This window comes from Ceratotherium simum, chromosome 21, assembly GCF_057802395.1.
Source record: "Ceratotherium simum simum isolate JZ-2026a chromosome 21, ASM5780239v1, whole genome shotgun sequence".
NCBI lineage: Eukaryota > Metazoa > Chordata > Mammalia > Perissodactyla > Rhinocerotidae > Ceratotherium > Ceratotherium simum.
In genome coordinates this window covers 34929366-35192004 of record NC_141920.1, presented here as the reverse complement: position 1 = coordinate 35192004, position 262639 = coordinate 34929366, and the positions used below count along the sequence as shown (strand labels likewise).

Below are 262639 nucleotides of genomic sequence, written 5' to 3'. Positions count from 1 at the left end.
ATCCTTTGGTAAAATTGGAGGTGGCTGATACTGAGGTAAAAAGATATTGATCTCACTGTTTATAACCGGCATTGCATTTAGATATCCTTGATACAGTGTTCTTAAATTGTAACCTCAGGTTCAAAAGGTTGCACATGCCTGGAGAAACAGGCGATTTGGATTCACAGCACTGAGGGGTACCACTTGATAGAGTTGGGATGAGTTGGTGATAATTTGTGATTTTTTACATTCTTTTTAACACCCTGAGCTATGCCACTTCTTTGAATGTAGATTTCCATTTAAATCTTTACTGTCTGAATATATCTGAATATTTTATGATATATATTGCTTCTTAATCACAAATAAAGCATTTTTTGAAAATAATATATCTAGTGCGTTTGTAACAATATGGAATTCAACCACTTTAATCTTTGAACCTAATTACCTCCCTGTTCCCCTTATGCATACCCCATCTATTCTCTTACACCTCCTGGTTCCTCTTCTTTATTCTTCTGTTTCTTTTCTATTCACAGTCACATGCAGGGCCAGCTACATAATTTGTGAGGATCATGCCAAATGAAAATGTCGGCCCCTTGTTCCAAAAGCAGGGAAAGCCCTTTTCCTTTCTTCCGCAGTTTTTCTCTTAACCTGTTATGGTATCTTTTATCTGCTATTTAATGTCACATTTCCTTGGGCAGGGGGATACTCACAGGGCAAGTGTGGACCCTCACAGGTGCCTGGGACTCCACCCCGTGACCTGCCCCGACTCTTCTGTGCCTTTTACCAGGACCCTGCAGGGGGTGGAGAGTGGAACTGTCACTGGGCAGGTGGATGAGCCAGCAGCCGAAGACTTGTTCACGGGAAATGGGGAGATGGCGGGAGATGGGACAACGTGTGATTCTAGGCTCCAAGCCACCAGCACATGTTCCATTGTCTTATCGGCCTTTACTTTTAAAACACAAACTCAAAGAAAATAATTAAGAATTTTAAGCCAACAACCACAGAGCATTAAACCCAAGTGTAAGGCTCTCTTCTGAGTGTGGAGTCCTGGGACTGGTCGCACGCCCATGAAGCCCGGGTCACATGACTTTAGATTTATTCCCAACCAGGCATTTGACAGATTGGAGGTGAACTTGAGAACCAAAGTAATTTTGAAATGGATTTTTCACCATTTCCATGGTTGTTCAGCCACTGTCAAGTATTGAGTAAAACAATTGAGAGAATTACTACCTTAAAACATGTTATGTTTTATTGTTTTATTATTATGTTATATTATTCTCAGATCTCTCCCCCTGCCCTCTCTCTCTATCTGTCTTTCTCTCTCTCTCTCCCTCTCGCTCTTCCTTTAAATGCTAGAGCATTTCTAAATACTATGATGAACACAAACATAGATCTTTCTTTCTGAAATTATATTTGTCTGATAAAGAATTATCTAATAATATTTAATTTTTAATAATTTAATGTAATTATTTAATAATAAAAAGGAATAGTTAGCCCTTATTTTTTTCTCCAAATACCAAGAGGGAGTAGTATTGTCATGTCATGTAACTGTTTTATGCTTTTCCAGTGAATATTAACGAATTAATAGTATACAATAATTGCCTCTTTGATTCCCCCAGTGATTCAGAAATGCCTTTGTTATTGGCAAAGAATGTCCACTTTGGTTACATCATAGTGTATGGTCGGGTGGTGACTTGCTAAAAAGTTGATAACTTCTCCAGCAAACAGAGATTCATACTTGGTGTTTTAAGTAGGTTTTATGCAAGTTAATTGAGAATGGGGTTGTAATTTGTGAATTTCTAGACGCTTTTATGACCCCCAGGGCCATGTTACTTCCTTGAATGTAGATTTCCACTTTTTCTTCAGAACTGTAATGTAACAAAATGCTTTATGATGTATATTGTTCCCGTAATCAGAAGACTATAAAGTTGTTTTTGCTTTTTTTTGAGAGTGTCTCCAGTCCAGTTGCACCAACACGAAAACCAAAGCTATCTGTTGACTAAAACAGGAATGGGGTGTTTGTTGCACATCCATTTCTGGGGATTTTTTTACTTGAAACAGATAGAAGTTTTTTGAGGAAGCAAGTTGACTTTTCTGTTTCCGAGTTTGTAGGGGAAGGGGGTAATAGGGGATGAATGGCTTAATAGAGGCCAAGTCTGTTTTTCTTATATGTTATTTAATGTAAATAGTGCTCTGGAGTCATGCTTCTCAAACCGTATTGTGCATCATAATCATCTGGAGGGCTTGTTGGAATGCTGGGTCCTACTTCTATAGATTCTGATTCAGGTCTGGGGCGGGGCCTGGAAATCTGCATTTCTAACATGCTCCCAGGTGAGGCTGGTACTGCTTGTCTGGGCATCACGCTTTGAGAACCACTGGTCTAATCTAGAGCAAGGAGCATCAAGTCAGATTTGCCAAGCAGATTATGTAATGAGCCAGCTGCTGGATATGGGACATGCCCCACCTAAAAATATCAACTTCTTTTTGGCTGATTGATTCTTTTTGTTGAATTTTATTTCTTATTGAGGTATAAAATGCTTTCAGTGAAGTATGTAAAGTGCTCAAACCTAAATGCATAGGTGGATAAATTTTACATATACACCCATGTGACCACCACCCCTGATCAAGATATAGACATTTCCATCCTCCCCCGGAGTACCCCCTCTACCAGAAGTAAACTTATGCTAACCTTCATCACCACTGATTAGTTTTGGCTGATGATGGAACCTCATATAAGTGGAACCATACAGTATGTACTGTTGTGTTTGGTTTCTTTTGCACAACATATGTGAAGTGCGTTCATGTCATTGAGCGTATCAGTAGTTAGTTCTGCTTATTGCTCTGTGATCCTCAGTGTAAACATACCACAATTTATCTATCCATTCTCCTATTGTTACATGTTTGGGATGTTGGCAGTTTTTCTCCTAGAAGCTGATTCCAACTTATTTTTGTGAAAATGCTAGTTTAGTGTTATTTTCTGATTTTTCAAAAAAAAGCTAGACATCTACATTGTTATGGAGAGATTTTAAATATTGGCAAATATTTAGCATTCTGAACATTGAAGGGTCATGTTAAACATGGTTGTGGCTCACGAGTCACAGGTTCTCAACGCCTGTAATATCTTGTCCTCACAGATGTTTCCCTCATGGCTAAAATCCCTCTTATGCTCCTACACAGAATCATGCCTGAGACATGTAGCAGTGATGAGCACTTGCCAATAGAAATCGGCAGAATCTCTTTTGTTTAAACTTGCTTGTATTCTGCTATCTGGAAGAATGTGGGTGTGAAATAAACTTCCTTCTCTCCACCAGGCTTGGGGATCTCAGGTTCCCAGCCTTGTAGCAATGAATCAAATGGTATTGATGCTTCTTCGCGTGCAGTTTGCAAACTGCATCTGTGTCATTGCTGTGTTATTCACTCATCTGTTTATCTTGCCAAAACACTGGTGTTTGTGAAACAGCTTTAGAGGGCTGCGGTGGATTAGTATAGCATGAAAGGAAGTTGTGGCTTGTTCTCAAACAGGGAAAAGACTTTTCATTGTAAAATTCATAATTTATTTACAGCCTGATGGACTGTATTGCATGTCAGTTGCACAGCAACAAAATAAAGTTTGTCAGTTTAGGAAAGTCTGAAGGTTTCTTATAACATAAAGATAGAGGATGCTTTCTGAACTCCTTTTGCTTCAATGTGCACTCTGTCACATGCCAATTATAGAACGACATCAGGATGAGAGTTTATTTTAGGTAAATAAATGTTAACCCAAATGATGAAAGACTGTTATTATATGTTTATGCGATGGGAAAACTTATCTATTTTAAAAGATGCAATTTCCTGTACTTATCCAAATCTGACTTGAGCAATAGGTATCTTCTTTTCTCCCTGATGTGGTTGCCCATAGTTGATTGGGGTAAATAAGAAATTCTTATTTTTATCCAATTATCTCTTTGTTTCTCCACTGATATTTTTCTGAATATCATTTTAGATAATGAGCATAGCTTCCACTAAAAATTTTCCAGGATCTTCTGAAAACCAAGAATTGTGTTACTCTGAATAATGCCAAAACGAGGGCTGGAATTCAAATGAGCAATAAATTTGATTTTGTTTGTTCGATTCAGCATCATTGGGGAAAAGATTCTGGCTTGGTTTCTTACCTGTATTCTCTGGTTAGATCATCTACCTTTACAGTTGATTTGTTTTCCATTACAGTCAAACTCCTCAGTCTATTTCAAACAGTGGGATCGTACTATTGATAGAGTCATTTATGGTAATATGCTTCACAGTATATGTTAGAGCTTCATTAATAACTTCGCTAACTGACGGTCAAGACCTATCCACTCGAACACACTGGATTAGGATCCTGCACATCCGGGTGACTAGCCGTATGAAACATTGTTTAACCTCAGGACCCTCAGATTCTCAGCTGTGAAATGAGGATGCAGCATGGTGAACCATGTGAGGATGTAACGTGAATTATAAATCAACATTCAAAGTCTTATTAAGAATAATTATCAGAAGAGATAATACGACAAGTTCCAACATATATTTTGTTTTTATGGTACTTATTTTTAAAAATTAACTTTTTTGCAAAAATGGTTAAGGATTTCCAGCAATTGAACAGAGTAAAAATAAAAATCACCACAGATTTTACTACGTAGAGCTCATTGTTATCTGAATATCTGAATGTCTGAAATATTTCAGACATTGCTGTATGGATATAATAAATAATAGCTGGGTAGACAGAAATTACTAAAATAGGACTATTAAATAAATGTTACATTTAAGTAAAGTTTTACTTGAACTTAGTAGAAAAGAAAGTGAAATTGAAAGAATTTTTTAAATTAAGGTAAATGCTTTCAAAAAGAAATATTATAGCTTAAAAGTGCATACTCATTGTATTTTTATAATTATGAACAACTTAAGTGGTTGGAGTAATATTTCTAGTATATATATCATGTTTCAATTTCAGATGGTGTCAGGTGATTCATTGCTATAAAAAATGAAGAATTTAGCTTCTTACATCTATTTTCCGTTCAGCTTCCCCCACCCCTCCCAATTTTGTTAGTATATTATTTTTATATCATCAAAGTGTAAAACATCCTCTTCTGTAACAATAATTTCTGAAATTGTTTAACATTAGTGTTAATTGAAATGGGTTCAGTACTTATAATAATCTTCGTAGCTTCTCCATTCTCTGGTTCTTAACTTTGGTTCTCTTATTGGGTCCCTAGATTTCATTGATAACTTGTATTTTCAAGAACAGAGGTATTCCTTGAGTTTGTGTGTATTTAAAAATTTGCCTGATGCTTTAAATTGGAGTGACAGCTTAGATGACTATAGTATTGTGGGGTCACATTTTTCTTCTTGCAGACATTTTGGGTTGCTATGTGGCATTGAATTTGATGTGGAGAAATCAAGACCAGCTTTTGTCCCCTTGTTGTTAACTTAACCCCCCTCCCCACAAACCTGAGATCTGAACAATTATTCATTTATTTTTGTTGGGGAGGAAGATTGGCCCTGAGCTAACATCCATTGCCAATCTTCCTGTTTTTTTTTTTTGCTCAAGGAAGATTGTCCCTGAGCTAACATCTGTGCCAATCTTCCTCTATTTTGTATGTGGGATGCCACCACAGCATGGCTTGATGAGTGGTGTGTATGTCCACACCTGGGATCTGAACCCGTGAACCCTGGGCTGCAGAAGTGGAGCATGTGAACTTAACCACTACGCCACTACGCCACCAGGCTGGCCCCAAGAACAATTATTTTTTTATCTTTGAATTTCAATACCTTCAGCTGAGGTAATGCTAAATATCACATGACTCACAATTTAAAAACAGAACTATGCCTAGCACATTGTGTTTTAGTTTTAATTTAAATATGAAAAAAACCAACTTAACCAGCCTAGATCACATATCAATGATTAACATATATTTTTACAACATTGCCCTCTATTTTTCTATGTTGGCCTTACCAACAATGTTATAACAATAGTGATATCAGTGGTTATTATAAATTTTTGGACATTTGTTCCATTAAAACAGACATTTAAAGATTCTTGTTATTCAGACCAGTGCCACCCCATGAATATTTCGTGATGATAAAAATGTTTTATATCTGTGCTGTCCAGTATAGTAGCAGTTAATGACACATGACTTTTGGGCAATTGAAATGTGCCTAGTATTGAATGCTTCATTACATTTAATTCTAATTAATTTAAATTTAAGTAGTCACATGTGGCCAGTTGATACAGTATTGGATAGCACAGATCTAGATGTTCAGAACAATCTTAGGCACAGAAGAAACTATCTAATAGACTCAGGACCAACCTTGTTACATGGTTACCCTGCTCAAGTCACATAAAGTCTTTTCAACGTAGCTTTCCAATTAAAAAATAAAATATCATAGTAGCTCTTACCTGTATGGTAGGCACTTCGATTGCGATAATAAATGTAATAATGTTTTAAATTATTTGGAAGAAAAATACTATGTTGATCTAAAGCAGCTTTGTGTTTTGTTTGTTTTTCTTATTAATCTTTTCAGTTATAGTTTACTGGGAAGATCCAGTAAAGATGGTTTACTGGGAAGATCCAGTAAAGATGGTTTACTGGGAAGGATTTTGTCTAAAGTCTTGAGGTCATGGCCCAACCCAGCCACTGAGTGAACGCATTGTCTTGAGAAAATAATCTTGAATGTTAATTTTCATCCTTTGGGTAGAATAGGAATATCAGTAATCAATAGGATGTCGTAATGATAATGATGCCCTTTCGAACTGTAGAAATGATGTATGTGTAAGCTATTATAAAAATAGTAGCAATAAGAATATATGGCATGTAGTGTAATGACTGACATCTTGGAAATCTGAAAAGAATGAGCGAAGTTTGTTACACATAGTGAAATATGTCCTGTAGAGTAGACAAAATCCTGTATCTTTACTAGCCAGCTGGCACCAATAAAGACGCTTTCTCTAAGGAACTTTGACGTCTCGTTGATCCAGGAGCACAAATTTCTTTACCATACGAACAAGTAGCATCACCCAAGTCAAGAACACACTTTGGTGCTGACTTTCCTTTATTGTTGATACCATGTTATCTGGTTTTAATATTAATGATCAGATTTTTTGAAAATTTCTGAATAATAGTAGATAATAGCTTTGCCCTCATCAAGAATATATTCTGGTTTGAATATTAGTTGTTCTTATAACCATGCTGTCTATTAAATATTAATGAGCAATATTACTCTGATTGTTTTGAGAATTTCTGAATAAAATTTAGTATAATATGTGTCATGGTGTGAACATCCCTGTTTTAAGTAGTGCTTCCCTTTAAAAAATGTAGTAAAAAAGCAGTCAGGGTGAAACCCTTTTCAAAATTCTTCAATAATCTGACTGAGGAAAGTTAGAATTCACTGTTTCCAACACTCCCACCCACATATGTATATATATGACCAAAAAATACAACCTGAGAAACTAACAAAAATATTTGAAGATTCAGGCACTAGTAAACTGTTAATCTAGAAAAAAAGAAAAAAAAGATTCAATTTATGCAGCTATTAAATATTCATGATTACGGGCAGTGCAGTGTATATGACAGCCAGGATCCATAGCCAGAATCGAAAATGCAATCATTGGATCAACTGGTGGTTTTGCCTACACTACTGCATAAACAATTTGCTTATTTTCCACTAAATTGACCAGATGCTTTGTTGTCATGTAAATACAATCTAAATGAAATCCACAGATTTCCCTCCAAACTTTATTTTAGCTAAATATTTTTTGGCTGATCTTATTCCAGGTCTGTTAACAATTTAACCAGAATGATTTGAATGGCTTTCAACTCTTTTGCCATCCCTTGTCCATCCTTTATTGGGCAGGCAAATGATGGAGAAACTGATGCAAGTGTAAGCAAATAAATGTAGAAAGAAAGATCTTTGGAAAGCAAGACACTCCCCACATTCGTTGGCCCTTTCTCAGGAGGGAGTGGTTCAAAGGGCATGGGAGGTAAATTCCCAAACTGCCTCCCCATTTGAGATGCCTCCTCTCAGGAGTTCAGGAATGAGAATCTCTTCCCACTCTGCTAAATATCGTCTCTGTTAACACTCCCATTTCCAAAGTTCTTCAAGGTTTCAGGTAAGTAAAAAGTAGCAACATATATTTATTAAAGTTAATTAAAAATGGTATGTGATAAATTGATTAAATTTATTTGGTCTCTAATAATCTTCATAAATGTTCACATTCTTGTTGCTTATTCAAACCGTCCTGATGGTGAAGGTTCACATGGTCCTCCAATATTCTTTACTTTGCTCAATAGGGGGAAACGAGAGATGATTGAGCTGCAACAGCAGCAACAACAAAATAAGACTCATGTCGTGCAAGAATCCAACTCTTTATATCAATTTCAATTTATTTTACGTACTGCTGACCCTTCCGAGTTTTTGACTCTCATTCAGAAACAAAGCATAAATCAGGTATTCTCAATAGTCCAATCCAATATAAGAGCCAACATGATTTCCCAGTCTAGATTCATTTATATTTTTGCTTCCACCAAACTAAGGGTTAAGAATGAGATAGAAATATCAGACCCTGTGAGAACATGCTCCTAATCAGACCTTGTCTACACTATTGAAGCAGTTCAGTAAAATGAATAATTATGTTTGTCACCAGCTGTCGTATGATAACATATCAGTTGCTAAAGCAATATACTATTTAATAAAAGACTTTTAACCAGTTTCATGCGGAGGGTGCAAAGAAGGAGTAGGGGAGTAGAATTTTGTGGACATGACGTTTAATTTCCTAGAGGATGCCTAGATGCTGTTAGATATTTCTCTGAGCATCCAGGTCCTGCCATCATGAATACTGGAGTAAGAGCTGCCATCCAGATCTTTGGGCTCCTGACAGAGCCTTTTTCTGTTAGGGCACACCGCTTTCTGCACTGCTCTTTGGTGCTTTCAATATTTATCTCAGGGAGGGCAGAGTTCTATCACTAACTGCAGTACTTATTAATCCTTTAGTATATTATCAGAAATATAGAGTCAAGACAATAGAAAGGATCTCCCTCAACTGTGTTCTGTCTGCTCATGCACCATTGCTTCCAGTTCTGGGCACAGAGTGCATTTCAGAGAGAGCGAGCAACATGGTAAAGATATCTGGATATCAAGTTGTGCTTGTAGAATGTCCCACAGTCTTGGGGTTGATCTGTAATAACCTTTACTTTCTTATATGCTGAGTAAATATATGGGTAAACTTTCACCATGTGTCCTAAGAACAAAACAAACACCAATAAGGAAAAATTATGAGGAAATAGTGCTAGAAGCTGGATTGTCATGTCCATGAGAGCAGAGAATGTGTCTGTCTTGTTTCTTGCATTATCACCAGCATTGTACAGAAAAATTGTAGTTGTTCAATAAATATTTGTTAAATTAATCAATGAACATTTGTCAAGGATATTGTAAAGATGTTTTTTTGGAACCAACTCTGAACTTCTATGCTTGGTATAAATTTAGCAAATACTTAAAGCATTCCATTAAGAAAATTTAAAATCACAATATTTAAGGGCAAATTCTAAGAACATTAATTTTATACAGGAGTATTTTATGATTATAAATTGCTATTGTGAAATTGTGTTTGATATTCAAAACAGAAATAAAAAAGAGAATATTATATTAAGAAGTAAACTTTTTCAAGGATAGATTTCATCATTTAAAAATTTCTTTGATTATGTTTTTATAACAAATAACTACCAAATTTAGATTGATAAACAGTTGAGATGTTGCAAAGTCATAGAATTTTAGAGTTGCTTAGAATATGTGAGATCACATGGCCAAATGTTACCCATATGTATCCGATGGGCAAGTCCTATGATCTTCTCTCTGAAAAATGGGTCTGTGACCACATAAGTTGGGTGTGTTACATCTTAACTATGCGATTGTTAGTTCCTAAAAAGTGGTGAGTAATTAATATTCCTTTAGTCCTTCTGAGAAAATTAGCTTTTGCTTAAGCACCCTAAATAATATCCAATTGAGATTTCATAACTTATCACATTTTGTTGAAAAGAACAAAATACAACTTGAATTAGGTCAACCAAAAGGAGGTTTTTTTTAGTGTCTCACTAAATCACAGGAAGTGTTGAACCACCAAACCAAAGGAAAAACATGAATGCAGTGGGGCTTTGGGAAACTTGTGTCTAGGAATTTGAAAGCAACAAGGACTCTTTTTCCTTTTTTCCCCTCTGGTTTTCTCAGAATGATGGTTTTATTATTTTATCATTGCAGATCCGCATTCTCAACTTGGTAGGTCACATGGCTACCTGCAGCTCCCTAGTTTCACATATCCTGCCACCAAGAAGAAGAAATTCTCTTGTTCCAGATCGAGTTCAAGTTTAGCTGAGAGAAGAACTCTAACTGGGTCACTTCCACATCCCTTGACCAATCCAACAGGATCAGGAAGAAAACGTACAATAAGAACATGGAACAGCTGTGAATCCTAAGTATTGCCTTGTGGAGATGAGGGGAGAGAAGAGGTCCTGCTATTTCCAGAGTAAGGAAGTTTTATTGGGAACAAAATAATAAGTGCTCCCTGAAGAAACAACAAATTCTTTTTTTAGGATAAGTATGTCCCAAATATTGCATGGGACATACTTATCCTAAAAAAAGTATTTGTTGTCTATTTGATATTCATATTTAACTTGGCGCTTTGTATTTTGTGTGTGTGTGTGGGGGGGGGCTAAATTTTGGAGCCTCCTTACAAATTAACTAATGTTTTCTGGTCATATTTTCATAAAAAAATAAACTTAGGAAACGCATGTGTTCTATGACCTTAATCTCATAACACCTGAAGGGTACAGCATCACTTGACAACTGGGAAATTTGCTGCTGGCCAGGGAATTGCCTCCAATCCCACTGTGAGTAGTGTCTTAGTTTGTTTGGCTGACCACCCATTACTGATCCAGAACCACACTGTCAGTTTAAGACCACAGAATGTTTGATGGAAGTTTAACATGTTATTCCAAAGCTAGTGTGTTCTTTCTTGGAAATTGAACTTCTTGATTGTTTTATTGTTGGAGGGTGTAAATTAATCATATAAATTTAAAGTTGAGTCTTGTGGTTTGACAAGACACACCTGCCTGTTAATGTATCTCAAATCTTACATTAAAGAAATCTAATTACTTTTGTTAAACCAAGTATTTTCCATAAATACTTTGTGTGTGTCTGCAATTAATATAATAAAGAATTAGGGTTCTGTGAAATGCAGTGTGAGAAATGCTCCAGCCCTTTCATCTTTAGTTTAGGAAACTGACTCAGAAGGATTATGATTTACCCAAAGTCAGTCAACTAATAGAAGCAGAGCTGGAGAAAACTGATAAAGTTTTACTAACAAAATAAATCAAAGTTTAATGGTAAGAAATTTAAAAAAATGTTTATTCAAATCCCTGTCAGAATACTTCTAATCAGTTTAAATGGCATCTGTAGACTTCAGGTAATCATTACTTCAGAAAATTATGAACTTTGAAGAGATACAATTTTATTTTCCACGTTGCAATGCTGAAAGAACAATGAAGCAAGAAAGCTACAGTAGCTTTTCAAGATTACCAAACAGTAAAAGGAATTTGCCACAGAGGAGATGGAAATCAGCTGGTATCGCGGAGTCCTCAAGTCAAAACCGATGTGTTGAAGTTACTATTCTATCAAGGTGCTCTTCTCTAACATCTGCAGCGTTCCACGGGAACACTGACCCTGTGGAAGTGGTTTGAGGCCCCTTTGTACCTTGTTAATTATCTTGATTCTGCTATCAGGAGCTGAGCATACTTCAGTATAGAGCACGAACAGTTGTATATCCAGTATCCACAGACTAGTCTCTCAGAAGTGATGGCAATAAACAATCTAATCTTCAATGTTTCTTGAGATAGCACTGGCTCTACATACAAGCAGAGCACACAGTTGTTTATGTGAGATACTTTAGAAATCATTACAATCATCACAGGGAAGACAGAGAAAGATGATATCTCTCAGGCAACCTCAGGAGGATGTAGGGATGAGTAAGGTATATCAATGATAATTTGGAGTAGCAGTCAAATAAAGTGGCATTTAAATCTCCTAATAGGAATCAATTCGTTATCCAGAGGACTAAAGTGGAGATTGAAGATAAAACTAGAGAATCAGCTAGAAGACTCCATGTGTTGAGTGATCACATGCTCTGGTTTGCCCGCAACAGTCCTAGTTTTATATTCATTCTCCCAGTGTAATTATTAAAAATGTCCCATTTACTCTCAAAGTCTCCAAATTTGGATTATAAATTACATGGGCCTCTTTGATGGAACAATATGAACTATATTTGTGATACACCTCAACTGATCTGAAGTTCTCTTGTACTGTTGAAAATTCTAGCTGTATAGTTGCACAGATGAAGTATTGGTGGGGAAAATTCAGTATTTCTGGAGAAGCCAGAGGGATGAAAGAAAAACTAGAACCCAGGAAGTGGTCTTTAAATGTAAACAGTTCTTTAAAAATAAATAAAAATAAGCAGACAAAAATCTTTGTTAATGCCAAAGATCGAAAGATAGAATCACTTGTACATTAAATTTTACAGGCTAATGTTGAATCAGGTTACTTTCTTCCCTGATAATACAAGAGTAATGAGTATTTAATTGGAATTCTTTTTGATGTTGTGATCTGACATGCTTTGAAAAAAAGAGTTTCATAGAGAAGGAACAACGTCTAATTCTCTTCTCTGCTACTTCCAGATCAGAGTACTCAGTATTGAGGAAGGATCAGAGGGAAACAAAATGCTTTCCTGCCTGCTCTAACTCATCTGGCCTCCCAAATGTCTCTAGGCATATGTGATGATCCATCATTTCTATCTACAGTATAGTTTTTCCTGCAGAAGTTCATTGCTTTTGACTCCCTCCAACAGCTTTTCATTGGCTCTTATTCTAGTGCAGGCTGGAGCCAGAGAGAATAGAGTTGACTACTTGCCTCTGGCTCCCATTCTAGTCCCGGGAAGGCTGGACTCCAGGATGAAGATAGAGACAGGAATCCAGCCATGAGTGTCTGTTCCAGTCAGGTTTCTCGCCAGTCTGGGATCTGGTCCTTATTTGAGCACCTGAGATCCTGCTCTTCATTTCTACAGTTTGGTGATTTAGACAATTATTTCCCCTGTGAGGTATGGGTAAGATGGCTGAACCCAGAAAAATATAGAACAGTGATTATAGGAGATTTTTATCTGCAATTGTTGTTTAAAATTCAGAAATATGGAACATTCCCAACAAGATTTCTCCAAGTATGGCACTTGGAGTAACACTTCTTAAAAATGATCCTCATGTCCTAGAATTACCCAGTTAACTCATACTTGTAGGTAACACTTCTATGGCAACAAGGACAGACAAAATGTTGAGTTTTGAATAAAACACGCTGATGAGCAAAGTCAAAAAGAGAGTACAGTACATTGACAACATTTATCTTGTATCTATCTATACAAACGTGTTTTATTTATGTTTATTAACCACTGGGGATTGATTCATTGATTATTTGCTATGACACAGTGTCTTGTTTCCACTTATAATCCACCTTCTACCAAGGCTTTATGTGAGAGAGAGACCCTGGAAAATAAAAAGAATTCCAGATTCTCAAGGGCTGATTTGTGGAAAATCTGGATTACAGAAAGGACGGCTCCATTCCAGGCCCTACGGCAGGCACAATTTTTGTTGTTTTATGTTTCAAAATTGAGGACCCATTTCAAAAAAGTGTTTTCCAAGATCTCTTTCCAACACCTGCCCAGGTGATTAACAAACCAGCAGAAACAGATCAAACCTGTGGTTATTTTCCCTGTTCTTCACACAATGAATGCTTCAGGTATCTGTCTGGTATTCAGTATAATAAAGGAAACCTGCAAGCATTGTAACCATTGAGACAGACTACCAATATTTTGAGCTAGGAACACATTTGCCTGTTACGTCAAGACATCTGAAAGTTTAAAGCTTGGCAAAGTCATGTTTTTCTTTTTCTTCTCCTATAGTCCCAGGGTAAACATTAAGCAGACAGCATTTCTGCTTTGAGCATTAAAGAAAAAAAAAGACTGAATTTGAAAAGCCTACTAGTACACTTTGGGGATTTCAGAAAGTGTCATTTGGCTGGGAGCTGAGTGGAGAAGCCGCCATTCTGTAGAAGGGAGAGGAGGGAAGCCGCATGGCCTCATTCATAAACTTCACAGCTACTGCAAATATCAGCTGATGAATATTTATGTTATCCCTGGCTTAGACCCGAAAGACAAACAGGGGAAAAAAAAACGAAAGTTAGGAAAAGGTCGTCTGAACTCTGTGGGATTTTTTACCAACACTTTCCATGCGCGAGCAGTAGGCCTGAATGAGGTCATTCTGTTCAGGGGCCCTGCACAGGAAAACAGTCTGTTCATTAGCGCCCCACACCTTGTTTGAACTTTGTACATTCATGGGGTCCTGAAAGGGAAATCATTTTCCTTAAATCAAACACACAGGATATAGGGCTACCTTATTAGTATTATTTTTTTTTTTGGTAAATTATTGCAAATCGCTCCTCATTGTATAGTAACTTCAATGGTTCAAAGGGAGAGCAAGTCAGTGAAGGAGAGCTTTTAAATATATATTGGAAAAGGACGGTTCCAGACCAGGTGAATATTTTATTGAGCTACAGTTTCAGAAAAATATCTGTAAGTATCTATAAATAATACAATTACATAACTCTACTAGTATCGTAGCAGAGAAAACTATTTTCTTAATGTTTCAGTCTTATTTCAGGAAAAATATCCCTTGAGCCCCACTGTATAAGAAATAATCAAATCTTAATCATGTGGGGTTTATTATTTATATTCTGTACGCTCCTTTTAACTGTTTCTTTGTCCAGCAAATCCACCTTTATCCTCTGCTGCCAGTTCTGCCATCTTTACATTCTCCAAGTTGACCCGGGGCTATAGAAACAAGAAAAGGAAACTCACCAAGATGAGAGCATTTTTCCCTCTGCCAATATTTCTATTATCAGTTTTTGTTCAGGAGAGGAAGCTCAAAAATTTGGCTAAAATGAAATTGTGAACGCCTTGTGGATTTCAATGATGGACACGTCTTGTGATTTTCTAACACTCAGGGAGCGGTGACGTCTTCAGTGGGGATCCCCAGAAGTGTTTCACTGACGTGAGGATGAGGTGCAAGTGATTTATGAAGGACGTGGTTCCATGAGACATGGGGAAGTGAAGGAATGAAACCAGATACAGAAGGGAAAATACCACGGAAGGGAAATTCCAGCCTCAGCTGGATCCCGCAAGGAGCTCTGGAGCATAATTGTACCCGAACAACGTTTGTCCCAACTTGAGGCAAAGGAGCTGGGCTTTCATACTCCCGCGCTAGTCAGGTATTGGCTAAGGACTGCCCACTAGTGGCGTTGGGGCGCACAATGGGTGACCAACCATCTCAGCTTGCCTGGGACTGTCCTGCTTTTAGCACTGAAAATCCCACATCCTGGCAAACCCTTCAGTCTCAAGCAAACTGGGCTGGTTCATCACTCTTGAAGGATGTAAACTCCCAGGCACTTCTGGCTCTCCGGGCAGCTCAGTGGTTCCAGTAGTCCAAGGTCAGCCTTCTGAAGGGAGTCATGGGTGCAGGCCACATGAAGCAAGGCCCACTGAAGCTTGTGGATGGGCACACAGACATGGCATGGGAATTCAAGGGCCTTTGGATGGCGCTCAGCTCTGTCCCCTACAGCAGTCACTTCCTATAACCAGTTCTCTAAGCAACAACTAGGTATTGGCAGACATTATTTAAAAGGGGAATTGAGGGCAGAAATTTCAGGTAAGGTCTTTATTTCATCCTTCATGTAAAGTTTTTAGTCTTAGTGGGACTTAAGGGCTATGGCATGTAGGTTCAGCACTAGTCAAGACTTACAAGCAGATCTATGAAGAGAGTAACAACACTTGAATGAAATTGGGTACCAACTCATAAGTTAGAAATTGACAGAGTCGGGCCGGCCCCGTGGCTTGGTGGTTGAGTGAGCGCGCTCCACTGCTGGCGACCCGGGTTCGGATCCCGGGCTCGCACCGACGCGCTGCTTCTCTGGCCACGCTGAGGCCGAGTCCCACATACAGCAACTAGAAGGATGTGCAGCTATGACACACAACTATCTACTGGGGCTTTGGGGGGGAAAAATAAATAAATAAAATCTTTAAAAAAAAAAAAAAGAAATTGACAGAGTGGACTTGAACAAGATATCTATAGATACCATATGAGTAGGGTGTAATAAGCAATCGCTCTTCATCAGTGAGTCTGTTGTACCTAATTCTGAGGCGCATGGCATATATGTGGTGAAGACAGAGGGTGAGCATTCTCTAGCATTGCCCAAGATTGGTGGAATCCTATATGTCTTTTGATTTAACATCTAAGAGTTAACAATAACTGTTCAAAGTAAATAGTGAATAATCTGCAAAATTCACCTTTTTCTTGCATTCCTTTATTGGGTTATAAACATAAAAATGAGGTTTTTTTCTTGTGTTCCTCTCTTGGTTTATAAAATAAAAGAGGTGAGTGAGAAACAGGTCAATTTACAGCTTGGGCAGCTATACTTGGTTAATGGCGTGAGTGGTTTTAACTACGTGTATTGGCAATGACAACCGCCTTGTGTTTCGCACTTGGTTATTTTGTTGTTTTTCTCAGCTTTTCAAGACCCTCGTGGAGCAGGCCCACCCAGAAGATTTATTGTAGGCCTGCTTCCTTCTGCCCGAAGCAATACATTATCTGCATCAGAGGATAGCTCAGTCAGCCCACCTTGTATCACTGCTTAGGAGACACAGGGACTTGAAGAGATGGTTTCCAGCTAAATCGCTGTAAAAGTATCTGGCAGAATATTAAAAGAACATGCAAAGAAGAGAAATCATCTTTGTACCATTGCTTAGTTCATTGAGAAAAAAATCAAGATCCTGGCTTCTTGGTTATTCTTAAACACTTTCTAAATGTCAGCCAGGTTGCTGTTTGGTTGTGAGTTTAAACTATCAGGGCAGCCCTTCAAAAATGTTACCTCAGCCTGTTGCTAAGTTACTACCACAGTAAAACATCAGAACGCTCTTTGATAATGGGAGGAGAATGAGATCTGAAAAAAGGAGAGGAAAAAAATTTTGAAATGTTATCCAGGAAAAAAATAAGCAGATGCTATTTCTGAATTATTTATTATGAATATTTTGAAAGGGCAAAGACTGATGGTTGAGGATGGACAAATTCACTAAAATTGAGAACCATAAAACTATGACCAAGCTTTTGAAGCTATAGAGAAATGAATGCATGGCATGCTGAAAGAATAATATTGAATGAAACTCTATTGTAAAAATGGTACAGATCAAAAATATGGCTAGGTTTGTGACACTGTAGCCATCATTTTATTATAGGTTTGAAGGAGAGCTTACCATAAGCATTTAAGCTACTAGTTAAGTAATTTTACGTGTATCTTCAGACTTTTATACGACTGATGAGTGTGATGACTAGAGTGCATAACACAAATGAGGATTCCGGGTTATGGCACATTATGGGAACTAGATAAAGATTTGTTGAATGGATGAATAGTTTTTTCTACTCATGATGAACTTTGTATGCAAAGAAATAGCAAGATTAAATGTGCAAAACATTTATGTCACAGAAAACTCATAAAAAATTATAGATTACTATCAATTTCTAAAATGACATCTATCAGAAATCAATCTGGTCAGACTCTACCTCCAAGCACATAGAGTTTTAGAACTAGAAAGGGTTGTGGTGACTATTTAATGCACTTTGCTGTTTACTCTACTGACAATGTCCTGTGAGAATTTAGTTGTCTAGCACGAGTCACTCTAATGCCAAAATATTTTCCCCAATTAAAGACAAATTAATGATATTATTTAGGGATACAATTTTCTCTAGATTAAGTTTGCTCCCTCTGTTTCTGCTTAGCATCATTTGGATTATTGAAATTAGATATTTACAAATCAGAGATTTGAATTTTTAAAAAGTTTATTGTCTACATGTTTTCTAAGCATAATTTTTTCATGTGATAAAGCTTTAATTATAAGATTATATAAAGCTACAGACTTCTAAGCCTTTAGGGCTTTGCTCCTATTTTCTTCTCTTACTGCCCATATTCCCCAGTCAACCTGGTTAATGGGTAGTTAATAGGCATCAAACAGGTTAATGCCCATGCCCTCATAATTTTTTTTTCCTTACTAACCATGGTCCCCGGTTTGGAGCCCTGCTTTGAGAAATCTGCCTTCCTTCGTGTACTCCTCTGATCCCATCACATCTCTGATCCTGTTGTGCCATCATCTCCGAGTTTATGTATCTACATCCTCCCAAGGGTGGTGAGCTATCTTAGGATCGTTCTTTTGTCTTTCTGTTTGCCACTATATCCTGCGTTTGTTTTTAGCACCACAGCTTACATAACAGACATACAAGAAATAATTGTTAAATAAATGAATTTTGTATAGACCAAGAATCATATCAGTAGATGAAGATCTAAAGAGAAACAGTGATCAAACCACCAATTAAGTGAATGTTAGTGAGACAAAATGGCCTTCCATGTTGTGAGGGTTTTAATAGCCCTCCCCGGACTTTGGTTGACCCTTACTCCTGGCATCGTAAATCCAATACAACAACTGTTCTACCTGCAGATGGCTACCTTTGAAATCTTCTCTTTGGGGCTGAGAAGTCACCTGGGTTGTAAGAACAAATGTATGGCTCCAGGAAGGCCGATAAGACATAATTTGGAACTTAAAAAGGAAGGGACAGCCTTCAGAACTGTGTATTCCTTTATTTGTATAATGTAAGCTACCAGAAAGAATTTCTGAAGGCATTTCATACTGATAAACATTCAGGTTAAAAGTGTGCTCAAAGATTGCATTAAATGCCAGTACAATCTACTGTCTATAATAATTTTTTTTTTTTTTTGCTTGAGGAAGATTAGCCCTGAGCTAACATCTGTGCCAATCTTCCTCTATTTTGTATGTTGGTCACTGCCACAGCATGGACTCACGAACCCTAGGCCGCCAAAGTGGAGCACGCTGGACTCAACCACTACGCCATGGGGCCAAACCCTCTATAATAAATTTTGATCATTAAAATGTGGATGATGTAACTGTTCATATTACACCAAAAACTTACTAGTTCAGATTCTATTATTTTTAAATGTAGGGTATTTTAGACAGGAGCCAAAATTAGTTTTTATTTAGCAAGTGCTTTCTTTTAAGAATAAATTGATTAGTTTTAACAAATAGTCTGATGGCAGAAAATAATTTTAATTCCAGTTTTTTTTAACGTTTAAGTCATGTATTGGACTGCTGGTTAATTACTTTTTACATTTTTTATTAAGGTATAATTTACATACAGTAAAATCCACTTTTCCTATTGTATAGTTCTGAGAGTTTTTGACAAATGCATATGGTCATGTAATCACCACCTCAAGCAGATATAGAACAGTTTCCTCTCCCCCTAAATTACTCTATGCCCCTTCGTGGTCACCCTCTCCTCCCACCCCAGCAACTACTGATATATTTTCTGTCCCTATAGTTTTTATTCCAGAAAGTTATTAAATGCAATAATGCGGTATGTAGCCCTTTGAGACTCGCTTCTTGCACTTAACAATGCGTTTGAGACTCATTCACATCATTAGGTGAATCAATAGTTCCTTTGCTTTTTGGTTTATGGGTTTTTTCCAGGCTATCCCATGTTTTGAATAATTCTATGGGATTTTTCTTCTAGTATTTATTTTTTAATGACTATTTGTTTTTAGAACAATTTTAGGGTCACAGCAAAATCGAGAGGAAGGTACAGAAATATCCCATATACCCCTTACCCCCCCACACACATGCATAGCCTCCCCAACTAATAACATCCCCCACCAGAGTGGTACATTTGTTGTGATTGATGAACCTACTTTAACACTTCATAATCCCTCAAAGTCTACGTTATGGTTCACTCCTGGTGGTGTACATTCTATGGGTTTTGATAAATGTGTAATGACATGTACCAATCATTATATTATCATACAGAGTATTTTTACAGCCCTAAAAATCCTCTGTACTCCACCTATTCAACTTCTCCACTCAATCTGTGGCAACCACTGATTTTTTTATTGTTTCCATAGTTTTTCCTTTTCCAGAATGTCATCTAGCTGGAATCATACAGTATGCAGCCTTTTCAGACTGGCTTCTTTCATCTAGTAATGTGCAATAACAGTGCTTCCATGTCTTTTCATGGCTTGTAGCTTATTTCTTTTTAGCACTAAATAATATTTCATTGACTGGATCTACCCCAGTTTTATTCATTCACTTTCTGAAGGACATTTTGGTAGCTATCAAATTTTGGCACTTATGAATAAGGCTGCTATAAACATCCATGTGCAAGTTTTTGAGTGGACATTAAGTTTTTAACTTCTTTGGGTAAACACCAAGGAACATGATGGGTGGATAGTATGGTAAGAATGTGTTTAGTTTTGTAAGAAACCTCAAAAATATCTTCCAAAGTGGCTGTACCATTTTGCTTTCTTACCATCAAAAAATGAGAGTTTCTGTTGCTCCGCACCCTTGCCAGCATTTGGTGTTGTCAGTATTCCATATTTTGGCATTCTAGAAGGTGTGTGGTGGTATCTTATTGTTGTTTTAATTTGCATTCCCCTGGTGACGTATGATGTGGACCATCTTTTCATATACCTTTTGCCATGTGTATATCTTCTTTGGTGAGGTGTCTATCAAGGTCCTTGGCCCACTTTTTAATCTAGTTCTTCATTTTCTTCTTGTTTTTTTTTTTTGATTGTTTGTTTTCTTATTGTTGAGTTCTAAGAGTTCTTTGTATATTTTGTATGAGAGTCTTTTATCAGATGTGTCTTCTGCAAATATTTTTTATCAGTCTGTGACTTGGCTTCTCATTTTCTGGATATTGTCTTTTGCAGAGCAGATATTTTTAATTTTAATGAAGTCCAGCTTCTTAATTACTTCTTTCATGACACGTGCCTTTTGTATTTTATCTAAAAAGTCATCACCATTCCCAAAGTCATCTAGATTTTCTTCTATGCTATCTTTTCTGAGTTTTATAGTTTTGCTTTTCTTGTGTGAGGAAGATTAGCCTTGAGCTAACATCCACTGCCAATCCTCGTGTTTTTTTTGCGAAGGAAGATTGGCCCTGGGCTAACTTCTGTGCCCATCTTCCTCTACTTTATATGTGGGATGCCTGCCACAGCATGGCTTGACAAGTGCTGCATCAGTCCACGCCCAGGGTCCGAACCTGTGAACCCTGGACAGCCGAAGCAGAGAGCACCAACCTAATCACTACACCACCGGGCCAGCCCCTATAGTTCTGCTTTTTATGTTTAGATCTGTGATTCATTATGCATTAATTTTTGTGAAGGGTATAAGATCTGTGCCTACATGCATTTTTTTTTGCATGTGATGTCCAGTTGTTCCCACACCATTTGTTGAAGAGACTATCTTTGCTCCACTGTATTGTTAAAGATCAGTTGACTATATTTGTGTGAGTCTATTTCTGGGCTCTCTATTCTGTTCCTTTGATCTATTTCAATATCCTTTCCCCCCCACCACATTGTCTTGATTATTGTAGCTTTATAGTAAATCTTGAAGTCTGGTAGCATCAGTCACCCAAATTTGTTCTTTTCCTTCAGTATAGTGTTGGCAATTCTGGGTCTTTTGTCTCTCCATAAAAGCTCTAGAATAAGTTTGTCAATATCCACAAAATTAGCTTGCTGAGATTTTGATTGGGATTGCATTGACTCTATAAATCGTGTTTGGAAGAACTGACATCTTGACAATATTGAGTCTTCCTTTACATGAACATGGAGTGTTTCCCCATTTATTCAGTTATTTGATTTTGTTCATCAGAATTTTGTAATTTTCTTCATATGTACTTGTACATACTTTGTTAGATTTATACCTAAATATTTTACTTTTGGGATGCTAATGTAAATGGTATTGTGTTTTTAATTTCAACTTCCACTTCTTTATTGCTGCATATAGAAAAGCAATTGACTTTTATATATTAACTTTGTATCCTGCAATCTGGCTATAATCACTTATTAGAACCAGGAATTTTTTGTCTATTCTTTCAGATTCTCTACATAGAGAATCATGTCATCAGCAAATAGCATTTTATTTCTTCCTTCTCAATCTGTATACCTTTTATTTCTTTTTCTTGTATTATTGCATTAGCTAGAAATTCCAGTGTAATGTTGAAAAGAAGTGGTGAGAGAGGACATCCTTGACTTGTTCCTGGTCTTCATAGGAAAGCTTCCAGTTTCTCACCATTAAGTATGATGTTAGCTGTAGGTTTTTGTAGATATTCTTTATCAAGTTGAGGAAGTTCCCTTCTATTCCTAGTTTACTGAGAATTTTTTCATGAAAGAGTGTTGGATTTTGTCAAATGCTTTTTCTGCATCTATTGATATGATGGTGTGATTCTTCTTTTTTAGTTTGTTGATGTGATGGATTACATTAATTGATTTTTGAATGTTGAACCAGCTTTGCATATCTGGGATAAATTCCACTTGGTTATGGTGTATAATTCTTTTTATACATTGTTAGATTTGATTTGCTAGTATTTTGTTGAGGATATTTCCATCTATGTTCATGAAAGATATTGGTCTATAGTTTTCTTTTCTTGTAATATCTCTGTCTGATTTTAGTATTGGGATAGTGGTGGCCTCATAGAATGAGTTGGGAAGTATTCTTTCTGCTTCTATCCTCTGAAAGAGATCGGAGATCATTGGTATAATTTCTTCCTTAAACGTTCGGTAGAATTCACCGGTGAATGCATCTGAGTCTGATGCTTTCCATTTTGGAAAGTTATTAATTATTGATTCAATATCTTTAATAGGTATGGGTCTATTGAGATTGTCTATCTCTTGTGTGAGTTTTGGGGGTAAATTGTGTCGTTCAAGAAATTGGTCCTTTTCTTCTACGTTATCAAATTTGTGGGCATAGAGTTGTTCATAATACTCCTTTATTATCCTTTTAATGTCCATAGGATTTTTATAGATGTCACCTGTTTCATTTCTGAGTTCCTCCACCTTTATTGGTGAGTAGCATTCTGTTATATCACAGTTTCTTTATCCATTTACCTATTGAGTAACATTTGTGTTTGTTCCAAGTTTTGGTGATTGTAAATAAAGATGCTATAAACATACTTACACAGTTTTTATTTTAAGCATAAATTTTTATTTCACTTGGATAAATACCTAGATGTAGGATTGCTGTATCATATGGCAAGTGTATATTTAGCTATATAAAGAACTCGCCAACCTGTTTTTCAAAAAGGTTACACCATTTTTTATTTCCACCAGCAACATAAAAGATTTCCTATCGCTATTTGCATCCTTTGGTATTTTCAGTAGTTTTAAAATCTGAGACATTCTCATAGGTATGTAGTGGTGTCTCATTGTGGTTTTAATCTCCCTTTTGAGTACTGATGTTGAGCATTTTGTCTATTTAAGGGTTTTGACTAGTGTTTTCAGTTGTTTGCTTTCGTATTACTGTGTTTTGAAAGTTCAGTATGTATTCTGAGTACAAGTTCTTTATGAGACATGTGATTTGCAAGTACTTTTTCCCAGTCTATGGTTTGTCTTTTCATTCTCTAAACAGTATCTGTCAAAAAGTTGAAATGCTTAATTTTTGATAGTGTCCATTTTTTAAATTATTTTTCTTTAATGATTGTGCTTTTAGTGTCATATCTAAGATCTCTTTACCCAATGCAAGATCACAAAGATTTCCTGCTATGTTTTCTTCAGAAATTTTAGTTTTATCGTTTTTATTTAAATTTATGATCCATATTAGTTAACTTATATACAAGATGTGAGATATGGGTTGATGTTGCACATGTTTTGTATAATTGTTCCAGCACAATTTGTTGAAAAGACTATTGTTTCCCTATTGAATTGCCTTTGCACCTTTATAGAAAATAATAGACTCCACATGTGAATCTATTTCTGGATTCTATTCTGATCCTTGAATCTATATGTCTATTCATTCTCCAATACCACAGCAGGCTAATTATTTTTTATTTTTTTTATTTTATTTATTTTTTTTTATTGCAGTAACATTGGTTGATAACATTGCAAAAATTTCAGGTGTACATCATTGTACTTCTATTTCTGCATGGACTACATCATGTTCACCACCAAAATACTAATTACAACCCATCACCACACACATGTACCGAATTATCCCTTTCACCCTCCACCCTCCCCCCTTCCCCTCTGGTAACCACCAATCCAATCTCTGTCCCTATGTGTTTGTTTATTGTTGTTATTATCTACTACTTAATGAAGGAAATCATACGGTATTTGGCCTTCTCCCTCTGACTTATTTCACTTTGCATTATACCCTCAATGTCCATCCATGTTGTCACAAATGGCTGGATTTCGTCGTTTCTTATGGCTGAGTAGTATTCCATTGTGTATATATACCACAGCTTCTTTATCCATTCGTCCCTTGATGGGCACTTAGGTTGCTTCCAAGTCTTGGCTATTGTGAATAAGGCTGCAATGAACACAGGGGTGCATGTACCTTTGCAAATTGGTGTTTTCAAGTTCTTTGGATAAATACCCAACAGTGGAATAGCTGGATCATATGGTAGTTCTATCCTTGATTTTTTGAGGAATCTCCATACTGTTTTCCATAGTGGCTGCACCAGTTTGCACTCCCACCAGCAGTGTATGAGAGTTCCCTTCTCTCCACATCCTCTCCAACACATGTTGTTTCCTGCCTTGTTAATTATAGCCATTCTGACGGGCGTCAGGTGATATCTCATTGTAGTTTTGATTTGCATTTCCCTGATAGTTAGTGATTTTGAACATCTTTTCATGTGTCTGTTGGCCATCTGTATATCTTCTTTGGAGAAATGTCTGTTCAGGTCTTTTGCCCATTTTTTAATTGGGTTGGTAGTTTTTGTTGTTGAGATGCATGAGTTCTTTATATATTTTGGAGATTAAGCCCTTATCAGATGTATGGTTTGCAAATATCTTCTCCCAATTGTTAGGTTGTCTTTTCGTTTTGTTGATGGTTTCCTTTGCTGTGCAGAAGCTTTTTAGTTTGATGTAGTCCCATTTGTTTATTTGTCTATTGTTTCTCTTGCCCGGTCAGATGTGGTGTTTGAAAAGATGTTGCTAAGACCGATGTCGAAGAGCGTACTGCCTATGTTTTCTTCTAGAACTTTCACAGTTTCAGGTCTTACATTCAAATCTTTAATCCATTTGGAGTTAATTTTTGTGTATGGTGTAAGGTAAGGATCTACTTTCATTTTTTTGCATATGGCTATCCAGTTTTCCCAACACCATTTGTTGAAGAGACTTTCTTTTCCCCATTGTATGTTCTTGGCTCCTTTGTCAAAGATTAGCTGTCCATAGATGTGTGGGTTTATTTCTGGGCTTTCGATTCTATTCCATTGATCTGTGTGTCTGTTTTTGTGCCAGTACCATGCTGTTTTGGTTACTATAGCTTTGTAGTATATTTTGATATCAGGGAGTGTGATACCTCCAGCTTTGTTCTTTTTCCTCAGGATTCCTTTAGCTATTCGGGGTCTTTTGTTGTTCCATATGAATTTTAGGATTCTTTGTTCTATTTCTGTGAAAAATGTTGTTGGAACTTTGATAGGGATTGCATTGAATCTATAGATGGCTTTAGGAAGTATGGACATCTTAACTATGTTAATTCTTCCAATCCAAGAGCACGGAATATCTTTCCATTTCTTTGTGTCTTCTTCAATTTCTTTCAGAAATGTTTTATAGTTTTCCGTGTACAGATCTTTCACCTCTTTGGTTAAATTTATTCCTAGGTATTTTATTCTTTTTGTTGCAATTGTAAATGGGATGGTATTCTTAATTTCTCTTTCTGCTACTTCGTTGTTAGTGTACAGAAATGCAACTGATTTTTGTATGTTGATTTTGTATCCTGCAACTTTACCATATTTGTTTATTACTTCTAAAAGTTTTCTGGTGGATTCTTTAGGGTTTTCTATATATAAAATCATGTCATCTGCAAATAGTGACAGTTTCACTTCTTCCTTTCCAATTTGGATCCCTTTTATTTCTTTCTCTTGCCTGATTGCTCTGGCTAGGACTTCCAATACTATGTTAAATAGGAGTGGTGACAGTGGGCATCCTTGTCTGGTTCCTGTTCTTAGAGGGATAGCTTTCAGTTTTTCACCATTGAGGATGATATTAGCTGTGGGTTTCTCATATATGGTCTTTATTATGTTGAGGTACTTTCCTTCTATACCCATTTTATTCAGAGTTTTTATCATAAATGGATGCTGGATCTTGTCAAATGCTTTCTCTGCATCTATTGAGATGATCATGTGATTTTTGTTCTTCATTTTATTAATGTGGTGTATTACGTTGATTGATTTGCGAATGTTAAACCATCCCTGCATCCCTGGAATAAATCCCACTTGATCATGGTGTATAATCTTTTTAACGTATTGTTGTATGCAATTTGCTAGTATTTTGTTGAGGATTTTCGCATCGATGTTCATCAGTGATATTGGCCTGTAATTTTCTTTTTTTGTGTTGTCCTTGTCTGGTTTTGGTATCAGGGTAATGTCAGCTTCGTAGAATGAGTTAGGAAGCTTCCCCCCCTCCTCAATTTTTTGGAAGAGTTTGAGAAGGATAGGTATTAAGTCTTCTTTGAATGTTTGGTAGAATTCACCAGGGAAGCCGTCTGGTCCTGGACTTTTATTTTTGGGGAGGTTTTTGATTACTGTTTCGATCTCCTTACTGGTGATTGGTCTATTCAAATTCTCCACTTCTTCTTGATCCAGTTTTGGAAGGTTGTATGATTCTAAGAATTTATCCATTTCTTCCAGATTGTCGAATTGGTTGGCATATAGCTTTTCATAGTATTCTCTTATAATCTTTTGTATTTCTGAGGTGTCTGTTGTAACCTCTCCTCTTTCATTTCTGATTTTACTTATTTGTGCCTTCTCTCTCTTTTTCTTGGTGAGTCTAGCTAAAGGTTTGTCTATTTTGTTGATCTTTTCAAAGAACCAGCTCTTGGTTTTATTAATTTTTCTATTGTTTTTTGGTCTCTATTTCATTTATTTCTGCTCTGATTTTTATTATTTCCCTTCTTCTACTGATTTTGGGCTTTGTTTGTTCTTCTTTTTCCAGTTCCTTTAGGTGCATTTTTAGGTTGTTTATTTGAGATTTTTCTTGTTTGTTGAGATAGGCCTGTATCGCTATAAACTTCCCTCTTAGAACCGCTTTTGCTGTATCCCATAAATTCTGGCATGTCGTATTTTCATTTTCATTTGTCTCCAGGTATTTTTTGATTTCTTCTTTGATTTCTTCGTTAACCCAGTCGTTGTTCAGTAGCATTTTGTTTAATCTCCATGTATTTGTGGCTTTTCTGATTTTCTTCCTATAGTTGATTTCTAGTTTCATACCGTTGTGGTCAGAAAAGATGCTTGGTATTATTTCAATCTTCTTAAATTTATGGAGACTTGTTTTGTGGCCTAATATGTGATCAATCTTGGAGAATGTTCCATGTGCATTTGAAAAGAACGTGTATTCTTCGGTTTTTGGATGGAATGCTCTGTATATATCTACTAGGTCCATCTGTTCTAAGGTGTCGTTTAAGGCCAATGTTTCCTTATTGATCTTCTGTTTGGATGATCTATCTGTTGGTGTAAGTGGAGTGTTAAAGTCCCCTACTATTATTGTGTTACTGTCTATTTCTGTTTTTATGTCTGTTAATAATTGCTTTATATATTTAGGTGCACCTACATTGGAGTGCGTACATATTTACAAGTGTTATTTCTTCTTGTTGGATTGTTCCCTTGATCATTATGTAATGCCCTTCTTTGTCTCTTTTTACAGTTTTTGTTTTAAAGTCTATTTTGTCTGATATGAGTACTGCTACCCCAGCTTTCTTTTCATTGCCATTTGCGTGGAGTATCTTTTTCCATCCCTTCACTTTCAGTTTGTGAGTGTCTTTAGGTCTGAAGTGTGTCTCTTGTATGCAGCATATATATGGGTCTTGTTTTTATCCAGTCAGCCACCCTATGCCTTTTAATTGGGGCATTTAGTCCATTGACGTTTAAAGTAGCTATTGATAAGTACGTACTTACTGCCATTTTTAACTTTTTATTTTTTTTTTCCTCAGTGTTTAAGTAGTCCTTCTCTGTTCCTTACTTCTTCTATACAGAATTGATGGTCACTTTAGTTTGACCTCTGTCTGAAAGCTGTACTTTTTAACTACCCTCCTCCCTCCTTTTATGTTTTTGATATCATATCTAACCTCTTTTTTGTGCATTTGTATCCATTACGTTCTAATCGTGGAAATAGATAATTTTTCCTATTTGTGGTCTTCTCTTTTCCCCTTAAATCAGTCCCTTTAACATTTCTTGTAACACTGGTTTCTTGGTGACAAACTCCTTTAATTTTTGCTTATCTGGGAAAATTTTGATCTCTCCTTCCATTTTGAACGATAACCTTGCCGGGTAGAGTATTCTGGGCTGTAAGTTTTTTCCTTTTAGCACTTTAAATATATCGTGCCATTCTCTTCTAGCCTGTAAGGTTTCTGCTGAGAAGTCAGCTGATAGCCTTATGGGGTTTCCTTTGTATGTAACTTGACATTCTCTTGCGGCTTTTAGGATTCTCTCTTTATCTTTAATTCTGGACATTTTGATTATGATGTGTCTTGGTGTGGGCCTCTTTGGGTTTATCTTGTTTGGGGCTCTCTGTGCCTCCTGTACCTGGATGTCTGTTTCCTTCCTTAGGTTAGGGAAGTTTTCATCTATTATTTCTTGAAATAGATTCTCTGCCCCCTTGTCTCGCTCTTCTCCTTCCGGGACACCTATAACACGGATGTTAGTGCGCTTGATGTTGTCCCAGAGGTCCCTTAGACTGTCCTCACTCTTTTTAATTCTTTTCTCTTTTACCTGTTCACCTTGGGTAATTTCTTCTAGTCTTTCTTCCAGCTCACTGATCCGTTCTTCTGTATCCTCTACTCTGCTTTTGAGTCCCTCTAATGAGTTCTTCATTTCCAGTATTGTATTCTTCATTTCTGATTGGTTCTTTTTTATATCTTCCATTTCTTTGTTGACATTCTCACTGAGTTCATCTATTCTTCTCCCCAGATCAGTGAGCATCCTTAACACTCTTAGTTTGAACTCTCTGTCAGGTAGGTTGCTCATTTCTGTTTCACTTAGTTCCTTTTCTGGGGTTTTGTCCTGTTCCCTTACTTGGAATGTATTCTTTTGCCTCCTCATTTTGCCTCTTTCCCTGTGCTTGTGTCTACGTATTAGGTAGGTCAGCTACGTCTCCTGCTCTTGGATAGGTGACCTTATGTAAGTGATGGCTTAGGAGGCTTCCAGTGTGCTTCCCTCAGTTCTCAATGTTCCAGGGATGGCCCCTATGTGGGCTACGTGTGTCCTTCTATTGTGGCCTGTTAGCTCTCCCTATAGGCGCCCAGGGAGGCTGAGTTATGCTCCTGGCCAGCTGTTGTAATGCTCAGCTGCTTGTAGTTGTTGTGGGCCCTTCAGTCTCTTTATCAGGTGTGGGGAGCCCCAGCACAGTTGGCTGTAAGTTCTAATACCACATTTGTGTTGCAGTATTTCTTTTAAGTGAGTAGGCCCCCAGTGTGGCAGGTTGTTAGGCTCAGGGCCTTAGAATTGCTGTAAACCTCTAGCCTATTAGGTCTCTTGTCAGCTCTCTGAGGATTGCAGCTGGGTGGGGCTGGCCTCAGGCACAGGAGCACCCAATTGTTTCAGGCTTTGGAAGGTGGAGCAAACCTCCTATGTGGGTCTTTGAGAAGCACAAGTCTTCTGCAGCTGACAAGCCCTGCTGCCCAGAGGTCCACACACACAGTCAACACAGTCCTGCCCCGTGTGAGCGCCCCGACCTCCCCAAGCGGACCCAGTCTCTCCACGGCGGGAGCCCCACACACTCTGCCACCTCCCCACACTCTCCACCCGCTCCTTGTGCACACCCTGCCCCGCTCAAGTCAGCTCAGTTGCCAGGCTGCAGAAAATCCAGTCACCAATCTATGCAGGCCCACACGTTGCCTGAGGGCTTGTTGTTAGGTGGGGCCAGTCTCTAGGGTGGGCTGCCTGCCTTGGCTGAGCTGGATTAAATCGGTGCTCTAGCGGGTGGAGCATACCCTGGGCTAGCAGGTCTCAGGGAGAACTCCAATGGCGTCTGTGTCAGCACGCTCACACCAGGCCACAACAATGGCCGCCGCCAATGTCCCAGTCCCTGGAGAGGTCTCACCCCTCACCGAGATGCACTCAGGGCCTATTAGGTGAGTCTCTTGTCACCAAAACAGTGTGCACCTTTCTTTCTGGTGATTTTAGGATGCTTTCTGGAACGGGTGAGTTTGTGCGCGGGCCCTTTAAGAGCCAGTTTTAGTTTCTTTGTGAACCGGGTTTTCTGGGGGTGCTCCCCAATGCTTTAGTAGCAGGCAAAGTCAGATATTATGCCACTGGTGTCGATTGTGCTGGGTCCACAAAATGCCCCCAGCGGGGGCGCTCCCCGGCTCAGGGCCCCGCGCCTCCAGGGAGGCTGCATACCTGTGAGCTGCTCCAGGCGGCCGTGAAGCTGGCGGCTTGTGAAGGCAGCGTTTTCCTCTCCGGAAGGGAGTCTCTGCCTCTTCCACCCCAGTTAGGATTGTCCGTTGTTGCAGGAGTTCCTCTCATCCAGTTTTCAGTTCTGTCTCAGGGGTAATTTTTCCACGAGTAGTTGTAAATTGGCTGTGTCCACGGGAGGAGGTGAGTTCAGAGTCTGCCTACGCCGCCATCTTGACTCCGCCTCCTCCTAATTATTTTTTAAACCTTGAAAATGTGAAAGTGATTTTTCTTATAAATAGATGACCTGAGAGTCTTTTTCACCTTTGGTAAATTCAACTAAATGTTTCGAGCTCAGTTTCTTTATCTATGGAATGAGGATTTGGATTAGTGGAAACCTAAAGTCCTTTTCTTTCTTCCTTTCCTTCTCTTTCTATTCTCTTTCTTTTCCTTTTTCTCTTCGCCTCTAGCTTATTCTCATTCCTTCTCACCCTCTTTCTCTCCCCCATCTCTTCCTGTCTTTCTTCTTTCTCTCTCTCTTTCCCGCATTCTTTTCCTGTCTGGTCAGTAGATGGTGCTGTGCGGCAACACATATATTTACTGGTTTCTTAAAATTTTAAAATATCGTATTATGTCATCTGTAAATTCTACGCCTTCTGCCTACACTTTGAGAAATGATTGTTAAATTGTTAATGGAACAATGATGTTCACACCCCTCCCCCTTTGAGAAGCCAAACCCTAGGCATGGATCTAGCCACTTAAACTGGTCACTGGAAAAGTTGTCAAGAGATAAAAGCTTTTGATTAAGAACCAAATTTTTAAAAAAAGCAATGGTAGGTAGTGGCCCTGAAAACCCACAATATGGCTCAGGCTTGTGTGAGATTTGAGTTGGTGTTTGTTTATCCAAGAGTAAAAATATGGATGGCCGCTAAGAACATAGAATAGGAAGCCCCTTTGCTCAAAATAAAATCCCAAGGTTAATTTGTTTGTGAATCACAGAGCCAGCTGGCTGTCCTAGCCCAGCAATGACTTTTGTGGTGACAGCTGTTTCTACCAAGATTTGACGGTGGGAGTGAGGGCAGAGCTGGTGGTTGGGAGATGGGATGGAAGTGGGAGATGGACTGAAGGAATGGACTATGGTTTCTTTAAAAAGGAAATCCATGGGTTTCAGATAGTCTCAATTGAACTCATATTTCCTCTAGATGTACATAACGCTTTTACTTCCTGGGCAAGAAGAGGTGGGTGTGCGTGGTCAGCTGTTACTTCATGTCCCCTTAGGCTATGGTTTAATGGTGAGGGTTTAACTTTCCAAAAGTTTAGAAAACTGTGAAGGTTTCCAGAAAGGGCACTGTATTTGCTTGCAAAGAGCCCAGCCTGTACTCCTCTGGCCCAAACACCCTGAGGGGCTATGGACTCTTGTATGTTTCCTATAGCCTGGCTTTCCAAAGGCCAAATAAAAGGCCCTTCTTGGAGTTGATGGCACCACCCTGGGATTTCCATGTATAAACAGTAATAACATTCACCTTATAATCCTTTACGGTTTCACAAAGCAATTTTACAAACCTATGTAATTATCCTTTTCCTTAGAAAATGGACGTTCGAATTAGGGCATTGGAGGTCCAAGCCAGAGAATGTCAGTGAGGAAGAAATGCATAGGTTAATATGACCTCTATCCTTATTTAGATCTCCACTTCGGTGTTGCAGGTTTACAAATCCAAAATTGAGCTTCTGATATCCATCCACAGTCTGCTCAATCTCCTGTCTTCTCTGTCTCAGTAAATGACAATGTCGTCCTTTCTGGTCTCAGCCCCCAAACTTGAGAGCTGCTCTTGACTCTCCTCTTTCTTATTCCACTCCTGATCTATAAGCAAAACCTGTTGGCTCTACCTTTAAAATATATTCAGAATCTGACCACTTCTCACCCCTCCTTTTGTACACCCCAGCCTGACCATTGTCTCTTGCATAAATGAGGACAATAATTTTCTAACAGATTTCTCTGTTTCAACCCTTGTCCCCACTTCAATCTAATCTCAGCATAGTAGCCATAGTGAGACTGTTGAAAGGTAAGTCAGACCTTGTCACTCCTTTGCCTAAAACCCTCCGATGGCTCTCTGCCTCATGCTGAGGAAGGGCACACACCTTACAATGGCCTGCAAAGCCCTGTATGATGTGCCCCCTTCTAACCTTGGGGCCCTGTTATTGTCACTCATCCTCTCACTCACTCATGGCCTTGTGCTTCTTCTCAAACTTTCCAGCAATGTTCTTGCCTTGGAGTCTTTTTGCTCTCTTTTTCCCTTGAATGTTCCTTGCCCAAATACCATTGTCATTCTCATTTCTTTCAGATCTTTACTCAATGTCACCTTCTCCCTGTGGCCTTCTCTGGCAGCCATATTTATAGAACTGGAAGCTTTCTTTATTTGAACTCCTCTCTAACCACTTCCTATTCCTCTCCTGGTTTAATTTCTCCCTTCAGCACTTATTACAAACATATGATAATCCGTACTTAACATCACCCTCCAATTTCCTAGGGTATAAACTCCATGAGGGCAAGGATTCCTGTCCATTTTATTCCCTATTGTATCCCCAAAGCCTAGAATAGTGCTTGACACATAGCAGGCACCCAATAACTGTGACGAAATGAATGAATGAATGAATAAATGATGTTCTCCAACTCACTTTACATGGTATGAGGAAGAAAAGTACTACAGCTCAACTAGATTCCTAGGAAGGTTTCCTGGTTAGAAGGACTGGAGCATGGAGTGCAAGGCCCCACAATCACTTTGTGAATACAGTTTTGTGGTCTTACCTTGGAGATTCTGATTCAGTATATCTGAGAATCCATATTTTCATGTTTCTCAAGTGATTTTAATTCTTGAATAGGTTTGGAGACCCACTGGCCTAGAGAACAGTTGCCCATTAATTCAGCAAATATTTATTGAGCATATCCTGTATTCCAGAAATTATGCCTGGGAATGGCCCCAGTCTGACACCTGATAGGAGAGACAGATGTATAAAATTGTACTCGTAATGCAGTAAAATTAATGCTTTCCTGAGCATCTATTAATTGCAAGGGTTGTAGAAGACAAAAGAAGGACATATCTGGAGTGATCAGGGAAGAATTCCCAGAGGAGCTGACTCCTGGTAAAAATGAGGTGACAAGGCAGGTGAAGGACAAGCACACTGTGGACAGGGAAAACAGTTTGGCCTCTGAGCTCAAGGCAATTAGTAGGTTTCTGATTCCTGTTTAGAATATCTCAGAGTCCAGAGTTGTGCCTTATACCCAACGAAGAGGGCAAATTTTAGCAACCTTCCGTTTTTCTAAGACGTACCTACATTTCTTTTCATGGTCTTCTCTTCCAGGTGTCTAGGATTCTAATTGTCTCTGAGATCATATAAATATATTTCTGGCTTGTTTATCTAGTTTTCCTTTTAAAAAGGTATAATAAAGTCCTTCTTAATATGGAGTAACTAGTGATTTTTGACATACTCTTCTCTGGGGTGTTTACGTTTCAACAAAAACAGGGCAGCCTTTAATAATAAAAAAGAATCGGGTAGGCATTAGTGACAAGCCAGCAGGAAGATATTTCATTAGGCTTAAACCTCCAATTTTCCTCAAGTCACAGTACAAGTGGAAAACCTTAGGGTCAGTGCTAGAATTGGTGGTTTCTGGTGGTTCTCTGCCAGTCCATCTCATCTCAATATTGGAGGAAATGGTAACCACTCCTGTCTCTTCCAAGCTTTGATATAAGCCATGGACCAATGCCTTTAGTTTTCTGTGCTGCAATTACTCAAATTTGTAATATCTTATTTGCATTGGATACATATCTTTCCAATTTATATTAGTCAAAGTAAGTAGCATAGCTGCTGTGACAAACAAGCGCCGGATCTCAGTACCTTATCATGCTAAAGTTTTATTTGCTACCCGTATCATGGTTCAGTGTGGGTCCCGCAGGAGTGGGGTATGGGCTGGTTGTTTGGACCGGGGCCTCTACTCCACGCGGTCATCCAGGGATTTGTTTTTTCATGATGCGCCTCTGCAAAGTCCAATCTTTGGCTTCAAAACTGCCCTGACATCTTCTAGGGAGCAGACAAGAAGAGAGAGTAAATAGGCCCTCATCTTTAAGATGCCTTAAACCAAGGGTCAGCACACTTTTTCTGTAAAGGAACAGATAGTACATATTTTAGGCTTTGCGAGACACATACCCCGTGTTACAACTACTCAATTCTGCTTTTACAGTGCAAAAAGAGCCATAGACAATGTATAAATAAAGAGGCGGCTGTGTTCCAAAAAAACTTCATTTATAAAAACAGATGGTGAGCCAGATTTGGCCTGTGGGCTATGGTTTGCTGACTCCTGCATTAAACCAATAGGGATATCTTCCGTTAACATTCCATTAGTAAGAACCAGTCACATGTACCCACCTAGATACAGGGTGTCAGGGGGATGTAGTTTGGCTGTGTGCCCAAGAAGATGAAACTGTTTGGTGAGCATCTAGCCAGTCTCTGACATATCATGTATCAGGGGTAGAATATTCATTGATTTGTTTGAGACAGTGGATACACTGCTGTCTAGTCCCAACTTGATCAAGGTCAAGAATATTCCTTTACAAAACATCATCTTACAAGTTTTCTAAGTGGGGATAGTTTGCTTAAGATGCTCCTGGGAAGCCCTATATAGATCAGATCGAAGACTTTACTTCCAGGCAAAGATAAGTATTCTCCCAACTAGATGATGATATGCTGCCCACTGGTAATAAGTGGTCATTACTGGATGGCAAGGATAAGGACTACTCTGTGTTAACTCAACTTTCAAACATCAACTGGGAGCTGAAGCTCTTCTGTCAATTGGTTTCTTTCCTTTCTTTCTTTCCACAGTCCCTAGAGATAGGTGAAAATCTTGTCCTGCAAGTGTGCATCCAAAGATCTATTTATACTGGCAGCAATTCAGTTTGTGGTAAAGTATTTGTTTCTTTGTCTCTCCAAAGGCCTCCCCTTTAATCTACTGTGGAATCAGAAACAAAGGATTCTTTCAACAGCCCTGTGAATTAAGCAGAGCAAACATTTGGCTGAAAATAAATTTAAACCATTTAGGATGGCTTCCTATCTAGGAGTTACAAATAATCTCACAGTCCCAGCCCTTACACTCTCATACTTTTTGATCGTATGATAGATTTAGTACAGTGATGACTCCAGTTCGCCACTCCTCCCCTTGCATCTGAGCTGGCCTGTGACTTGTTTTGGCCAACAGAATGTGGTAGAGACCTGCATGCTCCCCTTTCTCTCAAAACCCTGCTGTTCCCATGTGCAAAAGTCTAGGCTAGCCAGGTGGAGGATGGGAAATAACATGAAGTAGAAAATAGTTGTCCTAGCTAAGGCCTTCCTAGAAAAGCCAGCCTACCAATGCTTCCAGAGCCCGTCTTAGATCAGCAGAACTGCCCAGCTGACCTGTAGATTTGTGGGGTTCTTTGTTACTCAGCAATAGCTAACTGACAGAGGGTATGTCAATTATGTATGCTATTGGTTGTAAATAAGAAAAAATGATCACAGAAGCTTAGGGAGCAGAATTTATTTGTCTTATATAACAGGAAGGATAGAATTAGGTAAAGGGCTGGCATAGTGCTTCAAAATGACATGCGTCCCACTTATCACAGCTTCCACACCCCCAACCTTAGTGTGTTGGTTTTCATTTTCTCATTAGTAACTACATGGTTACAAGATGGCTGATTCATTTCCAAAATCATAACAGTGTTCCAAGCAGTTTGAAGAGGAAGGGGAGAGAGCAGAAGGGTGCGACAGCTGTCCTTTTTTACCAGAGAAGTAAAAGCTTTTCTTGATCTCCATTTCAACAGATGTCTGTTTCTGTGTCATTGGACTGAACCAGGCTACATGGTTACCCCTTGGCTGGAAAGTGTCTAGGAAGAAGGAAGTTGTGTCTGCCACAAGGAGGAAGCAGACAGTGGTCAATTGGTAGGCTATGTCTCCTGGGAGTGATATTTCAGTGAAAGCTTCACAGAGGTAGTAACTTTGGGCATCACATAGGACTTCTCATGTAGACAGGACGGGAAGGGCATTCTATCAGGGGACATTGCACATCCTTAGTAATGAAAGAACATCCCTATTTCAGAGATTCAAGAGCCATGACTGAGTCCCATAAAAGGACAAGTATTTGCCAAAGGTCATAAAGCTAGAGATTGAATGAGTAGGACTCAAAGGTACGTCTTCAGATTTGTAGTCCAGGTTCTTACCGCACTTTGCAAAAATCGAGGCAATTTCTCCGATCTCAGTTTCCTGTACATATCTCCTTAATGGCCCCTCTCATATTGAAATATAGTCATTTTTTTACTAAAGGGTAGACATGAAGGCCATATGTTTATTAGTTGGTGAATTTGTGCACCTCACTTAAACTTTTGGCCTTAGTTTCCCCCAAAACACTGCATCACTCAGTTATCCAGAAAAATCACCCTCAGGTTTCCCACATGTGATAAGTTGCAGAAGTCTATTCATCTTAAGACGTTTATCCCATTGGTGTCATCCAGCTTAAGCTTCCATTACTTCTCAAAGGTCTAGTGCAATAACCAAAATGTCTACATGTTTCCTCAGATCCACCCTGCATCTGAATTCTGCAGGGCTCTTTCTAAGGCTCAGTTCAGCCAGACACTGTCCAGCTGAAGACCCTCAGTCTGCATACTGACTCTCTAAGTACAAATGCCTGGAAGTAACTCCGGACACCTGCGTCACTCTTCCTTGAGGAGACTCCACACCCAAGGTTTGCCTGGGAGATCCCACTTTAAGCCTCTTGTTGTAGTGCTCAGTCCAGTTTAGCATTTGTCCTGCCCCCTTTCACTCTCAAAACTGAACCAGTTTGGATGACAAACTGCATAATCACTCTCTATACCTTTAACTATTTCCTCTTTGTGGCCTTTATTGTCATCTGAAAGTACTGAGCTATTTTTTTGAAGGACTAATGCATAACATTCTCCTCAATACCTGAGTTTCCCTCTTGTAAAATTTCAGTGAAAATGAAAGATGTGTGTTTGCATGTGGGGAGAGTGGGGAGGGGGTGTTAGCCAGCAAGCAGGAAGCAATTTTAAACTTCTACCCCTCTGAGGGAGATGGACACTAGCTTCTTTCTTTCTTTTTTTTTTTTTTTTAATTTTTTGTTTATTGCAGTAACATTGGTTTACAACATTGTAAAAATTTCAGGTGTACATCACTACACCTCCACTTCTGCACAGATTACATCATGTTCACCACCAAAACACCAACTACAACCCATCACCACACACATGTACCGAACCATCCCCTTCACCCCCCTCCCTCCCCCCTCCCCCCCGGCAACCACCAATCCAATCTCTGTCCCTATGTGTTTGTTTATTGTTGTTATTATCTACTACTTAATGAAGGAAATCATACGGTATTTGACCTTCTCCCTCTGACTTATTTCACTTTGCATAATACCCTCAATGTCCATCCATGTTGTCACAAATGGCTGGATTTCATCGTTTCTTATGGCTGAGTAGTATTCCATTGTGTATATATACCACAGCTTCTTTATCCATTCGTCCCTTGATGGGCACTTAGGTTGCTTCCAAGTCTTGGCTATTGTGAATAATGCTGCAATGAACACAGGGGTGCATGTACCTTTACAAATTGGTGTTTTCAAGTTCTTTGGATAAATATCCAGCAGTGGAATAGCTGGATCATATGGTAGTTCTAACCCTGATTTTTTGAGGAATCTCCATACTGTTTTCCATAGTGGCTGCACCAGTTTGCACTCCCACCAACAGTGTATGAGAGTTCCCTTCTCTCCACATCCTCTCCAACACATGTTGTTTCGTGTCTTGTTAATTATAGCCATTCTGACGGGCGTGAGGTGATATCTCATTGTAGTTTTGATTTGCATCTCCCTGATAGTTAGTGATTTTGAACATCTTTTCATGTGTCTGTTGGCCATCTGTATATCTTCTTTGGAGAAATGTCTGTTCAGGTCTTTTGCCCATTTTTTAATTGGGTTGGTAGTCTTTTTGTTGTTGAGATGCATGAGTTCTTTATGTATTTTGGAGATTAAGCCCTTATCAGATGTATGGTTTGCAAATATCTTCTCCCAATTGTTAGGTTGTCTTTTCGTTTTGTTGATGGTTTCCTTTGCTGTGCAGAAGCTTTTTAGTTTGATGTAGTCCCATTTGTCTATTTTTTCTATTGTTTCTCTTGCCCGGTCAGACATGGTGTTTGAAAAGATGTTGCTAAGACCGATGTCGAAGAGCGTACTGCCTATGTTTTCTTCTAGAAGTTTCACAGTTTCAGGTCTTACATTCAAGTCTTTAATCCATTTGGAGTTAATTTTTGTGTATGGTGTAAGGTAAGGGTCTACTTTCATTTTTTTGCATGTGGCTATCCAGTTTTCCCAACACCATTTGTTGAAGAGACTTCCTTTTCCCCATTGTATGTTCTTGGCTCCTTTGTCAAAGATTAGCTGTCCATAGATGTGTGGGTTTATTTCTGGGCTTTCGATTCTATTCCATTGATCTGTGTGTCTGTTTTTGTGCCAGTGCCATGCTGTTTTGGTTCCTATAGCTTTGTAGTATATTTTGAAATCAGGGAGTGTGATACCTCCAGCTTTGTTCTTTTTTCTCAGGATTCCTTTAGCTATTTGGGGTCTTTTGTTGTTCCATATAAATTTTAGGATTCTTTGTTCTATTTCTGTGAAAAATGTTGTTGGAACTTTGATAGGGATTGCATTGAATCTATAGATTGCTTTAGGAAGTGTGGACATCTTAACTATGTTAATTCTTCCAATCCAAGAGCACAGAATATCTTTCCATTTCTTTGTGTCTTCTTCAATTTCTTTCAGAAATGTTTTATAGTTTTCGGTGTACAGATCTTTCACCTCTTTGGTTAAGTTTATTCCTAGGTATTTTATTCTTTTTGTTGCAATTGTAAATGGGATGGTATTCTTAATTTCTCTTTCTGCTACTTCGTTGTTAGTGTACAGAAATGCAACTGATTTTTGTATGTTGATTTTGTATCCTGCAACTTTACCATATTTGTTTATTACTTCTAAAAGTTTTCTGGTGGATTCTTTAGGGCTTTCTATATATAAAATCATGTCAGCTGCAAATAGTGACAGTTTCACTTCTTCCTTTCCAATTTGGATCCCTTTTATTTCTTTCTCTTGCCTGATTGCTCTGGCTAGGACTTCCAGTACTATGTTAAATAGGAGTGGTGACGGTGGGCATCCTTGTTTGGTTCCTGTTCTTAGAGGGATAGCTTTCAGTTTTTCAGTGGGGAGAGTGGGGAGGGGGTGTTAGCCAGCAAGCAGGAAGCAATTTTAAACTTTTACCCCTCTGAGGGAGACGGACACTAGCTTATTTCTTATTTAAACTTTGTGAAGGTCTCAATGTTTGCTATTTTGACTCCACATTACTCCTATTGTTGTTAGATGTGAAGAAGGGCTTCGTGATTCTTGGCCAAAGGAAGATTGGAGATTTGCTCACTTCTTTTGGGGGTTGCAAAAGGAGACAAATCGATAGAAGTGATGGGAAAGGAGGAGTGGTCCGGGTGTCTCTTGAGTGGCAGGCGCAGGCTTGCTCTGCAAATGCACCTTAGAGATTTGTACTAGCAGGAACCCTTAGTCGTCTCTCTTAGTCTTAGTTTCTCAGACCGGAGAGACAGATTTGCTGGAACATCTGTCTCAAGTCAAAGAGCGTGAAGAGCATCCAAGAAGAAGAGTTTTGGGACCCAGAGTTGTAGAATCCTGAGGCTCTCTCCCCAGGTGTGCCTGTTGTTACACTTGGTGGTTAGAGGGTTATTAACCCCTGCTAATTTCCTCAGCAATGTTACGGATCATGGAAGACCAACCGTAGTTCATCCTTATACAAAATACAAAATGCATTCCCGGTTCCACATAACTGACTCACATTCCTAAGTGAGTAGCATCTATCCCAGCACTGGGGTGAGGAAACTGTAGGCAAAGATGCGACAGTCTCCAAGGGCAGCCTGTCTTTGCAGAGGAGGTGGACCCCCTCCCCTCACCTGCAGCTAAGCTGGAGACATTTTAAAATTATTACTGAAGGACGTGTTTGAAAAATGACCAAGAGGAATCAGAATCATACCGGGTATTGGAGGTCACCCTGGATTAGAAAATTAGGCTTGAATGCAAGAAAACTAAAAATAAATAAGTTGCTTGTCATTGTCTGATAAGAAATCCCTACTTTTTCCTACTGGAAGTTTTTCATTTCTCTTTTTTTCTTTTTTTCCTTTCTTTCTTTTCTTCTCTTTCTTCTTTTCTTCCTTCCTTTCTTTCTCTCTCTCTCTTTCTTTCTCTCTCTCTCTCTCTTTCTTTCTTTTTCTCCCCCTCCCCCACGCTCTTTCTTTTCTTTCTTTACATATTTTGTGAAAGGGAAAGGACTTCTGGACAGCCAGAAAACAGATACATAGAAAAGGGGATTTACCAAAGGGAACAGATGTTTTTCCAATCTTGAAAAGGTATAAGGCTGAAACACGCCTTTCAAAGCTAGAGATATGCACAGATTACCACCCTGTATGGGTTATGGGTGCTTGGGGATTTCTTGTCCGTTTAATATTTTTTGAAGTTTAATATCTCAGCAGTGAAAGGAAACAGAAGCAGCTAATTCTGAACCTCAGAGCTCTTTCCTGACCCCTTGGTACCTAGGCACAATAGGGTGAGTTCAGGACTGAGTAAGGTCTTAACTCCCTGTTTCCTGTCTTTTGTTAGTTTTAATCTGACACTTACACATACTTCACTGTGGACTTTTGTGTAGGACTGCCTTTGATTTTTTTTTTTTTTCCACTCCTAAGGAATGCCAGCTAAGAGAGGGAGAAAAATAGAATAAAGTTCTAATCATATGTAATATATATCTTAAGAAGTGATGTGGTGTCTTTTTTTTTTTTTAACCTGAGAGCTAGACTGGTGACATTGCAATGCCCTTCTCTTTGAGAGAATCTGAACTTGTCTTAGGAGGACGGTGTACTCCTAGTCCTTTGAAATGTCCATGTCTCCACGAGAAACCCACACTGCACAGGTAATGAGCCACATGGCTCCTGGGGTCACACCCTGTCCTTGTGAATGGAGGCTGAAGCTGTGGTACTTGCATTTGGGGAAGTGAGAGCTGTTCCCACTCTAGGGAATGGAGTTGGCAGCCCTACTAAACGCACACATCTTGCTGAGTGTATCATGTTTGGGGTAGGGTGGGGAAGGGCCCCTTGAGTGGCCCAGTGAAATGCTTTATTGGCCTAAAAAACCCTTCCCTTGAGGTAGTCAACCCAGTTACCTGGTCAGTCATTTCAGGGGATCATCAGTTGACTATGACTAATGGGTCATTAGATTTGGAACCTTTTGCTTAATGTGGTCTGCTCAACTGCCTTTATGGGAAAAAGCTCCTATTTCTACTTAAATGAGTGGGACCATGTCTGTGGGGGATGATACATAGGCTTTAGTTAGGGAGAATGATGGAAAAGCAAATAACAGGCAAGGGTGAGTAATAGTGATTAAAAGAGTTGAGCAACACAGTTAACATTGTGCCCTTATGACCACATGTTTAATAGAGTGTGATACATACTTATGATGCAGAAACATATAATGTCAGAATTACTGAATGGAAAATATATTGGTTACAATATATCAGTTACATTTTAACACATGTATGTACATATGTGTCTGTATTACATATATATGTATACTAGGCAGCCATCTGCTTTAAAGGGCTCTATTGTATTATTCTGTTGGTATTTTCATTTAGTGTTATTATTTTAACAGATATATTCATTTCAGTTTCATATTGCTTTGCAGCTATTAGGTTAAGCTGTTTAATAGAAAACATTCTCTATATTCTGTTAATACACACTCAGCCTATCCTATTGGGTAGTTTATGCACAGACACATTACATGAAGATATTCTGTTATAGTGTTAAAGCATAATTTTCAAAAAGGTAGAATCATGACTCATGCAAATATAAAATGAATGCGTGTCAAAGATTTTATTCAACTTGTTAATAAATGAGGAAACCAGTAAGACATTAAAACAGGTCCCAATGAGAATCTGACTTACTGGGATTTATATAATTCATTTATACTGCTATGGATGGGAATCATTCACATTGCTATTCATTTTCTACAAATTGACTGCCATCTTTACAGAATTTTAAAACAGCCAAGAAATAATCTTTAAAAAAAAAATCATTTCCAAGTCTTGGATAATTTTTCCTGACAAGAGGTTTTATTGCTTCATTCATTAATTCAACTATTTTTGAGGGTCTATTCTGAGCCTATATTAGAGACTGGTATGCACAGGTGGTCATGAGAAGGTGTGTATTCTTTAGGAGCTCAATATTTAGATGGAGGAGAGGGATGTACTCAGATAACTACAGTTCATTTGATATATGCCAATAGAGTCTTAGTGAATCCTTCTTTTATGGAAGGACATTTGTAGCTCTACAGAAGAAATACTGTTTGAGCAGAGTCTCGCTGGTTGAAAATCTCACCAGCAAGAAAAAGAGAAGTCATGGTTGGGGGTTGAAAAGCAAGCTTTCCATTTTACCTAGAGGGAATAGAATATGAAAAGGCTCAAGGGTGTGAAAAAGCACTTCAAGTATCAACAAAAAACCCGGGCACTGGGGAGAGGCATGGCTGGGAGATGAAGCTCCAGAAGTGGGAAGGCAGGCTTCACTGATAAACCACGGGCTAAAGGAGGAGGACTAGTCCTGAATTGTAAGCAGGAGAGGGCTAATAACTTCAGTATTTCAGATCGCATTCAGAAACAATGTAAATTCAAATCAGGAAAATCAGTTAAAAAGCAGTTACAATAGACCAGGAGGGAGATCAGAACTCCAACTCTCCAGGCCCCAAACATTCTAACACGTCGTGCGGCCAAATTATGTTTGTTTTTGGAAAAGGGGGCTCCCCCTTCCTTCCGCCCCTAATCCTTTCCTTTTCTCTCCCTTGCCCTCCTTCCTTCATGTGTCCCTCCCTCTACATTTTCCTGCCTCCCTCCTTTCTCTCTTTCTCTGCGACCTTGCTTCCCTGCAGTTGAGTGCTGTCGGAAACACCTGCTGCCTCTCTACAGTACTGTAATCCCTCCTGTAGAATCGAGTGTTTCTGGGAGGTGCTCTGATTTTCAAGACAGTTCTGGACAACCCTGAGACATTCCTACTCTCCAATTCTTATTTTAAAATCAGTTGCTAAAGCACCATGACATCATCCTAAGCAAGGTAAAATGCAACTGCTGTTTCTGCTTTATAATTATTACATATTACATGCCAGTCTGGTTTTCCTGATCCCTCTCAGGACTGGAAACTCTTTGCTCCCATCCACAAGGCATCTACAGGTCACCTCCCAGGATGGGTTATTTCCACAGATGGCTAATTTGGTCCATTTGTCTTGACTTGTGCTAATTTCCTCTCCAGGGGGTGAGATTTTTCTGACAATATTAATTTTTTTTTTTGAGTAGTAGCAGTGGGGAAGATGGAGGAGAGAGCTAGAAGAATATTCTTATGTAACCTCCACTCTTCTAAATTTATCACACTTCCATCAGAACTCCCAACTCATTCAATGAGAGTGATTTTATCCAAGTGTCTGGTTAAATTTAACCTGATTAAGACAAGTCACGTTAAAGTGTGAAATGATCAATAACCAGCCCATCTAACCTTGATGTTCTTTTCAAAATAGATTATTAACCAGAAAGAATCTAAAATTGAGTAAATTTGGAGTATTAAGTAGAAGGAAAGAACTTAAAGCATGTTAATAGGAAATTAATATTTACTGCACCTAAGAATAAAGTCATTATTCATCCTATGACAAGATAAGAGTAATTCTGGGCTGGTCTAAAACAATGACTGCACGGTTCTGATGGCTGTGGAACAGTTGGCCATATCGTAACTATTCCAGGCTCAGTTGGCACATCCCTGAAATGAAGGGGCTCAAATAGGGTAGGGATAAAGGTGAGTAGTGAAAAATTAGAAAACTATTATCATATTACTCCTTTTCAAATATGACAGAAAAAAAAAAAAAACTCTAGCTGAAAAAAGTATGGAAATAACACACGCTCATGGTATAAAAAAGAACATCCCAAATCCAGCTAAAGCAAACCATAACAACACAACATTCAATTGTACAGTGTGTTATAAGGTAATAATGGAAGTTTCCCTCTGCACCTTCCAGACCCACAGTCTCATTCATTTCTCAGAGGTAATTAGTGTTAATTTCTTGTATATCTTTCCAAAAATATTCTTAGGGCATTGCATTAGTTAAGGTTCTTTTGGTTTCAGGCCACAAAAATAAACTCCAACTGACTTAGCCACAAAAAAAGAATTTACTGGAAGGATGCTGGGGTATTTTGCGGAATTGAAGCAGGATTAAATCCTAAGTCTTTGGAAAGGGTAGGCTAAAGGAAAGTGATGAGACATCCCAGCACCATACGTCAGACGACTGACGTTAACGTGACTTGGCTACAAAGATTCCCAGCCTCTGATACTTCTGTTTTAAATTTCATATGTGATTGGCCAAGCTAGATTGAGTCAGTGGGCTGTAGTGTGGCTGGATGTGTGGGGGCGGAGGGATTAGGGGACCAGCAAATCTCTTAGTGTAGGAAGCTGGGGAAATTTTCTGTACAGCTTCAATGGTAACTTGCAGGACAGCAACCTCATGAAGTATCAATACACGTAAGTATATTTACATTTACTCATATTCAAAGCACATACCCACACAGCATATATTTGATTCTAAAAAAAATATCTTTCTCATTTTAATTATCTATGAAGTCAGGGATGCATTTTATAATTGATGCTGTCTCAGCATTAGTGGATAGTTTTATACAGACCATTTTGACTTTTTTTATGGCATATAAAACAGTGAAATCTCTCCAGCTTGCCATTCCAGTAACTTCTGCACACATGAAAAAAATACTGTTTGTTCCTGAGCCAGGTGTCACTTATAGGCATATTGGAATTGCATGCCTGGGCATTACCTTTAGGAATCCTTACGTTAAAAACTGGTGGGCTGGCCCAGTGGTGTAGTGATTAAATTTGTTGGCTCCGCTTCCACGGTTCTAGGTTCGCAGGTTTGGATCCCAGGTGTGTACCTACACAGCGCTCATCAAGCCATGCTGTGGCGGCGTCCCATATACCAAGTGGAGGAGGATGGGCATGGAGGTTACCTCAGGGCCATTTTCCTCACCAAAAAAAAAAGAATAAGAAAAAGAAAAAAAACTGGTGTCTGAAATTATCTTCAGAGAAAAGCCTCTTTCCCTTTACAATTAAATCAAACTTTCAGTAAATACTAATGAGCTTATTTTAGAAGCAAAGTAGAAAGTTAGGTGCTGTGGGTTAGCATAAAATGAAGACTCTATTTTTGCTCTTAAGATAATTACAAATGGACACCTTGATTTTGAACTTCTAGCTTTCAGAACTGTGAGAGAATAAATTTCTGTTTTTTTAAGGCACCAAGTTTATGGCAATTTGTTACAACAGCCCTAAATATACCCTGGGAGAGGTCATACAGTGTTTTAAAAATGCAAAGCATAGTGAGGTATATCAGATCTTTTATGAGATCTGGGTTTGGTGGCAGAAGGGGCATTACGTATCTGAAGCTATGGATATTTAGCAATTTAATTCACCAAATACAGTCTGAGTTTCTGTTAAGTCCATGGCTGGCAGATTTCTCCTTCTGGCTAAGATGGAATAAGAAGAAACATATTTACCTGCTTACCTGAAATAACAAAAAAAATCAGACAAAATATATGAAAAAAAAGAGTTTTTAAGACGCTGGTTATCAGGTAACACAGGACAATGAGACACAGAATATAAATAAGGGGAGCCCTATGAGTCTCCCAGTTTACTGCCTTTGAGAGAGTCTCCAGGCTGCAATTCACAGAGCGAGAATCCAGGCAGAGCTCGGTGGATAATCTGGGTAGAGGAGACAGAGCTGAATGTCTGGGGAGACCAAGGTGTTAAAAGGATGGAGTACTGGAGGAGAGAGGAATATGTGCATAAGAATCTTCCACATCGACGCGTATAGCTCTAGTGCATTAATTTTCATCAAATGCTAGATAGTGTGCTTCAACGTGTAGTTCTTCACAATAATTCATCAAACTTTAAGCCTTCTAGCTGGAAAACTCTTTGGCATGCACTGCATGTTTTTTCATATCATTTCTACCTGAGCCTGCATCAGCCATCACTGGAATGGATAAGAATCATTCCTCTAGGTGTGTTCAGTCTCTCACCTCCCCTGCATGCTAAAGAAGACTCTGGCCCCTTCATTTCTGCCATCTGAGGAAGGTCTGACCAGTCCTTCCGGCATTTGTGATGGAGGACCAGAGCATGGTTGTTGTAGAGGGACAGGACCTGAGACGTGAGAAGAGGAAGGAAAGGATCAGCCAAAGGATCAGGCTCAATTATCATAGTAAAGTGATGAAGTGGTGAAGAGGAAAGGAATAAATGTCTGGAGGACAGGATGGTTAGAGGAGAATATCCTCTTGTTATTGTGAAGAAAGTGCCTTGGGAGTGGTTTCCATGCTCACTTAAGTCAGTGGATGAGAGCATTTTTTTCTTAAAGTATTTCTGGAGACTCGGTCCGCTTCAAGGAATTAAAAAAAAATGCAAATAAAGACTTTAGGTTATTTTGAGAGTTCTTGTTTTTGCAAGAACTGTGTCTATTTGACTTTTTCTGAGCCTGAACCCAGAGAGACATAGAATAGTATATCATAATAGGACTTCAGAAAACACTTAGTCCTCACCGTTTAATTGGGACTATATTATAGTTATATTATATTATGGGACTTTAGAAAACATTTAATCCTTCTTCAAGCGACGCAACTCAGAGACAGAATTATCATAAAAATTTAGAGTGTCAGGAGATTCTCATCTATCTTTTTCTTCTGTGAGTCATATTTCATCAGATTGATCTTTCCTCGACTCTTTGAATTAAGATTTCTTGCAGTGTCTTCCACTTCCTACCAGACTTGCTTATTAAGTTCTGTGCTTCGTGATTGATCGCTTCCACCCCTTTATATTCCTAAACCAAAGCTGTCAGATAAGGTCTGTAATGCTCAAATGCCAAAAGACGACACCTTTAGTTTGGCTGAATTACTCTAAAGATGGATCTGTCTGCAAGAAGGTTGGCATTCAAATATTCAGAACGGAAACGTAGAGAAAGACTGAAGGGCACATCTCATCTGAACCGTAAAGGAATTGTAAAGGAATAAATGAACTTACTTGAGCCCGGTGGTTAATGAATGTGCCCTCTTCTCCTCTGTAAAAATTTGGTCCTGAAAATCAGTTTAAACTAGGTGTGGGGACTGTTTTCCAAGACCCCTTACACATACAAGTGGGCCCATATTAACACATTATTTATGTTAATAATTCAATGTTATCTCTCATAACTAATATGCTGCAAATATTGAGCTGGGGAGCAGCTGTGTAGCTGCTCATATCTGAAATAAACAAAGAGCTAGTGTCTGTGAAAAGAAAGAGCTCAATTCATAACAAAATTGCATATATTTCTAATATAGGAAATACAACAGTTTTGCAAAGCTCTCTGTAGGACAGTGGGAGATGTTATTTTACATACTCAGCATTCACCATTTTTAACTTTCCAAACAGAACCTATTTCAAATATTTTAGGGATTTTTTTTTTGTTCTGGTTTTTTCTTTTTTTCTACTTTCCTTAAATTGGATGGCCGAACACTGCCTTCTGGAGGTCAAGTACTTGATTGACAGCTGAATCTCGGTCTGAGCAATCAAAAGGCAGCAGGCAACGGTGTAGACAGGAAGAAACGGAAGAACACCAGATAGAAAACCGGCGAGGGGCCCAGGCCTGGGAGTCTTGCCACATGTCAGAAGTGGGGTTTAAGGAGGCTGAAGATGGGGTGGATGGGAGCCAGAGAAAGACAAATGATGGTGAGAAGTTCCAAGGGAGACAGAGGGGCATATGGAATGTTGGAACTGTATGGGGCAAGACAGACTTTTCTGTTGGGGTCTGCACGCAGAAAACCTGCCAGGCCTCAGTCCTAAACTTCAGTAACCAGGCTGATTGAAGGAAAAAACTATGAAGGAGGTAAGGGCTGTTTCCAAACTTCTGCCATTACTTTTCAACACCTTGTAGGTCTTCTGGCAGATTCTCACCATCCAGGTGTTCAGACCCCCATCCTCCCTTCTCCTGAACTGCAGCACACAGGGTCACCCACATTGTAGTAATCATTGGACAACCTTCCTATTCCAAACTTTTCTTCCCAGGTTTTCTGCTTCCCCCAAATCTGATCCGTCTTTGCTCGTGTTCTGGATCCCTGCTGGAGCTAATTTGACAATTGATTGGAGCTGGGATGTCAATGACTGATATTGTCTCAGTGTTTCCTCCCTCTCTGATCACATTTTACTCTTCCTAACACAGTAAGGAGGGAATTCCAGAGGGATCAGGCAGGAAAGGACCCTTTCCTTGATTCCTTCAGATTACGACTTTGGCCATGAGTAAGGACCAGCCCTAAGAATATGAACTTAGCTGTTAGAGTAGCTGTGGTTGAGGAGAAATAGAGGGAAGGATGGAGATTGGTAGGGGGAAGAGTTGATCAGAACCTTGATGGAGAAAGAAGAGGTTGGGGTGCCGGCTAGATTAGAGAGTGTCTATGGGCCAGCTTTGGGGGATACACACAAAACATTCAAAGGGCTTGGTGAGTGACTGAGGTAATTCCATAAAGTTTTTTTTTTTTTTGAAACCATGGCTTGAGCTAATGGATTTCTCAAGGATGGTTTCTCTTTTCTCCTACTCTGTGAGTGTAGCCTGGCCTTCTGTTCTGCTAATGTTCATTGGTTCTGTTACTGAGTCTGGGGATGGAAAAGGTTGCTTAGGTGTCAGCCAAGACACTCCCTCTGTTTGGGGGAGAGGGAGCTGCCAGCCCGACTATCCGTTTCCTGCCAGCTTAAGGAGATTATGACTCAGATTCAAGCAAAACACTGAACTGAAGCAAAAAGAGAGGGAGGGAAGTTTCCCTCTTCAGCTCAGATGAAAGCTCCAGCGCCAAACTGCATCACTGAAACATTCAACTCAGGGGAACCCATCACACCAGAAGGCTATGTGATTTTGTGTTCATTCTCTGCTTTGAAAACACAGACATATGGGCACATACAAACTTCCTTTCTCTCATGCTCTCACAGACGCATTTCTCCCTGAGCAGGAATTCTGAGGCTGTTATACCCTCTCATAAAAAAAAAGTTACTATTGGAAGCTGGAATGATTATGAAGCATCTCTCAGGTTCCATGATAGCAGAAAAGTCAACAGATGTTATGATTCAGCTGGTGTGTCCAGTTGTCCCTTCTTGCCATGTGTCACCCTAGTTTCCATTCCTCATAGAGGGAGGTGTTGGGGGAAGACTTCAGACATTTCTTGGGAATAACACTGCCACCCAGACACATGTGTTTTAAAATCCTCTGTGGTTCTGGTAGCTTCCCGGATATTGCTCTGATGGCTGAGTTGCTGCCAGTGTTGACTTGTTGGTCATTTTGGAAGGCAACTCTACCCCTGAGGAAAGGTACTGGGTGAATTAGAGAGATCTCCATTCTTTCTTTCCCTTCCTCCTTCCATTACTCATGGACTGGCCCACATCCCTCCCTTACCCCTCCAGTTGTCTCTTTGTGAGTAAACATTAGTCATTTCCCTCCAAGTGTCTTACCTCCATGTACCAAAGTACTGAACCATATACTTTTGTGTTAAATATAGTTTACAGTGTGACTCCTTCATGTATGATTATATATAGCATGCACAATCTTCTTAATATTCAAATTTATCTATGTCACTTCCTTTCAAGAAACCCTAAAAACTCTCATAGTCAACTGCTTAGGACCAGATGCCTTAATGCCCTTTGGAAATCTTTCTGATCTAGATGCAGCTTAAGTTTCTAGCCTCATCTCACCTAGCATTACTACTCCTCTTTAAACTGGCTGGACTGGTCTACCTAATCCCTCAACCCAATTTAATCACTCTTCTCTTTGAAATTCCCTCTTCTAACATCTTTCTAATCCCAACCATTCTTAAAACTCAGACCCATGTCAGTTCATTATCTTTATTGGAGAAGAAGGAGGATAGAAATGAGGAGGACAGAGAGAAAGAATAAAAGTATTGAAGTTTGAGGGAAAAGAAGCTCAGTTGTGATATGTAGTGTTCCTCGGGAAAGTCTGTCATTAGCCTAAGGAATTCATTATAGAATTCCTATAGAACTCCTCCCTCCAACATTTTGAGAAGCTCAGATAATGAGATTTATCAGTGCATCAAGAGCTGTCAATCCCAGTCACAAAAAGATATTGCCTTCATTCTGGACTCAGACCAAATTTTTTATGCTTAACAGTGACAGATATGTAGGAAGTCAAATTCTATTCAGGAGGTAGTTTAGTGAAATGGTGGATATGGTGAAAGTGGAATCAGTTGGAAGAACTAAATGCTGGTTACAATTTAGCCCAATAGTTATTTCTTCTCTTCTTGAGAAGCTCTCTCAATGGGTGCTTGTGGATCTGAATTGTCTTAGAGACGGTTCTCAAGGTTATATCTCTGAACTTCTAAGGCTGACCAATGCTGTTCCTGTCAGGCACATTTCTTTCTTAGGCATGCTAACACCATGCATCTAGTTACTATCCAGGCTTAAATGGAAGGCTGCTCCACCTCTTTAAGAGGATTTTGCAAATCTCTGCTTTGATCCATTACCTGTGGGCTTCACTGTTTAGTAACATTTCCAGTTACAGGAAGAACTACCACTCACTTGCCCAGTAGGTCGTTCTCAAAGAGGCTCTACTACTAATCAGTTTTATGCAGCCCTTTGTCTCTAGTGGCTTCTCAGTAAATATTTGCTGGCTAGTTATTAGTCTGCCACTTTTGGAGGCTATTGTATATTCCTTTGTCTAGGATGGGCAGCCAGGGGCTTAATTAGTGATTCAGAGTTAGTGGCTGAAATTTTCCAAAAAGCTTCAGTATTTAGGCAAGGATGCAATGGATAGAGAGGGGGCAATGGGCATGGCACACATTTTTTCTTTCACTTTTAAAATAGAATTAGACTAATAATTTATATTTTTATTGATGAAAGGCACTTCAGAGATACCTAAATAAGCCATTTCTTGTTTTATAAATAAACCACCTAATGCTCGGTTAGATTGATTGTCTTATTCAAATTCAAACAATTGGTCAGTGACAAAGTGGGACAGAAATCTACATCTTCTCACTTTTAAGGCAATTGGAAATTACCCAAGTAAACCATAGTTTAATTATGGAGTCAAATTGAGGACATAGTTCCTTGATCTTTATATTTCACTATGGTCTCACAGGAGCCAACAGAACAACAGTCACCGGAGTTAGGCAATTTCGTTATTGCTGCCAAATATTTATGTCCAAAGTTCTTTATGTTCATTATAAAAGTTAGTAATGAAATAAACATTGCTATGGTTACCATGGAGTTAGACTAAAATTTCAACATATGCGGCTTGAAGGGATTGATCCCGCCCCTTCAGATGTGATTTCCAAGGTAAAGATTGTGGTAAGGGCGACTCCTATGAAGGAGTCAGCTATTGTGAGTATTGGGCTTCCAAGTTGCAATGTCATCTCACACATTTATTCATTTGGGCTGGGTTGGAGTTTGGAAATATTGCATGATTAGACTGGTTGATACCATGGAGGCAAAAGAAAAAGAAACGTTCTCTTTTTTTTTCTTCCAGGATGTTACAGTACATACAAAACTACTTTTATAGTAATTTTTGGGTAAGTTTTCTCTTTGTGTCCAAATGTGAATCAACTAAAGAAATATTAATTGGAAACAAGTTGGAGTAATGCAAACATAATACAATTTTAAGAAGAATAGAATTTGTTTGATAGTGAGTCATATTTGGTTGTGTCTTTCATACAACTAAAAGTGTTCTATGGCACATGTAGAATTTTAAAAAGCTTAACTTGGTTGTAGTAATTAGCCAGGATTACGAGGACGCATTCCGTGTCTTTAGAGTTGTTTTTAATATTTTGTTCTGCTTTAGAGAAATAACCATTCGAAGTATATCAGTAATTTTTACCTTGAAATTGCATTATTTTATAGGAGAAGGTGAAGAAGATCTTTGGCTTTATCATTGAAGATAAACATTGGAATGGCCAAGAATTCATAATGCCAAACGATGCTTCAGAAAAATGGTAGAACAATGAGGATAATTTCTGTAAGTGACTATAGCTAATTAGACTATGTGTAGATTTTTTCTTCCAGAGTTAAGAGGTACTATCTTTCAAATGAGCGTATTTTTTCCTGTGTCCTAAAGACCTGAGTAATAGATTGGCTAATAGGATAAAGTAAAGAAACACAGCTCAATGTACTCCCAACTGACATGTAACCACAATACCACCGGGTGTGAGTCATTTTGGCATTGTAAGTATTATGTACTGTGTGTTTTATGATAACAATTCTAGGAGAACACATATTTGTGCAATATTTAGTCTGGTTGGTAAAGTAGATTTAATTATATTTTGTGGGACTTTTTCTTTTCTTCTCAAAGAGTAAAGAGAAAGGATTTGAGGTTGGTAAGGCTAATTGCAGCAGTGAATATAGTCATGCTTGTTAGAAACAGAACAAATTTTATTATGATACAAATCTGTTACTTATCAGTCCTTCTTTCACATATGATGTGTAATCTTGTAACATAAAGACATTCAGAGGACTTTTTTCCATAGCAAAAGCCTATGAAATGGAAAGTGTAAAATAGAATTCTCTGAAATTATAGACTACGTCAATAAAAAAGAGGGCGAGAGAAAATTATTTTAGTCCTGCAGATAAGAATGAGATCAAAGGGGAGAGATGAAAAGTTCTTTGTAATCATTATTCTTATTTTTCTATAATATCTAGATCCTTGATACTCAAAGTGTGGCCCTCAAAGTCTGGCAACATCAGCATCTTATACGAGCTTGTTAGAAATGTGGAATCTAAGTTCCCACTCCAGATTCAGAAGGTGCATTTTAACAAGATCGCCAGGTAAATTCATTTGCATGCTAAATGTTGGGAATCGGTGATATATAGAGCTTTTTTTTTTTCTGTAAATACCTGTGGAGGTAAACATATGGAGTTTCTCTGTTTGATGATGTGGTAAACTGAGACATCCTTCCCTTCCTATAGGAGGAGAGACAGAGGGTTTAAAAGCATCAGGGAAGAGCAGCTAGCACAGGCCAGATGGCTAAGACAAGAGTCCTTCTCTACTACCGTGGTGGCCCTTATAATATAAGCCACATCTCGGAGAGGTCAGATGTGCCTTAACAATATTATGCTGAGGTTATTTATTTATTTATTTTCACAAAGAGCAGAGGCAAGGTCATGTTCATAGGAGGACCTTACTTTCTCTTGTTAGATTAGATTGTGTTGTTTCTGGTAAATGTTAGTTTTCCCTTTGACAAGATATGCTTGCACCTTAGGAAATTAGTGAGGAAATTAATTGTAGTACTCCACACTCAAGAGCCTGAAGTGGATTCACACATTCTACTGTCTCCCCTTGTCTTGGGGCTAGAGCCCATTCCTACCCTTTGGGGTCTGCATCTTGGGTTTAATGGAGTTAAGTAGATGCTGAAAGGGACCAAGAAATTCTTCAACTTTTGTGTGAAGTGATAAGTTTTCTCAGGAATTGGGTTGAGAAACAAGGAGTCTAAAAATAAGCATTGTGAGAGCAGACGGAGAGATTAAGAAAGGAGAGGGGTCATGAGAGAGAACATTCAGAAGGGTCTTCCTCTCTTTAGTGGTTCTCAACTTTCCCTGCACATTGGAATCACCAGGGAAGCTTTAAAAATTTCTACTTCTTGGGCTGCACCTAGACCAATAACAGAAGAATCTCTGGTGGGATCCAGTATCAGTATTTTTTTTTTTAAATCTCTCCAATCATTCCATTTTGTGACTAAGGTTCAGAACCATTGAAGATCTAAGTTTGTAAAGTTTCCTCCCCTTCTGTGGTAAATATGTTTTGTGTGGGGAAGGCTAGTAGGCAGGAAGAGTTGCAGTACCTTGATCATTTGAGGAAAGCTCAAGAGTGGAGTGAATGAGACATGAGGCTTCTGTTTGGGATCACTAGGCAAAATGTGCTCAGGCACCAGAAACAGAGTGACTAAATTCCTCTTGGTAATATTCTCTGCTCCGTCTTCTCAACCCTTACCATCTAGCAAGAAACATTGCTGGCTGAGTGTGGTAGCCAGCCTCTAAGATGGCTCCCAGTGATCTTTGTCTCCTAATATTCATGCTCTGGTGTAGTCTTCTCCCAGATTGAATCACTCAGGGCTGACCTGTGTGACCAACAGAAAATGGTGGAAGTGATGGTGTCAGACATCCAAGGCTAGGACATAAAAGGTCTTACAGCTTTTGCTTTAGATCTTGCTTTAGGATCTCTAGCTCTATCAGAAGCCAGCTACCATGCTGTGAGGGCACTAAAGAAGCCCCATGGAGATGAACCAATTTGTCAGCTATTGGAGCAAGTCACCTTAGATATAGATCAACCAGCACAACTGAGACTTCAGATAACTGCATCCAGCTGACATTTGGCTGTAATCTCATGTGAGACCCTGAGCCAGAGCTGCCCAATTTAGCTGCTCTCCAAATCCTGGTCTACAGAAACCATGAGAGAAAATTAGTGATTATTGCTTTTTTAAGCTACTAAATTTTGGACTTGTTTGTTATACAACAATAAATAATTAATACAACAGGACTCATCCAAACTCTGGTTACCCAGTAAAGCATATTTATAGATGACTTCTAGAGCATGGCAACAGAGCTGAACATTTTAGCAACAAGTTGCATTCAATTCTACCTTAAATAATGCTGACTACTTTGTGAGGCAAATGTTAAAGTTTGCAGCAAAACTAGTGATGTCATTAAAACTTTAGCTTTTCATTAGGTCTTCACAAGTAGCTAGACAGCACTTGATATATAGAGCAGCACTGTTGAATAGAACTTTCTGCAATTATGGAGATGTTCTATATCTGCATTATCTAATATGGTAGCCACTAGCTATAGCTGTCTATTGAGCCTTGAAATCTGGTTAGTGCAACCGAGGGGCTGAGTTTTTTATTTTATTTTATTTTAAATTGTAGCTAACATATTGACAGAATAGTTCTATATAATTTCTGGGAAGAATATAGAGATGACCAAAATATTCTGCCCTCGTTTGTAAGTAGTGTATTGAGTATAGGTGGAAAACCCAGTAAGAGGAGCAGTTGATCTATAGTATAGTCAATTGAAATGTGTTTTTTTTTTCTTTTAACCCCTAAATATGTATCTCTTGGAGTGAATGATGTTGAACGACATAGAAGCAGATCATAACAGATTGTGTACTGTATATTCAACATGTAATTGATTTCAGGCTCTCTAACAATAAAGGAGGTTAGATTGGAATTTGAGAGGAATTTTGAGATGTTGTCAAACAAAATTGTCTGTATGGTACCAGCTGAACTGCTTTTCAGAAAAGTACTCGTCCTGCCAGCTGGCATCATATTTCTTTTGCTCAATCTTATTGGGGGACTACACATTACAATGTATGGTCAAGAAGATTTCCAAGTAGAGTGCCACCAATATGATCTATTTATAGTGTCTATTATTTGGAGTTTTGTTGTTGTTTTTTTATGATGGTATGATGATGATGATGATGATGATTAAATATCAATTATTATGTTTGGATCAAACTAATTTATTGAGTTTACCTAGTCTTCTGTACTTTTGTCTGGAATGTAATCAAAGCAAACACTCAAAGTCTGGGGACTAGAAATAAATTAATAAAAATTCCTAACACCTTTTCTGTTCTCTTCCTTATCCAAAATTTTCAAACATGTTATACATGGAAAATTGTGGGTAGACTAAATTTTGCAACCTGAATTTTATTTAAAATATGCATGAAATAGTCCTATTTTATGATCATCTAATCATATTTTAATAGGAAAATGGTGAGAACTTATTGTTAAGTAATCAGTGGTGGGTGATGTTCCTTGATAAAATAAGGATATTTTTCGTAATATAGGTACTTATGAATAATATCTTTGAATTTATGTGCTTCCTATTTTGGATATTTATTTATACTAATTATGAAACTTTTTTGTTTCTTTATCAATATATATATAAAATGTGATTTAATTTTTGAAAAAGAAAATTAGGCACAAATAATTAAAAGAAGGAACAAAAATTCACCCAAAATTCTACCATTTATATCACTCTGAATTATGTTTATACACACACATTTTTATAGAAATGAGCTCTGAATTATATTTATATACACATTTTTATAAAAGTGAGTTCATAGTATACATACTGCTTTGAAATTGTTTTCCATTTTACAATAAAAAACTATCATATTTTCATGCCATTAAATGTCCTACAGTTGTTGTACACATTGCTAAAATGGATAGTTATTTATAATAATCAAATGTTTTAGGGGCCAGCCCCGTGGCAGAGCGGTTAAGTGCGCACACTCTGCTGCTGGTGGCCCGGGTTCAGATCCTGGGCACACACCAACGCACCACTTGTCAGGCCATGCTGTGGCGGTCTCCCACGTAAAGTGGAGGAAGATAGGCATGGATGTTAGCTCAGGGCCAGTCTTCCTCAGCAAAAAGAGCAGGATTGGCATGGATGTTAGCTCAGGGCTGATCTTCCTCACAAAAAAAATAATAATAATAAAATAAAATAAAGAAGATGGTCCAGCACCCAGTCTCATTTAAAAAAAAAATAATAATAATTAAAATTTTTAGGGTGTTTGATATAAATTTGTGTATATATTAATATTCCGATTCTAATATGCTAGTTCCAGAAGCACGTCTACCACTTCTTAACAAATCATGAGGCAAAATGGGGAAAACAATAGATGTAAAAATCAGATATATGCAGATGTTCCATTTACATCTATGTCAACCTGCTGCAGTGTCTGGGGAAAGTCAGTCTTCCCCAGAGTGCTGAAGGAGAGAACATAGCTTTGTTTGGAAAAGTGGAGAAAATGCTTGAAGTATGAAGTTACTGAAACATTTGTTACTCCACCAAGCTGTTGAGGTCTATCTGAATGGCTGTTCTAATTGCAAAGATTCAAGGATACATTCTTCAATGTTGAGGATGGAAGAGTTAAACTCTTCATTCTGCCTTTGCCTGTCTTAGTTCCTCAACTTCCCTCCCAGTGCTTCCGCAATCCCCTCCAAAATAAACTGCTTAAACTTGAATACGTTTCTGGGGTAACCTAAATTAAAACACCCAGTTTTCCGTAGGTTGTGTTTTTGTTTTGTTGCTGGTTTCCTTTGCTATGGCAGAAGTTTTTTAGTTTGATGTAGTCCCATTTGTTTCTTTTTGCTTTTGTTTCCCTTGCTTGAGGAGACGTATCTAAAAAGATCTCGCTAAGACCAATGACAAAGAGCTTACTGTCTATGTTTTCTTCTAGGAGCTTTTTGGTTTCAAGTCTTACATTTAAGACTGTGATCCATTTTGAGTTAATTTTTTTTGTATGGTGTAAGATAGTGGTCTAGTTTAATTTTTTTGTATGTGGCTGTCCAGTTTTCCCAACACCATTTATTGAAGAGACTTGAAATTGAAATTAATTGTCCATATTTGTGTGAGTTTATTTCTGAGCTCTCAATTCTGTTCTCTCAATCTGTGTGTCTGTTTATCTGCCAATACCATACTGTTTTGGTTACTATGGCTTTGTAGTAGAGTTTGAAATCAGGGAGTGTGATCCCTCCAGCCCTTTTTTCTCAGGATTGCTTTGGCTACATGGAGTCTTTTGTGGTTCCGTATAAATTTTAGGATATTTTTGTTCTATTTCTGTGAAAAATGCCATTGGGATTTTGATAGAGATTGCATTGAATCTGTAAATTGCTTTCGGTAATATGGGCGTCCTAGCAATGTTAATTCTTCCAATCCATGAGCATGGAGTATCTTTCCATTTCTTTGTGTCGTCTTCAATTTCTTTCAGTAACCTCTTATAGTTTTCAGTGTACAGGTCTTTCACCTCCTTGGTTAAATTTATTCCTAAGTATTGAATTCTTTTTGTTGCAATTGTAAATGGAATTGTTTTCTTAATTTCTCTTTCTGATAGTTTGTTGTTGGTGAATAGAAACACAATAGATTGTTGTATATTGATTGTGTATCCTGTAACTTTACTGTATTCATTTATTGTATCTTATAAGGGGTTAATATCCAAAACATATGAAAAACTCATACAACTTAACAACAAAAACAAAACCCAATGAAAAAATGAGCAGAGGATCTAAATAGACATTTTTCCAAAGAAGACATACAGATGGCCAACAGGCACATGAAAAGAAGTTCATCATTACTAATTATTAGGGAAATGCAAATCAAAACCACAATGAGCTATCACCTCACACCTGTTAGAATGGCTGTTATCAAAAAGATGACAAATAACAAGTGTTAGAGAGGATGGGGAGAAAAGAGAACCCTCATACACTGTTGGTGGGAATGTAAATTGGTGCAGCCATTATGGAAAACACTATGGAGATCCTTCAAAAAATTAAGAATAGAACTACCACATGATCCAGCTATTCCACTTCTGAGTATTTATCTGAAGAATACCAAAACACTAATTCGAAAAGATATATGCACCCCTATGTTCATTGTAGCATTACTTACAATAGCCAAGATATGAAAACAAGCTAAGCGTCCATTGACGAATGAATGGATAAAGAAGATGTGGTATACATATACAATGGAATACTACTCAGCCATAAAAAAGATGAAATCTTGCCCTTTGTGACAACATGGATGGACCTTGAGGGTTTTATGCTAAGTGAAATAAGTCAGATGGAGAAAGACTAATACTGTATGATTTCACTCATATGTGGAATATAAAAAAACAAAACAAAAACAAAATAAACAAGCAGAGAAAACATAATAAAAACAAACTCATAGAAGCAGACCAGATGGGTGGTTGTCAGCGGGGAAGGGAGGGAAAAGGAGGGAAAAATGAGTAAAAGAGGTCAATTATATGGTGAAGGATGGAAACTACACTTTTGATGGTGAACACACTGTAGTATATGCAGATATCAAGTCACAGTGTTGTATACCTGAAACCTATACAATATTATAAACCAATGTTTATATATAAACCAATATTATAAACCAATTTATAATATCAATTAAAAAAGCTAAAAAAAGCTCAAAAAAACCTAGTTTTAAAAGAATAGTATAAGAATGAGAACAAATTTGGTGTTTCTTGGAAATACACGTGATAGAGAAAACGCAAAACTCCTGCTGTGTATCAGAATTCTTCATTTAGGCAAAGATTTTTTTTTAACTGGGAGGAGTACATTGAATACTGTAATACTGAGTGAGTAATTGAGTGAATTTGAGACCCGAGGCTTTGATTGATTAAATCTTATTTCTCATTCAGCACACTTCTATGCAGTGGATAGTCTGGAGTACTATTCTAGGCACTATGGATACAGTACTGAGAAAGGCAGTCAAGATCTGCGCTTTTGAGCAGCAATAAGCAAAGAACCATCAATAGAGTGAACAATAAATGAAGGAGATAACTTCATAGAGTGATGTTTTATGAAGAAAACAAACTGGATAATGGAACAGTCCATGTATCTTTTCATTCATTTATTAATTCATTCATTCATTTAATAAATATTAGCTGCTAGTGTAAGACAGCTACACCCTAATTTTTAAGGAATATCAGAGAACAAGATTTCTGATAGAAGTCTGAATTAGGAACATTATATCTTGGCTTTAAAAATGGTGTTGAAGACTTATTATGGGGATTATTGCCTTTTATTTTTTAGCTTAATACAATATTCTAGAGTGGATTACCAAGCATATAGTTTATAAACCTTTGGAAGATACTATAGATAATCTCTAGGGGCTAGCAAACATTCACTCAAGATAAATTATGCTAAATTCACATGATTTCCCATTTTGTTAGAATCTCTAGAGAACAGAAAATTCCATGGATAAAATACATTTCAATTATTTCTATTACATCAACGCATCTGACAATATCTTTTTTTTTTTTTTTTTGGTGAGGAAGATTTACCCTGAGGTAACATTCATTGCCAATCTTCCTCTTTTTTTGCTTGAGGAAGATTAGCCCTGAGCTAACATCTGTGCCAGTCTGCCTCCACTTTGTATGTGGGTCACCGCCACAGCATGACTGATGAATTGTGTAGGTCCAAGCCCAGGATCTGAACCCACAAACCGGGGCTGCCAAAGTGGAATGCCCTGAACTTAACCACTACAGGCCACGGGGCCAGCCCCTGACAATATCTTTTGCGAGAACGTCATGGTTAGGAAGTGCATTGAATGATAAAGCTATTGATATTAGTGCCTTTTACACGTATACCTGCTGTGTGTTGGTAAATAGTTCTGTACTTTTCTAACAGAATTTGACTAGGCTATACTCTTGGCCCTGTTGGCTCAATATTTCTATTGATAATTTTTATACAGTTTTAGAAGTGAGGATACACAGGTAGGATTCATAGCTAAAAATAGGTGATAAACCCAAGAATAAAAGTGATGTCAACTGACAGAGACACACTGGTCCAAAACCAAGGAAATGAAATTAAAAAGAAACAAATTTCAAGTTCTGTTTAGGTTCAGAATGTCAGCTGCATGAGAGTGAGCTGGCTTGGCCATAATACAGATGGCAAAGTTCTGGACTTCCATTTGATGACAACCATAAAACAAGCCAATAGTGTGATGTGGCTCTTAGGAAAATAGACTAGCACAATCGTAAGTTGTATTAATGAAATAGAGCGTCTAGCACAGTAGAGGCAATAGAAAAAACAATTTCACCAAATTCTGTTTTAGTGAGATGACTTATGGAATAAACTGTCAAACTCCTTGCATTATATTTTAAGACAGACTTCTCCAATCAGAGTATGTTCAGAGGCAGGCACACAGAATTCAGAAAATCATATCTTTTGAGGCTAGTCTGAAAGAACAGGGTACTGTTTTCCTGTAGGAGAAAAGATCAAGGAGATATTTGCAGAGTGCTTTTGTCTACATGGTAAGCCTTCATGTTGGAGAAGCCAGGGAAGATTTGTTTTATGATGAACTAGAAAGTTCATCTAGAATATTAGTTTGAAATTAGGGAGATGAAGATTTTGGTCTAATACGAGTAGCAAAATAGATTTATCCAAAATATGGCTAACACATGAGGAAAGATGCCCTTTACTGGGATCATTTAATCCAAAAGCTTCACCTGAAAGTGGAGTTTTGGGTCAGATGGTATACCAGTTATCTCTCATTGTATAACAAATTACCCCTGAACTTAAAGACTAAAAACAATTCTATTTCGCTCATCTTTGGGTGGATTGGGAGCTCAGAACAGCTTGCCTGGGCAGTTTTCACTGGGGTTTCTCAGGTGGTTACATTATATACTGACTACGACCATATGAAGTTATGTACTGACTGCAACTCTGCGAAGGCTGTACTGGGTTTGAAGTCCAAGGTGGCTCACCAACCTGGCTGGCAGATTTTGCTGGCAGTTGGCTGAGAGCTCAGCTGGGGCTGCCAACTGGAGCACGCACATGTGGCCCCTTATGTGTTCTCGAATTCCTCACAGCCTGGTTGCTTCAGTGTAGCTGGGCTTCTTACATGGTGGCTCAGGGCTATAAAAGCACGTGTCCCAGTGAGCAAGGCAGAAGCTGCCTCGCCCCTTGTGATGTAATCTCAGAGGTCACGCGATATCACTTTTCTTATGGTGTAACATTTGCAAGTGAGTCAGAAGCCTGTGTAGATACATGAGAGGGGGACATAGATCCCACTTTTGATGGAAGGAGTGTCCAAAATTTGTGGACATTAAAAAAAAAATGCCATGGATCACCTCTTAAATAACTTCCAACTTGAAACCTCTGATTATATGAACGTTATCAGCTATATGGTAAGATTTTAAGAGAAGATAGGGACTTTTGCTATCTTCTAAAAATTTAGAGTTGATAGCTGAGCTCACTTGAAATTACTCATTGGTGTTATCACATAAAGGATTTTTAGTTTGATTCTTACATACACACAGTGGATATTATGAGAAACATATAACTACAATTATGAGTTCTCCCAAGTAATTTATTTGAAATTATAAATATATAAATAAGGCTGTAAAGCAATTTTATAAAACAGGAGAGTTTGACTAGTTTAGGCCAGTGGAGAGGCTAGACATGTAATTGACAAGCTCAGACAATTTGGGGCTTCGACGCTTGTCTTATTGGATAGAAACAGCTACTGGAAATAAAAAATTTGAATTTAACTACTGTGTTTGGTGTGTTGTGACTTATAGGCATTATAGAGTTATACTCACCAGGATGGAGACCTAACCCTTAGCAGAAGGTCAGTTCAAATAACCAATGAAGATACTGTATACGTGCTGCTTCCTGTCACTCATCTTCTTGTTAACTCCTAAGGGCCCTGACCCAGAGCTAACTATTGCTCTCATTTGCCCACTAGAGTTTGGTGTGCTGGTTGGGTTCTCCTCATACCTGACCCTGGACACACCCTTACTTTACTTCTACTACAGTAACTAAATTTTAGCATTCTGTATACTTCCTAATGGCATCGGACCCCGGACCTGAACTTGGTTTTGACTTGGTGTCCTTATTAGGTCCTGACAAATCTACCCACCCTCCTCACATTGCCGAGACCCACTGACTGTAAATCCCCCCAAGGGATTTTAGCAAAGGAATTTTGCCTCTCATACTTTTTTGTTTTTTTTTTTCACGCAAGGAAGAACACCAATGTTTTCACACAGTAACCTCTAGGCAACTGTAAATAATCTGATAGAGCTAATCATATTTTAATCTTTTCTTGATGTTTTCCCCATTCTTTTTCTCTTTTCTTATAATGAAAGAAAATAGAAATAGAAATTGAAGACTTGCTTTTTCCAACCATTATTTTCCACATTGACTCAAATTTTCATTATATTCTTTCACATTTATTAGTGCTTTTTTGGAAAATATTTGCAGAATCCCTGACTTCTGCTTTACTGTTGCAGAACTCAAGTAAAGACCTACTTTGTACCTCCCAAAGAGGATTCAGATAGTATTATCAAAGCAGATCTCATTTAAGAAATGTAATCTGCCGCTCTATCTAGCAAATATTCTGTGTTTTGACTTTAATTTTATTTCAAATCCAATATCTTTCCCCAGACCAAAATAGGAGAACTTATGTCAAAAGAAGCACCAGCTATAGCTTCCTATTAAAAAACAAAAACAAAAACAAATCTTTTTCATCATGAAAGATCAGCTCGAACAGAACTGCTTCTTGGTATCCAGAATGCTGTGAAGAGTCATGAGATCCAAATGGGGAGCATCAGTGGCCCCATGGATGGGAATTAATAAATGGTAGTTTGGATAAATACAATGCTGGTTTCCAAGGTTTTTAATGAGACTCTTATCTTATTCTTTAACTTTTTCTTCCTTTTAAAGAACAAAAGCAAACTCATTTACAGCAAGGCTACAAAACAATCCCTGTAAGAAGTGCAAATCTGCTCCTTCACCAACACGCTTCCCAGTGGAGTGTTTCCACACCAGGCTGATTGTAAACTCTTTCAGGCCTTTCACGTAAGGCCCAGTTTGAGGTAACTCAATTGTGTCAGACGTATCAACCCATCCAGGTATAAGCTCAGAATTCAGGCCAACATTTGGCCAATGTCTGCAAAGTCTAGTCAAAGAGATTATTTATTTTTTTGGAAGCTGAAACAGAGATGAAATATGATTGAGATCTTGGCGCCAAATTTTTCCTTGAAAAATCAGAGAATTTACTGCTGTAAAAAGTCCAGTGATGGGGTAAGAAAGTAAAATAAGGCAGCCTGTTCTTCAACGATATATATGCTCTTATTATGGTATCAGTGATACATGTACTGTATTATTCTTGATCGATTACTGGCAGTTATGACCATTCTATCATCATGGCCAAAAAAATTCAAAAAAGTGGATGCAGAGCAGGTTCTCATGACATCCTTATTGCTCAATAAGTAGATGTGCTTGATTGGACCCTAGAATTGCTACCTGAAGAGTATTTGGTTACCTTGAACAAGGTAACAGTTTGCCATTTCATTGCCCCAGGGCAACTGGTTATGGACCCAGAATGTGAGTTGTGGGGCTGCTCATGGCAAGAGGTAATTGAAAAGATGGGAACAAATGTTAAACCTTCTCTAACTAGAAACAGTGTCTGAACTAGTGGTAATATAAACACAGTTTTCAGAGTGTTCATATCAATTGAACATTTCAGAATGTTCAGATCAATGGAAACAACAACAACGTATTAACTTTCACATACTTTACAAGAGATTGTCAGGAAGTCTAGTCATGTTCCCCAATGGGAAAAGATGCTTGTTTTTGAACAGTGGCAAATAAGGTCTGGATCAGTTAAAAAAAATTCTGCTGAAAAAAAGAATACATCGCCTTTGACAAAAATTAGCACATGAATAAAGCACACATAATAAGAAAGAAAACAACAATAATAAAAGTAAAAAACAAGCAAGCCATGACCCTAGATTACATAAGAACTGATTATTTGTATATGTAAGTGTTTTTATACACATATACTAAATATAGGCTACTTTAAAAAAATAGATATCATTTTGTACTATATCTTATGCATACTTTTTTCACTTAGTAACATTTTTCATATCACATTTTTCTAAGTATATTGTTTCCATGGGTTATATGGTGTTGCATCATAAAGGTGCAAAGGACCTACTGTTTTTTTGAACAAGAAGCTACTGTTGAATGTGTAGGTTCTTCTACTATTCAAAAAAAATTAATAAACACTACTGTGTTTTGAGCTATAGCTTTACGTAACTACATGGTTTTTCTTCTTAGGAAAAATTCCTCAAAGTGTAAAGCCTTTAGTGACTCTCCATTGCTAATAGGATAAAGATAGGTTTTCTTACTGTGGCTCATATTTCCCTCCCTCTCTTAGCTCCAGCCACACTGGACGTGTGATCAGCGCGTTCTTGAAGTAGTTCAGCTTTCTGCCATCTTGGCAACTGTTGAGAGTGCATTCCCTGGGCCCCTTTGTGGTTGGTTGAGCCCATGTGACTAATTATGACCTTTTAGCCTTTTACCCTTATCATGATGATTGGTAACCGATATTCCTGATAGTGGCTGCTTTATTAGACTGTGTTCCCAAGTGAGAAGAACAAGGAGCAGAGCTGATTGGAGCAAAGGCAATTCACAACGGCTATGAAACGTGAGTGAGAAATGAATCTTTGTTGGTTTAAACCACTGAGACTTTAGGGTTATTTGTTACTGTCACATGGCAGAGCCTACGCTGACTGATACACTGGCCTTTATATTCTGCATTGTTTTTCCTTCCTTATGTTATTTGTACATGTTATTACATTTGCTAGGTACTTCCTTTTCTTACCTAGTAAACATTTACTTACACAATGCTTTATAGCTAGGTGCACCCCAGGGAATTTTGCCAGAATTCTGGGACTGCACAACTTATCCTTATGATAGGCACTTCTAATTCCATATAAATCTTTTTCAGGCTTGTCACAATTGCAATTTTACATTGTTTACTTTATTAGTATCCCTATTTTTTTTTGGTAATATCTATATTGTAGATCATAATCATTGTGAGAGAGAGATATTTTAGAACGTGCTTGGCACATAATAGGTAATTGATAAATCATTTGTTTAATGAATAAATAAATGCCAAGACACATTCCTAAACTTTATCATTGTTTAGCCAAATTGATCTCTGGAAAGATCATATGCCACATTGCACAAAAGTAACCGTTCTCTCTAATCTCTATAAGCCGCTTCCCAATTTTGGAGACAAAAAGATCTCATTGCTCATTGTTTTAATTTTAATTTCTTTTGGAAGGATAAAATACCTTCATTGGCTTGTTGGCCAGTTATATTTCTAGTGGCCTGTTCATATTTGCTCTATCATTTAGAGTTGAAAGAGTACTGAATAACGTAAAATAATGGGCAAATTCAACTTTGTTCTGCCCTGTAGACATTGAATGCTCTCTTTCACTCTGGATATCTGTCTCTCTCTCCTTTCTCCGAAACATTCTAGAAGTGTCAAATTCACTGAATTTGAGAATATTAAAGCTCTTGAGCAGCTAGTAATAAGGTAATATTTTGATTCCTACTCCACTAATTTTCCTTCTGTAGAGTGTCCTCAGGAACCCCTCAAGGAGGTCCACGTGACTAATAGAACTGTATTTGGACATTCTGGAGTCTATGGTTGTGAAAACATCATTAAATAATCAGTTCTTTAGAATCCTGATACAACATATCTTATCTAGCTATGAATTTCACCTGTGAAACTAACTAAACTCAGTCACGTATGCACAACCCAAAGCCATAGAAATAACAGCCCAATCCCTGCTATAATATCGATGGCAGGGCGTTCCAAGAATGAATTTTAACCTGATGGTTTTCTTTTCTCTGGAGGTAGACAATTCAAAAAGTGAATAAAAATTCCTTCAAAATAAACAGGTTTATCCATGCTCTGTTGTTCCACTCCTTGGCAAACTGCACACTTTCTTTCTACAAGGGTGCATTCTATATGATTTACAAAAAGATTAGTTTTCTATTAAGCTTTTACATCTTCAACCTTGTGATATAAATCCCATTCTCTTGAATTTGTACCAAAAGTTAATTTCATATGCATTCTATTTCCTAGTGAAAATGCTAATTGTTTTTCCTTTGGTCACAAAATGTGTAAATACGTGTTTCTAATTTGAGTCTAACATCTGCCTGAAAATCTCAGTGGAAAAATCTTTGCAATGCTGACCTTCATTATAGTCTTGCTCTCCAGAAAAAAGGACATTTGTTCTTTTGTGTTTCTTTTGTCTGACACTTGTAATCTTTTTCCTCTAGAACTTAGTTTCGTTCAATTGATTGCTCTGTTTCAGTGAAGTAAACTGCATTTCCGGATTTAGACTGCACAGTCTGTTATAGAGATACATTGAAGGAATTATTAATAAATATCTTCTGTACAGCGTGCATTGTTTCAGAAAGCAGATACCTGTGGAAAGGAATGACACCAACGTCCATCAGATTCATTTAGCTGTCTTGGAGTGTGAGTGAGTTTGCCTGCCATGTCACAATCACAATATCCATTGCTTCATGTTGGGCTAGTCCACAATATATTACTGTTCTACGTACCACACACATGTGCCACAGATGGTCACTTTTAATTTCAGAGCTCAAATGTAATAAATTCAGCACATTAATATTTGGCGAAGATTAAGTGCTGGGAGGCTACCACGGAAAACCCATCAGTCAAGTTCATCTCTAACCAGGCAGTCGTGATTCCATTGCTACAAAATAAACCTTTGTTATGCCTTCTCCTCAGCCTCACAACCCTTTTTACTTTCTTGTGAGTAAGATGTAAATCTAATCCACACGCTAACATTTGCTTACAAGCTGTCCAAAGAACTCAGAGTTTTGGTATTTTGTTAAAACAGACCTGTCAGGGAGACATTTTACTAGCTGTATAAGTCAGAGCAGGTCCTGGGTTTCTTTTTGCCCTCTGTTTGGACTCTGCATTTATTTAACTTATTTATTTTATTTTTTATTGAATTCAGTGGAAGGCAGTCAAATCATCATCAGCAATTCCAATGGAATCCCTGTGTTGATGGCGTGATGTGAGAGGCTTGGTGGGAAATCTGATTTCTGTACTCAGGCCTAGAAAGAAGTCCTGGTGGAGAGGTGATAAGAAAATACCAAATAAAGTGAATAAAACTATCGTAGAGGCTCCCATCCTTCCTTTCTTGCAATCCATCCATTTTTTTCTTTCTCTCATTTTACAGCTTATATTCCAAAGTTTATCATTTCAACAACATCCTTGCCAACAGCCCACCTACTTGCTCTTCTTTTATCCACGGTTACCTAGTAATATCCCAATCCTTATCAACTCGATGTATTTACCTTCTCTATGCTTGCACTTGAACAGATAAACATTGCAGATATGTTTTCTTATTTCATGAGTTACACCTTCCTGGTCATGAGTTTCAATAGTTCTTCCATGTGCTTCCCCATGTTGTTAACAGTTGTGGTTAGCTCACTCTTACTCTCCATGATGACCATTTCAAAGCTTCTCCACTCTTCTCCATTTTCCCACTTCTTCTCTCCTTCAGTCTCAGTAGACATCAACTCCTGTTTAGGTCCTATCCCTCCACCCAACTTTTGTATCCTGTCATTTCCACTGATCTCATTAACTTTAGCTATTTAGCACTTCTCTCTTGAATATTTAGCCACCTGCTCTTACCTGGATCCTTTCCATTGTCCTATAAACAGATGTGTAGCTTTATAGACTCTTTGTTCTAGTCCACTGATCTATTTGTTTATTTTTGCACCAATACCACACTATTTTAGTTTCAGTGTCATTATAAGAAGTCTTGCTGTGTAGTGGTGCAAGTTCTTAACATTCTTCTTCTTCAAGATTTTGTTGGCTACTTTGCATTTGCTTATAAATTTTAGAATAAGCTTGTCCACCCACACAATACACGCACCCACACATCACACTTGCGTGAACTACTCTGTTGGGATTTTGATTGTGATGGCATTGAATCTATAGATCAGCTTGGGAATGGTTGGCACCTTTACCATATTGAATTTTCCAATCCACGAGCATAATTTAGCTCTCCATGATTATGTAGATCTACTTTATAGTCTCTGAATGTAAATTCTATCACTTCTTCCTCTAGAATCTTGCATTTCTTTTGTTAGATTTATGTTTTAGTTTTTTTAATTGAAAGCAGTATCTTTTCTTTTAATTTCTTTTTCTGTTTGTTGCTTGTAAACAGTATAATTCCACTTTGTATATTAATCTGTATTCAGCAAAATTCCTAAATTCTCTCGTTTATTTGAACAAGTCATTGGTAGAGTCTTTGGATTTTCTACATACAATCATGTCATATTAATAATAGCATTTTTTTTCTGGGTTTTTTTTTCAATCCTGTTTGTTTAGTTTCCTTTTCCTTCCTCCCTCCCTCCTTCCCTTCCCTCCCTTCCTTCTCTCCCTTCCTTCCCTCCGGTACAATATTGAATAGAAATGCAGTACAATATTGAATAGAAATGGTCAAAGAAGGCATCCTTATCTTTTCCCTGATATAATTTCAATATTGCATCATTAAATATACTGTTTGCTATAGTTTTTTTTAAAACAGATTTCCTTTATCAAGTTGAGAAAGATTTCTTCTAATCCTAGTCATAACTGGTTGTTTTTAAAAATCTGTAGATGTCAAATTTATCTTATGTTTGTTCTGCACTTGTTAAAAATGATCATATGACTTTTCTTCATTGATCTATTAATGTGAAGAATTATTAATTGATTTTCAAATGTTAAACCACCCTTGCATTCCTAGAATAAGTTTAACATGGCCATGATGCATTACTCTTTTTACATACTTCTAGATTTGCTTCTCTAATATTTTATTTGGGATTTTCTTTTGAATCTATTTATTCATAATTTATATGATTTTAAATGAATTTACTTATAATGTTTTATTTAGCTTATTATTATTGTTTTAAATATGTGTTCCTCATCTGCTGGCCTGTGTTTTTCTTTCTTATATTGTTATTGGTGTCACTGACTCTTTTCACGAACTTGGGAAAGAGGCTAGCAGTTTTATATTTATATATTTTTTCCACTTACAAAGGTCCTCAAAACTGAATAAATTTAAGGATGCAAACCTTTATTTTACCTCTGAATTTAATGGTTATAATGGAAGAATAACCACAATTTTGATGTGTTCATTTTTCAATGATTAGGGAAATAACAACAAATCTAGATGAAATAAATATGGCAAAATTTCAAAACTGATGATTTTCTTGGTGGGTATTAGGATGTTTATTGTGTTATTTTTTCTCCCATTTATGTTTGAAATTTTCACAATAAAATTTTAAAATACATAAATAGATTCATTGTTCCATTAAAAGACAAACATTGACAAATTGGAAACAAAAAATCTATATGATGTTTATAAAAGACCCAAACAAAACAAATATATAGAAAAGTTGAAATAAAAAGATGGGGCAAAAAGATTAATCATGCAAATACAAACCCAAAGAAAATGATATAGAAATTTCAAATGTAATAGACTTTAAAGTAAAAAGAGGCAACTCAGAAAAAGATAAAATAATTCTGAATGTGAATTATAAGACAGAATTAATGTGTACATCTTTTTCTTTAGGTTCCATTTTCCCAGTAAAGAATTGTGTATTAGATGGTTATCAAAGTGGTATGTGGGGTCTTCTGTTTCATTTTCTATCATTATGAATATCTTTATGTATTCATAAATTTTTACATAATCAAAGTGTTTGAATTATAAACAGGATTATTATTATTATTATTATTATTATTTTTTTGGTGAGGAAGATTAGCCCTAAGCTAACATCTATTGTCAATCCTCCTCTTTTTGCTGAGGAAGATTAGCCCTGGGCTAACATCCGTGTTCATCTTCCTCTACTTTATATGTGGGACGCTGGCCACAGCATGTGTGTAGGTCCATGCCCGGGATCCAAACCTATGAACCCCAGGTCCTCGAATTGGAGCATGCAAACTTAACCACTATGCCACTGGTCCAGCCCCTAAATAGGATTATTTTTGATGCTGGAATTATCTCATATTTGGCCAATATGAGTCTCTTTATATGTCTGATCCTTTGACATACAACAAAAGGGAAGCTATTTGGGTGTTCAAATCACTTATTACTTTTTATGATTTGTATTTTTTCAGCTTAAAATTTTTTTGCTCCCCCTTCTTTTGTGCCTTCTTTTGATTGGATTTTTTTTTTTTCTTTTTCAGGAAGCTCACCCAAATGGGGAGTCCAGGGTTTTATTGTGCGTCAGTCATGGAGGCATGCAGTGCCTATGTGCCTGACCTCCACTCCTTGGACTCTAGCTTCCCAGAGGTCAAACTGACATAGTGTGGCCCACGGCCTCAGACATACAAAAACACTCCTATCAAGCAAGATAGTCTAGAGACTCAGAGATTATCTCCCAGGACCCTGTCAAGGGTCAATCTTGAAGACAGGTCTTTCTTAGGAATGTGTAGATTTGAGCAGCCCAGGCCTGCTAAGTTAACCCTTTCCTGCACACCGGTGTGGAAAATAAATAAAAGTTCAGCAAGAATTTTCACCATGTTCTGCCTCATGAGTATTAAAATAACACTTCATCCCAGAATTGTTAATTGATATACTTCTAAAATTTACCCCTCTCTAAAACATGCCTGTAAAGGAAACTGCTACTTCCCAGCTTTTCATATTAAGAGTCTTGTCTATGATGAATCTTTTATCTTTTGCCTGCTTGTTTTATACATTTCAGTAACACGGCTATTACCAGCCTATGCATATAAATGTTGAAATTATTATCACATAATAAAGACACACATCAGCGTTCTTGATCACATCAACTTAGGCTCTTTCTCCACCCCACCCCCACCCCAATTCCCATCAAAATCTCTCCCTGCTGAGTCTAGGAGAATAACTAACCGTTGAAATGTTGAAGTGGGGATATGCCCTGGGAAGACCTCAATGAGTACATGTTATCTTTGGTTCCTTGCAGAGATGGGGAGAATGTTGCTCTATAGTTTACGTCACATCTGATTCAACTGAGCACCAAAGCATCTCTCCTCGATGCCCTAATTTCTCACAGTCCTTAGTGCAACAGAGCTTCCATATTCTGTCTGTCGCCCTTCTCTGCACAGGGTTCAGATTGACATCCATGGGGCAGGGCTGTGGCCAGAGCAGCTCTGTACAGTCATCCAGTCTGGAGATTTCTTCACCTCAGGCAGCTAGCTGCCTGACAGCTCTTTCTTTTCCTGATCATCTGATATGTGGGCACAGATTATAGTGAAACTGGAAGGCTGGTCCCAATGATACCAGATTAGTGTCAATTTATGAACAATCTTGAGAATCTCATTCTCCTCTGTTACAATTGAGAAGCTGGCCAAGTTTGGTGGAAGTTTTCAGCATGACCAGTGCCCCTTGAAGCAGTGGCTCCCAGACTTTCTGCTTTAAAAAATTAGTTAATTTAAATAAATTTGGGGGAATCTAATAGAATTTCCATATTTTTTATTTCCTCAAGAAAAAATGTTGTGAGGTTCGAGAAAGAACATTACAAAGTACATTCTTTTCATTCATTCATTCCTACTTATAGAACACAAGTATCTGCACAAAGAGTAACAGAGGATACTCTAGGAATAAAAAAAAATTTAAGTAAAATAAACTCAAATTCTTAAAAATTTTATTCCATTTTGTCTCAAGGTGGTGAAAACTTGGCCATGGCCCACCTCTGTGTGGAAACCAGCACAGGACTGCCTTCTTAAAGGCAATAATTGTTTTGGTCACTCTTGTCTTATAAGGGCCTAACTCAGTGCCTGACACATAGTAGGGACTCAATCATTGGACAAAATAAATCTATGGGTGAATGAAGCAATGCATGGGTGGAATGGTGAGCAGTGGATTGCTGCTATTTTAATAATTATTTTTAATTTGCAAACTTCTTCCACAATTCTAGCGAGTTGAATTGTGGCTCTCGAAAGATGTGTTTACCCAGAACCTCAGAATATGACTTTATTTGGAATAAGGGTGTTTGCTCAAGTAATTAAGGTAAGAATTCTGAGATAAGATCATCCTGGATTAGGATGGGCCCTAAATCCAATGATGGGTATCAGACAAAAAAGGAGATGACACAGAGACACAGGGGGAAAGCCATGTGGAGACAGAGGTCGAGATTGCAGTGATGTGTCTACAAGCCAAGGAACACCAAAGATTGCTGGCAACAACCAGAAGCTAGCAGGGTGGTATTCAAGTGGATTCTACCTCAGAGCCTCCAGAAGGAAGCAACCCTGCCAACACCTTGATTTTGGACTTCTGGCCTCCAGAACAGTGAGGGAATAAATTTCTATTGTTTTTGAACCACCAAATTTTTGTCAATTTGTTACAGCAGCCCTAGAAATGAATACCAAAATTTACATATAAACTTGTAGTCCCCTTTACGTATTCAAAAAATCACTGTGGAATATTTATGTGATATATGATAATGTACTTTTTAAAAAAATAATAATTTGCATTACTAATCACATTTTATAAAATTATTTAAATGGAATCTTTAAGATTATACATAGACAATGTACAAATGTGTTACCATTTAAATTGGGAACAGAGGCTATTTCCTTATAAAAGTAAAATTATAAAATTACCAAATAAAAAATATGATTATAAGGCCGGCACCATGGCTTAGCAGTTAAGTGCACGTGCTCTGCTACTGGCAGCCCGGGTTCAGATCCCTGGCGCGCACCGACGCACCGCTTGTCCGGCCATGCTGAGGCCGCGTCCCACATACAGCAACTAGAAGGATGTGCAACTATGACATACAACTATCTACTGGGGCTTTGGGGAGAAAAAGAAGGAGGCGTATTGGCAATAGATGTTAGCTCAGAGCCGGTCTTCCTCAGCAAAAAGAGGAGGATTAGCATGGATGTTAGCTCAGGGCTGATCTTTCTCACACACACACACAAAAATATGATTATAAAATAAATTATAAAAGAAGAAGTGTGATTCGTTGACAAATAAATTAAAAATGGCATATTATATCATGTTTTGTTAGAGGATAGATGTTCATTAGATATATTTTGAAATTTAGTTAGATGTTTTATATCATTAAAAATAAAGACTGATTTTGTGATCTGATACTTAGAATACTACCATTTTGGATTGGCCATCAGCTGGTCTATTTTTCTAAAAGATGCGTTTATTTTTAAGTTGTAGGAGAGTTGGCTTCATATTCTCTTTTCAAACAGGAAGCACCTCTGTAACTTCTTCATTCATGTTAAATGAAAAGACAAATTGCATATAATCCCTGCTGTATTTTCGCTTCTTAATCACTGATTTTCTGAGATCTAAAGCTATTCTGATTTGATCTGCAGGAATTTTAATCAGGAGAATTCGATGTTCTGATTTGGTGCTGATCATGTTGAGAAAAGTTTACATAATTACTATAATTTGTGTGAAGTCCCTATTATATTTGATGTTTCTTTGCTCTTCACTTCAACCAGCCACCATTTATGAGTACAAGTTAAACATATATTAAGAACTATGGTTGATTAGATTATTGTCCAGAAAATATTGACTCCCTCCTATGTCCTACCTGTGATATTTTCCCACCATATTGATGTTCAGCTTAGTCTTATCATGTGTTTCAGTTTCCTGGTATATACTTTGAAAAGTAACATCTTATTACTAAAATTTCCCTTATGAATTCAAATAAAAAATAATTACTTTTCAAATAAGAATGATAGGGTTATAATGATAGTTGGTTATTGGCTTTTATGGTTGGCAGTTATAGCATTCAATTTATTAAATGTTTCAGCATTCTATTTATTTATATTTTGGTTTTGGTTGAAAAGTGTCAAGAAAATTTCAATCATTTAGAATGGTAATTCTATAAGAATAAGTTACAAATATTAACTTCTTTTTTTAAGCCTTGTTTTATAGTCCTAGGATTATCTTTAAACTAGAAGCCCTAAAGAGGATTATTAGGACCTTATTTTTTTATAAATTACAAACAATATCTCACAATTATTAACATTCTTTATTATAATTATAAAAATTAGAGAATAAAGAGCAAAAAATTATCATTTAAGTGGTATTACACAATTATCAAAAAATGATAGCTTGCTATATGTGAACTTATTATTGAACAACTGCTCTGGCAGACATCTCCTCTGAGTGACACACCTAAGCCTTGCTTGTGCTTGAGTATAACACTCAGCTGCTAGTGCTCCAGCCCATGGACCTTCCAAGAGTAGTCTGTGGATGGCAACATCAGCATTGCCTGGGAGCTAATCAGAAATGCAGAATCTTAGGTCCTACACAGAGACCATTGAATCAGAACTCCTGGGGGTGGGGCCCAGGAATCAATGTTTTAACAAGCCACCTGTGTGATTCTGTTGCACTTCAAGTTTGAGAAGTGCTTGGCCAGAGAGCCACACACTTGAACAGTGTACCTTATATAGACATGCATAGGACAGAAATGACATAAGAGATCAGTCTTGGAGCCAGAGTGTAGTGCAAGTCTTAATAATGACTCATTTATAAACATTTCAAATATCTGAGAGAGGGTAGGAGGAGATGCATTTAAATTTCTGCATCAAAGAAGAAATTAACTTGAACACAAATGATTATTCCAATATATCCATTTTAGAGTATATAATTAAATAATTGTTGTGGTTTTTTTTAATTATTGTTTTACAAATAGCTAAGTATCTTTCAAACAGAAATCTGGATCAAGATTTCTGGAAATCCTGAGATAAACTCCATCACTTCTGTGTAGTTGCTCACAGTTTGGTGGGAGGAAAAAGCAAGAAAAGAGACAGTTAAGATGCTGGTGCTTCTGAGAACCAAAGGGTACCGTCAGATACAGAGACACCCCCTGTCAAGAATGTGGATAGATACAGAGCTTCCAGGCAGAGGCAGCAAGGAATTGCACATTTGGAACTACAAATCTATTAATATGATCGTGTGGTTTTGCACTCTGATAGGAAAAGAGATGTCAACTTTTCTTTTGATTTTTTCAACCACTTTATTGAGATTTAATTCACATATCATAAAATTCACCCATTTCAAGTTTACAACTCAGTGTTTTTTTGTATATTCACAGAGTTGTGCAACCATCACCACTATCTAATTTTAGAACATGTTCATCACCTCATGAAGAAACTCCTGTACCCATTAACAGTCACTACTCATTCTTCCCTCCACCCGCCACCCCAACCGCAGGCAAACACTAAACTACTTTATGTTTCTATAGACTTGTCCATTCCAGACTTTTCATATAAGTGGAATCATATGATATACGTCCTTTGCATTCTTTTGTGTCTGGCTTCCTTCACTTTGCATGTTTTTAATGTTCACAAGTTATAGAATATATCAGTACTTCATTAGTTTTTATTGCCAAATAATATGCCATTGTATGGATATAACAGATTTTATTAATCCATTCATCAGTTGCAGGACATTTGGGTTGTTTCTACTTTTTGCCTATTATGAATAATGTTTGCTATAAATATTTATGAATAAGTTTTTTGCAGACATATGTTTTCGTTTCTTGAGTATATACCTAGGAGTGGGATTGCTGGGTCATAGGGTAACTCTGTGTTTAATCTTTTGAGAAACTGTATTCAAATAAAATTGGCTGCATTATTTTACATTCTCACCACCAACGTATGAGGGTTCTAGTTTCTCCACATTCTTGCCAACACTTAACTATTATATGTCATTTTGATTATAGCCATTCTTGTGGGTGTGAAGTGGTATTTCATTGTTGTTTTGATTTGCCTTTTCCTAATGCAAATAACTAATGATGTTTTCATGTGCTTTTTGACCATTTGTATGTCTTCTTTGGAGAAATGTCCATTCACATCTTTTATTATTGAGTTATAATAGTTTTTCTATAATCTGGGTATGATTTTCATTGATGAAGTACAATATACACTTCATCATGCATGCAAACCTCGTCAATGGTGCAGTTAGGGGAACTGCTAACCCCAGGATGATGGCTTGGTGGGCGAGAGCAGGTGCTATCCAACAGGCCAGGTGGATGAGAGCTAACTGCGCATATGCCTGCTGGGAGACTCAGCATTTAGGCCTCCAGAGATCTGTTCCTGGGATTCAGTCCCTGGGTCCAGGCCACGTAGGGATAGACTGTGCCAATGCAGGGACTTCTGGGAGACTCACTGCCCTGTCAAGGTCCAGTCCACTCCCAAAGAGAGATGCTTGTTCCCCTGAAGCCAAATCTCAGAGTAAATCCTTAGCCTTGTCACCTCGGGTGGTGCCAGGGAATCTGCTGATGAGAGACACCTGGAAGACCTGACTCCCACAGAGGCCCTATATATCTTCCCTGCACAGGGCCATAAGAGGTCTGGCTCAAAATACCTTCCCTACTCTGCATCAGGAGTATAGTACGCGGAGCCCCTGGCCCCACGAAAATGGCCTGCTAGGCGGGGGATAGCCCCTGTCCACACAGGCGTAGAAGTGAATGCTTGAGTGCAGGTGGGCTGGGGCAAACTGCGCATGCGGGCTCACTCGGAAGCCGGGTTCCCTGTGCTGGTTCCCGAGTTGAGTAGGGATAGGCCTGGCTCCAGGTGGGGACTTCTGCGGCACACACGCTGCTGCCAGAGTCCATCCCGCTCCAGAACAGAGTTACTAATTCCCCTGTAGCCAGATCTCAGGGATCTCAGTAACCATTCTGTGCCTGACCTGGGATACATGGGATGAAAGACACCTGGGAATCATGATTGCCAGACATGCCCAAAGTCCAATAAGGACAGCAGGGCCATGTGCGGTCTGACAGTAGCCACCATTCAAACCTCCTCATCAGAGGTGCAGTTTGGGGAACCACTGCACCCTGGATGATGGCCTGGTGGATGAGGGCAGGCCCCATCCAACAAGCCGGGGCCTGATGCTTGAGAGCAGGTTTTGTGGAGTGAACTGCGCATGCGCCAGCAGCGTGACTCAGCGTCCAGGCAGTGGGGCGTCTGTCCCTGGGTTCAGTCCACGTTGGCGTAGGCTGCGCCAGGCTGGGACTTCTGGGGGACAGTACGGCGCTGTGCGTGGTGTGAGGTAGGCATCCAATTTCATTATTTTGCATGTGCCTATCCTGTTGTCTCAGCACCATTTGTTGAAAAACTCTCCTTTCCCCCGTTGCATTTTCTCAGCACCCCTATCAAAAATCAATTGACCACAAATGTAAGGGTTTACTTTTGGACTCTCCATATTACTTTATTGATTCATATGTTATTTTATGCTAGTACTATGCTATCTTGATTACTGTACCTTTGTAGTAAGTTTTAGAATTGAGAAGTGTGAGTCCTCCCACTTTGTTCTTCCTTTTCAGGATTGTTTTGGCTATGCTGGGTTCCTTGTATTTGCTTACGAATTTTAGGATTTGCTTTTCAATTTCTGCAAAAAAGCCATCTGAGATTTTGGTAGGTTTGCATTGAATCTGTAGATCTACTTTATTTTCTTATATGATTGTAAATGCTTTCAGTATGCCAAGGAATCTCAAATATCTGTACTTAATCCAGACATATGTTAGAAATCCTAAGACTTGTATATCTAATTGCCCACTCGGTCATCTCTGAGGCATCTTATCAAGTTAAATTTAGCTCGTGGTGTTTCTCCCCATCACCTGGACTTCCTCTAGCCTTCCCCCTCGCAGTTAATGCTACTCTTGTTTACCTAGTGGATTATGCTGTGTATCACATCAGATTCTTTTGGCTGTAGGTGATTTAGACATAAAGTTTCATATTGTGGTGAAAATAGTCTGGAGGTACGCAGGCCAGGCTGACATGTGAGTGCCTGCCTTCTCCAGTGTTTGGTCCTTGCCTTCACGATCCAAGTTGACTGCTCAAGTTACAATTTCACATCTAAGTTCCAAACAGAAGGGTTTAGAAAGAGAAAAGTAACACCATGACATCTTTTTTTAAAGGAAACATCTCAGAAGGCCCAAACACTTCCACTTATATTTTACTGCCTAGTGTTTAGCGACATAACATAATAACCATATACAGCTGAAGCTGAGACAGAAAAATGTAAATTTTACCTGAGACTCTTGGCACACCAAATAAATTTAGGGTTCTATTGTTAAGAAGGAAGGGGAGAGATGGATGTTGGGATAGGAAAGTAGCAGAGAATCATCCTGTAAATGTCATTTTCCTTTTCTTTTCTTTCTCACCCAAATGATCAACAAATCTTTTTCAGTTTACTTTCCAACAGTTGGTTGAATTGGTTCACTTTCTATCTCCAATGCATTTTTATCCAAGCCTTTATCATATTTTGCCATCCTTAGTATCTGATTATCTCTGTTACTCTTTTCCCCTATACTTGCCCAACACTTGTTAGAGTGGCATTTTACAAAATGCAAATCTGATAACATTGTTTCCTAGCTTAAAACTCCTCTCAAGTTCTCTTTGCCATTAGTATCCTTAGGTTTACCTGTGCAGCATTGCATGGATTGACCATTTCCTATGTCTCCAGCCTTACCTCACACCATGTATCTTCACTTTCTCTGATTCAGCCCCATGGACCTTTTTCAGTCCCTCACACACATTGTGCTTCCTATCACAGGGCACATACCATTGCCTCTGTTGGAATGTATTTTCCTCCCTCTTTGACTAGTTAAAATAATACCATTCATCCTTCTGATCTCCCTTTTGAGGTCAAATTTCCCTACTATAAGCTCCCACAGCTTCTCTGCAGTAAAATATGTAGCACTGCAGTAATTTCACATTTATATGAGGATTTGCTATTTGTCTGTTCACAGTAAACTCCAGGAGGGGAGACATGATGTTTTTATTTGCTCGTCATTGTGTTCTGAGAATAGCATTTGACATTTGATGCAGTCAATAAATCTTGGTTAAATGAATGAAATAATGAAGAGATATCATGGGGAAGAGTGAATCAATTTTTTAAGCTTCATAAATACAAAATTAGGATTGAATTTTTCGAAAGCAACGTTAAAAAGGAAAGGAACATTATTATATGTGGAATTACCCAACAACTTGTGGGCAGCTTGTCTTGTGAATGTGTGATCTCATTCCTTCATGAAATACTTGAGGATCCTGTGCATGCCCTGTCGCTTGCTGCTTGTATGAACTTGGAACGTTACTAACTACTCCAAGTCTCAGTTTCCTCATTTCCTCAGTTAACAGTAACTGATTTCCCAGGACTCCTCTCAGCCAGTCTGCTGAAGTCTGCACTTGCAGTGTTTATTTCAGGGCGTTCTTCGCCTGTTCATTAATTCCCTGGTAATGAAAGATCTGCTTTTGAGGTTCATCTCGCTTTAAATTAGGAAGTTATTCATTAGTAGATGCTTTCTTCAGATTGATTATATGCTGTCATTCTAATGGGTTCTATTGGGTGTTTGGTAGGATTTGACGCTGAACAAATTGGAGTTGGTTCCTGCTCTCATGGAACTCATAGTCTGGTGAGGAGAGAAGAAGATGTAAAATAAAAAAAAATATTAAAAAATCAAATGCTAAGTTGGAATAGGTGTTGTAAGGGGCAAGTTAGGGAACATGATATGGGCGTGTGGGGGATTGGTTGATTTTGCCAGTTGTCAGGCTTTTTAGAAAAATAAAGAGAGACTATGGGGATCATTAGAATTAGGAAATGCTAATATACAATAAATGCTCCTTCACAAGGGGCAGCCTGGGGATCTTCCATCTATACTCATTTTGCCAGATCTTTCCTGAGCCAAACAAGAAAGATAGGAGACTGTCCAGAAAGCATGCAGGATATAGGGGACAAATTAAGATGTGCATCTGGGACAGTTTCTCTAAGGAAGTGATAGAGTTATTTAAGGAGAGACTTGAAGGATGAATAAGGAGTTGGACTAGCAAGGAGTGGGAGGAAAACATTCCAGGCAGGAGTTTTAAGCCCCCAAGGTGGATGAGAGCTTGTTGTGACTTTCCAGAGAGTCTGGGAGGCTGGCAGGGGCTGAGGCTGCTGAGAACACTTACCATGTATCACCTCAACTCCTGGTCAGTTAAGTGCTTCTGGGGGTTAAGACCCCAGAGTCTTGATCAAATAAGTGGATGTTAGGGCAGTTAGGTACTTACAATTAATATTTGAGACTACATAGGAGATTTTAAATGTCACTGCTCATCTTCAAGTTTTTATGTTATTTTTCGTAACATTTTGTTTTTGAGATAATATTTAACCTTCAATCTGTTACTTTCTACTTTTTCTGTAACAGATATCACTAGATACTGCACATGAAGTACATATTAAGCCTAATTACATACTTTCTGTTCGGGAGAAGTAACATTCACACAGAAGAATAGGCAGTAAAATGATGGCTAATATATCAATGTGAAGCAAGCATCTGCTACACAACTCTCCAAGTCAGGTGTGATCCGAATATCAAAGGCAGGCCTCTGCTTCCAGTGAATTAATGAACAGCTGAGGAGCATGAAATGAAAACAGGAGAAGCAGCTGTGGAGTTTTTTTTTATGACAGCAATGCAGATGGGCTGAAGGTGTCCTGAGGTATCAAGGAATCAGTCACCCTCATTTGAAGTGACTGATGGCTATTTGGATGCCAAAAACAGTCTGATTGTAGTTGTGTGTAAATAAATGTGTGTGTATGTCCTTCAAACGATTAAAGGAAGGGAAATAAAGACGTATATCCAGAGTTTTTACATAGTGTTTAAATAATGAAGCGTTTCCAGGGAGTTTGGGTGCACCATACCTCACATTTTGAGAAATCCCACCAGATGATTTGTAGGCATGTCTAGTATTGACATGTAGCATCAGAAAGATCAACATCCAAGAGCTTATATTCACAGTCTGGGCAATGCTAGGCACTTGTCACAGTCTTGTCCTCAGATATGTTTCCTAGGAGGCACATACAGTTATGTGCCACATAATGACTTTTCAGTCAACAACGGACTGCATATACAATGGTGGTCCCATAAGATTAGTACCATAGAGCCTAGGTGTGTAGTATGCTATACCATCTAGATTTGTGTAAATACACGCTATGATGTTTGCACAACGATGAAATCACCTAACAACTAATTTCTCAGGACGTATCCCTGTCATTAAGTGATGCATTACTGTATTCATGAGACATTATTGAGTGTTTCTGGTGTCCATGGACCAATGTCTGCTTCACTGAGTCAGAGAACTGGGTGAGCCCTGATCAGCTGGTGAATCCATCCCTTCCAGTGCAAAGCAGGACCACATCTACCCAGTCAGCCAAAGACAGAGGAGAACCATGCCTGTTCTGAGGGGTCTCTGGGGAATATTTCACAAACGAAGCCCTTCATTCTTGTTTCAATCGACTCCCCCTCCTTAAGGAATCTTCCTTCTAACTTCTGAAGTCTGAAGTCTGCTTTGCCCCAGTAAAGACGAGAGGAAGTTTGGCTGCTATATGATCATGGCGATTAGTCCCCTTTCATCTTTGTCCCCTCTGGTTTACAAAATAATCTCGGGTTTATTCGCTTTCTCTGATTGACATATATAAATTTAGATCCTGATTTAGTAGTCTTGAATATTCTCATATTTTTGTAGAACAAAGCTTTATAACTGGGAAAGGAGTTTAACCAGAGGCCAAAAATCACATGAGAAAGTATGTCCCTAAACTCATAGGCTAATGTTCCTTCTTCTTCACCTTGATAAACCCCCCTTTATGTCTGTAGAACAACACCTAGCATTTCTAGAATGCAAAACTTAGACAAGTAAAGGTTCACAGTAGTATGGGTATTTGGAGGAACATGGTAATTGTTAGAAAAGTCAATTGTTTTATTATTTTAACGTCTTGAGAATGAGAATTAAAATCCTCATGAGTTTCCTATCCCTCGTGAGGCAAGCACGTTCTACACTACTGATCATTCTCAAAGCGGGAGCATAAACGAAGTTGGGTTTGTTGTCATTCCTGGTGTTGGTTCAGAGTTTTTGGTGATAAAAGCACTAGTCGTTAAGACCATCCACTGCTGGCTCCAGCACAGGATTGTGAGAGTCATAAAGTCTGCTGGCTTTGACTCGTGCTCTGTGAGTGCATCCTACGGCCCTGACCAAGAACACTCCTCACCTCTTTCAACACTCACTCCGTGTCTTTGATAATAATAATAAGAGAGCCAGCACTTATTGGATGCTTATAATATGCCATGCATATTGTAAAGGGATATATATATTCCTTTATATATATATATAAAATACATATATATAAAATTATAGAAAAATTGGAAAATGTAAATCATATAAAACGTATATATATATACTTTATATATTTTGTATGTATCTGTATATACGTGTATATAACGTTTCTATGTGCATACAGAAAAATATATACCTATATGTGAATATATGTAAATGCTGTCTACACAGATGCATACACAAAAACACATACAAACCTATATGCCTAGAATAAGATCTGGAAGGAAATATAATAAAATATAAACTGTGATTATCTAAGGTTTGTGGATTAAAGATATTTTTGTTTTCTTCATACTTTTCTACATATTTAAAACTTCTCAGCTGAGCATGTATGGATTTAATCATTAAAAAGAACAATAAAAATATGGGAGAAAATGTTGTAGATCCCAAGTATGCAAAATATTATAAGGTTTTAAAATCTTTTATATACGTTATCTCATGCATGGTCCTGTTGGAGTCACAAGAGCCCCTAGTAAGATAGCGAGATGAGACTGTGTTTTGAAAGCCCTCTTCCTGTGAAGTCTCTGTGAATACGTCTTTGACTGATGGAAGAGGCCAGCTTCAATTAGAGACATTTCTGGTGCCCATGGTAAGTGAACTTGCAGGCAGCTCTGTACAGCTTTAAGAAAGTGTAATTAGAAGTGAAATTGCAGCCTTTTGTTGTCCAGGAACTTACAAGGTGAAGTGAGTCAGCTGCATTCATATAGTCTAGGGTAGAAGAAAGAATAATCTGCTCAGCAACAAGAATATATATATATACGATATTATAGAAAAATTAGAGAGTATAAATAATATAAATATTAGAGTCAACATGTTGGTCACTCACTTAGACTTTTTAGATTTTTGTTTTCTCACATGTAACTTGAACAGGTTGGATTAGTCTTTGAAGAGTTCTCCAGATCTCAGCGTCTGGAATTCTGAGTTGGTATGAATTCCACCCTTGAAAGACTCAGAACCCTCACAGGAATGATAGAGCTTATAGATGAAGAATAAATAGAACCTTCTTTCTAAGCACCAGGAAACAAATCAGGAGCAAAGAGTCCCAAGAGCAGCTCCATTTACAGTAAGAAGAAAACTTTTCAGTTTCCAGTGAAAACCACTCTTACTAGTTTTTTTTTTTTAAGGAAAATTAGCCCCAAGCTAACATCTGTTGCCAATCCTCCTCTTTTTGCTGAGAAAGATTTGCCCTGGGTTAGCATCCACGCCCATCTTCCTCTACTTTATATGTGGGACACCTGCCACAGCATGGCTTGATAAGCGGTGTGTCTGTCCTGAGATCTGAACCCACAAACCCCGGGCCGCCGAAGCGGAGCACATGAACTTAACCACTGCACCACTGGCCCGGCCCGCACTCTTAGTAGTTTTTCTTGTTCCACCAGTTAAAAACACCTAAAATGAGAAGGGCATGTATGGCTGTTCCCTGGTCAGCTTGAAGGGATAAGTGGAAATTTTTATAAGACGCAGCTCTGTAGAGGAGAGGAACCCAGAAGGTAAAGTGGATGGGTGAGCACCCAGAGTTGAGAGATCAGTGTTCTAAATTCTTAGAATCTGAAGGCAAATGGAAAGCTCTGTGTGTGGAGATAGTTTGGGAAAGACATAGGTGCATTCTTTTCCAGAGCTTAAACCCATCTATAAGCTGAGAGTGTTCAACTTTCTATCTTTAGGCCACATGTTTCCTATAAGCCTGGGACTCAAACATCCAATTATCCATTTGACATTTCTACTTGGATGTCTCATAGATATCTCAAGCTTACTATGGCCAAAACAGAGCCCTTAATTTCCCCCTCAAACCTGGCTCTCCTCAGCCTTTTCCATCTCTGTAAGTGGCACCACCATTGACCCAGTTACCAAAGCCAGAAGCCTGAGAGTCATTCTTGATGCTTCCGTTTTCCTCATCCCCCACATCCAGCTCATCAGCAAGTCCTGTCAATTCTCTCTCCAAAATCTACCTCATCCCCATCTATTTTTCTCAATCTTGAGAACTCCCCACTCTATAAAAATCACCATCATGTTTTACCCAGACTTCTGCAATAGCCTGCAGATTGGTTTCTTCATTTCCACTCTTGCTTCTTTAATGTATTGTTCATATCACAGCCAGAGGAATCTTTTAGAAACTTATGTCACTTGTCTGCTTAAATCCTTGGTTCTTAGAATAAAAACTGTGCTCCTATCCATGGACTCTACGTGCCTGCATGATCGGGCTCATTCTCTTCTACATCTCCAGCTACTGTTCTGTCTTTTGAAATTATCCAGGAGGTCTAACTTCTTTTTAAGTCTCAAAACACATCCACTTTTTTGGACCACAAGGTCTTCCTCTGCCTGGAATATTTATTTTCCCCATAGATTAAACCTTGTTGTGGTTTGCCTCTACTATCAGTCCTCAGCTTAAATTTTACTTCAACAGAATGGACTTTCTGTGACCATCCTGTTGAAAATTCGACCTTTCTCTTATTCTGTACTGTGACGCCCTGTTAATTTTTCTTACAGCACTAATATCAGTCAGTTATTATCTATTTATTGATTTATTTAATTGTGAATCAGCAGTCTCACCCACTTGAGTCTGAGTTCTCAGAAGACAGGACCTCTGCCTTCTTTGTGGGATCCACAGTCCCTGCACAGTGCTGACACGTAGTAGGCACTTGGTAAGTCTTTGTTGAATGTGTGGATAGATATGTGGGCTTGGGCCTTAACCAGTGGGAGATCCAAACGTATTTTTGACCATAGAAGGGTCACAGGATGGAGAGTAATGTCTTTAGAAGAGACTGCTTTGAAAATCATTGTCAGTTGGATGTATGTAACCTTTAGAGAGTTTAGCTGAAGAAAATAATGTCATTAGTCTATTATCACATCTGTATACGTACAGTCATGCATCACTTAACCACGAGGCTATGTTGAGAAATGCATCGTTAGGCGATTTTGTCCTTGTGCGAACTTCAAAGAGTGTACTTATGCAAACATAGATGGAATAGCCTACTACACACCTAAGCTATATGGTACTAATCTTTTGGGACGACCATCATGTATGTGGTCTGTCGTTGGTTGACCAAAATATCATTATCAAGCGCATAAGTATATAGTATCTGCTGATTGGGATGGGTTCCAGATCAGTAGTGGCAACTAATATTCTGCTGGTATTTTCTCAGAGAAATTCTTGGTCCACCATTCTGCTCCTGAAATCTATGTGTCAAATATGAACCCTCCTACTAGCCCCTGCATGTGATTGAAAACATAGTTCTGAATGCAGCTTTTTCCCAAAATATTTGTGTAATTTCAGCAGCCAGTGACCGTCCAACCCTCAATTTTCTATAAAATAATACAGAGGGAATGGGGATTTGGAAATATTTTTTCCTTAGGTTCCTTATCACTCTAATGTTCCCTGATTCCAGAAGACAGATTCATTTCCTTTTAACTCACAAGTAGGAGGAACTGAAGTGTAGCATGGTGATTCCAAACCTTATTGTACTTGTGTACTTCCTCTAATTTTTTCCATATATAACTCCCACCTATACAGTTACTGATTGACATCTTTCTTTAAGTTCACTCACTTTTGTTTCAGTTACACTGCTATATATTAAAAAACAGAATCAATGGTCATAATTAGAGTTTAAATTTAAAAATTAAAAAATATTAAATCTTCTTTGAATGTTTGGTAAAATTCACCAGAGAAGCCATCTGGTCCTGGACTTTTATTTTTTGGGAGGTTTTTGATTACTATTTCAATCTCTTTACTTGTGATTGGTCTATTCAGATTCTCCATTTCTTCTTGGTTCCGTTTTGGCAGGTTGTATGAGTCTAAGAATTTATCCATTTCTTCTAGATTGTCCAATTTGTTGGCATATAATTTCTCATAGTATTCTCTTATAGTCCTTTGTATTTCCATGGTATCCATTGTAATTTCTCCTCTTTCATTTCTAATTTTATTTATTTTAGATTTTTCTCTTTTTTTCTTAGTAAGTCTGGCTAAGGGTTTGTCAATTTTGTTTATCTTCTCAAAGAACCAACTCTTTGTTTCATTAATCCTTTCTACTGTTTTTTTGGTCTCAATTTCATTTATTTCTGCTCTGATTTTTATTATTTCTCTCCTTCTGCTGACTTTGGGCTTTGTTCTTCTTTTTCTAGTTCTTTTAGGTGTAATTTAAGGTTTCTTATTTGGGCTTTTTCTTGTTTGTTAGGGTGGGCTTGTATAGCTATGAGTTTCCCTCTCAGGACCACTTTTGCTGCATCCCATATGGTTTGGTATGGGGTATTTTCATTTTCGTTTGTTTCCGGATAGTTTTTTATTTCTCCTTTAATTTCATCAGTGATCCGTTGGTTGTTCAGTAGCATGTTGTTTAATATCCACATTTTTGTCACTTTCCCAGTTTGTTTTTTGTGGTTGATTTCCAGTTTCATAGCATTACGGTCTGAAAAGATGCTTGTTATGATTTCAATCTTCTTAAATTTATTGAGGCTTGCTTTGTTTCCCAACATATGGTCTATCCTTGAGAATGTTCCATGTGTGCTTGAGAAGAATGTGTAGTCAGATGTTTTTGGATGGAGTGCTCTGTATATATCTACTAGGTCCATCTCATCCAGTTTTTCATTTAAGTCCACTATTTCTTTATTGACTTTTTGTCTGGATGATCTATCCATTGATGTGAGTGGGGTATTAAGATCCCCTGCTATTATTGTGTTGTTGTTAATGTCTCCTTTTAGGTTTGTTAATAGTTGCTTTATGTACTTTGGGGCTCCTGTGTTGGGTGCATATATATTTATAAGTGATAAGTCTTCTTGGTGGAGTGTCCCTTTTATCATTATATATTTCCCTTCTTTGTCTCTTTTAACCTGTTTTATCTTGAAGTCTACTTTGATATGAGTATGACAACACCTGCTTTCTTTTGTTTGCCATTAGCTTGGAGTATTGTCTTCCATCCTTTCATTCTGAGCCTGTGCTTGTCTTTAGAGCTGAGATGTGTTTCCTGGAGGCAAAATATTGTTGAGTCTTGCTTTTTAATCCATCCTTCCACTCTGTATCTTTTGATTGGAGAGTTCAATCCATTTACATTTAGAGTAATTATTGATATATGAGGGCTTAATGTTGCTGTTTTGTCACTTATTTTCCGGTTCTTTTGCAATTCCTTTGTTTCTTGTCCCATTTGTTTCGGACTGCCAATTCAGTTTGGTTGTTCTGTCTTATGACTCTTCTAATTTTCTCTTTGTTTATCATATGTGATTTTGTTTTGATTATTTGTTTAGTGGTTACCTTGAGGTTTGTATAAAAAATCTTGTGTATGAGATAGTCCATTATCTGACGGCCTCTTATTTCCTTATACTAAGTCAATTCAATCACTTTCTTCTTCCCCTTCTAAGTCATTCTTGTTATACCTTATTCTATCTTGTGTTGTGGGTGTGTGTTTACAGTGATGCGGTTATATTTATTTTTGGTGAATTCCTTCCTTTGATCTTTGATTTTGGTATTTAAGTGGTTGCTAACCTATTCCGGTAAAGATGTACTATTTTTCTGATTTTGTCTACCTATTTTTCTCCTTGCTCCAAGCTTTGCATTCCTTTTCTTTCCTTTTTTTTTCAGGCCTGAGGACGGCCTTGAGTATTTCTTGTAGTGGGGGGTCTCGTGGCCATGAACTCCCTTATTAGCTTTTGTTTATCTGGGAAAGTTACTATTTCTCCATCATATTTGAAGGAAATTTTTGCTGGATAGAGTATTCTTGGCTGAAAGTTTTTGTCTTTCAGTATTTTGAATATATCATTCCAGTCTCTCCTAGCCTGTAAAGTTTCTGGTGAAAAATCCACTGAGAGCCTGATGGGAGTTCCTTTGTACGTTATTTTTTGTTTTTGTTTAGCTGCCCTTAATATTGTTTCTTTGTCATTGACTTTGGCCAGCCTTACCACTACATGTCGTGGAGTGGGCCTTTGCCTGTTGATGTATTTAGGTGACCTATTGGCTTCACTTACTGGTATTTCCTTCTCCTTTCCCAGATTTGGGAAGTTCTCAGCTATTATTTCCTTGAATAGGCTCTCTGTTCCTCTTTCCCTCTCTTGTCCCTCAGGAATACCTATAATTCTTATGTTACATTTCCTAATAGAGTCAGATATTTCTCGGAGACTTTCTTCCTTTCTTTTTAGTCTTAGTTCTCTCTCCTCTTCCATCTGGAGCATATCTGTATTCCTATCCTCTAAAGTACTAATTCTTTCCTCCATATTGTCAGCTCTGTTCTTTAAAGATTCCAGATTCTCCTTTATCTCCTCCATTGTGTTCTTCATCTCCATCAGTAGTGATTGGTTTTTCTTTATGATTTCAATCTCTTTTGTGAAGAAACTCCTAATCTCATTGAATTGTTTGTCTGTGTTATCTCATATTTCATTGAGTTTTTTTATGATAGCTATGTTGAAATCTCTGTTGTTTAGGTTATGGATTTGTGTGTCTTCAGGGTTGGTTTCTGGGTGCTTGTCATTTTGCTTCTGGTCTGGTGATTTCATGTACCTTTGCATTGTGGTTCCTGTATTGGCTTTATTTTTCCTCATCCTGGAAATATCTGGTTGTAATTTCCACCCACTGCCACCGTGTGGGGGTTAAGGGCTGTGTAATCTGAGCCCCCTGCTCTCTGCCCTGGCTGTTCGCTGTGATCCGCCAGCTGCTTGGTCTGGTCAGCTGAGCTGCAGTGTCTGGCATGGGGGAGGACGGGGGGGACTCTTTCTTTTGCTGTCTGGGTCCCTGGGCATGGAGGGCTTCTTGCTCTCCCCTTGTTATCCACTCTCCTGGGGTGCTCAGATGTTGATGGTAGCCCTGTAGCTGTTCTGAGTCCTCTGTGTGGGAGTTTCCCACTGGCTGAGAGAGTCTGAAGAGCTACAGTTTCCCCACAGAGGGCCACCCCTCCCCCCCCCGTCTGGGAGCCGCGCGGACCAGGATCGCTGATCTGATGGGGAGGGAGAGGAGTTCTCCTTACCTCTCTCCACTTCCTCCGGGGGCCCAGCACATTCCTCTCTCAGGTGTGCAGCAGTTCACTGTCTAGGAGTCCGTTGTCGGTCTGTGACTGTTCCTTTTATTGTATCTTATCAGGGGAAGAGTTTATGGGAAAGCTCACTCCGCCATGACGCTGACATCACTTTTAATATATTAAAAGTTAAGTATAATAGTTATTTGTGTACCTCCAATAATAATTTTACCATTAACCCCTGATGTAATAGAAAAACATGGTTAAATCTCATGTTAAAATGTGGGTTAAAATCCTAGCTCTTTCAAATCCAAGTTGGAGGAATTGGAACAGATTTTTCGAGCCTTAGTTTCTTCAGCAGCAAAATAGAGATATATATAACGGGCAGACAGAGACAGGTAGGTAAGTAGGTAGGTAGGTAAGTAGGTAGGTAGGTAGGTAGGTAAGTAGTTAGATTCAGAAGAATAGCTAACTGAAAGAGGAGAATTCAGAGTTAATTATTGCATTCTTTCCTTTTGAGTCCTTTTTCCTTTTTCTTGCCTGGGGCAAAAAACCTAATAGACAAAAAAACAAAAGAAAAGAAAAAGAAAGACATTTTGTCATGCCTGCTGGAAAACATGTTAACACATTCACGAAACAACCAACCAAGAGATGCATCAAAAATTCTTGATGTGCAAAAGCAATAATTGTGACTTTAAAAAGTTGCGTTGTCATCGTGGCTGTTTATAAGAGCAGCTTATTAAAGTTGTTAATACTTAGTGTGGTTGCACTTGTTATGTTTAGTAACAAGAGGGATATTTACAAAAATAGATACCTACAGAATAGACATGAGAGTCTTTTCACTACTGTGGTTCATTTTTTTTTTTCCTTCATATTTTTCTCTGCCTTATCTTTATGGTGCAGACAAGCCTGGCTCCTGAGACTTTTAATCCAATACTTATTCATTCAGTTAGCATCCTCAAAGCTCCAAGATGTGTTGTGAGAACCTTGAGCTAACCTGAGCCTGGCCAGTGGTTCAGAGCTAACTTTGCTTGTTCTATGTAAAGCATCAGCTGCATTTCTCAGTACACATTGCTGAATTCCCTTCCCACTCAATGTTTGCGTTTTACCCGGTGTTACTCTCAGTTGAGCATTTGTGGTGGTCTTTGCCAATGATGTAGTCTGTGAGGATACAAGAAGCTTGCTAATTCTATCTTGTGTAACTTCAGGTCTAGAAAAGTCAACAGACTTCCCCTGGATCCACAAGGCATAGATGATTTTCTCATGAGACTTATTTTTCCCATGCTTGTAAATAAGTACCTCCTCAAAGACATAGTCAACCAAGGATTCCTTTCCACACTTACTCATTCTTTTCTCATTCTCCACAGTAAGTTGGAGTCTGAATCTCAACCAAACTGACAAAATCTTGGCCCCATCAATATTTTCTGTCTGGTAAGTTGCATTCATGAGAGTCAAATGAATTTGAAAACCCTTCTAAATGACCTCTGAAAGAAAACAGCTCCTGGCAATTAAAAAAGAATAATTTGTAATCATCGTATATTGACTAAGATTGGTCATAATATTTATAAATAACCATAGAAACATATGACTAACAGGATCTACACGGTTGCTTCCAAACCTCCTTCCAGCACCAGGGGAGTCACATAACACTTATAATCTGAAATGCCAGGTGATGGCAAATATTACTTACATGAAGATAGAGAAGCTAGACCTGCTGGAGTGATTCCTTAATGGGGTTACTTTGCAAGCAGCCCAGCCATATTTATGTGGAGTCTCGGTGACTAGTGGCTGATGAAACCTCAGTACGACCATGCCCACTTAGTTGAGAAAAGACATTTCAAAACCAGCAGAAATAGGTAAAATAGAATTACTTTATATTCCATCTTATAAGATAATGGAAGCAACCTTCACACCTGGGATGGAAGCCATTCATTCAGGGTCAAAATGAATGCAGTCTTATCTTGGATAATAAATTAAAACAAGGTGCCATGTGAGCATCATGTGAACAGACAGCTGTGGAGCCAAGTGTTGGGACTGGTGCAATTTGAGAAAGTTACTTCTGCGTAATTAAGCTTGGCCTATGAAGTTGCTTTGGGAAATGGCATTGTCCCACATCACTTACCCAAGGATGACTTCAGGAAGCTGGAAATAAGGATTGTCTGGCACTGGAATGTCATGAAAGCAAGTTGACTTTCCATGATCAGAAGCATTAAACCTTGTGTCAGTTTCGATGCCCTAACAAGATCTCACCTGTCCCAACTTCTGTTTATTCAACAGGTCCCAGACGTGTTGAGGGCATCAAACATTATATATCTGGGTCTTAGTATAAGTATTGGGGATATGGCAGTGAACACATAGGATGGTCCTGGCTTGAAATTTGAGAATAGCTCCTACAAGTTAGTTGTCTCAAATAATTGGCCTTAATGACAAACAACACTATCAGTGTTAGTTAATAAAGTGTTAAGGATTTATTTGACCTTAGTTTAAATGTTAATTTGGAAATACCTACTTATGAATAGAATGGCCAAATTAGAATTCTTTGTTATTTTCTTATTTTAATCTTTTACAACAATGTAATTCTATTTGAGATTTATGAAAACATTTAGCCTTTGACTAATCTTCTGTATTTCAGGCCGTATTCAATTAAAATTGAAACACTATATATGTTCCTCAAGGGCAGGGATTCTGAATTTGAATTTTTTTCACCTTTAATTTTTTGACCTTGTACTGGGAAAGCACTGAATAAAAATATTAAACAAAATTAAACAAAACTGATCCTTTCTCTTGCTCTTAGCGTGACTTCCCTGACTCTTTGTTTCTTCATTTGCCACATTTAAGGACTATAACTTGCAGACTAAATTGGTATTGCTCTTTGTTTTAGGATCTTTCAAAGACAGGGAAGATAGATGCAAGGTCCTTCTGTGTGTTTGTGTGTATATTTATGTTCATGTTTATTTTATGAAATGTTTGGGAGTAAGTTGTAGACATGATTTCCCCTTACCTCTAGTCATTTTAGTGTGTGTTTCCTAAAAGCAAGGATATTCATAAGCACAGCACAATTATCAAAATCTGGGAAATAAAATCACATGCACAATAATATTATCTCATCCACAGATCTCTTCAGATCTTGCCAGTTGCCCCCATTGTTATTTTTCTGGCCCAGGATCCAATCCAAGATCCCACACCGTCATGTTTCTCTGGTGATAGCTCATCTGGAATTATTTCAGATCCTGCCTGGTCTTCCGTGGCCACAACACCTCTAGGGAGTATAGGGCAGTCACCTTGCAAAGTGCCCTCAATTCAGGCATGCTGTTTCCTCATAATCAGAAGCCACAGAAGCAATGCTGAGTCTCTCTGTGCATCATATCTGAGGAATGGGTTTTGAAATTAGAAACCACAAATATCAGGCAGTGTGACCTGGGGAAAATTATATAACGTCTCTGAACTTCAGTTTCTTTATCTATAAAACAAGAATATTAATATGAACCTCACACTGTTGCTAGAAAACTATATAATACGGTAAATTACTTAGCGGAATGTCTGGCATATATGAATTGCTCAACAAATGTTAGTAGTTATTGCATCTGTCTTAACAGATGGACATAAGTAGGCCTTCAGAAGTTATGATAATTGGTATCCAGGTTCCTTAATACCTCACCAAGAAAGCAGTGGTTTCTAGATGGTCTAACATCTATTGCCACTTCTCCTCCTTTTCCTCCCCAAAGCCCCAGTAGATAATTGTATGTTGTAGTTGCACATCCTGCTAGTTGCTGTATGTGGGACGCGGCCTCAGCATGGCTGGACAAGCGGTGTGTCGGTGCGCACCTGGGATCCGAACCCGGGCCACCAGTAGCGGAGCACGCGCACTTAACTGCCAAGCTACGGGGTCGGCCCCTTTATTTATTTTTTTAAGTGATAAATTGTGTCCTGAACTAAGAGGAGGTCATGTTGGTCTAAATTTTCTGTTTTTTTTTTTTAATAGACATTATTTTTTAGAGTAGTTTTAGATTCACAGCAAAATGGAGCAGAAGTTACAGAGATTTCCCATATATCTCCTGCCTCTATATATGCACAGCTTTCCTCAATTTCAAAATCCTCCACTGGAGTAGTACGTTTGCTACAATTGATGAATCTACATTGATACGTCATTATCACCCGAAGTCCGTAGTTTACATTAGGGTTCACTTGTAATGTCACACATTATATGGGTCTTGACAAATGTATAATGATGTATGTCTACCATTATAGTATCGTACAGAGTAGTTTCACTGCCCTAAAAATCCTCTGTCCTCTGTCTGGTCATCTCTCCCTCCCCTCCTTTTCCTTTTACTGTCTCTATAGTTTTAACTTTTTCAGAATCATGAAGTATGTAGCCTTTTCAAATTGGCTTCTTGCATGTAGTAGTATGTATTTAAGGTTCCTCCATGTCTTTTCACAGTTTGATAGCATTTTTTATTTTTTTTAAGCGCTGAATAATACTCCATTGTCTGGGTATACCACAGTTTATTTATCCATTCATCTACTGAAGGATATCTTGATTGTTTCTACGTTTTGGAAATTATGAATAAAGCTGTTATAAACATCCATGTGCAAGTTTTTGTGTGGATATAAGTTTTCAACTCATTTGGGAAAATATCAAGGTATGTGATTGCTGAATTCCCGGTTAAGAGTATGTTTATTTTTGTAAGAAACTGCCAAATTGTCTTCCAAAGTGGCTGTACCATTTTTCATTCCCACCAACAATGAATGAGAGTTCCTGTGGCTCCACATCCTTCCCAGAATTTGGTTTTGTCAGTGCTTTGAATTTTGGCTATTCTAATAGGTCTTTTGTCTATTTAAAAAATAATGTTATTACTTTTCTTATTGTTGAGTTTTAAGAGTTCTTTGTATGTTTTAGATAACAGTCCTTTACCAGATGTGTCTTTTGCAGATATTTTCCCCCGGTCTGTGGCTTGTCTTCTCATTCTCTCCACTGTCTTTTGCTAAGTAGAAACTTTAAGTTTTAATGAAGTCCAGCTCATTAATTATTTCTTTCATGAATCGTGCCTTTAGTGTTGTATCTGAAAAGTTATTGCCATACTCAAGGACGTCTAGGTTTTCGCCTATGTTATCTTCTAGGAGATTTATAGTTTTGCATTTTACATTAAAGTCTGTGATCCATTTTGAGTTATTTTTTTAAGGGTTAACCTCTGTATCTAGATTCATTATTTTTCTTCTTGTATGTGGATGTCCAGTTGTTCCATTACCAGTTGTTGAAAAGGCTGCATTGTGTTGCCTTTGCTTCTTTGTCAAAGATGTAGTTGACTATTTTTACATGGATCTATTTCTAGCCTCTCTACTCTGTTCCTTTGATCTGTCTGTTTTTTCACCAACACCACTCTGTCTTGATGACTGTAGCTTTGTAGTAATTCTTGAAGTTGAGTCATTTCAGTCCTCTGACTTTGTTCTTCTCCTTCAATATTATGTTGGCTATTCTGGGCCTTTTGCCTCTCCGTATAAACTTTAGATTCAGTTTGTCAATATCCACAAAATAACTTGGTGGGATTTTGTTGGGATTGCATTGAATCTATAGATCAAGTTGGGAAGAACTGACATCTTGACAAATTGAATCTTCCTATCCATGAACATGGACTATCTCTCTGTTTAGTTCCTTTTTGATTTCTTTTATCAGCATTTCATAATTTTCCTCATATAGATATTATACATAATTTTAGATTTATACCTAAGTATTTCATTTTTGGGGGTGCTAATATAAAATGGTATTATATTTTTAATTTCAAATTCTACTTGCTCATTGCTAGTATATAGGAAAGTGATTGACTTTTCTATTTTAATCTTGTATCCTGCAATCTAGCTATAATCACTTCCAGGAGTTTTTTTTTTTTTGTCAGTTTTTTCAGATTTTCTACATAGACAATCATGTCATCTATGAACAAAAACAGTTTTATTTCTTCCTTCCTAATTAGTATACCTTTTATTTCCTTTTCTTATGGTATCAGCTGGAACTTCCAATACGAGGTTGAAAAGGAGTGCTGAGAGGGGCCATCCTTGACTTGTTCCTGATCTTAGCAGGAAAGCTTCTAGTTTCTCACCATTAAGTATTATGTTAGTTGTAGTTCCTAGTTTACTGATGGTTTTGTTTTTGTTTTTAATCACGAATGGGTGCTGGATTTTGTCAAATGCTTTTTCAGCATTTATTAATATGATCATGTGATTTTTCTACTTTAGTCAGTTGATGTCTCAAACTTGCATTTTCTTTGCTAATATCCACTTTTGGAAAGGCTTGCAATCAGTAAAGAACTTTACATATTAAGAAATAATCTTTAAAAATGTCTTTCTTGATACCACCCAGTTTCTCTGCTTCCCTTTTCAAGAACATTTCTTGAAATCATTGTCTCTGGCTGCTATCATTTCTTCTTTGCCTCTGATTCTATCCTTCCCACTGCATTGAAACAGTTCTTGTCTCGGTCTCTGGTAACCTCCATCTTGTCAAATCCCATGGGCATTTTTCTTTCATTGCCTTCATCTCTCAGCAGCACTTGACCCAGTGGACCACTCTCTCTCTTGTGATTCATTCTTGGTGTCTGCGAATAAGTAGCAGATCTTGCAGTTCCAACACTTCAAGTTCAATGAGAGCAAAGTTTCGAATGTCTTTATTTCCCCAGTGAAGAATGATGCCTGCCATACAGATGCTAAATATGTGTTTATTGAATGAATGAATTTTCCAGAGTACTATTGCAAAAATTACTACATAATCTGCTTTATTTCACTTAGTAAATCAGTGCCATAATTTTGACAGCAAAATCTGAGATCCCAAGTAGCTTACCCAGGAGATGAAAATAAAGCTAATATTCACTGGGTGTCTGGCACTGGTCAAGGTGCTTTACATGAATTTGGTCACTTAATTCTTACCTATGGAAGACTTAAAGATGAAAAAAGAGGTTCAGATATGTTTACAAATGTTCACGAGATCACACAGTCAAGTAAATGGCAGAGAACATATTTGAATATACATCTGAATGACTTCTCTGCGTAAGTACTTTCTAATAGGAAAATGAACAAGGGTCTAGATCTGTTGCCAATCTGTTCAGGTCATTCTTTTGGGACAGGGGTCAGGAAACTTTCACTGTAAGGGACCAGTGCCTTGACTTTGGACTTCCTAGCCTCCAGAACCGTGAGAAATAAACTTCAGTTGTTTATAAACTACCCAGTTTATGGTATTCTATCATAGAAGCCCAAAGTAAGACATCATATTACATCTTCCAATCCATGAACACAGGATGTTTTTCCATTTTTAACGTCACCAGTTTTTGATAATTAGAAAATTCAGTATAGATAAGCGATATGTGGAATTGAGTTTGTTCAAGATTCTTTAGCTATTGTGTGATTTTGGTTATGCGTTTAGCCTTTCTCAGCCTCAATTTTGAAATCACTAAAAAATGCTATAAGGCTTACTTTTTGTTTACACCTACAAGTCTGGAGAATGGAGACTGGCGTCTTAAGTTTTCACCCTAAATTGTTTATGTTATTGATGGGTGGGAAAAGGATGGAGGAAAAGAGCTTTCTCTATTCTTCCTTTCTACGGCTTTGTATTTGTATATAAGAAGTGGAGTTTTGGCTGTGATTGTGTATTGAGAAGGCAGTAATTACTTTCTTACACTGTCTCAAATTTGTGTTTTCAGGAGATACCAAATGTGAGAGAGATACAGGGAGCCAAAATCCATGCTAATGAGCAGCTCAAGTATTTCAACTATGACCATTACTGCTGCTAAAACTACAATTATTAGAAAAATCTTATCGAAAACCTACTATGTCCTAAGTGCCATGCTAAGAGTTTTAAATGCATCAACCCACTATCACAGCAACCATATTGAACACATAATCTTCATTTTAATGATAAGAAAATTGAGGCATTAAGAGATTAAGTGACTTGCCCAAATTTAGGCAGCATTAACATCCTGAGCTAAGATTCAAGCCAAACTTTATATACAATGCTCTAAAACCTGTGTATATCCACTTAAGGGCATGCACACGATCACATTGGTTGAGTTGAGACATTCCTGCAAGTTGTTATACAGCATCTTGAAGGAGCTATTAAAAGCAGCAACACCCCTTTGCAGTTTTACTCCTGTAGTTTTGCCTATTTGAAACAGTTTCCCTCCTCTTTAAACATTCATGCCAATTCATCTGCTAATGACTAACTTGTTTTTATTTTTTTCTTTTCCTTCTGGGGCATTCTTTACTTTCTCTTGGCCACAATTACACCCCTGCTCTCTGACCTTCTGCAGATCTGAGAACTTGAAGGGATCTGTGAGATCACCTAGATCACCCCTCTGAACTTCCTCGTTTTTCACATTAGGAAACTGAAGCACAGTGGTGTTAAGTCGTAAACTAAAGAGTGATTGGTATTCAGGGCTAGAATTTCCAACATAGTCCTCCTTCTATTGTATTTTATATTTTCCTTAAGTGAGACAATGTGATGTTTGATAATATATTGTCTTCTCTTATCTTATTCATGTGGGGCCTTCTTTTCTCCAAGTAGGCTGTGATGACTGCCATGTCAGGGACTTCCTAATATGTGCCATAGCCTAACCTCGTTATTATTAGACAATAGGCTCTCAACATATGCTTATAGAATTAAGTCTTGTGTCCAATAACAGGTTATCACAATTCCAAAGTGAATGAGTGTTTTCAGTACACTCATCAGTACATTCAGTACAAGGCAATTTGTTGTATGCAAGTATGAATTTTCCCAACTGAGCCTAGGAGCTGCTGGCTGAGCATTGTATATAGGCAGTGAGCTGTGTTCATGACTGATTCACTGTTTTCTCATGCACACTGGTGTACAGAGAATTATTCACAAGTGGGTTCCAAATCTCAAGCAATGAATAAACATTATTTTTGCTACAATTTAGCATACATACAGTTAGAACAATGCCTGTTAGGTAAAATTTGTAGATCAGTGGATTCTGTGATAGGATGAAAAGAAGAATGGCAATCTCTGTAAATAAGACTAAGAGGCATAACATAGAGTCAAATTACTAATCGTTGTCTTTTAGTGGAATATACTGGAATATTGTCTTGTGTTAATAGGTGGTTTATAGATTTAGATAAGCATGGCTATCCTGCAATCATGATTAGGTTATATATATTGCTGGGTTGTTTGTGTGGTTTTTGGTCTTTTGATCACTTTAAGCATGTTGTCCAAAGATTCAGTAATCGAAAAAAGGTTATAATTATCAAAAGGATGAGTCCATTGTTGTAGCTCCTGGTTTATCAAAGAAGGGTTGAAATTTCTTTAGTTCAGCCTTGACTAGAATGTCAGATGTAATTGCAGGAGAGCCATCAACCTCAATCACTACCTAAAAAGAAAGTCTGAAATAATGGAAGTCAAAACTTGAGCTTTCTATTACATTGTATTGGAGAATTAATGAAAGGCTAGCAACTAGTCATTTTCTTCGTAACATAACCAAGTTAGATCTATACTAATTATGTATCTTGTTAACATAAAGTTGAGTTTCTTTGCTAAAAAGGGCAAATACAATTTTATTAATATTGAGAATTTTTTATAATAGTTTGAAGAATGATTGACTTCTAAAATTGAGACTAGGATATGTTTGTTTGAGCAAACTATATTTGTCAGAATGTTGGTTGTAAAATTTGTTTATTCCCTTAAAGTTGCAAACTCTATATGGGATGTAGATTTTTCCACACCAAGCTTGGTGATAATTTGGTGCCTAGGACAACATTATCTATATTTCATTCCTTCTTAAAATTAGAACCACACGTAAAGGCATGTACTCTGTGTGAGTCAATTTTATAAGTAAAACTTGTGACTCCAATTATTGACTTGAAATCAGGGTAGAGTTACAATTTGTTATGACAATAGGATTAAAAATTAGCCTGATTTAGTCTGAAGGTAAAGTCTATTCCCAAAGGGAGTTATAAGAATAGCTAACTGGTATTGATGTCAGGTGGGCTGGCTCCAGAACCTGTTCTCAACTCTTGTGTCAACTCTTGTGGATTTTCAGTGTAGGCATATGTGAGAAAGGCAAAGAAAAGGAATGAGTATGTAGTTAACAAATCTTCTGTGGACCAAAGAGACTTTGGCAGGATAAAGGCAAAAATTAGCTGTCAGATAATTTGTGCAAGACTTTAGCAAAATTTTACTAATGTGCTTTATAAAAAGGACTTGGATGGAATAATGAACCAGTCATATTTAGATTAAAAAAACTATCTCCTATGTTCGAAATTTTATGCTAGATACATTCACCCATGATTGATCTCATTTAAAAATTGAAGCCAATATATGGTCATGATCTTTTTCATACGGTCTTCAAGACTGGGAAGTTGCTAGGAAAATATTTCATTTGGTGAATTTGTGACCAGGGGGCCAGGCAAAGAAAGGGTTACTGAGGCTCTGATCAACAACTAACATGGTCTGTCAAATGTTTTTCAGACAAGAAGAAACTGTGTTCTGTTTTGCAGAAATTGATGTCCCGGTTTTGCAGATGTTGCTATCTTGCAGAGAAATTTACATGTTTAAACAGAAAGACCCCTGCAAAATGTTCCAGCACCAAATGTCCTAAAGTTACCTTAAACTCATTAGCATCTTAAATTCTCCTCCTCTGGGAAGGTCCAGGCAGCCATTTTCAGATCATGCAATGTGTGTGATAGTGTGTTTACCTGCTACCCATGCGCCCTAAATGAACACAGTTGTTACGTAGTTGTTACAGATAAACCTGTTATCCTCTGCCGTCTTGGGTAAAAAGTCTCAGAGAGACCCTGCATTGGGAGTTATCCCTGGTGTTCTCCATGGCTTTTGCAAGCAATAAACCTTTTCTTCGCCTACTTCTGCCTTGGTTGTGCTTTTTGGCTCCACATTCACCAAGAGACAAACCCATTGAGTTTGGTTACAAATTGAGAAAAATGCACAGCTGAATGTCAAGCTAGAAGCAGAATGTCATTAAGATCTTCATTATGAGATTGTGTGTATGCCTGCCTATGTGTGTGGGAGTGCACAATACACAAATAACATCTATTTTTCAGATTCAAGAGGTCTTTCGTGATATATATTAGATTAGAAGATAAATATTAAACTTTACTAATTAGTGAACATATTTCAAAAGTGAAGTTTTTTTTTTAATCTTATGTGATAGCTTATATTATTGTCACAATTATCCATTCTTTTCTGTCTTTGTGTGTTTCAATGTGGGAGAAGAACACTGGCCTTTCATATTGATTTGGAGCTTGGTCATGGGACTTGAGTTCCCCAGTGAAATGTGTATAAGTATGATAGCTCCTGTAGAGACTCTGAGACGCTTTTGTGTTTCTGTTCCCTGGGTATGGTGTATAGGCTCTAAATCTGACCTGCATTTAGAGCAGAGCTACTGCAGTTGATCCACTGATCCATGAGCAAGAATATGTTTGTTGTAAACTGCTGAGATTTTGGAATTGTTTATTACTGCAGCGAAAGTTCAGTAATGTATCCAGTGCCCTGGCAACTAAATCTGTCTATTTTCAAAAATTATTGGTCCATGATAAAATTTGTAATTAATATTATTCTTTGCACAAGAATATTTTTTAGTTTCTTTGCATTGAATAATCTTTGATGTTTAGAGAAGCAGAATTGTTCTGCTTCTGCCAGCTTTTACTCAAGACGGTCCTACACATCAAGATATATTGAGAAATTCAAAGACTGGAAACGTTTAATTACATATATAGTTGTCAATTCAGAAAGAATTTTCTAAAATAAGAAAAATAAAATATGAATATATGGATTAAGAAGTAAAACAAATTGGTTTGCAAGTGACAGAAAGCCAACTATTTAGTTAGGTCACAGGAAAAAATATTTGGAGAATATTGGGTCTCACAAAATTTCTGGAAGTGCAAAGAGACGTATGGTTGTCCTGAATAACTAGAACCAGGAACTCAAATTGTTCCAGAATACTCTTTCCCAGCCTTTTGCCCCTGTTTTCCTCACTGCATCTTTTTTTTTTAAACAATATTATTTTATTAGTATTATTATCCCCAACAGAAAAGCCATTCCTTTCTGCAATAATGCAGTACAAGTTTGATAAACCTCTGATGTAGACTGTTGTCAAAATAGTGGAGAGAAAACAGATTAGGAATATTGGTGATGGGTTAGCTTCATACTTTTAAGGGGGCCGGCCCTGTGGCGTAGCAGTTAAGTGCGCACACTCCGCTGCAGCAGTCCGGGGTTCGCTGCTTTGGATCCCGGGGGCACACCCATGCACCGCCTGTCAAGCCATGCTGTGGCAGCATCCCATATAAAGTGGAGGAAGCTGGGCACAGATGTTAGCCCAGGGCCAGTCTTCCTCAGCAAAAAAAAAAAAAAAAAGAGGAGGATTGGCATGGATGTTAGCTCAGGGCCGATCTTCCTCACCAAAAAAAAAAAAAAAAAAGAACCAAATCTGTGTTATATGTTTTCTTTTCAAAAACATTCTTTTTTTTTTTTAATTTTTTGTTTATTGCAGTAACATTGGTTTATAACATTGTATAAATTTCAGGTGTACATCATTATACTTCTATTTCTGCATAGATTACATCATGTTCACCACCCAAATACTAATTAAAACCCATCACCACACACGTGTCAAATTATCCCTTTCACTCTCCTCCCTCCCCCCTTCCCCTCTGGTAACCACTAATCCAATCTCTGTCTCTATGTGTTTGTTTATTGTTGTTATTATCTACACTTAATGAGGGAAATCATACAGTATTTGACCTTCTCTCTCTGACTTATTTAACTTTGCATAATACACTCAATGTCCATCCATGTTGTCACAAATGGCTGGATTTCATCGTATCTTATGGCTGAGTAGTATTCCATTGTATATATACCACATCTTCTTTATCCATTCGTCCTTTGATGCGCACTTAGGTTGCTTCCAAGTCTTGGCTATTGTGAATAACGCTGCAATGAACACAGGGGTGCATGTATCTTTACGCATTGGTGTTTTCAAGTTCTTTGGATAAATACCCAGCAGTAGAATAGCTGGATCATATGGTAGTTCTATCCTTGATTTTTTGAGGAATCTCCATACTGTTTTCCATAGTGGCTGCACCAGTTTGCACTCCCACCAGCAGTGTATGAGAGTTCCCTTCTCTCCACATCCTCTCCAACACATGTTGTTTCCTGTCTTGTTAATTATAGCCATTCTGACGGGCGTGAGGTGATATCTCATTGTAGTTTTGATTTGCATTTCCCTGATAGTTAATGATTTTGAAAATCTTTTCATGTGTCTCTTGGCCGTCTGTATATCTTCTTTGGAGAAATGTCTGTTCAGATCTTTTGCCCATTTTTTAATTGGGTTGTTAGTTTTTTTGTTGTTGAGATGCATGAGTTCTTTATGTATTTTGGAGATTAAGCCCTTATCAGATGTGTGGTTTGCAAATATCTTCTCCCGATTGTTAGGTTGTCTTTTCATTTTGTTGATGGTTTCCTTTGCTGTGCAGAAGCTTTTTAGTTTGATGTAGTCCCATTTGTCTATTTTTTCTATTGTTTCTCTTGCCCGGTCAGACATGGTGCTTGAAAATATGTTGCTAAGACTGATATGGAAGAGCGTACTGCCTATGTTTTCTTCTGGAAGTTTCATAGTTTCAGGTCTTACATTCAAGTCTTTAATCCATTTTCAGTGGATTTTGTGTATGGTGTAAGGTAAGGGTCTACTTTCATTTTTTTGCATGTGGCTATCTAGTTTTCCCAACACCCTTTGTTGAAGAGACTTTCCTTTCTCCATTGTATGTTCTTGGCTCCTTTGTCAAAGATGAGCTGTCCATAGATGTGTGGGTTTATTTCTGGGCTTTCGATTCTATTCCATTGATCTGTGTGTCTGTTTTTGTGCTAGTACCATGCTGTTTTCGTTCCTATAGCTTTGTATTATATTTTGAAATCAGGGAGTGTGATACCTCCAGCTTTGTTCTTTTTTCTCAGGATTCCTTTAGCTATTCGCGGTCTTTTGTTGTTCCATATAAATTTTAGGGTTCTCTGTTCTATTTCTGAGAAAAATGTTGTTGGAACTTTGATAGGGATTGCATTGAATCTATAGATTGCTTTAGGAAGTATGGACATCTTAACTATGTTAATTCTTCCAATCCAAGAGCACGGAATATCTTTCCACTTCTTTGTGTCTTCTTCAATTTCTTTCAGCAATGTTTTATAGTTTTTGGTATACAGATCTTTCACCTCTTTGGTTAAGTTTCTTCCTAGGTAATTTATTCTTTTGGTTGCAATTGTAAGAATTGCAATTCTTAATTTCTCTTTCTGCTACTTCGTTGTTAGTGTATAGAAATGCAACTGATTTTTGTATGTTGATTTTGTATCCTGCAACTTTACCGTATTCGTTTATTATTTCTAAAAGTTTTCTGGTGGATTCTTTAGGGTTTTCTTTATATAAAATCATGTCATCTGCAAATAGTGACAGTTTCACTTCTTCCTTTCCAATCTGGATCCCTTTTATTTCTTTTTCTTGCCTGATTGCTCTGGCTAGGACTTCCAGTACTATGTTAAATAGGAGTGGTGAGTGTGGGCATCTTTGTCTGGTTCCTGTTCTTAGAGGGATGGCTTTCAGTTTTTCACCATTGAGGATGATATTAGCTGTGGGTTTGTCATATATGGTCTTTATTATGTTGAGGTACTTTCCTTCTATACCCATTTTATTCAGAGTTTTTATCATAAATGGATGCTGTATTTTGTCAAATGCTTTCTCTGCATCTATTGAGACGATCATGTGATTTTTATTCTTCATTTTATTAATGTGGTGTATTACGTTGATTGATTTGCGAATGTTGAACCATCCCTGCATACCTGGAATAAATCCTACTTGATCATGGTGTATAATCTTTTTAACGTATTGTTGTATGCAATTTGCTAGTATTTTGTTGAGGATATTTGCATCGATGTTCATCAGTGATATTGGCCTGTAATTTTCTTTTTTTGTGTTGTCCTTGTCTGGTTTGGGTATCAGGGTAATGTTGGCTTCATAGAATGAGTTAGGGAGCTTCCCCCACTCCTCAATTTTTTGGAAGAATTTGAGAAGGAGAGGTATTAAGTCTTCTTTGAATGTTTGGTAGAATTTACCAGGGAAGCCGTCTGGTCCTGGACTTTTATTTGTGGGGAGGTTTGTGATTACTGTTTCGATTTCCTTACTGGTGATTGGTCTATTCAAATTCTTTACTTCTTCTTGATCCAGTTTTGGAAGGTTGTATGATTCTAAGAATTTATCCAATTCTTCCACATTGTCGAATTGGTTGGCATATAGCTTTTCATAGTATTCTCTTATAATCTTTTGTATTTCTGAGGTGTCTGTTGTAATTTCTCCTCTTTCATTTCTGATTTTACTTATTTGTGCCTTCTCTCTTTTTTTGTTGGTGGGACTAGCTAAAGGTTTGTCAATTTTGTTGATCTTTTCAAAGAACCAGCTCTTGGTTTTATTAACTTTTTCTATTGTTTTTTTGCTCTCTATTTCATTTATTTCTGCTCTGATTTTTATTATTTCCCTTCTTCTACTGATTTGGGGCTTTGTTTGTTCTTCTTTTTCCAGTTCCTTTAGGTGCATTGTTAGATTGTTTATTTGAGATTTTTCTTGTTTGTTGAGATAGGCCTGTATTGCTATAAACTTCCCTTATAGAACCGCTTTTGCTATATCCCATAAATTCTGGCATGTCGTATTTTCATTTTCATTTGTCTCCAGGTATGTTTTGATTTCTTCTTTGATTTCTTCATTGACCCAGTCGTTGTTCAGTAGCATTTTGTTTAATCTCCACGTATTTGTGGCTTTTCTGATTTTCTTCCTATAATTGATTTCCAGTTTCATACTGTTGTGATCAGAAAAGATGCTTGCTATTATTTCAGTCTTCTTAAATTTATGGAGACTTGTTTTGTGGCCTAATATGTGATCAATCCTGGAGAATGTTCCATGTGTACTTGAAAAGAACGTGTATTCTTCAGTTTTTGGATGGAATGCTCTGTATATATCTGCTAGGTCCATCTGTTCTAGTGTGTCATTTAAGGCCAATGTTTCTTTATTGATCTTCTGTTTTGATGATCTATCCATTGGTGTAAGTGGAGTGTTAAAGTCCCCTACTATTGTGTTACTGTCTATTTCTCCTTTTATGTCTGTTAATAATTGCTTTATATATTTAGGTGGACCTACATTGGGTGCGTAGGTATTTACAAGTGTTATATCCTCTTGTTGGATTGTTCTCTTGATCATTATGTAATGCCCTTCTTTGTCTCTTTTTACAGTTTTTGTTTTAAAGTCTATTTTGTCTGATATGAGTACTGCTACCCCAGCTTTCTTTTCATTGCCATTTGCATGGAGTATCTTTTTCCATCCCTTCACTTTCAGTTTGTGAGTGATTTTAAGTCTGAAGTGTGTCTCTTGTGTGCAGCATATATGTGGGTCTTGGTTTTTTATCCAATCAGCCACCCTATGCCTTTTAATTGGGGCATTTAGTCCATTGACATTTAAAGTAGCTATTGATAATTATGTACTTACTGCCATTTTTTAACTTTTTTTCTCATTGTTTTGGTAGTCCTTCTTTGTTCCTTTCTCCTTCTATACAGAATTGATGGTCTCTTTAGTTTGACCTCTGTCTGAAAGCTCTACTCTTTAACTCCCCTCCTCCCTCATTTTATGTTTTTGATATCATATCTAATCTCTTTTTTGTGCATTTGTATCCATTGCCCTCTTATCATGGAAATAGATAATTTTTCCTATTTGTGGTCTTCTCTTTTCCCCTTAAATCAGTCCCTTTAACATTTCTTGTAGCACTGGTTTCGTGGTGACAAACTCCTTTAATTTTTGCTTGTCTGGGAAATTTTTGATCTCTCCTTCCATTTTGAATGATAATCTTGCTGGGTAGAGTATTCTTGGCTGTAAGTTTTTCCCTTTTATCCCTTTAAATATATCATGCCACTCTCTTCTAGCCTGTAAGGTTTCTGCTGAGAAGTCAGCTGATAGCCTTATGGGGTTTCCTTTGTATGTAACTTGACTTTGTCTTGCGGCTTTTAGGATTCTCTCTTTATCTTTAAGTCTGAACATTTTGATTATAATGTGTCTTGGTGTGGGCCTCTTTGGGTTTATCTTGTTTGGGGCTCTCTGTGCTTCCTGTACCTGCATGTCTGCTTCCTTCCTTAGGTTAGGGATGTTTCATCTATTATTTCTTGAAATAGATTCTCTGCCCCTTTGTCTCGCTCTTCGCCTTCCGGGACACCTATAACACGGATGTTAGTGCGCTTGATGTTGTCCCAGAGGTCCCTTAGACTGTCCTCACTCTTTTTAATTCTTTTCTCTTTTACCTGTTCAGCTTGGGTAATTTCTACTAGTCTTTATTCCAGCTCGCAGATCCATTCTTCTGCATCCTCTACTCTGCTTTTGAGTCCCTGTAGCGAATTTTTTTTTCCAGTATTGTATTCTTCATTTCTGATTGGTTCTTTTTTATATCTTCCATTTCTCTGTTGACATTCTCACTGAGTTCATCTATTCTTCTCCCCATATCAGTGAGCATCCTTAACACTCTTAGTTTGAACTCTCTGTCAGGTAGGTTGCTTATTTCTGTTTCACTTAGTTCCTTTTCTGGGGTTTTGTCCTGTTTCCTTACTTGAAATGTATTCCTTTGCCTCCTCATTTTGCCTCTTTTCCTGTGTTTGTGTCTACGTATTAGGTAGGTCAGCTACGTCTCCCGCTCTTGGATAGGTGATCTTATACAAGTGATGCCTTAGGAGTCCTGCAGTGTGCTTCCCTCAATGTTCCAGGGGTGACCCCCGTGTGGGCTATGTGTGTCCTTTTGTTGTGGCCTGTTTGCTCTCCCTGTATGTGCCCAGGTAGGCCGAGTTATGCTCCTGGTCAGCTGTTGTAATGCTCAGCTGTTTGTAGTTGTTGTGGGCCCTTCAGTCTCTTTATCAGGTGTGGGGAGCCCCAGCACAGTTGGCTGCAAGTTCTAATACCACATTTGTGTTGCAGTATTTCTTTTAAGTGAGTAGGCCCCCAGCGTAGCAGGTTGTTAAGCTCAGGGGCTTACAATTGCTATAAGCCTCCAGCCTTTAGGTCTCTTGTCAGCTCTCTGAGGATTGCAGCTGGGTGGGGCTGGCCTCAGGCACAGGAGCACCCAAGTGTTTCAGACTTTGGAAGGTGGGCAAATCCCCTATGTGGGTCTTTGAGAAGCACACGTCTTCTGCAGCTGACAAGCCCTGCAGCCCACAGGTCCACACACACAGTCAACACAGCCCTACCCCATGTGTGCGACCCGACCTCCCGATGTGGACCCAGTCTCTCCACGGCGGGAGTCCCACACACTCCACCACTGCCCCACACTCTTCACCCACTCCTTGTGCATGCTCTGCCCCACTGAAGTTGGCTCAGTTGCCAGGTTGCAGAGAATCCAGTCACCAATCTATGTAGGCCCACAAGTTGCCTGAGGGCTTGTTGTTGGGTGGGGCCAGTCTCTAGGGTGGGCTGCCCGCCCTGGCTGAGCTGGATTAAATCGGTGCTCTAGTGGGTGGGGCAGATCTGGGCTAGCAGGCCCCAGGGAGAACTCCAATGGCGTCTGTGTCAGTACGCCCACACCAGGCCACAACAATGGCCGCCGCCAATGTCCCAGTGCCTGGAGAGGTCTCACCTCTCACGGAGAAGCACTCAGGGCCTGTCCGGTGAGTCTCTTTTCACCAAAGCACTATGCACTTTTCTTTCTGGTGATTTTAGGATGCTTTCTGAAACGGGTGAGTTTGTGCATGGGCCCTTTAAGAGCCGGTTTTAATGTATTTGTGAACCAGCTTTTCTGGGCGTACTCCCCAATGTTTTAGTAGCAGGTAAAGTCAGATATTATGCCGCTGGTCTCGATTGTGCTGGGTCCACAAAATGCCCACAGCGGGGGGCGCTCCCCGACTCAGGGCCCCGCTCCTCCAGGGAGGCTGCGTACCTGTGGGCTGCTCCCGGGCGGCCGTGCAGCTGGTGGCTTGTGAAGGCGGTGTTTTTTCTCTCCAGAAGGGAGTTTCTGCCTCTTCCACCTCAGTTAGGATTGTCCGTTGTTGCAGGAGCTCCTCTTATCCAGTTTTCAGTTCTGTCTCAGGTGTAATTTTTCCACAAGTAGTTGTAAATTGGCTGTATCTGCGGGAGGAGGTGAGTTCAGAGTCTGCCTACGCCGCCATCTTGACTTCTCCCCCCTCCTCACTGCATCTTAACTTTCTTTTCTCTTACTGTGAACCACATACATGGCAGATGAGGCCTTGGGTAGCCTCTTAAGGGATATGTTAAAGCTTTGCAACCAGGGAGAGACTTTTCCTCATCTTTTTGTTTCCAGATAGAAAATTCCCAATTAAGGACTTTTGATTGGACCACCTGATGTCACATGCTCAACTTCAGGCTAATCAACTCAGCCGAGAGGTAGTATATTACCGTTGAAAGTCTCTAGTAGAACTCCATGACTGAAAAAGATGTAGATAGTGTTCCCTAGGGGATGCTATTCACATAAAAAACAAAGCTTCCTGGGTAGGAAAAAAACCAATAGATAACAAATTCAGAGGATTTGAAAAAATAATCGAATAACTTGAAGCCTGGAAAAGGTTGATCGTATCAATGCTTATTCAAAAGTCCTTGATTTGGTTTTAGGCTGATGTTTCTCAAAATATGGCTCATGGACCATTTACCTGTTACAAAGGATTGATTCCTTGACTCTATCCTGCACCTACAAAATCAGAATCTCCATTGATAAGGACCAAGAATCTGCATATTAAATTAGTTCTGATAATTATGAAGCCCTGTTAAGTTTAGAAGCCACCAGTTTAAATTTTCCCATGCAAAAGTGTTTTTGAGATTAAAAGGAAACAACTTAAACAAGAGAAGTTCAGCTCTTTGGTGAAGAAGCCAGAATGAAAATGATTCCCTGGTTTCTCACAAAGAGGGCATGCAATTGTGCTTCCATATTTTCTGGTACCTCAGTTGCAGTATTTTTACTAAAGTGGATCTAATTATGTTTTCTCTTTTTAAATCTTCCTTTTCTCATGGCTCAGTGTGCATTTATATACCAAGACTTCTCTAGTCCACCTCAGCAGTCTTTCTAATCTCTTCTCTCTTCCCACTGATGTGTTTTCAGTTCAGTTTCCAATTACTTCCCATTTTCCACCTGGATTATTAGAATACAATCAACAAAACTGTATCTGAAACCCTTGGGCCCAGATATATTTCAGAATTTTTTTTTGTGTTTTATAAATATGATCCATATGTCATATATTATGTCATATGGGGTTTGAGTCAATACTCCATATTCCATCATATACTATTTCTGCAATGAAACTAAGTGGAGTAAATATTATAAAAAGCCTCCTCTCAGTTTAGGTTAGCTTTTGCCATGAATAAGTTGCCAAAACCTTTGAGATTTTGGAATTGCAGGTAAGAGATTGTTTCATAAATAGCTTTATTTCTTGCCTCCGGTCCCTCTTTTTGTGTTAAAAAGGTGTTATATACAATTTTCTTCCATTTGCAAAAACTCTATGCTAGGCACTCCAGGGGGTGCAAAGAGGAGAAAAACAAAATGCCTGCCTTCAAAGATGCTCATTTCTCTTAGGAAAAAGCAGACATGAAGAGAAATACCATAAGGGACAAAATGAAGGAAGGGGTACAGAGGCAGGAGGTTGATAAACTGCAGGCTCAGTTTAAAAGTCTATCAAGCATCAGGGTTTGATTTGGAGAGCTGTTAGGATGTGGGGGGATTACTGACAAATTCCCTTTCAGGATCTCAGTTGTTTGAATGTCCTACATTTGATCTGAGGGGCAGGCTGTTGAGAGGGTTCCTTTAAAAATCCTATGCCACCTGTGTGGATGATGGTAGATTTTCTCATAAATTCTCAGCACTCTCTGTATCAGCTATCTATTTCTCATCACTCCCTGGATCACTTAGCTGTCTATTTTCTTATCACTTCCTCTGTTAGTTGTATTATTATCCATTGTTGTATAACAAACAACAGAACTTCAGTATCATACAAAAATTTGAGTTTGCTTCTCACATGTCTAGAGTCATATGGGGGTTGGCTGGGTGGCTCTACTGAACTGTGCTGGGTTTACATGTGTGCGGTTGCTGGGTGGTCAGCTGACAGACTGCTTTGGCTGGGGTGACTGTGGCCGCTGGAGCCACTTGGCTCTGCTTTGTATGCCTTTACCCTCCAACAAGCTATCTCAAGTCATTTCTCATGGCAATGGCACAGGCATAACAAAGCAAGCCCCAGTGAGCAAGCCCATTTCAAACGTTGAAGCAGAGTAGCTGAGGGTTACTATAAATATTCAATAAGAACACGATCACCCTTTGACCTTGTTCCCAACACAAGAAGTTAATCTTGTTAATTTGCTGTTTTCTTGTTTAACCTGAGGGGTGACTCAAGGGTCACAAGGATATATGAGCTGTTTTGCAGTTCAAAAAGAATGCCTTCAAGAAGTCATCATCATAACATAACCAGCCTCCAGCTGCCCTTGATGCCCAGAAGTCTGATTGCCCAAGGGTTTATCTGGAATGAAAGAAACATGGATTTCCCCTTTGTTTCTCTAAAACTCCTTCTCCAAGACCCTTAGCTCTATAAAAACCCCTGCTTTCTTCTTTCCTTAAGGCAGATTTAGGAGAACGTATCTTCTCACTTTCTCCTTTTGGCCAATTCAAATAAACCTTTCTCCATCTCCAAGCACTGGTGTCTCTATGATTGGTTTATTGTGCATCGGGCACACAAACTTGAGATTAAGAGGTTAGGTATCAGCTTCTGTTTGTGTCACACCTGCTAACATCCCATTGTCCTAAGCAAGTCACATTGGCTGAACCAAAGTCAAGGGACAGAGCAGGTCACCCCAACCCCAGGTGGAGGGCCCAGCAAGGTTACATGGCAAAGGGTGTGGTTACAAAGAGGGACGAAGCGTTGAGATAATCTTTGCCATCTTTAACACTCCTCCTTTTCAGACTTCCTATTTTAACCTTTATGAAATAGTATGATATGTTCACAATTTCTTTCTTTTTTTTTTTTACAGTTCATTCCATGCAAGCTCTGTCCTGGTAATCTTGAATCATTTCCTATTCCTGTATACACGCTGTGATTGTCCATGATGTTCCTTCTGCTTAGGATGTTCTTTTCCCTTCATTAATCCTTTAAAGTCTGGCTGAAATGTGCATGTATCTTTCCTTGTGTATGGTAGATATTTGTGTGCAGTGCCCCATGCTAAACAATAATTGACCCTACAATAAAAGGTAGGGTCAGTGTCTGTTTTGTTTCAGTATAACCAGCTCTGCTTTGGACAAATATAATCTTGAAATAGCACGGCTAATTTTACAAATAAAATGCCCTGCCCAGAGGTTCGCCATTGAGAAGAGAGGTAGTAGAAATGTGAACTGGATGGGACAAATTTTTCACTTGTTTTATGAGTTAAAAACAATAAAATAAAATCAGTAAATCATCAAAAGAGAACAAATTTGAATCTTTAGTTAGGGCGTGGGTCATAACTCATACAGAGATGGGTGTAAGAGTGGGAATTGTGTACATTTTGAAGTCACTACAACCTGCCTTCAGATCCTCATATTTTCACTTTATTTTTTGTGTAAATGTAGGCAGGTTATGGACTTTCTAAGGATTTCATTTTCCTTATCCTTTCATAATGTATTGCAAAAATTAAATGAGGCATATAAATTATGTAAGGCAACTGGCGCATCATAGGCATTCAGAAATGTCGATTACAAATCCTTTTCTTCCTTCAAAGGAAAGGAAAAAAAATAATATAAAACAACTGATAATTTAATCTTTCCTTGAGAAATTTCATATAGTCAGTATTACTCATTTTTGAATTAGTTTCCTAGTCTGTCATTCCTCTAACCGCGGATCACTGGTGTGGTATGTGGCACACACACGGAAAAGTGAGGCATCTCCATCTCTGACCGCCAGTGATTTGTGAAAATACTGGTCAGCTCATGTGACATCCTCAGTCTTATGCGTTTGTCTCACAGCCCAGATGGTTAGCAAAACGTAATCTGCAAGCCCTCCACAAAGCTTTTTGTGACATCTGGAGATGTGCTGATGTTTGATGTCCTGATCCAATCCATCAAAGGCCTTACGGAGAAAACCACGTGTCTGTACTATTGTCTGCATAGAATTCAGACGCATAGCAGTTGGGCCAAAATAATTTGGCAGATTCAGGAGCAAGAAAGAAGAAAAATGATGGTGGCTCCAAAGTGACCCTAAACCCACCCTGTACCTTGTTCTGACATTGCTTTGCTACCCAGAGGCTTGTTGCTAGCCTTCTAGAGACTCAAAACAACCCTCTAATGGCTATGAAAGTGATTTGTGTGCAGTAGAGGAATATCACAATACCAGTTCTGTAGTCAAAGAGAAGTGAATTGTTAGCCTTGGTACTTTGGGTTTTGGTTTGTCAATTATGTAAAGAAGCTCCCAACAGTGTACTTGCCCCTCGAATATTAAATACCTGGCAATCTGCCACATCCTGTGGAGCTGAGATCTTGCTTTTGATTTGAAAAGCAGCATCATAGTTGAGTCTCCACTTAAGTGACTTTCAGCTGTTTTTGAATTGCCTGAAGTTGAATGAAAATATGTTTTGCCAGGTGTTTTCCGAGCGAGGTTGCTCAGAAATCTGCTGGAGGAGTTGGGAACTGATTAGTTCATATGTGTAATCAGGACCGGGCTCACCAATCTCTAAAAACAAATAATAATGATAGACATAGTAAATCTATAATAAACTAGTTCTTTATATTTTTATGGAACATGTTAAACCTCTACCCAAGTCTTGAGAGAAGCAAAGACGTATTAATTTAATTAACCTGTACCAAATAATGGAAGACCAGGAAGCAAGTACTTATTACTCTAGCAGAACTCTTGCTTTATGCTAGAATAAAAATAACAAGGAACACCTTCTTGCATGGGCTCATACATGAGGCAGCTTGATAAAGTGGAAGAAATTGATAAGAGACTTGACTCCTACTTCTCTGAGATAGAGATTCATACTGCATCCCATTAGTTAGGGATGCTTTCATGATGGAAATTTGTGCAAGTGAGGGAAAAGAAGCTGATTGGGCAGAGGGAGAATGCAGTTCCAATGAAGCAGGAGTATCCTGGGGCTAGGATTGCCCTTTAGAGTTGACCCAGTTGAGATAAGGGGCTACATCTCTATAATCCCTTTCTAATCAGTCTTTGGATGTAGGTTGCCCTGGAAGGAGGCACAGTCTTGGACAAAGCAGTTTCTTCAGTTGAGGCAATCCCCAGGGAGGGTTGGCAGTGGAGGTTGTCTTCTGGCCATACTCCCATCAAATGGAGGGATAAGTCCTTCATTCCTGAAGAGGGATTTGGACATCACAGGGTCCACCACAGTACCTCACCACTTAATTTTTTTCATACAACTTAATTTTCTAATCCATTAAGTGTTACTTCTGCTACCTCCTATCTCAAATCATCCAACAATGATAAAAAGTACTAGATTCATAGGTAAGTTTGTTTTTATTTTTCTTTTTACAAAGTGATAGTGATTCACGCCTATTTATACTGATTGAGTATTCATGTACTTGTGGAATTCAGCAAGTATGTAAGATTGGGAACACTTTGATGAACAAAACAAAGTCTCTGTCCTCACGTAGCTTACAAAATCATTCGTGACTAATCCAACCATGTGTAATTATTATTCTTAAGCTTCCTAGGGGTTGCTACTTGGTCAGTACAATTTAGTAGTAAGCCAATGATCAGTCAAAATAATTCCTTAAATACCTTGCCTTTATGTCTTCTGTCCTTTGTCAAGGGGATCTGTGTGTGAAAGATCAGTTTTCTTCAAATTTCAGAAAATTTACAGCTTTAGGTTTTACTTCCTGCTTGTGCAAGGCCTCAAGGTCAGCCAGAGGTGAAAGACTGAGGTCTTATATTTTCCCAGGTTTTTCCTGGGCATGCGCATAGTCCTGTGCACATGAGAGGCCTTTTAGAGCCCCAAAAATGTTGGAGCTTGTCAAAGTTCCTTCTGGTCTTGTACTTCTTCAAGACTTTTAAATTTTTGTCTAGGATCTAGCTTTCCCTAACTCGCATCACAGCCTTAGGCATCTGCAGTGTTGCTGGACTATTTCTATTGTTTACACCAGTTCCCTGTGAATAGGGCTTTTTTTTTTTTTTTTTTCCTTTTTTTTTTGCTGAGCTGAGCTCTGAGTCAAATCAAATAGCTACACAAACTTGGAAATGGCGATTTTCTAGGGAGCTACCAGTTTGGACAAAATATTGACTGTGCTCTGAGCATGAGGCTTTTAACAGAGCTCCAAAAGATGCCAGTCTCCTCCTTCAGCTGTGAGGCTGTAAGCTTTTCATGGATGCCGTGCCACTGAGCTGGTAAGGGAGAGCGTGGTTGGAATAACCTCAAGTTAAATGCCATGCAATCCCCTGTCTTACTGAGATATGTCAGTCATTTCCCTTGTACAAGCAATTTTCAGTTTCTTCAGTAGTTTTGATTAATTTCAAGAGTTCTGACATTATTGGTTTTAATTGTTTTGCCAGTATTTTCATTGTTTTTTGTAGGAGAACAGGTTCACGGGCATCCTCATTCCACCATCCATAAGCCTATCTATTCCTGTGTTCTTAAACTTCATGATGATGTGCTTTGGTGTAGTCTTTTTATTTAATTATCCTTTATTTGTCCTGGGCTTGTCCAATTAAGAAATGCATGTCTTTTACCTTTTGTAATATTTCTCGTATGATCTTTTAAATAATGTCTTCCCTTCTGTTTTCCCTTTTTTCTCCATCTGAAAAGCCTACTTCCCTTATTAATTTTCCAAATCTCTTATTATTTCTCTCACATTTCTCCTCTATTCTTTTCTTTCTGTTTTCTGAGCTGTTTCCTTGTTCATATCTTCTCAGTTGATTTTTGAATTTTTTTTATTTTGATGATCATATTTTTAATTTCTAAAAATTATTTATTATCCATTATTTTTAAAAACACCATACTGTTCTTGTTTTGTGGATATAGTTGTTTCTTATTTTTCACAGTTGCAAAATAGTTAGCATTTCTTATGAAGTTTTACTTGATGTTTTCTAAAGGTTCTTTTTTTCCCTGCTCATTTTCATCTCTCTCTTATATATTGGGAGCATATTATAGTGTCTGGTGATCCTTGGTTGTCTACTTCATATTAGAATTGAGGCACTAAAACTTATTGGCATATGTATGTATTTTGATGGGGCTTCTGGGTGGGATTTACATTAGGGTAATTATTTGGGTAGCAGTGAGCAGAACTTTTCATTGGGGGACTCACATATGCTAATATGTGAGCAGTACTTTGTTGAGGGGCCACTCAGTTCTTTCAGAGAAGAAGCCTATTTTTTTCTTTTTACCACTTACATAGGGGTTGGAAATCTGGTCTCTAGAATTCTGTATATGGACTTTCGGTTAATAATCTCCTTTTATTTTTCAACCCCATATCTTGCATTTTCTGTCTACTTGAACCGTTGTATTTGGTGCCTTTGAGTGCCATGCCTTTCTAGGGTTCTTCAGGGAAAATTATCACTACCATTTTCCCTATCTCCTTTACAGTGACCTTGGGCTGCATTTTTTGGCATCTAACTCAGTTACCATCTTTCATCTCTTTCTGCCTTCCAAAACTTGTTGAAATCTTTTGCCTGCTGAGGAAGACTTTCTCCTCCCCATTCTCTTTATTCTTGATTTATAGCATTTTATACCTCACTCTTATGTTGGTGGGACTTTAAAAGAAGCTCCACTAAAAAGAAGAGGAAATAATCTTTAGATGGAAATCTTTTATGTTTAACTTTATAAGCCAGTCTTTTGGGGTGTTTTCCATATTAGACTCATCGTTAATAATTATTAAATTCCAGCATATAAGCAGCTTTTGAATTTGGGTATGAGAAATATTTCACAGAAAGTAATTTGTGATATTAATGCAATTTTGAAATTAAAACTGTCAGTTAAGCTATACCATATAAAGTCCACAAATCATGAGGTCAATTAATGTTTACATATGCATGCATCCACTTTACCATCTAGAATGAGATATAGAATATTTCATCATTGTAGAGGGCTTTTTCATGCCCCCTTCCAGTCAATACTTCCCTCACAGGCAACTACTCTTCTGAATTTTATGACTATAAGTTAGTTTTGCTTGTTCTTGAGCTTCATATAAATGGAACTATACATTATGAACTCTTTTATGTCTGGCTTCTTTGACTCCACATTGCATCTATGAGAGTCATCATGTTATGTGGTGCACTAATTAATTTTTTATTGTTGTACAGTACTTTGTTGTATAAAGATGCCATCATTTATTTATCATTCTATTGTTGATGAACATTTGTGTTGTTTTCAGGGTTTTTTTCTATTATGAATAAAGCTGATATGAACAACCACCTACAAGTCTTTTAAAAATTATTTGATAAGGGCATTGGTATAATCCTAGCCACTTAGCAAAAATCAAAACCCCAAAGAAGGAGAAATGGATTTAATCCTATGATACCAAGATATATGATTGTCTCATGAGGGAATTAGTGTGATATCCTTCAGCAGGTATGGAAGTCAGAGATGTTGGGGATTTTCAAAAAATTGTAAGAAAGCTATTTCCTAAGGAATCAGAAAAACGTTATGAACTAGATAAATATTTTGAATTACTGCCTTTTTGCTAATCAAAGTGCGGTTACACAGTTCTCTTTCTGTGATGCTCAGCTGCTCAAATTTTCCAGTGAAGTGGGTGAAACAAACCAGATACTTCATGAAATTGATTATAATCTGTGCTATTTTACAAGGGTTACAATTTCACCTAAGTACCACATAAGTGGTTTGCTTAAACATTGCAGTTATATTTGATGAGTTGGATTTCTTCTATAATCGGGAGGGAAATGAAGCTGTTAAGACTTGCTCTTTGGCACTGTCACCAGTATTTCCATTAGTTTGTCAAATTAAAGATTATATAATGCTCTTAAAAATGGCTGTTTGTATTAAACCAATTTCTCTTAAATGTAAACAAATGAGCCTTATTACTTCTGCCTGAAACTGTCAAATCGACATGTTCGTGTAAGACATTGGCTCTTGAGGTGTGGTCCCCATACTAAAAGCATCAGCTCCAGCATCACTTGAGAACTTGTTGGAAATGCAAGTTCTTGGGCTCCACCTCAGACCTACTGAATCAGAAACTCTGGAGTTGAGGCCTAGCAATCTGTATTTTAACATGTCCCTCAAGTGATTCTGATGTGCACCGAAGTTTGAGAACTACGAGTTTAAGATATTGTTGTTTAATCCTGGCTGTGCCATTAGTGTTACCACGGGGACTTCAGAAAATACTGAGGCCTGAGTCCCACCCTCAGAATTCCTATTTAAATGGTCTGAGGTGATGTGGGCATTGGGACTTTTGAAATTCCTTGAGGTGAGTCTAATGTGTGGCCAAAGCTGAGAACCATTTGTTTAACAGGATCAAAAGAAATAGCACCCAGGACATGTGTGTGGTGATGGGTTGTAATTAGTATTTTGGTGGTGAACATGATGTAATCTATGCAGAAATAGAAGTACAATGATGTACACCTGAAATTTTTACAATGTTATAAACCAATGTTACTGCAAAAAAAAAAAAAAAAAAAAAAAAGAATATAAAAAAAGAAATAGCACCCAGGGTTGCTAATTTTTGCTCACTGAATGGAATGAGAGCTGGAAGCTATCACTTGCATTTTGAGATAAGTTTTTGATTCTATTCCTGTTTTTATCTGAGTTCAATTATGAAAATTAAGTGCCTCCAGAAAGCAAGTGGACTGTTGAGTGTTAAAAATGGCACCCTGTTCCAGTATAGTAGAAAACTCTTCAATTAAGAAAATACAAGTAGCTCATTCAGTGGTAAGTATGAGGAGAATATTGTAAAATGAGCTTCTTGGCTAAATGGAGAACTTCAATCAGAAAGGAGAATCAATTCTGGCTCCTCCCTAGGTATAGAGAGTCTGGAGGGAGTGCTACTCTGGCTTGTATTTTTACATCTTGTTCTTCAAGGTGAAACAATGCTGTAGGCCCCTGTCACCCTCAAATTCCTCATTTAAACCAAGAATCAACCAATAATAATTCATGTTTCCTTTGTGTTAGAATGTTTTGCCTTGTCATAACCCTCTGGCCATAAGAGATACTATTTATTTGTGGGGCATGGTGGGGGCAGGGAGCCAGAGATGAAAATCAAGATGGGGAGAAAGGCCCAATCTCTACTAATGGGTTGATACTAAAATCACAAAATGCTAAGAGTTTACACATTGCTGAAGACCTCCAACTACAAGCTAGCTGGATTAAGGGGGAAATTTGCTAAACTAAGGATATACTAATTCTTACCCAGATAACATCTCTGTTATTAAAGTGAAGAGGAGGAGCTGAAATCAAGAAGCGGTTGTGAACTGGTGTGATGGAAGAAATGCTCCCGTGATTTACATGAGCTTTATTGAGAAATGTATTCTGCTGGGATAATCTTGGGACATCCCTATTATTCCCAGGAAGCCACAAACAATACATCCTGCTAAGATTTTGCAAGCCAAAGCAGTCTGACATCTCTATCACAATAGCAATATAATTTCCCAAGACTCTAAAGGTCAAACTGGTTCTCCTTTCTCTCCCTTATTGCCCCCACCCGCAATGGTCATGGCTAACTCTGCTAAGTCTCTGCTAAGGTTCTGAGTGACATGGGCTGATCCGGGAAATAAAATGCCATTGCTCTGCTCTTTGCTGAGTACCCCTAGTTGTCTGGGAATATTGGAGAACTAGTCTGGATCTTGATCAAAATGACCCGGTGGCAAACACCTTGGTGATTCCTCTCTTCTAGGTTGGGTGTTTTTTAGTATTAATATGAAGGTCTAAAGAAACAGGACAGCTGTCTTCATCAGTTCTTCCTTTTGGAATTTCAGCCATGAGTTAGCTGGGTAAGAGTTTTTCTTTAGCCAGAGATCCTCATAGGCGTTCGGTGAATGGTTATAGGTTATATAAACATGAAAATGGTGGTGATGAGATTATTTATATAAGCAGATATTGGCAGCCTGTGATTATGCCAGGTTTCAAAGTTATAATTCCTTATTCTTGAGTTATTTAGTGGAGATAGTATAGAAATCTAGAAATTGCGCTAACATACTAGGATTCCTTCAAATGTGGGATGACCATGAGCCAGAAAAATTTTACCATAATCTTAGCTAAATACAAATAAGTTCACACAGAACTCCTCCTTGACTTCCCCAGAAATTGGGCTTTCATTATACTTCCTGTCCAAGCTTCCCAGTGATTCTGACTTTTGGGTTTTACAAGAGTCTCTCACAGTAAAGATGTTCTGACTCAGTATAGAAGTTGATATGGTTCAAGTCAAGTCAGACATGTTTTCCATCAGCATCTAGAAAATGTTATTGCAAAGTGACCTCAGATTGTAAATATTTGTGGGATTTCTTGGAAATGAGCAAATTTGGAAGAAGATATTCTAGGTGGCAGGGATGAAATGTTGAATTTTTAGCTGCTTTTGTGATAAACTGGGAGCTGAGAAGGAGTCCTGAATTTCTTTTACATGAGTTCCAGCGGGAGGGCTGTTGACCCAGGTCTTATTTTTAATTCTGATTGGGTAGTATATCCAGTGGATAGTTTTGCTGCGAGGTGAAAGTATCTGAGAGGGAAAACCCAACCATTTTTCTGTCCAGCTTCTCCAAACCTGCTAACATTAGTGTCGTAAGACTCTGGCTGCAATTTATTTTAAATGAGGAGTCATGATATTTTAACATACAGTTCTCATTCTTTCACAACATCGTCAGCATAGAAAAACATGGATCCTGGGAATGCTAGTTTCTTTCTTCTTACCAGCACCTGGGTGGTCCAGCCCACACCCATTTGTTACACATTATTAGAGGGGATTGGGTAAGGATAAACACTTCTTGGCAGGAACAGGAATCAGGTAGTAGGAGCTGCTACATCCTTTGGGTCAAAATGGAAATTTATATCTTTATTTAAAATAGCCTGTTGGTGATGATCCTCTGAAGAGGACCTAGTTCTTCTCTCAGATGATGAGGCATGATTTCTGAAAAATAATACTTCTCCTCTGGTTTCATTTACTATTATTTTTTGCCCCAAATTTTTGTCCTTTGAGACAAATGAGGCACATGCCGCTGGGTAGTATATATCTTTTACTTCTTATGACACAACAGAATATGGAGCCCTGGCTCCTTGGGCAAAAGTTCTGGTTTCCTGTTCCTGCTCTGGGACAAACCAATAATGTCTCTCCATCTCATGTATCCTCCATGAAATGAAGGCAATCAGTGGCTCTTCTTAATGTCTCAGGAATGTAATGAGATGAAGGTAACAGGTGAAGAAGTGGTGGTGGCTCTTTGAAGTAAGGTTCTATGTAAACACTAGATAATAATAGGAAGAATGATAAAAACTTCAAGCATATGGGTGTGGGCAAAAATTAATTTAGGATGAAACCACATCTAATAGATATTTCCTAAATGCTATTTCTTGCACTATGTTTATCTTTGATGAATCCAGTCCAGGCTAAGATACTACACATGTGTAGCACATCTCTGCAGTGAACTCTGGAAGTCAGGGGTGGGGCCTAGAGGGAGTTGGGGGAGTAGGGGCGGTCAGAGAGTGGCTTTTTATGCCTCATGTGGGAGTCGGGTTGCAAAGAAAGCAGTCGTGGCCTGTGCTCTTCCCTAATGAGAACTAACTTAATGGGATCCTACCCATATTAGAGACTACTTACATTGTTGTGTTTATTATAGCGTTATAATTATTCGTGGATATGCTTTTATTTTCTTCTTGACTGTCAATTCCTAGATTGTAAAGAATGCATTTTATTCATATATTAATTAATTCCAGCATCTCACCAAATGTCTGACACATAGTAAGTGTTAAGAGTGGTTTGACAAAAAGTAATGTTGGCTTCCCTTTAAGAGCTCAAACTGTTAGGTACATTTCTAAACAATTTTGTATGAGATAGCATGTGTAATTCCTATTATAGCCATGGACATATGCCATTTGTATTATGCAGTACACATATAAGGGAAATCTTATAGTCAGAGAAGTGGTAAAGTGTACACAATCCTCAGACTCTCTATGCCCGGAGCTTAGACATGACCAATGTTCTGTAGAGAGGAACCCTGTCCCCAAAGTGTTCTACATCAGGGGTTCTCAAAGTATATCTCAGACTGTCATAAGTACTACTTGCAAACTTGTTATAAATGCAATTCTTGGGCCACAGTCGGACCTACAGACTCAGAAGCTCTAGGGGTACGGCCAGAAACCTGTGTTTTATGAAGTCCTCTGAGTGGTTCACTGCACACTGTAGTTTGAAGACCATTTTCTACATAATTGTGGTGAGAGTGAGGATTGGGAAAGAATATGCAGGAAATATCTATGAGATTATGAAACAATATAAGCTCCCTCCTCAGGGAAGTGGCCTTATTAGAAAAGTGGGTAGGATGGGCTGGTGGCTAGTATCAGCCTGTTCTTCTGAGAAGAGGTAACTCAGAGCTGCTGAGCCAGCTCTCTGCTATGCTAGTCAGAAGGGAGAAGGAAAAGAATCTCCACAGCCATCCACAGTCATCCCTCATCAGATGTATCCTACTGTCCTTACTTTACAGATTTGGAAAATGAAGCACAGATGGGGTACATAACTTGCCCAAGGCACACAGCGAGGGGTGGTGAAGCCCTGATTCAAACTCATACAGTCTCACTCTAGATGCGTGGTTGTCAAACTTGGTGGGCATCAGACTTACTCTAGGGAACTTGGTAAATACAAGAGACCAGGCCCTGCCTACTTCAAGAAGTGTTGAAATGTTCCCTGTTAGCTCTCCAGGAGATTCTGATACACTCCAAATTTTACAAAGCGCTGTTCTAGAGCATTAATTCTCAACCCTCACTGGGGAGCATTGAAGAAACACAAAGGCTCAGGCTATACCTCTGACCAAGTACATCAGAAACTCTGTTTGGGGCCTTGTATTGGCATTTTTCAAAGCTCCCAGGTGATCTCAGGTGTAGCCAGGATTGATGACCACTGCTCTCGAGTCCATGCTCCTCACCAACAGGATGCAGCTGCCTCCTAGTGAAGGTGATGTATCCAAACCATGGTGCAATGCCTGGCAGGTAGTTATACTTGTCACTGTTCACTGACCTGGAATTTTCCTATGGTCTTTTACTTCCCAAACTGCTGTCCTGTCCCAGAGTGGGTCTTAGGCAAAGTTTTGAAATCGCGAGTTTTGTTCTCAGCAACTGCTCATCTCCTCTTCCTTTTGGTCCTCCCCTACTTTCTGGAGTATCTTGCACTCAGGACTTTCCTGTCACTCCCTGTTCTTTGAGGCGTCCTTACAGCATCCAGAAAACCCTGCTGGAGTCCTACCTTACTCAGATCTCTCCTAAATACACCTCTCCTCTCAAATTAAGATACTCTCAATGGAGGCATAGTATAAATCTTCATCAGTATCTCAGTGTTGTTCTTAGACCCCCTCGCATCATAAATACCCCTGGGGTGCCTGTTAAAATGCAGATTCTTGACCCCTCCACAGTCCTTATAAATCAGGAGATTTGGGGTTGAGGCTCAGATTTGCCTTTTAATCAGGTTTTCAAGTGATCCTTTTTCACAGTTGCATTGAGATTGATGCCTCTCATCCAAGCACAATGTCATATAGACAGTAGACTTCTATAGACATCTGCTGAACTGACCAGAACAAGTAGCTAATTATGTGTCTGATGAAGTAATGTCTCCTAAGGTGTTAAGGACTGATTATGGCAGGTGTGTAACTTTTCCAGTGGTCTTTTACATTTAATAAAAGCTGCCTAGGGCTACCAGCCTTGAATTCTTACTACCAGGGACCACTGTGCATGCTCTTTCAGGAAGGTCTCCCAACAGAGCTCTTTAATCACACTTATTTATAACTACTCCCCAGATTTAACCACAGCAGACCCTATTATTCTCCTTTCCCCAGCATCAAAGGGTGCTCAAGGACATAGCAGGTGTCTTACTTTTCCTGGCGGCTGTGTATGCTCCACCTGCAGCCCAGAGTATCCGGCTCCTGCATTTATAAATGTTTTTAGAGTTTTCTTATTGCCAGTTTCTGGGGTAGCATAATAAGAAGGGCTTGCCCTGTATTTGGAATTGATGGTTTTCAAAGACTCAATTTCCAAATCAAATATCTAAATTGGCACCCAATTCCTAATTACCCATTGATTCTCGAAATATCCCATGAACTCCACCAAGCAGAAACGGGAAATGAACTAAAATAGGCCATCTTCCTACCGGATGGATACTATTTGAAGGAGTGGTTTTAAAATTTCACTTTGGTTTTAAAGATTTGTTACTTGGAACAGGCCATGTACTTGGCACTGTTTTATTTTGATGGAAAAATAATTGTAGAGTATTAGTGTTTTTCAAGAGAGTTTATTTTACTGAACTTTCATGCTCACATTTTCGTTCTCAAATCTTCGCAGAGTTTTCTACACTTGACAAGTATCATTTGAAGATCAATATTCCATTTTAAGCATCTCACATAATCGATTGGCTCCATGATTCTCAAACCCTCATTCCTTATGGTGAATCAGAATCTACTGGGAGCACTTAAAAAAATACTGCATCCCAGGTCCCACACCCAGAGCTTCAGATCAAATTGGTCTTTGGTGAGACCTTACCTGTATTAAAAAAAAAAAAATCTTCCCAAGTGACTCTATGGGATTGCCATAAAATACTGGACCAGAAATTAAGTGTTTGAAATTAATTAATCTGATGGTCAAGACAATGGACTTCTTAGTTTATTCATTATATAACTTTCTTTGTGAGAAAAGCCCCACCTCCTTTACTTAAACTTTTCCTCCATTGTCTTAATTGTCTATATAAATGCAAATGAAATTATCTTAAATTATTTTTGGAACAACATGGGCATAAATATTTGGGGTTTTTTTTTTTTTTTTGAGGAAGATCAGCCCTGAGCCAACATTTATGCCAATCCCCCTCTTTTTGCTGAGGAAGACTGGCCCTGGGCTAACATCTGTGCCCATCTTCCTCCACTTTATGTGGGATGTCACCACAGCATGGCCTGACAAGCGGTGCGTCGGTGCGCACCGGGATCCGAACCTGGGCCGCCAGCAGCGAAACGCATATGCTTAACCGCTACGCCACGGGGCCAGCCCCAATATTTGGAATTTTTGGAATGGAAACTAGAAGAAGCGTACAAGAATTCTAATTTATAATGTAATTAAGAGAGTGAAGATAAACTAAAGTGTCTATGGACAAAGCCAACAGAAGTTGAGGAATTCTTTTATATCACAAAAATTTACTGAAGACTTTGAGTGCTAGACATTGGGTTTTAGCTATTGGAGGCTAAAAGATAGATGACATCATCCTATGTTAGGGTTCTTTGGTTGCAAGCAACAGAATTCATTTCTGCTAACTCAAGCAGAGATGAAATTTATTAGAGGGACTTGGAGGGGGGTGCAGGCCTGAAGGAAAAGACAAAGGAAGCAATGGAAGAAAAATCAGAACCAGAATGGACAAAACCAGGCATTCCAGTGATCTCAGTAAGAGCAGCTATACAATAGTTTTGTTGGGGATCTAAGGTTGAAATTAAAGCACTTCAATTACTTTTTTTTCATCTTTTCATTACTCAGCTCAAGGTACAAGGTCTGAGACAGAAAGTCCAATTTGTCCAAATTAAGTAATGTGTCCACACGCTTGGCAGGGAAGGCCAGGCTCCTTGATTTGTAGCCTCTTCAGGAGTGGACCTAATGAGGGGAAATAATCCCTCAGAAGGTGGTTACCAAAGAAGGTGGAAAGGATGCTGGGCAGTCAAAAATAATTTTTCTCTAGGCCCTCATGAAATAATTTTAACTAGAAGGTGAACTCAGATATACAAGATGTAATGTTTAAGAGCTGTGTAAATGATACTTACTATAGGCCAATTTCACTCATTTATTCCTACAAAAGCCTGGAGAAGTAAATGCTATTGTCCCACGTTTTACAGATAATGCAAAAATTGAGGCACAGAGAAATTTAGTCAGTGGACAAAGGTCAGAGAGGTGACAAATGTCAATGCTAGGGTGCAAACTGAAAACTGTCAGATTCTATCACCACACACTTTCCTAAGAAGTATAAGAATATTAATATGAGAGAGAACAGTGAAAGATGATAAGTGTCAGAGGAGGGAAAATTGCTTTCTTTGGGGAAATTGGGAAGACCTTGGGGTAGGATTAGGACATGTGGAAACATAGTAATCCAAGAGAAGACTGTGGTAAAATGTATTTCAGGGAGGGAGAAAAGAGTGAACAGAGCTTAGAGGCAGTTCAAATGAATCTATGATGGAAATGTTGGTATGTAGGTTAGGTGGGGTCTTGGGCTTGGATTTTATTTTCCCAGTAATAGGAAACAGTCAACACTTTTTGGTCAGGGCTAAGCAAGGGAGACATAAGGAAATCTGTGTTTAGGAAAATTAGTCTGTTCCTGTGTGCAGTATCAGTGCAGTGGGTAGGGGCTCTGAGAGAGAAATGAGCAGACCATGCAATTGAACAGGTGAAAGGTAATGAAGCTAATAACGTTATGCTAGGAAGCTGTCAGAGTGCAGTAGCGCTGACAGGTTTCAGCAACTGATTGGATGTTAGGGGTGGTGTGAAGAGTGAGGGAAATGTCAGTGTTTCCAAGATTTTAGGTAAAGGAAGCAAGCTGATGGTAGTACCATAGCATGGGCAAGTCAGGAAGAGGAACAAGCTTGGAGGAGGATGGAGATGTTCAAAGGCCTCGGCCAATGGGGGCGTGGTGCATGGAAGAATGGTGTGGCCTGGAAATAGGGATGAGAAGTTATCTATATAGAAGTGATGCTTGAAGATGTGACAGGAATCAGAGGAAGAGAGCTGTTGAAGTCACAGAGTTGAAAAATAAGAGAAGTCTACTATTGCAGCTTTGAAATGCTCTGTAAAATTAATCTGATCCAGTCTTTATTGTGTGTACAAGTCAGAGCTAATGGAGAGCTATTTTTTTATACAAAAATTCTCCCTTTTTTGAATGCAATCACCAAAATAACCTTACTTTATTTTTTAAGCTAGAAAGGTTTCAGACAATTTGCATGCATCACTCTCCTATTTGAACCCATTATTCCTTCATGTGTGGATGGGGTGGATGAGAGGGGAGGATTCTGACCAATCCTCTTTGCTACAAGGAGGTAGTTACTACAGAACAGTAGAGTGGAAAATACCTCAGAGTTTTATATTGGTGAATTGCCTCATTTTATAGATGTAAAAAGACTGTTTTTCTTTCCATTGACTCTGAAGACATACTGAGTGCTGGAGGTGGCATCAGAACTGTAGAATAACGTCGATGTAATCTCACAGGAGACTTGTGAGCTTGTTTGTGGCATGAAAAGAAGGGCCTCACACACCTCTTACCTTTCTTTCCCTGAAGTGTTTGTGCTGCTTGTCTTTGGTGCTGAATATAGAATGCTGGTAAGTTTGCCTCAAATCTAGATTGTCTATGTTTAATTTCCAGAAAGTTAAAAACATGATTTTCAAATAAATATAGAATTAACACTAGTTCACTTATATAACTCATTAATTGAGGAACCAGAAGGATGGCAAAACTGGTTCAAAGAGCCTTTGAGGATCAAGGGGTTGTATAGTCCATCAGGAAAGGCATACTAAAGTTAGATTTTGGTTTTGAAGTTAGAACCAAAACTGTTTAAAGTCCTACTGGGCAATAATATCCTAACTTTTTGGGCTGTCTGTTCTACCAGAAAAAAATAGTTTATAACCCTATAGGATCAACATATACCAAGTTAACTTGTAACCTGGGCCCTTTTTAAGTGCAAATAGCAAATCAGGCCAAGTTTCTTCTCCTTGACTAGAGCAAAGGTTGGCAAATTACAGTGGGCCACAATCCTCTGGCCACCTGTTTTTAAAAATAAAGTTTTATAATAAATAAAGCTTTTTGGAACAAAGCTACACCCATTTGTTTAAGTGTTGTCTATGGCGCTTTTGTGCTATAATGGCAGAACTGAATAATTGTCACACAGAGCCATATGTAGCCCCCAAAGCCTAAAATGTGTTCTGTTTGGCCCTTTAAAGGAAAAATGATGATTCCTGGCCTAGAGAATGAAATAATTCTTGGTTGGGCTGTTAAATAATGAACATGAACATGCAATTACCATTTGCCTATTTCACATTTTGAATAATTTTCTCTCAACAAGAGAAAGGATTAGATATCTTGACAATGGAAATCTTGTAGTGTGAGAACGGGGAAGAGCAGAGCCCAGATGACCTTGTATTGTATGCTGCTTGGAAAGGTCAGGGGTTATCTCATGACTCCCAGTCACGATCTAGTTTCAAGTATAGCAGTTTCTTTATGTATACTTCTAGTGTTGAGACAGACAGAGACAGAGACAGAGAGGGAGAGGGAGATTGAGAAGAGAGAGAGAGAGAGAGAAATGGATTGAGAAAAGAGAGAGAGTAGATTTTCTGTATCTCTGCCTTGGGCGCCTGGCTCAAGTATCTAATGCTGAAAGCTAAGAGTGTGAATATTATTTCCTTGCCTCAGGCCCAGCAGCTCAGGATAGCCACAGAAAACTGGCTGGCTAAGGTCCCAGTGTGGGAGCCGGGAGACCTGCATTCAGACAGAGGCTCATTGTCTTGAGGTTTGTATTTAGTTTGGGTCCAGAATGACCTGTGTTTTCAGCTCCTCAAACACTCATCACCTACCTTCTCAGAAACAGCCGTGGAGATGAACCACAAGTTCTGGCCACAGAAACACTGAACTCAGGCGTAAAGTCCATTTGCTTGGGAGGCAAAAAGCGTGTCCAGTTTTGTAAGAGAGACTGAGACGAGGTGAACTTCCACTTCTCCAAAATCTGCATTGTGCTTCAAATAATACATTTTTTTTTTTCCTAGACAAAACAGAGAACCTGCTCTTCAACAAAATGCAATTACCACTTCCATTCTTCTGGGGCAGGACAGCATTGGCTTTTCTAGAATTTAACAGATCAAAAATCACTGAGAACATGATCCTCTTTCTACCCCAACTGAGTTTGATGCTTTAAGCACCAGCTGTTATCACTGGCAGTACCATTGTTTTCACTTTTCATTGTATGTTTCATTTATGTTCTTATGAGCATATTTAAAAATAATGCTGAAGAGGTTGAAACAACCTAAATGTCCGTGATGAATGAACGGATAAAGAAGATGTGATAGACACAATAGAATGCAATAGAATAGTATTCAGCCTTACAAAAAGAGATCCCGTCATATGCTACAACATGGATGAACCTTGAAAACATTACGCTAAATGAAGTAAATCAGTCACAGCAAGACAAATACTACGTGATTCCACCTATATGAGGTATCTAAAGTAGTCAGACTCGTAGAAGGAGAAATTAGAATGGTGTTTGCCAGGGGCTGAGGGCAGGGGGAAAAGAGAAGTTGCCGTTCAATGGGTATAAAGTTTCAGTCACACAAGATGAAAATGTTCTGGAGATCTATATGCACAACAATGTGTATGTAGTTAACAATATTGTACTTTAAACTTAAAATATTGTTAAGAGGGTAGATTTCATGTTATGTGTTTTTTTACCAGAATAAAAAAATAGTGCTGTTTACATAAACATGTATGCATTTCCTTTTAAAATAATAATAAAAATATATTGTATAATCAAGGAAACATAGATGAGCTTCTACCTCAAAGTTGTGGCAATCATGCACCATTATTAGGATACTTGAAGGTACCCTAGTGTTTGAAATGTGAACCCTAAACAGAGACCACTGAAAACTTTTGTAGTAATAGTGGCATTTAGGTTCCCATATTTGAGTTTGTACCGGGTGTACGATTGTTGAGTGAGGCAAGAAAATTAAGAATTTGGCTCCTATCTTGATATTTCAATGGGAGATTTTCAAAGGTTACTTAGAGAAATAGCTGGAAATGTCATCGTGCTAATGAATATCTACACCCAAATAAATTCAGGTGCCAGAACTATAGTGGAATTGATGTGTACATTCTAGAAGATCAAGTTCTCTGTAATGGACAATTCCAGTTATCTTCAGGCTACTGATGATAGACTCTTATTAGAATGACCATGGAAGTTGTCACTGAATTGTCAGATAAAGCCGTGAAAGACATTCAGAGTTTAACAAGATATAATTTAAAACCTCTAATGGTTCTACAGTCCCAAGATAGGATGATAGGAATGTTGGATTCTATAAAACTTATAATTTTTTATGCCCAGGCACAAAACATTTATAACTCTTAAGAGTCAAAGAAATGGAAAAATCTAGACCAGAGATGAACACAGTTTGAAGTTGCTGACTTCTTCGTATATTATGAATCCAGTGATGTCTTAGACTAAGGCCACTCCCTCTTAGGATTGTGAGTTAATTGACGTAGCAACTGTAAGTAGAGTTTAGAGTATCCGTTCATGTCTACAATAAGAATCCAGTCAAACCTTTGACCAAAACTCCTGCCTTTATTACCCTCAAGGACACTGGAGAGGCAACCACCAAAATTATATAGCGTGATATAATGTTTTATATGGTTCCAAATATTATGTTTGGCCTGAATCTTTAGTGGAAAATAGCTTCAATTAACTGGCCTGGGGATTCTTTTCCTCATTGAGTAGGTATCTTTTAATTTCGGTAAGATTTAGAGTGTAAGTGAGTGTAAAGTATAAAATGTTTTAAAGTATAAGTATAAAATGTTTAGAAAAGTCAAAACCATAGTATTAATATTATTTCATTAAGGAGTCTGTACTGGTTTAGTATTTTATAATTTTGTAATATTTAAGAATATTTAGCCTATTAGAATGCAGAATAAGCCCGGTTTTAAAATTTGTAGTTGAACAATCACTTAAATTTTTCTGTTTTTGTATCGAATTGGATAATTTGAGTGTACATTTCAGCAAAATTTTATTTTATTTTTTAATAATTTTATTTACTTTTTCCCCCAAAGCCCCCGTAGATAGTTGTATGTCATAGCTGCACTTCCTTCTAGTTGCTGTATGTGGGACGTGGCCCCAGCATGGCCAGAGAAATGGTGTGTCAGTGCACGCCCGGGATCCGAACCCGGGCCGCCAGCAGTGGAGCGCGCGCCCTTAACCGCTAAGCCACAGGGCCGGCCCAAATTTTAATTTTAATTTATTAGATCTATATGAATTGAAGAGGCTAGATGCTCAAACAATTGAAATACTTAAAAGTGTAACTGAAAAACTAAATATTTAAATGCAGTTAAAATGTTTAAGATATTTTAATGAATTTGTTAATGGAAACAATATTATTCAAAGGTCCCTTAAAAGCAATTGCTAAACTTTGCTAGAGAATGGGATTTTCAAGATAAACACAACATAAATTATAGACAAACTAGGTTCTTGACATTTAACATTATTAAATTCAATATTACTTGCTTAACACAAAATAAACTTCCAAATTATCTTTTTTGCTCATAAAAATTATGCTCAAGAACTCCCCCATATCTCTCATATACCATAGCTCATTTTGGAGATAAGAAAATGGGATTAAAAAGAAGTAAACTGTCTTATCAAAGAGCAAAAATCTAGAAAAGATGAGCTTCAAGTTCCATCGCTTGACGTCCAATGACTTGTTTTTCTCCATAGACATTATTTCATTAGACACATTTAGACATATTGAATATGGGTGATACAGTTAGTCTAACTATTTTAATGATTATTTCAGATTGTAGCTTTTTATTTCTCATATTGATATCTCAGGTCTTTGGGATTTAAATGATGTTATTCGAACTCTGCTGTGATTTCATTGTTATAGTTTCTGATGGCATTTATTTGTGGCTATATACAGAGTGAATGAATTTATACTTTCTTAAATGAATGGCTAGCTTAACGCCTCTTTACTGAAATATATAAAACTATCAGAATTTGAAGTCCAAAAAGAATCCGAATAGAGTTTCTACACTAAAGGACACCAAAAACATAGAGTTAAAAAAAAAATTCTTTAAATATCAAAAGTAATTACTAGTGGCCCCTGATTTATTAAGTTACATCCAAATCTATCCTGTTTATAAGCAACTCTGCCATATTGCAGTAAATTTAGGATGAGTCAAGGTCCAACCCAAGCCCTTTATTGGCTGGAGACAATCTGATCAGGTAGGAGAAACTCTTAACCCTCCTTATTGAGTTTTTCCTTGAAGGTCAGCATTCAGGAAAGGAGGTTATACATTAGATACCCTCTTACTAACCCAGCCGTTGAATGGTGAGTTGAAAAATCAGTTGCAAGAGACTCATGCAGACACAAGGATACATATGTAGTTGGAATCATACAGTATGCAGACTTTCCAGGTTGGTTTCTTTCACTTAGTAATGTGCAGTAAAGGTTCCTACAGGTCTTTTGATGGCTTGATAGCTCATTTGTTTTTAGTGCTGAATAATATTGCATTGTCTGCATGTACCACAGTTTATTTATTCATCCACCTACTGAAGGACATCTTGGTTGCCTCCAAGTTTTGACAATTATGAATAAAGCTACTGTAAACATCCATTAACAGGTTTTTGTGTGGACATAAGTTTTCAGCTCCTTTGGGTAAGTACCAAGGAGTGCAATTGCTGGATAGTATCATAAGAGTATGTTTAGTTTTCTAAGAAACTGCCAAACTGTCTTCCAAAATAGCTGCACCATTTTGCATTCCCACCAGCAATGAATAAGAGTTCCTGTTGCTCCACATCCTTGCTAGCATTGCTGTTGTCAGTGTTTTGGATTTTGGCCATTCTAATAGATTTTTTGCCCATTTAAAAAATAAAGCTTAGTTTTCTTCTTGTTGAGTTTTAAGAGTTCTTTGTACATTTTGGATAACAGTCCTTTATCAGATAGATCTTTTGCAAATATTTTCTTCCAGTCCCTGGCTTGTCTTGTCATTCTCTTGACAATCGCTTTCACAAAATAGAAATTTTGAATTTGAATGAAGTCAAGCTTATCAATTCTTTCGTGAGTTGTGAAACATCACACTATCTTGATTACTGTAGCTTCATAGTAAGTCTTGAAGTCTGGTAGTATCAGTGCTCCAACTTTGTTCTTCTCCATCAATATTGTGTTAGGTGTGGGTCTTGTGCCTGTCCATAGATACTTTAGAATCAGTTTGTCAATACTCACAAAATTAACTTACTGGGATTTTGATCGGAATTGCCTTGAATCTTAGATCAAGTTGAGAAGAACTGACATCTTGACAGTATTGTGTCTTCCTATTTATGAACATGGAATATCTCTCTACTTATTTAGTTCTTCTTTGATTTTATTCATCAGAGTTTTGTAGTTTTCCTCATATAGATCTTGTACATATTTTGTTAGATTTATACCTAAATATTTCATTTTTCGGGGGTGCTAATGTTAATGGTATTGTCTTTTTAATTTCAAATTCCACTTCTTCATTGCTTGTATATAGGAAAACAATTGACTTTTGTGTATTAGCCTTGTAACCTGGCTATAATTGCTTATTAATTCCGGGAGTTTTATTAATCAATTTTTTCAGATTTTCTGCATAGACAATCATGCCATCTGTGAACGATAACAAGTTTGTTTATTCCTTCCCAATCTGTCTGCCTTTTATTTCATGTTCTTATCTTAATGCATTAGCTAGAACTTCCAGTATGATGTTGAAGAGAAATGGGGAGAGGAGGCATCCTTCCTTGTACCTAATCTTAAGGAAAAGCTTCAGTTTTCTCACCATTAAGTATGATGTTAGCTGTAGATTTTTTTGTAGATATTCTTTATCAAGTTTAGGAAGTTCCATTCTATTTCTAGTTTATTGAGAGTTTTTATCATAAATGAGTATTGGATTTTGTAAATGCTTTTCCTGCATCTATTGATATGATCATGTTAGTTTTCTTTTATAGTCTATGTGATGGATTACGTTAATTGATTTTCAAATGTTGAAGCTGCCTTGCATACCTGGGATAAATCCCACTTGGTTGTGGTATATAATTCTTTTTAGACATAGTTGGACTTGATTTGTTAATATTTTGTTGAGAATTTTTGCTTCTTTGTTCATGAGAGAGAGTTGGTCTGTAGATTTCTTTTCTTATAATGTCTTTGCTTATTTGGGGTATTAGAGTAATGCTGGCCTTATAGAATGAGTTAGGAAGTATTCCCTCTGCTTCTGTCCTCTGAAAGAGATTATAGAGAGTTGGTATAATTTCTTCCTTAAATGTTTGGCAGACTTCACCAGTGAACCCATCTGGGCATGATGCTTTTTGTTTTGGAAGGTTTTTGATTATTGATTCAATTTCTTTAATAGATATAAGCCTTTTCAGATTGTCTTTTTCTTGTGTGAGTTTTAGCAGATTATATCTTTCAAGAAATTGGTCCATTTCATCTTGGTTATCAAATTTGTAGGCATAGAGTTGTTCATAATATTCCTTTATTATCCTTTTAATGTCCATGGAATCTACAGTGATGTCCCTTCCTTCATTTCTGGTATCAGTAATTTGTGTTCTCACTCTTGTTTTCTTAGCTTGGTTAGAGGCTTAACAATTTTATTGATCTTTTCAAAGAACCAGTTTTTGGTTTCATTGGTTTTCTCTAGTAATTGCCTGTTTTCAATTTCACTGATTTCTGCTCTCATTCTTATTATTTCTTTCTTTCTTACTTTGGATTTAATTTGTTCTTCTTTTTCTAGTTTCCTAAGGTGAAAACTTAGATTATTGATTTTAGATCTTTCTTCTTTTCCTATATATGCATTCAATGTTATAAATTTTCCTCTAAGTACTGCTTTCACTGCATCTCACAAATTGTGATAAGATTTGTTTTCATTATCATTTAGTTCAAAATATTTTTTAATTTCACTTGCAATTTCTTCTTTGACTCATGTTATTTAGAAATGTGTTGTTTAAGCTCCATGTATTTTGGGATTTTTCTAGTTATCTTTCTGTTATTAATTTCTACTTTAATTTCGTTGTGGTCTGAGAGCAGAGATTGTATGATTTAAATTATTTTAAAGTATTAAGGTGTGTTTTATGGCCTAGAATTTGGTATATCTTGGTGAATGTTCCATGTGGGCTTGAAAAAAATGTATGTTCTACTCTTATTGGATGAAATTGTCTATATATGTCAACTATATCCGGTTGATTGAAGGTGTTGTTGAATGCCAACTATGTCCTTACTGACCCTCTGCTTGCTAGTTCTGTCCATTTCTGATAGAGGAGTGTTAAAGTTTCCAACTGTGATAGTGGATTCATCTATATCATTTTGCATCTCTATTAGTTTTTGCCTCACATAGTTTGATGCTCTGTTGTTAAGTGCATACATGTTAAGAATTGTTAGGTCTTCTTGGAGAATTGACCCTTTTATCATTATTTCATGCCCTTCTTTATGTCTGGTAACTTTCCTTGCTCTGAAGTCAGCTCTGTCTGAAATTAATATAGCTACTCCTGCTTTCTTTTGATTAGTGTTAACATGGTATATTTTTCTCCATCCATTTACTTTTATTCTATATGTGCCTTTGTATTTAAATTGGGTTTCTTTTAGACCCAAGACCCAAGACTTTGGGTCTCATTTTTTAATGTACTCTGATAATCTCTGTCTTTTAACTGATGCATTTAGACCATTGATGTTCAAAGTGATTATTGATATAGCTGGATTAATATCTATCATATTCATTACTGTTTTCTGTTTGTTGCCCTTGTTCTTTGTTCCTGTTTTTGTCTGCCATGGTTTTTCTGCCTTTTGTGGTTCAATTGAGCATTTTATATGCTTTCATTTTCTCTCCTTTCTTAGCATATTGGTTATACTTCTTTTTTTTTTTTTAGTGGTTGCCCTAGAGTTTGCAATATATATTTATAGCTAATCAAAGTCTACTTTCAAATAAGACTATACCACTACATGGGTAGTGTGAGTCCTTTATGATGACAAAATAATCCTTATTCCTCCTTCCCATCCCTTGTATTATTGCTGCCAATCATTTCACTTATATATAAGCATACATAAGTATATCTATCTATATATGATATATACATAAGCCTACATAATCACATACATTGTTGGTATTATTATTTTGAACCAACTGTTATCTGTTACATCAATTAAGAATAATAAAGAAGAAAGTTTTAATTTTATCTTCACTTAGTCCTTCTTTGATGATCTTCCTTATTTTATATAGCTCTGAATTTCTGTCCTACATTATTTTATTTCTCTAAAGAACTTTGACTCACATTTCTTATAAGGCTGGTATGCTGGCAACAAATTCCCTCAATTTCTGCCTGAGAATGTCCCTATTTTTCCTTCACTTTTGAAGGATAATTTCACAAGGTACAGAATTCTGGGTTGGTGTTTTTTTTTTTTCTCTCAATAGTTTAAGTACTTCACTCTAGTCTTTTCTTGCTTGCATGGTTTCTGAGGAGAAGTTGGATGTATTTCTTATCTTTGTTCCTGTGTAGGTAAGGTGTTTTTTCCCTTCTCAATTCTGCAGGATTTTTTCTTTATCTTTGATTTTCTGTTTGAAAATGATATGCCTATTTGTAGTTTTGTTTTTGGCATTTATTATACTTGATGTTCTTTGAGCTTCCTGGATCTATAATTTGGTGTCTGACATTAATTTGGGGAAATTATCAGTAATTATTATTTCACATAGGTCTTCTGTTCTTTTCTCTCTTTCTTCCCCTTCTAGTAGTATTCCCATTCTGTATATGTTATACCTTTTGTCAATGTTCTACAGTCCTTGTATATTCTGTTCTGTTTTGTCAATCTTGGTTCTCTTTGCTTTTTGGTTTTCAAGGATTCTGTTGATATATCCTCTAGCTCAGAGATTGTTTTCTCAGCCAGATCAAGTCTCCAAATCAGCCCTTCAAAGGCATTCTTTATTTCTGTGACAGTGTGTTTTATCTCTAGTATTACATTGCCCATCTGTTCTTGCATGTTCTTTACTCTATCCATTAGAGCCCTTAGCGTGTTAATCACAGTTGTTTTAAATTCCTGGTCTGATAATTACATCATCCCTGCCAAGTTTGGTTCTGATGCTTGCTCTGTCTCTTCCAAAGGTGGTTTTTGCCTTTTGGTATGCCTTGTAATTTTTTCTATGTCGCCAGACATGATATACAAGGTAAAAAGAACTCCTGTAAATAGGCCTTTAGTAATTTGGTGGTAAGGTATGGAGGGAGGGGAAGCATCCTGTAGTTCTATGGTTGGGTCTCAGTATTTCAGTGAGCTTATGCCTCTGGACTGTGGACTTCACAAGTGTTTTTCATTTTTTATGCCCCCTAGATGGGATGAGTTGGCTAGAATGGATTGGAGTTGGGTATTTCCATTTTCCCAGGTTAGTTAGGCTCTGATAATACCCTAGAAAGTTAGGCTCTGTTTAGCTAGTTTCCCTTTAAGGTAGTCTTTGTTAGGAAGAACAGAGTGTTCTGGTGTATTTCAAAATGGTTCCTTTTTCCCTTCCCCTGCTGGAAGCAGGAGAGGATTCTTCACTGATAATTTACTGTGGGAACCTGGTCAGGCTCCTGGAGGTAAAATTTCACAATATTGTGAGGGTTCCTCCCTGTGGCTGGTTCTCTCTCTGGAGGTTTTAGCTCTCATACTTGCCTACACTGAGGCCCTAGCAACTTGTCAGTCACAATTCAGGTTTTCGTGTTCCTACACTGGTCCTGAGGTGGTTTTTGCATGTGAGTCTGTGCTCTGGTAAGCTGCAATTCACTGTATTCGCCTTCTGTCTTTCCAGTTTTGGTGGTAGAGGTTTGCCTTGTGTCCTCTGCTTTCTTAAGGATCCAAGAAGTTATTGATTTTTTGGTCTGGTTAGCTTTTTACTTGTTGTTAGGTGGGAGTGGCAACTTGCAAACTCCTTACATGTGTAACTGGAAACTGGAAGTATCACCAGTAAATTTTTTAAAAAATTTATTTTGAAATAATTATAGATGTGCAGGAAGTTAGAAAAATATTAGTTCTGTGTATCATTCACCCAGTTTACCCAAAAGTGACATTTCACCAGTGATTTTTACCAAACAGTTAAGTAAAAAAACAATAGAAATCTTACATAAACTTCCAGAGAATAGAAAAGAATCATCACATCCCATATTTCTTCGTGAGGCCAGCATAATCTTGATACCAATATTTGGTAAGGAAAATGCTCATAGAGGAAACTAGAGGCCAATCTCTCTGATTCAAATAATCCTAAACAAAATATTAAAAAACTGATATCCAGTCACTTATGGAAATGAAATATATCATATCAATAAGACAAAGGTGGTTTAAGATTTTAAAATCAATGTGATTCGCCGTATTAACAGATAAAAGGGAAAACAATGATCATATGATGCAAAAACATGTACGATTAAATCCAAATCTGTACATAAAAGAAACTCTTAGAAAACCACAAATAAAAGGGAACTTTTTAAATCTGATAAAGTGTATCTCCAAAAAACCAATAGCAAACATGCCATGCTGAAATGTTGAAAGCTTTCCCTCTGAGATCAGAAACAGTGGAAAATCTTAAATTTTATATTATTATAGTGCCACCTCAAGAAGAAATGTCTATTTTAGGGCAGTTGGTCACTTTCCCTTTATGGAAGATCCAAAAATCAATGGGCAGTATTCAAAAGTAGGCCTGCCAACAGGAGTTTCCTATGAAGAAATCCATTGTCTTTTAAAGGAAAGGGTTTGACCAAAAAACGCAGTGACCTAATCTAACTATTTTAAATGGCTTAATTGTATGTTTTGTTCTATTTGGATTGGACGGTAACTATGAAATTAAAGATGATGCATTTTGTTACTGTTGAAATCTGGCTGAACTATGATTAATGAGATGCCTCATATTCTAGTTACATTGATTGCCTTAATCATTGTCTATCTCTTTTTTTATACATTAATTACAATATAAGTTTGTGTACTTTTCAGTAGACTGCCATTTTCTACACAAGGGAATAAACTTAACTTAGATTAGTTGTTAAGAAAATTGACTTCAGGGACCCCTCTCATACTTATCATCCATCTTCATGGATTTGTATCATTGACTGAAAGTGATTAAAAAGTCTAATTTTCTATTCCACATTAAGGTAAAACCAAGAAAAATTTTGCATACCCAAGGGCAATAGTGAATTTTCCCATATTTTATGACTATTCTGGCTCTCCCTTGTCTATTTAATTTTATTGTAATAATATAATTTTGATATTAGGGATTTTAGAGGTCAAGAATCAACTTTTTCACAATGCTTTGTAAATAGACTCACTTTGAACGAAGTGCACTATTTTAGGAAGTCTGCTATTCCACTGCTGAAAAGCTAATTGTCGGGAAATTCTTCCTTTTATTTCTCAGAAGATTCAAATATATTCTTCACAGGTAGAGTTCCTTGTCTAATTCGTTAATTATTCAGACTTTTGTTTTTTTCCTTATCACATTGTCAACATTCTTCTGCTCACCATCTTCAGCCCTCTGTTTTGATTCTACATGTTTTATTTTGTTTTGTTGTTTACTTCTTTCATTTATTCCAGTAATCCTAACCTTAATAAGACAAAGGCCTTAGTATTGTTATTGTTCCCCCCACTGCCATCTCAGACAAGTGGACATAATCAAAGACCCTCTCAGATAGTAAGACATATGGCACACACACTGGAGAACGCTGCTGCATTGGGGTCCTTTGAAACTTTGCTTGGTACTGACAATGGACCCCAGATCTTCATATTTCTCTCCTGAAAATTTTACATAAAACTATATGAAAAATCATCTTTCCCCTCATAGCTTTACATAATAACATATCAATGCAATAACATGTCATTAACAAGAGTTTCACTTCTATGAAGGCAGGGACGATTGTCTCTCTCTTAGCACTATGTATATGAAACCTAGTGCCAACCTGGACGTACAGCTAGAACTTGAAACATTTGCATGGAATGGATTAGTGAGAGCCTTCTCTAAAACATATTCACATTAGCACCCAAGAGAGTTGCTTGCCAATAATAGCTATGCCAGGAATGGTGACAAGTCAAATAAGCCCATACTCTGTCAATTTTCCTTTTCTTTTTCATTCTCTATTAAGCCTCATCAGGGCTTCTTGGCTGGTTAGTGAGAAGCCAGGAGGCACGCAGAAAGCTAGCTCCCCAATCACCCATTGACATTCCACCTCCTCCTCCTGTTCTGGGTTGACTCTGGGCCCTTCAGGTTGTTGCTCAATGCAGAGGAACAATGGGCACAGGTTCTGGGCAGTGACAGATGATAATTGCATTGCAATGCTTATGATCTGGTTTCTAAACATCCTGCTCTTGGAAAACCTACAACTGGCCAGTTGTCAGATGATTTGTGCAAATCATCAATTGATTTGGTATTAAAAATAAGAGTTTATATTGAGTCATTGATCATAATTGACAATAAAGCTAAGAATTGTGTGCACAAAGATGTAAAATGCCCTCTGTAAATCAAGTGATAAGGGAAAAGGAATGGAGAAACTTTAATTTTTGTTTTAAAAACATTTTTTCAAGAAATATAACTGCCATGCTAAGTCGAGAGATTAATATTCCTTTATAAAATAGAGTTGCAATCAGTATAATGATTTCTGTTACTCAAACCACAGAAGAATCATATGTAATATTTTAACAGGTAACGAAATTCGAGCCAGATTCTAACAAAGGTCTGGCCCAAATGACTCTGCTTTCATAGTTCATACCAATGGCAAGTTTGCCATGAGATTTAAAAGTTTAAAGAGGCCAACTTACAGAATTTTTTCTTTTCCTAGCTTTCACGAATGCCAATGGGAATGTTCTAAAAGCATACTAGAGGAAATATTTGAGGATGATGCACTTTAAAGAGCCATTTGTTTCACAAAACTTCAAGAGATCCATATAGGTATGGACCATATATGTGTGTGTGTGTATATATATGCAGATATATTATACATATTGACATCTTGCAGTTTTGTGAAATGAAGGCATATTTTTAACTGATTTCTATTGTAGAATTGACTAATGGATGAAAAGTTCAAAATATAAAGTCATCATGAGAAGAGGTGGCACTCTGTTGCCAAAAGATTACCGTCACTACTGTAAGCCTTTCTTAATTATTTTCTCTTGGTTATTATTTTTTGGTTATTCTCTACTGCCAAACTCTTCAAATACTTCCTAGCACACAGCTCTCAATTATATTGAATCCATTGCTATAGAACTTCAATGAACTCGTCGTTACCTTTTCCACTATCTTGCAAATTTTCTCTGACCAATTCTTTGACTGAATATGTAGTTTAAGTGTTCAATAGCATTATGTCTAAAAAAAAGTACATACCTTAATTTTAAAATACTCTATTACTAAAAAATGCTAACCATTATCTGAGCCTTCAGCGAGTCTTGATCTTTTTGCTGGTGGAAGGTCTTGTAAAAATGCAATATCTGCAAAGCGAAATAAAACGAAGCAAGATAAAATGAGGTATGCCTGTATGTAAGAGAAGCAGAATGAATCATGGGCAAACCACAGGAGAATCAATACATTCTAAAATTATTGACTCAAGTTGACTAAAAAATTTGGGTCCGACACAAATTCTGGTTTTAGGGGAAGGGTACAGTAGTCCCCCGCTTATCCGCAGAGGATACATTCCAAGACCCCCCAGTGGATGCCTGAAACCACAGATAGTACTGAACCCTGTAAATACTATGTTCTTTCCTGTACATACATATCTATGATAAAATTTATTATGTTAGGCATGATAAGAAATTAACAACAACTAGTAATAAAATGGAACAATTAGAACAATATACAGTAATAAAAGTTATGTGAATGTGGTCTCTCTCTCTCTCAAAATAGCTTATTGAACTGTACTCACCCTTCTTCTTCTTGTGTTGATATGAGATGATAAAATGCATACATGATGAGATGAAGTGAGGTGAATGACATCGGCATTGTGACATAGTGTTAAACTAATATTGACCTTTTGACTATACATCAGAAGGAGGATCATCTGCTTCTGGACCACAGTTGTCTGCAGGTTATTGAAACTGCAGAAAGTGAAACTGTGGCTAAGGGGGGACTACGGTACACTATTGTGCATGGAATTGGGAGCCATGAAAGTCAGGCACGAGCAAAGAAGCAAACTACAATAGACATATCAATAGGGTTTTGTTTTACATGTCAACTCCTGTTAATTAATAGTAGCTCTTTGGAGTGCCTTGTTGAGAAGGATTCTGAGCCAAATCAGACTTAAGAGGAAATAGTGGTGTGAAACATTATCAGTAATTCCAACGTGCGTAGGAGGGCAGTGGGCAGTGTTCCTGTCATAAATTTGCCATTCTTTCTTCCTGTGTCAGTGGTTCTCAAGCCTTTTGCCCGCTCACTACCCTGAGGATATTTGGCTATGTATGGAGACATTTTTAGTTGTAACAACTAGGATGAGGATTCTACTGGCATTTAATGAATAGAGAGAGGTCACATGCACAGAACAGCTGCCCACAATAAATCATTGTCTGGTCCAAAATGTCAATAATGCTAAGGTTGAGGAAACTTTTCCTGGATAATCTTTAAGTAATCCTTGATTAAACTCAACAGATCTTACAGCCACACATAACTACACTGCCTTATTTTTTTCTCCTCTCACTCACATTTTAAATTAACATTCTAAGAGAAACCAGAAGTAATAGTTTTAGAAGAGGAGATTGTTTTTCATTGAAAAAATATGAATAAAGGTGATCTGAATTCATAGCTGAACTGAAAGTAGGCAGTATGGGGACTAACATGATGGATTTCTGCTATCCTCTGCTCACCGTCTGACATACAGATCCTCATACTGAAGAGGTTGCTTATCTGCCTTGTTTCACTTGTATCAGTCAGAGTTTCTAGTGGCAAACAACAGAACCAACTCTGACTAGTTTAAACAGAAATGGGATTTATTAAAGGATATTTGATCGCTTAGAGAATTTCCTAGAGGGTCAGATGGTCAGAGATAGAAGCAACGTGTCTAAGAAAAACGTACAAAAACTATTGGAGTCACCGAAGCAGGGACCCAGAAAACAGCAGCTCATACCCGTGATGCTGGAGGATGACGCCAGAAGCTTCCCCAGGAGAATTGACTTCACCATCCTTGATAATCTTCATAAAAGGTGGATTATTTCTGGTGCTTCCTTTCTCACATTGCTCTCTTGTAAGTCAAAGTCTCACATGGGTGCATCTGTTTGGTGAAGCCTGGTTCCACTTGTGCCCTAGCAGCAGAAGCAGCTGGGAAAGTAAATTCTAGACTCACAATATGGAAGGCTGTTTAAATGATGCTGGGCAGTCACAGACACGTGATGTATTCACTTTACTGTTGCTCCTCATACTATCAGTAACAAAGCATATAATTACATAATGTCTTTGCTGGGCACTAGGCTATGTCTAATTAGTTCAAAATCAGTGGAGGATCATGCTTCAAAGTGACTGTGGGTGCAATAAAACTAAGTCCTGGTCTTAGTACTTTTAGCAATTAAAAAAAATCAATCAACTCATTTGGTAATATCCTGGGCTAGTGGAAAATTTTTATAATCTTTTAGGAAGGCAATTTAGCATAGAATATAATTTAGACTGTACTTTACTCAGGGACTGTTTGAGCTAGGTACTGTTATTATTGCCATTTCATTGATGAGAAAATTCAGGCACAGAAAAATTAAATAATTTGCCTTAAGTCATACAGAATACAAGTAGGAAACATCAGCATTAAAACCAGGCATTGTGCTCCCGAGTCTGTATATTTAATTACTTTTTATTACTTCCAATTTCGAAGATACTGAGGGTCTGCTGTTATGGAATTTGTTCAAAGTTATGCAAGTAGGGATTTGAACTCAGGCAGTTGGATTCCAGAGACTATTTTCTTAATTGTTTCATTATATGGCACTCTAATAGTGGGCGGATTTTAACCCACTCCTGTCAAGTCATAGTTAATCATGTAATACAAAGTAAACAAAGGAGTATAATCATTAGGTTTACCTGAAAGTTATGCATTAAATTCTATGTATAAAAAGTGTAATTAATGCAATACGTGGCGTTCAAGTATAAAAGTAGATCCCAACCATCAGATGACAGTCTCAGTTTTGAGTCACCGGGGGGGAAGCAAATAGGGAGCATGTCCTAATCAGAAATCAACAGAACATCTGACTTCAGCTGGCCCAAGACTGTGTTCTAATTTTCTTTCAGTTCTCGAAGGTCTCCATTAACCTCCTACAGTACTGCTTAAAGCCTATTCTGTAGACGGTCTCCTTTCTTCCACTACATGCCTCAAGTCATGTTCTGCCACTTCTCTGCCCTTATTAATGTAACCCTGATTTTTTTCAAGTAGTACAGTATTTCTCAAAGGGATTCTATTGGAATTTTAGAAGGAAAAAGTCTTATTATATGTTTTTATTTAATTAATTAATTAATTAATTTTTTTTGTGAGGAAGATCAGCCCTGAGCTAACATCCATGCTAATCCTCCTCTTTTTGCTGAGGAAGACTGGCTCTGAGCTAACATCTGTTGCCAATCCTCCTCCTTTTTTTCCCCAAAGCCTCAGTAGATAGTTGCATGTCATAGTTGTACATCCTTCTAGTTGCTGTATGTGGGATGCGGCCTCAGCATGGCTGGAGAAGCAGTGCGTCGGTGCGCGCCCGGGATCCGAACCCCGGGCCGCCACTAGTGGAGCACACACACTTAACCGCTAAGCCACGGGGCCGGCCCTATATGTTTTTAATCATTGCAAATCATCCAAACATAATTTAGGAAACAAATAAGTTATAAATTAATGTCAACAAATAAATAAAATATCGGTGTTTAAAAACAAAACTCTGCTTGTCTTGGATTGAGTTTAGAATTTAAATGAGTGAATCTATAATTAGCGTTTATCATTTAGTAGAATCACATGTCTAAATTATTTATTTAAAGAAAATTTTTTGGGTGATGTTATCACATTTCTGTGCCTTTGACCCAGCTTTCAAATTTCATTCAAATCTCATAAAGGTTTCCATTTGTATTTCAAGTTTAATTATAGATAGATTCTATTGTCATTCAGTAAGTAGTATGACAATCACTTTCCAAAAAATTCAGCTCTTGGAAGTATGGCTCTGTAAAACATTTTGGAGAAATTCCAGGATGCTGGGAGTAACCAGTATTACTTTTGTTGGCAGCGTTCTTGGGGCAGACATAGGTGGCATGACAAGGATAGGAGTGACTCAGTCTGGTATTGACTATATCCCATATTAAATCAGGACTGACCACCCTTTTGCTTAAAATATATATTTTAAAAAAATCCATCCATCTACTGTTATCGGTGAGAGTTATATGATGATAATATCATTTTTAGGAAATATGACAGTTGTTTTTGTTTAATAAAATTAATATATTCTATAGCTTTTTAATCTACAGTGTCTGTTCTCAAAGAACACCTTTGAAAATTATCTAGTAATAGCTGCAGTGTAATTTTATGGCTTTTAGCTATCATTTCACAGACAAGCTTAGAATACCATGTACCTTTTGGCATTTCAATTGTGTTTTCCAATTTCTGAGACCAGGATTGAAAAATATTTAATTAAGAAGACAAAAGTCCTGAGCAAACTCACACCATGCCGTGTCCTATAAAAATGTTGATCTTTTCCTGGACTGGAGTCTGGTTTTATTTTGGGGCAGCATTTAGGATGTCTGGAGGCCACTGGCAGGCAAGATGTATTCTCAAAGCAAAATTGATCTAATTCAATGTGAATCCTGAAACAAAATGAACACTGTTTCAAAGTGATAACTGCCATTTCTAAGTACTTACATCCTTGGATTGTCACTTACTTCAATTGAGAAGTTCCAAAATGTACATTCTATAGTTATATTAAGCACAGATTTAAAGAGAACTAGTAAGAAAGCAGGAGTCAAATCACCCAAAGAAGGATCTCCATCTACCCTTAAAAAATTATCTTTCCCTCTGTTGCATGGGGCTCTGCTATGAGGGTGAACAGGAGCTTGTGGGAAATGGAATGGAGGGCAGTGAAAGAGAAGGAAAGGGAGAAATCGTGCCCCACTCTCCTGTAGGTTTCACTTAGATGAGGAACTGGGTACCTGGCTGTAACCAAATGTCTATTTGAAGGAGACTGAAGTTATAATAACTAGATTATGCTACAAATTACAGCTGTTTTTCTACTTGAATGGACTGAAGCCCCATTAATTGGTGATTTTAAGTTTTCTATTTTCCTGTAGTATGGTAGGTTGGTTGGAGAATAAGAGGAAAAAAAAGAAAAAAACTTGACAGCATTTACTAGAGAAAATTAAAATATCTCATCTTGGTCTGTCACTGGTCAGTCAAAACTTCTACACTAGTTTAACAAGAGGAACAAGATAACAGTGTTTGTTTGATTTAACTCCCACTTAGGGAATTGAGGAAACATGGCAGTTTCCTTCCAGTGAATTCAGGAAGGTCCAAGAATTGGAGTGGGGTGGTGGTTGTATCCTAACTGTGTGAAAATGCAGCCTGCCGTGTGGGTCCCTCTGTTTCCCCAGTGCTCCTTCACAAACTCAGCCTTCCCAGGGCTGACACATTTTTTTGCCTCTGATCTGGCTGCTCATGTATGCTGCCCTTTGCCTACCTTACTGCCAGGTGAAAACTGTCAGGCTCACATCCATCGCTCTGGACCTCTCTCTGCTTTCTGTATTGAATGTGCTTTCTCATGTTTTCAGTCCTTTTTATGCTTAACTATTCCATCTGTCTCTGTTCTGAACTGAGGAAAATACCCTGTATTGTAATAACAATAATAATAATAGTTGACATGATTACAATAATGCCCATTTACTGAGCATTTACTATCTGACAGGGGCTCATGTGTACCATGTCCCTTCCTACTTTGTTCCCTTGCACCAGCCTTTTCCTCCCCGTGGGATGCTCGTTGCCCTTATCTTGGACCTTCTTTTTTTAAATTATTTTATTGAGGTCATATTCACTTATTAACATTGTGTAAATTTCAGGTGTACATTATCATATATTAGTTTCTGTATAGACTGCATCACGTTCACCACCAATAGTCTAGTTTTTATCTATCAACATACATATGTGCCCCTTTACCCTTTCACCCTCCTTCTACCCCTTTCCCCTCTAGTAACCACTAATTGTTCTCCTTATCCTTATGTTTGCTTATCTTCCACATATGAGTGAAATCATATGGTGTTTGTCTTTCTCTCTCTGGCTTATTTCGCTTAGCATAATACCTTCAAGGTCATCTTGGAGCTTCTTAATCCTTACTTATACTTCAGGTCTCCATTGACTGGCAGTTTCTCAGGAAGTCTTCCCAGACTCCCCATGGCCTCATGAATTGCTCCCTCCTAGTTTACATCACAGTTGTAGCTTGGCATTTGTTTGTGTGGTTAATGTAAGCATGTGTTTGTGTGGTTAATGTAAGTTTCCTGTACCATGGCACTCAAGATCTCCCCTCCGTCTGCCTCCAATCCTCCCCATCCCAACCAATCTTTTTTCCCATTAGCCCAACGTTATTGACAGCATGATATGAGGGGCAGGTGAGATAAGTAGGTGAGACAAGAAGGGAAGAGACTCCCTAAGACAATACTGACAAAGTTTGGGGCTTTATGAGTGATGGGAACCCTTGAGAAACGGCAGAAGAACAGCTGTCAGATAAGCCCAGGTGGCTGACTTGAGTTATTCCAAGGCTCCCCAGAACACAGTTTGTGCACTGCTCAAGCATGGTCCTTAATTGAGGGCTTAAAGGAATATGCAGGCCTGGACAGTAAGCCATTCAGTAGTGATCAGTGTGACAAAGGATGACCTGAGGGGCCTGAGTGAATATTCTGCTCTACGTTCCATCCCCAAGTCTTTCATAGATCATTGGTGTGAGGGGAGGGTGGACACTGGAGAGAACTGAGCGAATTTTTCACCATCTAAGCAGCATGGGGTATACTGTGAGGCACAGGAAAGACAAAGAAATGCTTCACTTTCTGCACTCACATTTTTGGAGTAATATTCATGCTCACTACATTTATGGTAATGGTGAGAAAGAATAAAAGAGGGAATAGTGGTTGCCCTGCTTTTGTTGAGGAGCTCTCAGGAATCTCACATTTGAGTTGCATCTTGATTGAGATTATTCTTAGCACTTTCAAGGGTGTTGGAAGGAAAAAAGAGGCAGGTAAATTGGTTATTGTCCATCCCTGCCCCATTCCACTACCTATGGCTCTGTGGCTTAGAGCAAGTGACACTACTCTATGGGACTCAGTTTGAAAATAAGAATATTACACTTTGTATTATTTTTACCTTAGGATGTTTTGCTAGAGGGGGTCATGAAGAGACTCCAAAATAGGCCACTTGGATTTAAATCTCTTCAACTTCAACATAACATTCTTCAGCTTGCTTTTTGAACTCAACATTTTGGTTTGAGATTTTTTTTCCGTGGTGATAATATTTATCTAGTTCATTAATGTTAACTGCTGTATAGTTTTCCATTATGTAAATATATCACTTGCTTATTACTTTATTCATTCATTCAGCAAATGTGTACTGAGCACCTACTTTAGTTAAGGTGCCAGGTTCTGGGGATATAGGAGTGAACCAAACAGATGAAGTTCCATCTGTCATGTAGCCTGCATTCTTATTGGGAGAAGGGAGTAAGCAGATAATGAACCAATCAGCATATCATATGTCAGCTAGTATTATCCTTTAAGAAAATGAAGCTGGATAAGGGAATAGAGAGTGATTGAGTGGGCTGTTTTAGATAGTAGATTCCAGGAAGGATTTTCTGATAAGGGGAATCTAAACAGAGTTAGATTAAAATGAGATAGTGAGCTCCACAGATATTTGGGAGAAGACTATATCAAGCAGAGGGAATAATGGTTACAAAGGTGGAAGAGTAGGAGCATTCTTGATACATTAAAGGAATAGTGAGGAAGCTCATGTGACTGAATTGCAGAAAGAAAGGGAGATAAAGGTTGGAGGTGAGGTTAGAAAGATAATGAAAGAAGAGGTCATCTAGGACATTTTAGACAATGGTAAGTATTTAATTCTGAATATGATCTGTTTCAACCAGATGAAGAACTCTGTCTGATTTCAGTTATATAAGGATTATTCTAACAAGTATATGGAGAATAGAATGGAAGTTTGCAAGTTTGGAAGGAGAGAAACCAAGTAAGATGCTACTGTGGTAGTCCAGGCAGGAGATGAAGAGGGCATGGACCAAAGAGACAGTGGTGGTGGTGATCACATTTGGACTATATTTTTATATTACGAAGAGTCACCAAGATATGCTAACACTTGGGACATAGAGTTGATAGAGAAGAGGCAAGGCTAACTCCACATGTTATTAAACCAATTTTTATACTGATATTTAGTCTACTTCCTACTTTCTTTTTCCTATTTTAAACTACTTGTTTTTTTATTTATTTGCAATTAAATAATTGGTTCCTATTCTATCTATCTATCTATCTATATAATATATCCATTTGAGTATTAGTAAGGGATCCTGTGATCCAATTTGGGTAGCACATAAGAAAGAAACATGAAAAGGAAGAGTTGGAGATAAAGGCTAGGAAGCCAAATTAGAGGAAGATGCTAAGGAATTTGTACATCATTTTGTGTAGAGGAGAATCATTGATACGTTTTAGCAGAGGGATGTAGTATTAGGAAATCAGCTGCAGGAAGATTAATTTGGAAGTTTCAGATTGGCGAGGAAATAGGCAGGACAAAGGGATTCAGGTAAGAGGTTCTGGAAATTATCTAGGAAAGAGGAAATGGGGGCTTGAGTTCAGTAGCGGTGGTGGATTTTTAAAGCTATGTTTTGCAAAGGGGAAACCTAAGGAACCGCTTGTGCTCCTCAAAGTCTAGTTGTTTGTGAGTCAATGATAAAACCACAACTCATTCTGCACTTAACAGCCAAGGCAGTCTTTTAAAAATGGGAACCATATCACCTATCTTTGCTGTTTTAAATCTTTCAGGTATTTCACATTGCTTTAGGAATAATATCCTAATTCATTATCTTCGTCCACAAGGCTCTGCATGTTCTAAGCCCTGCCAGACTCTCCAGCCTCATCTCATATTTGAGTCTACCACGCTAAGGCCTTGCCGGCCTCCTTTGTCTATGGTTGCTTCACTCTCGTCCTTCAAGCCTCAGCCCAAGTTTGACCTCCTCAGTGGCCTCTGACCACTCCCTTCTCTCCAATGAGTCTCTACACAGGACTTCTCTTTCTTTATCAGCACTAATTAGAATTTGTAATAATCTTGTTAATTAATTTACTGAATTGATTATTGTCTGTCTGTACTTTATATATTATAGGCTTCATGGGGTAGCACTCAAGTTTTCCTTGACTGTTTCTTCAACACCTAGCACAGGGCTTAGACCAAACAGGGCTCAATAAGAATTCTTTGAATCACAGACATTACCTCAAGGATTTGGGGCTTTTCGTCAAATGAGCTGTTTACCAGATCATTTGCTTCTGCCTAGCAGATTTTAATAAAAAGCAGTTAATTGTTATTAAATGCTTCTGAAAAGATCTCATATTCATTTGGTAACTGAATTCTATCTATGTAATAAGAAGTACTTTTTATAATAGGAACAAGATTGGGTTTGAGGTACTCTGATACTTTTATCTTTCTGACTAAATCTTATTGAGAATGTACTCAGAAAATAGATTGACAAAACAAGCATAGGAAAATCTTGATACTTGTTGAATCTTGGTGATGACTAAATAGGCATTTATTTTATATCTATGTAATTTTGTGTTTGTTTGAAAATTATAATAATAAAACATTAGAAAGACCAGAACATATCCAGAATGTGTCTTTGTTTGAGTTCTCCTGAAGGTAGAACCTGATGGGAGAACTCGGTGCAGGTAGTTTGAGAGGTGATCCGTGAAAGGAGAAGTGAAGAAGTGAGGAGGGTAAGAGGGAGAAGGGACACAGGGGAGAAGAGGATGCACTATTGAGCAGGTTATCATTGTGGGCATCTGAGGATCAATCCAACTGGGTACCCTCTGAGGAATCATGTAAAACACACCTCAAAATCATCTTACTAAGGGAGAGGGAGGTGATGTGTTCATCTACTGAAGTCAAGGACCAGTAGTTGAAGGTTGTTCCCATGGCTGTTAACTTCATTGTATGTCCAGGCTACAAGGGCAGAGCAGCCTACCATGACTTCAGAGAAAGTTCCAAGGCAGAAAAGGAGATAGGTGTGCTGTCTGAAGGTGGAAAGGGAGTAGAACTGTCCAACACAGCAGATGACATCAATTTGGCTGAAGGGTTGTAGCGTAGGACACCGTAAGGATTTGCCATGTGTCTGTATATTTTGATAACAAAGCAACTGTTTTGCTACCTCCTCCATTTCTTTGCAAATAGTTTGCAAATCCAGTGTAGCTGCTATAAGTCCTCTATAGGATTGAAAGATTTGCATATGGCCTGTAAAGCAGGCAAAATGTTAACCATTTAGAAGCTGGAGATGTAATTGAAAATAAGATGTAGTGCATTTTGCTACTTTGGAGGTTTATCTTTTGGATAGTAGAATGTCTTCTCTTCACATTTTGATGACATCATCTTAAGAGTGATAAGAGGAAATTTGGAGTTAAAAAATCTGAGAGCATCAGATATAGGTACTAATCAGAATTAGATGAAATGATTAGTCCTGTTCCTCGTCAAGAGCAGTATTACAGACAAGGGTACTGTTGTTACCTTGTTGAACTTAAAGATTTTAGCAGTAGGAACATCTCAATATATTTTATTGTTTTAAAACTTCAACTGGGACTAGGATTTGACAAATGAAATAAATATTGTAGCCTATAATACTTGCATTGTGATAAGATGTATATATATTCCAGTGTATATCAAACTCAATTTTAATATATATCTAGAACATAGACTAATTTTCTTTAGTAATAAGATCCATTCCAGAACATCTACGAAGCAGCTTATACTGGACTAAACATCTCACGATTTTGAGTCAAGAAACACAGTCATTCATTAGGCAAGATCTCTTTCCCAAGTCCTCAGTTCTCCTGTAAATAAAGCGAGGACAAAATGAAAAGTACGCATGACAAAAGTTTATATTTCAAAGGCTAGTCGTTAAAAAAGTTCATCAGGAATAAAATCATTACTTTCCTGTCTTTGATGAGTGAAAGGAGAGAGTAAGATGATGAGAGAAATAGCTTCACTTCAATCACAGAACCACAATATTTTAGAAGTTTGTGCAGTTTATCAACTATAACCACCTACTTTAATAGTTCAGGTTACCCAAGCACATAAATATTAATTAAGGCATGAGAGTGCAGTGAATGAAGGTTGCTGAACGAAGGAGTGGAGCACTAATGAGTACTGGTAAGAGTAATTTACAAATCTGTTTAAAATCCACAGCTGGTCTTAACAAAATTCCTGTTCTGTGTATTTGTGATACTAACATTTTCATGGTCTCCACTGGTTGTTTTCATGTTTGCCAGCAAGTTATCATATTAGCTCAGAAATGGCACTGAAAGCAGATATCCCCACCTCATTCTTGCTTTCTATCCATTTTTAATAATAATAGGGTTGAAGAATTAAATAAACCCATCAACAAAGATATACTGGCTAATTAATTTAATATCCTTATCAAGTAGCAACTTTGTCTGCTCTCTCTCTCTATTCATCCATCCATCCGTGCTTCCATAATTACGTATTCACAGACTCATTAATTATGTAGATGTAGCAGTGTGCTTGGAGCCAGCTTGCCCCGGATAGCGAGAGCAGATTCTGTGCGTCTTTTTCCAATTCCACATTCAGTGACCCCAAGGTGATAGCTTGAATTTGGACATGATGACACTTTTACACCACAGAAAGTAGCAAATGCTATAAATCATCACCACTTCCCCCTCTGCCACAGTGAACCGGTTGTTAAACATTTACCAGCACAGCACTGTCATGCCAGTAACTCCATTTGGGGTTGATTTAAAAATTAAATCTAGTACAAAATAAGATGATAAATCTGAGGATAATGAGAAGTTTACTAAAGTAAGTTGTCAACTGAGCCCAAAATTTAAAGAGGAATTTGTTTGATTTAAAAATCACAAACCTACAAATCTGAGGAAAAGAAAAAATATTTCCTTATAACTGAACTTAGAAAGAACCACATTTTCTTCTTTGGTATTATAAAAGACACTGTTGAAATGGGCAAGTCTTCTTTGACTGATCATCTATAAAGGCTAAAGTTATACTATTTAAAAATATGTCATTTATTATTTGTCCAAATTTTATAAAAGTGCTATATTTTACTATATAAATTTTGTTTTTTTCTAGCTTCTTGAATTGAATGCTTGTTTAGTTTAATTTAGTTATCATAAAATATGTTGTTTTCCTCTAAGTATAGGTGTAGAAAATTTTCCCTAAGTTTTTACATGTACACCTTAACAGCTGCTATTATCACCACCAAATACTTATTGATGAGATTTTTTTCACTTCCCAAATGTTTGACTCTTAAATGTCATTCCTTTATTATGAAGTTCTAGTTTTATTTCAATATGATCAGAGTATGTGGCCTAAGTTCTAGTCTTCAAATATAATGAGAATGATTTTTTAACTACAGTTGAATTTGTTTTTATTTTTGTTCCATGAACATGTGTATATAGCTATTAAATCAGCTCATTTTTCAAATCATTAGATTTATCTGACTTTACCACATAATTTCTGTCTTCCTTATCTAGCAATAAAGATGGATCTCTGTCAAATCATTGTAATTATATCTGTATCATTATAATTTTAATATTACTTGTCTATTTGTGTTTTATATATGTTTTGAATGTTATTGGATGCTTAAAAGTTCTTCACTGTGAACTACACCTTTATCAATATAAAATACCCCTCTCTTTTAAAATGTAATAGTTTTATCTGGAATTCTACTTCTCTTTATATTCACGTCAATATCCTTGTTGTTTATCTGCAGCTTCCTGTCATAGTTTGCCCATCTCTCTATTAGAAAAAAGTCATTAAATTTTATCCATCTTTTGTTTGTATTTAAAATATATTTTAATGTAATCTGTAAACTACTTTATTTTAATAGGTGTTAAATCTGTATAAGTTTACTGAACTTTCCCATGAATTTCATTTTTTATGTGATTTTTGCATTTATTGGTTTCTTGTTGTTTCCCATTTTACCTTTATTTCTATCTTTTGAAATATTGCTTAAATTTTCTTAACTCTTTTTTCCATATAGTGATTTTAAGTTTTATATCTTATTTATCTATCTTATCTTATCTATCTTTATTCCCTTTGATTATTTTCACATTAAAAATAATCTATTTTGTTAATTATTATGTAAACACTGTAAAGTAGGGACCCAGATCTGATCATTTATCTCTGCCACACCAGCATTGAGCCAGGTCCTTGCACAGGGAAGATGCTAAATAACTATTTGGTAAATAAATAAATAAATAAATAGACATTATTAGTAAAACAGACTTGATTTGCTATATCTGAATAAAGAGAGTTTAAAATACTTTCATTTCTTACTTCTTCCTCAGTCCTGCCACTACCATATTTCTGTTGAAATAAAACTAGATATTTTCAGTACTTTATTTTTAAATGATATGTTCTTTTTCATCCAAAAATTGCTTTTGACATTTGTCAAGTTTCATAACCATGTTAATGAGAGTTACTCAGACACCAGCCCTGTGTTAAGGTCATTACTCACTACCTTTTCTCTTGAACCACACATGCCCTCAAATTGAGTTAATTTCTTGGTTTTGATTCATTTCTTGGTTGGGTAAAGTACTTCCTGGAGTAATTTTTTTCAAGACAGATAACTGAGTCGCATACTTCTGAGTCATTTCATGTCTGAGAAGGCCCTTCTGTCCTCACTAATAAATATTGACTTGGCTGAGGTAGAATTCTTGGGTCACAAATACATCCCCATTGCCTTATTTCATGTTAGTGGTGTGGAAGAAAAGTCTGATGACTTTCATAGCTCTTTTCTGCCTGCCTGGAAGCTTTTAGAATATTATCTTTATACTCAAAGAAATACAAAATCAATCATCATTGTTTAATTGTAGGTTGATTTTTATTAATATCTAATATTCTTAGACCCTTGGACTAAATGTTCAAAACTTTCTCAGCTCAGAAATTTTTCAGATTAATTTGATTATTGCATCTCCTTGCTTTCTAGAATTCTGTTCCATACTTATTCAATCTCCTGTTCTATGTGCCTTGCTTGTCATATCTTTGATTATTATTTCTTTCTTCTCATATCCTTTTACCTCTGAGTTTGGGGTGGATTTCTAGAGTCCACCTTCTAAATATCTCCTTCAGCTTTCTGTGGTCTATAGTCCACTGTTTATTTTATTGATTTTTAAAATTTGGTGATAATAATTTTCACCTGAAAAAGTCATTCCTAACAGCAGGCTCTCATTTTCATAAATGTTATGTTCTTTCAGACTGGATTAGGAATAAGGATTAGAGATTTCTTAGGAAAAAAATATTTCATGGACAATATTTATGCTTTTAAAGAGTCCTTTATACTGAGCTGCTGTATTTTTCACATATCGTTGAATTTTCTGCACACGTGTGATTATAGAGTATAGTCTATGAAAGTACAATGTGTGATTTGAAATGCATTCTGTTAGATGTTATTCTGGTCATTAAAATGGACAAACAAATAATCCCAAAAGAGGAATAATGTTTATATTTTCTATAGTTTCTTGAAAAACTATTTGGGGATTTAATAGGCCATGAGAAATAGTGAAAAAGCTCTAGGAATCCAGTGTGCAGTGAGGAAGTTCCCGGGGTGCCTACTGCTTTCTACTCAGCTATTCTATTTGTGTTCCTGCAGGTGTAGTTCCCAAAGTTGTTCATGAAGTTTTTGTGCCTTGTATTGACTGACCCTTGTCTATATTTAATTCCATCTCCTGTGCAAAATTTAAAAATGACTTCAGCTGCATATGACAAATCCCAAATAACAGTGAATAGGCTTCTGTTTTTCTTTCAATGTTGAGTGAATAAATGGCCAATGGAGACAAAATGTATTTTGAGAAAGGGAGCAGTAGGATCAGCCACCCAGTTATGGATTTGAGATAGAATGAAGGAAAGCCAGGGGCCTCAACAAAGACATTTAAGACAAATAGTTTCAAGGATGAATTTGACAAGAACATTAGACTATTAACTGTGCAGCTCGCCCCTAGTTGAAACTATTTTATTGTTATCATCCACAAATATTGAGGCCATATTAGATATTGTGGTCAGGAGCATAAGCCAAGGGTTCTGGCCTTATTGGGTCTGATCTTGTCTTGGCACTTACTGGCTTCAGCAAGCTATACCACTGCTCTGTGTCTTGGACTCCTCATCTTGAAAACGGGTGAAAACTATGTTACAGCATTAGGGAAAACACGTGCAAAACTACATGTAAAGCAAACCTGGTGCAGAGGAAGCACTCATTAAGTTTAAGTATTATTGTCATTACATATAATAACAACACTATCATTAGACATTGAGTTGATCACCACACCAGAAAGAAAAGAATATCTCTTTTATGAAAGTATGGTATTGAGAATATTAGTCACATATTCTCAATTTTTAGAATTCTCTAATATCCCAGTCTATATTCAATGCAATACAGAAAATTAATAACTTCCAAGAACCTCAACATAAAAGAGTGTGTGGTTCTATCTTGTCACCAAGGAGTTTCTTAGTTTTTTTCACATTTGAATCACCTAGGGTTCTCTTAAAAATTTCAAAGCTTAGGTCACACCTTAGACCAAATAAACTACAATCTTTGGGGTTGGGACAGAGGCATCAGTATTTTTTTGAGGCCCTCCAGATGATTCCAACATTCATATAAATGTAGAAACCACTGCCCTGACACCTAGTATCCTTATCCGCCATTTAGTATCTTTATTTGTAAAATGGAAGTAATAACACCTACAAAAAAGTAGAGTTTAGAATTAAATAATAGATGTATAAACAAATTTCTAAATATCATGTAACTGTGGGCTCAATGGAAAATATTTTACTTCTACAAACTTAATTTTCTTTCAATGGATACTTCGAGTGATTTTAATTCACTTAGCTAGGCCTGCGTTTTACGGCTTCCAAGATCAAAATATTTTGTATCCTCTTTTTAAAGTCTTCGGTGAGTGAGAAATATTAGTATCAATAATCACATTGAAAATTTCGAGTTAAAAAAATTTTCTTACATGTCTTTTTGTTACTAAGAACTGTAAAAATGTTTATCAGCTCTGACTGAAGGGTGAGCAATATGTTGGACACTCTTTATAAGAGAAACATCTCGTCACCCAGCGCACCATACTGTACTGACGTCAACGTTCTGGAACAATTTGTTTGCTGAAAGTCTCACCAAATCAGCAACAGTAAAAATCTCAAGAATTCTTTTAAAATGTGGTTTGTGGCTAGTGGCAAAACCCCACAATATCCACAAATGTCTAGAACTGTAATTGTGTGTTTTTTAAAGGTCTGCCCACAAAACAGGTAAAAGGGAATTTAAAAATCAGCAGATACTGTTATTTCTTCAAAATGGGAGTGTCCATCATTGTTTTCTTAGCATTATGAATTTCTGCCTGTTATGTCACTTTTATGCCACATGACATAGACAAGGGTGTGGAGAGGAGAAGACAGACCACCAAGGCTCACTGAGGGAAGCTTCCATTGTTGGTGATGTCAAGGATTTAGGACATAACATCTTTAAAGAATCTTTTAATCTTTTGTAGGATAAGACCCTAAGACCAACAAAGCATCTCTGGAGATAATTTGTTAAATAAATTGTTAGTATCACTTCTATAATTCCATTTAACTAAATGGAGCAAATTTGTGTCCAGTCAAAATCAAATGAACCCATCCTCAAACATTATGTCTACTATAAACTTTGAAGGAAAGAAATATGGAGTCACAAGGCATTGTTGATGAGACATGTTAAAATAAATATCCTTTCACCAAATATTTTCCAAGGTGTCAAAGGCACAGTAGGAAAGGGATCCACTAAAAGGAACTATTTTATGTTTGACAAGATAAGCAAACAAGCTGTTAATGATTTGGGTTAAGTGATCTGCAAATTCCAAGACAGCATTCTTCTATCTGAGTTTCTCATAGGTCCATTATACACAGGTTCTAAAAAGTCTCAATCTGGGTTTTATTGAGAAATTTAGATTTCATTAGTATTGAGCCTGTCATTACATGCATGAGCTTTCTGTGAAATTAGAGTAAAACTGTTTAAAAATGAATTAGAATTTCTAACCCTGGTGTAGGCTGTTCTTGAGGCTGTGAGAGAGGCTTTTGACATCTATCATGGTGCAAGATTTCTTCCATCATACTGACATTAGATTTAACTGCCAGATGCAGAGGATATTGAAAATAGATTGTGATTCAGAACTTAGAATGAATATAAATAAAGCATACTAAAGAATGTCCCCCAAACCCCAAAACTTCCCTTGTAAAAACCTGCAACAATTCTTAGTATTGCACTGTCTCCTTTGAAAGCAATATTTTGTCATCTTGAGGGAAAAAAATTAATACTTTCCCATCCTTATGGGACAACAATTATCTAGGAATGGTGCACTGCAGGAAATGGAGTCAAGCGTGTTGGGAACTACAGAGCTAGGCTGCACGGTCAGCAGAAATTCCCCCAGAAAATAGGCACTCAGAAAAATCTGCTTTCTTACTTATAGGTTTTCTCCTCTTCCTTTTTTTTATAGTGGACACTCTCAGACCAGGTTATTCTTTATGTTCTCATCTCCCTGCATAGTGCAAAGCCGTGGTGGGGCTCATTTTTCAGACATGGTGGGATGATGTTCAAGACTCAACACATAATCAACAGTGAGACCGGCGCCCTGGCCAACAGAGTGGAAATATTCACTTTGAAAAAGGATATCATAAACCAGAGTATGAGAATCACATTAAAGCACATGTCTGTAAAACACAACCTGTGCCCCTACAGCTGACATTTGACCTGTAATACTTGCATATGAGAAACTATTTTCTGCTGCCCAAATGTGTGTTTCAGAAATTGTTCTGAGGAGAATTGGTGAACTTTTTCATACAGGCTTAGAATTTCAGAAAGCCATGCTTCTCTCTGAGTTCATTTTCATTTACTCTCACCTGTAAAGCTTAAGAACTAGAACTTAGGTCTAAAAGGAGTGTAATAATATCTTCCCTGGGACATTTATCTTCACTCTAAGAGAGTTGGCTGTGTAATTGTCCTCCATTTTCAGGTGGTGCTGAAGTCGATCATATTAGACTTCTCTCTTTATCTTCCATTGTTTTCCATAGTTAATCTTTGTGCTCATCACTTAAAATATATTAAATATTGATCTACTGGAGAGGAAATTCATACCTTTTATTTTTGTCCTATTGCTGCTTTTTATTATCATTCAAAATGGAATTCTGTTACATATTAGATTAGATAGACTAAGTTAAATAACGGAGATCTCTTTTTTCCTATGGATCCTGAAGTCAAGTGTATGTCAAGTTTTAATCAAATTTGTAGACTATCTTGTCATATGTCACTTGTGTCATCATGGCATGACAGTAATAAAAATGGCTATGGAAACTGATGAATTTGAATTGAAGGTGCTTCCCCCTTAAATATACGGCCTTGAACAATTTGCCCTGTCTCAGTAATCTCTGATTTTTAGTGTGTCAGATGGGAGCAATAACCCCCACCTACTGCGGAGCACTTTTGAGAGCATCAGATAGATGTACTTGAGATTTAACTACGCACACACATAAGGTGCTGTGTTTTTATGTAAATGTAGACGTAAATATATTAAAAATGAAGATATGAATTTTGCTGCTCTCTGATGTTCCTAATGCTGCTCTGTAAGCAGGAAGGAGCGCACAAGTATAGATCTGTGGTGAGGTAGCTGATAACATGGGTGACCTGCCCAGCTGCCTTTAGCCTCACCACTGTGGGGCACAATAGCCCAGCTTCCCGCTGCCTGAGCACTGAGCACAGTGTGCCTAACAATAAGGCACTGTGCTCCAGAGATGCTGGAAAACTAATGTTCTCCCCCAGCACTTCTCAAGCAAAGATTAGAGAATTGGTGAATAAAGCCACTAGTTCCTTCGCCCCTTGGGCCTTGGGCGCAATGTTCTACATTGTCTCCTGGTTCCCTGGCAGCTGGAGGAAGCTCCAGTTGCCAGCAGTGGTAACTTGCTGAATAACCCATCTTTTATCTGCTGCCTTCCCTTCTCCGTGTCACATCTCCCCTACTGGTGTTTTCTGGGATCACTTCCCACTGGAACCCTTGTCCCACAAGCTGCTTCTGGGGGACCCAAACAAAGACAAGAGACTTCCACTGTCCCTCAAGGTCTGCAGGCTTAAACCCCTTCTATGCCATTCCGAGCCTTTCCGGACTTCTTTCCAGCCCCATGGATCTATTTCAGTTCCTCAGATACACTCAGCCTGATCCTCTCTCGGGCTCTTTGCTCGTGCTGTTTCCTGTTTGGGCCACATTCTACCCTTTATCACCTTCACAGCAGTTGATGTCTACTCATTGTTGTGATATCAGTTCAAAAATTTGTTTTTCAGGGAAGATTGACATTCCTGCCTAGACTGGTTTCTACTTTTATATACTTCTTATCCTTTAATCTTCATAGCATTTATTATAGTTTGTAATTATATACATGTGGGGATATTTCACTGTCTGTCTCCCCAAAAGGAATGTAGAACTCTAAAGAGGACAAGGATCATTTCAATTTCACTCACTAATTTTTCCTTAACTCCTGGCGTGCTTGTTGACTGTTTAGTGAATGAATGAGTGTTATAACCCATAAGTTCTGTGTGTGTGTGTGTGTGTGTAACTGTATTTATTTATTTATTTTTAGCATAACTTCTGCTTCCAGAAGTTTTGCTTAGCAACACTTCCCTTTAGAACAAAAGACTCCTGGGACTAAAATTCTCTTATATCCACCATGATAGAAGTGGATCTCTGTATGGTCAGAACTTTTTCCATGTTAAAGTAGACTGGCGAGGTTGTGTACAATGGAGATAAGGGTTATTAGAGCAGCTGTGAGGGGTAGGTGGCAGGCAGGTGAAAAGGAAGTGACCCAGATAGCTGTCGCCAGTGAAGGCTTGAGTCTTTGGGTCAGTTTACGGAGTGTCCTGGGGCTGGGGTCGAGCATTGGAAACCAAAACCCCCTTCATTTTGCTGAGCAGCTCCAGATGTTTTCCTTTAGGGATTCAGTTTTCCTGTATGACCCCCATCCCAGATTGCTCAGTGCACAGTTTAATCCGTGTATCAGAATTGTCTTATCTTAGAGTTTCCTTGGTTCATTGGACTCCTCCCGAGCGTGGTCCAATCTGTGGGTACAGATTATGTTTAATGTAAATTGTTATTTAAAACAAACAAAAGAATGGATACTAGAATGTTATGATATTCTGGTGGAATATCAGAATTCTAAATAAATTATTCAGCCTAAAATGTGAATCAAAATAAATAAATAATAAATAAATAAATAAATAAATAAATAAATAACGGTTTCAAGAATTTATACCAAATTCTCATGGGAGGTGGTATTTAAATACCCTTAGCATGGGAAACGTGTAAATTCCAGCAGTTTACCCTTCCAAGGCCCTGTGTAGGACTGCTCCTTGTGAACCATGCAATGGAGAGGCAGTGTCTCTCTCCCTCACTATATTTCTACATGTCAAATTTGTATGGGAAAAAAAAATCTACTCAACTATTGGGATAATACAATCAGCCTTCGCCAGCCCTTGCCCCAGAAGTCTCCAGATAACTGAAACAGAATAACAAAATTGTTTCCTATTTTTCTGTTTTGCTTGAACAATGACCTCATTCTCGACTATGTTTTGTGTGTGTTAACATAATCCGTGTGCTCTGGGCAGTTGTCTCTGATCAGCTGCATCAGTTAAGAGAATCGCTCCCCCAGCTTGGTCCTCAGAAATTCTGGGGAGGTTTGCAATGAGCCCATGGGGAAGGACTCAGATATACACATGAAATTATAATTATATCAATAGAGAGGATACCTGTTGGTTTTGTTTTTTTATTTTTTTCCTAGAGAGGAGGAACCTTAGGGGAACTGAACACCTGGTGAAATGGTTTGCTCAAATTCATTTAGCAATTTATTTTTTTCATTCCTGTAGGGGAATTAGCAGAGTGCTAAAGGTTTTAAAGAATTCAGATGAAAAGCCATCTGTTCCCTGGGCTTTGTTCAATCTCAATTTAAGGATGGCTTTGGAGATTTCCTATTCCCTAATTAATTCCTCTAGATGAGCTTGTGGGGTTGGCTCAATTTATTTTTTGAAAGATGGAAAAAAATGCTCCCATCAATTAGTCCTTTGTTAGGTTGTGACTGAGATGGAAATAGCTTTTTGCCAAATGGAGCGAGGAGCTGAGAGATGCCTGTGTTTGCAGTGGCCAGGTGTCCTTTGTCATTAGGCCTGGCTTTGATGTAAGTACCGTTCTCTGGGCCTTTCAGATAATTGGTGAGAAAGCCCTCCGCCTTGCAGGAATCTGAGTAATATTTAGCCTGAAGCACAAAGGCTGGGAAACCAAAGCATTGAATAGGAGTCATATTTTAAAGAGCATAATTGTTCTAACAGTTTTTTGTATTACCACATGTAATGCATTATAGTTGAAGGCTCCCTGAGTACTGTTTCTAGGACTGAGTTTTCTGTGTGGACAAGCACTAGGGGGCCAGCTTGAGAGCTGAAAGGGGAGAAGGGAAGGGAAGGGAAAGAGAAAGAGGGAAAGGGGAGAGAGAAAAAAGACAGATGAGAGAGAAGGGAGAGGGGAGAGCCTCACCGATATGTCGGTTCTGGGCTTGGCAGTGTGACAGTATAAAAGTGTAAAAATCTGCCTGCTTCAATTCTGCTTTCAGATTAGAACATCAAACCAATGCCTTGTGCAGAAATTTCCATCCAGAATGAGACACAAAAAATTTGAGGCTTTCAGCTCCAATGGAGATTAAATGAGTCCAGTCTAAGGCCATTCTGAATAGCACATTGAAAGAAATAGTTTTAAAGAAAAATGATGATCTGGGAGTGTTATTTTTAGAATATTAACTAATGGATTTTGTCCTCCAATGTCCCTATTTCCAAGATGTCTGAGTAATTTTGTACAAGACTGGGTAAGTCTGTACAAGACTCATGTCTGGCAGACTCAGATCATAAGTCGTTCCACTATGTAGGTTAAGCCTTGAGGTTTAGTGATGCGTGTAGGAAGGAGGATGTGACACAGGGGACGTACCAGCCAGGGCAGGATTGGGTAGGAAATCGCAGTCCTTCTGTCTGGGTACACTGTGGCAGGGAGAAGGGAACCGATAAGGAGGCAGAGCACCTGGTCAGATCCGTGCGCGATACCTTTAAACTTCCAGTCTCAAGTCATGCAGGGTGTTTTTCCTCAGATCAGTTAAAGGAAAGAAAGAAGGTACAGTTCCTCATTTCCTGTTTGGGATTTTGGGAAAACATTGGCTCTCAAGATATCCCAACAATGGAGAGATGCATTGTGGCTAAATCATCGGCAGTGTGGCCTAATTGGTGTGTGTGTGTGTAGACAAGCATGATATGGTGCCATCTGGAATTTCCCACTGGTCCCATAGTAGACCAGAAGTTGCTGCTGATGACAGCTGGAGAGAAAGGATATGATGGTATAGGCACAAAGACCTCTGTAGTTGAGGGTTTTGGGGTTGACTGCCTGGCTCAGATTGGGCAGGAGTCATGCCAGACACCTGGGAAGAGGGGGATATGGGTTGCCAGCAAGAGCCAAGGAGGACCTAACTCAACAGGAAAGGACATCATCCCCTGACTAAAACCCAGAGAGAGTAAGACCACATGGTCACAAAGAGTAAATATCATGGTGATGCCAGCCACACAAGCAGTGAAAAGGTAGATATAGGACCCATTGCCAGTAGTGGCGCATGGATCTCGAGACAACATCACAAGACCTTCCCCGCAACACACACACACACACCTCCTTGGTGTCACCATGGGACACCAGAGCTCCCCCATCATGGGGAGGAGAAGGGGAGGAGATGAAACACCAGGCTGAGTAGATAGGAGCAGCTGTAAAATTAAAGGGGAAAGTGATATTCCTTTATGTCATATTTAAGTTGATATTTGTATATAAGATTGTACAAAAATTAGACCGATACAGGAAAAAATCATATAAAATTCTACATTGTCTTTGCCCCTCTGTATATAGTATAAGGAAATTTATGACTCCATGCCACAGGACCATTTCAAATCTTAAAGAAGTTAAGATGGAGAAAGAAAAGTTATTTGGGAAGAGGATTTTTTTAACTGCAGAATGAATAATTTTTAAAACTTTGCTTGAAAACTTTTGTTTACCACACAGTCTCCTTAGGGTGAAATTCAGATTCTTCTGCATGCTTCTCCAGACGTTATAGGGCCTGTCCCCCGCTTGTCTCTTTGAACTGCATCACTTCCATCCGCGCTCTTCCTTTCCTGCTGGGTCCAGAGATTCAGAATATTTGTCCGTGTCTCTCCCATTGCGTGTTGCTCCACTGTTGCATGCGCTCTTCCCTTTACGTGGAACACTGTTCATTTCCTGCAGATAGAAGCCAGCCTCCCCAATCTCCCTCATCCCCACCTTCACCAGCAACCCCAGGGGCCCCTGGCCCCACAAACTTCTCCCTACTGCTAGAGACCAGGGCAAGGGTTTTTCCCCTTTTGGAACCACCGGCCCATTTGGCATCTAGTCACACCTATTGACTCCTTCTCACAATAGTGTTTTCAACGCATAAAGCAAAATATATAAGCAAGGGAGACCAGTTCTTTTGAAATATATCTATCAAAATATTAGAGGAAAGAACTTTGATACATGTGCTTCTTTATTAATGTTTTAAAGGACAAAATGTAGTGATGGGTCTAACAACCTCTGTCATTTTGAAGTAATGATAAGCATAAAGGACATTTTGAGATATTTTCAGTAATCGTAATGTGTTATGAAAATATCTATGATTCCTATTCTGTGATCACAGATTTTACTAATGCTACTGTGGTTTGTTGCCTACAGTCATCATGGAAGGAAATGCTAAATTTTCAGTTAGAGTTAATGAAAATAAAGGTGTGATATTTTTCCCAATCTAAGTTTATACCTTAAGTGAAGACCCCTTGATAGTTCCACCTGTTCTTCTTGACCTTGCTAGCCTGTGCTAAGCTCTTTCTCTGTCTCCATGGCATGCAGGACCATCCCTTTTATAGCACATATGACCCATGACCCTGGATTGGAACCATCTGTTTCAATCATCTAGGGACTGTCACTAGATTATAAGCTTTATGAAGTTAGGGCTATCTGCTTATCATTTCCCCATGCTCAGCAATGCTGACACCCAGCAGAGGGCTCCCCGTATATAACTGTAGCATTAAATTGAACTTTTTTAGATCTGATCATGTTTTTTTTTTTTTTTTTTTTTTTTTGTGAGGAGATCAGCCCTGTGCTAACATCCGCCAATCCTCCTCTTTTTTTGCCGAGGAGGACGGCCCTGGGCTAACATCCGTGCCCATCCTCCTCCACTTTATATGGGACGCCGCCACAGCATGGCTTGCCAAAGCAGTGCATTGGTGCGCGCCCGGGATCCGAACCAGCGAACCCCGGGCCGCCGCAGCGGAGCGCGCGCACCCAACCGCTTGCGCCACCGGGCCGGCCCCCTGATCATGTTTTTTAAAAGTATAAATAATCTTAGCCCTCAAATCCACACAGAATTGCATTTTTTATAGTTTTTGGACATTTAAATCATAGATTCTGCTTGTAAAAGCATATTAAATAAAATATCTTAGGCTGCCCTTAGGGGTTCATGTAAGTAATATAAATGATATCGATTTGTTGATGTATTTGTTATCAACTGGTTTATAACAACCCTCTGGATTACATTCACTAATTCTTTTGGCCACCATTAATCTGAAATGTTTATTTCTTGGTCTGACATTACTAAAGTGGATCCTTGGGTAAATGAACAAGGGCAAGGGGCAAGCAGCGCTCACACACCGGACTGCAGGAGCAGCGTGTTCACTGGGGAAACTCACCGCCCAGGATCAGTAGTAGATATACGTGTCTCCTGGTGCCCTCACTGAGTCTGGGGCAGTGACCTATGATTTGGCAGAACTTGACTTCCAACTTTGCAAGAGAGATTCTGACCTTAGGCTGTGGAGCTTTGATGCTAAATGATAGGCCCTGATGTGATCAGGGACAGGATATGATGGTGAAATGAATGGCAGAAACTTGGTGCCAGTCTTTTCCTGCCAACTCAGGTCTTGTGACTGGGGGTGGAGGGAGGCACAAGCCCCTGCCCTGGCATAATCAGGGAGCTGGATTCCAAGACCTGTAATTGCAGCTGGATTACATGGTGAGCAAGCAGCATGGTTGACAACATCCGTGTTCTCAGTTGGTAAAGCATGGACCCCTCCCCTGGCAAGACTGGGGGGGGGGGGAGACGGGTTGGGGTCCTAGCTTTCATATTACCCAGTATGGATTCGCTTAAACACTGACCATAGCGGGTTTTCCACAGAGCATTGTAGAAGGAAAGTTTCCTTTCTGAGAGGCCAGGTTGCGGGGGCAGTCTTAGACAAGTTACCCCCTATTTCCCAATTATTAGCTATTCTGCTCCTAAATTTCCTCACCTTAAAAATAACATCCTTTTCTATAACTGTTGCTAAGAGTAAGTGAAATAATGCATTTAAAACCATTGGCACAATTCTTGGCAGAAGATAAGAACTCACGTTTTATTATTATTATTATTTTTCTATGGTAGTTCATACAACATTGTTGAAGACTTGCTTACACTATTTAAGATAATAAGATTTTCTTCAAGCACCAACTAGACTATATTGTCTTCTCTTTTCTATCTCAGGGGACCAGCTTTCTGAGTGGTATATTTAGGTTCCGTATATATTATTACCCTGTTCTCTATTGGTTTCATACATTTGTTCTGATTCTTAACTGGATTGTAAAATTCATTTCTTATGCTTTGAATGTTCCCCATCCCCCTGGCTTCATACTTTGGTTGAGATCAGAGAGCAAAGAAGGTCAAAAAATATGGATGAATTAAGATAGTTATAAATCCTTTAAAATAGATTCCTTGAAGTAAAGCCAATGAGAAATTCTGCTGTCCACTTTGGTATGCCTCATTTGGTTTTTGAGATATGTTTTATATCTCATTTGGGTTTTAGCTTCTATGGCCACACCTAATTTATAACATTTTCACAAGTATCTTATTAAAGTTAAATATAAGTAGAGTGTAAGGTTTAATACTTCTCCAGAGATGTATTTAACTTGCAAAAGTCTAACAGATTCATGTCAGTAGCTTCCTTATATCTTCTTCAGAGCATCTAGAAAATGAAAGATGTGTTCAACTTCTCTTTCCCTTTACCTGTATGGAGGGATGCTGTCAATTCACATCAATAATGGGTCCAGAGACTTACTACCCAAGATGCCACTTCTGTCTCACCAGTCCCCTGTCCAAGAAGTGTCCACACGTCTGAGCATGGCATTTCTAGGCTGCTATACCCCAACCTACCCATGCAGATGTGGCTGTCACAACATCCAGCCCTTCGTTCAGCCAGCTGGTCTGGAAATGAATCTCTTTTGTAGCAGTTACTCTAAAGGAACTGGTTCAGCTAGTTGACAATTTACCAAATACTTTCCACATGCATAGCTGTTCGTGTCCTCTGTCCTCTATCTTCTAAATAAAACCAGTAATTCTTTAAGAGGTCTAATTCCTAAATCCTGATTCTGTCACTTATTAGCTTAATGGCTGTCAGAAAATTTGCAAATTACTTAATTTTCCTGCAGCTCAAAGTCCTCATCTCTAAATTTTGTATGAATACCTACCTCATTCCTCCTATCTGGAGATGAAATGAGAACAGGCATAAACATCCCCTAGCGCAGGTATTTAAAAAATCATACTCACATGTTCTACCCCAACCTCTTAGCCCTCTGTCCATGAAAATTCCTTATATCTTATGCAGTGAAAAATATACCGTTGTGATTGGAGAGAACACATGTTAGCTCTTCCTTTAAAACTGTTATCTTACTCCAGGCATTACCCTAGTCCTTGCTAATTAATAGTTTCCATAAAATCCTTAAATTTTCATATGCTTTTCTCTCTCTTTACTGTGCTCACTCTCTGTTGCTTAGGGATAGAGAAAGGTTTAGCAAACAAAATTGAAAATGAGAAAAGAAAGATGTGGAGGAGGAGACAGAGAGGGAGGAAGAGAAAGAGAACAAAAGTGAATGCAATATGGACATGATGGCAAATAGAAAGTGTGGGTGCATTTGTTAGTAGGTGTTAGAGATACAGGTGGGAGTAGACAGTGATAGGAGGGATAATTAAGGTGACCAACAGTCCCCGTTTGCTGAGATTAAGGGTTTTCTCGGGACATGAGACATTCAGTGCTAAGTATGACAAGTTGGTCACCTTAGGTGGAATGGAAATGTAGGGGGCCAACTTCAATAACAAGAAACTGAATCAGAAGACAATGAGCTGATTGTTTTGGAGAGTGGATTCACTGGTTGTTAAAACATTTCTTGATACTTATGGGAAAAATTATGGTAAATCCTTTAAGGATGGAAGCCAGAATCATTATCCGGGAAAGGAGACCTAACAATGAACGGTAGCTCTCCTGACTTGTGATCAAAGAATCAGTCTCACCTGAGTGTGAGGAGCAGCCTTGTGCTGGAGTGCCAGAATAACTGGGCTCATGTAAGGTACAGTTACATGAGGGGTTAATCTTAAGTCATTACTCCCTTTGTGAGTCAATCCTAGGGCCAACTTCAAACGTGGCAGACGTGTTTGATGAGGCCACGGGTGCTGTGCCTCCTGATTTCTGGTGCTGCTTATGGTAAGCAACGTAATTAGCAAATGTCTCTCCCATGACCATTGATTTAGACGTCTTTATTTACCCTGGTCATCGTCACCAGAACAGGCCTTGCCACAATCATTAGCTTGTTAATATAAAACTGTTATGGATAAAATGGGAAATGTCTCCAGAGAAGAATTTTGATGTTCCTGATTGTAAGGCACAGGGAAACAGTGGTATCTTATGCACCTGAAGTCAGGGTTTAAAAATTCTCAAATCTATTGGAGTGGGACAATTTTTAGCTCTGTTTACTTTTTCTGTGAATGTTATGGTAATTTTTAAAAGGATTTTCAAAGTATGTGATGATATCATCAAGCGTACAATCTAGAAAGCCTAACACTAAAATCCATAGAATGAACTTGAATTATCATTAGTGCTAAAGGCAGGCCTGCAGTCTGTTTGAACTGCTCTCATTTTTGACCTGTGGCAATACATATTTTGTTTTTCAATATTAAAAAGCTGATAAGATAGGGAAAATTCAGATCTTTTCTCTAAGTCACTGGCCTCATGACAAGCTATATTAGACATGCCCTTGTGGTGAGGGGATTAAAATATTACCAGCTTTGTTTTGAAACTGTGACACGGAGTGTGTTTTTGGAATCTTTCTGAGGTGGTTTGGGCCCTCGACTTGCCTGGTAACCACAGCTTCTGGACTAATCTGACTCACAGTTTGGGAATTTCCAAAGTGACTATTAACAGGGGCCTTGGTTTATATAATGCCATCTGTTCCAGTCTGCAGGTGAGCAAAGCATTTCTTTAATCAGTAGGTGGGGGAAATTTTTTACATTTCACCTCCGAACAGCATATTGGAGGGAATCTCTTAGACCAGAGCTTCTCCAACTGTACTGTGCACATGGATCATGGAATCTTCTGGAAACCTTGCTGAATAATGAAGTCTGGGGTGAGGCATTTCCAACCAGTGAAGCTGGTGCTACTAGTCCACAAACCACGCTGTGCATGGCAAGATCTTTGAGAAATATCGAGTGTTCTCATGCTCGAGGCAGGAGAATACCATGTGCTTTCAGGATACTCAGAATTTATGAGTCTGATTTGTCCTTGGGGACCAGTACAGCAGTGTCAAATAGAGTAAACGTCTTCAGCTGTAATAAACTTGCCGTAATTTATGTATTATGAAAACCCCTCTGGAGATCATTTTCTTCATGACGTTTACGGTTCTCTGTCGGAGTTTGGCTGTATCTCTTCTCTGTTGCTCAGTTTAATTAGAAGGTGTTGCGCATTTGATTTCAGCTATGTTTGCTGTCCCTGCTTACCACTACACAGAGGAATTGTTGATTCATGCCGTAGTGCAACACATGGGCTTTCTGATACTCTACCTGGGCATGAAGGGTAGGCACAAAACATTATGAGTCTCAGGTTAAATGAAACAGATGACTCTTATTCAAGGAAACTCATATTCAAAGGAATGAATATTTAAATGTGCGGTTATCACTATGAAGAGAAAGTAAGATAAAAATTAAAAGGTGGAAAGAGTGTATTCCAAGACAAGGCTACAGAGTTGATGATGGTGGCACCATTTCCCTTTCATTTCACCTGGCCTCATGAAGAGAGAGCCACAGGGAACTACAGCCCCTGATACCGGACACAGAGTCTTCAGGCGTAGAAACTGAGTTAGAATACTTCTAGATGAGAAGCCGAGGACTTCACCTGTAAAGGATTAGAATTTATACATATGAATCTCTTTATACTGTGCGGAGAGCGTGTGTTTCTGAAGAGCTGAGCGTAGACTGAACTTTGTCTAATTTCTTTAAAACATATGATCATTTTGAAAATCATTTCTCTTTTTTTCAATAATTTAGTTCACAGTTATTCCCAACAATTGAGACCCATCGAATATTACTAAATCTAAAGAAATCTCTTAATGTGAGCCTTCACCATCTCCTAATTCACTGTGGAGGTCAGTAGCAGCCTTTAAGATCTGAAAGGTTTTCCTCAGTATATAATTGAGGGGAAGGCTGCTTCCTAGCAAGGCTTATTGCTCCTTTTCTATGTGATTGCTAAACAGAGAACAAATGGACACTCACCAGAGCCTTCTGTTTGCACATAAAATAAAAGCCTTGCAGTTATGAGTGCTTTTGTGTTAACCAAAACAGAAATCCAAATGGAATAGAGAGCGCGGGGTTGGTTTAATTGTATATAGTTACGTGATAAACCCATGTGCCTGCCTCTTGAATATGCATTAATTTTATATCTTCTTCACACAAAGGTGATCAATTTCAGTTTTTAAGTTTTTGTCATCCACTCACCAGCCATTTTTCCCTTTTCCATGTCTCCAACTTCTAGCTGAACAACAGAAGAGTTGAATCATAAAAGAAAAGTCCAAAAAAACTTTTATTTGTTTGAAGGAAATTCTTTCCATGTGTCCCTGCTCCGTCCTTTGCTAATTTGGGTCATGTGCTTTGCTTTAGTCATCTGTCCCAGGCAGAGAATGGCCAGGCTCCTCCTCCCCTCACCACAGAGAGGTCTGGAGGTCTACAAGCGGTAACTGAAGACTGCTGGACTCACCACATCCTACAAAAAATGTAATAGTTGCTTTAGGCTGAGCGGTTCCACTGGAATTTGAGGCTAAGAACACAAAGTAAGCCAAAAACTAAAAGGTCTGCAAGGCAGGACGTGAGTTGATTGAAGGAGAGAAGGAAAGAGAGGAGGGAAGAACAGGAAAGAACCAATACCAGGAGTATAGAGGATGAGCCAGGAGGAAGCGTGAGAGCTTTCTGTTTGAATAACAGAGGACCCTGTGTTCTCCTGCACGCCTGGAGAAAGAGAAGGTAACTTCATGTTAGGGATGGAAGGCAAGCTATCAGTGCAGACTGCTGCTCCTGAAGATAAAATTACATGCATGTTAGGAAAACAGAAGGACTGACCTCCAAGAATTCAGAATTCATTTAGATTTGTACCTAACTTGTACATGACGTGTTCCTTTAAAGTTTGGGGGAAATAAACGGTTCCCCTGTAATTCTCTACTTTGGCTTTAAGAAAACTAGAAAACGTTTTTGGAAGCCATGCTTACCTCCCCTCAATGATTTATCCTTCTAGACCTTGTGAAACATTTATTGTCTGTGCTACTCATTTTGGCAGTTATTCAGAATGCATGGTGATGTACATCATTTGTACTGTTTTCTGGTACTGTTTCTTAGTCCTTGCATTCTTATTTGCATTTTGTTCTACCTTATTTATTTTGGTTTTTTCTGCCTCTAGGAGAGTTTGTTTTAAAACATGGCTATACATTCTTGTACATGCTTCTCATTTGGAAGTGGGCTACATGCCCCCTTCCATTGAATCTAGGTGGGCTGTGACTGATTCAATCCTTAGTGTACAGCAGCAGTGATGCTGTACTACCAAAAACAGACGGCTGTAAAACCACAACTCACTTCCAATGGTGGCTCATGAAAGACTCAGCCTTGTTAGCGGGTCAGATTCACTTGGATCCCTGAGACACCATGTAAGAAATTTGACTACCCTGAAACCACAGTGCTGTAGAAGCCACATGTAGATACTCCAGTTGACAGTCCATGCTGAGTTTGTTGTTTAGCTGTTCCAAAGCAGGCAGATATGTGCATGAAGATGCTATATTGGAAGGGTGTCTTCTAGCTCCAGCCTTCCGAGTCATCCTAGCTGAGGCTCCATATATCACAGAGCAGAGACCAGCCATAGCTGCCACACCTATCTGTGAGCATAATGCAATGGTTGTGGTTTTATAGCACTGTATATTTGGGTAGTTTGTTACACAGCAATAAATATGTAACATGCAAGAGAAGAACTCCTAAAAGCTACATTTCCCATTCGCTTGAAGGTAGTTTCACCCGATAGGATGCATTAGTGGCAGATTGGAGGGCGAGAGTAGGGGACAAACCAAGGTATATCTCTCTCTCCCTCTCTCTGTGCATCATGCAGTGTCTTGTGTGACTGTGTGTCTTTTATGGTCCAAGCTTCTGCCATGCAGCCCTTGAAATGGTTTCAGAAAGTACCTGGAGGTGCCAGCTCCTGGTATCTAGGAACAATCTCCTCCCTATGACCCTATGATCGTAGTGATGGTAGTGGCTTTCTGCTATTTATCATCTCTGGTTTGCCCTAGATTAACCTTTCAGCTCTTCCTTTGAACTAGTTCCCAATGTTAAAATTCTTCTGTTAGACTATCTGTTTTCTTGACTGGGCCCTGGTTGATATAGGCTGTACTTCATCTTTCTTTATATGCTTAACTGAGCACAGGAAATATGCAGTGGATAATAGTTGACTGATTAAACACAGGCTAGTCTGCAGAAAAGTCGTCTTGCTTGATGAGGTAGGAATGGAGATTCCTTTATAGCATCAGATTGACCCTTTGTAATCCTTCCAAAAGTCTACCATCTCACAATATTAGCTAGAACTTGAACTTGGGTGTGAGTTTATGGGAAATCCCATGCAACCCGTCAGTTCCTTTGCACATAATAGGAATAGGTTGCCAAAAGTTTTAATGAGTCTGTTTTTTATTTCCAAGAAAGTTATTTGAACCACTGTTATCTAAAGGATGTTTTCAGCTTAACTTTTGATTTTTTGAGGGCAAGAAAATAGAAAATGTATTAGAAGCTGGTGCACAGCAGAAGGTCTGTAACTGCTCTGCTTGAGCTCTAGGACTTGTCTCATTGGTATCTTTGTATATAAAAAAGCTTAGACATTATAAGAAGAAAATTTATCCACATATCTATATCTATATCACAGAAAATTGGTTTAAGACAGATATGGCATCCAAGCAAAGCTGTATTCCTTTTAACCTCAGCATGTTAGCTAATACAGGAAGGCAGGTTGAATGACCCATTCTGGTAGCACAGATTCAAGAGCAAATGTCCATTATTGAGTTTGCTGTTGCGGGATGTAGCCGTGGCTCTGTAAGAGATGCTGTGTAATCATGCCTGAATGACTTAATCCTTTTGGTCCATGGAGTCCATATGTATAAAATGAAAGAGTTGGACTCACCCCTCAGATCACTCCAGCTTGAACATTCTGAGTCATTCTCTCTAAATTTCTGATTTCATGCTCCTTCCTGGGCTTCTCTCTCTTTTTTTTTTGGCCATCATGAAATCATTGCTTCCTAATGCAAATGAAGGTCTGAGACGCGGCGATACAGGATGCTGAATTCCATGTAGCTTTATAATAGCTGCGTCTTGCCATCATTTGCACTTTACCTTGATGCTACAGTACATGATGGAGTAGAGCAACCCCAGGAGGGGACCCATCTCTACCTGTCTCAATTCAGGTTGGGACTGGAGCCCCATTTAAGATATAGACCACAGTCAGTCCTTCTCATGGATTAACCAACATATACAACACTGATTTTAAAGAACATGATGTGCTTAAGGACTTTTTCATTGAAATTCATTGACGATTTTAGAGGATGGGAAAAAGACAATATGAATGAGAGCCACAAGACCAGCTCATTTGTGTAGGTTAATGTGTGAACTGAATTGATTTCTCCCAGCTGATTCATAAGACTAACAAGTCAAGACTAATTCCTCCCATTGACCACCAGGATGCCCATGAAAAAAAAAGAATCAAATGATCTTTGGCAATTTTCCTGCATTTCTGTAAACTAACAGTTTTCACAGTGGCCCAAATGCCTTGGGTTTTGTAGAGCATTGAAGACTCAAGTTAATACTGGTGGGTTTGTCAGTTTGTCATTGCTTGATTCTGAAAGTAAGTGCTCTACAGTAGTAATTTCCAGATTTCAGACTTCAGGGGTCATAAATGATGGTTTGGAGGCTTTTTTAGGTTTGTGGATGTGTCATCATTGAATCAAGAAGACCAGCTCAGGAGTTAAACTGAATTGATTTAAGCCCTAATTTCTCCACACAGCCATGGCATAAGTTGTTTAACACTCTCTGATCATCATTTTGTTTTTCATTCTAGAGTTTTGGGTAAGTATTATATAAGGAAAGGCATACAATGCATCTAGCACAACCTTAGCTCATGGAAGACATTTGATATTTCTTCTTGCTTTCTTGCTCCTATTACCAAGATACTAAAAAATCTCTGGTATATATTTTCTCTGGGTTAAAATATACAGTAAGGAATATTCCTTCCAAAAATTAGAGTAATATTGGGAGGAAGAGAGGGCAATTGAATGTGATGTTACCACTCAATTCATACCAAAGGGTTACCATTGGGTGAAGTTTATTTTGGCAGTAGAATTTTGAAAGTTCACTTTATTTTATTTGTTTATTTTTAAATTTATTTAAATAAACCAATTGTAATTTTTTTCCAGCAGTATGGCCAGGTACATGATCAGACTTGAACTTGAGATTCCCAGAAGAGAAACACGTTGGTGTCTTTGAAAACTGATTTTTTTCTATCTAAAAAATTTCTTATTTCTTGATATTTTTTCATTTTTTGTTTTTGTTTTTGTGAGGAAGATCATCCCTAAGTTAACATCCATGCCAATCTTCCTCTTTTTTTGCTGAGGAAGACTGTCCCTGGGCTAACATCCATGCCCATCTTCCTCCACTTTATATGGGACGCCGCCACAGCATGGCCTGGCAAGCGGTGCATCCATGTGCGCCTGGGATCTGAACCCTGGGCCGCCAGCAGCAGAGCACGTGCACTTAACCGCTATGCCACGGGGCTGGCCCCCTGATATTTTTTTCTTAAATAAGAATTGTAGTAGGTACTCTTTTATGATGGTGTGTGCTAAAGGTACTATATGAGAGCAGTGACATGTCACACTAATATTTTCTTCTTTCTTTTTAATACCTACGCACATTTTTCTCAAACTATTGTTTGTATAGATTGTATGCAATTTTTTCTCCTGTGCTACCTAAAATACTGTAATACTTGTTACAGCTAACACTGGCAGGGGCTAAACATCTGAGCTAACTAAAGGTTTCTGTCAGAATACATTTTCAAATCTGGGTAAAGGCCTCTTGGTGGTAGATATATCAGTGGGAAGAGCTTTAGTCCCAGCTGAACTTAGGGCTCTGAGACAAAGCTTTGAAAGACTATAAAGCAAGTCTCCATGTCTGGAAACAGCTTTGTAGCAACTCTCGTAGGTACACAAATTAATGGATTGTGTAGCAACAGATCATGTTGTAAAATGATACCTTTTTACAGATAAGAGCTTAAAGGCCTATTATGTGTCAATAACATAGTTTTTTAATGATAACTGACTGTGTTCAAATCCATCATTTGCCATTTACCAGCCAAGGAACCCTAAGAAAGTTACTGAACCTCTCTGAACCACAATTTTCAATCAAAGAATAAGGGCATTGCCCAAAGTCAGATGATGTAGTTATGATGTCTATTTTATAATGCTGAAACTGAGATTGTGTTTTGAAATTTCTCCTACCTTTGTACCCTCCGCATCTTGACACCCAAGCTGACACAGATGCATCCCAATATAATGCATACTGGGTGGCGATCACAGTATTTCCTCACGATTTTTCCTTACCTCCCACCCTGTGTGTGGTTGGTACTTCCCCACTCCATTGTCTTGGGGCCACATGAGTTACTGTGATCAATGGAATGTGGGCTGGAGTGTCAATTCTGAATGGAGGCTATATACTAAATAATACCATATCTACCTGAGAGTTCAAGCCAGATGGGGTGATAACAAGGGCATACCCAAATCTAGATACAGTGTTTTCATCAGTTAAAGATAAAGGTTGGTATAACTTCAAGCCTGGTGTTACTATGCATAAATGTTATCTTTTTTGAAAGTACAAAATGCTGTTGCACATTTTTGGCAATAAGAAAATTATCCTGAGGTAAAGCTTCTGCACAGTGTCCGCTTAAGAAACCCTTAATCTAGTGTTCAGTGATTTTTGGTGAAATAAGAGAATCAATGATTATATCTCCCCCGACAAGTGTGAGCTGCTGCTCCAATGGCTTGTGGTCCACAAACTGACCAGACATGTGCTCTTCAAATTAAAGTTGCATCTAGCCAGTGACAATTCTGAATTTACGTTCATGCAATAAAAACAAAACCAAAGCTAACTATGTAAGGTGTTGGATATGTTAATTAGCTTGATTGTGGTGATCATTTCACACTGTATACGTATATCAAAACATCACGGGGCCAGCGCCATGGCTTAGCGGTTAAGTGCGCGTGCTCCGCTGCTGGCGGCCCTGGTTCGGATCCCGGGCGCGCACCGACACACTGCTTCTCCGGCCATGCTGAGGCCATGTCCCACATGCAGCAACTAGAAGGATGTGCAGCTATGGCGTACGACTATCTACTGAGGCTTTGGGGGAAAAAAAAATAAATAAATAAAATTATAATTAAAAAAAAATCACGTTGTACACCTCAAATATATACAATTTTAATTTGTCAATTATACCTCAATAAAGCTGAAAAAAAACTTATTAGATGAGTGAGTACTTTTGTGTTTAATTCTAAACGTTTAGAAAATACAGAAAACCACAGCAAATAGTGAAACAAACACACATACATACTACCCAAATTTAACAAATGTTAATATTTACTCACTTTAATGTTGTTTAAATAAAAGAATTAGGGCATTAAAGATAAAGTTTCCACTTTTCCCTCTTCGGCCCCTTTCTCAGAGGCAACCATTATCTGAATTTGGTGTGCATCTTTCCAGTCCATGCTTTTATATTTTTTCGAGATAGATTCATAATTTATTCATAAATACATGACATTAATTTTCCTTTTTGATTTTATATACATTCTATCATACTGTATGTATCATTTTGTGACTAAGTTTTTCAATGAGCATTATGTTTTTGAGATTTCTTCAAGTTGATGCATATTATCATAATATGTATGTATATGCTTAAATAAGTATATATATCTCATTTAAGTGTTGCCTAATATTGTATGATTTAATTTTAGCACAACATCTTTATCCATTCCTCTTTTAATGGGCATTTGTTTTCAATTGTTTACTGCTACATAGACTGTCACAATGAACACCCTTGTTGTACTATCCTAAGAGTAAAACATGATATGTGATACTAATGTCGTTTTATCACTTTTGAAATTTTGTGAAATCCAATGAATTTTTCTTCCTTATAGTTATACTGAAAAGTATCTCACCTCTTTTATTTTTTCCAACTTTATTGAGATATAATTGACATATAACGTTGTGTAAATTTAAGGGGTATAGCATGTTGATTTGATATACGTATAGTATATATTGTGAAATGATTACTACATAAGGTTAGTTAATACATCCATTGCCTCATATAGTTATCTTTTTTGTGTGTGTGGTGAGAACATTTAAGATCTTCTGTCCTAGCAACTTTCAAGTATACAATACAGTGTCAGTAACTATAGTCACCATGTTCTACGTTAGAGCCGCAGAACTTATTCATTTTATAACTGAAAGTTTGTACACTTTGACCAATGTCTCCCCATTTCCCCCACCCCTTAGCTCCTGGAGACTACTAATCTACTGTCTGTTTCTTTGAGTTCAGCTTTTTTGGATTCCATATATAAATCTTACCTCTTTTAGAAACAAAAACACAATACAATACAAAATAGGAAAATGATGTCTCTGAATGAACCAACCGGGAAGAAGATTGAAGGACATTAGCATTCGAAGGAATAAAAGACTTGGTGAGGACATTCCACAGTGTGCTTCTGAATCCAAAATGTGATATGTCTGTGGGTGAGAGATGGATGGTGGTAAAGGATATTTTCATGTAAGCGTTTTAAATATTTCACACCAACTCAATATAACTACCTCAACAGTTTATGTTTTCCTAATAATTCTACTTTAAAAATAATTCTACTTTAGTTTATTACCTAAAGAAACTGAAAATATCTATTATCTGGACATATCTTTTCATTAATTTAAAGTGTAAAAAGTTACATAAAACTTACACAAGAAGATACAGAATTCTCAGTTAAAAACATCATGTAATGGGGTGATATTTTAAGTGGGTGGGTAGATGACTTTTATTTATGTCTGCAAACTAGAACAGGAAATGCTATACAGTAAGTTGATAGTTATATAATCTTAGAGCCCACATCAACTAAGTTTTTTGGTTAAAATTGCAATAACTGCCTTCGTGGTCAAGGAAGCAGAGAAACGCTTCATGTTTTTCTTTGATGGAAAAAAAATACATGCTTTTTTCCTCTACAGTCTTCAGAAATTATTTTACCATGATTCCTATAAGAATAAACCTCCATTATCATTATTGGAGTTTTCCAATTTTAAGGCTCATCTTAAAATAGATTGTTTTTCAAGGGAGAGAAAAGGACAGAAAAGAAAAGATCATTCTGTACATTTGTAAAAGGAGAATCTACCTGAATGAGTCTTTTTTTTTTTTTAACAGCATTATATAGGACTTATTACATGCTGAGCACTGTTTTGAGCACTATACAAACATAATGTCATTCCATCCCTATCTCTATAGCATCCTCATTTAAACCATAAGCAAACGGAAGCACAGAGAGGTAAAATAACTTGCTTAGGGTCACACAGCTAGAAGTGGCAGAGCTGAGATTTGAACCCAAGCAGCCCACATTCTCCACGCCTATGCTGGTTAATGACATCCCTGAACAGCTATGGGGATCAGAATTCTCATAAAAGTTGAGCAACTCAGATGGCACATTGGTGAAGTTGTGCCAGATGTGAAGAGAAAGTTGGACAACTTCTCTGACATGTAATTTCTGTAAATAAGAAAACGTAGAACAAGAGGAAATGTTTAAAATCCCATAAGAATCATTTTGCTTGAATCCAAGTCAGCATTTCCTAGAAGTTAGGGTCATTATTAAGGATGGGACAACTTATTTCTATTGGATGTGATCACTCCTGGAGGCAGAAGTGGATCAGATGCTTCCTTAGTATTAATGCTAACCTTCGGGTTTTTTAATCGATGCCATCTCGGTGTGATTAGGTTTGAGCCTGGATCCTGCTTCCTTTCTCTAATATTTTGCATCTGCTTAGACTGTTGGACCAGAAATATTACTCTAAGTATTTCACATAAATGATGCTTTTATTCTAATGAAATGTTTATATATTTTTTTAAAAGAACTAAACTTTGATTTTCTTTCCCTAAACTTTGCATTCCCTGAACTAAACTCCCTTAGACTCCCCAAGACTTACTCCTTTGAATTAATATTTTTTTCTATTTCTCTTAAATATCTTTATTCTCATGAAATTATATATACACACATATACATATATGAATTATAAGCATATTCTATACACACACACACACACATAGAGGGAGTGAGACACAGAGAGAACACGTGTGAATGATTTGTTGATGGGCTGCTTTTCTCCATGTGACATAGTTCCTGACAGAATAATGTGGTTCTCAAGATCCAACTGCATTTGTGGCTCTGTCTGTACATTGTAAAATAGTTGAACTGCAGTTGGTGGCAGTAGTTCTCTCTGCCTTTGTAATAATACGTTTGGGCTGTATCACATCTGGCAAAAATGCAAGCTGCTGGCTGGTGACCAAGTGTTTTTTGAGGTACGAGGAGGCAGTTTGCCAACGACACATCTCTACTAGTTGATCAAAATAAAAAGAAAACTTAAATAACTTACATAATTCTGGGCTTTTAAAAAGGGGTTAAATATTTCCGCCCAATATTGTAAACATTTATTAATTAAATGAGTGGAGATTGTTAGGTAAGGTTAATTTTAAGGGGTAATTTTCACGGTATTTTTTCCCCCTAAACCCTTCAAACCAAACAGGGTATTTATTTTCTAGAACTTATTTTAATGGTTGCTTATTTTGTTAAATTTTATTTAAAAGTGTCCTTTTACTGGGTAGTAGATGAATATACTCTGTGTGATTTCAATTCTTTCAAATGTATTGAGACTTGTCTCTGACCCAGCATATGGTTTGTCTTCATTAATGTTGCTTTTACACTTGAAAAAAGTTGTTGGGTGAAGTGTTCTTTAAATGTTAATCCAGTTACACTCGTTGCAAATGTTGTTCATATCTGCAGTAGTCTTATTATTTTCTGTATACTCTTTTCTGACAGTCACTAATATTTGTAGATTAGTTTTATTTTCCTGTTAGTTCTGTCAATTCTTGCTTCATGCATTTGAAGCTCTGTAATTGGGTGCATGAATTTGGGTCCTGCCTTATTTTAGCTTTATGAGTAAGTTTCATATTCCATTTTATCTCCGCTATTGGCTCATCTGCTATACATCTTTGCTCTATTTTTAAGTAATGGTTTTCTAGGGTATACCATACGCATCCTTATTTACAGTCTACCTTCAAATAACATTATACCACTTCAAGTGTAATCTAAGAACTTTACAAATTATATACTTCCATTTCTTCTCTCCTGTTCCTTGTGTGCTTGACATACATTTTATTTCTACCACAATGGATTGTCATTGTTTTTCTTTAAACCAGTGGTCAGCATTTTTTTTTTTTCCTAAAGGACTAGATAGTAAATATTTTAGGCTGTACAGGCCATAATGTCTCTATCAAAACTACTGAATTGTGCCACTGTGGTATGAAAGCAGTCATAGATAATACATAGCAAATGAGTGCAGCTGTGTTCCAATAGAACTTTACTTACAAAAAGAGGCAGGAGCTCATATTAGCCTATGGGCCATAGTTTGCTGACCCCTGCTTTAAACAATCGATTCTCTCTTAGTGACATTAAAACCAAAAGAAAAAACATATTTACCATTTTTTGGCTCTCTTCATTTCTTTGAGTGAATTTGACTTTCTGTCTGATATAATTTTCCTTCTGCCTGAGGAATTTCCTTTAACAATTCTTATCATGCAGTTTTGCTGCAAAACAAACAAACAAAAAACCCCAAACACAAACAAACATAAACTTCTCAGCATTTATATGATGAAAACAACTTTATCTTATTTTCATTTTAAAAAGAAACTTCAGGACATAAAGATACTTTTGTGTAGTAAAAAAGATTTTTTTTGTTGTTTAATATTTCAAAGATTAATTTGTTTTCTGGCCTCCATTGTTTCTGAATTTCTGGGGAAATTCTAATCTTTGTTTTCCTATAAGTAATGTGCCTTCCGTCCTCACGCATTCCTCCTACCCGCTGCCTGCTTTTGAGATTTCCTCTTCCTCATTGGTTTTCAAAAACTTCCTTATGATGTTCCTTGGTGTAGTTTATCTTGTTAGTTTTATTGTGCTTCTTGGATTTGTGAGTTTATACTTTTTATCAAATTTAGAAAATTGTCAGCTACTTTTTATTTCTGCCTGTCCACTCTCTCTTCTTTGAAGACTCTATGGTAGGCTGAGTGAACAGCCTCCTAAAGATGTCCATGCCCGAACTCCTGGAACCTGGCATATGTTACCTTACATGGTAAAAGGTAACATTTTGCCTCACATCTGCAGATGTGATTAGGTTAAGAATTTTAAGATGGGAAAATGACTGGATTATCTGGATAGGTCCAGTATAATAACAAGGATTCCTATGAAAAGGAGAAAGGAGGGTCAGAGTGAGAAAGTGATGTGATAATGGAAGCAGAATTTAGAGTGATATGCTTTGAAAAGAGAAGATTGGACACAAACCAAGGAATGCAAGTGGCCTCCAGAAGCTGGATAAAGCAAGGAAATGGATTCTTCTCTAGAAGAATTCCTTTTCTCCAAAAAGGAATGCAACTCTGTCTATACCTGGATTTTAGCACATAAGACCCATTTCTGACTTCTGACCTCTAAAACTCTAAGATAATTTTTTTAAGCCACTAAGTTTAATTTTTTACAGCAGCAATAGGAAACTAATACAGCCTCCAATTATACATACGTTAGACTACTTGATGTTGTCTCACAGGTTACTGAGGCTCTGTTCATTGTTTTTCAGTCTTTTTTACTCTGTTTTATGTTAGATGACTTCTATGGCTATGTCTTAAAGTTCACTTTTCTTTTGTAGTGTCTAATCTTCTGTTAAACGCATCTCATGATTTAAAAAAATATGGTAATTTTTATCTTTAGAAGTTCCATTTGGTTTGTTTTTGTGTCTTCTGTTTCTTTCAGTGTGATATTCATGTTTTTCTTTAAGTCTTTGAGCTTATTTATAATAGCTCTTTTAAAAGCCTTGTTTCTTAGTACTATCATCTTTATTTCTACTATGTCTCTTGACATATTTTTCTTCTGGTTATATGTTATAGTTTCCTGTTTCTATATATGTCTCATCATTTTTGATTAGATAATAGACATTGTGAATATAATGTCTTTGAGTCTGGATTTTGTTGTTTACCTTAAAAAATGTTGAACTTTGTTTTGGCAGGCAGTTAATAACTTGCAGTCAGTTCAATCCTTTTCATGCTTGTTTTTAAGATTTGTTAGGGCATGTCTATACTATCATTTATCATAGTGCTGCTTTAGCTTTACTACCAAGGTTAACTCTTCTAGACTCTCTACTGAATGTTCCATGTATTCATTGAGGTCGTGCACTCCTGCTGGATAGAACTTAAATATCTTCTAGCCCTGTCTACACTCATGGCATTGTTCAAGTTAAATCTTCCCCAGAATTCTTTGCCCAGCATCAGGAAATTTCACCCTATTCATATGGGTCTTGGTATTTTATAACAGACTAAAAAAGACCCTATATATTGATTTCTGGGATCAGCTGGGTGCAGCTCCGTCACCTGTAGTATTCTGCTCTACGAAATCAAGCTGCCTCCAACTCCCCAAATCTGATCTCTGTCTTCTGATCACAGTGGGACCTTCTAGCTCTGATTGGGCTCTCCCTCCCTGTGCCACAGTGTATGGCATGCCTCTAGGCAAAAAGCTGGTGGATTGTAGAGATCATCTCATTTGTTTTACCTTTTGTCTTACATCACAGTCTTGCACTGCTGTTGTTCATTGTCCAAAATCACTCTTTCATATATGTTGTCCAATATTCTAGTTGTTTCTACCTGGAGGACAAGTTTAGTTCCAGTTACTCTAAAATGCAAGGTGAAAAGTCTCTGTATTCTAACTGGTGGTTTTTATATTAGGTTCTTCACAGAATGATTTGGATTAACCAAGACTGATTTGCAAGTTGTGTCATAATTAGTTAATTTCTTAATGCTTGTATTTTCCATGTCAATGTGAATTTTATAAGAATGTTTACATCTGTACAATAAGATATTAAGTTGTTTTGTTTTGGTGAATAATTTCTATTTGTGGCCCAAGAATTATCGCCAAATCCATTTGGAAATTTGCAACTCAAACACGTGAAAATGAAAAATGAAAATATATTATTTTTTATGCTGTGCTTCAACAAGGGGTTCATCCTTGGTGCAAGGGAAATATCTTTAAAGAAGGGAGAAGAATAAGTATTTTGGCAATGTTATACATAAATTTATTTTTAAAAAATATAATTTTTCCAAAGACAAGTTAATTCTTCCCTAACTTCTTCCCTTCCTGGTAAAAAATAGTTTAAACATAACATTCCTATCCCACTGTGCCATGTAAATAAGTTTTCTTTGAGGCCCATATTGGCTCTGTATGAGTGTCACATACTTATTTTTCTATTCACTGAATGCTTTGTTCCTTAATCTGGGTCCCAGTGTTCTTCATGACCTATAAAATTGTCTTTTCCAGCCTCTTGGCAGCAGCATATTGCAGCTTTGCTGATGTTTCATGTGGCCTACCTCTTGCCTTGGCTAAGCTCAGATCATATGTCCATCATCGGAAGTATACAAAATGTGGTCTAACCACGAAAGAGACTTCCAAGACAAAATCATAAATAGAGATGCTTTAGTTTAGAATGCCAAAATATCTGTACCATCTGTGAATACAGAATTTGACAAAGAAAAATAAGTGGGAAATCTGTGGTTTTCCTTTTGAACTTCCATATTAAAATGGACCCAATGTTGAGGTTATTTAACCACAAAATATATTTTAAAAAATACTGTTAATTATAGTTATGCTGGCTTTCCATATACTATTTTATTCTGTGATTGTAGCATAAACACTTCTGTAATTTTGTTTTCTAAACAATAACTAATACAGATTCTTAAAATATCTTCTGAGCAAAGAGTAGTAATAATAGTAGTTATGAGTATGATGATCATTTACTGTGCATGTCTTTTATATATTATCTTAGTTAGTGGTGAGAATATCAGGGTCTTAACAATATAATTAATAGTTCATTCCATTAGTGTTAAATATAAATTATCCAAAATTAATAGCTTTTTTAAAAATGATGGCTTGAAGAATTACATATTGATTGGATTTAGTAGAGAAGTACTTGAAATAATCTGGGGCAAGAAGAGGGAGGACTTGTAGAAGGAATAATTTCTACTTAGTCATTTCACCATAGCTATTCAGATCTGACATGGGGACATGGTTAGAGAGCTTGGAAATTCTTGAACTCTTAGCTTCAGGTATTTTACATATTATTTAAAGTTAAAATATATTGTAAGTTAAAATAAACAAGTGAGATGGTGATAAGACATTTAAAAATGTATAGTGTAATGCACCTAAAAGCATGTTATATTGCATGAGCAACTCCTTGTAATGGAGAAAATTGTAAATAAACTGCCATTTGGGAAATAAAATATCTCCTGGTAGAATTTTTCCTCTAAATTAAAATAGTTTGGCCGATGCATTGCACTTCATTCATATTTAACTATTTCCCTAGATAAAAATATAGACAGTACAAAATGATATAAAATGAAAAATATTCTTTCTCTAGTTAATGATACTTGCTATAACAAACAATTCTCACATTACAATGGTTATTACCATAAATAGTATTTCTTTCTCACATCATAGTCTGATGTGGAACATGTAGCTCTTCTGGGTGGCCTCTCTCCAAGTGCTAACTCAGAACTCTGCGCTTTCATCTTGTGTCTCTGCTCTCTCCCAGGCTTCCTTAGAATTCTATGCAGGGATCTTTATAACAGCCCTACAGAGATGATGTTACCATTACCAATTCACAGAGGAATAGACTTATAAACATCAAGCTTTTACTTGGGATTGACATCAGCAAGATGCTGAATAAACTGTCACTAACTAATCTCTCCTCTCTCAACAGCAACAATTTGACATCCATTCATGGAGAAAAGTGGCCTTCGTGGGAACTGTGGGATCCAATGCCATGTGCCAAGGGACCTGGGAGAAGGCTCATACACCTGTGCATTGCATAATAGGCATACAGACCTCGATACCATCTGTGGACGCTGCAGTGGCCCATGAACCAGATCCAGTCCCTCTCAGCAATGGTCTGGAAGCCCCTGGAGAACACTGTCTCAGACAATCACCCATGGAGGAGGGAGCCTTTGTGGAAGTCCAGGTTTCCAGCAGAGAAGTTTCAGCACACCATTGGAGTAAAAAAAAATAATTGTATGCATTAGAGAGGGTAAGAGGAACAGTTTGATGTCACCCACATCACACCTCCCTGAAGGTTGCACTGCTCAAGGCCAAAAGAGACCTTCTTGGCTCATGATGTCTCCCAGTGGGGAAAGTGAGAGCTTGTGACTGAGTGCCCAGCTTCCCCAGGTATGTGAGACACTGCCAAAGCTCGTTTCTCTCTTGTTCAGTCCCCAGTACTGAATAGTGAGCTGCAGACTGAGGGGTGGAAGAGAGAGGACTCTTGGAGGGCATTAAAGGGACATGGATCCTACTAACCAGGTCACAGGCTCCATCAAGAAGCTCTCTGACAAGCCACTGGGGACACTTTGCCCATGGGTCCCCCACCCCTCAGAACATCACATGCCTCACTGACATACTGCCCCCAACTTGTGGTGGCTCCCTATGCGTGCTCCCAGTGGTAGCAAGAGTGAACTTCGGCAGATGGCTACTGAGCATGTGCAGAAAGTGGGCCCAAATCTGCAGGACAGGGAGAGACCACAAACTTGAGCTTTAGCATAGCCCTTGGGAAGGCAAAATGGAGGCTGTCAGCACCTGGCCTGGTGTGTTACAAGATCAAAAGAAGGCATATAAGCTTAAAAATTCTGCCACAAAGAGAGCAAGAAGTATGGAGCACGTGTATCCATTGAAGGTCTGAGAAAGCCTCAGAATCTCTAGCAGGGCTATGAGATGTACTTCTCTCCCAAAGTCAGTCAATAAAGACTGGAGAAGGTGACTGCTACTTCAAATACAAAGACAGTAATGCAAGACATTAAGGAATATAAAAAATCAAGGAAACATGACACGGCAAGAGGATCACAGTAGTCTTCTAGTAACAGACCCTAAAGACATGGAAATCTGCGATTTATCTTATAAAGAATTCAAAATAGCTATTTTAAGGAAGCTCAATGAACTACAAGAAAACACAGAAAGACAATTCAATGAAATCAAGAAAACAATTCACAAACAAAATAAGAAGTTTAACAAAGAGGTAGAAATCATAAAAAAAGAACCAAACAGAAATTCTGGATCTGAAGAATACAATGAATGAAATGAAAATGTAGCCCACTCCACGGGTGGATTGAATTGTTTTTGGGTCTATAGCTGGGATTACAGTCAGAGACTCCACTCTCTGGACGTGGGCCTGCTTTCTCAAAATGGCCCTCCTCAGTCTTGGGCTCCATCAGGGTTTCACAATCTCCTACCTGGATCCCAAAACTCCCACAGAGGCACTTTTATCTCTGGATGGCTGTGGAATTATTGTTACAGAGGGGAGATATGAGCAGGGAATCTCCTATTCTACCATTTTTCTAATGTTACTCTCCAGTATTCATTTCCTTACATGACCATCTATCTGTGAGGTAGTCTACAAAATAGAGCATTAAACATTCCCTTTTAGTTAAATGATCTAGCAACATAATTCTGACCAAAGAGACTTATGCACCAATTTGCTAGTCACAACAGTTTTTGGACTCTGAAAGCCATTAATGGGCCCTATCACAGTTTTCAGAAAGGAAATGCTTCTCTTTAAATGTCCTATAACAAAACTAAGAGCCTGTCAGGCACACAAGTGAAGGAAGTCTCCAGTGATTTTTCTGGTGGTCTCTCATGGTGAGTGGGATGTTACTGACACAAAATTATTATTTTTCTCCCAGCACCAAAAGTTCCAGATTAATAAAATATTACACTTTTATTTTTAATATTTGACTATTAGCTGACCATAAAAGTATTATTTTGAGGAAAAACATTTTTAAATGTAAAAAAAAGTTCCGAAATCTGGATGGCACGACATTCAGAATCTAGCAACAGTAGAAAGTCATCATCAACCCTTGAGCTGAAGGAAAGGGAGATAGAAGGAGTGAAGTCAAGCAACAAGTGGCACTGTGGAGGAAGGACTGAGAGGCAGGAGTAGAGGATGTAGCTACTGTGGGACGTGCGTTGTTGAACATGGGAGGAAGAGGGGAAGAAATGACAGGCAAATGCCTGCCGTTGGTCAAACTCTACTGGAAGCCCAAGAGCAAGGGAGACCAGCTGGTAAAATATGCAGCCCAGTTGGCAGAGAGTTGATCAGAGGAGTAGGGAGAATGGATCTTGGGGAAGAGTAAAATTGAGGATAGTCATCACATAGGGAAAAATCTTGTAAGGTAAAGGACACTTCTGAGTTCTCCTCAAATATCAGTATATAGGACAAAGGCCTACTTCACCTAACATAGGATGAAGGAGTCTTTGATATTTTTGTAAGTGAGCTATATAGGACCAAAGTTCTGATCCCATTGCATAATTTTCAGTGTTGAATACATGTGTGGTGGATCTGGGTGTGGTGTGGCAGCCAGAAAATGGGGCTTGTCAAGCAACTTATTCTAACTTTTAAAAATCTTGTGGTAGGTTAAAGATGGTTAAAAGAAATTATTTGCTGTTCCTCCTATTGCAAGGTCGTTATTGATTTCCCTTCCCCCTTGAATCTTGGCTAAACTTATGATTTACTGGACCAATAGAACATTGCAGAAGTTATGTTTGAAGCTCTGAAGCTCAAATGTAAGAAGCCTTGCAGCTTTCACCTGGATCTCTTGGAGTAATTGCTCTTGGGAAACTCTCTCTCCCAAAACAGCTGCCATACTTTGAGAAAACCAAGCCACATGTGCAGCTCATGTATACATACTCTAGTCAAACTGCCCAGCTTTCCACCCCAGCCCATACCAACTCTAGGCCATGAGGGTCAGCCATCTTACACATCTACCTAGGAGAGCCTTCAGGTGAGTGTAGGTGCACTTCCCATCTGACTGCAACTGCCTGGGAGGCCACAAATAACAGTGTCCCAGCTGAGCCCTGTCAACACAGAGTCATGAAAGATAATAAAGAATTGTAGTTTTGAGCTGTTAGGTTTGGGGATGGTTTTTAACCCAGCAACAGGTAAGTGGGAAAAAAATCTGAAGGAAATAGTTTCATAATTTCTGGAAAGTCGGGGAAAAATAACCAGTGATCACTTCTCCTATCGCTGACTTGGAGAAATAACTTTAAGATTTAGTTTCAAATTAATCTTTTTATCCAAAATTTAGAATTTTTTTTAATGATAAGTCTATGGACCCTTCAAACCAAGATTATTCTTATTATCAGATAATTTTTTTGCTTGGTAATTTTTTTATGAACTTGCTCATGAGATCTTTATGCAAATTTCTATCTTTCCTATTCTTTACCTTCTGAAGATGGATTCCATTGGCGTCTAAGCGTAATGTGCCATATATAGCCAGAAATAGATAGTCTAGAGCCTGGCAGTTTGACCATGTTTGCACTCCATTCTCAATAGAAACTGATGGCCATGCTTCTCAAGCTTCAGTATGCACATTCATCACCTAGGGATCTGGCGAAAATTCAGATTGATTTGTAGGTTTGGGGGCTTATCATCATATCATACTAAAAAATAAATCCACTCTGTTTCCAGTGTCAGTTTGCTGTTAGAGATTGGAGATTAGGTTAAATTCAGAATATAGGTCTATTATATTTTGACTCTCTTCTTGCCTAGCATGCTCATATTCTTGCATACCCTCTGTTTTTCTGCAAAAAGCTGATAAAAACAGGAAAGCATGAGATTCAATTAATGTTTATAAATTGTGTAGATGATTGATAGCGAAGTAGAGGACAGGTTTGACGTAAAATGTATATATATGCACAAGGCACTGTTAGTAGAGCTAACATGGTTTATGATTACAAATCATTTTAGAGGAGCTGCTAACATTGATGATCTATTTAAGATATCAAGTAACCAAATGAAAATGCAAATTAAATGTACTGTTGTGGAGTTTTCATTCCAAATTGTGTTGTCTGGTCTCCTTGAATATCTGTCTCTCTACCACCTTGCTATAACCAAATTTCCATTTTATTTTTCATCTATCAAAATGGCAAATATGATTTTTTTTGAAGTTATGGTTAAGAAGTCTCAAGGAATTTGGCATTCTCAAACATTGCTGATGGAAGTTTAAATCAGTTCAACATTTTTGGACAAAGTATAGCGATCTATATCAAAAATTTTTAATTTTTTTGTGTTTAATTTCTAAGACTTTAAGAAAACTATCACAGATATGGGCAAAGAATTATCTAGAAGAATGGTCATACCCTAATTTAGAAGAGTCAAACATTTGCAATAAACTAAATATTTAACAAGAAGGAACCTAGAAAAATTATGGTGCATCTTTGCAGAAAGGAATACCAAAAAGTTAGTTGACAGGTTGCATAGAAGACTATTCAGTGACTATAATATAGTGCCTTGTAAGAAGAAAAGCACAATGATAAGCATATATATTAGGGTTCTCCAGAGAAATGGAACCAATAGGATAAATAAATATAGATTATATAGATATAGATAGATATAGATATAGATATAGAAGAGGAGATTTATTACAGGAATTGGATTGTGTGGTTACAGAGGCTGAGAAGTCCCGCTATCTGCTATCTGCTAGCTGGAGAACCAAGAAAGCTAGTAGCGTAATTCACTCCAAGTCTGAAGGCTTGAGAATTGGGGGGCCAATGGTGTAAGTCCCAGTCTGAGTCTGAAGCCTAAGAACCAGGAGTGCTGATGTCTGAGAGCAGGAGAAAATGGATGTCTCAGCTCAGAGAGAGAGAGAATTTGCTCTCCCTCCACCTTTTTGTTCTTTCCAGGTCCTCAATGGATTGGGTGACGCTCACTCGCATTGATGAGAGTGATTTTCTTTACTCAGTCTACTGATTCAAAAGCTAATGTCTCCTGGAACACATTCACAGACACACCCAGAAATGATGTTTTACCAGCTAACTGGGCATACTTAGCCCGTTCAACTTTATACAGAAAATTAGCTATCACAGCATATGAACATTTGCTGCTTGTTTATTAAAAGTTGTATGTAAATTTCATAGAAAAATACCAGAAGTATATTCAGTATACCCACTTACTGACAGAACTAGAATTTAAAGGATGTAACTGTAGGTGATTTTATTTATTTCCTTGCCCTTTATATATAGTCTTAATCATTTTTGGTGAGTAGACTTTTTTGGCAATCATATTTAAAAATATTTTAAAGCAACTTTGAAACACTGTTTTCACTTTAAAACATTTCTTCCATTTGATTTTCTTCTTTAGTAAATTTTCTCTGAAAAGAAAACCCAATGTTCATAACCCCATTTTAATTATCTCAAATAACTTCTCTTCAGATGTTGGGAATGTAATTATCTCAGCTCTTTCACTTTTACTTTAATTGTTGTAGTTTTTCCCTAAATTTTTATTATTCTTGTATGCATTTATCATTCATTTAACAAAAAATTTATTTGATCACTTACCATGTGTTATGCACCATTCTTGGCTTTACATGTCATGATTATTTTGTTTTCTGTATTTGCCAAATTAGTCATCTCCTCTTATCTACCCATTTATTCAACAAATGTTTTCCAGTATCTACTGTGTGCCATGCTCTGTTCTAGGCTCTAGGGACACAGAAGTGGAAGAACCAATGGAAAACCCCTGTTCTCACAGAGCTCACATTCCAACAGATGGAGAAAGACAATAAACGAAATAATTAAATGCATGGTACATCAGACTGAAATGAAGTGGGGAGGAGACTTGATAGTGCTGGGGGTGGGGCAAGATTGTAATATAGAATAGGGTATATCAAGGAAGGCCTCTCTGAGAAGATGACAGGAGCAAAGACTTGAAGGAAGTGAGGGAGCAAAGAGCCAGGGGAAAGAAAGAAGTCTTCAGATGCTCACATTTTTGAGTTATTTAAAATAATTCCTCTCAACACCAAAGATTTCAAATTTGCCAAATAAGCAGACTTTCATTTTTATTATTTGAGTATTGGCTGACCAGAAAAGGATTATTTTGGAAAAAAAACCTTGAAACAAACACCCTCTGAAATCTGATTTTTTGAAGAAGACATATTTCATTATAAAGGAAGCCAGAGGCCTAAATTAATAGAAAGCACGTGTCCAAGATAGATATCCTTTCCTGAAGGCAACAACTTTGACCTTAACAAGAGTTTAAACTCTTTGAGAGTCATAATAAGGCAGAAAGATACTAAGTTAAATGTTGATGAATTAAGTCACTGAAAATGGGTGAAAAAAATTGAAAAAATAAGAGGCCCTGTATAAAGCCTCTTCTGAAATTTATGACCAAGTGATGGTAACTCATCTTTATGGCATCTCTCTTTAATAGATTATTAAGAAGAAATTGCCTTCAATAGCTAAAAGTCCAGATGGGCTTCTGTTAAAATCCCCTACCGTGCATTCATTGCTGTAGATGGTTTCCTGTCAGTATACTGTGTAAATTAGCAGCTTGATGTTCTAAGACTGGGTTAAGTGGTCTGTTTCAGACAGGGAAGAATTTATGGCATGAAATACAAATGCTTAAGTAATCATAAAAGTATTCATTTTCTGAGGCTGATTTTACATTAACACTTGGCCTATCGTATAGTTCATCATGTCTTCCCTTGTAATCAGAAGGAAATGTGTTCTTTATCACAGAAAAGCACAGGGAAGTTTGTAATCTTTTTCACGAAAGGAATCTCGTAATAGGATGGGGAAGGAGGTTAAGAAAACAGTAGATGTGTAAATGTCGTTGGAGGGTATACATCTGTAAACCATTCCCTTCTGAAATGTTGGAAAGATCGCAATATAAATACTGCTCCATCACATGTTTTCCTTTTGTCTAGCTCTTCTGTTGTCTGGAGTCTCGTGAGATGAAATGGACACCCCGAAACAGCATCCCCTTGAACCACGGTGGGAGGATATTACACTATTTTGTGGCCTTGCTTGCTCTATTTTAGCCTCTGGTATTTTCTTCTGCAGGTGCCAGGTCTGGTTCAGGGATGAAGCTCAAAGTTAAAACCAAATCAATTGCATACACAGGTGGTTAGACTAGAACGTGTTTGAATCTGAAAACCAGAAAAACGCTTTACATTAGAATGCTTCCAGAAAGCAGTAGGAAAAATCTTCAGGGTGAAATGATGCCAGCATAAACAGTCGTGGGCTGCCTCAAACGCAGTTGACCCTTTCACTGCTTTCTCCATTTACACATTTACTTTGCTGTTTTTCAGGTTTAGCACAAAGCAGAAAAAATGGAGTATTTTGAGTACAAAGGAGGGTTAGTTGTACTGTCTAGGTGTAAAAATCGAACATGGGGAAGATTAGTTCCATGTTCAAAATAAAAAATTTATATGTAAATCTATTATATATACATATATACATTATACATATGTAAAAACAGTGGTAAGTTATCATACTCGAGTGCTTCTATGGGTTAGGCAAGTTCACAAACCAGTGAGTTTAAGACAGTTGGGAGGGTATAGCTTGTACCATACCCAAAAGTCCAGACATTACTAAAACACGTCAGGTACTACAAATTGGTAGCTTTGTGGGACTGTGAACTCAGTGTTGTCAGGTCTTTTAAAGGAGAAACCTGATATCTGATTCTGTGTGTTGTGTGTGTAATTTTCTGTGATTTTTGTTGCTTAATTTGGCTCTCAGGCAGCCAGATTGAGATCATATACCTATGAGTGTGTTAAAGCTCTTTATGATCTCTATGTCTCACGCACAAGCCCCTGATTGATTAAAGTTGAATGCGCAGGCTAAGAGTTGCAGCAAATTTAGCACACCGTAGGCTGGGTTTTTTGTTTCTTAGTAAAGCTCCAGTTATCTTTCTAAAGAGAAAGAATATTTCTTTTAATAGAACTAATGTTTACATTAGCGTTTATAATTAATTGTACATTTTTTAAAAACCAGAGTTCTTAAAAAAAAGTTTTTCTTGAAATCTTAGCATCCTAGACCTCAGAAACTTTTCCACTGAAGGTGCAATAAAATTCTAATGGACCTGAATGTGGTAATTCAGGATGCAGTTTACCAACAAGTAAATTTGGAATTGTTTGTGTTAAGATTAATCTAGAAGATGATGGTAAATATGCTTATACTCAAAAGGACATGGTCACATAAGCTACCAAGAATTTACCGGGTGACGATGACTAGGCTTCACAGAGCAAAGAGACATCTCAGTTCAGAAGAGGACACCAATAAGCTCAATAGAATTGACCACTGGAAGGATCCATCGGTAGAGGTCCCAGAACACGGGCTGATCAAACATCAGGGTTGTGTTCAGGGGGCTAAGATTTATTAATGGAGTCAAAAGGACAACCATCTTTAGTTGTGGATTCCGAGGACCTGAATTCCATTTCTAGCCCTGCCATTAATTCATGGGATTAGCTTATTCGCTCTTAATTTTGAATAAAAGAAAGTCTGCATCACACTTTTTAGATCTTGAGTACTCTGCCACATTTGCTTAGATCATTATCAAATTAGATTTAAAGGGATGTTATTTTGATTGAAGAATAGCCCTGGAAATGAATTATGTAAGGAATTAGACTAGGCTTCTCTAAGAGCATGTTTAATTGCAAAATCTAGGATCCGTGTAAAAATTTTATTCTTACTTGACACAAGCATTAACCATTACCTGGAAAGGATTTTTACCATTACCTGGAAAGGATTTTTAATCTCTGTATTCAGCCTTGTGAATAAAGATCAAGGCAGCCCCTATGCTAATTTCTCTGCGTTAACACAATGCTCCTTCTTACTCCTGAAGCACCTGAAAATATCTTGGCAGTTCTTTATTTTGCGGGATGTTTCCTGACATCCATTTAGAGGTCACCAAGTATATGTATGTGAGTGGAAAAAATAATTGGCACATATGGAGAATGGAAAAGATAACTAGCAGAAACTCAAGACATTTTCCACTTGGAAAGATCAACTTCTACCATCAAATAGATTTGGTCACATACTTCTGGTTGGTTGCTGCTGACTTGTCTTTGTTTATGTTTGAGGAAATATGGGAAGAGTTATCAAATTAGCTAGAAGACCACCTGGTGTAGGCCCGATTTCTCTTATCTATAAATGTTTATCAAGCACACGCCATAGGTAAGGCTCGGTGGAGAAATGTAGCTGTGGTAGGAGACACTCCTGTTGCCCTTGAAGCTCTGAAACTAGAGAGGGAGATGGAAGTAGCACCAAGTCCAGTCATGATAAGACAGCTACAAGTGTTGTGGCAGTTGTAAAGTCAGAGACCTCACATGAGGCCAGAGGGGCTTCATCCTGGAGATAAACGCCTTTGGGGTAGGAGAAGGAGGTGGGTAGGAGAAGGAGGTGAACCATTTGGGAACGGTGGACATGATGAGCAATGCTTCTCAAACTGCAGAGCAGCCTGGCAGTGCCTCTCTGTGACATCTACATGACCTGTATTACCTCAGCTTCAGCCACAGGTGCTCTTTCCCCTCCCTTGTGGTCACTCCTACACACTATGAGAATCATTGCAATCCTTTGCTCCTATAAAGACAATCCCCTTTTCATGAAAATATTTGTCTTTGCAGAGTCTTGCTGAAATGAATATCAAAGGAATCCTTGAAATGGAACAGGAATCACAAAAGGGGCGTCACATGAAACCTGGTTTGTGTGTGGGAGAAGTGTGTGTGTGTCTGTGTGTGCACGCGTGAGAGAGAGAATAATCCTGCAGTTTTAGAGCCAATGCTTGCCACCATTTTTCTCACTTAAAACTCCTTTTATGTTCTACTTGTAGGCACATAAACTTCAGATCATTTATAGAGGAGATTATCTAGTGCAAATAAGACAGCCTGTGTTCAAATACATGTTCCCTTATTTATCAGGTGTGTGACCTTGGGCAAGAAACTTAAGCTCTCTAGGACTCATGTCAAAGAATAACTCAGAAAATTTTAATTACTTGTCTACATGCAAATGTACTCATGGGGAAAACAGTTAATAGATGGTCATCAATGAAAAAAAGGAAAATAAAAGGATTGTAAGAGAAAGAGGGGAAAGGAAAGATTGCAGACAGTCTAATAACAGTAAATCGTGCTTTAACATTTTTGATATTGTCATTATAGTGACTGGCAGCCAGCAAAAAGGCTGCTGTGTTCATGGGTAGTATGTCCTTGAGCAGGCTGGCCAAGGTCACTGATAGCCACAATTTCACTTGTTGATGTCTTCTCAATCCTCATGTCACACCAAAAACACTCTTGAGGGTTAAGCTGTGAATTATTACATGATGGATCATTCTTGTGTATCCTTCTGTTAGTCCTTCTAGCTTAGTAAAGACTTGCACCATGTTTTGCATCACGATTCCTTGCTCAATTTCGTCACCTATCCGATGAAGTTAGTAATATGACATCATTGGGTTTTTATGAGGGTTAAATGAGATAATGTATGCAAAGCTCTGAAAAAGATACTTGGCTTAAAATAAGCAGTCAGTAAATGCTATTTCATCATCGTCACCAGCATTATCATCATTATTGCTACTGAAGGACTCTGATTTATAGAGCATAGAGGAATTGTTTCAATTTTCCAAACTCTAGGAAACATTCTGCTATAGTGCTCGTATCTTGGCCAAGAAAACCTAAACACCTGCCTTCAGCATCCTTCCTGTGAAAACCTAAACAAAAGGACATTAGGAAGAGGATGCTGACTTTATCAAACCTCTTTAATAAAAGCACTCTTTTCTCAAAAAGCACATCTCAAATAATCAAAATCTCCTGGTCTTCTAAGATGAATTCTTCATGGATTTAGGTCTAATTTCCATTCTCCTCTTTCTACTCTGTAATGGCATGAGATGCTTTCAAAAACGTGTCAAAGAGCCAGGTCTCTAAAGGAAGAGCAAATGGTGCACACATCATCCAAAAAGCCTACAGCAGAATCCCCAAACCAGTCGTTCACAAATGAAATTCCATATTGTGATCAAGGATCATGAACATTTTCCCATCCTTCACCCCAAAATGAGATGAATCTCACCTGCCAACACTATTGCTAACTTCTCCAGTAGAACACAGGGTCTACCTTTGGCTAAAAGCCTTGACCACATCATAGGAGAAAACAGTTGGCCCTCGAGTGTTGTCTTCCTTTGTTGCCACTTTTTTAGAGTCAGTGGAAAAGAAGTGACAAAATAGATTTGAAAGACTAATATGTGTAAATACATTTTCCTTCTCAAATCCATTATTTGTGCTTTGTTTTGTTTTTGATTTCTGGCTTTGAGCTCCTGATGGAAAAGTCATTGCTCTTGTCCTGGAAGAGTCAATGAAATTCTATTCAATTTTTCAAATTTTATCTTTTCTCTCCCTTCCTCTTTCCCTCTCCTTACCCCTCCCACCCCTTCTTTCTTTCTTTATAACTTGATTCTGGAGGTAAACATTTAAAAAGGATTCCTGTAGGACAGCACTATTTATAATGAATAGTTATGGAAGATGCTTTTCCTTTCTTGGGCACAATTCAATTTCATTTACGTTGGTGATTACCCTAGGATTCTGCTTCTGATTTCTTCTGGAGAAAAGCCGTACAAAGGGGCTTTTGTTTGATCTTCAATGCTGCTTATCTGACAGTTCTCTAACAATGCAGAAGGGCAAGTACTCACTGAAATCTGGTTCTCTTCTCTCCGTATCATGTTGTAGGATAGATAGAAGTGATTCAGTTCCAGAGACATGTAGAAGAAAGTCAGAGATAAAAGTAAGATTACATTGTTAGCATGCATTGTGCAGTGACTATCTGCCAGGCAAAATACAAAAGTTACATGTTCATTAACTTGTTTAAAACTCATATCAGCCCCATTTTAAAGGTCAGTAATTTTACACCTAGAGACTTTAAATATCTTTCCAAGAAATCTACAAATTTGTGCTTCTAAGCTCTTTGATATATTATCGCCTCTTCTTTATTGCTTTTTTTGTGTGTGTGAGGAAGATTGGCCCTGAGCTAACATCTGTTGCCAGTCTTCCTCTTTTTGCTTGAGGAAGATTGTTGCTGTGCTAATATCTGTCCCAGTCTTCCTCTATTTTGTATGTGGGATGCTGCCACAGCATGGCTTGATGAGTGGTGTGTAGGTCTGCACCAGGGATCTGAACTCGCGAACCCTGGGCCACCAAAGCAGGGAACGTGAACTTAGCAGCCCTATTGCTTTTGTTTTTTAAGATATCAATGTAGTCACCACTCAAGGAAACATTTAAAGAATGATTTATTCAGAGAGCAACACAGTCTGAATATATTTTCATTAACTACCAATTCTGCGTACTTTGTCTTCTTAAGCTCCTTGAAGAAGCTTCTGAGACATTGAATAAAGCTGAGGAGCTGAATTGAGTTTTTAGGTACTCATTGGAGGATTTGATGATGCTGATCATTTCTTCTTTTTCTTCTTCTTTGTCTTCAATAAGGATGCAGTAAGTGCTTATTCACTAACTCATTTCCACAATTATCTCCCTAGCTTAGAAGACTCTATTCCTTCACAACATTTAATCCTTTGTGAAATTTTTTAGCTCATTCTGGATCTTTTAGTTACCATTTCATTGACTTCCTCCTGGCCCATTATTGTCTTAAAAACTCATAGTATGGAGAGGGCACCAGTCTATCATAAGGGAAACCTGCATTATCTTTGTTTTGTTGCGTTTGATCTTTTGAACCTTGGGCAATTCACAGGGGCTCAGTTTGCATATGTTGATTAGACATAACAAGGTGATTGTGAGAATTAAATGTTAAATGTTCTAAACTATGTGCTTTGGGAAAAAGTGTAAAGAGCTTTCTAGTACAGTGATTTTACTTTACTGGGGAGTCCCTCTGCAGGCCTTCGACAGCTTTCATTTTCTAAGGCCGTGTGTTCAGGATGGGACCAACAGAAACGGCAAGGTTCGCTTCCACTTAAGAACATATTTACTGCATTCAAGGTTGCCCAAAGAAGCCCCAAACCAGACCCAAATCAGAAATTAATGGGTAAGATTTATGAAAAAGTTTATTGCTTGATTATTCTGTGAAAACTAACAAAGCTATAGTTGGAACAACAGCTGCAAGTGGGGAGAAGTCTTTTTTTTAATCACAATAGTCAATAATGTTTTGATTTAAGAACATGGCAGACATAAATCTGAGCATTACAAGTTCAGGAGTAAGTTGATATCACTTACAGACATACCTTACATTGCTCTCTGTGTATGCTGAGAGCAAGCCCTAGATCTTCATTATTCCAGATGAGCTTAGCAAACAACTGATGTCTGACCTGAAATTTTGCCCTTTGATGATTGAAGGCAGACTCATTGATGTGTGTTGTTGCATAAGCCATGCAGAGAAATGACCCTATAAATCCCAAGCAATAAAGTGTATTGCAAAAGAAGTAGATCATGGAGTAAAGACAAGTTACAAATGCAATATATTTTTTTCATGATTTGTAAAACATCATCTTGCCCTGACGAATGTTTTAATGTTTTACATGTAACTGGCATCATACTAAAAAATACATCAAATGGCCTCTTGCCTTTATACAATATGCCAAATATAAAGAGGCTAAGACCCAGTAATTTAAAAGAGCATTTGTATATATTGCATTACTGCACTTGTGTCTCAAGAAATAAAAATGCCCTGAGCCAATGAGGGTGAATGCATTAATTTTGCAGCTCTGGAGTAGGAACAAGGCGGCTTATTCTCCATAAGGACCACTCCCAGCTCCCCTGCTCGGGATCAGCCTCCTAACCTCTCAAGTTCCAGATGCAGGGAGAACTTCTTTACTGGACTGTTTGCCAACACCTGAAAGTTGAGCATGCAAAAAACAGGACTGTCACTTCTTCTACTCTGTCTCCATTGCCAAACATAAACAATGATGGAAATCCAGCAATGTGTCAGGTGCTGTGTTCTGGTGCATATTACAGTGCCTGCCAGGTGTAAGAGAAGGAAATGTGCTGGGCTCAGATGTACTAGGTTTGAATTTCCCTGACATTTACTAGAGTGACCACGTTCTCCCCCATTCAGAATGCTCTTCCTCCTACTCCTTAGTTAAAACCGGCAGCTATCATTTGTATTGTCACAAGGCTTGGAACCTAGAGTGGAGAAACAAACAGACACAAATAACTATAACACAAGGTTTTCATGACACTATAAGAGATACACAAAGAGCTAGGGGAAATCAGAGAAAACAGGGTGCTTTCCCCTGCGGGTAGGGGATTGGATTAAGAAGAGAATATTATTGTCATTGTTGAGATGACAGTGTTTTAACTGGAAGGAGATAGATTAGGAAAGATGAGAGTTTCTGACAGGTGAATATGGATGTGAGGACATTCTAAGTTGACTGAGAGATTCAGCCAAGTTTGAGAGGAAAGAATAGATATTGTTTTGCAAACATGAAGTTCTGCAACCTAGCTGTAATTTAGAGCATTGCTACTCAAAGTGTGGTGGTCCATGGACCAGAAGCATCAGAGTAATCCGGGAGCTTGTTAGAAATGCAGAAGCTCCATCCCCACTCTAGTCCCACTAAATCAAAATCTGCATTTTAACAAGATTCCCAGATGATTCATATATATAGTGAAGTTTGAGAAGCGCTGGTTTTGGGTGTGTAAAGAATATCTTCAAAGATAAGGTTGAACAAAATGTAAAATGCTAAGTTAGAAAGGTCATTAGGAACTGTCTAGTTTGATAATTGGTTGAGGAAACTAGTTAGAAAGTGGTTGATCCTGATAGACCTGAACTTTTGTTTCCTAACACTAATGTAGAACGTCTTTTCTCTGCACCATATTGACAGCCTTCAATACCAGACTCAAAGTTTTAATATGATGCATTAGGAAGTGGAGAACAGTTAAAGTTTCTGATTAGATGAGTGGGAGAAAGGTAATTGGAACTTAGAAAGATAAATCTAGTGACAAAGTAAAGAATAGGCTGAAGGAGAAAGAACCTAAGCTAAGAAGACATTTACTCTTATAGAGGAGCACAAGGAGAGTAGGAAATGGAAAAATGAGGAACACTTAGAAGGTGGCATTCTCCACCTACTTCTTTTGTGTTAAAGCTTACAGCTGTACTTGACTCTTTCTTCATTGGCTCTCTCCTTGCTCCAATCCATCATATAAAAAAACAGTACAATGTTTCTCAAATAACAGTTCCACCAACTCACTTTTCCCTCAAGAATATTTAATGGCTTCCTCTGGCCAATAACAATCAACCTACCTTCCATGCTTTATATTTAACCTACTAAACACCATCTCCATGATGTTATCTCCACCTGGAACATCTTTGCTTTTGTTCAGTAATTAGCAACTCAAACCATTCATTCATTCATTCATTCGCTCACTCAGTATCCATTTACATCACACATACTTTAAAAATCCCATTGCATGCTAGGTCCCCTGCTTTGATGGCCCATGTGATAGCCTCATCTTCATAGAACGTACAATTTAGCAGTTATGGAGGTTCTGCTATGTATTGGGCGTACAGCTAGATGTGCAAGATAAACAAGATGTGATGTCTGACATTAGATGGGCTCCTATTCTTATGAGGTGTGCTCAGGATGGAAATTGTGGGTCCAGTGATTTATTGACACTGCATATTATGGTCTGTTATTTGTGGATTTTGTTAACCTGCTGTTTTTTACATATAGAGGTTTATTATGTTGATGAGGGTATCTTTCTCTGTATTCATACTAATAAGTCCCATTCAAAGAGGGAAAATGATAAGACACATTTAAACCCAGTGTCAGGATCCATCAACTTTGGTCTATTGGGTGGTAGAAATGAAAGATAACTTCTGTAATTATGCCAAAAAAAGCCAAAAATCATATACAGTCATGTGTCACTTAACGACGGGGATATGTTCTGAGAAATGCGTCCTTAGGCAATTTCATCACTGTGCGAACATCATAGAGTGTTCTTACGCAAACCTAGATGATATAGCCTACTATACACCTACGCTCTATGGTACTAATCTTATAGGACCACTGTCATCATTGACCAAAACAGCATTATGCAGTGCATGACCATATTCCATTGGGAAGTACTGATAAGACTTCCAGACTTTTAAATTATTATTGTTATTTTTTGGATAAGAAAATTCATAGAAGAATTGGATCGCATTTTAGAAAGATTTCATTCATATTGTTTATCTGAAGTGAGAGTCCTTAAGCCCTAGGTATCCAAGAACTGTAATTAACCATGTGCATTGGAGTAGAGCCCCATGCCACCAATCAACAATTTGCAGGTCTTTGTAAAAAATGGACCAGTTTCCTCATATTGATCAAAATATTAATGATGCTTTCTAATTTTTCTCAGATTGTTGCATGTGCCCATGTTTTATCACACCCTCACAGTAACTGAGGAAATTCTTGCTAATGACTGGAAAAACATGGTGAAAATGGTGATGTACATTTATGATAATTTTTACAAGAGAGAAAAAAAAACTCAGTTCTCTGATTTGCCAGTCGATTTAGTTAAATGGTGAGAAATCCTCTGAGGATTTATAGTTGGGTGGAAGAACTTATCTTTTTACAGATGTTGAAGTTGTAGAGCAAAGCATTCATTTCTCTTTTAATTCTGAAGGAATCTTGTTGAAACTCGTGAAATTTGAGAGGCTGACTTAGTGAAATTTTTAAGTCCTGTTAGGGGATGTTTCTACTCCCCTGGATTTAATATCAGTCCTTGCTGTTGAGTGAGTAAATGCTATTTTTGGATGTTTTAATTTGGGCACAGCTGGTTATCTAGGCTGAGTGTCTCTTTTAAGTTCAAGACATTCCATATTACGCTTTGACCTCTTGGGATAGAGAATAATGAAGAACCAGCATACACTAGACTACACCCAATTCTGGCAATTACTTTAGAGGCCGAGAAGAATGACTACAGGGCATGACCTTGGGAACTGGATGTATGTGATAAGAAATGTCCCGAGTGTAGAATCCTTCTGAACATGCTCAGAGGAAAAGAAAGATGCCGCTTAACGAGATTGAGGTGATGTGTGGAAGAGGAGAGTGATGTCTATTTTTAGAACTATTCTCTCATTTTCCTGCATATTTAATACCTTACATTTACTGAAGGACATTTTCAGTCCATGACTTCATTAAATTTCCAAAGAGACTTGATTTCCTCTTTAAATTCTTTCCCTAAGGGAAGGCTGATTTCTCCCCCAAATTAATCTTTTTTTTTTATTTTGAATTTCCAAATTTTGAATAGCACAGCTAGATGGATAAGTTTTATGTCAAGAATGTTTCACATCATGGTTCTCAGAGAAGGTGTTCCCAAAATATAAGAGTAAATAGTAGAGGAAAAGATAAAATAATGAGATAGAGTTTCATCTGCTAAATAAATCTTATCTTTTTAAGTGAGAGAAATAAAAGTCAGACACAGTCCTTTAACGATGTTTCTTCTTCCATAAATTGCCTTTTCTTTAGAGGAGTCAGTATTACCTTCTGTCAGTTTTATTAAATAAAAAGGAAGACATCACAAAAGCAAATGCAAAGGAAAAACCCTGAAAGTCATTTCCTTCCTTTATTTTGGACAAGAACAGCTAAACGAAGACATATATCTTGTACAGCCTGTTACAGAATCTAAAGGGGTTGAGCAAAGTTTTCTTTGAAAAAAAACCGGTCACATTGAGATACAAATAAACCTCTTTAAGAAAGCAAGGTAAGGCTCAAAGGAGGCCCTTTACAAAAATGGACTGGAACCTCTGGGGTGGAGAGAGGTCAAATCCTTCACATGGGAGGGGAAGTTCATTCAATATGTCCGCAAGTTCAATGGCTTCTAAAAGCCTGTCTGCAGACCTGTGTGTGTCTACAGGAATGTTTCCAATAGACCATGGTGAAATTGGAAAAGAAAAAGAAAAGAAAGTGGTCTTTCATAATAACACATTTATTCCAATTTAAGAACTCTCCTTTATTCTGATAATATTTTATGGGTTAAATTGCCCTTTCTTTTTTAGAAAACAGCTTTCATAGTTAATGGAGAGTTTGTGTGTGTATGTGTAATATCCTTAGTTGGCCAAACACACACACACATTTTATTTTTAAAAATATCAGTAGTCCATAAAATCCAAAATTCTAGGAAACTCTGCCCTATTTTGCCTAATGATAAGATCTGTTAAAAGAATCAGGGACAATTTGTTTTTTCTCTAATTTTTCTTTTCTGTAGTGAGAAAAGCCTGGCACTTAGGAAACTGATTAATATATACACCTATGTTTTGGAAATAGTTGAACAGAGCAAGAAGGACTGGAATTACGTTCAGATTTTATAATTATGGAATTAAGAAACCACAATCATAGGAGAAATTCTAATGACTTTGAGATTTTTACGCTATAAAAATAAAGAACAAAATATTTGAGTATCATGAAAATGGTGCCAAATGCTGTCAACTTCTGTTTGTTACAAGTGATAATAACAGCAACAATAATTGTATGCTACTCTTTGTTTAAAAAAGGTTCAGGACAGGTCTTAGAGTCATTGTCTCAATACTCACGGCAGCTCCAGAGGAGGGGAGAGTAGGGATTATTAAACCCACTTCACAAAGTGGGGAATCTAGGTTGAGATAGTTTAAGAGACTTTCCCCAGGCCACAGAGCAGGATCGAGCTCAGGGTTGGGTCATATGTATGTGATGTCCATCTCTTTTGCCACCACCATTTACCTACTCCATCAGTTCAACAAAAACCAACATGGAGGAAGTTATGGAAATAATTTGAACCATTGCTTTACTGAACTCCTTAAGATTTCTGTCAAGTTATTGCCATTAATTTTATCATGGTAGTTATCAGAAAGTTTAAATTTTCTTCATAATGAAGCAGATCATACCTGTTTGCAGCCTTTTCTTTCATTTTAAACTCTTATCCCCAAATGTGGTGTTTGACTACAAGACAAGAGGCTTTAGAATGGAATAGCTGTGGATTGTGATTGCGGCTCTGGAATTTATTATATATGATCTTGGATAAATTACCTAACTTCTCTAAACCTCAGTTGTCTCATTTGTGAAATTTAAATTAATTGTATGAAAAATGCCTGGCATAGCAACCAACACGTAGTAGGTGCTCAGTAAATGTAGCTCCCATCTTCCTCCTCCTCTTCCTCTCCTCTTCCTCCTCCTCCTCCTCAGCAATAGTACTAAAGTAGGGTAGCCTCACAAATGCAGATGGAATTGATGACAGATGAGGAAGAAGAGAGACAGATCAAATGCTCTCTCCTTTTTCATTAGAAGGAAAAGTGCTGAATGGAGAAAACAATGCCTGTCCTAGAGAAACTGAACATGGGAGATAAAATAAATAAGGAAAGGTGGGAAATCCAACTAAAAAATCAAGGGTTAATTTATTGACTCAGGCTTCAGATTACCTCAACCCACAGCAGATAATTTCATAGGCAGAAATCCTGGCAAAATTGACATGGTATGGAAATGTTTTCTATTCCTCTATCTCATTTTTATTTTCAATATCCTCTCCTCCCATCCGCTTCTTCATTTCTGTCCCCCAGATACCCTTGTTATTTTTTTACCTTCTGGTTCCCTAAGACGACTTCTCCATACATGCTCCTCCAGTTCTTCTTGCTTTAAGAAAAATATGAGCATTAATGATATCAGCCATTAGTTGGATGGATCAATGACTTCAAACTAAACTCTTCAGGTTTAGTTCATTATTTAAAATCTTTTTCCAATTATTTATTTTGAACAATTTTAAACCTAGGGAAAGGTTGCAAAAGTGGTAAAATGCATCCCTATACCTTGCGTCAAGATTCAGCAATATTTAAACGTTTTTCACATTTGATTTAACTCTCTGAGTCCATTTTTCATGTTAAAAAATATTCAGTGAACCCTAATCATACATAAATTTTGATTATATTTTTATTCATTCAAGTTAATGATAGTATTTCCTACAGTAGATTTTGGAATGAAGCGAAATACTCCATCCCATCTCCCCCACTGCCCTATCTCCTGAGTTCCAGGTACTCAGAGAGAAAGAACTGGAAAACCTCATTGAAGTATTTCATACTAAAGTGTGAATGAAGTCTAACCACCTGAGGGAGCATTTGCACTTAATAAAATGAGGTCGTTAATCCACTTAAATCTGTAATTAGGGATATGGTGTGGGTATGTTAGATGATACACTTGAGTAACAAACTTCTGGTGATTCTTTCCTCCTCCAGTCCAAAAGTATGTCCTCTAGACCTTCCCTCCCATAGGATGTGCACTTTAACTACACACTAATGTTCCCTGTATCCCTAACTTCTCTTTGAAAATGGTTCTGTGGTCTACATGTGGCAAATAAAAAATAGAGCATGGACTTTGAAAATCAGAACCCAAGAAATCCATTTTGTTCGTGGTTCTTGTCTCTAAAAATTTAAGTGATATGGTTCTCTTTTTGGGATAAATTATGGCTTGGAGAGATAGGCAAATATTTGCAACCACAAATCACTAATCTATGTATGGGGATGAGCCCATGTATTTCATAAAGCAAGACATGCCTGTGTTCCCATTCCCCACAAGCATTTTGGTTAAATGTGAATCAGAGTTTGGGCTTCCTCTTAGACATGCTGACCTGGGCCTCCCAGCACAGCTGCAGGCTTCTAAAGAGGTTGCACTGAAGAGTGATCCTACATATCTCATGAACCACAGGATGTCAACAAGACACACCCATTGTCCCACATTTGGCAGGATCTAAAAAAAGAATGTAGCAACGAGCATGCAGCAAGCCAAACCAACCCTGGCCATAGTAATAGGCTCTTCCAAATGGGTGCGGCCAAGTGGATCACATTGAAAAAGAACAGGCCCTGGGATACATCTGTATTAAATAAAAGCAAAACAGGGCTTAACTGTCATGAAGAATGGAAAGGAGCTATGGACCCTTTCATTCTCACCAGGGTTTGAGAGAGTGTTCACTGTGCAATATTATTCCAGCCTCAAGCTTTTTTCTTGAATTGAGAACCTTAAGAATGAGCAAGAGTGGTTTAAACTCATGTTGGCCACGCACACCTCAAAATCCAGAATAGGGTTAAGTTCTTAAGTTGTAGCGTTATGAGAAAGGCCTAAGTAACTCTTAATTTGGACTCAGAATAAAGAAAAGGTCATTTCCCATAACTGCTATTCATTTTAATACACAAATGAAATAAGAGTATAGTCTTCTCTTCGTCTGAGGGTGTGCTGTTTGTTTATACCCTCCTTACACACACACATACACACACACACCACATTCAACCCATGGATTGATACTAAGAAGTAGGTGTGAGACTGTATGACTATTATACATATATGTGAATATACAGGCAAACACAAAGTTATTCCACATCACATATGCGGGGTAGAGAGGAATGTATATGGTAATTGAAAAAACAGTCCTTCCTCCAAAAGATTGTGTAATCTGAATGTGGACTGTGAGCAAAAAGATATGTGTGTATCCATGATTTGGAGAGTTTTCTGAAACACCAAAGATTTGGATTTGCCTTTTTTTTTTTTTTTTGTAGTTTGAGTTCTAGGAGTTATTTAATATCACTTGGAAGCTAAAAATTGATTAATTCAGGTGAGTATGTCTGATAAATCTAAGCTATCTCCTCCATCTTTGGCAGTGGTCTTACCATGCTCCTCCTCATACTCAGCCGAAATCAGAAGGCAATCTTTGGTTCTTCCCCACCATCATCTTTTGCAGTTAGTCAGGGGGTTTATGCACCTTGTTCTTCCAAATGTTTTTGTAGCCATTCCTCTTTCCATTTAAATCACCATCAACCGATTCAGACACATAACCACAACCTTTTTCTACAGCAGCCTGCTGGGTACCCCTTCCTCAGTTTCCAACCTCCAAATCTTGTAGTCAATTCTCAGATCATAATAATGGTGTTTAAACCTCTGACTTGGACAGTGTTAATGCTCTACTGAGAAATTGTCTGTCACTTCATATTTTGTACAATACCCAGTTCAACATTCTTGGCCTAGTTTTCAAAGCCCCTTATTATTTGCTTCCACCACAATGATGCAAACTTTGTTTCCATTATCCTCTGGCACACACCGTACCCACCATTGTTGGAGTCCCTGTTTGTTTAACACCTCCTGGACACAAAATGGTCATTTCTACCTAACAGCCTACACTCTACTTTTCTTGTAACAAAACGTCATCTCCCATTGCTTTTCTAAAGTTTAGCACAGAAGCACATAAATGAGGGCGAGTGTAGTCACAGCAAGCTTCATAGAGCACTGAGTTTTATCTAGGCCTTAGAAATTAGTCAGGACTTAGAAAAGCAGTCAGACACATCACACACTCAGACAAGTACACACACACACTGCCTTCAAATGTTCACTGTAGTTTCAGATGGATTTGTTTGACCAATTAGAGAAGGAACATTCTTTGAGGAAAGGGATAATGTTATATAAATAAATTTCCCTACATATAGCATAAAACAACCAGCATAACAACATATACAGCATACAGAGTTTGGTCAATTCTTATTTTGGAATGAATTAGGATTGATTATAGCTATAATGTTTATAAAAGATGAACATCACATTAATCAAACAGTTTCAAACTAGCTTTATGCGGGACAAATAGTTTTGATCTTTGTACGCAATGATACTGAAAAAAAATCATATCATTTTTCACTATATTTTGGAGTTTGCTAAGAGCTCTCCTGTGCAGTAGTATACTGTTGCCACGTGGAAGCACTATCAGGTAAATGTTATCATCATTTTGCAGAAGAGGAAACTGTTTCAGAGAACTTGATTTGATCAAGACCACACTCGAAATCTAACCCTTACTCTAGTCGTAACACTGATCCTAATCAAGCTCGAATCATAACAATAGCCTTAAGTCTAATCTTCACCTAATACCACGTCTAGCCCAAACTTAACCCAAGTCCTAGTCTTAACCCTAAACCTAGCCCTAACCCAGCCTTGACCTAACTCTAACCCTAATCTAACCTTAGCTCTAGTCCTTGTCTAACTCTAACTCTAATAATCTTAATCCTACTTCTAAACATACCCCTATCCCCTAGTCATAGTCCTAATCCTAATCCTAACCCTAGCCCTAACACTAGCCCTAAACCTCTAACCCTCAGATTCACATAACTAAAATTTAATTAAAAACAAGAAAGTTTACAAAGAAGATAGAGAGCTGAAATATACATATATATTATGAAATATATATATGTATATTCTAGTGTGTATATATATATATATATAACATATAAATATATACATACTTTCAAAAAGAAAGAAACTCAAGTGGAGGAACACTTTCTCATTAATATACATGTTTATAAGTTTCCTCAGTAGGCTTTTTGGACTTCTTGATAAACAAATGAAAATCGTTTTTTCTTGCATTTAAGGGTTTGAGAATTGGCTGCAACTAAATTGGGTGAGATAAAGTTAGACTCAGCACCTCCTACTTGCTTTTGAAATGAGTAATGAAAAACTGATCAGAGACTGAAGATGGACATCATAATGGGTCGAATGGTGGCCCCTCAAAAGATATGTTCACGTCAAAATCTGGAACCTATGAATGTTATCTTATTTTGAAAAAAAGTCTTCGCAGATGTAAATTAAAGGTCTCAAGATGAGATCATCCTAAATCCAATGACATTTGTCCTCATAAGAAACAGAAGAGGCAAAGACAGATAGAAGAGGAGGAGGTGATGTGGCCACAGAAGCAGATTGGAGTGAGGCAATTGTAAGGAATGCCAGCAGCCACCAGAAGCTGGACGAGTCAAGAAACAGAATCTTCCTTAAAGCCTGTAGAGGGAATGCAACTCTGCCAACACCTTGATTTTGAATTTTTGGCCTCCAGAATTGTGAGTGAATAAATTTATGTTGAATTTTAAGCCATCAAGTTTGTGGTAATTTGTTACAGCAGCCCTAGGAAACTAATAGACACATGCCATGATGTGGTCAATTCTATAAAACCAGAGAGGTGAAGATTGTGAATTTACTGGGTAAAAGTTCCAGTAACAAACCACTAAGCAAAGAAAACTTAATCAGAAAGGAGGTTGCTAGTGGTGAAGCTTATGCTCTAATGAAATTGGATCAGTATATAAGCTTTTTACAGGAAGGACGGTCTACAATTTTTCCATCTTTACCACTACCACAAACTACACGTCACTATTGAGGCAAAAATAAAATGACAAGGTTGCTTACTGCTTTTGAAGAGTTCATAGAACAGGGGAGGAATAAATATGTAATTAGATAAATTCTAAAAGAATAGTATGGGCAAATGAGATGGGAACCCAGGCAACTTTGTCTGCTATAGCAGTCGGAGTGCGGCAGGGGCCGGGGTGGTGGTGCAGATAGGGGAGGTTATTGGAGAGAAAGTCAAAGTAGAAGTGGGATGGCACTGGAAAGTTAATTTCTCAAAAGGTGGCACTGGAAATATATAGAATTCAGTTCAAAATTTGCTTATAATTTATAATTATATAATTTATTTAAATTTATTAAATTGACTTGATTAACTCCTTCATATATATTTGTCTTTGTTGTCCCTCTTTTAATGTCAACATTTTTTTGTTATTAATCCTGCCATTTACAGAGATTTAAAACAATATGGATGATGCTTTTTTTCCATGAGTGATTCCTCATGTTGAATCTTATGGGGTGGGTAAGGTAAGTTGTAGCACTCATTCCATTTTAGAGTTGCAGGACAGAGTTCATAATATAGCTATGACTTCCTCAAGTGGTTTTGGGAACTTTAATGTCTGATCAGCAAATGCTACTGGCACAATAATTTTCCTATAAAATGGCTTCAATCCTGTTATTTACTTGCTCAACAAATTGCAACCATCTACCATGTAAGCCTGGACTGGTGTTCAAGGACTTCTTCCATCTGACTCATTTCTAGCTTTGTCGTGTTTCCTAACACGTCTCTACTTAAACCTTCCATTAAATGTGTTTTTCATCATTCTATTGTCCTTTTTACATGGATTCCTTAGATTGTCATGAAATCTTACCTCACCTTTAAGGAAATAATTTGTGAGTCTTAACTCAAAGCTTCCCTCCCTCCATCTCTCCCAGCCTCTCTTCCTCCAATATACATTTATTTAGTGCTTACCATGTGCTGGATACTGGGCTAAGTGCTAGGGATATAGAAGCTCCCTACTTTTGTCTTCCAACAATGACCTCCCTATCTCTAAATCTAATGGACACTTTTTGTTCTCACCATCAGTCCTTGTTGCTCCCATAGAAGACTAGCAAACAATCTCCTTAATGACAGAGGCCATCTTTCTTTTGTTCACCTCTTTATTTCCACTTCTCTGTGTCTGGTTTATAGTATGAATGAATAGGTAAGCACTGAGGTTGTTATTGGTATTACTCATGGAGAAAATATGGCTGTTTTTCTTGAGGAAAGAATGATTTACCAGAATCTTCTGCCTTGTGTGAAGTATGGAAAATACCTTAGCAAAAGACAGACTCAATTTAGAGTCGTTGATGCTTTTCTTTTCTTCCTTCTGAATAATTGACCTAGAGTGGAGCATATGTGGCAAATACATCTTGAGTCGCTAAGAGGGAATTGAAATTGTTGAACTTTAGAAATCAGGAGTGATTTATCTTATTCTTTCCTGGAAATAAGGACTAGGAATCGAAATGTTATCACTCATGTTAGACAATGAAAGAAACAGAGTTACATTTACCTTTTTAAAGTGTTATTACATGTATCCAGTTTTGAACAGAAAATAGCAGCTTTAAAGGTTACCTGTATCATTAACTTTCAAACTTATTTTAGTTATGCATTTTTTGTTAACTAGAATTTTTCATAGACAAATATACAAAACCATTGAAAGCAGAGATGCTCTGTGTGAAGTGGGGGTTGAGTAGTTTAATGGTCTTACTTGATACTCTGCACTTTTGGGGACGTTCTGTTCACTCTAAAGAAACCCCAGCCTTCATAGCATTTAGTATAAAGATGCTGCAATAACTTATAAAAGAGAGATGTGAAAATGTTGGTTAAAGGGTACAAAGTTTCACTTATGCAAGATGAATAAGTTCTGGAGATCTAATGTAGAGCAATGTGACTATAGTTAATAGTACTTTATTATGTACTTGAAATCAGCTAAAAGGATAGATCTTAAGTGTTCTCACCACACACAAAAGAAAAAAAAGTAGAAGATGGTAACCAGGTAAGGTGGTAGATATATGAAATAGCTTGATTATGGTTACTTCACGGTGTATATGTATATCAAAGCGTCAAGTTGTACACTGTAAATATATACACTTTTTATTTGTCAATTATACCTCAATAAAGCTGGGGCGGGGGGAAGGGGCATAAAGACGTGTGAGAAAATATCAAGGCTTTAATAAATCAATGGGCACTTTAAATATATACGGCAGAACAAAAACATCTCTGTGTTGCTCTATTCTCTGAAACCATCTGCAAATATGAAGGAGAAAATTGAAGATCATGAACCCTCCAAACTATCAGAAAGAAAACATTCAGACCACAGAACAAAGAAATGCACAAATCATAAAGTTAAAAACACAAATGAGACATTAAAAACAGAAATTAGAACATAAAATATGATGATGGAACTAAGAAAATACATTCATCTTAGCAAAAAATACATATAAAGTAAATATACTTGTTAAAAGAAAAAATTCTCAAATTAGATTTTAAAAAGTCAGAACCTTATTAAACTCTTTAAATAAAATGCATTTAAAATGACACAGATAGATCAAAAGTAAGTAATGGGCAAAGACACAGGAGAAAAAAGCAAAGAAAAAAAAAACAGGGATTATAATAGCCAACAATGTTAAATTCAGTGATAAGGATGGTCATTCAAAAATTTAAGTGGCATCAATCACAATAACAGTGTCACAAATTTTTAAACCAAATAACTTAGCCTCAAAACATATCCTCAAAAGCTAAAGGCAAAACAAACCCAGGTATAAGGGAAAAAATAATAAAGTACTGGCCGGACCAGAGGCGTAGTGGTTAAATTCACACATTCCGCTTCGGCAGCCGGGGGTTCGCCGGTTTGGATCCTTGGCGCGGACCTACTCACTGCTCATCAATCCACGCTGAGCTGGCGTCCCACAAAGAAGAACTAGAAGAACCTACCACTAGGACATACAACTATGAACTGGGGCTTTGGGGAGAAAAAAGAACAAGAGGAAGATTGAAACAGATATTAGCAGGGCCAGTCTTCCTCAAAAACAAACAAACAAAAATAATAATGATAAAGTAAGGCAGGGGACTTTGATCTACTTCATTCAAAGCAAAACGCACTAAATGTGCAAAAATGGTAAAGATATAAACATAAATAACATGATTAATAAAGTATATCCAATTTATATAATCAGAAAATCAACATCTCTTCTTTCATTGGACATGAATTATTTCCAAAATTGTACCTTATACTAGGTCACAAAAAAATTTCAATGGCATTCTGTGCTCATCAGCCTAGAAATTTATAAGAAAAGAAAAATCAATGTTACTACAAAAATGTTAAACTTGCTCATTAACTCTTAGGTCAAATATGATATCAGGAATTAAATTACAACACATTTAGAAAAATAGGGATAGTAAAAATCTATGCATCAAAAATAAAAGAGTGTAGTTAAAGCAAGCCTCAGAGGAAAAGCTTTAGTCTTGATTGCTTAGCACACTAAACCAGAAAGAATGAAAAAAAAAACAAAAACCTCAGTATCCAACCCAAGAAATTTACAAAAGAAGAACCAAATAAAAACAATTAATACAAAATTACAAACATGAATAAATCCAAGAGCTTATTTTTTGAAAAAGTCAAATTTGATAATCCATTAGCTAAAAATATCAGGAAAAAAAGAAGTATAAATGTATGAAATTATAGAAAAAGAACTTAGAAATACCCATAGATATAGAGAAAAATCACAGGTACCCTAGAGAATGCTTTTCTCAATTTTCTGTAAATATATTTGCATACCTGGATGAAATGCATGATTTTCTAGGGAAAAGAAAAGATTGACTCCAGAAGAGAGAGGTCAATTTCTATGGAATAAATTGATGTAGTTGCCAAAAAGTTATTACCCACTTTCCCGTCTCTCCCTTGAAAGTACTAGACTATATGCTTTTCCTTATTGTTAAAAGATATACTGAGACATATTAAAATTTTTGTTTATTTGAGCAAAAATTGATTCAAATCGGGCAGCGCCAGACTGGAAGTGGTTAGGAGCACTCTACTTACAGAAGCTAAGAGAGTTCTACAGAGAAAAGGCGAAAGCAAAGCAAAGAAATGATTTGATTGGCTGTAGCTTAAGTGGCTGCCTTATTTGGGAAAGTCTAGTTGGCTGTATGTGATTGGTTGTTCTTAGGTTTTGCTTTCTTAACCTTGAGGCATTCACAGGCTTAGGTTTTGGTTTGCTTAAATAGGCTGCTAAGGTATTAGAACCACCTCAGTGTCTGCAGCCGCCTTGCTCAATTCATTTAGCATTATGAACATATGAATTCTCTCAAACCATTGAGAAACAGAGAACTTCAAGATTAATTAAACTATTTTAGACCTTAGAGAGAGGAAGAAAACTTCCAAGTTACTATTATGACATCAGTATAACAGAAAAAGCTAAGAATATCACAATAAAGAAATTATGGAAACTGTGGACAATTATCAATAAGAATCCTGACATACTACTACACTATTAACGAATAAAATCTAGTAGCACTTTAAAAGAATAATAAAACTCTAAGTAGGATTACCCAATAAAGACCAAGATGTCCACTAGCAATATGACTATTCAGAATTTTTCTGCAAATATAATAATAAATGTAATGTGAGGTATTGAAGTATACATCATTTATACTCTCATTTTGTTTATATAACTGTAAATGCATAAAAATTTTGAGATGTGTACACAAGAAATGGTTATCATTGGAGTGGAGGCTAACGACCTGGGATGGGAGAAAATAGCTATCAGATCTCATAGCTATCAATCTAATCACCATCTCTTATAAGACGTATCAGTATTCAGTGTAATACTAAAAAGAAATAACCTTGGCAATTAAATTATGGCACACCATGGAGTTTGATATTATAATTATTAATAATGATTCTTTCATTTCAGAAATATTAAAATATGAAAAATCTTAGATTTTATAAAAATTGGTATTATCGCATACTGTTGTTAGTCCTTAAAGTTTTTACAAATATATTTATTACCTTTTTATTGAGCAATAGCTAAACAAAAGTTTCAGTATTACTTCAACATGAAAAGTAAATAATTACAAGGCCTCCTCAAACTGCATTCATCAGGAGTTAATATTTTTATTTTCCCAAATTCTGATTTGAAGGAGAAACTGGTGATGGACCTTTAACCCCCTTTATCTTTTTCCTGGTTCTGACGCCTTTTAATATCTGCTGACCTCTCACAGGAGCCTCTTGGCTTCCTGGACTTTTCAGGAGGGCACTCAACTCCACTGTCCACATCAATCAAATCTCAGCTCAGAATTCTGGAGCAAAGAGACTGGGAGTGAGAAGAATCAAGAGGTGGGGAGTAGTCAAATCCTGCAGGATTCTAAGGTCATCTGAAAAATTTGAGCTTTCTCTTGTCAAATTAATTAAGCAAAGAGGTCAATAAATTGAGGTGGCTCTGATGCTGTAAGCAAACCAAAATCTAAGCCTGTAAATGCCTCAAGGTTTTGAAATTGAAATGCTAAGGGCAACAAATCACCGTCAAATAGGCCTTAAGCGATAGCCAAGCAAATAATTTTCTTTCTCTGCTTCCACACTTCTCAGTGTCAGCCTTTCCCCCAGCTCCTGTCAGCGGTTTGTCACGGCCCTATTCGAATTGACTTTTGCTCAAAAAAACTCTTCAAATTTTTAATATGCCTCAGTTTATCTTTTACCACTCCCAAGGGAAGGTTTTAAGTAGTGACTGTCATAATTAGATTTTCATGGCAAAATCCGTATTGATGAGTTGATGGCATTTTGGTTGCAGAGTAGAAAGTCTATTGGAAGAAAGAGAAATGGAGGTCAGAGACTGAAATCTAGTTTCCAATCCCAATTAGTGTGTTCAAATTCTCTCTTAAGCAGGACTAACCTTATAAAAAGGCCAAGTAGGGAATCCACTCTTTAATGGGTTAAATTTAAGGGATTCTGGCAAGGTAGGACTTAAAGCTCAATTCCCATTGCTAACAGTGCTGGGCTCTGATCGTCTTCTGTCATAAAGGCATTTTATGACCTTAAGGATTTGCTTCTTATGAAATACTGTGTGACACTGGGATTTTTTGCCTTGAGAGAGTGAGTTTATCAAATATTTCCCAAATTCCTTAAGGGAATGTACTAAAGGACATAGAGATATTCAGGTTATGGCACAAATTAGGTGTTCGATTACTCTTTAAATGAACAAATGCAGGAACAAATGAAGGGGTTGAAGGAATGAATTAAAAGAGATGTATGCGTATTGGGAGGTGTTGAAGGAGGCAGCAGTTGCCTCTGAGAGAGGAAGTGAGAAGGTTCCCGGGCTTAATTTCCTGTCTTTTCACAGACTTGCTGAAGCCAGTCCTACTGTAAAAAAATTCTTTCTATCTAGCAGCTATCAGAAGTATCCCAGATTTGAAAAAAAGGGGGGGGGGGAGTTTAGTGGATATTGGTATAGGTATAAGATGGAGAAGCTGTTCTGTTTAAAAATAGAGCAGTCACAAATGAAATCCTGGATTTTCTACTTCTCCTCTTTTGCCACACTCCTCCGCCCTCTACCTTATATAATCTTTATTGTTTGTTCACTTTTCCTCTACATTTGTCTTCATGGTCTGGGTTTAACCTGGAGGAAAGAGGAGAGGAAATGATGTCTTGTCTTTAAAAATGTTCTTTACTAAACACAGGAACTGCCCCAAATTGCCTGGGCTCCCCATGAATTCAGGATCTATTTTTGAAAGTCAAAAGGATTCCAGGCAGGCAGGCAGGTTTGGTTTAGATAAGCATCCGGATTTGAGGATGGTTATCTGAAGCCCTGCCCGTCATTACATTTCACAGCAATGAAAGAATGTCTACTCTTAGGTTCTAAATCTGTGAAGAAGATTCAATGAACGTCTCAGCTTGTTTTCTTGCCCAAGTCACTGTAATATTTCCCAGATTTGCACTTTCCCTGTCCAAGTGTATGGATGTCAGTGTGTGATCAGTATTTCCCATCCTGTTTGTAGATATATCGCTTCCTACCCTCCTAACTGATCTTTAAAATAGACGTCAGGATGAAAAGGTGTCGTCGTTTCTCGTGAAGGGCATTTTAATGGCCAGAGTCCAGATGCTGAGAAGCTAAAATAACAAAGAGAAGGGGGGAAACTTCTTATCATGAGGTGTCACTGCAAGACCCGCACATCACTGAAAGCACTTAAAGTGAAGGGTGACTATCAGGAAAAGCATTCAGAGATAATAGGGTAGAGTTAGGCTGAATATTGTCGAAATGAATTAGTTAGATATTCCTTCTCTGGAATTAGTTCCAGGTTAGCTGTGCCCTGCTTAAAAAAAGTTGTCAGTTCTAACTGTGACCACAAAATGGGGCTTCAGGATGGCTTCTGAGCTGCAGGTAAAGCTCTGTTTCTCGATCTGGAGGGGTTACACAGGTCTGCTCAGTTAGAGAAAATTCATCCAATTTATGATATGTACATCTTTATGTATGTATGTTATATGCCAATAAAAAAAAAACTATGTTACCTGTTTCTTTGGAACAACAACAAGAAGTTTTCACTAAACATCTCAAAACAATGGTCCATTGCATATCTCGCTTAACACCTACTCTCCATTTATGTCCCTCAACATTTTCCCCCCAAATTGGGTTTAGTAGTGTCCTCTGGGTACTGTTCATTCATAGAATTCAGGCAAGATCTGTTGGGAAAAATGGGTGAAGGAAGGAAGATGGTTCATGGGACTTTGTTGAACTTCATTGTTGTTACATATCGAAGAGTCAGAGGATGATGAAAGAGACATCTCCCAATGTAATAAATATGGAAGCAATTATATATTGTGCTTGCCTGCAGTGGCTGCTTGCAGTGCTGTTAAGAAATGCTATTATCTCTTATGCTAGAAGGGTAAGAATGTCATCATTATGTGTGGGCAGGATATGGACAGCTATACAAAAACACTGTAGGAGATAAGATCTAGAAACCCTTTTTTCATTGCTCCTCGAGTACTTTCCCTCACCGCTTGTCCCTCGAGATAACTAATCTAGTGGACTTATCATTATGTGTTATGACTGATTTCTTTCAACTCTTATCTTTCCTGTCGTGGTAATCCAGATCTATATCTTGCCTTTCCACTGGTTTTCTTCATTCCTCTATACTCTGGTCGCCATTCCAATCTGGTGTCAAGGCCAGTATAAGGCCAGGTGGTCCAAAGCAGAAATCGCTAATTCAAATGATCAGTAAATGGGCTTCATCAAAGGTGAAATTCTGAATTTCTGTATGAAAAGCATGTATTATATGTTTTTTATATTATATATTTATAAATTTATATATTTATTATATATCATTTTATATATAAAATGATATTGTGGGAGATCACAATTTGGCTACCCTGAAATCTATCTCTTTACCTTGGTTGTTTTCTATGAGGACATTTGACCTCCCCCACTAACTGCCTAAAGAATTTGACATAGTAACTCCTTCCTGGAACAGATTTTCTATCTGATGGCTATAATATAATGTAAAATAGATGTTAGAATAGAAAAGGCACCAACAAGCCCATCTTATCAGAAGTTCTGTCTCTGGCCACATTCTCTGGATGGCCCTGCAAGGAGTTGCCAGACAAACATTTACATTTATAAGGGAAATCTCCATTTGTAAAGGTATCTCCCACTCTGTCTTGGGAAGGGGGGGATGACATCATTTCTAGAAACTTATCAATGTAAAAGGTGAGGCCTTAAATCTGCATAATAACCTTACCCTTGTTTACAGTGCTTTAGTGGTAATCTCCTGTAACTGACACCCCCGACCTCCCAAGATCTTCCTTTGTCTTTAGATGAAGATGGTATTTAAGCTGAGAATTTCTGCTATTGTGTTGAGAAACGCAGTGTCCCTTCTTTCTCCCATGTATACATGTTATTAAACTTGGTATTATTTTCTCCTGCTAACCTGTCTTGTTAATTATTTGGCCAGCCATAAGAACCTTAAGGAAAAGGGCAGAGGGAGATTCTCCCTCTCTCCTGACAATATGTAAAAAGTATAATGTGTATAAAGTGTGTACACGCTTGTGCATTTTCTTGAAAGCTGGTCTCCAACATTTATCACAACCTTTCAGATGTTCATAAACCCCCGAAGTTTAAGGACTACAAACATAGATTTTCTTGGCATGATTTGGACACCTTTATTATATTGCCTTTTTATTTGCCTTCCTATAAAGTCAATAAATTATTAATAAGGGACAGAGGTTTTTCTGTTCCAAATAGGAATACCCACTTTCCTCACTGGTCCTGATCCCCTTTAGAGGCAAGTGCACCCAATCCCTAGCTGTCATGAGTATTAGCAGCTATCAATTTAGGTCTGCCCCCTTCTCCAGAGAATTATCCTCCATCTAACTGTGAAGTCTTTCTCACAAGATGAGAACAGTCCACAGCTAATGACCACTATCTCAAAGTACCAGAGGCCTGCCAGCATGCTTAAAGGAGGCACCAGGTCATTCTTCAGAGGTCTCCATGGGATCAGGCTGAAGCTCAACTCCAGCTGAAGCTCAGCTCATTGCTCAGTTCCTTCTCTTGCCCTATTCTGCTTCCTTCATTCTCCTTTTCTTGAGAGCACTTGAATCCCTGTCTTAGGCTCTGCTTTTGAAGAACCCAGCCTAAAACAATAACCCATGATGCTCTTAAACCCTTAAACTAATTTGATGTAGCTGATTGTCTCACGGAGATTATGGTCTAATGGGGGCCATTGTATGTGATTATTAATCTCAAATTAGTTCTGTCAACAAAAATGTCTGGAATACAAGGATTTAGTTAGGAAAGCTTTATTTATCACACTGTTTGCAAACGGGGGAGATGGGGAGATGTGGCCTTTGGCAACAAACCAAAAGAACCTTCCAGGAGAACAAAGAAAGGGGGCTGCCGTTATAGAAAAAGTTCCCGCCCAGGTTTCCACTCAAGTCTGCTTATGCAAATGAGGGATGCAAGCCAGATTAGTCCTGATAGGTGAGCACAGGTTACAGTTTTATTGGTTAGGGTAAGGTGGCTGTTAGGGGCTTTTGTAAAATCAGGAACTTTGGCAGAGTCAAAGCTCAAGAGTGCATTCTGTGGTTTTTCGAGAACACAGTCCTGTCATGGCCACTTCACTCTGTTTTGTTTTATGTCCCAGTTAGCCACACACAGTCCATCTGGTTCTCAGGGGTCTTTTTGATTTCATTTTATTCCACAGTTCTATGAACAGAGTAAAAATATTAATTATAATACTCGAATATTTTCTTGGTCTATTTATTTAGAAATAAAAATACCACTTTGGACTTATGTAAGATTATTTTTCATAAATTGTAGCTGGCAATTGCTATTATAACCAACTCTAAATGAAGATAATTTATTTGACCTTTTCCAGTTAGCCAGAAATGGAATTATGATCTATCTACCTTCTGTCTATGATATTTACTACTTGAGGTTCTCTATCTCTTCCATTTTCCATTTATGCAGGTATTTCAAGCCATGTTCTTGGATGAGAAGTCAACTTGTAAATTTGTAACGCTAGCCTATTTCTGGAAGAGCACCCAAATTTTGAAGGCAGGCAAATTATCTTGGCACCCTCACAACTTGACTCATTCCTTAGATGAGCCAATAGGTGATGTACTCCTGATCACCTGTTAATGGGGCACAGGTACTCAGCTATAATAAAATAACTGTCATCTCATAAGTTCTTAAAATATGCCAGGCTCTGTGCATGCATCATCTCATTTAAGGATCCAAAAATTACTATGATGCAAGTATGATTATCTCCATTTTGCAAATGAGAACCTTAGATATGTTAATATTTTCTGTATAGTCACAGAACAAGTGACTGGCAGAACTAGGATTCAAAATGGATCTTCTTGATTATTACTCCTTTGCTCTTAACAAACTGTATTTTGCTCCCATAATCTGGGTACTATGCTTCTGTCACTCATTTCATGAATGGAAAGAAGAAGTGGGTTATGTCCAAAGGTAAATGGAGGAGCCAGCACAGCGTAGAGTGTGGTATGGAAGTCTTCAAGGCTATTACTCTTTGAAGTTCTGTTTCATGGTTGAACACAGAGCAAACTTGTGGATTTCTGACCAAGGTAAGTGGGGTACTCTCCAGCTTCAGTGAGTCTCTTAGTTTTTTGTTTTACGCATGGCTAAGAAATCTTAGAGTGGCTCCTTTCCTAGTCTTACCTCCAGTTTGCCTACCCTCATTGCCTGCTTGTTCTGAGTCTGAGATGCATGGACAATAGTTTCTCTTTCAATCCTGGCTGTCATGACATGACTGCTACATACGAAGTTCGCTGTCTGGTAAAGCTGGGTGTTCTTCAATCAAATGACCAGCTTCTCTTCTACAAAAAGTTTTCTATGATCCCAACTGTTGTTATAAAGCAGAAGTATTAACTACAATTTTATTAAAATAGATGAACAAAACCGTTCTTGAACTATGTTTGGAGAAATTGAACTTATTTGACTTCAGTTGACCAGCAATCTCTGTATTTTTGTATAGTTTTTGATAAAATATGTATGACTGGATGCTATTTCTCCCAATTTTTATTTATTGATGCCTTAGAATTTTCTGATGTATATCAGAAATAGATAAATTGGATCCCATATTTAAAACTTCCCTTCCATGAAAGACCATCTTAAGAGAATTGAAAGATAAACTAGAGACCAAGAAATAATATGTGCAAACCACATATTTAACAAAGGACTAGTATCTAGAATATATAAAGAACCTTCAAGTCTCAACTTTAGAAACAAACAATCCTGAACAGACATTTCACCAAGAAAATACAGAAGGCAAATAACCACATGAAAAGATGTTCAAGATCATTAGCTATTAGGGGAATGCAAATTGAAACCACAATGAGATATCACTACACATCTATTAGAATGGATAAAACAAGAAATAGTGATAAGACTAAATGCTGATGAGGATGAGAAGAAACTGGATCACTCATATATTGCCGGTGGGAATATTTATATTGTGTGGCTACTCTTGACGAATATGGCAACTGCTTACAAAACTAAACATATACTTATCATATGATTCCATAATTGTACTCATGGGCATTTATCTCAGAAATATTAAAACTTATGTTGGCACAGAGACCTTTAAACAAATATTCATAACAGCACATTATGAATATTATTGAATATTATATTCAATATTATATTCAATTATTGAATATTATAAATATTCAGATATTCATAGTGCAAGGAGGAAACAGCACACATGTTCTTCAATTGGTGAATAATTGAACACACTGTGGTGCATGCATAGCATGGAATGCTACTCAGTAATAGATGTGGAACAAACCATTGATACACACAACGGCTTGGATAGATGCTCAGTGAATTATGCTGAATGAAAAAGCTAATCTCAAAAGGTTAGATACTGTATGATTCCATTTATATGACAATCTTCAAGTGACAAAATTATAGAAATGGAGGAAAGATTATTGATCCTCAGAGGAATGCAGCTTCTAAGGGAATTACAAAAAGAAGGCAGCATGACTTTGTCTATGAGCTGAGTAGAGGAATGAGGAAATGGCAAAATTATGTTAACCTAGTCTCTTCATCATGAAGTGGCTGTGATGATTTCTTGTTATAAGGGAAATGTCACAAAACCTATTTAGATGATCCAGTGGAAGCCTGCAATGTATCCAACAAAGGTAATAATGGGGAAAGAACATTTACTGAGTGTTAACTTTTTCAGGCACTGTTCTGAGTGTTTCACATTTATTAATACTCATGACAGCCTTATGAGTTACATGTTATGATTAATCTCATTTTCAAACCAGAGAACTAAGGCATATAGAGACTAAATACTAAGTACTAAGACTAAGTACTTTCCTAAGGTCATAAAATGGTGGAGTGGGAATTTGAGTCTAGGAAGTCTGGATCTGGATTCTGTGCTCATAAATGCTATGCTATAGCTTTGTGTCTTTAAGAAATTGTGCCTCATTCATCTCTCCTACTCCAAGTAAAGTTTTCTTAAAATAGAAAATCGTAAGTTTGATCCCTGGTGGTAGCCTGAAAACATTTTTCTCCAGTTCATCTGGCCATGAGTACATTATACTGGTATTTAAGAATCTTGATATGAAATGACAAGTCAAAAGAGTTAAGATTAAACAAAAATCTATAGTTTTTGCCTTTGTTACTATTTTCCTTTTCTTCTAATGTGTACTATACTTAAAAACACTAGAGATTTTTCAGCATGTGCAAATTATGAATCTAAAGTGGACTCATTTGAACTTTGTTTCATAAGGCGGAGTAAATAAAATGTAACCCAGAAAAAAAATTACCTGCAAATAAAATTCTTTGGGCACTTAATTAGTGTTAATTAGCAATAGTAGTAATTTCTGTACGTTATTTCATGTCACAAAACTCATGAATGCAATATTGGCTTCTTGCCCTCATTGTCTTGGGAATGTTGAAACTATTAGAAATTATTACTTGTACAAGGAAAACCTACCATGATGTTTTAGGAATTTTAGGAGAGTCTATGAATAATATAGGTTAGGTAAGGAAATGAGCAACCACGTGGCCCTTCTTTATAGTTTTTGTTTTGCTGAGTGTGAAGGTATAGACTTGGCATTTTATCATTCTCATAGCCTTTTTTCGCCATTAAAAACTGTTTACAGTCACGCATCACTTAACGACGGGGATATGTTCTTAGAAATGTGTTGTTAGGTGATTTCATTGTTGTGCGAACATTGTAGGGTGTACTTACACAAACTAACATGGTACAGCCTACTACACGCTTAGGCTCTGTGGTACTAATTTTATGAGACCACCATCGTATATGTGGTCCATCATTGACCTAAACGTTGTTATATGGTGCATGACCACACTTTGTAGTCATAGGTAGATGGGAGAGGGCTCATAGTTGATGTTCTTTGCTGAAAGGCGGAAAGGAATGTGTTGACCTTAAACAAATAGCCAGTTATTTCTCCAGCAAAAATGGGTTTATGTGGGATCGGCAAAGAATTGCAGTTTGGGGCCTGCAACCATGGTGAGCCACATGCAAGTCCTGAGCAACAAGGGGAGGAGAAACTCTTTTATAGAGGGGAAGAGGACGTTGGGAGGGCTATTGTAAACAAAGAGTCCATTGGAGGAATTGAGAGATTGAAGTGTAGTGGCTTTTCATTTACTGAGTTCTGACAGTCTCTCATTGGCTGAGCTTCATGCTAGATAAGAAGAGGAGGTCTTTCTTCATCCTGTTGGGCTCTGCTATTAACAGAGAGCATAAGAACTCCCCCTTTGGCCTCCCAACTCCATTTTAATGAGATTCTGTTTATTAATTTCCACATTTCCCTCTTTTGATTGAGATCTTTCTCTGAAAGCGTTGCTGAATAAGAATCAGGTGTTTCCAGTTTCATCAGCCTTTTGTCCCTCAGTGCCCTTGATGTTGTGTTGGAGGGAAAGGCCACAGATTGGAAACCTATTATGGCCACATTTGGGTAACAAGGAGGGATAGAAGGGAGAACTTGCAGGCATTTTTTTAATCTAAAGTCCGTATGTTATCAAGATGATAGGCACTGGAGATCATCCGAGGCATTATGTTATCATGGAAGGTTTGGAAGACAAACTTGCAAAAGGCCTGGTCCAGACATCTTGGGAAAGCTATCTCATCAGATGTCATCTGCTTCAATTCTGGAAAATCTTCACCTTCAAGTCACCAGATGATATGTAGGTCCAGTCAGGGTTTGGGTGCTTTCTTTAGGTGCGTCACATGAATTTAAGAGTCTATTCCCAATTTTATGGAAGAACCAGATGATATAGGCTTTAAGGCCGTAAAGGAAAGTTTAATGAACACACCTGCCCTTGGATGTCCCAATTATCAGATTCCCTTTCTCATTTTTGTATATGAAAAGGAAGAGAATATAGGGTGTCAAAGGGTAACAATGTTGTTTATTGCTCAGAGGTCCTGGGCAAACCTCCAGCCTAGGCCCTTGCATTTTCTCAAAGGTAAAATAGGAGTATTACAGGGCTAGTACAAGGGATAATGAGGCATTGAGCCTTGAAATCTATTATGGGCTTTATACCTTGAAGAGCTTCTTTACTTATTGTGTATTAATTAATTCTGGAGAGAGGTTTCAAGGGATCTGTTTGAATCTTGATAGGAGATATGCTGTGAATTTTACCAATATCAGTTGAAGAATTTGCCCGTAAGGAGGATGGTAACTGATTCAGTAGGGACAAATGATCAGTGTTTCCAGAATCATCTCTAGTACCATCAGAGATGGAGCACACAGAAGATGTCAAAAGTCATTTAATTCACCTGGTTGGCTGTTTTGATGACTACTGTCAAATTCTAGAATTATTTCCCCGTTTTGGGAGAAAAAAATTTTAGCACGATTCTTTTCTAAGAAGTCTTGGCCTAATAAATGAATAAGGGTGGAGGAACTAAGAAGAAAGGGGTGTGTGTCTCAAACAAAAGGGAATGGGTTCAGAGACAGGAACCTGTTGAGGTTTGGTAGAGAATCCCACTATTTGAACTGTTTCAGTACTCTGAGGCACGGGCTGCTTTATATAGTGGGGTTGAGCACTGAGAGAGTGGCTCCAGGGGCATTTAGGACAGAAAGAGATTCATCTCCAATCTGGAGAAATGTTTCTCCAGGCTAATAAGAGGGAGGATTGGGAAGAGCCCCTGTAGTTCCGCGAGTCCCATCATTGAAAATTTAGAGGACATTGTAAAGGCTAGTTAGAGGGCTGAAGGTGCCTGAGGCACTTAAATTTGTAACAATATTTTTTTCCAATGTCCTGGCTTTTTGCAATAATAATAGAAACTAGGAGATTTTTGGTTTCATTTAGTGGCCTTCATTTGCTGGATTTGAAGATTAGGAATTTTAGCAGTCTTTCTTTTAGGTTACTCATCTAAGGTGCAAGAGAGCTGGTTTGCCAGATTAACTAAATCTGGAGTGGACGTAGTTTCCCATAACATCCTGGTCCTTTTTACTAGAAGGGAAATGTTCTGGTTTAGCACATTAATAAACATAGAGTTAAAAGCTACTTGGGTAGAACCAACATGTGAAGAAAGACAAGAATTTTCTTTAAAAACAATCTGAAGTTGATTGTAATAGTTGTGAGCAGGTTCATCAGATTCTTGTGCACAAGACTGAATTTTATACCAATCCTAGGGTTTTGGGGAAGCCCTAGGAATTGGCTGATGAAGTCGTCTAGTGATTGCCTGAGCCTGATCATAGAGCAGGATGTTGGGTGGGTCTCCTGGTTGTAGTTCTAGACACTTTCTGGATTTTCCCAGTTAGTGGTTTCATCCAATGCTGTGCCTGGCCTTCACCAACAAGCATATGAACTAGCTGATTTAAGTCAGAGAAACCAGGTTGATAAATTTGAATGACTATATTAAATTCCTCAGCAAATCTGTGAGGATTTTCAGTGACTTTGGGAGAATCTTTGACTATGCCTTGCAGTTCAGCTTTAGTCCAGAGAATCTAAGAAATTAAAGGTTTAGCCTTTAGATCCTAAGAACACTTAATTTTAAAAGGACATATTTTGATAGGTTCAGAGGAAGAGGAAGTGGGGAGAGGTTCAGGGAAAAGGGGAACTTTGGCGGGAGAGTTAGTATGGGGTACCTGAGGGTATAGAGGAGGTGTAGGTGGTATAGAAGGAAAGGAGGAAGATGGCACCAGAGGCGGGGCCAGAGCACTAGGAGCTGGGGGAGAAGAACATAATAGTGCTGGGGGCAGAGCCCAAGACATAGAAGCAGGAGAAAAGGAACATGAGGCTTCGGAAGCCATTTTATCTTTCTTTAATCATTTGTTTGCCTCAGTTAATCTTCAGTTTTATTTGGCAAAGAGGCAATTTTAGACTTGTGATAACATTTGGAAGCCTTAAAATACCAATCAAAATAGGCGTTCCATTTAGTTTTGGAAATTACAGAGCTATGGTTGTCTAATTCAGTTTTAAGAAAAGTAAGTTTGAGGAGTTCAAAAATTCCCCATATAGCCATTGATATTCTAAATTACCTTTGGTTAAGTTGCTCCATTTAGTTAGAAATGGACATGAGGAAGGACCATGGGTTTTAAACAAAAAATCATCAGAGTTCCCTGTCGGGGGGAACACCCTCAAAATATTTAGATAACTGGGATCCTATTTCTCAGAGGTTTTTCTCTAGAGTAAAAGAATAATTTTCAAACAGCCTAAACAGCTCAAACTGAGCCTAAACAGCTCAAACAGACTACCGGCTTCATACTAGCCAGTTCCAATAGGAACAGTCCGATTTCAGTAAGGTGGACCAAAGGTTGACTCAGTGCAGTTCCAAGGAACAGTCTGGTTCCAAAGGGAATCGGACCAAACGTTGATCAACCCAGTTCCAAGGAATAGCCTGCTCCCAAGGGAGTCAGGCCAAAGGCTGTATTGGCATGGTTTCAGTTGGAACAGCCTGCTTCCAAAGGAGTCAGGCTGATGTGCCAGCTCAGTTCCAAGTAGAAACAGTTTGGTTCCAAAGGAATCCGACTGACGACTTAGCACAGCTCTGGTAGAAACAGCCTAATATCAAAAGAATCAGGCTGAAGTGCCAACCAAGTACTCACAGACAAACAAGGCCTTACCACAAAAGTAGGAAGCCTTAAAAAAGATCTCCAATAAAGCCTAGAGAGCCTCAAATTCAAAGAAGGTGGACGCTCAGATCAGGAGAAAGACTTACCTTCAAAATCCAGGGTCAGTGAGAAAAGCAGCGAGCTCAATGGGCTCTGTTATGAGTACCACACCAGCCTCAGAGTCATTGGGGGTCTTCTCTGGATCCTTGTACAGGCCACTAAATGTTGGCTTTAAAGAAATAGACAGCCAGTTATTTCCTGAGCAAAAATGGATTTATTCGGGATCAGCAAAGCATTGCAACTTGGGGTCCACAACCATGGCAAGCCACCTGCAAGTCCTGAGCAACAAGGGGAGGAGAAACTCTTTTATAGAGGGGAAGAGGAAGCTGGGAGTGCTATTGTAAACAAAGAGTCCATTGGAGGAATTGAGAGATTGAAGTGTAATGGCTTTTCATTGGCTGAATTGTGACAGTCTCTCATTGGCTGAGCTTCATGCTGGTCAAGAAGAGGAGGTCTTTCTTCATCCTTTTGGACTCTCCTATCTATGGAGGGCATGAGAGCTCCTCATTTTGGTATCCTGACTCCATTTTAATGAGATTTCTGTTTATTAATTTGCACAAATGCTATATTTTAGTGATCTCTTAAAGAGAAGCTAGTTCTCAAAAGACATATGAACTCATATTTTGAAGTCCAGCTTCAAAAAGTTTGGAGAATAGAATATCAGTCAGAACCCTTTCTTGCAGTTCACACTACTGGTAACTTCTAATGCCTCAAGTCATACAACTGAGATCTAATGGAAATGAATTCATATCCAACTCTGTCTGGCTCCAGACCTCTGCACATCAGAGTCTCTCTCTTTTTTCTGCAGAGTAGAGATTTTGTCACATGTGAAATAGCCCAAGAAGTGGGACTCAGACTTCTTTCTGGTGTTTCAGAGGGAAGTCTGGAAAGTTCTGAGCTGAGGCCAGATTTCAGTGTGACCTACTTTGACCTAGCAGGATGGATATAGTGCCAGATATATCTAGGGCATCAAATACAGTATAAGTCAAAGAAATGGAGAGGCAAGAGTGAATAAATAAACATTTGTCATTAAAATATATTTTTTAAAATGTATCTAAGTATCGGTAATTCTGAGTACAAGCATGCCTCATCTTATTATGCTTTGCTTTATTGCACTATGCAGATATTGCATGTTTTACAAGATCCTCCACCAGCAAAAAGATTACAACTCACTGAAGGCTCACACGACAGTTAGCATTTTTTAGAAATAAAATATTTTTAAATTAAGATATGTACTTTGTTTTTTTAGATATAATGCTATTGTCCACTTAATAGAGTACAGTATAGTGTAAAGATAACTTTTATATGCACTGGGAAACCAGAAACTTCATGTGACTTGCTGTATTGCGATATTCACTTTATTGCAGTGCTCTGGAACTGAACCTGCAACATCTCCAAGGTATGTCTGTACTCAACTTAGATCAAAGCCCAAAGAAAAGAACCAAACACTTTATCTTGATTCTTACTGCCTTACAGTGACACAAAGATGTATTATACTGTAGTAGATATTATTAGTGCCTTATCAAGATTCCATTTACCTTCTAGTACATCCGTCTCCCAGCTGTTCTGAGAGTTTGCTGTTCATGGTTCACAGCTGCCATCTCTTCTCAAAACTTCCCCTTGGCCAATGGGAGCATGCATTGGGAAGTTACATTCCCACAGGAGAAGATGGCTGATAGTCAGTGACAAAAGGATGAAAGGGTATAAAAGCCCTACCCTCTTGCCTCAAGGTATAACCAAACCTATGGTACCATTCTCATTGCAAAGCTCCCCATGTGATCGGGCGGGGGCTAGACTTCAGCTGAACCACCTATCTGCATATGTTCTTCCTCTTTCTTCTGTTTTCCTCATTCTCTTACAGGTTTCTCCTGAGCGCACTCCCTTAGTAAATCTTTTTTTTTTTTTTTTTTTGTGAGAAAGACCAGCCCTGAGCTAACATGTGATGCCAATCCTCCTCTTTTTTGCTAAGGAAGATTGGCCCTGGGCTAACATCTGTGCCCATCTTCCTCTACTTTATATGGTACGCCGCCACAGCATGGCTTGACAAGCAGTGCATCAGTGCGTGCCCAGGATCTGAACCTGTGAACCCTGGGCCATCAAAGCGTGCACACTTAACCACTGCGCCACTGGGCTGGCCCCCCTTAGTAAATCATTTTTACACTCACAGACACTCTCTCACACACACACAGACACACACACACACGCACACACATATATATCAGGCTCTGCTTCTAGGGAACATAACCAAGAAAAACACTCATTGAGAGCCATCAGGGGTCATAGTAGGAGACCGATATGTCTCCATGTAGAGGGAAATAGTTGAGCAGAGAGGAAGAAGTTGTATGTAGCATACAAAGGGATAAATGAAGTTACTTTTTACACAGTGTTCTGAAGCCAATACACTCTGGATAGTTAAACAAGTTTATTTAATTTCCTCCAGTGGGAAATTAAATGCTTATGGTAGTATATTGTAGCTGGAAATAGATATTTTAAAATTTATGAGCTACAAGATAATCTTTAAAACTAATAGCCTTTCAAAAGTAGGCATCATGGATATGCATGGTAGGAAAGAAACCTAGAGATTCCTTACACCCAGGTCTTAAGACATATCTAAGCATTAGGTGTCTTTCCCTTTTTACAGAGTCTGAGAGAACATTTATAACTTTAATCAGTAACTCATTTCCATGGCTAATGATTCTCACAATTTGAAAATTCTTCATTTTAACTTAATGCCATTGCTTGCCATCCAGTATAAAATTCCTTCCTCTCTTCTGCCCTGTGTAGATTTGAGAAATTGATGAATTATTCCCTTTACTTTAACCTGAATTCATCTTATTTTCCTTTTTGGGGCAGAAATGAAATGAGGGTTCCCATTCTTCTAACCTAGGGATGGGGCTCTGTTGGACCTTCCTCTGGTTACAAATAGATAGATATTCTAGATAAAATATGCTAATAACTACATGGGCATGGCGGTAAAAAGAAATGAAAGCTCTAGACACAAAGAGTGAATATAAACCTAGGATGGCAAAATTATAATCTGGTAGCCTGGGCCAGTTATGGGTCCAATATATACGATAGGATTTGAGGGTAGGATTTCAATGCTCTAAGGAGCTCAGCTGATCTGGGGGAGAGAGAGCTGAGCTGCCAGGTGTCAGAGCAAGCAATTAAAGCAACAAGCCAAAAATGAAAGAGTTAAGGGGCCGGCCCCGTGGCATAGTGGTTAAGTTTGGTGCGCTCTCCTTTGGTGGCCTGGGTTTGTGGGTTCAGATCCCAGACGTGGACCTACACCACTCGTCAGCTATGCTGTGGTGGCAACCCACAAACAAAATAGAGGAAGATTGGCACAGATGTTAGCTTAGGGCTAATCTTCCTCAGCAAAAAAAAGTTAAGCCTTTAATCATTTAGTGTGATGGTATAAGCAAGAGGCTAAAACCAGAGAAAATGCTGTTCCATCAGGTGGGTCAACACAGATGTCAGGGTGGGTTGTATCACTGTTGAGGGTGCTCTGAACCCCTGTGGTGTGTGTATTGTGGGGGGTGAGGGGGAAAGGCTAGAAGTTGAAAAGTACTAAGGACTGAGAGTAGGGAAAGTGTCTTCAAGGTTTCCCCCATCCTTCCCCCATAACAAGTCCTCAGCAGAAGCATCTGAAGAAGACCTCTGCCCAAGGCCTCAGATAAAAAGACCAAGGTGTGAAGGTGCCTGAGCTGGGAATGCAAATGTGTGAAAGAGTGTGGCCAGCTGGAGGGACCTGAATCCTTGACTGCGGCTCCCCTCTGAGACTGCCAGGCAGGTGCACACCTTTCCCCGTGAAGCCTGACAAGTAAAGTCTTTGTAATTGTTGATGGTTGGGCCTGAAAAATCACACATAGGTTTTTAAGGAGGAGCCAGTCTGCTCAAATACAGTGTAAGAACAGATAATCTGTTCTTGTGCTTGTAAGAGGGCATATCACTGGAACTGATATCTTTGCATGAATCTAGGATCCTGGAAGAGCTTTCTCTTTGGTAAAAAGAAGAGTAAATTAACTTTATCCACTAGTCCACAGAATGGAAAAATAAAAGCTTCTATTTGCCTGGATCTCTACATGGAACAAAAATTGAACATGAGAAACACAGGTGTCAGGACTATCTATCCTCTCTGTGGATTTGGAACCTAGTTTATACTATAAATGTGGAGGGAGCATCCTCCAAAACTAGGGTCCCACAAATGAAAGACATAAAGAACCTGATAGGTGCTTTGTAGCAACTCTTCCAAAGCCAAGAATACACAATATTTTCACAGAAAACATTAAATAACCAATCTGAGATGAAAATGAGTTGATAGAAAAAATTACAAATGACACAAAGAAACACTCCACCATGAGGCAAAGTCACGTGAATAGTTAATCATATAATGATCAGACATGTAGTAGTGAAACTATAGAACGTGAAAGACAAAGAAAAAAATAAGATTTCAGAAAGAAAAAGCAGATTTTCTAGGAAGGAATAACAATTATACCAACAGCAAGGAATAATATAGACCAGGAAACAGTGAAAAAATATGTTCAATGGATATTTGAAAATAACTGTCAGGAAGAAATCAAAGTGTGTTTTTTAAAAGACCGTATCAAAGTCTGCAGAAAAATATTAAGAGGTTTTGTTTGAGGATACAAAATCAACCTACAAAAATCAATAGCATTTCTATACACCAGCCCAAACCAATTAGAAAATTCAATACATTTTACAAAGATTCCATTCACCATTAGAGCAAAAACCAGAAGGTATCTAGGAGTGAAAAGAGTAAAACATGTTTATGGAGAAAATTATTAAACTTCATCATTAAGTCATAAAAGAAAACCTTATTGTATTGAAGGCAATACCATGTTCATGGGTAGAAAGACTTGATGGTGATTTCAATAAAATAATCTATAGATATATTTCCAATTAAAACCATAAAAATTACTAATTTAAAAATTATTATTAAAACCATAAAAAATTCTGGAATTTTTTTTCACGTATCTTGCCACACTGATCCTAAAGTTCGTATGGAATAAGATGTATAAGATACATTTGAAAAAGTATAATAAAAGATGTTTGTTTTACCAGATATGAACACTAGTGATAAAGTTATAGTCATTAAGGCAGTTAGATATTAGTATAGACAATAGACAAATGTGATGCTGGTGTACACACTAGGCCAATGACAGAATAAAGACCTTAGAAACAGCTCACACATACATATATTTATATTTGCTGTATGACAGAGGTGGCATTACAAGTCATTGTAGACAGAATGAACTATGTATGTATGTGTAAAAAATAAAATTATAGTACTACTGCACATAATCCACAAAAATAAGTTCCACACAGGGTAAAATTCTAAATATGAATAACAAAAATTTTAAAACTTCTAGAAGACCCTATAAGAGAATTCCTTGATGGCCACAAAGTAAAGTAGAATTTCATAAACCAGACAAAATGCACAAGTCATAAAGGAAATGACTGATAAATTGACCATATTGACATGAATACAATCTGTGGAAACAAAATAACACCATGAACAAAGTTGATCCACACCACAGACTGGCAGAAGATATTAACAATGAATATGGCCACAGAAGGCTTAGCCAACATACGTAAGGAATCCCTCCAAACAATGAGAAAAAAATAAATAACCTGATAGAAAATGGACAAGAGATGAATGGGCAAGTCTAAGAGAAAACCAAATGCCAATAAGCATGGAAAGTGCTACTTAACCTCACTAGTACAGATAAATACAAATTTGCATAATATGAGATCTGTATAGCCATTTGTCATATCAAAATTAAAACAGATAAAAAATCTCATAGGCCTAATAACTTCAAAAGGAGGTGAGAATGGAAGGAAATGTACATTAATTAAGGTAATATATAACAATATCAGTTGAAACAGAAACTCACCGTCTCAGTGGCTTAATACAATGAAAGTTCATTTATTGTTCATGTCCCAGTCCAGGGAACATGTTCCTGGTCATACAGCCTCTGATGAGGTCATTCAGGAAGCCCAGTACCTCTCATCTTGTAGCTTATCTCTGTTCAAAGTCCTTAGAAAACTCCCCATGTGTCTAGAGGATGGGGAAGGAGACCATGAGGAAGTCTTACTTCTAGGTCACCAAAAATTTAAAGGCCCAAATGTCTTTCCTACTCCTGTCACCAGGACCAGGTCTTTGGCAACACCTAACTACGAGGAAGACTAGGAAATGGAGACAAGCTTTATGCTCAAGAGGAAAAGGAAATAGGACTTGGCAAATATGCATAATCTCTTGCCACACTTGTGCATTTCTGGTGAGAATATACATTAATACAACCATTTTGGAGGGCAATTTTTAGTAAAGTTGTAATTATATGTGCCCTTAAATCCACAATTCAACTTAAATAAATAACCTAAGAAAATCTTATACTCATGTTCAAAGGAACATGTAGAAGTATATTAAAAAATATATTCCTTTCAATAACGCCTATAATTTTGATAAATAGGAAACAACCTAATTTTCTGTCTGTTAGGAATGGAAATATAAATTGTGATTTATTTATGCAATGGAACATTATAGAGTGGTTAAAATTAATTAAATGTTAAATATATCAGTGTAGATACATTTGAAAATGTGAATTAAATTAATGTAAGATATTAAATGATACAAAAAGTGCAAAACCATTCCTGCAAAATTTTGAATTTTACAAAATAGCAATTTCCATTGTTCGTGAGTACAATCATATAAGAATAGCATAAAAAAACATGCAGGGAGAGCCAGCCCTGATGGCCTAGTGGTTCAAATTCAGTGCTCTCACCATTTTGGCCATCCGGGTTCATCTCCTGGTCGTGGAACCACACCACCTGTCTGTCAGTTGCCATGCTGTGGCCGCAGCTCACATAGCAGAACTAGAAGGACTTACAACTATGATATACAACCATGCATTGGGGCTTTGGGGAGGAATAAAAAAAAAAAGAGGAAGATTGGCAACAGATGTTAGCTCAGGGCGAATCCTTCCCTGCCAAAAAAAATGCAGGGAATGATATGCATCAACTTCAGGATAATAGTAAGCTCTGGAGAGGAAATGATGAGAAAGGTGATTTGATTTCTTAAAAAAGATCTGAAGCAAATCTGGCAAAATATTACCATGTGTTAAATCTAGATTTTGTGTACAAAGGTGTCTATTATATGTCCCCTTATATATATTTGAAATGCATATTATATGCATTATTATTCTAAAAATAAAGTAAAATTATTCTAAAAGTAAAGTGAAAACACATGTAAAAGATGGTTCACCACTAACTAGTCAGTCATCCTTCTCAAATTATTTTAAAACTTCATATATTTCCACATATTGCAGTAGATAAATGATATAAAAACAATTAGATTTCAGTATGGTTTTAAAAGGAAGATGTTTCAGCAGATGAAATGGGAAACACACTGTCTAAAAATCCTAAAAACTCATTAACTACAATGTTTTGGTAAAGGCAGATCTTTTGGATTTTTATGGAGGCTTCATTGCATAGACATGACTGATTAGATCTTTGGCCATTGGTGATTGATTCAACCTCCAGCCTCTCTCCCCTCCCGAGAGGTGGTGGTGGTGAGGGGGTCCGGCTGAAATCCAGCCCTCTAATCACATGGTTGGTTCCCCTGGCAACCAGCCCCCATCCTTAGGTGGTAACCAAAAGTCTCATCATTAACCTAACAAAGACACTTTTATTGCTCTCATTTAACAAATTTCAAAGGTTTTAGGAGCTCAGTGCCAGAAATAGGAGGAAGACCAAATATATATTTCTTGTTATAAATCACAGTATCACAGCAGACCTTTTAATTTATTTATTGCTTTCCCAATTTCCCCAAAATACAAAAGTTAAAAACAACATAAATTGTCAATAATCAATAGCTTAAGTACTTACTAAGTGGCAATGAAACAGTCACGTCTTAATCATCTTAATGCTTTGATCATATCATATCATTTATATATAATGTTCAGTATCTCACCTGGAGATACCTAGTTATTTACAGCTATCTAGATACTAGTTAGAGGCCCACTGTTCTCAGAATCCCGTGTGACTCTGACTTGGTGAGTGAATGCTCCCTAATGACACAATTCTTAATTTTTAGGTTGTTTCAGCTTCTCTGCTCGGTCTCTTGAAGACTTATTCAGATCCATTTACATTTCCCTGAGGTTGTGAGTTCTAATAATGTGGTTTCAACTAAATTAATCAATACTTGTTTAACTTAGTTGTCAGGAGTTGAAATTTTCTGACACTGAAAGTCGTTCAGCACAAGAAAAAGTGCTCAAAGAGCCAAGTACATGGTTAAGAGCTTCCAAAGGAAGATCCTCAAGTTAAGCAGTATGGTAGCATCCTGATAAAAAGAAGGGACTCTGGAGGTAAGATCCCTGGGCTTGGATGAGTTAATTGAACTCTTTCTGTATCCGTGGATCTTTGATAAAGATATAGGTCATATACGAATAGATATAGCTATACTATGTATAGTTAATACTAATATATAGATAATACTAGTACCTAACCCAGAAGGTTTTCCTAAGGATTTTAATGATTTAGTATTTGTGAAGTGTTCAAGAGTTTCTGGCACACGGTAAGTACTTTATAAGTGTTTATGAAATAAATACATTCTCACATTTTACAGAGCCTAATTCTCTTCGACTGAAATCATATTCACAATTGTGAGTCTGGAACCTCCCAGACTTGTTGATGCAATGCCAGGTTGATTTAAGATGTTAGGCAAAAATAGGTTATTGAACAACAAATCATTCCTAATGGGCAGATTTGTGGCTGTACTTATTACCAAAAAAACAGCAAAACAAATCTCTCACGGGTAGATGACTTGAACAATCATAAATGATAGGTTGGAAGAGAAACTTATATCAATGAGAAATATAGTCTTATTATTTAAGAGCTGACCCCAAACCTTTTCTCCACACCTCAGAACTCACAGTTTCCATCTGGTGACAAGATTTAAGAACTAAAAGAACAACTTTTTCTTAATTTAATGTTTTTTTACTTGATTTTTACATTTAATAAACTTTAAAATTCTAGAATAGTTGTAGATTTACAGAAAAGGTTAAAAAATATTAGAGAATTCCCATCTACCCTGCACCCATTTCCCCTACTGTTATCGTTAGTATAGTAATAGAAGCTTCTATAAACATTTGTTTGCAGGTTTTTGTGTGGACATAAGTTTTCAAATCAATTGGATGAGTGCCTAAGTGTACCATTGCTGGATTGTATGGTAAGATTAAGTTTAGCTTTATAGAAACTGCCAAACTATCTTCCAAAGAGGCTGTTCCATTTTGCATTCTGTCCACCTATGAATGAGATTTCCTGTTGCTTCACTTCCTCATCAATGTTTGGTATGGCAGATTTTTCCCATTTGGATGGAAACTAGACTTTTGGTGGTGAACATGATGCAGTCTATACAGAAGCCAAAATAGAATGATGTACACCTGAAGTTTACACAATGTTATAAACCAGTGTGACCTCAATAAAATAAAAAAAAAATGTTCCCCCTCAACGTTAGCTTTCAAAGAGGTGTGTAATGGTATCTCAGTGTTTTAATTTGCATTTCCCTAGTAACATATGATGTTAAGCATCTTTTCATATGTCACTTGCTATGTGTATGTTTTCTTTGGTTAGGTATCTATTCAGGTTTTTTGCCCAATTTTAATTGACTTGTTTATTTTCTTATTGCTGAGTTTTAAGTGTTCTCTGTATATTCTGGAACAAATGTATCAGATAAATGTTTTGCAAATATTTTCTCACAAACTTGTCTTTTCAATCTCTTAATAGTGTCTTGCACAGAGCAAGAGTTTTAATTTTAATAAAATCAAGCTTATCAATTTTTTCCTTCATGGATTGTGTTTTGTTGTTCTATATAAAAACTCATCACCAAACCCAAGGTCACACAGATTTTCTCCTATGTTTTTTTCTCCAAGTTTTATCATTTCGCATTTTATGTTTAAGTCTTCGGTTCATTTTGAATTTATTTTTGTGTAAAATGTGAGATCTGAGTCTAGGTTCATTAGTATTATTGTTATCATTATCATTATTATTTTTGCATATGGTTGTACAAATTTTTGAAAAGATTATTCTGTATACATTGAATTGTCTTTGCACCTTTGTCAAAAATTAGCTGACTGTATTTGTGCGGGTCTGTTTCTGGTCTCTCTACTCTCTTCCATTCATCAATATGTCTTTTCTTTTGCTAATACCACACTGTCTCGATTAGAGTAGCTTTTATAGTAAGTCTTGATATCAGGTAATGTGAACTCTCCAACTTTGTTCTTCATTATTGTGTGGGCTAGTGTAGACTCTTTGACGTTCTATATAAATTTTAGAATCAGTTCTTCAATATTGACAAAAACATAGTTCTTGGATTTTGATCGGAATTGTATTAATTTTGTCTATTAAGCTAGGAAGAATTGACTTTTTGATAATATGGGATCTCTAAATCATGAAATAAAATATCTCACCATTAATTTAGATCCTCTTTGACTTATTTTGTCAGTGTTTTGTAATTTTATGCATGCATTTTATGTACCTATTTTCTTAGATTTTTTTCCTGAGAACTTAATTTTTTAAAATCTTTATCAAGATATAATTCACACATCATACAATTCACCAATTTAAAGTTCAACTTCAATGTTTTTTAGTATGTTTACAGAGTTGTACAGCCATTACCACAATCAATTTTAGAAGATTTTTGTGACCTCAAAAAGAAACCCTGCACCCATTGGCAGTCGTTCTGTGTTTCCCCCACTCAGTCTTAGGCAACCACTAATCTACTTTGTGGTTCTATAGACTCACCTATTTTAGATATTTGATACAAAAGGAATTCACAACATGCAGCCTTTATATCTGACTTTTTCACATACATAATGTTTTTAAGGTTTATCCATATTGTTGTGTGTATTAATACTTCATTTCCTTTTATTGCCAAATATTATTCCATTGTATGGATATACCACATTTGTTTGTCCATTCATCAGTTAATGGATATTTGGGTTGTTTCCACTTTTTGGCTAATGTGATGATGCTGCTATGAACATTGGTGTACAATTTTTGTGTGGACCTGTGTTTTTTATTTTTTATTTTTTTATAATTTTATTTATTTATTTATTTCCCCCCCCCCAAAAGCCCCAGTAGATAGTTGTATGTCATAGTTGCACATCCTTCTAGTTGCTGTATGTGGGACGCAGCCTCAGCATGGCCGGAGAAGCGGTGGGTCGGTGCGCACCCGGGATCCAAACCCAGGCCGCCAGCAGCGGAGTGCGCGCACTTAACCGCTAAGCCACGGGGCCGGCCGACCTGTGTTTTTTAATTCCCTTGGGTATATACCTAGGAGAGGAACTGCTGGGTTATATGGTAACTCTGTGTTTTAACTTTTTGAGGAACCGCTAAACTCTTTTGCAAAGTGACTGACCCATTTTCAGCAGCACAGCAACGCACAGCTGCCACAATATGAGAACTGACAGATGGGCTGTGTGGTTCCCTGACTGGGAAACCAACCCCCGGCAGCAGTGGTGAGAGAACCAAATCTTAACCGCTAGACCACCAGGGCTGGCTAGTTGATTGATAGTATTGTTCAAGTCATCTATATCGTTACTGATATTCTGCCTGCTTAATTTATCAATTACTGACAGAGGGAGATTGAAATCTCCAACTATAAAAGTGGCTTTGTCTATTTCTCCTTCAGTTATATCATGTTTGTCTTATGTATTTTCTCACTTTACTGTTAGATACATAAATGTTTAGGATTGTTATGTCGTCTTAGAGCATTGCCCCCTTTATCATTTTGTAATGTTCTTATTTATTCCTGATAATTTTGTTTGTTCTACAGTATGCTTTGTCTGAATTTCATATAGCTATTTTATCTTGTTTTTGTTATTTTTTGCCCAGTATATATTTCTCATTCCTTTACTTTTGTATTTAAAGGGAGTTTCTTGAAGACAGCATACAGTTAGATTTTTTCTTTATTAATCAGTATGACAATCTCTGTCTTTTAATGGTGTATTTAAACAATTCACATGTTAATTACTGGTGTTGTTGGAGTACATATGTGTAACTACTTTTTATTCATGACGTTTCTTCCTTTTTTCTTTCATTTTCTGCCTCCTCTGTTTTTTATCGAGCCTTTTATTTATTTTGATTTTTATCTCCTCTCTTGGTTATACTTTAAAAAAAAGACCTTGTAGTGTTTTCCCTTGGGTTTGCAATATGGATTTTTTAATAATCTACGTTGATTTTCAAATAACCTTATACTGCTTCAGGTGTAGTGTAGGTATCTTATAAAACTGTAATCCTAATTCTACCCTCCCATCCCCTGAGACGTTGCTGTCATTTCTTTTATTTAGCCATATACTCCTGTATATGTAAGGTGTTTTCCTTCTCTTTCTCCGAAGTATTCTTTTTTTATTTTAGTTTTCTGCAATTTGAATATGATATTTCTAGGTTTTTTCCTCGATATTCACCTCTCTGGTGTCTGTGATCTCCTTGGATTTATAGGTTGGTGTCTGTCATTAATTTTGGAAAATTCTTGGACATTATTATTCAAATATTTCTTTTGCTCTGTTCTCTCTTTCTTCTCCTTTTGGTGTTCCAATTGTGTGTATAGTATACCTCTGATATTGTTCCACTGTTCTTGGATAGTCTGTCCTGTGTTTTGTGTTTTTGTTTTTTTTTTTTTGCATTCTTTTTCTCTCCTTGCATTTTAGTTTGAGAAGTTTCTATTGCTCTAGTCTACCTCAGCTGTGTTGGGTCTCCTGATGATCCTGTCAAAGGCATTCTTTAGTTCTGCTACTGTTTTTTATTTTTAGCATATTATTTTAGCATATTCTTTCTTCGAGCTTCCATTTCTCTGCTGACAATACATCTGGCCTTGCATGATGTCTACTTTTTCCATTACAACTCTTAACATACAGTCATAGCTGTTTAAATTCCCTGCCTGATAATTCCAACATCTGTGTCATATTTAAATCTGATTCTGATGTTTATTTTGTCTCTTCAGAATGTATTCTTTTCTTGCTTTTTTGGCATGCCTTGTGATTTTTTGTTGAAAGAGAGAACTGTTGTGTCTTGTAATAGGCACTGAGATAAATAAGCTTTAGTGTGAAACTTCTTGATAATCTATCTAGAAATTCTACTGTGTTTAATGTTTGTTGTAGCTATAGGTTAAAGACGTTTCAAATTCTTCTTGTGTCCTTGCTATTGTCTCCTTTCTTGGTTTTGGGGCTTCTCGTTTTATTTCTCCAAAGAGATATCTGTGTCTTCCAGCAATTTCAGCTGTAATTCACTGTTACACGAGGGGCTTGTTGAAGTGTGGGTAGGGTGTATGGGAGGAGGAGCATTCTATGGTCTTGTGATTAAGTCTCAGTCTTTCAGTGGGCCTTTCTTGGCGGCATTGTGTTCACAAGTGTTTCTGTCCCTCCCCCTGCCCTCTAATTCATTCTCTGACTACAGGGTTCCCAGTCTATTTCCTTGAAGGATAGTTTGAGTTTTTAATTTTTTTCCTTTTATATGAAACAGAAATACTGGCGCTGGGGTAGAATTTCCCTCCCCAACTGGGATAAGGTTTCAGAATTGCCTTCTGTTGAATTCCATCACTTGGAGATTAGAGTTTTGTTAGGGAGAAGAGTCTGGTAGGATTTTAAATCTAATCTAAACTATGGATGTCAATTAATTAATTATATATTCGTATTGGTTCATCAGATGTAACAAATGCATGTCACTAACACAAGATACTAATAATAGGGGAAACTGCAGGGGGAAAGGGAATATATGAGAACCCTCTGTACTGTGTGCTCAGTTTATCTGTAAACCTAAGACTATTCAACAAAATATAGTCTATTGGTTTAAAATGCACACACATACACACACACAAACACCTGTGGAACTCAGCAGAATGATGTTTCAAAGTAAATATAAAGCTTTAAATTTTTGTGGTCAAAAGAAGAAAGGCTAAGCATTAATTACATAAGTGGCTAACTTAAGAAGTTAGAAAGAAAAATAGAATAAATTCTCAAATAGGAAAAAGGATATAATAAATATAAGAGCAAAAATTAATGATATATGAAACAAGATGCAAAAGACTAAAATTTTTAAAGAGATTAATGAAATACACAAAACTCTGGCAAAATGACCAGTAAAAAGAGAAAGTACAGATAAACAAAATTTTGAATAATACAGCATAAAGAAAAAGGTAACTGGAACATTGAATCAATCACCTCAACAAACTCTGTTTGAAAATTTGGAAGACATAGACCAATTTCTATAAACAATGTATCTTTCAGAAATTGACTCAAGAAATAAGAAAAACCTAGCTTTACAACTAGTATGGAAATTTAACCCTTTACAAAAAATCCTCTGCCCATCATGCCACCTTCCATAGCCCACGAGTGAACACAACTATACATACACAAATGCGAGTCCTGAATGCAGGTAATGGTCCATAAACAGGCATCAACAATAAAAGAAAAATTGATACATGGGACCTCATTAAATTAAAAACTTTTGCTCTGTGAAAACCCTGTCAAGAGAATGAAAAAGCTAGCTACATACTTGGAGAAAATATTTGCCAAGCACGTATCTGACAAAGGGCTTGTATCTAGAGTATATAAATGACAATTAAAAAAACAAACAATATGGGCAGAAGAAATGGCCAGACATTTAATCAAAGAGGATATACAGATTTTGAATAAGCACATGAAAAGTATTCAACATAATTGGCCATTAGGGAAATGCAAATTTAAAGCACATGATATTTTGCTACACACCCATCAGAATGGCTTAAATAAAAAATAGTGAAAATGCCAAATGTTGGTGAGGATATGGAAAAACTGGATCACATTACTGGTAGGAATGTAAAATCAAACCATTAGTGTGAAAATAGTTTGGTATTTTCTTTTAAACTAAAAATGCACTTTGTATATCACCCAGAATTTCACTCTTGGGCATTTAACTTTGAGAAATGAAAACTAATGTTCAGCCAATCCCAGCAATAAACAAGTGGAATTTGAAATAAAAAATACAATACCATTTACATTAGGTATAAAACTTAGGTATAAAACTAAAAAAACATGTACAATCTCTATATGAAGGAAACTAAAAAGTTCTAATGAATGAAATCAAAGAACTAACTATATGGACAGATACTCCAGGTTCATAGATGGAAAACTCAATACTGTCAAGATGTGAGTTCTTCCCAACTTGATCTAAGATTCAATGGTATCCCAATCAAACTCCCAGCAAGTTATTTTGTGGATATTGACAAACTGACTCTCAAGTTTATATGGAGAGACAAAAGACCCAGAATAGCCAAGAGAATATTGAAGAGGAACAATGTTGAAGGACTGACACTACCTGACTTACTATATAACTACAGTAATCAAGACACTGTGGTATTGGTGAAAGAACAGACAAATAGATCAATGGAACAGAACAGAGAGCCCAGAAAGAGACCCACATAAATATAGACAGCTGATCTTTGAAACAAAGTAGCAAGGGAAATACAATGGAGCAAAGATAGCCTTTTCAAAAAATGGTACTAGAACAACTGGACATCTACATGCAAAAAATAAGTCTAGACACAGACCTTACACCTTTCACAAAAATTAATTCAAAATGTATCACAGACCTAAATGTAAAACACAAAACTATAAAACCAGGGGCCAGCCCGGTGGCTTAGCGGTTAAGTGCACGCGCTCCGCTGCTGGCGGCCCGGGTTCGGATCCCGGGCGTGCACTGACGCACCGCTTCTCTGGCCATGCTGAGGCCGTGTCCCACATACAGCAACTAGAAGGATGTGCAGCTATGACATACAACTATCCGCTGGGGCTTTGGGGGAAAAATAAATAAATAAAATCTTTAAAAAAAAAAAAAACTATAAAACTATTAGAAGATAACATAGGAAACCTAGATGACCTTGGGTATGGCAATGACTTTTTAGATACAACACTAATGCACAGTCCCTGAAAAAAAGGATTGATAAGCCAGTCTTCATTAAAATTAAAAACTTCTGCTCTGTGAAAGACAATGTCAAGAGAATAAGAAGACAAGCCAAAGACTGGGAGAAAATATTTGTAAAAGACATATCTGATAAAGGACTGTTATCCAAAATATACATCTTAAAATTCAACCATAAGGAAAAAAAACACGATTTAAAAATCAATCAAAGACGTTATCAGATATCTCACTAAAGAAGATATACAGGTGGCAAATAAGCATATGAAAAGATGCTGAACATCATATGTCATCAGGGAAGTGCAAGTTAAAACAACAATGAGATACCACTAGACACCAATTAGAATGACCAAACTTTGATACACTAACAGCACCAAATGCTGATGAGGATGTGGAGCAACAGGAACTCTCATTTATTGCTGGTGAGAATACAAAATGATACAGCCACTTTGGAAGAAAGTTTAGCAGTTTCTTACAAAACTACACATACTCTTACTCTACGATCCAGCAGTCATGCTCTTTGGTATTTACCCAAAGGAGTTACAAACTTATGTCCACACAAAAACATGCACATTGATGTTTATAGCAGTTTTGTTCATAATTGCCAAAACTTGGAAGCAACCAAGATATCTGTCAGTAGGTGAATGGATAAATAAACTGTGGTACTTCCAAACAATGGAATATTATTCAGCACTAAAAAGAAATTAGCTATAAAACCATGAAAAGACATGAAGAAAACTCAAATGAATATTACTGAGTGAAAGAAGCCAATCTGAAAAGGCTACATACTGTAAGATTTTAACTGTACGACATTTTGGAAAAGGCAAAGCTAAGGAGACAGTATAAGATCAGTCATTGCCAGGGGTGGGAGAGAGGGATAAATAGGTGGAGCATAGGGAATTTTTAAGGCAGTGAAAATACTCTGTATGATACTATAATACAGATACAGATACATATCAGATACATATCATTTATACATTTTTCCAAACCCATAGAATGTACACCAAGAGTGAACCATAATGTAAACTATGGACATTGGGTTATTAGGACATGTCGTTGTAGATTGATCAGTTGTTACATGTGTACCATGCTAGTGTAGGAAGTCAGTAGAGGGGGAGGCTATGCATGTATGGGAGTAGGGAGTATACAGGAATCTCTGTATCTTCCTTTCAATTTTGCTGTGAACCTAAAATTGCTCTAAAAAAATAAATCTTTAAAAATAAACAAAAAACTAATATTTACACACATACTAAAATTTATGCATGAATGCTCTTACCAGCTTTATTTATAATACAAAAAACTACAACAACCCAAATTTCCTCCAATAGGTGAAGGGTTAAACAAACCGAGGCATATCTATACCATGAAATGAAATACTGCTTAACAATAAAAGAACAACTCTTGTTACACACACAACTTGGATGGATTGTCACATAATTATATTGAGTGAATAAAGCAAGTCACAAAAGTTTACATAGTGTATGAAACAATTTATATAAGGTTCTTGAAATAATGTAATTATAGGGATGGAAAACAGATTAGTGGTTTCCAGGGGTAGGGCTTTAGAGGGAGGGGTATGGGTGGCTATAAAGTTGTAACATGTGATAGAACATTCTGCACCGTGGGCGTGGTGGTAGTTCCACAAAGCTACACATTTAATAAAATTGCATAGAACTACACAAACACAAACACACGTGAATACACGTGTAACTGGTAAAATTTGAAAAATGTGGCTTATACTAATGCCAATTTCATGATGTTGATATTGTACTATAGTTATAAAAGATGCTAATATTGGTGGAGGGTGGGCGAATGGTGCACAGGACCTCCGTGTGTGTGTGTGTGTGTGTGTGTGTGTGTAATTATATTACTGTTACTCTGTAATTATATTAACATAAAAATCTTAAAAATAATGAAAAATATGACAAATGTATTTTGAAGTGAAAATACACTAAATGTGGAATTGCTGAGTAATTTGGTAGCTTTATAGATGGAATTTTCATTTAAGCAGTAACTAAATTTCAAAAAAATATTACAGATATGAAAATACATAACTTTTTACATTATATAAAACCACCTTGACAAAATTATTATTTTGTGACATGATCGCTCAGGCATGGGTAGATATGTGTTGAATGTATCAAACATCTTTTTCCCAACATTTTTCCATGCAAATGATTTTTAACACATTTAATTTGCTTTAATACTACTTATTTCCTCTTATTTCATTCTTTTCTTACTATTCCTTCCATGGGCAGTGAAAATACTTTTCCACTATTCCTTCCTACACTATTTAATATCTAGTTGAATTATTTCAAGTATTTCTATCTTGGCAGCTTTCAAAATGCATTTTAAAATTTCCTCAAAGATATTTTTCATACTTCACATTGCCTCATGCAGAAGGTTATGTAAATGTGTCTCTCAAAGTTGAGACCCATTTTTAAAAAAATTATACTATTGAGGTCATATTGGTTTATAACATTGTGTAAATTTCAAGTGTACATATTTCAGTTTCTGTAAGGACTGCATCGTGTTCACCACCAATAGTCTAGTTTTTATCCATCACCATACATATGTACCCCTTTTCTCCTTTTGCCCTCCCCCCACACACTTCCCCTCTAGTACCCACTAATCTGTTCTCCTTATCTTTGTGTTTGTTTATATTCCACATGAGTGAAATCATACGGTATTTGTCTTTCTCTGTCTCACTTATTTCACTCAACACAATACCCTCAAGGTCCATCCACGTTGTCGCACATGGCACAATTTTGTCTTTTTTTATAGCTGGGTAGTATTCCATTGTATATATATACCACATCTTCTTTATCCATTCATCTGTTAATGGGCACTTGGGTTGCTTCTAAGTCTTAGCTATTGTGAATAATGCTGTGATGAACATGGGGATACATCTGTCTTTTTGAGTTAGTGTTTTGATGTTCTTTGGATAAATACCCAGAAGTGGAATAGATGGATCATATGGTATTTCTATTTTTAATTTTTTGAGAAGTCTCTGTACGGTTTTCCTTAGTGGCTGCACCAGTTTGCACTCCCACCAGCAGTGTGTGAGGGTTCCCTTTTCTCCACATCCTCTCCAACACTTGTTATTTCCTGTCTTTTTAATAATAGGCTTTCTGATGGATGTGAGGTGATATCTCATTGTAGTTTTGATTTACATTTCCCTAATAATTAGTGATGTTGAGCATCTTTTCATGTGCCTGTTGGCCATCTGTATTTATCTTCTTTGGAGAAATGTCCCTTCATATCCTCTGCCCATTTTTTGATCCGGTTGTTCCTTTTTTTGTTATTGAGTTGTGTGAATTCTTTATATATTTTGGAAATCAACTCTTTGTTGTATATATGATTTGCAAATATTTTCTCCCAGTTTTGGGGTTGTCTTTTTGTTTTGTTGATGGTGTCTTTTGCCATGCAGAAGCTTTTTAGTCTGATGTAGTCCCATTTGTTTATTTTTTCTTTTGTTTCCCTTGCCTGGGGAGACATGGTGTTCAAAAATATACTGCTAAGACCAATGTCAAACAGCGTACTGCCTCTGTTTTCTTCTAGGAGTTTTATAGTTTCAGGTCTTACATTCAAGTTTTTAATCCATTTTGAGTTAATTTTTGTGTATGGTGTAAGATAATGGTCTACTTTCATTCTTTTGCATGTGGCTGTCCAGTTTTCCCAACACCATTTATTGAAGAGACTTTCCTTTCTCCATTCTATGTTCTTGGCCCATGTTCTTTTCTCAATACCTTTAGAATAGAGTTGAGTGAAGGGGCTTAGCAGTCAATTTCATGATGTTAAGGATGTTCTCCATTGATATTTTCATGTTTTGGAATTTTTGGACTCTCCACTATGAATTCAAATCTCTCAAAAATAAGAAAAATTTTATTTTGAAAAGTCTTGGTCATGAGAATATATTTCATATCCAAGTTACTTCTTTTTTCCATTATATTGAATGATAACAGTTAGTATTTTTCTTTAGTGACTATTACATGAGGCTCTAACGTACTTCATATTTTTTAGCTCACTTAATCATCACATAATACTATAATCTAGCTGCAACTTCCATATGATGTAAGTGAGACAGACAGGATAGTGAGCTGTCCAATATCAGAAAGAGTAAGTTGAAGAAAAATCTTTTTAAGCAAAAAAATTTTTTAGTGCTTTCTATGTGTGAGATGCAGTTTGATGTACCCGGGATATAGTAGGGGAATACAACACAAAAAAAACAACAAAAAACACAACATTGCTCTCATGTAGCTTACATCCTAAGTAGAGAAATGGTATTCTTTTTTGACTCATCAAGGTAGTGAGAGTCTTTTTTTCTCAGTAATACAGGTGGTTCTTATAATTAATTTGTTCTGCAATGTAATTAATTATTCTATGTGGTACTGAGTAAGAAGTATTAACTGTAGTTTTATAGGAAGGCAAAGATGAATGTTTTTCTCTGATTTAGAGTCAATGTAGCATTCCTTTGGGCCAAGCTCTCTGCCTTGTCTCCTGTCACAACTCTTCCTCTTCCTCCACAAAGTCAGAGACTATAATATTTCTTTCCTTCAAAAGTAGGTATCCACTGTGGCTTTGAATCCTCAATTTGAACCTGCTCTCAGGTCTGCCTGGGCTGCCCAAGGTGTGGCCCTCTAGCATTCAGCACCATGGCCAGAGCACAAAGTTTAAAAAAAAAGGAAGTCTGGGGGATACCGTACACAGGGGTCCACAGGCCAAAGTCTTACTTTCTTCTACTTAATGCCAACCTCCTTAAATGCAAAGTGTGATTCAGGTTATTTAAATGTAACTGACTGTGTGATACCAGGGCCTCCATGCCTAAACAGATGGTGGTCTCATCTGACAAGTTTCCCTTTACTCTCTTTTGGTTTATACAATTGTTCTTACTGTTTGCTTGTAAAAATCTAAGGAATGTTGTTTGCTCACATTTTCCTAGGATAGCTCCGCAGTAGGTTTAAGGGATTGTTCTGCTCATTATCCTGATGGCTATCTACAGCACGTATTTCACAAAGTAGAATTTCAAACTAGTTAAAGAAATTCATCTTGTCTAGTTTGTATAAGAGAAAGTGATAAAGATACATATAAGTTAATTGATATAAAACAAGTGCTGATTTACCAATTCAAGTGTTTTTTAAGTGTGTTGCCACAATGAACTACAGTCATGTGCTACATAACAACATCTCAGTCAATAACAGGTAGCATACATGACAGTCCTATAAGATTAGTACCATATAGGCTAGGCGTATAGTAGGACATACCATCTAGGTTTGTGTAAGTACCCTCTGTGATGTTGATACAACGACGAAATCACCTAACAATGCATTTCTCAGAATGTATCCCTGTCATTAAGTGATGCATGACTGTATTCATTTCTTTACTGTACAACTCTGCATCTCTTCCATATGTTACACATAATATTAAATCTTGGTAGCTGAAGAGTCCATATGAGATGCACTAGATTATAATTGGAGTAAATATTAATTGGTTTTCACTGCCAGCCTCTTTTCTTCTGAAAGCATGGCCAGTCTCTTCCTTTAGGGGAATCACTCCTCTTTCACTTTCTGTTTATTTGGTTCATATATGACTCATCTTACTGCTCATTTCTGAAGTGGGCATGTGACCTAGGCCTGGCCAATTGGAGCCATAATGATGGGCAGAGAAAGACATATGGTCCAAGTTGGGTCAAGCTGCATCAACTTCACAACTTTTGATGTATCTGTTGGGAAAGGGATTTTTTTTTTCCTTCAGAGACCATGAGTGCCAAAAATAATGTCATATTGGCAGTTCTGGGGTCCATTTTTTCTACTATATGGGGAAAGACTCACTTTTGAATGAAGAAAAGGAAAACAAATGAGAGAGATCAGATCTGCTAATTGAAGTTCTGATTACATCCAATTTACTTCTAGACGTTTTAGTTACTTAGGCCAATAAATTTCCTGTTGGGGTTGAGTTTAAGAGGTTCCCCTCCCTTGTAGCAGAAAGAGTCTCAGCTACTAGAAGTCCACTCCATTGCTTTTATAAATCATCCAAAGCTTCCTTTCTTGTGTAGACATTTACATTAGCCAAAAGCAAAAATATACCTGGATGCATAAAAAAGAGGGCAATGGTAACTTACGTGTATAAAGAGACAGGTTGTTTCCAAAACAGTGGTGACAACCGAACACAAAGCCACAGTTAGATAAACCACTTACAGGAAGGAAAAAATTTCAAATCTAATTTGGTAACATAAGAAATTACTTAGTCTTTTTCCACCATACTATTAGCTGGCAAAGAACAAGAAAAGTTCAAATATAACTTGTGTTGTACTGCTTGGTATATGATAGGCTTTCAATTTGAGTTTATTGAACTGAACTAAACTGAATTAGGAAGGAGGAAGGGAAGGAGAAAAGGAGGAAGAAAGTGTCTTTTTGTCTGAATCTTCTTTTCTGAGACATGGAATTGAACATAGTCACTTCAAAAGTTCTTACAAAAATTGCAAGAATAACCATTTATGTCAGTATTGGAACATTCTATCAATGACCCAGGAGACATCTAAGCATAGCACAAGAGTTAGAAACCTTGAAATACTAATAAAATGGATTTCCAAAAGACAGTGATATATTTTTATTATTTTCTTGTTTCACTTGATCATCATTAGCTTTGATTTTATAATCTCTCCTAACATCCTCACTACAGATTTCTATGGCTTTGTTAAATAAATATCTCACTCATCTCTGAAAAGTGGCTTATATAGGATGACAAAAATTTTAAGAATCAATAATCTTTGTCTAAAGGAAGTTGAGCTATGTTTGCTGTTTGAGTTAACTTGCACTATGAATCCCAGAGCAGATTCTCTTCCATTTGCTGCAAAAGAAGTGGCAATACTCATTGCAATGGAGTGTGCTAAGTGAGCATCTCCACGTTTGGTAGCTTCTGTTTGACGCTTCACGAATATGAATCCAGCCATCCAAAATGTTTTTCTGTTCTTAGAAAGAATTTCAGAGAAAAATACAATTTTTAGTCTAGTGGTGGTAATTATTTGTTCCCTGTGGATTCTGTGGGTTTTCACTCATGGTACCTTTTCCCTCAGGAGCTAGGTTATTATTTTACTGCGAGCTGCTTATTCTCCTTGGAACATTCTTGTTGGGAATTCTTTCAGGCCTAGGAGGAGAGTGCATTTCTTCAGGAGGACCTGCATTTGCTTCTGCCAGGTGTCTGGTCTGGGGCCAGTTTAAGTTAGTCATGGCTTGGAGTATTCACCCAAATGATGTAAATGTAGGTTTGCAAAGCCAGGGAGCACAGTTTGTGATTTTGAACTCCTCAGGGATATTTCTCCCCTGCTCCACTCAGAGCCATTGCAGACTTCTGGGATGGGTAGGCATGGGGCTGATCCTGTAGCTCTTTCAGTTCCCAGATTTATGAGAACAAATCCTTCCATGAGAATCCTCACCTTTAGGCTTGGACTCTTGTTCCATGGTCCCCATTAGGTATTGGAAAACAAAGCTCAAGTTATTCAGATGTGATGTATACATTCAGGCAAAACCCCCAGAATGCTCTTTTATCCCCAGGTTCTGACTTTTAATAGATATTGGACTGGCAACTTTACTAAACTATCAGCTCTACTATTTTATCAAGCCTTTTAGTTGATTTGTGTAGGAAGAATGGTCTGAATAATAACCTAGCCTACCATAATTCTAAAAATGGAAGTCCACATTACTCTGTATTAAATAATGTAATAATAACTGCACACAGAAAGAAAATCATATATTTTATATACATCCAAGGGCACACGTAATTTAGAGTAGGTGTTTAGGGGACAAGGAGAAATAGAAGACTAATGATTAAAGAGTTTTTTATCTTTTTGTTCTCCTATAATTTATTGAGAGAGATATACTACAATCATGCTATGACTGTGGCTTTATTTTTTCTACTTGAAGTTCTTCAGATTTTTTTTTGTTTTATATATTTGAAGCTATATTATTAGATACACTGAAAGTTATTTTTTATATTTTCCTAGTGAATTCAACTTTTTATTATTTTGATATGTCCTCTAAAACTCTAGCAACACTTTTTCCTTAATGACATTATTCATTCTGACTTTCTGATAAAAGTTGATACACCAGCTTTTTCCATCCTTTAACTTTTAGCCTTTTCTGTTTCCCTGTTTTAGATGTCTTCACTTATACATAGCACATAGTTGTGTTTTAATTTTATCCTGTAGGACAACAGTCATCTTTTAACTTTAGTATTTTGTTTTAAAGCTATGATCTTTTTAAGTGCTTTGTCTTTATCCTGCAGGCTCCTTGTAATATTTTATGCACTTTTTGTCCTCTTTTGCACTGTTGATTATTTTTATTATTGCATTTTCTAATATTAGCTTATTAGTTCTTTTACTATTCATTCAGTGATTACTAGGCATTCTTCCCTTATCAAAGTCTGATATTAGTTATTAATTTTACCCTTTTATAGAATAATTCAAGGACCTTAAAACCTTTACTCTCCATTTATCTCTTTTCTGATATATGCAATATTTTCATATATTTTAATTCTCTATATATTCTGTAAAGTATATTTTATTTTTGTTATTATTTTTTAATATTGTTAAAATTTAGATTTACCCACAGCTTTATCCTTTTCATTGCTCTTCATAATGTCCTGGATTGTAAAATTCCCACCTGGGATCATTTTTCTTTTGGCCAAAGAGTATCATTTATTATTTCCTTTAGGGGGATCGGTGGTGACAATTCTTTCAGTTTAGTTTGAGCAAAAAGGCTTTTATTTCGCTTTCATTTTTGAAGGATATTTTCTGGAAACAGAATTTTAGAATGGTAGTTATTTTCTTTCAACACATTTAATATGTCATTACATTTTTGTCTGGTTTCCATTTTCTATTGATACATCAGCTTTCCATCTAATTCTGGCTGCTTTGAAGATAATTTGTCTTTTTTCTCTAGCTTCTTTTGATATTTACTAATTGTCTTTTAATTATCAGTTTTACTATGTGGGCCTAGGTGTTTTCCTTCTTATTTATCCTGTTTGGGTTTCATTGTGATCCTTAAATCTGTGCTTTAATATTCTTCAACCATATTATAAATTTCTCAGCCATTCTCTCTGCACACATCGCTTCTACTCATTTTTTCCTTTTCACCATCCTAGGACTGCAATTCTAAGTAGTTAGCTTTTCTCATTGTATCTTCTATATGTTTCAATCTTCTGTATTTTACATCCTTTTATCTCTCTATGATTCCTTCTCAATAATTTTTCTAACTGTACATTTCACTATTTCTGTCTTTTTCTGTCTTCTGTTGTTATACCTATTTAGTTCTTCATTTGGTTATCATATTTTTTAATTCTAGACTTTTCATTTAGTTTTACTTAAAGTTCAAACTCTTACTTGAAATTTTAATCTTATTTTTTATATCATTCAACATAATAAACCCAGCTCTTTTAAAGTCTATGCCTGATAATTGCAAAATCTGAAGCCCTTTTGGATCTTTTTCTTTTGTCTGTTAGTTATCTTTCTTTCATGTTGGTTTACCTCTTTATGTAACTAACTTTTTATTGTGTGGAGGATATTTGTTTGCAAACTGGTCTGCAAAATAATTTGAGACCTCAGATGATAGATGATGTTAGCTCCCTTCAGAAAGTATTTTGTTTTTGTTTTTGTTGATTTCCTTTTGGGTCCCTACGGGCATTAGTCTCAAGGACTACCTTAATCAAATATCAGAGACTAAGATTATTGAGAATGAGCTGCAGTGCTTATGAGGAACTATTAACTCTAGACTCTTAGGTTCCGAACATTTGGAGTTTGTATCAGTCAGGGCTCAATCAGGAACACAAAATTACAGTGAGTCAGGGGATAAGAGAGTTATTAAAGGAATTTGACCTGACACATTGTGGGAGGAGCTAAAGAATTGAAAGGCTGAAAGGACTAATGGGAAGATCACAGACTCACCAACCATTCCATCTGATAAGCCAAGCACATGCAGAAAGCAAGTGGTGTCATGAAAGGGAAGCTGGTTAAGAAATCTACAAAAACTCTTGTTTTTGGTAATCTGAAGGTACGAGTTTGGTGATGGGCCTGGAATAATTTTTAATTAGTAGGAATTGTAGTAGTGAAGAAGAACTGAACATTGAGCAGAAGAGATTGAGGATAAACTGGAACTCTGCATCTCTCACCCCACCTAATCATGGTAATCTTCACAGAGTAATGGTCAATGTTTCACTTCCATCTCCATAATCTTTTGCAAGTTCCTTTTTAAGCCAACTCCAAGCAATACCAAACAAGGAAGGATATTCTGGGATATATAGTTTCCCCCTTAATAAGTTTTCCACCACAATGTCCCAACACAAATGAGGGATGTTCAGAATTATCTCTGTATCTTTGGAACTCAGAGATGTTAATAGCATGTCTTTTAATTTTCCGATTAATTTCTTGATGGTCCTTCTTGGCTGAAGTTTTGATGTTTTCTTCATGTTACAGAATTTTTTTCTAATACGTCTTTGATTATTTCATGCCTGTTGGAAAAGCATTTTCCATGGCTCTCTGACTTTTCTGCACATTTTTGTGAGCAGAAACACTGCCATTTGTTCCATACCATCTTTTATAAGTATTATTACATAACAAACAGCCTTGAAATATAAAGATAGTGTCTCCATTCAGAGCAAAGAGCATGTTTATATATAGCTTGAAAAGGTAGGGATAGTGTCTCTCTCCAATGTAATAGACTTGCATGCTTATTGCTCTTATAAAAGATCTGGGTTACTTAACCTCGATTCTTCTGTAATGCAACCTACTGCATGAGCAGGCGTGCATCTGGATGCATCCTTGTCACCCTGCAGGATCTGGGGGGAAGGGGAACAGATGCAAATATTCTGATGCTCATGCTGCTTGCTGTGCCATGAGTATCAAAGGCTTTTATCTCTGACCCAAGAATTTTCTGTCTCCTGCCAGCATCCATAAAACTGTGGCAGGCTAACTTCTTAGCTTGAAAGTAGGGTGAAATCCAAGGTTCACAGTGTTTGATACTGCCCTCTGGGTTTTTTTTCCTGCTATTTTGTTTTCTTCTTGAATTTCTATTAGATGGATACTGTATTTGGTATGCACATCTTCCAATTCTATTATGCTCTCTCACCTATGTGCCAGCTATTCATCTTGCAGCCTTTCATTTTATGGGACTTAACTGACTTATTCTTCTAAATTCCTTATTACCTTCTGATGTTATCCATTACATTATTCAGCCTTTTGATTAAGTGCACTAACAATTTAAAAAATCCCCCAAAATATCTTGTTTTATTCATTTTCTTTTACAACGTTTTTTCTGGCTCTGATTGACTTCTCTACCAAGACCCAGTGCCCATGCTGGGTGACCTTCCCAGGTAGATCTTGCATAAAGGACATGGTACTTGGGAGTTTAGTCAAGAGTAAGAGATTAATGCCCATCACTCTGAATATGCAGTGAGTGAGATGAAATCAGAAATTGCTGAGAATTGCTGATCTGCTGATGGTACCTTTCTTTGTTTTCAATGGTTTTAAAATATTTGTTATTTCTACATAATCCAATCTTATTTTAGTGAGGATTTTAGGCAGAGAAGAAGTAAACAAAAGTGCTCTCTCCACAATGCTTGACACCAAATTATTGGAAACCTTTTTCAGTCATCTGTCCTTTAACAAATACATTTTGCTGAAATAAAAAGAGAAAAAAATGTGTTCAAAATAAACTATGAATCCCAGACTAGTGGTTCTCAATCTCACTCCCTCTCCCCTATTTATTTATTTGACATATGGTCAGGACAGTTTGGGCTTGCTGCTGACCAATGTGGACAGCCTGGACTCTGTATTAATAACTTGTCCCATCCTATTTCTTTGAGTGTAATAAGGTTTGTTTTTCTAATAAAGAAGGACAATAAGGAGAAGAAAAAGGAGGAAAGAATTAGCAAACTAACCAAATTGTAAACCATTCCTGAGGCTCTCCATCTATGATTTTTCTCCAATCACTTCAGCAGACATATGAGCATACTCTGACAAACTAGAGAACTCTCTGTGCACTTAGCAGGGGTATACTTCAGTTTATGATCCAGATGGAACTTCAGTGGCAAGCCATCATTATCCAAGTGGTATCATAACTCATCTACTGTTTTGGAATCAGCTGTACTTCACTTCCTTGCTTTTTGGTCCAATCCAAAAGTTCCCTTGGTAGGAATCCTGCAAATGGATCTTTTTTATTTTAATTTTTTACCTTTCTCTAATAATTCAGTCAGGTTTTACTAGACCAGACAAGCAGGAGATGAGTTTTCCATAACTCTTTATTCTTGCCAGGAAATCTCCGGGCTTGGTTACATTTCTGTCTTTTGGTGCTAATTCCATAGCTTCTGTTTTTTATTTCAACTGGATAAATTCCTTCCATGTCAGGTTTGTGACCTCAGTGAACTCATGGAGCTCCCTTAAATATGACCAAGACACAGGTTTGTAACTTGCTTGGTGCATTGCTTCCAAAATATCCATGTCCAAGCTTCTGTGTTCCCCCAGGTGTAAGTCACTGGGAGAAAACCTATCATGCATATTCTCAGATTGTTTATTAATCCATTTTTGCCCAAATGGACTTACCATTCAGTGGACCTGCTAGGAAATCCAATGTTAGAGGGCTTTAGGGCCAGAGCTCCTGGGTTTGAATCCTGACTCTACCATTTACTACAGAGTGATGCTGGGGAAAATATTTAATATTTTTCATAACACTTAATGATTAAAAAATCTTTAAAGTCTTCCTAACTCTTATCAATAAAAATCTGAATACCCTAGTTTGGCTTTTAAAGCCCTCTGAAATATGACCCCATCAGATAATTCTTCACCAAAAGTTGGCTTCCTCCCCATATTACAAATTCCACTCAATTATATCACCCATGACTTCTAAAATGTTATTCTTTCTCCTTTCTACCCGTCTAAATACTCCTCATCCTATATCTCAGCACAAACTACACTTCCTTCATGGAGTCCTTCAAGATTACTGGACCTCATACTGACATCCCTTTTCTCTAAAATCTTGGGGTGTTTATAGTAAGTACTTCATGATGTTACCTAGTACAGAATTTTCTAAACATTCTTTTTTTCATTTTAATATATCTATTAAAGGAGGGAGAGAGACTAATGTTTAAGTAGGCTAGGAAATACTGGATTAAATGTAGTTTAAAATGCTGCTTAACTGTAAAAATTTTTGCAAAATATTCTTAATGTATAATTTATTTTCAAAAGGGGACTACAGTATACAATTTTTCCCCAAATTATTATTAGATAGTACATTTTTAAAAATGAAACCAGCACTATTGGTCAGTGGAACACTTTTTAGAACATTCTATTCTATCTTAACTTAATTATTTCCTGAAGTATAATCTCAACTTCTCACCTAAAGTGTACATTTCTTGAGGGTCTACGTAACAACATAATGCTTAGAAAAATGGTGAACGACCATTGTTAGATAGGCATTAAGGGAATTTGGAAAACATGTGCTGATTCCTCACCTGTCTACTTTTCAATTTTTTCTTGATTTTGCAATTTTCCTCTTTCAGTTTATTATCTCTAATGGGATTTAATCTCCATTTCCTCATTTAGTCATTAGCATTGATTCATTCCATATGTATTAGAAGAGTTAGATAAGGGAAGCAGAACCCCTTTGAGTGATATGGGATAAAGGATTTATTATAGGCATTAGATCTCACATAATTATGGAATCTGGTGAAGAAGTCTAAGAAAGGCTGTTGCCTCTGCATCTGGTGGTGGGCCTGCAGAGGCTATAGGTCAGGGCTAGTGGGAAAGAAAGCTGAACATGAAGTAGAGAAGAGTGAAGACAATTTGAAGCAGAGGACAAGGGTTCAAACCAGAGGTTTGTCCAAACAAAACAACTAACCAGAACCCACGAGGACAAAATGGAACTCTCAAGGATAAATGGGAGCCCATGTCTGTTTATCAGGGTATCCAACCTCGACAACAAAGAAGCTGGCAGTGATTGTCACAGGCTTGCACAGTTCTTGACTCAGAACTCAAGAAACCTGAAATAGGAGATGCAGTGGGAGCTGGAGGAGCTGCTGCCTCACACCACCAAGGGAATCCAGCTGATTAGTGCTAGCTGCAGCAGTGCCCATTGTCTAAGCAGACCTTTCAAATCTCATGTACATTTCTCTGTGGCCAGACCTGACTTGTAAGCATCTAGGGCAGGGCATTCTTGGAAATGAAGTTTCTACTTAGCTAAGTTGGCACAGTGCAAAGTACCACATCATAGAGTCATAAGAATTGGAAAAGATATTAGAACCAATTATCCTAACCTTCACAAGCTACAGAGGAGGAAATTGAAACTCAAGGAGGTTGTATCTTGTTTAAGAATCGTAATTAGCTAGAGTCAGAATGGAGAGATGAATATCTACTTCCGATTCCAAGTCCATTCTTCTCTCCTGCTGTTCCCCTTGGAAACACAATGGTCTAGAATGCTTTTCATGACCAGTTAGATCCGAACTCTCACACCCTCTGGGGACTTCGCCTAATGGGACACAATTTTATATGGCGAGATGCATCTAAATCCTTCCCTGTGACCATTATCTGCATCACACTTTTTGGCAAACATATGAGTATTCTGAGGGGCTCAGTTTTATTATTTGTTAAGTGAGGATCCCTATCAAAGCTAAATTTCTAGTCTAGGGTTTCTCAATCTGGGCACTCTCGATGTCTGAGACTGGGTAATGCCTTCTAGTGTGTGTGGTGGAGGGCAGGACCTGTTCTGTGCACTATAGGATGTTTAGCAGCACCCTTGGCCTCTATCCACGAAATGCCAGTAGCACCCCCTTAGTCATGATAATCAAAAAAGTCTCCAGACATTGCTAGATATTCCCTGGGGGAGAGGGGATTTGTCCCTGGTTAACAATCACTGGTCTAGCAGCAATTTTATTTAGATAAACCAAAACAATCTTCTTTTCAAGCACTGGCTGTACAGTAGAAACATTGATTTTTTTTTTCTCAAACTACAAAATGATTCCATTTTTTGAATCCCAACTAGGCCCTTTTCATCTACTTTCCCTGTAAAACTGTTTTTGTTCTAGCTAAGAATTGAACCTACTCAACAGCAAGAGTATTCAAAGTAGGCAATGAGGATCTGTATGAAATTATTTCATGCATTGTCTATATTCAATTGTTTGTGTAGATTATATCCAGGGAAAATTAATGATGGGGTTCAGAAATAGACCAGACAACATTCACAATCAGGACCTGCTTTGAAGATTACCTCTCCCCTACTTTACAAGCTATATCGAGGCCTCTTTCAGAACCCGCACACCGTCCCCTGCATAAAGCCACAATTTGTAGCTCATCACACTGGATGTACACCAGCACAACTTTGATGTAGGATCAAGTGATCCTGTTAATAGCACCCAAGATGTTTTTTCTATCTAGCTATAAAAACATCATGGCAGTTTTGTATTTTTTTGGTGGAATGTATAATAATAAAGAGATGTCATCAAAAAGAAATTTGTTTTCTTTTAGCCAAAATGAGGCCATGAATTCAATATTGCTTATCCTTATCCTCCAGAAACATAAGTATTAAGAAAATAATCAGTGAAGATGTAAGATTTCTTTGGTGGTCTCTTAAAACCTTTCTCTTTAGAGACTCCACTGGTGTCTTTGTCTTTGATTATGACTCTTTCATATTTAGAATCCATCAATGACTTTCCATAACCCTTCAAAAAGAAAAAAACAAAGATTCTATATCATGGTCAAGGAGACACTGTTGATTTGTTCAATCTACTTCTTGACCTTATCTTTCATAACTCTCCCATTTGATGACTATTTAGCCAAGATGACCTTTCCGTTCTTCAGAACCTGTCAACCTCAGAACTTCTGTATCTGCTGTTCATTCTACCTGAAAAGATCTATCTTCTTCTTAAGATTAGTTCTTCCTCATCCTCGGGTCTTTTGAAAGTTAAGACTTGCAGGATCCCCTTTGAGAAATTCTGATTTCTTGGTCTGAGGTGAGGCACAAAAGTTTGCATTTTAATAATAACCTGGGACAATGCTGATGCAAATGGTTCACTGACACTCACTGAAGAGCCCTAATTTCAAATTCTTAAATGGTGCAATTGCAGTTCCCATGAGCAGCAGAGGAGACTTCCTTCATTTTTATGGAAATCAGCCCTGGGGAAGACATTGTCCTGAGGACCCAGCTTTAGCTCAGAAGAAATAGCAAACCCACTACAAAATCCCACCAAATCAGATTTTCATATTGCACCTTTTGTGATCTCTACTTCGTCAACAAAAGATGCCTAACTTTTTCTGTTGATCGACCTTTCATCTCTTCATACCAAAGCTAAGTTGTCATTCTCTGAAGTTTTCTCAAAACTATATTTAATGCATCTTTGGATTTAAGGAAAGTAGGTCTTTTTACCATATTAAGTGTTGACCTACTCATCCACTCTTCACTTGTTACTATGATTATATGTTTTTCTTCAGCAAAGCCTCTTATATCCCTCCCAGACCAAATTAGAAACTTCCTTATTTGATTGCTCATAATACTTCATTCAGATCTCTATTAAAATGTTAGATGTCTATTAAAATTTAATTTCAATTGAAATTGAAATTTCACAATTTCAATTGAAATTGAAATTAAAATTAGAGAAGACTTCAGTGTAAGCTCTAACAGAGACTCTCCTGTCATTCTTTATCTCCCTGCCCTCATTTATTAAATATTTCATCATAGCCCACAGCTCTACCTGACATATGCTTTATTCATTTGTTTACAGTCTTTCTCTCCCCGTTATAATGTAAATTCCATGCAGGGAGGGACTTTGTTGTTTTCTGCTATATGCTCAGAATAGTGCCTAGAATATAGTACAGGCTCAATAAATAGTAAATGAATAGATAAATATTTTTACCACTTTATTTTGTAATTTTTCTGTTTATATGTATTTTTTTCTTCTGAAGAATTTTAGGTTCCACTGGCACTGTCAGATTCTAGCATAGTTCCTAGTGTGTAAAATCTATGGAATAAATACTTACTGGATAATTAATTTTTTTTTTTTATTTTGTGTTTCATGCCACAGTTAAGAGATCATTTCACGTGTTATGCTTCTTTGATAAAAGGTTGAATTTTCAACAGTACAGAGTTGGTTGGGAGGAGGCAGAGATCTCAGAGGACATTTTGACCAATGTCTGTCTCCAAAAATGTGACCAATGGGATGGCCTAGGGGGAAGCTAGGACATTCATTTTTCTTTCCTAGTAATTGGGCACAAAATAAACACCTGATTACTGGCAATGTAATATCAAAATCAGGCCTTAAGATATGTACCTCAACTACAGAGGGCTTTTGTGTTCAAAGGAAAATTCGAAATTCAAGATTATCTTCAAACAGCAGACCAAGGTAAACAAAACAAAATAAGGATTCTAAGAAGAGAATCAAGGAAAAATAATTTAATATGTGGCTGATCTGCCTTATAGTTACAACTTTAGCTATAGTAGAAATCTTCAGCTTTTTTGGATCACGTACTGTTCGAAAGAGAAGAAAACCCTTTTTCCCCTCTACGTCTTCAAGCTCACCTATGTTAAATCCTCCTGTACTAGAGACACCAAAGACAGAGAAGGACGTGAGGCGTGGACCCACTCCCACTTCAATCTAGCCTTCACTTCAAAACAAAGAAAATTACAAGTACAGAGACTCCTGGGAATCTGCCCTGTTTTCTCATCCTGACTGGTGTGGGTGATAAAAGAGGGGTAATTTAAGTTTGAGGAGAAATTAGAAATTTGTAAATACATGAAACTAACAGGTATTATGAAGGATCATTTTAACCTCTGCCCCACCTTTGTCTTTGTGTGTTGATAGAGACATAGATATCAGCAAGCCACTTCCCAATCCCCAATCCCCCAGGATGAAATCCTAGCATAGATCTCCTCATGCTAGGACAAAGCCAGCTGGGTTCTCTGTAGGCAAGCATTGTTCCTCTGAGTATACCTCTCTGTGAGGGCATAGTTAACCTAGCACCACTCTGTCATGGCCGCCATGTCCATGTTTACACCTCTTCTATTCTTTTCCCAGTTCAGACTCTGGACCCCAAATCTATAAATGTATATTTCAAACTTGCACATCCACTTACTGACTGTAAGTGAGTCTGTAAGTCTTAGTTACTTAACTGATGTCAACCCTGGTATCCTGGTTTTTAAATTGCAGTTTATTCTAAGAATTTAATAAGAGAAACAAAAATGAATGAGTCTGGCACATAACTGTCTTCTGTTTTTCCATCTATATTATTATCTCCCTTATTGTGAAAACCTCCATATCAATTGCTTGTTTAATTTTTTTTTCTTTTTAGACACTTATGTTGTCATATATGCAAGTGAGGGTGAAAAAGTGTGTCTGTAACTTCAAACCTACCAAACTCCAAACCTACCTGTTTTCTATAAACTTACATCACACACACACACACACACACATTTTTTCCAAATTCAGGAGAGTCCTGTTGCCAGTAATCTTTTTCACCTACTATCCCAGGTAATGCAATGGCATTTCTAGAAATGAATTCAGTCTGGCAGAATAAAGGCACCTCCAAGTGTACCTTCTGAGTTCCCAAATACTCCCACTAAGTAAATTTCTCAATTGGTAAATTAAGATTGTCAAAGCTGTGAAAAGAAACGAGATTTATGGTTGCCCATTTTGGTACATGTGAAATAATTTTTTACTGCTACTGTCATCAAAATCATGAAAGGTTTTGGAGTGTGTCTGGGATGGAAATTATTCTTACCCTGGGGATGAAGTACAGAGTGTACTTTATGTAAAGTCTACAGCTTCAGTTCTTATGTTCTGCTTTCTGCCAGAAAATGAGGAACTTTGCCATTTAGAGGCTCAAGGACTGTTTAAATGTGGCAAATGAACTGGGTCCAATAAACAAGAACATGATAACGTCTAATCTAAGCTTCAAAGAGAAGCTGAGAACCAATATACTAGAAGTAGTAACTATCAATGGTTAAAATTTGTGGGCATTTGCACTCAATTCTAAGATTTTTCTAATTCTCTTTCCTTACATTTCAATTCTCTAGCGGCCTGCGAGTTAATTTGTATCACATGTCCACCAATAACTGTATGAATCTCCACAATGCCTTCTGGCCAGAGTTCAGTGCTAAACAATGATGTAATATATATCATGACTTC

The 262639-nt window shown here is 37.6% G+C and overlaps 1 long non-coding RNA gene across 4 annotated transcripts; it reads left to right on the top strand.

Annotated features, from left to right (window-relative positions):
• Positions 1-30095: 30095 nt before the first annotated feature.
• Positions 30096-191083, top strand: LOC147914281 (uncharacterized). 4 transcript variants are annotated; one of them, XR_015555644.1, is made up of 8 exons: positions 30096-30250; positions 36362-36479; positions 37113-37278; positions 52216-52258; positions 52587-52701; positions 53382-53507; positions 91483-91546; positions 185724-191083. It is a non-coding gene; the product is annotated as an uncharacterized LOC147914281 (long non-coding RNA). The 4 variants fall into 4 exon arrangements; XR_015555646.1 differs by lacking the exons at positions 91483-91546; positions 185724-191083 and adding an exon at positions 90241-90282 and having other exon boundaries at positions 30097-30250; XR_015555643.1 differs by lacking the exon at positions 91483-91546 and having other exon boundaries at positions 30098-30250.
• Positions 191084-262639: the final 71556 nt, after the last annotated feature.